General features: G+C 40.0%; 5 protein-coding genes, 1 long non-coding RNA gene and 1 pseudogene across 11 annotated transcripts; 2 read left to right on the top strand and 5 right to left on the bottom strand.

The window, feature by feature from the left end:
- Positions 1 to 27,508: 27,508 nt before the first annotated feature.
- On the top strand, positions 27,509 to 28,258 carry LOC119011522. The gene is made up of 3 exons (XR_005072211.1): positions 27,509 to 27,633; positions 27,945 to 28,051; positions 28,132 to 28,258. It is a non-coding gene; the product is annotated as an uncharacterized LOC119011522 (long non-coding RNA).
- Positions 28,259 to 41,169: 12,911 nt separating this feature from the next.
- On the bottom strand, positions 41,170 to 58,795 carry klhl20 (kelch-like family member 20). Of its 2 annotated transcripts, none has more exons than XM_037084187.1 (14): positions 58,659 to 58,795; positions 54,168 to 54,232; positions 51,718 to 51,975; positions 51,488 to 51,596; positions 49,862 to 50,068; positions 48,184 to 48,342; positions 47,944 to 48,038; positions 47,667 to 47,782; positions 47,355 to 47,538; positions 47,087 to 47,230; positions 46,807 to 46,940; positions 46,414 to 46,622; positions 45,345 to 45,451; positions 41,170 to 44,713 (listed from the first exon to the last, which is right to left on the bottom strand). In XM_037084187.1, the coding sequence occupies exons 2-14, from the start codon at positions 54,188 to 54,190 to the stop codon at positions 44,629 to 44,631; spliced, it is 1,830 nt and encodes a 609-aa protein (XP_036940082.1). In that variant the 5' UTR covers positions 54,191 to 54,232; positions 58,659 to 58,795; the 3' UTR covers positions 41,170 to 44,628. The 2 variants fall into 2 exon arrangements, with proteins under 2 accessions (XP_036940082.1, XP_036940084.1); XM_037084189.1 differs by lacking the exon at positions 58,659 to 58,795 and having other exon boundaries at positions 51,718 to 51,885; positions 51,935 to 51,975.
- A 6,035-nt stretch (positions 58,796 to 64,830) lies between these two features.
- LOC119011696 (LIM/homeobox protein Lhx8-like) lies at positions 64,831 to 73,424 on the bottom strand. Of its 2 annotated transcripts, none has more exons than XM_037085023.1 (8): positions 73,275 to 73,424; positions 71,187 to 71,339; positions 70,498 to 70,619; positions 68,661 to 68,881; positions 67,999 to 68,102; positions 67,328 to 67,423; positions 66,604 to 66,781; positions 64,831 to 66,290 (listed from the first exon to the last, which is right to left on the bottom strand). In XM_037085023.1, the coding sequence occupies exons 1-8, from the start codon at positions 73,299 to 73,301 to the stop codon at positions 66,214 to 66,216; spliced, it is 978 nt and encodes a 325-aa protein (XP_036940918.1). In that variant the 5' UTR covers positions 73,302 to 73,424; the 3' UTR covers positions 64,831 to 66,213. The 2 variants fall into 2 exon arrangements, with proteins under 2 accessions (XP_036940918.1, XP_036940917.1); XM_037085022.1 differs by lacking the exon at positions 73,275 to 73,424 and adding an exon at positions 71,669 to 72,049.
- A 26,028-nt stretch (positions 73,425 to 99,452) lies between these two features.
- map4l (microtubule associated protein 4 like) lies at positions 99,453 to 203,695 on the top strand. 4 transcript variants are annotated; one of them, XM_037084847.1, is made up of 17 exons: positions 99,453 to 99,584; positions 120,635 to 120,834; positions 138,749 to 138,835; positions 140,183 to 140,260; positions 141,568 to 141,807; positions 146,428 to 147,744; positions 175,923 to 176,293; positions 177,597 to 177,788; positions 179,299 to 179,410; positions 181,355 to 181,414; positions 181,973 to 182,229; positions 186,096 to 186,155; positions 190,360 to 190,452; positions 192,893 to 192,974; positions 193,055 to 193,164; positions 193,456 to 193,615; positions 196,845 to 203,695. In XM_037084847.1, the coding sequence occupies exons 2-17, from the start codon at positions 120,645 to 120,647 to the stop codon at positions 196,847 to 196,849; spliced, it is 3,414 nt and encodes a 1,137-aa protein (XP_036940742.1). In that variant the 5' UTR covers positions 99,453 to 99,584; positions 120,635 to 120,644; the 3' UTR covers positions 196,850 to 203,695. The 4 variants fall into 4 exon arrangements, with proteins under 4 accessions (XP_036940742.1, XP_036940744.1, XP_036940743.1 ...); XM_037084849.1 differs by lacking the exon at positions 177,597 to 177,788; XM_037084848.1 differs by lacking the exon at positions 190,360 to 190,452.
- Positions 203,696 to 215,626: 11,931 nt separating this feature from the next.
- Positions 215,627 to 227,562, bottom strand: LOC119011895 (myosin-7-like). Its single transcript, XM_037085341.1, has 38 exons — positions 227,547 to 227,562; positions 226,448 to 226,656; positions 226,202 to 226,345; positions 225,954 to 226,110; positions 225,828 to 225,855; positions 225,634 to 225,742; positions 225,424 to 225,516; positions 225,256 to 225,319; positions 224,957 to 225,055; positions 224,759 to 224,862; positions 224,519 to 224,657; positions 223,879 to 223,997; positions 223,633 to 223,782; positions 223,340 to 223,510; positions 222,945 to 223,254; positions 222,727 to 222,803; positions 222,373 to 222,578; positions 222,130 to 222,253; positions 221,914 to 222,050; positions 221,321 to 221,576; positions 220,988 to 221,230; positions 220,720 to 220,896; positions 220,465 to 220,610; positions 220,298 to 220,388; positions 219,814 to 220,203; positions 219,557 to 219,683; positions 219,362 to 219,480; positions 219,075 to 219,271; positions 218,765 to 218,948; positions 218,512 to 218,677; positions 218,307 to 218,431; positions 217,908 to 218,216; positions 217,592 to 217,795; positions 217,196 to 217,492; positions 216,920 to 217,024; positions 216,738 to 216,833; positions 216,144 to 216,278; positions 215,627 to 215,733 (listed from the first exon to the last, which is right to left on the bottom strand). The coding sequence occupies exons 2-38, from the start codon at positions 226,646 to 226,648 to the stop codon at positions 215,713 to 215,715; spliced, it is 5,820 nt and encodes a 1,939-aa protein (XP_036941236.1). The 5' UTR covers positions 226,649 to 226,656; positions 227,547 to 227,562; the 3' UTR covers positions 215,627 to 215,712.
- A 5,837-nt stretch (positions 227,563 to 233,399) lies between these two features.
- On the bottom strand, positions 233,400 to 245,475 carry LOC119011893 (annotated as a pseudogene).
- Positions 245,476 to 254,724: 9,249 nt separating this feature from the next.
- LOC119011896 (myosin-7) lies at positions 254,725 to 268,004 on the bottom strand. Its single transcript, XM_037085342.1, has 37 exons — positions 267,801 to 268,004; positions 267,412 to 267,555; positions 267,116 to 267,272; positions 266,996 to 267,023; positions 266,369 to 266,474; positions 266,179 to 266,271; positions 266,044 to 266,107; positions 265,868 to 265,966; positions 265,660 to 265,763; positions 265,077 to 265,215; positions 264,836 to 264,954; positions 264,572 to 264,721; positions 264,263 to 264,433; positions 263,849 to 264,158; positions 263,631 to 263,707; positions 263,277 to 263,482; positions 263,055 to 263,178; positions 262,304 to 262,440; positions 261,946 to 262,201; positions 261,574 to 261,816; positions 261,310 to 261,486; positions 261,051 to 261,196; positions 260,846 to 260,936; positions 260,349 to 260,738; positions 260,116 to 260,242; positions 259,804 to 259,922; positions 259,511 to 259,707; positions 259,098 to 259,281; positions 258,501 to 258,666; positions 258,292 to 258,416; positions 257,899 to 258,207; positions 257,605 to 257,808; positions 257,134 to 257,430; positions 256,461 to 256,565; positions 256,262 to 256,357; positions 255,693 to 255,827; positions 254,725 to 254,846 (listed from the first exon to the last, which is right to left on the bottom strand). Exons 1-37 carry the CDS (start codon positions 267,999 to 268,001, stop codon positions 254,826 to 254,828), a joined length of 5,817 nt encoding a protein of 1,938 aa, XP_036941237.1. The 5' UTR covers positions 268,002 to 268,004; the 3' UTR covers positions 254,725 to 254,825.
- Positions 268,005 to 275,206: the final 7,202 nt, after the last annotated feature.

The following is a 275,206-nucleotide window of genomic DNA, read 5'->3' as shown; positions in this document are numbered from 1 at the left end:
TGAAATTTAATTTCTGCAGATTTCCACACAAAATTTCCATCAAATTCAAACATGCCCAGTGGAACAGACTAGGTCCTTCATCATAAGCAATTTCATAAAACTTCGGAAGAACCAACATGACACTGAGTCTAAGGAATTTAGCAGAGGGAAACTGCAACAACTACTTTTGCAGCAAACGCTGGAGAAGCAAGAGAAAATGTCCAGAGAAGATATATAGCAAAAATAACAGAGGCACTTCCCCAGTGCATTGCTCTGGATGCCCAACCATTGTTGATGATACAGGATTTTTACAACTTCTGACAGTGGCCGTACATGACAAATATTACAAAGGTGGCCAGTCAGTTCAGCATGGAGATTAACGTTATTATCGTTAGGGCTAGGTGTGAAAGGTTGTTAAGCTGCAGAGGGAAGTCAGTGCTGCATGGTTGGTGAGCACGGACATGCACAGGTACGGGTTACTATTGCTCTTAGTAGCTGAGCTGGCCCTCTGGAGAGAGTGCCTTTTTTTTTTTTTTTTTTTTTTTGGGGTTGTGTCTACATCAATACAGTAAGCCCATAATTGATAAAGTAGAAGTGTTAAAGCAAATTAAATCACCATATAATTCAAACTTTTTTTCCTGTAATCAAAAAGGTATTTTATTTTGACAACATCAGTGATGCACTGGGCGCTTTCACTGTGTTCGTGGCAAGCTCTCGGCTGCACATGCCTATTACATGTAAGCTGTGGCACACAATCAGGTGGAACTATGTGAACCCAGAGGAAAAGACATCATAGCATTGGAGGCTGTGTCTCTTCCTGTTTAACATCGACTGTTGTCTGGCAGCTGCATACTTCTTCAGACAACACAACAAGTTCTGTAAAACGGGAGTCTATATTCTGTTTGTCTTCTTTGAGTACCTGGTTGGCTTCTCTAACATGGCGTTCCACATGACGGCCTTCTGGGACTTTGGCAGTAAAGATGTAATCGTTGCCACAGCACCCGAAGTCAAATGATACTGAAGGGACAACAAACCTCACCTGTTGACTTAAAAAAAAAAAACCACACACACAAACACAAATGGGACACTTACAGGAAACTTAAACTGTATGTGCGAAATGCGAACGTGTGTCATAGACTTTATATGAGAGCTGATACTGAGGCCTTTTTGTCAGATTCTACAGGTGAGATTCTAGTTTTATCCTTTCAACTTTACATGAGTGCTTCTGACTAACTGCTTTGAACATGGTTAGAGTCTTGAAAGGTTCTATTGAACTCAGAATGAGACTGAAGGTGCTTTCACAGTGTTTAGGCTGTTTAAATTAGCACAGCATTGGTTCAAAACCTGCTTCTGGTTCTGCTGTGCAGTTGTGAATGTAGCAATCAGAATCAGAATCACATTTATTAATTTCATTGGTATATTAGTAAATACAGTAAACATGGAGAAGGTAAGCTTGTTTGCTTGTAACAGGTATGGTAAGAATCAACCTCAGCAGCTTGCGAACTCCAGATAAGGTAGTGGTCAGTCAATCTTTTATAAGCATCTTCAGCAGTCTTGCTGCTGGCTTGTGGAAGAAGACATCTGCATCAGTGAACTGCAGTTGGTGTCTTAGTTTGTGTTCATCGGTAGCTAGGTAGTTGTCAACCAGCTGGGAGAGCTAATGGCCAGGAAATCCTGCAGGTTGGGACAACTCGTTAAATAAGGTATTTATACAGGAAACGAACATAATCAGCTTCTTCATGTCTTGAAATCTTTGTTTCATATGCTGCACAATGCTATCCAGCAGCTGGGATGATAGGGAGACATGGTATTGAACATGAACATATTTCCATTGCTACTGTCATATTGTTTGTCACTAACGGCCAGAGCAGCTGAGAGTTCCAAAGTTGTTTTGACCTCACATCCAGATAAGTTTCAAGGGATCAATCTCAGTGTTTTTTCAGAATTACTGTAGAGCTGAATATGTAGTTTGTAGTGTTTCTGGACTTTTCTACATTTTGTCACAGAACACATATCTCCAAAATCTATAGATCTATGTTCTATAGATCCAGAAAATTAGAAATATTTTGTAGTTTTCGGGAAGCAATTACAATTGAGAAAAAGCTAACAGAAAAACACTTTCTTCCACTTGAATCAATGGAAGTAAACACTAGGGCTGACCAATCCTCCCGCTGTTAGCACTAGTGCTACCACCTTTCTCAGTTAGTTGCACCAGCACATGATGTAGTCACACCCATCCTATTTTAGAGGTATTTGCCCATAGGAAGCATGTATTCCTATAGAAAAGTGGGAGGTTAAGTAGCTTTTTCATGGATGGCCAAATGAGGTTGTGTTTGAAGGTGGGACGTCAGGGATATGGCTGTTTTTGACTGCTTTTGATTTTACCAATATATTTTACCTTAAAAACTATTTACCTTGACTTGTTTGGTGTCATCATTTTCAGCACAACCTCATATGTGTGACCGTACAGTTATTTATTTCATTTTGACATACTATATTAACACTATGGACCTAAAATCACAAATTTAAATGAAGGCAATGCCTCAGGCTCAGGGCTCCTCAGCTCATTCCTGCCTGTTCCACATTCAGCAGTCTTCTCCTTGTTTTGACTCACAACATGACTCCACTACACACTAAACTCTATATAACACACTAACTATACACTCCAAACACACCATATGTCACAAATCTCTCAACTCTCAAAACTCACTATCTATGTCGCTGTCTGTATCACCACCAGCATCCCTCCCACAAGTTCCCCTGTTCCTCAGCAACCAAACTTGCTGCTTTGACACTTTCGTGACAAAAGCCCATTTTTACCACTACCTGCACCAGACACAAAGCAAACGTGACGGCAATGTTCGCGAAAAAGTGTGGTGGACATTATTTACCCTAAGTCCGGGTTTGGACCTGTCGGTGTGTCCATCGACTCGGGAGGTGGGCCGTGGGGTTGGGCTAGCAGCTAGCTACACACGAACATCCATAGATTCTGATTCGACTTTGTTGTCCGCGCATCTCCGGATCTCCTCAGACCTGAAGAGACTCCGTCCGGACTCGTTTAGTCACAGCAGTCATTTTAGATGCATAGAACAGGACCGAACCACCGGCAAAATCCCGGTCCAGCTTGCGCCGGTACAGGTATAAATCCACTTGTTTCTTAAAGTTTGTCATGGAAGTGAGCTCTGCAGTGATTTGCTCTGGTGTGCACGTGGCTATGGTGGCTATGGTGGCTATGGTTGACAATGCTATCGGAATTTGTAAAGCATTTATGAAATAATTTATTAACGTATCATTATAGTCCAAACAAATCCTATGTTGCACACCCTTGAACCACGTAGCAGCCATGTTGAAACTCTCAGGTCAGTCTGATCCTGATCTGCAGAGATATTTGAGGAACACACACAGAGACAGACAGACAGAGATTGCTTGCTTTTATGGAGAGATGCATGAAATTTCAGATTGATTTAGATTTAGTTTAGAGAGTCTTCCAAAAACAGAAGCCTTACAGTCAGTTAATGAGGCCACTAGCTTCACAGCTAACTGAGCCAGTAAGTTAACACAACCCAGCTACAGCCAAAGACAGCTTAAAGGGATAGTTTGTGTTCTTTGAAGTGGGGTCATATAAAGTGCATATCTATAGTTGATCTGTTCCCTACAGTAATCACCGATCAGCACAGCCTCACTTTGGAGAAGTAGAGAGCCGCTCCAGCCCAGACGCCCAAAAAATGGAGGAATTTTTTTTTATGTGGAATATTCTCCACAGGTTGGCAAGACTGGAGTCTGTAGACTATCCTCTGATCATGGCAAATTTGGCCATTGTTTTTTTTTCCCATTAATAGCACTGTACTGTAGGGAAAATGTCACTTCTGGGAGAAATATTCTGCAGTTTGCTTCCACTCAGCTGCTCTGAAACAACACTTTAATATATCTGTGCAAATAAGGATTGTCAATGGCTGCTTAGTTTTGAGCATAACAATCACAAAAAGCTCATAAAAGAGGCCTGAACTTTATCGAAGCTGTGTATTCAAATGGGCTTTACCTTGGAGGCCTCACAGCTATGTTATGCAGGTGGGAACTACTCCACACATTTTACCACGTGGATAGGCATCAGTACACAGAATTCCATGCTACATTTTCACTGCTACATTGCACCTAGACAGATTCTATTATAGCACATACACACATGCAGTTCAGAAGCAAGGTGGCTGAGTCAAGGTGGGTCATCACAAAACTCAAGAAATTGTTTACTTACCTTAAATTAAAACTTGGCATTTAACAAAAAACAAAATGTCTAACTTACTAACACACTGACTGGTGATTCTTCATAGTAGAAGACATGATTGGAAGATTTATCTAGCTTATAAGTGAATGCACAGGGGGACTTTGGAGAGTTGTCCTCTCCATTTTACTCATTGATTTTGAATAATGAAAAAATAAACAAATAACAAAATTGCAATTGCATACAAGCCTGAAGAGTTCCTAAGTTTATTGAAACAATGAGTGGTTATTTTAAAAAGCTGGCTCTGAATTAATTAAATAATTCATTTCTAGACTTCTTAATATCTTAAAATATGTGACCTACATTTGAGCCAGCCACTTTCTATATTTCCAGCGTCACAGCAGCATAGATGGATAGTAAAAACACAGGGAAATATTAAATATAAGAATAAGAACAGTACAATATGTGTGTATATATATATATATATATATATATATATATATATATATATATATATATATATATATATATATATATATATATATACATTTGCATTTACGCTATGGAACAGACAGTAATATATGTTCAGAGAATATTAAGAAGTGCAAAACAAAGAGAAATTGTGAAAAACTTTGTACATTAAAATGTGTAAACAAGTAGCTGATTTTTCCCTTTATATTTTGTATTTTGTATTCCATGGCAGAAGTGGTTAAGTAAATAGAAATAGCACTAAAAAGCAGAACGTACTCCTGAAAACAGAGTGACTGTCGTAACTACAAACACAGACCAGTGGGTTTTCCTAGGAAATGTGGCTCCGCCCTTATTGACAGCGAGTCAAAGGTTTCTGAACTGCCGAGTGGATGCCAGGAGATGCCACAGACATGCCACATGTTGCCACAGACTGCCACTGCAGTGCCACTACCTGCCAATGCCACTGGGAGGATCTCGCTGTCTCTCTTACTTTGGGGCTAAAGATCATAGGCTCCTATCCAAATTGATGGGAGAGAGCCAGAACTCCCATATAAGTCACTGAGACATGAAAACTGCATGTATAGAAATCAATAAACGCTTAAAAAGTTGGGCTACCTAACCCCACAGGTTATAATTCTACTGTACATGCTCATAGTTTAACAGCACCAACTTGTTTAACAGCTCAATACAAACCACTGGGAAGTTACGCCATCAGCTCATCCCACCAGAGCACTTGAACAAATGTGAGTTTAATGTCTAATGTCTGAACAACCAAACCTTTCCTTGTAATCCTGTGTGTTGGTGTGATATTCTCCCTTCCATGCTTACTGGCAGTCCATCTGAAAATAGAGTCTATTAGATGAGGATTGCTGAGCTTAATCTGCTTCAGATCCCTTGGAACACAGTATGTGTGTTCAAAACTTCTTAAAATTTTGAAAGCTATATTGTTAAGCTCAAAACATGGGGAATGAATCATACAAAATCAAACCCAATATTCACAACATGTATGACTGTTATAAGAATCTGATAAACTCACGTCAGAAAATGAGGCTGAAGAGAGTGGAGCTGTAGTTGGCCTTCAAACTTTACCCCATCAAACCGACAGTTATAATGAATGGCACATTTGTCAATGAAGACAGAGTACATTACTGTGAGGTCATTTCATTTGTACATGTGTGATTGTGTCTCACCCTGCCTCACATACTTATTGTTATACAAGCTGATGAAATACTGATGCACCAGACAGAAAATAAATTATGTCAATCAAGAATCTCAATGAAAGACACAAAGTTTTCACACTTTATTACACGGCCCTTCTTAATGCTGTAGAATGCTCCATTCACTTGAATGGGCCTTCCCAACGTTCGGCGGTCAGTTATTTTCGTATAACAGACCGCTGCTAAGCATATTTGACCGCTGTCAAGGAAAGTGGCCTTTTTGCCTCTGATTTACGTATTTCGTATCACTCCACACTCTACAGTCTTTGCTCCGCAAGTGGTCCAGTCACTTATCACCCCAGCGTCTTCGGTTGCTAAGCTGATCTGTAGCCTACTTCATATCGGAAAAAAAACATACTCCTAGGCCACTAGTATGGATGAGTTTCACATTAACTTTAATATTTTGGGAAAATACGGTGATTTCGAGTCTTGGCAAAAGGCTGAGTTGCCGTCACCGGTCAAGCAAAGAAAAAGAGGAAAGCAGCAAACAGGGAGAAGCGAAATGGCTTCAGTTTGGCAAACTATATTTCTCTGCTGAAAAACACTATGAACGGTAACAAATAAATTGTAAAAAGACACACTGTGTGAAGTTTTATTTTGTGCTGACAAGTACCTGTGTACTTAGCAGGATAATATATAGAACGGCAGTCATTATCGGGAAAATAAGTCCCTTCAGGACGTATCAGGCCTGGATCGTCCTGTCAGGACTCACTTTCCGGATAATGACCGCTGTTCTATACATTATCCTTTACATAATGACTGTTGAAAAATAAATTCTAAAACTAGTTTGTCTGGCTTGGATATTTATACACTCCAATTTCCTTGAAATTTTGTATTTTCTGCATTAAACATAAACGAGTCCTTGTTAGTAGCTTTACGCTGCTGCTAGAAGAAAACAGTCTGATCTTGTAGCATGTATTAGTATTGAGGCTGGCACTACGCAGATTATTTTGACACAATGTGATCATAAAACATACAATAACGCACTGTTAGACCTCAAACTGGTTGTGCTTAATAAACTGACTTAGTTCATGGTATTCTGTCCATGTTCGGAGTGGTTGCAGACTGCAGGATCAGATCGACATGTAGAATGTTAATGAAACGTTGAATGGTTGCATTTAAAACATGTCAGAGACACGTGAGACATTTTTTTTTTAACTATTAACGTGTCATTTATTGGTCAGTTTAAAATACCAGGGTTGTGTTCAGCTGCTCTAGTCTGTTGGTATGGCAGCAGATACTACTGTATCCTCTTCTCTATCTACTTCTCACTGCTGTGAGATCTGACCACAACCTGGTGCATCTCCTGCCTGTCTACAAGCCCCTTGTTAACAGGCAACAAGTGGAAACCTGCACAGTTAAGACAGGACTGAGGAGTCTGAGCTCTGAGGGACTGCTTTGACTCAACTGTGTGGGAAGAACTGTGCGTTTCTCATGGGGAGGACATCTACAGTTTAACAGGTTGCATAACAGATTAAATAAACCCACCAGGACTAAACTTTTTTTGTTTTGTTTTGTTTTGTTTTTTTTCATACAACAAACTCTGGATTAATCCTGACATAAAGGCTCTACTTAAAGTGAAACTCTCACCAAGAAGCAACCAAGGCTTTATTTGTGATTGAATATTGGTCAAACCTTCATGTAAAAGCATAATTACAATGAAAGAGGCACTTTTGAGATTTACAGTGAACTACTCACTGTAGGAACTGGATCTCCGGCACGCCGCAATCATGGCAGGCAAAGAGTGTCGATCCCAGAGTGCGACCTAACAGGCAGGAGAGTAATGGTAGTCCACCCCTCAAGCCTTCCTGTTAGGTTGTGTTGTACAAAATAATCTGCAGTACCAGGGCCCCAGAGGGAACAGTCCTGGCCCCTTTCCTGTTCATCCTGTACACTGCAGATTTCTTCCACAAATCAGCCCACAGCCATCTACAGAAGATCTCTTACAACTCTGCTATTGTCGGCCTCATCAGGGATGGGGATGACAGAGCCTACAGAGAACTTAGTTAGTACACTCTTTGTCTTTGTAGACTGGTGCCAACAAAACCACCTCCAGCTCAGTGCCAGGAAGACCAAAGAGCCGGTGGTGGATTTCCACAGGCACAAACAACCCTGCACACAGGTGAACATCCTGGGAACAGACATTGGGATGGTGACATCTTACAAGTACCTGGGAGTTCACCGGAACAATAAGCTGGACTGGACTGATCACACTGCAGCAACATATAAGAAAGGTCAGAGCAGACTCAGCCATTTTCTATGGAGTAGTCTGCTGGAGCAGCAGGAAAGAAGAGACTAGATAAACTTATCAAGATGGCCAGTTCCATCCTGGGAGAAGAGAACAGGATGATGGACAACCTGTCATTGCTGCTGGTGTAGGAGTCCCACCCCCTGCAGGACACTATCACAGCTGTGGGCAGTAGCGATGTATATCGTTAGGATTTTATCGATACAGATACCAATACAGATACCAATACCTGTTGATATTCTTATCGATACTACAACATGTAATTTTGAGTTAAAAAAATTAAGATTTTACAAGATGTCAAAAGGTTCAACCTTCTTTTTATTACCACAAGGTAATAATAAAGCTTCAACAGAACAGAACTGATACACCCCAAGTCTGTGAAGGAGAGGTGTCACAGGTCCTTCCTTCCTGCTGCTGTCAGACTCTATGACCAGCATTGCTCCCAATAGACCAAGCATGTGCACTATGTCATAAAATAACCCATATCTCTGTTTTTTGCACTAACTGAGCAATTTCACACAGCCAAATGTTTTATTATTCAACAACACACTGCCATACTGCTTACACATTATTTATATACAATGTATATGAGTCTATTTCTCACTTTTTATTGTATTGTTTATTACAATGTATTACAATGTATTCCACTGTCTTCTGGCTACTGTGATGAAGAAATTTCCCCTGTTTGTGGGACAAATAAAGGAAATTTGGATTCGGATTCTGAATACCTCAATCCTTTCTCTAAAAAGAGATCATAGAAATCTCTGTATTTGTATGTGTGATCGTGGTTGGGTTGTATAGCTACTCAACAATGTCAACAAACCTCAGTCACTGCATCACTCTCTTCAGAGCAAAGGACCTTCCCAGGACACATGTGGGTGAAGTCAAAGGAGTCAGTATCTTGCCCAACAACACTTCGACATGCAGACCAGGGGAATCAAACCACCTTCTGATAACAAGACACTGGCTTTGCCCCTGAGACACACCCACCATTACCACAGGGGGGCTGTTGTGCAGGTCGTAGTTAACATGCTGTACGTAGATCGGTGACTCAGAGTGAAACAAAATGATGACTTCTAACCATACGATAAAACGCTGCTACTGAGAATTATGGTACATTATAAGTTGTTGAAGTAAACTGCACTTGTTCATGATTACAGAGTCTCACATTTGAGTTAACACCACAATATGCTTTGTGGAAACTTTAGTTGCTTTGATTTATTATAGGAACAGTTCACCAAAACATTAAAATCCTGTCATTATCTACTCATCCCAACGCTGATGGAAAGTCATGTACTTGGAGTGCTTCCTTTCAAAGGCTTGTTACAAGTGATCTTTCCCTGGGACTGTCAGCTCCAGCAGCATAGCTTGCCTAATGGATTCCACCAATAGCTGCCAGTCACTTGCTGAGGTCAGGCCTGCAGACGTTCTCGTGCTGGGATTTGGCTGCTCTCTGGTTCTGAGCAAGGCAATGGCCTTCTTGGATGACAGGCTTGGCTTTGCCCATTCAAGTCCTCTGCTGATGGTGTCAGTGTTGGTCTTCACGGTCTGATCATGCTTCCATTGATACCGTCCCTCTCCAAGTGCCTTTGTACAGAAACTGAGGATGTGCTCCAGGGTTCCTCGCTTGGAACATTGTGGGAATGCTGGTGACTCTGCAATGCCTCATATGTGCAGATTTGACAGGCTTGGAAGCACATCATACACTGCTTGGAGTAGAAATTTGATGCGGTGAGGCTCAGCTTTCCATAGCTCAGCCCAGGTCTTCATTTGACATTTCCCCTCAACCGCATTCTCCCATTTTGTCTAAGCTCCCTGTGTCCTCATAACCACTGCCTTGCAGGTTCTTGTCGCCTCCACTGCTGCTTTCACCTCCAACTAAAGTTTCAACAAGGCATGTCTAGGCCCGACCGGAATTATGAAGTATTGGTCGGTTTCTCTAGGACATGTTCTGTACAGAAAAATTTACACATGGAGATAATATAGAAATTACATTCACAAATATAAACCACCAGAACAAGAAGGTGAAAATACTATGTAAAGATAATGAGGTCCAAGACAAAAACAACTCTAACACAAACTACACTTCAAGGGCTGAATCAATACTTAGTATACCAGTGTATACCAACCTGTCTATGGTTTACACTGGTCTTGATGATAATGTGTCCACCCACAATTATTGCCATCTTCCATTTTAGCCTCCAAGTCATTTGAATGTCTTCAGTCTCAGCCCTGGCTAAACAAGCTTTCGTCTTCTCCAACAACTTTTCATGTCTGCAGTGTAATTTTTTGTAGACAAATTCCTCCTCTGCTGGTGCCTGGAAGCAACTCTGCATTTTATATAATAACCAGCGACCCCAGGACACCAGAGCAGGGAGGGGGTGGCTCTTGAAATGTGCAAATGAAGGGAACTGTGCCTGCAGTCAGCAGCAGGAATCAAATTTCTATTGCACACACCCACACACACACACACACACACACACACACACACACACACACACACACACACATACACACACGTATAATACAGATATATATGTACAAGGAGACAAGAACCACACACATACTGACTATCCCTCAGAGCAGAGATAGAAAGGCAGAGCATGGCTTTATCCTCACAATTCACCACCAGCATGTGTGGGTTGTCTCCCTTTTGAATCGTCTTTTCTTTCATTCTGCCACCTGTCTCTGGTTGCTATTTAGAGGATGATTCCTCCAATTTCTCCTGCTTGCTCTCACTCAGCAACTCTTTTCAGCTCTTTTTTTGTTCATTGTCTTTCCCTCCATTAGAGTGATTGTTTTGCTCTTCTTTTTTTCATTTTTCTTCATTTGCCTTTTTTTTTGGTGTAATTGTGCTCCTCCTTATCATTTGATTGTGTAATCAGACATTGCTGTTTCAAGAATGCCTCTTCAACTGAACTGAAGAGCAGCAAGGCTAACTTATCCCTAAGGTAAATGGACAGGAAATATTTGTATGTGTGTCATCAGGTTTTCTGAACCAAAGTCTATTAAAATGGCCAAACTTTAAGCCAAAATAACAAATGCCATTTTTCCTGCCTGCCTAGGTTTAACCTGGTGTGGAGATCCTGGCATAGCCAGGATTTTGCTTTTCCATCATACCTGGGCTACCTGCCTGATGGTGTCTTAAACCAGTTCCACACTTCTCTCAATCCCACAATACAACTGGAGGGTCAAGAGTCACTGCTAATACAGTGGTTCTGTTAATTCAAGTACAAAGATGTTCAATTTACTACAACTTCCCATTATTTATTTATATGTAGTTGTTTAGAAGATTTTAAATGTTATGCTATGTTCTCACCAGCAGTAACTAAACATGAAAGTGAACACGACAAACCTCTAACAGCAGATGTCTGAAAGTACAAACAGGATGAGAGAAACTAAAGAGATTCAGAAAGAAGCGTCAAAAGTACTGTATGCTAGTACGTATACATATTAAGTCAATGCAAAGACACACAATGACAAAAAGCAAGAGTTTCTACTCTAGTGAAACACTTACAATTTTAAAGGAATAATTAGCATGATAATCAGCTTGAATGTTTAATACTGTAGTTTTGTACTTTTGTTGCAGCAGTTTCAGGCCTGGCTCCTTCTATCTTTTTCTTTTCTTAAAATTCCCAACAGCACATATGAATTACAGCTCTGGATGTCAGTGGATGAGTGATGTCTGACAGGATGTTAAATTGAGTCAGCATGATACATTATTAGACTCGCCATGTCATTTAATACTACATGTGGCATCTAACAAGATCACTTTCACTTTAGCTTGACTTGTGCTCTCTCCATTATGACAAATCAAAAGTTCAGGTTCACATTTCCAACTTGCTCAGGGTAAGGTTAGGTAAAGTAAGTGCCTCAACCAATTGACATCTGTGGTTCAAAGCAGAAGAAAGGTTGCCTGCTTCTGCTGCTGGAGCTTTTTCTGCTCCTTAATGAGAACATCTGAGGGAGAGGCAGAGAGAAAGAGAGAGAGAGCATCGGTGCAGGCTTGTCGGCCCAACAGCTGCTATCACTAAGTAAGGCAGCTCAGTTACCCTGGCAGCATTGGTGCTACCTCAGTAACAAGACTAGAATAACGAGCTACTCCACCCCTAACACCAATTCCCAAAGTGTGAAAGTTAACATTTTTGTCCCAACCACCCTCGGAAATATAAAAGTCCCACAGCAGTCGTCTTTAATTCATTCTCAGTAAATACTTGCTATTCACAAAGCCTATACTAATAAACTGAACCTTTCGTACCCATGAGTTTTAACAATAGAATTGAATATGTGATCTTATATTAACAATCAAATGATAAAATGATGGGTTTTTGCTGTCTGTCTTTCCCCATCACCTGCAATCCGTTGAAATATCGAGATCAATCCAATACAATTGCAAAAGTTTTCAGACAGATGTCAAAATAGAATTTTACACTCATGTCACACACAAATTTCACTATTGGATGGTCTATGTTTACAAAGCTAATATAGCAACTGTACCACCTGCGACCTACCAATCACTTAATCCTCATCCACATCCTCATACTGGCCATGCACTTCATGTGCATATTGCATCTAACAGTGATTTCTGAGGATGTGCAAAACCAAAGCAGCATAAGCGAGGACATCATCATCATATGCATTTAAAGCAAGTATATATCCTGCCCAACTCTGGCTGGCTGACACCCCCTAACTTTTTCAGATGAACGATCACGTTGTTGTTCACTGCATTAGCAACACCTGCTGATAAGCAGAGGACTCAAAGCTGTGATCTGAAATCCTGCCAGACTAGCAACAGAATTAGCAATACCTCAGTCATTAAGATGTCAGGGATTATTTATTAAAAGTTAACAGGAACTATTTTACTGCAAATGAGGTTCAACTTGCCTTGAAAAGGAGAATGAAAATCTATTTCTGCTTTAGTTTGACACTATTTGCAAATGAAGTTCTATTTTGGTTTGCTCGTTTAAAATAACTTAACATTGTTTTTGAAGATGTTGAAATCTTCTATTAATAATACTAGAGTTATCCAGTTTTTCTTTATTTAGTGAATAAATATGTACACAGGTTGTTGAAGCTGCAGGATCTGTGTTGGTGAATCAGGGACGGTCAGTTCTGCAAATTCCACCTCTAAAGTTCCTTAACCCTCAGAATGTAAGTACCACCGAGTAAAAGTAACTAGAACTATAAAAAGTCAAAACTCAGGTAACTTCCAAAGTCTCTCAAATGGTTCTTGTTCCCTGGGAAAGAAGAACTTTTAATGGAATGTCTGGTATGCTATCCATGCCAACCCAGTACCCGTACTCTTGAATATGATGCCACAACATTAATTCAATTTTGTAACAGTTTATAAACACTAACCTATATTTTTAACTTATGGCTGTTGGCATAGAAATACAGTGTCAAGTTCAAGATCCTGATTTTTTGTGGCTGACTTTAGGTGGTGAAGGGTATCAAATAGAAAAAAAGCGATATGTACTACATGTTAAGTTTGACAGAAATTTTATGCCTGAAGAATCTATAAAAAACTCAATTCAACATGTTCTGTCTGATTAAACATGTGCTCTCACTAGCTTAGAGCATCAATGTTTGTGCCAAGTGATGAGAAATGACTTACCCGAGCCTGCTTCAGATTTGACAGCCAGACTCATTCATACTGTCTGATGACGTGTAGATTGAGATCCTGAGCATTTAATGCACAGGAAATAAAGGAAGATTGTTGAGGTGGCAGAGCACCGGGGGAAGTATGCTTAGAAATGAAGAGCCATGCTGGGCTTCTTAGTCTTAAAATTCCCTAATCCCCACCTCCCACCCCTGTAACCAAAAAAAACAAAAAACATCTTTCCACATTCAAAATCACTGGCAAAATAATTAGAGATGAGTCTCAGCCAGGTGATTGGCATACAGCCCTAAAGCTGAATTGCAGCAGTCTCGCCGTGATGGCATTGTAAAATGAAGATCTGTGTGCCGCAGGTTGCAGCTTCTTGTGTGAGGCTTGTACCGTACTGCGAGGGACTATGTGGAGCACCCTTGAGAAAAGTATTTAACCTTTAACTGCTTCCCTTAATGTCACCCTCTCCCTGATCATGGCCAAAATTAAATACTGTGGACCTATGCTGCCCCCATTTGGTGATACTGCGGACAAATGTTTTGATTGGTCTTGTAATGATGCTTTGGTTTGTTTAAGGAAGTGAAAAATGATATGACAAAAAAACAAAACAATCATCCTAGATAATCCTAGTTATCAATTCTCAGGTATTTGCAGAACAAAGTAACAAAGTAAGAAAACAAACACTCTTCTCTGAGGAATGGGCCCAACAGTTTGGAACCACTGTGTTAAGATTCATATAATTTAGGAGGCCTTAGTAGGAAAGTGAAACCAAACAACAAAACAAAAGTTCAAATCATAAACAACCACAATGACACTCAGTAGAGCATATAGCTCCAACAATCCCCTTTTGAACTCACTCATAGATACAGCATGATCCGCCTTAACAATCTTGACCCTTTTCATCAAGATCCATAAAAAACATCAGGAAAAACGCTTTTGTTGAAGAACATGAGAAATCATTTTTGGGTCCACATCAAAAGTTAATGTGGTATACTCTGGGTTAAAGGCCACCCCCCCACCTTAAATCCCTCTATTCAGGTTTCATGGAAATCTGTTCAGTAGCTTTTGTGTAATTCAGGTGACAAACCAACCAACAAAAAAACAAACAAGTGAACAAAGATTAAAATATAACCCCCTTGAGATGGAAATAATAAGGAAAGCTGTCCTTAATTCAGTACAATAAGATTTTTACTGCAACAGCTTTGCTTGAGATATCAAATGAATAAATAAATAGAACACAGTAATTATTGTATCTTTAAATTTTAATTTTTCCCTGTGTCTATATTCTTTTTAAACATTTCTTAATTGTAATAAACATCCTATTCATGTTGTTGAATTAGTCAATCAATCAACAACATGCAATGTTAAAGTACAGATTTTTTTAAAGTAACTGTGCACTAACATTAACATTTATCTCAAGTCTATGCTGCAGCCACAAGAAGATTTTAATAATAGGAACACTATTATGGCATCTAGTACAAGATCAGTAATAAGACTTTTCTTTCACGGCAAATGTATTGAAAAATGTGATTTATGGTTACATTCTGTTATTGTGAAAAAGACAGAAAAAAAACTTTATTTATTTACATATTTGAAAAGGACTTTCTTATTTACAGTCCCTAGCGACTGTGGGTATAAACCAGCCACTGGTTGAACATTTCAGTCCTAATTCCTAAGTCGCCCCCCTTTCCTCGATCTATGTGTTAGCACTTTGCAGAGGCTCTGTTGCTGCATCCTGGCCAAAACGTTTGTGATTGGTTTAATTACTGGGAAATGATTTGGATTTCATGCCTGTGCCCTTATATTTTCTGTTCCCATTTGTGCTTCATGTCTTTAGTTGTTTGGGACCATCTTTTCTTTCTCTTTTCTTATTCTAAGACTGTTTTCTGAAAAGAATTTCAAATATATTGGAGGAGGGGGAAAAAAACTCCCTCACATTGTCTCCTTCACTGACAATTAATTGTTTTGTGACAAAAACATTTTGGTACTTAGACTTATTAGGCACCTGTCGATCTTAGGATGTGCAAAAGCTGTACTCTGTGAAACTTACTAGAAGAAAAAGTTATTTTCACACTCTCTCTGAAATATTTAATTAAAACAGTTGATGAACAACGGTAGATTGCAGCACTAGAGAGCCTGCCAGAAATCCAGTCGAAACAGAGGTTCAGTTCGGTTCTATTCAGTCTATCTGAAGCTGTCACAGTCTGAGTGTAGTTCTGTTTAGTTGGCCTCTTTGATGAACTGTTTGGTGCATGTTTCGTTTTTTCCCAATCAAACAGGGAATTAGTTTATAATGCCCAGGGTTCTGATAGAAACAATGTAAAACAACTGGTAACCCTGCTTCTGCATTAAATTGCTCTTGGCTGCTAGCATGTGCTAATGGCAGTAGTGACAACAGAGTGTTTCTCAAATCAAACTTATTATAGACTGTGTGAATACACTGGCCTTTTGTCACTGCACAATGAAATATCTCATATTTTGCAGCTTATTTCACACCAAGGTTAACAGTTGCTGGACAGAAACACTCTCAGGGAGCAGACATGATTTACAGTGACGGGGGCTTGCAGCCACTGCAGCTCTGCGTAGAGAGCCTATTGCCGCTTTCAGTCGGAGCCCTATTAGTATCACAGCCTTGTTCAATAGAAGTGACAAAATCAGACATATCAGACATATCAACCCGATAGTTATAATGCAACCTGGCCAAACTTCCTCTATCAGCAGCACAAGATTTTAGAAATTGGGTAAATTTCTCAGATTCACTCTTAAGTCATCTTATTCAAATATCTGAGTTAGTCACCATAATGGTCAGCAATCAATAACAAAGTTACTGATTACTCATTTCATTTTAGAAAGAAACCAATAGTAAATTAAGCTGCAAAATCTCACTTAAATTAAGTGCCCATAAAATAGATGCAAGTTGAAATGGCATGATCTGAAGAAGTTGAGCATTTGGAAGTTATGATTGTTAAGCAGAAACCATAACCATTAATAATCATGAGTTAATTTGAAATACTTTTGTAAGTAATGATTGTGATGATTTGGGGGAATTTCAAAGAAATGTAAAAAAAAATATGTTGCTTGGTTAATACCACCTACTTGCCATGAAATTTCCGGACTTATGAAATAAAGTGTTAACAAAAGAATGTACACATTATTTCTTTTACTCCAAGTTCCCTCTGTACAGGGTCATAAGCTCTGCTGTGTGGGTTTTACTTGGCAGTTTATTTATCCAGCTATATCTTGGGAAATATTTTTTTACTAAACTGTATCTACATATGTTTCAAATGATTGGTGAGTATGCTAGCAAGGAAATGTGAAAGCCACTATTTCATTTCAAATAGTTTCAGGTGAAGACTGTTCCTGTTGTACCAAACACTTAAAAACAATTTTATCACATTTTCAATTTTAATTATTTTTATCCTCTTTCCTCTCGAGGGACGATTTCTAAATATTTCCTTTCCTGTTTTCTTCTGCTTACTTGCTTCCTCCTCTCAATCTTTCTTTCATTACCAGCCCCATAATGATTGACACATTTTCTGTTTTTCTTTTACTCTTTACAGAATGTGGATCACAATTTGGACCAGAAATGTGTGATGAGACTCAAGAAATAGACAACAACTAAAAAAGTGCAAAGACCTGAATAATCAGGAGCATTTGGCTGTATACTGAAACAATCAACTGAATGTAATCAAATATTTAAGTGACTGATTGATTGATTGATTGATTGTCATTCATCTGATTTTTGTTTTATGTAATTGAAAATGGCATATCTTTGGTGTGTCTGCTGGATGAAGATTGATAACTGTGACACTGATAAAGGTCTAATTTTCTATTTCATGTTGCGACAACTCTCTGCATCTAGTCTAATGTAGCCTAGACTAGTTAAGTACGGCACAAAAATCCCTTGGTTAGGATTTGGAAAAGATCATGTTTTGGCTTAAAATACCTGTTTTTGTCAGCACAAGCTTGGCTTAAGATGTCCACATTTTTCATCAAAAGTCAAATTTTTTTGTCCCAAAAAACACAGCTGAAATGTTTCCCAAGGCCTTGTTAAAAATATGCAGCGGTTTCACACCTCAACATTCATGAATGTTGAAATTCAGAAATGTCGATATGATAAGTGTTATGTATCTTTGTATTCCTGGGGATAGGTTTCCTTCTCCTGTGTGGTGGGGGAGGCGCTGTTTCCCTGGTGCCTTGCCCATTTTTGCTTTCCAGGTCAGGTCCAATCCAGGTGCACATGGGTGGGTCTGATTGCCCGGGAGAGTATGTAGGGAGAAGATTCCAGGGCCTCCTCTCTCTTTCCCTCCCTGCCTGCGATGACAACTGTCAACAATTCTTCTTAATTATTTCTTGCTAGTTTACACATTCTCAATGCAACAGTCCATATCACACTACACATAGTTAGCTGCCACTTACACTAATCCTAAGTTTCTTTGTAAATTAGGGCCCTACTTTTAATAAATATGTGTAAACTGTGTAATCTCCCCTTTGTTATGGTCTGCCGTCAGCCAGGTGGACATAACATAAGTAAGACATGAGCAAAAGTGATGCTCCTGGCTCAACAGAACCAATCAGAGCCACGGTGAGTGTCTGACAAGCGTCAATCAGCCCCCATCTCACGCACAGTAGGTACTGGGCAGTGCACTTCCCCCAAGCAGATGCAGTGCCTGCTACCTGATCAGATACTTTCAAATCCAAACTGTAAAGAATGGTGGAGAACAGACAACAACAACAGAGCTGAAAAATGCCCCACCATTGCCCACGTCAAAGAGAAAGAAATAACAAGAATGATGACGAAAAGCAGTGTAAAAACAAAGACTGAGGACTAAAGCTGCCTCTATACCTCCAGATCCGGACGAAATTGTTGGATCCTCTGATGGATGAAACGACGTCCGGATATGGAGGAAAGGGTCTGTATCCATTTTTACTGTAGGGTATAAATGGGCCTTACCCAGAGAGAAAACAAGGATAAATATCAGAGCGTCATTTCAGAGGTGGAGGGAGCTGTGGGAGCTTTAAGGACTCAAGAGCGACGCAGAGTTAGCGACTTTTCTGCTGGACAAGTAAGGACCCCTGCTTGATATATGTTTCATTCTATGTTTTAACCACAGGGCTATGGTGGTGACGGTTACAGTAATATTCGCAATAGAGCATATCACCGTACGATATTGCAGTTGAGCTACGTAGCTTGTTGCTAAATCTAGCTTGTCAGCTTGTATGTTAGCTCTGGTGTTTACCTCTGTCTTTATGGCTACTGGTTAGCAAAAGTATCTTTAAGTAACTGGGCAGTTATAATAATGTTAGTTTGTGCTCAGTACGCTCTTAAGTGGTTGAATTGGTTTAAAGAAATAATGTTATTCATGCCTCAGAATGGCAGGATGACTTTGCACTGGGTAATGATTACTCCATCTACCACGATGTGAGGAATATTGTTTACAATGACTCGGCATGAGGCACTCATCATTGTAATTTAGTTGTATTTGTCAGAAATAGAACAATTAGGGCTTATGTTGCTGTTGTTATTTTGAATGTGCCATATTGGTTATCTGGCGTCCTCTGTTACCATGGTTACAAGCCTGCTCATGCACGGCAGGCTCCTCTGTGAGGAGGGGCTTTGAAGGCAGGGCTGCAGCACAGCAGAGAGGAAGAAGGAGGGACCTGGGAGATGTATCATTCAAATTCCACTCTTTCAAATCTACTTTTTTCTCAAAACTCCAGACTCATAGCTTTGAAGGACAAGTTATCCAGTTTATTACACACTATCGCACACAATATGCAACTGTGTTGACAAGATATTACCAAACATCCTTCTCAACTTTACTGTAGCAAAAAAGATGTGGCAGGACTGAAGTCAGCAGCATCGCAGAGTGTGTATTAGACCTGAAAGCTGACCATGAAGTGCTACTAAAACATTTACAAAGTATCTAGTTTTTTTGTATTGCAGCTGACACATGCAACAAAGGAAATGAAAATGTGGTCCAGCTACCTTTGTTGCTCACCAGCTCAGAGAATTAAATAGGCTCGTTACACAATTATGAAAATGACAACCTGACAAGTGAGGCTACAGCGACACACATGAGTGGAATTTTTAATGACAATGATCTTAAAATAGAAAGCTTATTTTGCTGAAAATGTGTCTGTATTCTTTGATAAACACAAGAAGGAGCGGGTGATTCAGTGTGGCTGAAAGTGTCATGTAGTCCCTAAACACCTTCTAAACAGTGTGAAGGCTTGAGGTTGTGATGGAAAAACATGGTTCTGCAAATAATTTCAGTTATCCAGAAAGCATAGGTTTGATGTCAGAAATGCTGGGACTCATGACTAATAACAGATGATGTTATTTCTGCATCTTCATCTCCATCAATAAAAAGTCGTTAAATGTTAAGTTGCTCTTTGTGAGCTCTTCCTTCTCATGTCTTCTGGTTAGTCAGGTCAATTTAGGTCTTCAGTCGTTTCTCTTGCTTTGACAATTCAAAAAGGTAATATTTTCAAAATTCAAGTACTTGTTACAATTTATGACTATTTGAAACAGAATCGGGATGTAAAGCAAGGGTTGGTAGGTTATTCTAGTAGCCTTTTTAGACAATAACATCCCAACAGCAATCAATAAAATCAAATGCTCTGACAAATATATAGAAAGAAATCCAGTATTTGTGGCTGTTGCAGGTCTCTAATAAACCCATCCAATCAACTTATTTGGCCTGTATGAAACAACTGGACAGATTACCTGTCCTCCTACCTATGTACTTGTCTGCCTGTGCACGCCCTCTGCACTCATTTTGTATGACCACAGTATTTCACGAGGTTAGACTGATGAATTGCTAAAGCTGTAAGCGTGGTATTGGCACGATAATGGAGAAGTGCATCATGATTTCCCAATGCTAACATGCTAGCTTGTCTAACAATTGCCATGTTCATTTTTTATATTGGTTATGATAATCTTAGGTATTTTCTTACATGTGAGTGACACATGAGGTAGTTTGATACAGTTAGCAATGACAACGATGTGCTGCATTTACAGTACCGAGCCTCTGAGCCTGCTCTTCTTCTTCTCTTCTCTTCTTTGTTAACTCAGTCGCACTAAGCACACAGCCCCTCCCCAAAGAACAGCAGCAGCAGCAGCAGCAGTGACTGACTGTTATTCAGCTGTTAACTGGACACCTCAAAGCACACAGCCCCTGAACCCAATAAAAGAGCCACTGCGGCAGCAATACACTCCTGTTGTGGCTAATGTTAGCATATAGCACATAGCCCCTGAGCGTGAGTGCTGGTTAGCCTTTGTGGACCCATGTACGTCTGTGACAGATATTTTGCTTGTGTTAATAATGATTTTAACAGTTCTGCATTTAACAGATTATTTGTCTACGTATTCGCTGTCCTTAAAGGCTAAGGGAGCCTGTTAAATGTAGTGAACTAGCTGCTAATATATATCCAGCTCAGCACTATGGGGCATTCTGTCACAGTACTATGCATTCACAGGGCAGACCCTGATCATTCATATACTTCATATACTCAGTCAGAAACCGCATTACTTTATGTGTAGCTTCTTTATCCTGGAAATAACACAAAGAAACAATAGCATAAAAAATAGTGGAAGTATAAAGCAGCATAGTAATGTACCTCTACTGTCTTTCTGGTCCAGATGAGTGATGACTGAGAGTTGTGGATATTGCATCCTCTGGAGTGGTTGGGACAAGAAGCAAACTGACATGGGTCATGTTATGCAGGGACGCTGGCTTTGATGTGTGGTTTGACAAGCTGCTCAAAAGACTTCATCACAATTGGTGTCAGTGTGATGGGGCGGTTGTTATCAACGATGTACGGTGGAACTGGACCCAGATGCAAGCCACGATAACACAGAGTCAAATTTAACGTGATTTAATGTGCAACAAATAACCAGAACAAATAAGTTTATGGGGGTTGGGGAGGGTGGTGTGTCCAGGATCCCAATGGTGGGTGGTGATGAGCTCTCCAGAGCGTGCCCAGTGAATCAGAGTGGCATCCCTCTACGTGGCAATGGCGTCCTCTGAATGAACAAACAATAATCCTAAACAGGGCTGGCAGGCGACGAGCAAGCAGTCAGGCGGGTGGAATGGTTTATGCAAGCAAATGAGGCGTCCCATGCTGGTCACCAGCATACCAGCAATGTTACTGAAAACAAGCTTCAAACCTGCAAGATTTTGGGCTAATTTGATGGCACCCGAAACAAACTGCACTATAAATGCAACACTTTGTTTGTTGCTCCTGTTTCTCTCACAAGTTTAAGTAAACCCTTTTATAAAGTTTTTCTTTTGTATGTACACAAAATAATTACTTCTTTCAGATGTTGAGCACACGTTTGTTAAAATCCAATAAGATAAGCCATCCACCTGACAGGTGTGGCAAATCAAGATGCTGATTGAACAGGACTCAGGCACAGGTGTTCCCTGCCAGCATTGGCAGGGAACTTCCCATGCTGGTGACCAGCTTTGTCCGTAACATCACCAGCAAGACTATGCTGGTAGGCCATCATAGTTAATGGGACCTTGGTGGTGGATCAGTTTCATCATGCTGGTCCACCAGCACTAACCAACATATGCCAGCATCGACCAGCATGGAAATTGTGTTGGTCTATGCTGTTTTTTCAGCAGGGAGTTTCACCAACCTCAGCTTTAGACAGGGTAAAAGCACACTGCTATTTCGAAAGTTGCACCTTTTCCTTCTGTATGGGGTTCTATTGCTCAGTTGATTTGAGTCCAGCGCTTGTCATTTGGCAAATGTTGAAAATTTAAGTGTGGTTTTATTGAATGGCTTTAAATGGCTTTCATTTCATGGATTTTTGGTAGGCTTAAAGCAAAACTCTTGCCAAAATGCAACCAAGGCTTTTTTGTGAATGTACCTGAGTCAAACCTTCATGTAAAAGCATAATTACGAGGAAAGAGGCACTTTTAAAAACACCAAGAAGGCTTGACACAAATATGAAACTTTGCTCGAAGTATCACCAGGGTCTCTACACATGAACTCAAGCATTGAGAACATTGTTTGTGTACATAGAGCTCACTAAAAATAAAGTTTTTGAAAAACTCACATTAGCAAATATAAGACTCACCTCAGTATAACAAAGCATTGGAAAAAAACATGAGATCAAGTCAAGACAGTGGCTAAAATTGGATTAAAACCATGTTAGGACTATACATAGTCCTCTGGATTTATATGTGCAGTTTACAAGTTCAGTCAATCTAATCTGATACTATGTATTCGTCTTTCTTTACTATAACCTTGTCATAAAATGTCTACAACTCTCAAAAAATAGTGTTATATTTGAAACCACATAGTCTTCCACAGCATTTCAACCTAGATATCAAAGTCCTTAATGGAAGAAAAAATCGAAAGGGGGAAAGAGAAGAGACATATATAAAGCAAGGGGATTAGTCTTAATGTTAATACTCACCTCTACGTATTGCAACAAAAGAGGCACAAGCATTTTTTCCTTCCCATGTATTCCATAGTTTACCATTGTGTTTAATGAAATCAATTCATTGCCTATAATATTCCTTCTTCCTCCTCTTGTTTATCCTTTATTTAGTGTCTTGTTTTTTACTCTGCTGATAACCCTGTTTTACTGCCAACCTACCACCAATTTGCCTCTGTTGTGCTTGCAGCCTCTCAATGCACCTCTGCAAGCACAACAGAAAGAGAAATGCCAAGCACAAAATGTCACCTAGAGAATCTGACAGAACATTACAGTATTGTTCTTAGCTGTGAACTTAGGTGCATGTCAATTTACAATATCCATAGACATGTTCATGAAAGGATACCTCATGGTCATCCACAACATATACCATATATGCCAGTTAACAGTCACATCATGTGACATCATCCACAAAGTGAACATTCACAAATCTATACCTTACTGGTCCAGAGATAGTATTTAAACATCATTTGATGATTACATGAAAGGACATATGACCAGCCCAGTTAGTGAGAAATATTGTTGGCAGGGAAACATGATATGTATGATGATATATAACACAAATAAATGTTACTATGTTCTCTTCTTTGGGCAGTGGACATCATTCCAGTCTTTGTATTTTTATTTCCAAGCAAATAGATGTCACTGTTCATATCAGAGACTCTCTTAATCATTTCACATAGTTGGATTAGGTAATCAACATCAGCATCTGGAGGGCTGTAGCAGCAACTTACTATTGGTTTCAGGTGGGGTAATTGCACTTGAACCCACAGTACTCCTACATCATTCAGCATAAAATCAGAACGCAGTTTAACAGGCAGATGGCTTTGCACAAAAACTGCTACCCCTCCCACCTCCTAAAGAGGGACAGAAATAAAGCATGAAATAAACCATGAAAAGAAATCATTAATTAATAACTCAGAGTTAAGAATTATTTAAGTAATGTTTGTTGTTCCTCAAACTACAGATGTCCTATTACCAACCTTTTTGTTGTTTAAAGTTTAAAGGGCTCAATGTCAACATCAGAAATAAGTAAAGGAAGTACTTATTTCTGGAGTGAGACTTTCACAGGATTCTGAAATGCTTTTTACAGATGATTGCAGTGATGCATGTATTCTTCACTGAGATTTAGCAGAAGGCTATTCCAGGGCTGTAAAGCAACAGCAACAAAAGCCTGATCACCATGAGTGTTCAGCATTGACTGTTAAGTGTCATCGTTATCACACAGGACTTGATGTAAATAGGGAGGTTCTTGACCATATAATGCCTTGTATGTCTTAAAATTTTCAAATCATAAAAATGACTAGAAGTCAGTGGAGAAAAGCAGTCCAGAAAAGCATTATGAGTGATTTGTTTGTTTGTTTGTAATTAAAAGCTTCAGTGCAGCATTCTGGACCAGCTGGAGTCGAGGCACAGAAGATCTGTTATGGCAAATGAGCTTTGCATTAGGTAAGGTAGGTAGGTATAAGGTAAGAACGGTGGACTTTTTCCAAATCAACAGGCTGAGAACCAAGATGGTTGATTTTTGCAATGTTCCATACTTGGAAACAGCAAGACGTAGCCAGAGATCCCCATGTACCTCAAAGAAAGTATTTTCAAGATTTTTTTTTACAGATTTAAAGTTTTGGTCAAATGAGCAGTAACTAGGCCAATAAATAATTGTTTAAGCGCAAGTCTGTAATGTTAGCACATTTCCATAAAAAAAACTCCTAACAGTGCTACCATGCTATAAACCGCTGTAATTCTAAACTACTGTTGTAGAAGTATCCAACACATTCTCACTCCAATTCGTCAAAAATGGCATCTTGGCCAGTGGTCTTAAGATTTAAGCTTTGACACTCTTTGGTGTCAGTTTTGCATGTGAAGGGTTCCACGGTGAAGTTGACAATAATAAATATTACTTCCAGATAAACTTTCAAAAAAAGCTTGCTGACAAAAAGGTCACATTTTATGACATAGAATGACTTTGGACTGTGTGAGCACCAAAAGTAATTGGTTAGGTTTAGGCACAAAAATTACCTAGAAAGGAGAACATTTATTTTCTATGACAATATATGAAAAAAAAAAACAATGTTGATTCCAGTCACACTCTGGGGATGCCAAATCCTTTTTCAAACGGGAAAGTCCAGTGTATGAACCATCCAACCACCCCCAACCTAGACTTTTAGGGCAAACTCATAGTTTGCCCAGTTGCTCCGTACAGAAGTATGATTGTCTCTCCTTCTCAGTCCCCTGCTGTTTTGCGCAGGGGACTGATTTGTGGCTTATTTTGGGTCATTTTAGTTGTAAAGAGCCTCCCACATTCTTGGATTTCTCGATTATACAAGGCAGTGTAATATGCATGATTATGCTTTATATCCACATTGTGCACCCGTGCTTGTGCATGAGCAACCGTACCCTGCCATAGCACACTTCTTCCAACCGTGCCAGGGCCAAGAAAGTATGCCATGTTTGAACACAGTATAGAGCACTCTCACTGGTCAAACAAACTGGACTTTGGGGGTCAAACACGCTTAGGCACAGTGTGGATGGCCTTGTGTGAGTGCGCCCTTATTGCTCTTTATTTTAATGCCATAAAGGGGCACATCAAGATTTGACACTACATGGAATAACTACAGTCTCTGTAATTGACGCATTGAGAGTGAGAATGGGCTGCATTATCCAGAGTTTGGTGTATCAAGATAAAAGGTTCATGGTGCTAATTTTCCACTATGGGTGCTATTTAATTACAGTAGGAGAGAACGGTTGAGATAAGATGGACTTAAATAGCACCACTGAAAACAAACAGGTGGATGGAAGCGCACTTGTAGAAAATTGCCTTGAGACGTACTCGAGTACTACATGCAAATAAATGACAATGTACATTATTTTTGATTTTTGTGTGTTGCTTTTGTGAGTTGTCTATATGAGAAACATTGCATGTTTCATGAAAGAAGAATTAATTGCATTCCAATGCTCTATTGGATTACAATGGATGACCAGTGGCTGTTTGTAAGCATCATTTCTGTAGTGCACAGTCAGTCTACAGTCTGTCATATAACAGTATAATGACTGTAATTATGGCAACTATAGCTGAGACAGTATGTGACATGAGACCCCTCTGACACACCTTTTCTGACTTTTCTGACACACACGAGCAGGTATAAACCTGTATATATCACAAGCTTTGAGCTATATAATGAGTGACATGCTTTTATGTTCTGCAGCTGAAGGTGTTTTTTGTGAAAATTGAATTGTTGACTGTCATGTCCTTATAATCCTTCCTTTCCAGACAGAGAGCAGAGGGACCAGGCCAATTATAAAGAATGATCACTTATCCTGACAGAAAGAATCAGAGTAAATATGACATTCCAGTTTACTTCAGTGATATATTGTAGTTTAATCGCAAGTGTTAAAGATATCAAATATGATGTGTAATTCAACTAGAGAATGAATTTCAGTGGCTTTGCTAACCACAAAGCAGGAACCCTACTGAGAGGCAGTTGATTAAAGGTCACTGATACATTCACATTGTGGGTGGGTGGGTGGGCGGGTGTCTCACTCATTTATGAGCCTTATCATTAGGGCCAGGGTCTATGATTGCAGTACTAATAGGGAATGGGTTCACATATGATTAGCCACAACGGAAAATAAGTGGTAGAGAAAGAAGAGTCAGTCCTCTTTAAAAAGACATAATTATGTAGTTCCAGTAATCACTTTGTATTGAGAAGCCTGTGTATGCACAACACAGGCAACTATTTCTCTGTAGGCAATAAATTAAACTGGACCCAAATGAAGCCGCTATTGTTTATGTTCCTCTGGATTTTGAATAACACAACCCCAAAGTTAGCCATCTTATGATGTGGAAATTGAAGTGAAAACTTGATTCAAATATAGAAGTGTCATCCACTATTCAGCAAAGTTTTCATAATTGTTCATTCAACTTCATTCAAAAGTTTGTGGTTAGCAATCACAGAAAAGTCATAGCAAGACGTTAGAGGGAAGCAACCAAACATCCATCCTGGATGGACTGAAATCATCAGTGAAGTTCATGATTTTTAGATGTGCATAGTTTGTGATACTGACATTACTAACATGCTGGTGTGTAATAAGCAGCCATGCTCACTGTCTTAGTTTAGCATGTTAGCATACAAATTTTTTGAATGTTGAACAAATGGGCTGTACAGACAGAACACGCTATGCCCCAGAACTCTGACTCCTAGTGAAATTTTCCATTTGAATCAGTGTGCCACAAGTAATCAGCAAAAAAGGACAACAATAATCTAGAAATAGTGCTTATGAATGCGTTTTTTGTTTTGTTTTTTTTACGTAGGCCTACTATTTAATCAGAGATAAGCAGATTGATTAGGTTAATATAGAGATCAGCTCCATGTGTGGAAAGAGCAGGAGTAGCACCACTAGCTTCTTTTCCACATTTCAATTTGTTGCTGTTGTTCGGTGTGTTGCTGGCCTTACTTCACATCCTGATATACTGTTTTCAGTGTTCATGTATTTAGTCATATCTTGCAGGCACAAAATGAACCATTTCTGAGCATATGCCTGATATGTGGGAGAGTTGCTTCCATCTGAAAAGCAGACCCTCTATCAGTCATCAGTCAACATTTTGGATTGATTGATTGTATTATTTAATTCTGGAAATTAATTAAAAAAGGATTTAGTCAGGGACCATTTTCAATGCAGTAAAATTAACAAAATTTGCAGATTTCTAAAACCTTATTAACCATGTTCTCTGCCTGTGTTTCCTGCAGTCCAAGACACTTCAATGATAACCCCGACCATTTTGCAGCAGACTGGCTCTGAACCCAGAGGAGAGCCCACTCCATAATCAGCATCTCCCCTTTTACAAGGTTACAAGGTAAATGTATTACCATTTCAACACACAATGGTCCAAAAAACAAAACTATGTTTGAGTCCTTTGTGCTACATCTATTTCAGAAAATGGAGTGTTGTTGATGAATTATGGGGTCTCAGTCTGAGGAATGAAGCTGATCTGTAGTATTGCAGTGGATACTTCTGGCAGCAGGGTGAACATACTGTGGCTGGGATGGGTGCCATCTTTTATTATTCTTTGGGCTCTGTGCAGACAGAGCACATCACCAATATCTTTCACCATGTTGTCATTTCAGTTTTATTGTATGTGTGTTGAGTATGTTTTCTACATTTTTGCCCTTCTTTTTCCAGTTGCTTCATTTTGCCTCCTGTTTTCTTGGGCTCCTGATCAACTTGATTTTCCTTACACACCTGTCCTGTATCTGTTTAATTAGCCCAGTCCTATTACCTGAGTTCTTCCCTTTCACACCTGCACTGCAAGTCCCTCATTAGCCCACCCTCTTCTCTGTGTTTTTCTAGCCTGTCAGCCCCTTCCTTGTTTCTGGTGGTTATCCATTCATTAACCTCATGTGTCTCTCTGCCTCACTCCATCTGCACCTTTTCCACTCATTAGTTTAGTTTATATTTAAGTTAGTTCAGTCTTTGTCAAGCCATCTGTTGATTTCACAATCCTGCTGTTGTGTGTTCCTGTTCTGTCTGTCCCCGAGATCCTCCTGAAATAAAGCCCTGCATAGACCGGCACCAAAACACAACATATGCTGCCAGCATATATTGTGTTTTGGTGCCGCTCTATGCTGGTTTTTCCAGCAGAGAGTTATGCAGTTGATCTGCCTAATCCTAACCCTGCCAGCAGTCTCCTGCATTCTTGTCAACCCTCTCAGCTTCATTGTGACAGTATGATTTGACCAACCATGGACATATTTGCCCTATTTGTGTAATATTTGTTTCAGCCTGTCATCCACCCCAGTGATAGATGGTGAGTCCATCATCAAGTTTTTGTGCTTCAACCCTGAGGTGGATCTAGCTTTGGCCACAAGGCTGATGGCAGCTCACTGGGAGTCTTGAGTGTGAGCTACCAGCCCAAGCCTGAGCCCCTGGTTCCCAGTTTTGCTGCATACATAGATGCATTAGCTTTGTGTCCATGCATTGGGAAAAAACAATGTTAGGTCTCACACCTGCAGGTCAACCTACAGGGACTTTATTAAAAGAATGTAAATGAATTTATATGGGATCATTACTGGTGGTAAAATATGTGTGATTTGTTTACACTAAACTTAACATTAACTTCCCAGCTTATTTTTCCTTATGCAATTTGCATTCAATGACACATCTTTTTATGCACCTTTGCTTGTTGAATAAGTATTCAACAAACACTGACTGCTAACGGCATATTAAAAACTTCCTTGCATACCAAAAATCCTTCGAATACTCACATCCTACATAAATAAATGCATGTTCTCCTTATCACAAAGTGAAATTAACTTCAAGACTTTGGTTCAGCAAGTCAGAAGAGATGTTTTGAAGCCTTAAAGTTGCATCTTTATGAAATGCATACTATCTGACGAGGCAGATTAATAAACACAACCTCACCCTCTAACAGCAAACCTTGTGCTCTAATATGTTCTCTGTGGAGGCGCTGCTCAATAACAAGACAGAGTGGGCAGATGGTTATATTTCTAACTCAATATTTTGGTTATAGCTGCCAAAAAGATGCAGTAAAAATCCCACTGAAACACACACACATATACTGGAGCAGAAGCCAACTCTGACTGAGCCACAAACCAATATAAGTGCATTTCAACTTGTTTCGACCCTTGCCTGCAGAGCAAAGTCGTCATGGTTTAGTGTATATTTTAGAGTAAGGTGTGTCATCTGGGACAGACACAGTGAGCAGTAGATTGTTCAGTGAAGAACAGCCTGCAGCAATCAGCTCAGTGTACATTTATGAGACACTAAAAAGAGACGGATAAAAAAAGAGAAAAAGTTCTGCTGAAACAAAAGTAGAGAAAGGCAGAGATGTGTGTACAATAATTCATCTCTCCCTGAGTGTGTGTGTGTTAGTGTGTCTAGTGTCTGTCCAGCCTTAGGCATGTCGAGGTAACAGCACAGCAGAGCATATAGAGAAACTACTGGCATTTCACAGTCCAGTACCTCCACCCCTACCAAACACACCAACTCCACCACGCACAAAAAACAAAAGATTATGTAACTTAAAATAGGTCAAGCGGCTCTCGTCCTGTGATACTTGTCTATTTCAGGTAAATGTTTTTCTGTAACTTGATTAAAAAAGTGCAACCTTCATTCCATATTCACTGCACACAAGTTTTTTTTAAACATGGTTTGTTGCTTAATGTGGTGAAAAGTTGTTTGTTTCAGCATGTGAACTTCATGATCGGCGACCCATAATGGACCAGTGCTCTACAGAGACAAGACATTGATCACAACTCATTATTTCTAACCTCAGTCCATTTAAGATCTTCACCAATTCAGTGTCAGTTAACTGATGTTAAAACAACTTCACAAGGACACAGGCTCATGGTTAAACAGTGGTCACAGGGGATGATGTAATGTGTTCTGTTGCTGCCACACAATCATCTAAGGTGTAGAAATACATCACTACAGTTGACACTTCACTCAGCTTGTGACATCCCTGTAGTGGTCAAGCTGCTCTTTTGTGGCTCCAAATGGGTCAACATACAGAGTGCTGTTCTCCTTCAGATGCATAATCTATGGAAATGCAATTGATGATCACAGTCAACCTCTTGTACACAAGAGAGTCACATGATATCTACTAAGTTAACAGTTACTCTCAATAAGAGTCCAGTGTCCCTGGTGGCATACGAGCTCCAGCTACTACATCATGGTTTACAAGATAAAGCTCAAAACACACACCCAAATCTTGCAAATGTATAAAATGTCACTACATGGGAAATGGTAGACAGTTGGGAAACAAAAGGACACACAGGCAGGTTACTGATAGGCAGAGACGTGGGTATTAAAGTAAATTAAATGTTTAATTTTTAACAACATTCAAAAGAAATAAACTGACAAGGGTTGAGGGAAAGGGGTTAATGAGCAAATAAACTCTTAAAATCAGTGATCGAAAGTACTTCGTTACAAATATTTTACAAATAATTGTTGCAAATATTTTCTAAAAGGCCTCAATATGGAGTGTTAAGATTCAGTGAACTGGAAGTAAATTTCAGCCCTCTCACATCAAGAAAGAAAAACTAAGCTGTGGCCAGAAATTCAGAAAAAAAAAAAAAAAAAACACACCAAGTGTGTATTTAAGGGTAACCACTGACAAAGTAAAGTAAAGTAACTCAGTTGGTCTAAAACACAAAACGAAGCCAAAAGGGCAAAACAATTTCAAAATGCAACTAAATGGTTAAGGCCAAGTAAATGTAAGCAATAGCAACAAGTAAACTAAATGTGGAACATGGGATGTGGGCAAATCAGCAGTGTTATGGTGCAGGTGAACCTGAAAAGGAGGAAACTAAAATTATCAAGACTCACTGCTCATTGAAATACATTTAAAAACTCAGCCTACCCGGCCCTCATGAACCAGCTAAACACAGGGATCTCACAGCCACTGGGACACCAACACTGCCAGCCACAGCAGAGAGAGCAGGAAGCAGAGGTCGAACAATGGCACACAGTTGCTTTATAGCTTGGTGCTAATTAGAGAATTTGTTGTGGGAGGAGTTGGGCCACGGCTGCATTCACCAGCACTACTAAAGGGAGTCTGCCCCATCACACCTGCAAGACTGCAGACATGGTGGATTTACTCTGCTAGAGTAAAGAGCTGGTCCGTTGTTCCACGGCCAGGACGAATCTGCATTGTTCCTCTTCAATCCGAGTTTCGGCCGGACCCTCCTTTCCAGCACCTTGGAGTAGACTTTCCCAGGCAGGCTGAGTAGTGTGATACCTCTGTAATTGGCACACACCCTCTGGTTCCCCTTCTTAAAGATAGGGACCACCACACCCATTTGCCACTCCTTTGGCACCAACCCCGATCCCCACGCAATGTTGAAGAGGCATGTCAACCAAGACAGCTCCTCAACACCCAGAGCCTTCAGCATTTCTGATGGTATCTCATCGATCCCTGGGGCTTTGCCACTGTGGAGTTGTTTGACTACCACAGTGACTTCACCCAGGGAAATCAGCAATGATACCCCATCATCCTCCAGCTCTGTCTCAGTACAGAGGGTGGCTGAGTGGGATTTAGGAGGTCACCAAAGTACTCCTTCCACCGCCCTATTACCTCCTCAGTTGAAGTCAACAAGGTCCCATCCTTGCTGTACACAGCTTGGATGGTTCCCCGTTTCCCCCGCCCGACAGTCCTTCTCCATGGCCTCGCCAAACTCCACCCACACCTGCTGCTTTGCCTCTGCCACAGCTGCAGCTGCTGCCTTTGGGCCCATCGGTACCCCAAAACTGCCTCAGGATTCCCCCAGGACAACATGTCCCTAAAGGACTCCTTCTTCAGTCAGATGGCTTCTCTGACCATCGGTGTCCACCACGGTGTTCAAGGGTATTTTGAACCATACTTATTCTGGCCCCTCACCTGAGACCAATTTGCCTTGGGAGACCCTACCGGGAGCACATGGCTCCTGACAACCTAGCTCCCAGGTTCACTGGGACACACAAACCTCTCCACCGCGATAAGGTGATGGTTTCCGGAGAGGACTTTTACTATTGTGTTAAATTAATGTTTTTATTATTCCTTTGAAATGGTGCATCTCTCGTTTGTCATGGCCTAGCCATGTGACACTGTGACACTCTCCCACTCAGAAATTGTCCTCTTGGCATCGGTCCTCTTTTCATTTGCGGAACTTGTCCTGACTTTTTCTGATGTTTCCCATAACTTCTTGTACACGTCGTCCTGCCTCTGAAGGCCATCACATGGTTCCCTTACCTTCAATGGTAAATGGACTTGTTTTTACATGGTGCTTTTCCAGGCTACTGACCACTTCACTGGGTAGGAATCTGCCAATTTAGTGAAATAATCAACCTTGACACATATAAACTGGTTGTCACCACCTGTCAGTGTGAGTTTACCCACCAAGTCCATCCCGACCAGCTCAAGTGGCAGCTCAAGGGTAAAGACAATAGGACATGAGGATGTGATCAGTGATGTGTTTGAAAACTGTCTGCCATCATTGTCTCTACCTCTATTGGGTTGCATTGCCTCCTTTATTGTACATTTGCCCTCTTTGATTGACACTGGGGACATTGAGCAACTTAGAGGAGACCATATAGTTAAATTGATGATTAACAGACAAATTATTACATCCACAGACACCCCCTCCTACATTTGCAAGAATACACATTACACTCCCCAGTGCACCAGAACAGGACTGTGGCAGGTGGATGAACCACAGGTTATCAATAATGGATTGTGTGTGAACAGCACATGTATCAACACGAAAGTTTGAGGTTACCAACTCATCCATTTACACGTCTTCCAACATTCCTGGCTAAAAGTACCTGTACCACAGTGTCCACCAAAACGATGCAGAGATAGAGTTGGCCTCCACTGCAGTCAAAACACATTTAACCAGGTGCTCAGAGCCATTTTTTTGCATCTGCATAGTGCAGGTCCCCATCTGATGTTTCAATGGTATAGTGTTAGCTTTGTAAGGAGTTGAACTATGGCAGATGATTATTATGTTCTAGGGTTGATAGAGCATACATCCTTACTTTTCATCCTAAATATGTCAGCTCTTCTCCTGATAATCAAACAATGTGGAGTCCAGGACGTCCTGAACTATTTTGGGATCCATGCTCCATCTGTCTTACCTGTCTCTTCTCTCAATTAATACCTATGTCTCTCTATCACTCTCTATTTCTTTCCATCCTACTCAAAAACCCACAAAGATGTCATGTGTGTTTGACTTTTAAAGGCTACCACCCCCTGTATTGATTTGAGTTTCTACATCGGTGCATGGGTTGCCATTTTACAACAGCTTGTGATTCTCCCTACTTATGTAGTACTCTGTACATCTGTGAGTGACAATTGACCAATGTCTCTCCCTAACTGCAGAACAGACAACACTTGTGTGTTCTTTGGATGGCAGTGTGTCGACTTGTGTTGGATGTGGTTGAGATGTGTGAAATTCACGTTTTCCTCTTGGCAACATCATATGCCTCCATGTTCTCTTCTTCCACTGTTACGCTGATGACGTCCAAATCCACATCTCCACCAAATCCATCTACGCTGCCACTGACTCTACACTCACCAACCGCCTTACTGAAATCAAATCCTGGATGGAAACTAACTTCCTCCAGCTAAATTGTGAGCCTGGAAAGCCAACAAATATGTCAAAAAATTGTCACTGGTGGTCACACACAACTTGCAATTGGATGGAATAGAACAATTTGTAATTGTAATAACACTGAGCATCTGCACTGGGTCCCGATCCGGCAGTGCCTACGAGCTCGGAGGAGGGGAACCACGAATGTCTAGGACGCTTAGTCCGTCAGACGGGCCAATTCCTAAAATGAAACACAGCCAATTAGCTCAAACACCGCACATAAGGCTGTGGCGCATGGCGTAAAACAACCTACCGGCATTAACTGAGGCGAGCAGCAGGTCCAAGGAAGAGACAGGGGTCCAAGACAGGCATCTAGAAAACCATATACGGCTAGTTAAGACGTGCTAGCACCAATCACTGAAGGCACAACCTGTACAATCACCGCTATCATATCTGCTGCAGCGGACATCCGCGCACCGGAAATGATGTGTGTTTTCGGCGACAGAGAGGGAAGAACATAAGACCCCCACCTGTCTTTATAGGTTGCCTGCCTACAATGATTGGCTGCCAATCACTGAGCCAACATACAGGACTGCAGAAACTGGAGCAGAATATACTGCAGCTCCATGCCAAACACTCTGGACACAACATGATAGGATGTCACACTTGCCAGCCAAAACAAGAAGACAAGAACCTCAAGCTCATGACCCCAGCTGTGGTCAAATGGACAGCGGACGGCGTGGACAAGATGGGCCACTGTGGGTCTAGAGAGGTGGACATCTGGGCGGAGGTCACTTTGGCCATCAAAGTACAAGTATAAGCCAAAACAGGGAGCTGGTGGTTCAGTCTACAGTGGTGAGATGGTTGTTCACGCGGTAGAAAAAATGGTAAAACTGATAACATAGTGTCATGTCATGGTCCATAACTGCTTATCCCTTTCCATGGGGTCACGGGGTGTTGCTGCTGGAGCCAATCCCAGCCTTGTCTCAGGGCGAGGGCAGGGTACTCCCTGGACAAGTCGCCAGCTCATCGCAGGGCCCTCACTGATGAGCAATGTGGAGTTCAGTATCTTGCTCAAAGACACTTCGACATGCAGCTCAGCCTTGCCTGGAGCTGGGATTTGAACTAGTGACCTCTTGATCACTAGTCGACCTGCTCTACCTGCTGAGCTACAACTGCCCCATAACACAGTGTCATGAAATGAAATGTGCAAAAATAATTATTTTCAACTTATTTAGTCATGTATGTTTTTATGAGCTACTGGACACCTGAATTTCCTCTAAGGGATGAGGAAAGTATCTATCTATTTATCCATCCATCTAATCTGATTCAATTCGAGTTATTGACACTGACAATACATTAATGATTTAGATCTTCATTTTTATATTTAGAATCTGACGACATCTTCCTAAATAAGCAAGCGCTGCAAATCTCACGCTTCTTCTTGTTAGCTCTATTCTTAATCTTCTTCTGGGCCCGTATTCACAAAGACTGTCTGAAATTGGACTAAAAGTTTTTATGTAGTCATTTCTCTCTCATTTATGGAGTCATTTCTTAAAAGTAATTCACAAAGCCTCTGAGACCTACTTTTAGTTGAAAACAGTGAACTCCTAAACTAGAAGTAATTCTCTGTTGCTATTGGTGACGTCATTTTATAAGGATGCACTTAGAAGCGTTGACAACGATGATTGGTTGTTGAGTGGCAGGGCAGCCCATTGAAAAGTCATTTAGGCTGCGCAAGGCATGAAGTGAACATAAGGAAGTTGCCTAGAAGCCCATGACAAAGCCTATGAAAAGATATTGGATAAAGAAATGTATTTATGAGGAGAATTAAGTGCACCCTCACCCCCACCCCCACCCCAAACAAAAGCGCTTTGGCCAAATAAAAATTAGAAGATTGCGATGAAAAACGTGAATTGCCAATAAAACTGGCATTTGCTCGAAAAGCTGCATCAAACCACTCTCCATTAAAATTCAGGAATTGTGTGTTGATCCGGGCCATTTCGCAACAATGTCCAGTATATTGTAACATGCATCAAAGACAATATGTGTATTGATGGAATGCAACTTTTTTCCGATGACAAACGGGACTAGTATAACCTGGGGACCTCCGGTAATTTGTAATAATTGTGGAGGTCATCTATGATCTTATTCCTGTGCAAATCTACCATGTCCGTAATTTGTAAAGTAAAAATTCCACCACAAATGACCTACCATATTTCACCGAACACAGAGGTCGTTTGATAATATTAGTCCCATGCGAATCGGCATCTCTGTGATTTGGGTCGTTTTTTGTTTTTCTTAAGTTTTTTTGTGTTTTCCACACCTTTTTTTCTGCCTTTTTCCCAGTTAAGAATTAAGGAGGCTGCGTTGGGAATTATAAATGAAAGTTTTGACAGCATTCTGGGTGCAAATTCAGGAGGCTCATCAGAAGTGTGAAATCTTGAAAAATGATTAGATGGATTACATGCATGGCAGCATGTGGTAAGGAACATTTTTCCATCTTTCAACAGGTACACCAGTTATTTTATTAAAAATATCCATATCTAACCATTGTGCTGATCCAGCAAGGGCTCTGGTGCGATCAGCCCGGGGAATAATGTCAATAAATTCAAGTTCAAACACAGACTTCGCTTATCCTGAGCAAATGAGCCGCATGAAACACAGATGTGGTGAGGTAATTTCTGAATCACTTTAGGTCCCCAGGTAATACTAGTCCTGTGCAAAGAGCTGCATTTCCCCCATAGCCAAATACCGTAGTGTTGCCAAACATTTTAACTCCGGCGTCAAACCATCCGACATCGTTTTAATAATTCCCTGTCATTGAGCGTCTCCAACACATCCGGCTGTGACCAGGTCTTAGCGAGTTAGGAGTCCTCTGGACCACTTCTAAGGTCTCTTAGGCTTAGGTGCTACTTTCAAGCCTAAAATGTTTTGTGAATAACTTTCATTTTAAAAAGTTAGGAGTCCTAAACTTACAACTGACACGCCCATTATTTTTAGGAGTTGCTCCTAAATTCACCTGTTAGGAGCTACTTTTAGCCTTAAAATTCTTTGTGAATACGGGCCCTGATCAGAATCATCTGGATGATGGTAAGTAAGAATACAGATGCATTTATTTTGGTGGCATTTTGGGGAGCTCTTTGCAAATGCGAGGTCACTGGGCTCTAACTACAATGACAGTCTCACACTGTCATTGTACACCTGTTTGTGGAAAAAATGGTACAGATATGGACCCCTGATAATTTTGGAACTTATATGTACCCTTTGAACCCAAATAAGGTACATGTAAGTGCCATATGGAACCTGTGAAGGTACATCATCAGCAGTTGTACCTTAGAGAACAAAAATGGACCTCAGTCATACCCTTTTTTCTGACAGTGTATGGTTCTTTGATCGCACAGTACAAGAAAAAGATCAAAGAGACAAAAGATGTAGTGCCAGAATGGTGTGTATACATATATATCACGTATGTTTTATATTTAATCGAGATGTACATTCAAATGCTTGTGTTTTGACTTGATATTAAACCTTTTAAATACTAATTTTATTATATAATTGAATATCCATTATGGATAACCACAACCAGCACTGATGTACTGTATGATGTTTCAACTGTGCGACAGCAGTGACGTAATAAACAGCGCCTGAGTAGTGTCCAGAAGGGCTTACTTATTTCTGCGGATGAGCTCCATATATAGTCCATTATGTTGGACTCCCTATGTAGTGACTGGGGAGTAGGGAATGAGTGAGTGATTTCGGACACAGCCAAAGTCATCATCAGCCCCAAATCCCTCCTCAAAACCACCAACAAGTTCTGCCTCACCATATAGAGCTCCACCCTCTCTCCCACCCCACATAGTGGCAAGAGAGTCACAGAGTCATCTTTGACTACAACCTCTCTTTTCAACAACACGTAAATCAAATCACCAGAACTGCCTTCTTCCACCTCAAAAAAACTTAGCCCTTCTCCGCCCATCACTCTCCTGCTCTGCTGCAGTAACGCTGATCTACGCCTTCATCACTTCCAGAATTGACTGCTGCAACAGCATCTCATGGAGCGACAGCTCAGGCAGGTAGATTTTGTGATTTAAACAATGCACTCTTCTTTCCACTGATCATGGGGACTCAGATTCCAAATGGCGGGATTCAGTAGTAGTCAGCCGTTGCGTGTTGATGGTTTGGGGGGGAGCAGCTTTGGAGAGAGGCCTGGGTGTAGGGGGTGGCCTACAGGTTTACTGGCTGGATACTTCTAAAATATAGTCTGAGCTTGACGGTTTTTCCAACTCACCAACCCCAGCTTTAAATAATTCTTTCATTAAGGTCTGATGTGTGATTTGTGGTCCCTTAATATTTTTGAGTAGTGTACATAATTATTGTACAGGTATAAGCTGATTGAATTTCTGAAAATGTTTCAGAGTTAACTAATTACAAACTAAAATTACATTCAATGCAAAATAGAAGTATTTTGACATGTGGTCTCCAAGTGTTTTCCCCTCCTGTCTGAACAAGAGCATATTTTATTTAGACTTGAAAAATTACAGGCACATTCCTGCTACTTCCTCCTCTAAGCATAATACCTCCTCTCCAAAATAAAACATGCTATTCTGACTTGAACTCAAAGGTATGTACTGTAGGCCTCACCAGCATCCACATGTTTTGAAGCCAAAAAATATTTAAGACTGACATTGAATGTGTCTCCCTCCATGTCATTGTTTGATAGGCTGTAGCAGCTTTTTCATAAAAGTAGACTACAGGTGATTCATCTCAATGTATTGTATCGCAGTGGATAGGTGCTTTAAGCTACCAATAGTATTCCTAAGTCCATCACTGCAAAATGTAAGGCTGCCTCTGGATGGACTTCCTTTGGGGGACATTTTAAATGTCTTTGCAATCTCTAAAAAAAAATTAATTACTGCTTGGAGGTCAGCAGTAAAAAAAAACAGTCGTTGAAAGTATATTGTTACCTGTTGTGAAATGAAGTCTCACTCAAGGGGAAATTAGTTTTTAGAAGGAAAACAAATTTTGGCACTAAATGTACCTTTGTCTGTTGACTGGTAGGTAGACTGACAGGGACATTTTGAGAGGATGCTTCACACAGACACTGGGACACAACAGCTCCCAAGTAATATCCATGCGTTTGTTTTTTGACACTACTCTTCCATATTCAGGATGCCTTTTAAGGGTCTGGGATGGATGCTGATGCGTTTCCTCACAGTAAAATGAAGGTACCCTGTGGAGTTTTTGAACACTGGTGCTATGGAGCAATGTTCTTCCAAAAAGAATACCCTTTGAAACATATAACTTTTATATCAGCATTAAATATTAAATGTGAGTGTTTGCAATTCAGGGGAAGTGATTTTTTAGCCTTGGTATTGTAGAAACTTGTCACCATGGTTATCAACTTCCTGTCATCAGCACAAGAACACTATTTCCTCTTTCCGGTCACAGCAAAACATTTTTCCCCATAGCCTCTCATCTTCTCATAACTGATGTTCCAATTGTTGTTTGGGTTGATGCTTTTCTTATGTTTTGTGGTGCTGCTAGCCGGGAAGCAAAACTACTCTGGCGTACCAGTGACCCAAATCCAGGATGTCTGCTTCCCAAACTCATGGTAGACTATTCCACATGGTTATAACTGCCACGTTCTGCAGCCAAGTAGAGCTGGTTCCGTAGTTTTGTCTGCATTCCCTAAATTTGCTATAACATCAGGCAGCCATATATGGGCTGGAGCTTATGTGCAATGTGTTTTACCATGGGGTGGTTGCAATCTTTGTTATGTTCAGTTTATTGCTGTGACTGACATCAGTGGGTGCTGTTTTGTTTTAAGTAGTTTATTTCAGTGTAACTTGGAGGCATTTTTGTGCACAGCATTTGAGTCATACAAATTTCCCTAAGGGGACAATAAAGTAACCATGTGGTGTCTAATCTATTTGTAGAAATGGAATATAATATTAGTAATGAACGCAGCTTTTTATTTGTGGATAATAACCTAAACCAAAGAATCAATGTGTTTTCTTTTCGTCAAATGAGCTCTTTAAATCTATCAAGATCTCTGAGTCCACCCTGTTGCACTGTCATGTTTCTACAGGAACCCAGAGCAGACAAATCAAACTCTGACTGTAGAGAGTCAGAGTTGGAGCTGCAGAGGAGGAGCAGGTGAGGCTGAGGTAAGGGCTGTTCAGTTGTTTGCAATCAGCAACCTCATGGCTAGAGGCCAGTAAATTCTACACACTGAAGGTATAAGTGTAGCCATGACTGATTTTCTCCTAGCAGTAAAAATGATCTGCACTATGTTGACAGTGTTGCGTGTACCCAGTCATCCTCAGTCCATCCTCCTTACTTAAAGTAAGATCAAAAATGCCAATTTTATGAAAGCATTGTTTGGAGTATTTAATTTTATTTTTATTTATTTTTATTACAAGACAATTAATACTCACTACTGGTAGATTGCTTAAAGCAGAAACAGACATCAACATGGCTACCACTAAATGCTTGATCTGTTTCTGTCACTCTCCCTATTCCCCTTCTTAGCCTCCTCCATCAGTGGATTTCCTTAGTCCTTCTGTTGTTTCCACAATTATTACAGTTTTTCCACCTTTACCTGTGGTTAGTAACCAGGAAAAACAATGCCTCTTCCTGTTTTGGTTGCTCAATGGTTCTTCCTCTTGCATCAGCATTCTGCAGCTTGTAGATTAAATGCTGGGAGTCTCACAATAGGGCTTTGTTTTTTTATTATTATCATAGTATTTAGTTTTTCAGATCAGTGTCATTTTTCGCATAGATACTGTAAAAGGTTTTCTTCTAAAGTCTGTAACCTGCAATGACACTTGAGAGAGAGAGAGAGAGAGAGAGAGAGACTTCACACAATTTCACACATTTCTTCTGTTTTTCAGGGGAAAAGTTTAATCCTTTTCATAGGGAACATGTTGAGTCCAGAGCTGAGAGATGGCTGTGACACATGAAGAACACCAGAGATCACAGCCCTGTTTGGGTCACATAGTGGACACACTGCAAAGAGGCTACTCAAAACAAGATATTTGAATGCAGGTTACTGACTGAGCTGGACTTCAATTCATTACTATCACAATGCATCATTAGTAGCTTACATGATTAAAGGGAAACCCCACTCAGTTTGGGAAACCAGATACAACATTACTGCTTCAAGACAGCCCAATAAATATGTGTCATGGGCCTTTTAGTAAACCTTTAAAAAACATGAAGCTATTTAACCATGAGAGGGCTTGTCCTGAATCAAAGTAACATGTAGGGACTCTTAAAGTGAGTGGGATTTCCTGGTGGCAGTGAAAAGTGGCAACATATTCTTTGTTCAACAAACAGTTATTATATATCTATTGGATGAAAACTTGGCATTGACCACAGTCTATATGGGAGATGTGTTAAAGAGCTAATGTCAACATTTTAGAATTGCATGAAATGGTCAGATTTCTATTGAGCATCAGCATGTGTGACTACAAAACCTGAATTTAACATGACTGTGCATGATCAGACAAACTGTGCTCCTGATGCTTGAACTCTCCCACTAGCAAAGAAACCTCGAGCCAACACAAATCTAGAATTGCCATATTATTGAACATGAACACCAATATTCAGGTGAGGACCTGCTTGCTCAAGAAAATGCAGTTAAAATAATGCATAACAGCCTTGTATGAGCCATCATTAGCACGCCTTTATGAAGCATGTCTCACACATGATGAACTGTGTGTGAGATAAATCAAGTAATCTGCCTGAAATGACCAATTCCCTGTTGGCCTACGCTGATTTTACATGTTTTCCCCATGTCTGGAAAGTTCAACACCCATATAAAATTTGATTTCAAAAGATAATCACAGTGCAATAAATTCTGAGGAGATTCATCAAAGACAATTTCAACATCTACCTAATCTGTGTCCATCCTCACTGCTGTTTCACACAGAGCTGAGATCAGTTATATGACCAGGGACCACTTGAAAAAAATGCAGTGACTTTTTACCATCCATATCAGTACCACATTAGAGCTGTCCTCCAGCAGGTGGTGCCATTACACTGCGCTGCATATGATGACAAACAGAAACAAATGTAGGCGCTCTGACACAGAACATGAAGGGCCTGTGTCTCAAAACTTCATGATTGTGTTCAAGAAAATATATATCAATCACCAACTACTACAGAGGGAAGTTTTCCTTTATGAGTGCATATACAGTTTTGATTTATATTAATGTGGTCCATTCTTCAAATGATGAACTGGGATACACAGAATGTACTGCATTTGTCATATTCTGCTGTCATGGAAACAGTTTTGATTTTGTTGCAGGACAGAGGTCTGAATTCCTAAAGCGTGTAACAGAAATCCAATTAGAGAAACTGGGTTAAATTCTGCTTTCTAAATGAGACAATGGCTCCATCTTATCAGGTACTCATTAACAAGCAAAAGATCCCCAGGTTTATACTCTGAGCTAAATTGGGCCTTGGTGCTGCCTAGTCCGTGATAAATCACCTGAAATACATCAGCATCTGAAATGAACAGCTGAAAAACTGCTTCACTTCTGACATAAAATATTTACAATGTTCAAATCAAATGTTTAATGTGACACTGTCATTTCTTCCATCATGGGACCTTTCCAGGCTGTGCCTCCAACAGCTGCATTAAGAACAAAAAACCAAACCAGATTTCTCTTGACTGACGTTGGTAAATTAACCTAGTTTACAGAACACATTCTGAGACTTATGTACTCAAATAATCGGTTTCCACAGTAGATCACAGGCTCCACTGTTCAGTGCCAAAACACTGACAAGTGTGATAGATTTTATGAACACACAGTTACCCACTTTTTGTGGGGGGAAAATTATGTAGAGAATGTGAGAATGTACATTTGAGTGCAACATCATGAATGCCTTTGAGGAGACAGAATGTCCTAAGATGTACACCATTATTTGTGCATTGACTTAATCATGTTGAAACTTTGTAGTTTAAGGCCTTTACTTTCTACTTCAAACATCTGTTTAAACATTGGGTTACATGTTAACATTGAGCTGTAATAACCTGCTCAAAATGTACTGCCTGTAATGTCCATTTGTTGTATTTTGCCTTTAGCTGCAGCAGAGGGCGCTGTAAAATCAGCTTGGCCTATCAAATTTATTCTGAGGAATTGTGTGTCATTTCAAATTTAATCGGTCTTGCTTTTGAAAAAACTGACAGCCATACTACAGAGATAAGACAGAGAGCAGAATTCACGGAGCACTTGTGAGTTGTCATTTGCAAGTAGTATAAACAGAAAATGCAGGATATGTCATTGGCAAATAACAAAATAATGTCAACAAATAATAATTATGTACATTAATGTGAAGTTATTTTGGAGCACACTGAGAACTTAAAGATAAAATTAGAGCCAAAAAATAAAACGGAGACACCACAGTTCCACTGTGGGGTTCAGCTGACTAACAGGCCATGTAGTGTATACTTTTAACCACACCACTGTGATATGAAGCAAAACCCTTTAAACACCAAAGGCAACACACAGCCACCGCAGCCTCCTGTAAAGAGCAGCAGCAGAGCTCCATTCAACAACAATAAGTCTAGAATTCAATTTTAAGTAGCAGAAATTTCCTCATACTCATCCACATCTAATGCTGCCCACCATCTCTGGTGAAATAATGTTACTGTGTATCCAGCCTAAACATACAGATTCCTTCAGAAGAGAACTGCCTGACACCTGCCTACTGTTGCTACACATGAGGAGAGAGACACAGCAGCTACAGCTGAGACGGATGCTCCAAAGCCTAAAGCAAAGCAGAAAAAGAAGGAGAGGTTTACCTCTGACGGTCAGAAAACAATGCTGCATCTCCATGAAATAACCAGTCTCACAAAATGAACACAAGGTTTGTTGCTCCGCTTGTTGCTTGCAATTGTGGGTGGTGGCCAGTAGACAAAGTTTGGGGGCTGTGTTTTGAAGGACTTCTTAAATCTCAGAAATGTAAGCTAATCTCCCCAAGTTGAGTTCCAGTCGTCACACACATCCAATCGAAATTCTCAAACTGAGAGGCTCGGAGGATGAAACCTTGGAGAGGTCATAGGAGGAGTGTCCTCTTCAAACTGGAAGCTTCATGGTTCATGGTGGACTCCTGTTCTCAGTGCATTTCATCAATGAAGACTACTAAGTTATTCCAAAGTTAAACTGCTCAGAGTGAGGTTGGGGATGAGCTAGAGTTTTAGGTTTGTTCCTCTTTTCGTCTCGTCTCCCCCTACATGTCTTCATCCTCGTGTGAATCAGAGCGTCTCTTTTGGAGGCACGAGAGTTGGTGAAAAGAGGCATCCATTGTATGTGTGTGTGAGGGGGGATTAATGTTACCATATGTGGGATTCACAGTGAGTCATTTTAATGACGCCCACCCCTCCACCTAGCCGGCGGTAGTTCATTCCTCCATACAACCTAGAAATAGTGAGTGAGAGTCAGATTATGAGGAAGGAAACACTCAAATGTTCTTTTGTGCAGTAGAAATAATGTGATTCAGTGTTCTGGTACAACAACTCAAATCTGTACATCTCTTTCTAAAAACAGTGCCTTTGTTGTTTTGCATGACCAAAGATCTTAGTGTGAACTGTGAGTTTATAAAGAAAGTACTTCTTCTGAAACAAGTGTTGCTAGTGAAGTTATCAGAGAAATGTGGCCATGGATGTTGCTGCTGAATGCTTGGCGCACTGCATATAAAATAACTGGATGCACTTTAAATGTATTACTGTAGGGACAGAAATCTCAAGAGATTCATATCCCTTAATGCTTTCAGACATGTTAGTCATAACCACAGATTTTCTCTGCTGCCAATTTGGATAAAGTGATTACACAGTACAAGTTAAATCTGTTTGAAGTTCAATAAGTTTAACTGGCTGTTTCCAATATTTGTAGGTAGAAAGGTATAACTCATGCAACAGGTAATGATCATACAAAGTACAGAAATAGTACGTTTCCTTATGTCTCATTAACTTTATTATTATTTAAATCTTAATTTTAAATTTGTTTCACAACTGTACTTAGTAACTGTATTTTGAGACATCATCTTTACCTCCATGTGTTGGCATCCGGGTCATAGACTTCTATAGTTTTGAGATATGTCGTGCCATCAAAGCCTCCAACTGCCATCAGTTGACCATTCACCACAGCCAAGCCCACCTACAGACAGACACAAGTATATCTAAGTCATGTACACAGATTAATGCCCAGTGCCAATTCCCCCGCTTGGCCCTACCACTCGTTCAATATTGTTCTTGTTGAGACAGAGGGGTGGGGCAAAGGGTTACTCCAGAATTCTACTGGTTGCATGTTTTCCTCTGTGCTCCCTTGTGAGTCAACACCTACCGCCTGTGTTTTTAGTGTAGTACGGAGCAGTACTGCTGGACAGCAGGAGTGGCGGGACCAAAGAGTTCCCACATCCCTTACAGAATTACGTGCAACTGCAATTATACACGTATGTGTTATAAAAAACAACACAAACAGACAAAAGGTAAGTGTTCCAAACCAAAGAATTCAAAGAAGGATGGACTTGCTTGGATAAAACTGCACCAGAGTGTTTTATCTTGAAATTTAACTGGATGTTTTAATGTTGTTTCAGTGTGTGAGTTCCTGTCTCTGCTGCACTGCAGCATCTCCTCCATTGCAGAGCCAGTGGAGGTACACGGCTAAACTAGAGTGAGACCAAATCAGCTCCGTTGCTGAGGCAGATCAGGCATTTTGAGATATTTCAACGTTCAATTCCCCAAATTTGAACTGATGTCCAGCAGCAAAACTGCTACAGCTGGAACCAGTGGAGTGGAGACTGGCCAGGTTGGAGCACGGGTTGCTTATATTAGCCTATAAAGTACTGCTAACATTAGCAGCCAGTAATAAAGCAGTGTCCTTTTATTAGATGACTTGGCTGATAGCATAAATTTGTAGATGAATTACAAGTGTTTGCAACCACGCTTTCTTTTCTCCATCCGATAATCCCAAGAGAAACCACTGCAGTGGAAACACCGTCAACATCAACTGATGTAAGAGGGTAGAATATTTGTCCCATTTCAACCACTACACCGCTTGTGACTGAGTTCTGAGGAACATGGGCAGGGGCAGACACACACACACACACACACACACACCCCGCTCCGTCTGGATGTCATGGCCACAACAGGGGACCACTGGTTTGTCCTGGGGTTGTATCGCTCTGCACTGCTCAGCTCTGTAGTGTCGTCTCTTCCTCCGACAGAGTAAATCATGTCCTGGTAGACCGCACAGCCCAGGTGCTTCCTCCTGGTGCCCATGGGAGACACTGTGTGCCAGCGGTTCTCTTGAGGGTTGTAGCGCTCCACTGTAAAGGACAGAAAAAAAATGACTGAGCATTTTCACAATTAACTGTTTTTTGGATACACAGCTGAGACAGAACTATGGTTACTTTTACTTTCTATTGACTACTGGTGTAATGGAACATAGCTGATCCACAATCCTTATGGTGAATTTAGGATTGTACTTTACCACATGACTGAGAACAATACCTGTATTCAATGGAGACGTCCCATCAGACCCTCCTACAGCATACAGGAACCCCCCCAGCACAGCCACAGCTACACCCAGTCGTCTGGTGCTCATTGAGGCCACACGAGTCCATTTGTTCTCCTTAGGATCATACCTAAAGTAAAGGAAGGAGAGGGTGTGCTAGTGCTAGTGCTAGACATAATATACTGAACTAGCTAAAGGCTGAAGGTTTAAAATTGCCAGTTTAATTTCAGATCTAAAACAACAAACATAACAATATGAAGTGGCTTTGACAGATACCTTTCTACAATGTTGAGACAGGAAACCCCATCCTGCCCCCCTACAGCATACAGATATCCACCGAGGACAGCCACTCCCACACTGGTACGACAAGTGCTAGTGGGGGCCACATCACTGCTCCACTGATTGGTCTTTGGATCATATCTGGACAGGAGAGAGGGAAAAACGATCATCCATAATTGTATTTCCAGATCTTTTCATGTAAAAGGCGAGGGAATGAACCATAAAAAAGTAGAGGAAAATGTCCAGACGGAGCTTGACCAATCACCTCTCTACAGAATTGAGGTACGATGAGCCGTCATGACCTCCCACTGCATACAACAAGTCATCCAGAACACTGACACCGACTCCACATCGCCGTTTACTCATTGATGCAACCATCCGCCACTCGTTGGTCTGGGGGTCATATCGCTCCACACTGGAGATAGCGTCACCGCTGCACCAGCCACCGACTATAGATGCAGGAGATTTAAGAAGAAATAAGGACAATGACACAGATGAGGTCAGTAATATACACTTTAACATCTACACACATACACACTTTTGCAAAAGTTTTATTCTATTGCCTAAAGGTACTGACCGGCAAAGAGCACCTCTCCACACCGAATAGGTTTCCTTGGTCGAGTTCTAGGGCCCTGCATTAGCGGCCTCTCCTGCGGCAGCAGCAGATAATTCTTCGCTTCATCAACCAGGTCTCTGAAACAGTATACGATATTTAGTTTTGCCTATAATGAATAATAAATGTTGCTCCTGTCAGTATTTGCCATTCAAAAACTAGAAATCCTCCTGGATCGAGATCAGCACCAACAGCATTTTCCCACCAGAATCATTGGTGTCGATGAACAAACAGCACCCACCTGCACTCCTCGTCACTCTTAATGAGAGGGTCTGACCCAACGGTGCCCACCAGGAACTTGGGGCTGAGTAGTGGCAGACGGACGTGCTGCAGGACCTACAGAACACATGAAACTCACAACAATCCCAAAGAATTCTTCTGCTACAACGGCAGTCACATATGTTTAATATGACTGGATCGTCCAACAGGAGCAGAAAAGGCAACAGAAGCAGAAATTGCTGTGGTATGTTCAGCCTCAAACCTGCGGTAGTTGTGGTCTACGTTCCTGGATGCTGTACTTCACCCAGGCCATCACAGCGTTGAAAACCTGCTCCTCGCTCCGCACATTGAGCTCATCACTGGAAATGATGTCTATCAGCTGGTTGGCAGGCAGTAGCATAAACTCTTCACTTTCCATTACCTGAGAGAGTGAACAGTGAGTGAGTGACCTGGGTTCAGCGAGCCTTAGCAACCCACATGAAGGCCGGTTGAGTCAACAAGTGGCCCTAATGACTCTGTAAGGACACTCCCACACAGAGTTTAAAAGTCTGCCAACTCCACTCCAGTTAGTAAGAACTGAGTAAGCCTCTTGGATGAGGGGTGAAATGGCAAACAGCACTTAAATTCTCCTCAATCCACTAAATCTATTGATTTTCAAAACCACTCCAAGTATAACTGATGACCTATATGACCTGAAAAAAATCTTCTATAAAACCCATGTGTTGTTAAGTAAAAGTCAGACATCTTGACATGGAGTAGCAAGAAAAGCAGAGGTGTAATTAATAACATTAATAATACAGAATCAGAATCAACCAGCAATACTTTATTACTCCCCGTGGGGGGAATTGAGTAGAAAATTGAGCAGGAGCACACGTAACAGGCAGCAGGTACCTAGACACATGCATACTTGAACTCAGCATACTGGCTACATCCTATTTTGATTGGCCAGTTCCCAGGCTTGAGCATGACGCACCATGACTCACTGGCAGGACTGACTGGAACCCTCAAACAGAACCCATTGTAATGTTAAAAGTTCTACCCATTCTGTGTAGAGTGTTAGAATGTCTGTCTGGAAAAAAAGGCTATCACAAGGTCAAATATCAAAGTGATGTGTATGGGTATTTGTACTGCGCATGCCTTTACAGAAATTAAACTATAGTTATTTTATTGCAGTGTAGTTTCAGACCTCTCTACCAAGCCTGTATGAATAGGAACATTCAGGCCACCACTGCTGCATCTGTAACTGAGTTACAATTCAAATCAATCAGTGTTCATATTCACCCAACACCAATATACAACATCTGAACAATAAACTGAAGCACCAGTCTGAAAGGTCTAATCAGACAATATGAGTAAAAAAAACCCTGTGTGGACACAACATAGCTGAGGAGGTCGTATTAAGCTACATTGATTATGTCACCATTTTACTAAATGTCTGCCCAGTCACAAAATCTGTCGTGTATCAGTGATGTCATAAAAATCTCAATTACTAACCGAGGCAGCAAACACAAGAGTCAGATGCAGGACAAGGAGCACAATAGACACAAAGGCACACAACCTGACAAAGAAACCAAGTGAGCAGTGCGCATGTGATAATGGTTCCTGCTGATAACATTATGTAGCATGTAAACACAGACCTGCGCTTGGCTCCACACACTTTCCATAAGAAGCAGTTAGTTGTTAACATGCACAGGATCCATGTTATTGCTAATTTTTATGCAATAACCAAATTCCAGAGTTTTCAACTAGGTTTTTATAGACACGTGTGCACAACAAAGACTAAAGACACAGTTTGCCAAGCTTAAAAATGTATTAAGTTTAAAAAAACAGATGTGCGAGTGGTAAAGAATAACTACTCTTGTTACTGAGCATTTCCCTGCACCTTCAGTCCAAGTGTACCTGCATCGTTTTTGTAAAATACTGAATATATGATTTCTTACCTCTTGAAAATTGTGTTGGGTAAACTTGTCTGCAATGCGGAGCAGCTCGCGACAGGAGTGTGTGTCTGCGAAGGCCCTGATGCCCAGACAGTTGGACGGATCCAGCTGTCTCTTGAGGAACTCACAGCAGGCCTCCTGGATCTCTGCCAGCTGGAGAAGGCAGGCAGCAGGGAGCAGCGTCTGCACGTTTCCCTCCTCTACAGTCACCTAGGAGCAGGGAGGAGAGGATACCATATAGTCATGAAGCTGAGAGTGTTGAAGCCCCTGAACCAGAGTTTCTTTCATTTCAACTGTGGTTCTCTCATCTTTTCAGTCTCCTCAGGCCTTGATGGGGGTGGTACCATCCCCGGGAAGACTTAGGAGAGTATAGGGTGACACTGGAAGCAATACTTTTGAAAACGGGGAATACTTGGGGAGGGGGGGCATTTTGCAAATAAAGAAGAGGCGAACATTGCATCTACCCCTCAGATTTTCAAAGTATTTCTTCAATGTTTTTATTGCTTTTACATAACCCTAACCCTAAAGCATGGCTAAATGAGACTACCCATGTTGTCATGGACATCAAATGTCATCATGCCCAACAGGGAGACACTCAATTTACAAGAAAACGTGTATAGTAGTTGTGTAGAGTGGTGGTCATGTTTAAATCATGCACCTGCAGTGTCATCTGTTTATAGCCTAACAACAGCTTTTAACTTCTAGTGATTAGGTTTAACCTTTGAAATCACAAAAGTGGTGTTCATCTGTAAAGATCTATCTTGCTGAACAAAACATGCAAGTCTCCTAAACTTGTGTGTGTCACAGAGCTTACTTTCAGCGATATACCGAAATCCAATGGAAACATCCCATAACTTTTTTTAATGAAGGAACCGAAGGATGCCAATTTCCGGGTTAGCCTACAAAAATATGCGACATTATTGCGACACCACTTTATTTTACACAAATTAATCATCAACAATCAAGAAAGACCATAAGGATATATTTCATGTGATGGGGGGCATGTGATGGGGAGTCAGTGTATCCCATAATGAGACACAAAACGAATGCTATGAAAGAGAACTACTCTAAGTAGCATGAGTGAGTTTCTCACCAGACCACCCTCCTTGCTGGTGTGAAGCTAGGAGGAGGTGGGCTAAAAAAAATTGAGTGATAAATGACAGCATGTCTGCCCTTTGAGTATGGAAGGGCATCCTAATAACTACTTTGCTGCCATAAACATAAATCATTTAGACCACTTTATGCCACTAATCTCATCTCTTAAAAATGCAATTATACCCTTTCCAAGAGCAATTAACCTTGAGAATATTCAGACATTGGCTTTGGAAAGGGAAACAAATATTAAAATATCCTAAATAAATAAAACCCAAGTAAAATAAAACCACACAACCAACACAATAACTGAAATGGACTCTGCTAAGAAAAACTGCATGTTAGAACAACAGGCATTTGAGATCAGTAAAAGTAAATGTGGTCATGTTTATAGATCAAAAAAGTGAATAGATATGAACATTAAGTCGATAATGTAATTGTCATTTCATTCCTGAATGTGGTTATGCATTCTCAGCAACACACACCAATCCCTAAAGCCAATAATCACTGAAAAACTGTTTCCTGCTCCTGTGTTACCTGTGAGGTGTAGGCAAAGTCAATGAGTAGCTCCATGGCTCGCTCATCGATGTCACGGATAACCACTTCAGTCTGTCTGCTCTCTGCCAGCTCTCCAGTGAACATTGCCCTGAAGAGAACATGGAAATCAAGAGCTGTTACTCAAAGACCTTCACCTTTATTATGTTTATTCATTAGTCAGTGGATTTGTATCCTTTAGATGTGAGCTGAATACATTTGTGTCTTTGTACCTGAAGTAGGGGCTGCATGCAGACAGGATCACACGGTGAGCATAGATCTTCTTGGCACCAACCACCAAGACCACATCACAGAGCTCACGGTGTTTTCTCAACAGGTTGATCACTTCCAGGGTCTGCCGTGGGTGTTTGTCCGAAACATAGGGCATGCGTGCAGGCTGGGGGACCCCTTCAGGGAGCTTGTTGGGGTCCCCCAGAGTACAGCGGCTGGTGATGTCCATTCCAGTGGCGTCTTGGCGTGCGCTGGTGGCCCTAAAGGTCAATCAAGTAGTTTAGACATGTTTAGGTTGGTTGTTCTAGGTGTTGTATCGTTGGCAACTAGACATGTTTCAGTTTCTTGAAAACATTTCACCTCTCAATGAAGAGGCTTGTGTTCTGACTAACTGGCAGGGAATTGCAGTGCTTTTTAACTCTGTGTGGTTGTGTCTTCAAGCAATTGCCTATGATACAGCACCTAGAACATGTTTGGGTTCTTGTAAATACAATACATTTGTTGCAGTTTACCTATGAATTAAAAGCCCCCTCATCATCACAAACACCTGATCTACTGTCGAAGTCTGTGGGTAACAGCTGAACCAAATATAGTTGGGTCATGGGCCACTCAATAGCCAGTGTAAACTTATCAGCATTGCCCTACATGTTCGTAGCTGTAGCTGTGGGCCCAGAACCATTTTGGTTCTGGGACAGGGCTTCACTTTAGATCATGTTCTCAGCACCAACCAAAAACCCCTGTCATCTGCACACATGACACAAAACACATGGCCAAATCACCATGAGTGGGACAAATATTGTTCACTTGAAAACTGTTATCTGGAAATGGCTACCCATAATGCGTACAGCTATAACCAACACATTTACACAAACTATAATCATGTTATAAACATGTAGGGGTCTTTCCTTTAATTTTTTTTAAGTGAATATTTGCTCTTTGCTTGTTAAAGTTTGTTAATACTTCAACTATTAACACATATCTTTATTGTTTACATTTCTGTGCGAAGTACTTGAATAAATCTTAATTCAGTGGCCAAATAATTAGAGACCACTATACAGTATAATGTAATCATGTACAGCAGACCTTCCATAGATCAACATTTGCATCTAACAGGTTGTAAGGCAACTCTGTGGTGATATTAAAGATGCACTCCACTTGTTTTACACAAGAGAATCAGTTTACTTATCTCAATGAGAACTATTCAGCCTGCGATAAATGTTGTACAATGTGTTCAGCAGCTATGGAGAGAGCTTTTTGAAATACAAAAAAAAATAACCAAGAGGGTTATCTTGACTTGGGTTTGACACTTGTAGGTGCAGGGTTTTAAGTGTGTACTTACCAGGCAGAGTATCGACTGAAAGATGTTATCTATTTACATGATACAAATTGTAAGATCTAACCAGGTTTAATTCATACTACTGCATAAAAAAAAGAAATCAGATAAAGTCAGCCTCTGCTGATTTCAACTCTGACCATTCATTGTAATTCATTTCTACTGAGTCCTCTATTTATGTGAAAGTGCAACACTAATTTTTTCACAACTTAACAAAAAATATACTTGTCTATTTTAGAAGAGTATATTTCTTGTGTTAGAACAATGTATTTACATTACGGCAGCCCCTAAAAGTCAGCTTGCATGTGGTCAGTGAATCACTGCTCATTTTTTCCAGCTCTGTCTTTGTTCACAGAGCAATGCAGGAGCAAAACAGAGCAGGATTTAAACTTTGTAAACTGTGTCTTGCCCTAAAATCCCTGAACCACAATACTACGGTAACTATAATGGAAGGAAGAGGAGAGGAGAAATTGAAACAAGGAACAGTGTGACTGTCTGCTGGCTGCTCTGACGTTCTCACCTTGGTGCTGACTGGCTGTAAATTAATTTTAAACCAGATGCTGGTAGAATCTTGTCTCCTGCTGCTCAGGGAGACTGAGTGTTCAAAGGACAAAGTGTGTGGAGGGGCTGCATTTTTGTTTTTCAAGAAAAAAAGGCAGGTGTTTACATATTAATTTCACAGTATGGAGCCTGCTTGGCCCAGCTAACTACAAGTCAAGGAAAAGTTAAATATACAAGCTGAAGGGAGTACCATTTATTCTATACAAAACAGTCTGTGTGAGGTCTAAAATGATTAGCGTTTGATCAAGAGCAGCGATTTGACAAGCTTATGTGGTGACATAACAGAATGGGTGACACTGAGTCATCAGGGTTCACACAAGTTCTCTAAATAGGATCCATTGCCAAAGCATATTTATTACTTTAGTGGAGAGTTCGTTTCCCTTATTTATTCTACAATAGTGGTGAAAACACTCAGCAACATGGACATTCAACATTCACCTTGGGTATCAAGATACGATTAAAACTATTCATGTCTAACAGTCTAGAAAGAGTTTGGCAGAATAAAAAGTCTGTGGGTATTATTTTCAAAGGATCATCTCACTTTGATACCACACCTACCTGCGCATTGGCTTTGCGTCCATGCACTGGAAAAACAATGTTTGGTCCCACACCTTGAGGTTAACCTACAAAGACAGCAAAACAAATCAAACTCGTTTGTTAATGTCGTCTCAACAAAAATGTAACAGGACTTCTGAATGGAAAAGTCCCACTCCAATGGTTGACATTCAAACTCAAACTGAGCATGGGCTGTGGTTACTAGTCAGACATAATACAGACTGACATTTCAGCTCGACTAACATGGTTTGCATGCATAGAAAAAACATAGATATCAGCATGGATACAAATAGAATGGATATTCGCAGTGATGGTGATAGCTGTCACTCAAACATAAGGACTTCTTGTGTAGCAGGGAGCTACAGAGTATAATCATGGTCAAACTGTAACCTGTGCTGTACATTTCCTGCCACTAGACAACTGCACTGCTTAACTTTTTGTCTGCTCCGGTGGCTTACAGCTGTCTGTTGACAGAAGAGTCCCATAGTCTTCTGCAGTCCATTCAATAGTAGCATCAGCTTACTTTAAGTACATCAGCAGACTTTAAAGCTAATTAAAGCTACCAATTCAGTTTGGCCTTAGTTTTTTCATTGTGGACATTATTCAAAGTTTTCACAGCCAGCAATCTGCATTTGGCTTCAGCTGGTCAACAGGGAGCATTCACAACCGCAAGTTCTTCAGAACTTGCCTTCTCTAGTTTGTTAATAAAGTTTACACAAAATTGAGTAACTTTTAAAAATTATAAAATATTGTAAGGCAAACACAAACTTGGATGGGAATTCAAAACCAAACCAGATGCAACTGTTGACAGGAACACTGCTTTGCTTAATTTATCCAGCAAGGAATCGTGCCATCGGAGTCCTTCAAACCTGAAATATCACTTCCTTTGTTTTAGCCAAGTTCAGAATGTCCATTTATTCATTGATTCACTCATCTACCAATTTACATATTTTTAAATACTTGCAACAAATACTGGCATGTGCGATTCATTTCAATTAATTAATCACAAAGCTTACTATTAATGTGATTAATTTATTTAGTCACTTGACATCCCTTGTTGTTTTACATTTCTTTTTTGGGACAAATTATATCCTCAGGTTAATGCCAAAAAGGCTACGACCTCCTCTGTGAGGGCACATACACACTGTCTTTTCACCTTCCTAATTTGGTCTGCAGCCATTTCTCGAATCCAGACTGACATCAGATTGATCGCTTACTTACGCTGAGGCACCAGTTTATAAAGACACACACGCACAATAACTTTGCACACCTGTTGCATTGCAATCAATTAGTTTATGATGTACAGCTTTTATTGAAATTGACAGAGGTGTTTAATCAACTCTGTGGTCATTTGGAGAAGTTTAATATAATAAATGTAATGCCATACAACACTACCACGAACAGCCATAAACATCATCATACAACTCAGTACACTTCTCTGACACAGTATTCACAACATCAATTCACACTACAAGCTCCACTGAGCTAGTATTTATTGCAACTGGGGGTGTAACAGTATGCGTATTCCTCCTGAACTGTTTGCTACAGGTCAGAATGCTCAGTCAAACAGTTCCATCAAAATAGTGCTCAGTGATCAATCAGCCACAACATCAAGACCACCTGCTTTGTGTTAGCTTCCCCTTGTGACACCAAGGCTCGCTGTCACATTCCTTTAGTCATTCCTGAGCTGTCAAGTAGTATCCACATAATGCCAGTACCCAAGGTTGCCCAGGAGAACAATGAATTGCAAAGATGATCAATGTTAATCACTTCACCTGTCGTGTCTAATTCTACAGTGCAAACTTTACCAGGAATGTTTTGACATTGCTTTATTCTATTGTCAGCTGAAGCATGCCAGACAGTTTAGTCTGATTAATTGAGTGCTGGCTGCCATCCAAAACGCAAACACAAATAAGAGACCAGAGTTCAAATGAAGTCGAATGTGTCTATGGAATCACTGCATATATGTTGAGTGATTTAAGACAACATCCCCCACATTGTTCCAGCCACTGCTTACTGCAGATTCAGACACTGACAAAGCAATATCTAACGCTATGTGTGTTCATTGCTGTGGATGTGAGACTATACTCCCAGAGAACACAGGTTATAACAGCACAAAAAGCAAGGACACTTGTTTATAGATGACTTCTTTGTTGTAAAAATGCTTCATGGCAACATATCTCACACCACTGGAAAGCCTGTTTATTTTCCTTTTAAATGTTGCCACATTTGTAAGGAGCATGCATTTGTGGGATGAGCAGCAGAGCTGAGTATGTGGGTTGAACACATGGAAGATTTGCCAAATCTTCTCTGCTGATCAGATTATTCTGCCATTGACTCTTGATTGGTGTTGTTTGGTTGTTTGGATGATTGAAGTCTGAAGAAACCAGACATATTGGCAATTTAACAATTCATTCATTTAACAAACAGGAGCCACAGTAGCGTGTGGAAGAACGATACACAGCCACTACAGCCTGGCACCTCCTCCTCATGCTGGTCACCAGCTCAGTCACACACTGCTGTGGGATGGAATCCCATTCTTCAACCAGCATTTGACACATGTCAGCCAATGTGGTTGTGTTGGTTAATTTGGCATGAACAGCAGATCCAAGCTCATCCCACAAGTGTTAAATGGGGTTGAGGTTAGGACTGCTGGCAGGCCATTCCATCCTCTCTACTCCCAAATTCTGAGGTATTCTCTGTCCCGCTCTGTTGGGGCAAGTGTTGCAGGGTTCTCCTCAGACTGTGGAATAACGGCGCTGTGCCGCTATACTGCTAGCTCAGCACCACTATACTCATTTTCAATGTTAGCTGCTTTATAGCGGGTGTTTGTGGGCTGCCGCAGTCTTCTCGTAGTGAACAACAAGTGTTTGTTTCTCTGTGGAAACCCCGATTGTCAGGTCCTGGGGGTACCAGAAGCTCAAACCAAGAGTCAATACCAACAGCAGAATACGCTGTTTGGCATTGGCAGAGAAGATTTGGTAAATTTTTCATGGACTCAACCCACATCCTCAGCTCAACCCACAAATGCATGTTCCTTACAAATGTGGCACCATTTAAAAAGGGAAATAAACACGCTTTCCAACGATATAAGATTCATTGCCAAGAAGCATTGTTACAACAAAGAAATAATTAACCAAACACAAACTTCCTTACTTGTTGTGCTATGTTTAGATGGTCAAAGTGCTTGAGCCACATTGCAGTGTGCATGTTAGTCTGTTGTGTATGCCCCGTATAAATGTGCACAAGTTGCAGTTGTTCTCAGCAAGTAAGTTACAATGGTCGGTTACTTTGGTGTTACACCTGTGTTATTTATATTTTCACACTGACAATTAGACAATATTTAAATGCCTCAACTGTTACAGCAAGAATTACGTCGCTTTTTTCTGTTCACACTTTTCAAAATAACTGATGAAAAGGTTATTTTCTAGTGTGTGTACTGCTACACCCCTCATTGCAAAGTGTTTGTATTGAGCTGCAATAGTCTTTACTGATTCAATGATGGCACAGGCAATTTAGTGAGTTTCTTAATTACACTCACAAGCTGAATTTGCTGTGATTAGTTATGTTGTGTTTTATACTTCTGTAGCTGTCATACTGAGGTATCCAGCGAGGTTAGCTCCACTGTGGGTGAGTGAATGTGTTCATTAGACTCATTTTTCCTGTTTAACGACAACCACCTTAACCCCTTCACTTGCTGTTTAAGTAATAACAACCTAACAGTGTAGCCTGTTGGGTGGCTTCAGCTGTCACACAAGCCACAGCCACAGCTTTCAGATAACATTACATTAGCAATAATGTCAGTCATATCAGTTCATATAACTCAATGCACGGTCGCCTCATGTGAGTTATTTGTTCCCAACTATATTCTTCACATAACTAACAAGTAGTTAAAGACTTTAAAGACAGTTTGTTGTTGGCAGTTTTCAGCTGATGATCCGGATGCGAAGTCAACTCACATTAGCTAGCTAGTTAGCTAATCAGAATTTCCAATAGTGTGCTAAGAATTAGGTTTCAGTGAGGTTGATCAGTGTTTGGGGCGAAAACAAAAAAGCCAGCTAGAAAAAATGTGTTTTTCCCGGACAACATTTAATTGCGCAGAACTACAAAAATCAATGAGCTAGCTAACGACTTGGATCATTTCCCGAGGATGTTTGGAAACGCTATGTGCTACTGCTAGCACCTGGGAGCAGAATCCACAGGCGATCCATAGGACAGTAACTTAACAAACGTGGTGCAACTGAGTTAATTGGTACCACCAAAGGAAATGTAATGAAAATGAAGACATTCCCTTGCTAGCCAATATGTAGGACATCTGTGGCCGCTTGAGAGTCTGTCTCAGTATTAGGTCAGAATCTACGGAAAGGATGTTATTAACTCGAATGCTAACGATTACTAAAGTTGCAGACAACGCTTCCGAAACTGCATTCGTTGACATTGTTAGCACTGACAAACATCCGATAAAAAAGAAGAGAAGTTTAGGACAGCATTTACCTTATATTTCCATCCCAGCAACGCGGACAACTTGCCTTGGTTGTTAATGTTTACAATTTTTTGCCGACGGTGAAACGCTCCTGCTTCTCTTCCTTGGTGTTGTTATGCGCATGCCAACTACTAAGCGCCACTTCCGGACACTGTGTTTTCAAAATAAAGTATAAGATTACGTCATTGTGTTGCATTTTAGCAGGTCGGCAACATTATACATTTTGCACAGAGCCACAATTTATGAAATACTTAATTAAGTTATTAAAACAAAGGAAATTTGCACAATTTACTGCAACACCAAGAATGCAATCATGTTTGCTACCACATAAAATCAGCACCTCCTTCCCACCAGAGAGCGCTGCAGGCTGTGTGCAAGTATTCCAAGGTGTTTATTACCTTGCCTTTGGGAAACATAACACTGTCTTGGAGAATAATGTTTTACAAAAGATTTTAAGGTGAATTGCAGTACAGACGTGATGCATATGACACAGTCACACACAGACTAGTTCGAAATGACCACTGAGCTTCGAAAAGATGATGTTCAGTTTAGGACTACTGTAACATTATATGGTGTTGGTGTTAATGTGTCCCTCCATGGAAACCGCTTCTGCCAGTGTGCCAAATCAGATTCAGTATACTTGTGAGTCGGAGTCACTGTTCTGTAACTATTTTGGTGATGTTAACTTTGTTTTTTAAAGAAGTTTTGTCCATGACTAAACTACTCTGTAGTTTCATTTTAGACAGCTTGACTTTCATTGACCTACCTGCTGTATGTGATCCTTAAGATCTCTATCGGAGATTCTCGAACCAAGGGTGTCTTGACTGTTTATTCAATAAAGAAGAAGACTGACTTCATTATCTTGAAGTTTATGTCTATCTCAGGTGAGTAATTACTCAAATAGATATTCAATCAGTGAACAAAGTTGTAAACAATAGAATGGAATAGTAACTTGAGGTTTGTTTTTGTAAGTTGTTGGGAATTTCTTCTGCTTCTCACTAAAGTTACTCTATGTGAACCAAACACCTCAAACTTGGATTCATCTATTCATAACACCTTTTTTTCCCAGTCACCTTCTGTAACAATATGTTATTTTGCCCATCTTTGTTCTTTATACACCATTGCTACTCTGAAGACCAGCTTCCGGGGGTCCATTTCACAAAGCAGGTTTAGTGAAAACTCTGAGTCTGTTAACCCTGAAATGAGGGAAACTCTAAGTTCTCTGTTTCACAGAGAGAGGTAACTTAAGCGCTCGATCAGTTACCATGGTAACATACTCCCAACCTGGTCGGGACCAGGTTTTCTCAACAAACCTCAAGTTTCTCTCTGTCTCCTCCCTCTTTCAGCCACACACGGTATTTGATTTCCTCATTCATTCAGTCAGCAGGTGAGTTTTGGCATAGTATAGTTCTGCAGTCTGTTTTTTGAGAAAATCATTGCAAAAATCAGTCAGTAAGCCTGTTTTAGAAGTTATATTAGGTGGCGACTATTTTCACTACCATGGCATGTCCTTTTGATAATGATCCCGTGGATGAAGGTGCAGCATTACTGAGCAGAGAATAAAATATTCGTCGGGAGATGATTATCAGACCACGCATAGATGTACTTGTATTTCCAGACAATTATCTTTTTGAGCGGTACTGTTTCACGTCACAGTCCATCATTTACATACACAACCTAATCCATCCTTACATTTCCAACATTACCAACTGAAGTCATGCTCTCACATCCCAGCAGATATTGTGTGTTGCACTGCGTTTTTTTGCAAATGGGAGTTTTTTATACAACGTCGGAGATGCAGAGCACTTGAGCAAGGCAACTGTATGCAGAGCAGTCAGAGACATCATATGCCATCATCACTTTAGTGATTGAGTCACCACCACCACTACCACCACCATCACAGCAGTCAAATAAAGACATAATACACATTTTTCATTTGGTTTTCTTTATTTCCTGCAAATACAAGAGCTAGTTTAGTTAATCTTCCAATAGTTAACATAATTAACATAATTCTGTGACCATGCACCTACTTCTAACTTGTGCTCCAGTATTTAAATTTCTAGGTCTGCCCTCCTAATCTGGCGGTCCAAGTACAGCATTTCTTTGTCAGTTTTTTAAAAAAAAATTCAGCAGGTGAATTTTGTAAATGTCTTTCACTGGTAACTGGGAATACATACAGGAGGACATTATACAGTTGCACATGAATTCCACAGAATGAATCTCTGGTGTTTACTGAACATCCATCTCACTGTGTCAATCTGTGCAGTGGAAGTTGAGGGACCCTCCTGCTGCTGTCCAGCAATGCCCTGTTAAAAAAGGATAAGAATGTGTTAGTACTGCAGTGTAGGCTAAATGTCACTCTATATTCCACCAGAATGTAAGAAATGTAAATGGGAGAACTATCAGTAACATATCAAGATGTTACCTCTGTAGGCCTTTCTGGATCCCCCTCTGTAAAGGCAGCAGATATAGTTTCCTCATATTCTTCAGATGAGTGATACGTTTCAGTATATTTAAACTACCATTTGACAAAAGACTTGAACAGTTACAAGGTCTGTTGTGGTGTGAGGGGGCTCCACCAGGCAGATAGCACCATCAGAATCTGTTGGGACAAAAGTTGAAAAAAAAAAAAAAAGCCATGAAAGGGAAATGAATATTTTTTTTATGAATAGGCTTAAAATATATATATAGGTCTAGGCATATTACATTTTATAAAAGCACTTGTGTCTTGGGGGGGTGAGCTCAGAGGATGAGCTCCCTCCAGGGATTCCCTCAGCCACTGGCCTTCCTAAATTCTGGCTTAGGGCCAGCTCCTCTCCCTCCGTTAGAGGTGGTGGTGCTGGGCCACCACTCATTTTACGGGCATCTGCTTTCTTTCTGTTGGCTGAGTAGAAGTCTGTGTTAGTTTAAACAGGCTTAGTTATTTACAGTTTTTTCTCAGTCGCTTTGGTGCTTTTCTCACATCACTATTAACATTTGCACAGCGGTCAGTGCATTTCTCAAAACAATTAGTGCAAACTGCAAAACCTAGTGGATAACCTGCAAAAGCACATCACTTGCTCAAAATGGATAGTCCATTCCTCAAAAGCAAGTATTCATGTCAATGAAACTGCCAGTGTCATCAAAATGAAAAGTCTTGACACCATTGTTTATGAACAATATAGTCAAATGGCTTTGGCATGTTTTCATTATGACAGTTTATTCTCTCAGTGTTTTCCAATGCAAAAAAAAGGTCAGAATTCGGTGACACTACCTGAAAATGCTCAAGACAGCACTATAAACTACTTGCACATTCGGAAACTATAGTAAAGTCACTTATTTAGAACAAACGTAAGAAACACCCTTTTGGTAGAGCTGTGCACAAAAAAAACAATATAACAGTACATATTCTAACTGAACATAGGTAAATCATTCTGGCACATTCAGACGTTCCTGTCTGTCTGGCCACATATTTTCATCTACATCACAATGGATACCATCCCTTGCAATGCAGCGAGGAATGTATCTCCTGGAGTGGTGAATCCACCCTCTACATGACTCTGCTGTGATGTTGTCACATGCTGCATCCATGGCTGCTAGCAGGGCCATTTGCGCATGTGGACACCAGTCATAAACCTTCCACCTCCAGGCAGAGAAAAACTCCTTCATCGGATTAAGGAATGCTGAGTAGGCAGGGAGATATTCGACCAGCATCCTGTCATGTGCTGTAAATTACTGTCTGACCAGATATGAGTGGTGAAAACGGACATTATCCCACACAACAACATACTTGTTGAGTTGGCCTCCACACCTCTCATTCTCAGGTACCATGTCCCTGTAAAGAGTGTCTAAAAACGTCAGCAGATGTTGTCAGCACAGTATGCACAGTTACAGTATATGGGCCAAGAAGGGGGACATGGGTGAGGACGCCATTGTCTGAGATGGCTGCACACATTGTAACATTCCCTCCGTGTTGGCCTGGGACATCAGTGGTTGCTCTCTGGCCAATGTGATTTCTTCCACGCCTTCTACCTTTGGCCAGATTGAAACCCGCCTCATCAACGTATATGAATGTGTGCAGTGGTTCCCTGGCTTCCAGCACCAGTACACACTTTATCGAGAGAGAGAGAGAGAGAGAGAGAGAGAGAGAGAGAGAGAGAGAGAGAGAGAGAGAGAGAGAGAGAGAGAGAGAGAGAGAGAGAGAGAGAGAGAGAGAGAGAGAGAGAAAGAGAAATGTAACAACTTTTCCTGTAACATAATGCATTTTGGAAAACATATTGTACCGTATGTTCTGTGAATACATATACAGAATTGCTAGTGTACTCCATGAAACTACACAAAGTAAAACAGTTTACAGTGCTGAACATTAGAGTATACATAGAAAACATGTTTAACTGTACATACTGGTGACAGATCTTCACTCTCACCGGTCTGTTCAAATGGCACTTGGTTTCATGCGCATTTAATTTCTCTTGAGCACTCTGTCAGTTGTTGCAGAGTAAAGTACAGTAAACATGAGATATGAGATGTTGGATTACTGTCCAATACTATACATACCTGTTCTCCTGACAAAATGTCTGAATGATTGAATTCACAGTGGTTCTTCCAACATTTGGTTGCACCCTCCCACCAGCCTCAGCCATTGTGAGGCCGTGATTGACAACATTGTCCACAACTGTAGCCCTAATTTCATTAGGAATCTGCCTATGTATTTGGCCTCCTCTTCCCCTTCCCAGCATCCTCACCCCTCTTCCACGATGCTGATCCTCCATTTCTGTGTCAAAGAATTGTAGAAATGACACTGTGTCCTGCTCGGTTCATATATGCTTGCCAAGTGACGGTTCATGGGATTCATCCCTGAGTGACTGTGAACAAGTGGCTTGTCATTGGTTACAACTAATACTTCACACACACCTCCTCGTGAGTGAAAGCTGAAGTTCACCTGAGCGCAATTGTTCAATTTAGGAGACGTTTCCAGGAAAAAATGATAAAGAAAGGTATACAATTTGCTCAACAGAATTTAATAACTAGTTCAACAATTTTGTATGTAATGACTCAAGCAATGAAATGAAGACTATTAGTTTTTTGGGAACGACTATTCAGCATCCATAAGTGTAGTTCATTTAGACTGACATGACATAAGCAAATGATAATGCTTAAAACAGCTGATAATTGTATGAAAGCAACTGATACATGCCCAAAAGCATTTGCAATTTGTTCAGAGCTACTATGATGTGCACAAATTACTAAATGTTGTGGAGGTTGAACTAATAGTTATGAGAATTTTCATTCTGATCTGAGAAAAGCCCCAAAGCAACTGAGACAGTAATAGAACATGATATAGATGAGAAGACATTTATGTGTGTGAAAACAGTATTATGTTGGGGATAAAACTGTACAGTCAAACAGCCAATATTTACTTTACAATGTAAAACAGGATCAAAATGAGGTACCCCCATGAGATTATGCCGAGGTCTTTCCTGTTTAAACAATGTTTTTATGTTTCATCTTAAGCTGCTGCCAAGTGTGCTTCTTCCCTGCAGGATTGCACCTAAATGAAATAAATTAATAGGCTACTACTCAAGCAGTTTCCCTCTGTAATATTATTGTGATTGCAAAGGACTACATTTAAACTTACACATTGACCCGAGCAGCAAAGTTCTCCTACGCCGTCTCCTTCTTTTGCTGCTGCAGCGGTGTTAGACTTCCTTCTAAAAATGTGCTCAAACTCACAGTATGTGCGCATTAATATTTCCAATTCCAGTGGGGTGAAAAACGTAGCCCTCCTCTTCCCCGTTGCCATGGTGACTCGTCGAATCAGGGCTCCATTGATGCTGTCTTTTTATACTTGTTGCGCACGTGCTTAACTCCAGGAGAAACTACTCCAAGTTGATCAAACTAACTCAAATCAGCTGTTCTGGAACCAAAAACTCAGTCTCCTATCTCAGAGTAGATCAACTCAGAGTTCAAGGTTAGACTCAGAGTTTGTTGAATCTGCTTTGTGAAACGGACCCTGGAGTTGCTCTTCACTGTTTATGTTGAGACTGGTGTTTTGTAGGTACCATTTAATGAAACTGCAAGTTCCTACTGAAATGTATGTGTGTATGAGGAACAGAAAAAGTAACCCTAAATTGTGTTCAAATACTCAGAAGACCACAGCTGATTCCAGGAAACTAAGATGTTACATCAAGAAATAACTAAAGCTTCGTGGTGCAGCCATGAACTTTAATTCCCAGTATCTCAAACATCTAACGTGAAAGTCCATATTTTCCCAGTGTGCAGTTCATACATGGCTTCTATTGTCATCTAACACTTACAAGACAAAGACAAAAGTAAGACAAAATTTACACATTGTATTGCTTTTTGTCTGTGTTTAACACATGTGCTACTGAAAAAGCATCTTAAATGTTTTTGCAAAAGTAAACATTAAACAGATGTGGGCACTCACTGGAAAAAAGTGTTTTTAAACATTTGTTATCAAATAATGGCAGGGAACATAATTTATGGATGATAAGTGGGTTTAATTTGTTGTATAACTGCCTGAATTTTAGATAATTTTGAAAATGCTCAATCTGATATCTCTCTTTTCCCTCAACACATCTTAAATAAACTCTAAAATCCAACTGAAAACCAGATCTTTACTCCACTTTATCAACATTTTCCAACAAAGTGCCATCTTATTATATTCACCAAATAAATTAAATTCATTACACATACATATTAACACAAGTTTCATCTCACATATACCCATATTCTACCCGACATTCTCACCTGTGTATGATTGAATTAAATAAATTCAGTGACTACAGCCTGACTTTAAAGTGATATTTACAATCTTCTGATGTGGGATTGTATTAAGTGATTATCCCTAGTTAATGATTGCCCACAGTGTGGAAAAGCAGCATGTAGCTCTGGCTGGGAACAGGAGTGTTGCACTTCTGTAAACTTTACCAGCAGCAAGACATTAAACCACCTTAAAAAAATAAAATAAATGCATTTAAGTGTATGCTATATTATATATATAAAAACAATTTTGTCAGACAGCTCGTGAATGTCCAACTCAAACAGCTGATCTGTAGCGCAATACAGTGTGCAGAAACAACTGCGCTTGTGTGCAGGAATACAGATGTAGTGTTGTAGGAATGTAACGCCAAAGGAAAAGTCTGACAGAGTAAAGTTCCCAAAAAATCCAAAATATAGCGTATACGTAAACATTTCTACATTTTTTGTGGGCCTTCTTTTAGGTGGCTAAATTATGTATTGCTGCAGGTACCATTTACAGCAGTGCAATGCTCTTCTCCTGCTGGTGCTCTGCTGCTTTTCCACACAGGGGCCAAGTTGACAGTCATCTGCTGCAGGTAACACACTGACATAGGATAAGAACCTCATACAACCCCACATCAAGACATCAAGTCTCTACTCACATAAGGCAGTGAAACACAATTAGTTAATTGCGGTTATTTGGACATTTTATGAATTAAAGTCATCCATCCTCTTAGGATTTTACATTCAAGCGTAATGTTTTTGGTCTTAATTCTCCCCATCAGTTAATCACTGACTATAGTCTCTCAGGAGGCAGGCTGCATCTCAGGCACGGCTGACTGGCAGAGGTGTCAATGAATGGGAAATGAGCGGCTGCAGCAAAAGTGGGTCTGGAGCGTGGACTGGGGGGAAGAAAACAGTGAATAAACCCCAAGTAAATCATTTATTAAAAAATATTTATGTCCAACAATTACTGTAACAATGGCATTTACTTTAAAAAGTCAGATTTTGGATTTAATAAACCCTATACTTTATTTACTGTGGTAAAATATGATTCCTGCGGGTTTGGGCAAGGCAATAGTTTTCCTGGCAGCTAAAGCTTTTGCTATTGGTGATTCCTATTAATGTTATCATTGAGTTAGCTTTGTATAGTCAGTGTAGCTGAGACGTATTTTCTGTATCAGAAGTGCACTGGTGTGTTTTCATGTGTCTTACCATCCATATAAGTCAGTGTACTGAGGAGGGGTGCATCTGAGGAAATATAGGTGTAGTGCAGATCTTCCATTAATGGCGGAGTCAGCTGACCAGGAGCAAGAGATGTAATCATAGTTGAGGAAGCAGGATTTGGGCTGATATATTTCTTTTGACGAGCTCGACAGTTCTGAAACCAAACCTGGATGAAGGGACAATAGATTCATAACTAGTTGGAAGTCATATTTTTCTCCATTTTTCAGGTGCTGAAGTGCATCTCCACAACATTTTCTTCTCAGACAAATATGAAACCAATCATTCTTTCAGAGGACAAAAGGGGCTCGTCCTTTTCACAGCCTTTATTTGTGCATGAAACATTGTCGACAATGAAACCTCCGGGGAATTAACAGACATAAAAGAGAAATTGGAGCCCTGGTGAACGTGAACACACTTAATGCACACTGAATTTAAGCACCCTGATGACATTACCATTTTAACATTTTTGTAGGCATTTGTCCAACAACTGGTGGGTCTAAATTGGCTGAGCATGTATATTTATTTTTTTTCCTGCACCAATAGACAAAATATGAGTTGCCTAATTACAGGACTTCAGTTGAGACCTATAGCTGTACAGAGCCAACCATCTATTGGGACAGTTTATCCCAACTAAACTGCTGAAGTCAGATTCTTTAACAAAAATGTGTGTTCACTAGAGCAGCTCCTCCAGAGGCAGTAACATTTGCTTTACCTGAATGACCCTGCGGCTGAGACCAGTCCTCTCTGCCAGTTTTTGGAGAGTCTGAGCATCTGGGTTATTATCTTTAGCAAACTGAGTTTGCATCACCTGTATATTCAGAGATAATAGAAGGGAATATGATTACATGGTTAAAAGTTGATAATGTCTGAAATTCAGTAATGTTATTCTTAAATTATGTAGAGGAGTCAGCAGAAAAGTCACTGAGTGCAAGCAGGCTGTGTTGCAATACAGTGTAGTACTTACCAGTGCCACTAGAGGGCAGAAAACAAAGACAAAATGTCACTGGCCTATACTGTACATGTAAATTAGCTCATTTACACATTGAGCAGATACACAACAGCATTCACAGGTCGTGTTTCTGACGACCTGACAAATATAAGTCAGACATTACATATCCTTTAAACTATGCTTTGGATTCTAATAACTCTTGTCTTTATCTTGTTAAAATGTAATGAAATCTAATCTAATAAGACTTTAGTTGCTCTGTTGAGTATTTGAATTGGTACTATATCAGTTGTTCTGTTTACATTATTAATAGCCAATCAGGTGGCAGCAGCTCACACTGGGAAAGTCAATATATAGTGAGAAAGAAGGCCCAGTAATCACAGAAGCAGTGCAGGCACACACGCACATGCGCGCACACACACGTGCGCACACAGTACCTGCAACTGGTCCACAGTGAAGCTGGTTCTGGCCCTCTTAGCAGGTCTGGGCACAGGGCTGGAGTCTTCTTGGTCTGCCCCCTCTTCATCTTCTTTTGGTTCCTCTTTAAGACAGAAGGCACAATCATATCACCTTTATTTATAGAGCACCTTTAAAAACAGACTTTAAAAAAGTGTATATACAGATTTGCATTTATCCTGTTAAATCATCTTCCTGAGAGTCCTGCCATTAATCTGTCTGTCAATAATAGACATACACAGTTGAAGTGAACAACACTGTCCAACCCACCACAGTGCAAAGATGTGCATTGGCCCTAGCACCTGAGGGGCTACATGACACACCATGCACACACTATGACTTACTGGCCAGACTCATGACCACCCGTACTGTACGCTGTAAACAGTGTCTACTGGCAGAGGGATATAACAATCACTGCAAAGATTTTTATCAATAATAGATACTAGAAGTAGCGTATGTGGGAAAGTACTTTTCTTAATGATTCATTCGAGCTGACACTTTAAGTCATCCAAGAGTTACCAGAAGCAAATGTTACTCCTTACTTACCATTTTATCTTGTGTTGTATCATTTTTGTAATCAATTTACCGACTGTTGCTTGTCATCATTCAGTCTGATCATTGTCACCCATCCCCATGTACTCACCATTTTCCTTAGCACGTCTGATATTCTCCATCATGATGTCATAATGTGGCCGGCAGAAGACTCTATTCTCTAGTAGTCCACATTCCTCTCCAGTGGACAGCTGGCGCCTACAAGAGGTGCAGGAGAAACATGCCAGGTGGAATGTGCTTCCTCTGGCCCGACGCACCCAGTCACTGGAGTGGATGTTACGACCACAACGAGCACAACGGGTCCCATATCTCCTGAAGAAAGACAGGAAATGGAGGTGAGGTGAGTATGAGGAGATATAGTCAAGTTTAGTTTGAGGTTAGATGAGTAGTGATTAGGTGATTGTCAATCAGCATTTGTTATCAGTCAAGTGGCAACAAACAACTTTTCCCCCTAGCGTTTCTAAGTGGTATTTCCTTATAGTCACAAATAACACAATCTTTCATTCTTTAACAGAAAGGGATTGCCAGTTAATCTTCCTCTTTCCTGGTAACCACGTGTCCAGGGCAGTAAATTAATAGAGAGGTTTATATGCAGCCAAAGTAAATGCTGATGGTTTCATTATTATATCCATTATATTTTGTAACATTTACTCAATTAATTACTTACACATTGATATGTTGAAACTTGTTTATCGCCAGTTTAAGCAATCAGCATATAAGTGTAAGCTGCCAATACGAGCCTACATGTGTCACAATGTGTTGCATGTGAAACTATCAATGCACAAAACACTCAGCCTGGACTGGTCTGGAACACGACAAGGTTTCTTACATGTAGTAGAATCATTAAAATGTGTCTCAATTTAAGCTATGCAATAGGCTTGGACCTGAAGGCAGATAAGATATGAACAGACAATTTGTGACCGCGCATCTATTTGAGTAATAATATTCATTTAGCCTCAGGGCAAAGCTGCACTACATCCCTTACCCCCTTCTCAATGACAGACGTGTGCTTGATCAACTTTTGGAATGTTTGTTATTCAAAATTCACAATTAAAATTCTTCACAACTTCAGCAAATTGAAAGGAAAAAAAAGGCACCCCCTGCTGACACCATTTTAGAACATAATATTTTACTAAATGTTCAGCGGCTTGCTTGATCCAACATTTAAAATCAAGTTGGTTTGTCAGCCCCAAGAATCAAGACATTGCCTATGACAGTCATTACAGTTCATTTTTTACATTCTGTCATTCAGTAATCATGAATAGAGAGCACCCATGCAGCAAGTTCTCACAGTTCTCAAGTCCCCTTATTAACTGAACACCTGTTATAAAACATTTTCTTGTCCACTGATACCAACATCTCCATTACCAAGTTTTCCCCTGTTTCCTTCCCCCTTTTCAAACAGGAGACAGCCCCACCAACAGAAATGTTGGGCCCCTGAAAAGGTCCAGTGAATGGGCCCTCCCAAAACTGCTATCCTCATGGGTTTATAGTTGACAGGCTTGAATCAGAGAATCCCAGCTTCCTCCTTAAAGTTATTTTGATCATTTGTTCCTAATTATTTTCTGATTGAGTATTAGGGTGATAAGTGGTTTTTTTTTTCCTCTATAAAAAAACCTATCAACCAGCCCATTAAGTGGTTGCAGCTCTAATGTAACAAGTACTTGGACAATCAGCACCTGGATTCTGGCAAATGTGTACAACACATTACAAGTTAAAATGGGATCATATCATTCAGTACCAAAGGCGGCTACATTTTAACTTTACTGTTTAGTTTTGTACAATACCAGAAAGCTGAAATACAAAAACTATAATATATTGTTGTTGTGGTGAGTGATCTGGTTCAAAATGAAATTGGTTGTTGTTGCTTATACTCAGTATGAACATGATAATTGCTGGCCTGCAAGGACTCCCCATCCCCCATTTACCTGAAGTAGTCGAGTTTGCAGAAAACTTCCTTCTCCTTGATGTAGCAGCTCACATGTCGTCCCAGTGATGTATTACACACACTGCATGAGAGGCAGCGCACGTGCCAGCACAAGTCATTCACCTGACATGGGAGGGAGATTTTAACTAAATATGCCTTGCAACTGCCATTTTAAAAAACACCCCTTAATTGTATTAAGGGCTATGTCCTTATACACATTTACCATCAGGAAAAGAAAAAAAAAATCTACAATCACAAAATGTAATTGAGTATACAGTAGACCAATAGTAACAAAATTGGATTAGAGTGCAGTGGGGAAATCCAAGTAGCCAGTGTCCTTAATTACAGGCTGTGACCAATTAGAGGCTGTGACAGTCATTACAAAAAAATACACAGCAAACATATTTACAAAATGAATGTCTTTGAGAACAAATGCGTTTCATTATCTAATTTTAAAACTGTCACATTTTATCAATGATAAAGTGAAGTAGGAACTTGGCTGAAACGAGTCTGTCCACAGGCCGCCTCCATACAGAGAGATATATAGACAAGTGGCACTTGATAGAAATTGCCTCAAGCCATGGGAAGGAAATTCTTGGGTTATTTTTTCACCATAACTGTCCGTTTTGCTCTACATAGTTCTAATTCTGCAGCTGTTTGAATTACATATTGCCATTACAGTCCACTGACCTTGAGCAGGTATCTGTCCACTATCTCCAGGCCGCAGGAGGTGCACACAGACGTCCCCGGCAGGGAGGCCACAGGCGGGACAGACGAGGACGAAGAGATGGAGGACGGAGAGTAGCAATCCTCGTCGAAAAAATCTTCAGGCCCAGAGGAACCCTGACAGACGATAGTGTAACAGCTTATATAACACTTTTATCATAAAGGGTAGGGACCGATGTCCCGTCAACAAAAACGAAGCAGGTGACCGAGTTATACCATGCAGGAAAACAAAAAAGGCGCTCAGAAGAGACGAGGCCGTCTTGCTAGCACAGGCTAGTATGAGTCTGAGTATACGGTTACTGTTTGGATTCATTTAGCTTCTGTGAAGCTAGCATATAGACACATGAATTACACGTTGTCCTAACCTTTCACACTGTGCCCTAACTCTTCACCCCACGACTATAAACTGGGAGAAACGTGGTTCATTCCACACTGGGAACACCTACTGTGTCGACAGAAAAAGGTCCTTGCTGCAGCGGAGTGAACACAGCCTCCGTTGGTTCTACTTGTTCTTCCGACATGGTGTGGGCGACGAGCCCGGCCTGATGTGCAGCTCACACTGGGGCCTCAGTGATGTCCCGTACATAATTCACTGACCACGGTCAGTAAGACTAATGAAGCTCATGCCAAAGTGAAATATCCGCTCAGACCTTTTTAATTGTGGCGCCTTATTTTATTTTTGTGTGGTAATAATTCAGTTTCCGACTGCCGTGGTCCACGTTCTCGTTTGACAGATGTATACACGCAGTTTGACTTGTGCCTGCGGTCACAGAGAGCCGTATGTGAGTGCAACGAGCTGATCAGACCTCAGCCTCTTCACAGCTGGGCCGCATCCGGACTGATTGATCTGAGCCCCGCACGTGCACATGATGAGGAGCCCATGAGTTGACCTGACAGGACCTGAGTCTGCTCCTCACATCTCTGCAGACCCTGAGTCTGCTCCTCTGCAGACCCCGAGTCTGCTCCTCACATCTCTGCAGACCCTGAGTCTGCTCCTCTGCAGACCCCGAGTCCGCGCCTCACATCACTGCAGACCCTGAGTCTGCTCCTCTGCAGACCCCGAGTACGCTCCTCACATCACTGCAGACCCTGAGTCTGCTCCTCTGCAGACCCTGAGTCCGCTCCTCACATCTCGGCAGGCCCCGGGTCTGTTTGGATCCGCACAAATCTCATTACGCTCTTTTTGTGAGGGTAGGACACTAACATCGAATTAAAATGACCAAAATGCACATATTTAAATACAATTCCTTTATTTATTCTGTATCATTATATACCATATTTTTTCGAAATAACGAAATTTTACTTCAATGATGAGCCTTGGCTGCTTTTTTAAAAAATTGTGGGTAGATGATAAATATAGGCCTTTACTGAGTACGGCCACGGTTTCGGCTAATTAGCCTTTAACTGAGTGGCAAGGGAATTGCATGCTAAATCCAAATACATATTATTCAATAATAATAATAATAATAATAAATCCTGAAAGCATTTTCTCTAATTAACTGATATTACTTTCGTTTTGACCTCCGTAATACCGCCTGTAAGTACAGACTGTCAGATTATACCTGATAAATACAGTCTTTTATACAGGGTTAATGCCACTTTCAGGTATGGTTTCAGTTAGACTATATGACATGTACAGTAACAGATTTAGATAATATTAACTTAGATTTCCACTTCTCTGTTAGTACAAACACTGTTTCTCATCGTATCAAACTGCTGCCATCTGTACAGGTACAGGCCGACAATTCGTCTCCTCCATAACTCAATAAATGCTAAAATGTCATGTTTTTTTTTTTGTTTTGTTTTGTTGTTTTTTTTATCTAGACGAAAACAGCTATAGTGTTGTCAAATCTGCAGTCTTAAGTGTGTGACTGAGTGACATGAGAAAAAGTTTGATTTGCTCCTGAACCGTCAAATAAATCAAGTTCGGCAAATCATGCATTAGTTTAGATAAATTGGAGAAATATTATATTTCACTCGAGGAAAACCACATATACAAGTACAAGTCCATTTGAAGATGTGGCTTTATAAAGTCAATGTATTAATACTCACCACGCTGTTGGAGAGCGACTTGAACATGTTCAGCTGAACATTAGCCGGGTCCCGTGCGCCTCCTCTGCCAGATGCTTGTACTCCACACTGTACTCACCCCGCTGTGTGTCTGCCTGCTCCAGCTTAGTGAACTTCTGTTCAAGCTCTTCTGAAGACCGTGTTCCGTCAGCACACACTTATATCTTTGTTCTGGTCATTTCAAGTAGCGCAATGGACCTCCTACTGACGGCCCGGACCCGCCCGCTGCGTGTCACCAGGGACTTTAATTGGAAGGGACGATGATTGTGATTCTGACTTTTCTTTCTTTCTTTCTTTCTTTCTTTCTTGCTTGCTTTCTTTCCAGATAGATGTAATCCAGATCTAAAGCAGTACAGAAAACAATTGTAAAGCAGCAAACTGTTTTCACTGCTATCAAGGTGAAAACTTCAATTCGGGCAAATAAAGATGAAGTCATTGCAATTTTTTATTTTTTTTTAAAAGGCAACCCAGCAAGATCTCTCTCTCTCTCTTTTTTATTAAACTCTCCACAGCCCACTAATTCTGGAAGGCTTTAAGAAAACCTAATCATCTTAAGAATTCGACTTTTAAACCTCTTCTCCTGTGAGAGGCATGCAGATTGTGTTAGGCCAGTCTGACCTTATCAGTATCCTCATCTTTTCCTCTCTTGCCACCAGGGACGTTATGAACACAGCACAGGTCAGTCTTGGGGACTGAATTATATTTATCTAGACATCCACACTGTCTGAAAGCAGCACACTCAGGGCAGCATGACAACACAGAAACACTTGTTGATTTAACTCCTCAAACCTCATCAGTTTATAGTATTTTAGATCAGAGTTTCGTGGAATAAATAATCTGAAAGGGAAATTCAGTTTTTTTCATCTTACACTAAACTATCCTTACCATACGCATAAACAAATACACTCATTGTCATCAGCCTCATGATTTGGAACATTTCTATCTATTGAGAAATAATTTTTTGCAGCTTCTTCAGCTTTAAGGGACTGTTTCATAAACAATTAAGCAGCAGAGGTCTGGCATTAACAAGTGCACCCCCCACATCCTTTTTAGAAAAGAGAAAGCTCACCTCCTCATCCATGATTACCTTGTCAGACTTTAAGTGAAGCCGACGGCTAACAAAACATTGGGGTCAAAAAGGCAAGAATGAAAACATTCTCAGGGGGCACTTAAGTGAATGGCACATCTAGAATCCTGCTAGTATTATCTGCATGTGTCTGCAACCTGATAGCTCAGTCCCCCAGCCCTCTGAACTGGGTGTATAGGATATAATTTAATGGTGCAACGTAGACTGGACTTAACCTCTGACAGAAAAGTGCTCACCACTCACTAGTCTGAATACTGAAATAATCAGCATCACCAAAAATATGTCTTTTATTTTTTTAGAGATCTTAGTTTGCAATTATAGTTGCATCTTTTTTTATATTTTTAATATTAATTGATCATTTCAAATAAAATATGAACATTATGGATGTCACGTTTTTTGATAGTCTGCACAAGACAGACCATAATATTTGTAAAATTCAAGTCTGTCTTGAGTTATCAACATTTTTGGCTTACAAAATGTGCCTTTTATTTTTGGGACTTAAGAGCATTTAAAATCCACATTCACCTGGCTGCTGTACGATGACATTCAGAATACAGTAATACCTTTGTTTCTGTTGTAGCGTGATAAAAACAGTCTGGAATTAAGATGGTATTCATTTTGCCCTTTTCAAAGTGTGAAAAAGTATGTTTTGTGGATAACGTTTTTCAAAATGGAATTATATAATTTATGGCATTGTTCATTGATGCATTCATGAAGCTGCTAAAAGCAACTTTTTGTATGCTTCTCTGACAGCCTCTGTGGAGGCCATGGAAGAAACTAAGGTGCCATATCATACAACCAGACTACAGACCCCATTAAGATAAAATACAATGTAGCTTTATTGGTCCCTGCAGGAGAATTTCAATATGGCACAGCAGCAAAAGGAACAAACAATGTGTGATCATCAGCACTATGCAATAAAAACTACTGTAACATGTTGAACTTACCTGGCCTGGATAAGCCACACTGGTTAAAGACATTAACAATAATGAGAGAGATTATACAGACATAGTCAATCTTCTTGCTCATGTAGGTCATACAGAGGCACCAGTATTACATTGAGTCAAAAGTTAGATGTTTAGATTTATGAAAATAGAAGATACAAAGCAAAAGGTGACGACTTTCTCTAATTCAAACATTTTGACATTACCACGCGCAGTCCTTCTACACCTTCTACACATGGGTTCAGTTCACATCCCTGCTATGTGTTTCAGGTGTTTTTAAAACATAGATTTCCCTCTTCTTTTTTTTTTTTTTTTCTTTGGAGAACTGCTTCCAGGGTGAAGGTGAAGATGTTTAAACCTCTGTTATCAGTGTTTACTTCCAGACAGAGTTTTGCAATCGATGACACAGACACACACATTTTCTTCCTAATCGGTTCTTGTGTATGTAACAATATTGGCAAATGTAAACTCAGAGAATTTGTTATGATATTGTGGGATGGTGGAGTTTGTTCATTGAGGGTGTACAATGGGTGTTCTGTTTGTCCACGGCATGACCAAACATGCATTGATAATATTATTAGGGGAAAAAAGAACAATTGCTGACTATATTTTAATGGAAATATGAAGCGTGGTCACATTTCATATCTTCAGATATCATTTAATCCCTTCAGATAATTTAATCCTGTTTTCAGGAAAAATGCAGTACCAGCCTTAGTACCTGTAATATATATGATAGACAATACAAGTCAAAGTATGTAGGTAAAAGTGAATAAAAGTAAAAATAGTTTGTTGTATTTTTCACATAAATGGTTACTGGAAATGCATTTTCAGGTGTGTTAGTGTGGACAGAGATTATTCCTATTCCCACTTACATGTGGTCTGGACCACATGTTAGTGTGTATGTGGATTAGGCCAGACTGGAAATGTAATCTTTCCCTATTGTGGCTGACTTGTCCACTCCACTGCTCCCTTATCCAGCACTCTTAACAGGGGTGGAGGATTTAGGACAGCACTTAAACACAGCATCTGCTCATTTATTTAACAAAAAAAGCAAAGGGGTGTTTGTTGGGGCGGGGGCAGACTACATGTTGAAAGGACTCTTGGCCTTTTGTTGCGACCACTTTCACATAATTGTCTGATACAATGTGGATTATAAACCTGTCAGTGCTGCTGGAGACTTTGACAGGTAACCAACTCAAGTCAATTGTCATTTGATTTTAGCAAAAAAAAAAAAAAAAAAAAAGCTGCTAAATCTGCAAACATGCATTACTTTACCTTACCAACTGTACAAGTTTAATGATATTAGGTGGCTGCTTTCATTACCTTTTGGAGTTAAGAAGGTCTAAGAGCTCTGGACAACACACACACGCACACACACACACACACACACACACACACACACACACACACAGCAGACACCTGCTCCTGCTAGATCCCCAACAGGAAATAAAATCTGCCAATCTTAGGGTGAAGAAGTCCATTGAGAATATATCATACTGTATATCAAATTTTGTGTTTAGTTAGTTTGATCATGCAGAAAATAACTGACCAATAGTGCTTCTTGGTGACAGTCGATCTAAGGTAAAATAACTTGCAGGGTTATCAGACTGCTGCTCCTGTTTTAAACCAAACATAACCTGGATTCAGAGTGTAAAGGAGACAAGGGGAGACTGAATCAAGGAGAACATGATACAAGGAGGAAGGAAGGAAGGAATAAGTGAGTGTTTGTGATGGTACGATATCCTGCTACATGATGAAATTATTACAGACCTGCGGAATCTTGTTTCTTGGTGTGTGTGCGTGCGCATGCTTGTGTTACAGAATCTGCACCTGCACAGGGCTAGGACATTTTGTAATTTTGGTGTCTATCATTAATCTAAAGAGCAATGCTGTTATATAAATTTAGATCAGGTGATATCTAATAACAAAAGGTCATTGCCCTTTTTTACCCTGTGAATTGCACCGTGACACATGTATCGTCATGATGTCAGGGTTCGTGAGCAGTGGCAGTGTTTGTCAGTGGGCTTGGTTTCCCTCCTCAGCCAAAAACATCCCAGCATCCTACAAACACACAGTTGTTTTGGTTCAAAGCAATGGCAATGACATGCTAGGCTTATCTCACTATGTGCGTGTGTGTGTGTGAGTGCGTGTGTGTTTTCTTGACAAATGCATATATTTGTAATGATATTCCAGCACCAAAACTGATCACATGCCACAGTAGATACTGACCCACCTGGCTGAGACATAAGGACCTATAAGGGCCTATAGGGTCCCTGAATATCTTGGGGCGGCAACCAAAAGTGACGGGCTGAGGGGAGAGGGAGAGCAGTGGCAACAGCTGGTTTGTTATGCAGGAGTAAATCCACCCAAGAGGCGTCTTCAGTTCTAACTAACTGGAGCTGGCAGACTGTACTGAGTTTGCTCCAAAGACAGTTTAACAGCCAGTCACACCTGGGCTCAACTAGCATTAGCGACCCACATGAAGACCCATTGAATCAGCGACCCACAAGTGGGCCTAAGGACTCTGACACTCATGTCCTTTACAACTCTGTAAGGTCTAACCCACACAGTTTAAAAGCTTGCCAACTCCAGTGAGAGGTGGAAAAATCTGAAAACGCAGCCCTCCCTTTCTCATGCGCCCCACCCCTTGACCTCTAGCCTCCGACCTCTGAACCATGTGACGTCTCATAACAACAACAACAACAACAACAACAATGACGGACTACTGCTTGTGTTCGTGTTTCTTGCAACTTACTCGCCTTGTAGTCAAGCATGAATCGCAGTAGTTCGACCTCATTATCGGTCCACACAAACGCCTCTGGATTCCTTGCACTAGCCATTTTCTCCTTTTTTTTTTTCTTGTTTTCGGATTCACTGTCTACTGTCTGTTTGTATACAGAGGGCAAGGTTAATGCACGTGCTCCGTCTCTTCTTCTCCGCCTGGAGGCCTGGAATATGAACTACAGCGTTTTGAGTCATTTTCAGTGGATCCGTGTGGATGCAAATATTCTTGAAACGATGCCAAGGAAGACAGAGGAAAAAAAGATCATTTTAGTGTGTGTGGACAAGGTCTGAAACAAGTCCAGTTACCTACGATACAGCACTAAGATTTACCATGACCTGGATGACTGAGAACCTTCATCAACATATGCAGGAGTAATGCAGCACCTCATGTGATGATGGAGGCTGTGGCACAACAACTTGCTGTAGTAACATTAATAATGATGTCAAGAGCTGCCAGAATGAACAAACCACCCCCACCCCACCACCACCACCACCACCACACACACACACACACAAACACACACACACACACATTATAAATCCTTTTTTTACTTCTCTTTTTTGACACTATTTTGACTGCATTTCTTTACCCTCCATCAGCAGCCAAAACTGACTGGATCTCTATTTCAGTCGGTGGGTTGTTCAGATTCCCTCACTGCTCCAAAGGAAACAGTGTTTTCTCCTCAGAGACTAGCTAGCGTGCTAGTGCTCTACTGAGATTGCTGTGGCCAGTCAGCGCCTATGGATTTCAGTGGTTTTATTGCAAAACAAATGGCCTGTTGAGTCCCTTTGATGTAGGCACTCAAATACTCACATCATGAATTATGGATAGAGCTGTCATTTGTCGGGTGAAGCTCAAAAACTGAGATTTTTTGTTTTTATATTATTCGCATATCAGCCATTGGACCTTCAAGCTAAAGGTTTTTTGCAGTCACAACATCCACAGGGTCATATATGTTTCACACACTGAAAGTGAGACACAGGCAATGTAGGTGTCAGCCAGTAAATGATCACTTTTGTAGTGCGACTCACACTGGCAGATGATGTGTGTCAATAACACTCGCTGTTTTTTTATGGAAGCCAACAGCCGAATCCTTTGGGTATGTGAAAAATGCTCTACCTGAGGCAGTGTATGGAGTGACAAGATCCACAAGACTTTCAGCCAGGAGATTGGATGGTTGTCTCGCGTTAATCAACATAATCGGTCTTTTCCTAAACCTAACCAAACAATCTTTCCTTGAACTGAACCAAGTGTTCTTTCTGAAACCTAACCAAACAATCTTTCCTTGAACTGAACCAAGTGTTCTTTCTGAAACCTAACCAAACAATCTTTTCCGAAATCTAACCAACATCTCTACCTAAATCTGACCAAACAATCTCTTCATAACAAGCCTAACAAAACAGTCTTTTTCTAAACCTAAAGCTCTAGACTTAGACTGAACTTTCTTTTCTTAAACCTAACCAACTAGTTTTTTTAGGAGAAAGATTTAATGTGTCACACAGATGCACATTATTAAGTGTGCCTTGTGCATCTGTATTAGATACCATGAGGCATAAGGGTTGATATTTGACAACCTGGGATAAGTATTTGTTGAAGTCACACCACTGGTGGTATCAGGATACACTACCCATCTCACTTCTTTGCCTCAGCATGCATAAACTCTCAAGAAAAGTTGCATTTTTATCACAAAGCTGCCCTATCTTTTACTATTTTGCATTGATACATGTTTATGTAAATGTTAATGATATATAACATCCAAATATGGATTACATGTGCAGATATAGGATGAGTTTTTATGTTACTGTGTTTTGTTATATGATTTTTAAAAAAAACACACTGTGGTGCTTGGTGCTTAAGTCACAGCTTCAAAGCTCTGTCTGTCAGCTGGTCAGCTAACACAGCTAAAAATCAGACTCCAAGCTTACTGAAAGCTTGTTGTTGGTGTCGACAGACACTTTCATCGCCTTTCTGTATCCCTCTGCTGGCACACGCAGATATGTTACAATACATCTGAGAGCTGAGAGCAAAAAGTCCACTAAATGTCTGTGTGTATCAGCTTGCATGTTTGATACCCATCAAGGCACCTCCTACCTCTGTCATTCTGTGGGACAAAACACAGAGCCCACTTCAGACAAGCCATAGAGAATATTTGAACTTCAGTATGTTAGCATGCAATACTGAGGCTTTCTATTTGTCTGGAGATATACAGTAAAGCTTAAAGATGCAATTATATAGTTGTTAGAAAACATTTGCATGGTCACATTCTCATTTATGCTCTCTACATCTGTGAGTCTGAAATGTGTGGAGCCTGTAAAAGCACATTTCCTTTTGCACAGTCTGCAAATATTCCAGCTATTGAATTATAGTTTCTGAAATCACGAAAAAAAAAGCCAAGAATACCAAGAATAGAGCTTGTTGTTTGTTTCAGGGTGTCTTTCTTGGTCATGTTTTTTGTTGTTGTTATTGTTGTTACCCAGTTTCTGAGTGCGACACCACTTTTGTAAGTACAAATCTCAAGTCTGTAACAATTTGTCAGATTTAATGTAGGTGCTACTACAAACAACACTCATTTAGTGATAACAGTGTTATGTGTTTAAACACGTATGTAACACTGGCATCCTACCCTCTCAGTTGAGCAACTGTGCATAGTGCAGAATCAAGCAAAAGTGGATGAGACAGAAACATCATTCACCTGACTACAAGCTGTTACTTTACATAATTTTCTCCATAATTTCTGACAGTATTGATAACATTTTGCTAATCAAAGTAATGTAGGATCACAATGACGAGGTTCCACTTGTAACTAATTGTCATTTTTCTGAAGCCCCAAGACCAACAAGCTTCACCGGTCAGGTGTTTATTTATTTGTACTTTATTGTGATCCTGAGACTGTAGGTCAAAGTGTACTTTATTTTGGTATTTGAATACTTCAGATCTTGTAAACTATTGTAAAGGGAATTGCACAATGTTTTTGTATTCATTTTTCAATAATTAGATGAATGAGACTCAAATTTGGAGATCAAAGCTGTGTCCGTCAATCTGCTGACTCATGCTTTTAAAAACCAAAAGCTTTGACTCACTTGTGTTATTAGAAAACTTTCATCACTTCGTCTGTCAGGGCACTCTCAGCAAGCTACCACTGTTTATCAAGTCATGTCATAATCACAACAAACCACCTTCTATCTAAAAGTGGACTTCAAAGCTGAAATTTTTCTTTATTTTGTTTCATTTCTGGCTTCATTACTCCATCTGTTCTGTTGTTCCAGCTTTCTTCCTCCTCTCTCCTACTCTTTCTTCCTCGCCTTCCTCCCTCCATCTCTCCCTCCTGTTCTGTTTGACATGTCTCTGTGTTTCCTGTCCTTTGTGAAACCCTTCTGTCCCTCACATCTTGTTTTCCTGATTCTATCCTGTTTAAATCCAGTTCCCGCCCCCTTGTCCAACAGAGTCACGCTATTGGAGGAAATGGATGAATAGTGACCGCTGAGTGACAGGTTATTCTGGGCTGACTGTGGAGGTAAACACAGCGAGGTAATGGAGGTAAACGTCCGGTCACTTGGCCGGGTGGTACACAAACAATAGGCAAGTAGGTTCCGACTGGGCAGTCAGGGCGGTCAGAAAACCAAACCATCTACCAAAAATCTTCTTTTATTATTATCATCATTGCATCTATCATTTTTTTCTGGACTTAGGGTTAGGAGTTTTGCAGCTATGCACATGGAAAAATCTTGAATTTGGTGCTGCCTTCTAATTGGTGCATTAGATGAATTGATATAAACGTATATATTTTTTCTTGTTTGGCAAAGATCCACTTCTTTTTTGCCCAACATCTCCATCAATTTCCCAAAACAAATCTTGATGGAAACATAATGCTGTCCAAGATATCTTTTCGAGCAGCGTATTGGAGACATTTTGTCATTTGAACAGCCCAGTTTACCTTGCCAGGAGGCTGGTTGCAACATGTTTTCACTCTTCACTCACCTGGCTTCAAAATAATTTGATTTGCCAACATGCTCTGCTGATAGCATTACATGATTGAGCAGTTCCACCTGTAGCTCACAGGGTAACTAGTAGCACTTTCCAAACCGATCCCCTGTCAAATACATTTATTCATTTTTAATTTTAGTGGACAAAATTTATAAACCATGCATATACACAAACGTATAACAATTTACGGGCAGTGAGACTTTGTGTGTTGGTGTGCATTTTTTTTTACTTTGCCACTTTTCATACAAATTTTAAATGTATAAAAATCTGGAGAGGGGTACACATCTTTAACACCATGTGTACCATGCAAACAATCTGTTTGGTCTGATCAGTGTGATGTTGTGAGTTGGGACACGGCTGCCTTTGCAGAAGTCTTTTACAGTCTGAGAGCACCACTTAGTTATTGATTGGACGCTGCAGCAGATCAGACTGAACTGATACATCACAACATGACTGAAGTTTCATAGAAGAGTAGAAGACTTCACACAGTGAAGACAGATTAAACTCAAGTGTGTATCATCAGTTTCTTTACTGAGTTTGTTTTCTGTTTCACCAGTGTCTGAAAATGTGTCAGCCTGACTGTAGGTGAACAAAAGGACCACAAACAACTTTCTTCATTTAACACAAACATTTTACTTTTCATGGTATGTTTTAAACATGTGAAGCTCATCATTCCTCATTGCAGTTGTGCTAATATGTAGGGATATGGAGGTTCTACGGTCTGTGTCTGAAATTGTCAAATTTAGTTTTTTTTTTTAAAGTAAACCCCTCATTCAGCAGCTGGGCCTCACACTGTATTTCGCCGCTCACAGATCATCTGTTGCCCAGTTGTGCTGCTGCGTAGGGATACGGAGGTTCTACGGTTGAGAAAATGTAGTGCCAAAAGAAAGGCAAGTTTGACGGCGATGTAAAGCGGTGTGAATTTTCTCTAACCAACGTACACTTGAACTGTTATAGATTTAAGGTGAGCCTTGTTTTAGGTGGTTTATTTTTCTCTGGACCCCGTTCACTGCAGTACAAAGCTGAGCATCTGGGCTGGAGCGGCTCTCTGCTTCTCCAAACTGAGGCTGCACTGATCGATTATTACTGTAGGGAGCAGACTGACTATAGATACAGTATGTACTTTATATGACCCCACTTCAAAAAACACAAACTATCACTTTAAGCCCTCTGTGAATCAAGTTAATCACAGTCTAAATTCCAAGTGTAAATCTAAACTATATGAACTGTTTAATCAGGTGCATGTCTCAACTGATAATAAATTGCAGACATGCTTGCTATTGCTACAGGTAAAGCCATTGTCACCACTGGAAATCTGTGGATTGGGCAGTCCAGGTCCAGGATATAATTATTCAGTTAAAAGTGATGAGGCATTCTAGTTTGATAACATAATGGACAATTTTTATAAAATTGATTGAGACTGGTGCTTATAATACCCACAATGCAACGTGTCAATTAACAATTCTGTTGGAGATTCAGGTTGCGAGTATCTAGCCTTAAAGTGAAACTCTCAGCAAAATGCAACCTAGGCTTATTTTGTGAATATATATGAGTCAAACCTTCATCTAAAAGCATAATTACGATGAAAGAGGCACTTTTAAGATTTACCATATTTTTGGGTCAAGCTAATTTTCTCAGTGCTAGGGGCACTTTTACACTAGCATCAAAATCGCTATTTTTAAAACTCTGAGAAGGCTCGACACAACATGAGACTTTGCTCGTAGTATCACCAGGGTCTCTACACATGAACTGGAGCATTGAAAACATTGTTTGTGTACACAGAGTAACTAAAGAGAAAGTTCAACTCACTTTAGCAGTTGCTTGTTCCACTCGCTGCCATCCAACCAGTGAGAAGTGTCGATCTCCGAATGCGATGTAACCTGGAGGAGAGTTAAGGTCACAGACTGGGTTCCGGGTTCTAGGACTCATTACTACAACACACTATATCCAGGCCACAGCAGAGGATATTATATAAGGTATTAGTCTGAATGGAAGCCAATGGCACGACTAGGAGGAGACTGATCGAGTCAGACTTCTTTCCGGGGAGATAAATCATACCTTTTTTATCGTTCACAGATGGCAAAATAAAAGTTCACATTAACCCCCCTGATTCAATGAACAGTACAGAATCAACCACTTTTAATGTGATTGTTAGGGAGACTTGAAAGTTAATGTGAATTTCCATTACTGTGCACAATTAATGCACAAATCCAATGGATATTCAAAGGAAAGGCATTGTTGTATATTAAAAACAGATGCCTCCAGTCAGTCCCATTCAAAAATGAAACTGACTGAATTAATATCCTCTCTCTGTGTGGAGGTGTTAGGCCAACTGAGACACACACTCACAAACAGAGGGAGAGAGAGAGAGACAGAGAGAGAGAGAGAGAGAGAGAGGAAGTGTGTGAGGCCCTGCCTGTCTGGCGGAATGAAATGGAAGAGATGGAATGAGTTGTTGGCCAAGACAAACCGACTCCTAAAATTACACTGTCTGATGTATAGACACACAACAAGTCTGTGAGATCCCCATATACAAACCACACACACACACACACGCACGCACGCACGCACGCACACACACACACACACACACACACACACACACTCACACACTCACTTGTTGCTTTTTGAATATCTTCAACCCAAAATCTGTGAATGATCATGAGTCATAAAGTGTTTGAAGAGAAAGAGTATACTTACTTCAGTAATGTTGCTACAGTTAAGAGTATGATCGGTGCTACAAGAAATTACTCACAGCATGTAAAAATGAGAGTTACATTAAATTTGTGGTGAGGAAGCTTAAATAAGTTCCAGTTGTACTGGTTACAGTACATTAAAGGTAAAATAACTTGTAGGGCTGTCAGACTGCTGCTGTCATGTCTTCAACCAAATCTAACCTGGGTCCAGAGTGTAAAGGAGACAAGAGGAGACTGAACCAAGGAGAACATGATACTGGGAAGAAGGAAGTAAGGAGAGACCCCTGCACCCTCTGAGAGTGTTTATATTCTGATGGTAGGATATCCTGCTACATGATGAAATTATAACAGACCTGCAGAGTCTTGGTTGTGTGTGTGTGTGTGTGTGTGTGTGTGTGTGTGTGTGTGTGTGTGTGTGTGTGTGTGTGTGTGTGTGTGTGTGTGTGTGTGCGTGCACGTGCCTGTGTGTGTGTGTGTGTGTGTGTGTGTGTTGAGTGATCATGCCAAGGGTCAGAACCCTTTGTTGTATCATAGACTGAGCCGCAGACTGTGCTGTGGAGAACCTGATGACTAAAGCGTAAAGATGTTTAATCTGATGTGAACCAAAGATCCACATTTTACTCAATGTTTTTTTGGCTGCAAAAAATGAACAAACATTTTAGATGATAGATGAAGCAAGCTGAACACATGTACATATGTGTGTGCTTGTGTGTGTGTGTGTGTGTGTGTGTGTGTGTGCCACATCCACTCCTATCTTTTAATTATTTTATCATGCCACCTAAAAATTTGATATTTTTTCAGTCTGAACTCACTTTTAAGTCGAGTACAAACCACCACATATGTTTATGAGTCATCACAATTAGCTTTAGCTCTGCAGCATTCAGTTAGATGCCTGGCTAAATAGCTAGAAAGCTTGCTAATGCACCAACAAAAGTGAAGCTGAGCTTGTCACCCTGGAGGAGGTGGTGGAGGACAGGATGCTGGGAACACTGCTGGAGATCATGGACCATGTCTCTCGCCCCTCCACAAAACTCTGGACAAGCTAAAGAGCAGCTTCAGCAACAGACTAGATCAACCCTGCTGCCTAAAGGAACGGCGCAGGAAACTATTCCTACCTGGTGCCATCAGACTGTACAACACTCACTCCACAACACACACACTATTTATTGTGTTTTAAATTATTATTCCTGTAAATAAAACTACACCTTATTCTCTTGCACCGTAAGCTCCACTTAGCTCAGCATTTCATTTCTATCTATCTGATCTAAAATGTAAAATGGTACAATGAAAACAGAAAAAAAGAAGGTAACACAGTTGTTTAGGTAAATTAAGCTTTTCAGCAGTTATTGTACTACTCACTCTATTCTATGTTAACTGATTTGGGCTTGTATTTAAGTAATACAGTTATTTAAACATTAAAATGGTGTGTGAAAAGAATCGTAAGGCTTTTCTTAACCTCTGATCACTTTGTTAAAAAACTAATCCAAATAACCTTTTTTTCATGAATTAATTTAATGTTTTTCCCAATTACATCCAATCAGTGTATTCACAAATAAAAAAATTAAAAGGGAAGATAAAAATAAAGATAACTGAAGATAAATAGATGTTTTTTTCTGATATGTAGATTAACTTTGTGCTAAGGCGAGAAGACAAGAAGACTACAGTGTTGAAAATGAGGTGATGAGCTGAACAAGGGAAAAGCATTTTCTTTCTTAATGGATAAATGTCATTCTCTCGTGGCAGTTTTGGACTCCACACAAACAACACTTTCAAGTGGTGACAAATATAATCACTTATGAATACTTAACACAGTATTCCCTTAAATGTTAATTGTGAAAAAAATACTTATTCTCCAGCACTGTAGGATACAAGTTTTCATCATCTACTGCTGACACCAGCGGGAAGATCTAAAAATGTGTTAAAAATCCTGTAATAAGTGAATAAAATCAGATGTTAAACACAGGACATGGCATTAGTTCCTCTGGCTGCACTAATAGATTTTACACATATAAATGTGTGGACTGTGTGTGCATTTATGTGTATCTGCCTGTCTGTGTGGTGAAACATATGGGAGCCTATAATCCCTGATCTAGATTCAGATGATCATGAAGTCAATGATGGAGAATCAGTACGTGTAAGATGAGTGACAAGAGTTGAAGTGAAAGAATTATCATTATCATCTTCATCCTATTATTATCATAGGTTGGATGTTACAGTCTAAAACCAACTACAGATGAGAACATTTTACCGCTGGTGAAAGAAATTTGAAAACTGTTTTGAAATTTAGTGGAAAGGTACACCACTGGTCAAGTGGAGTAAAGCTTTGATGTGGACCAGAGACTTTTTAAATGTATGTTTGGGGGAATAATTTGACATTCAGCCCTGTCACCAAGATATTCTAAAATGTTAATATACAGCTAATTGTAAAAACATTTTGAGGGTAACAACATTCTGACCAAAGTATGTTTTCTGTCAGCATAATGAGGAAATGATGTCAATTAAATCACCTGGAAAGTTACACATGTGTTGATATTGAGCATGTTAATGAACTGGAGCTCTGGTGAAAGTAGTTTCTTCCTCATGCCATCCCGTCTTTTACTCCCCTCACTTATGTTCACAAATTTCTGCCTCTATATGTGAGCTGGCAGTAGTTAGCTTAGCATAGCATTAAGAGGTAGGAAACAGCCAACTTGGCTCTGTCCAAAGCAAACAAAGACCATTCCCATTGTTTCCAGTCCTTATATAAGGCAAAGCTGATTAAATGCTGCCATATTTAATGTACAGAGACCATAATGATAACAATCTTATTAAGTAACTCTTGACAAACTACATTTTAACAATATTATGGTTAATAATTCTCATTTTGTTCTGTTTTTCTGCTTGTAAATTAAGATGTAGCAAATTCTAGTGTGTTGGCAACTAAACACAAGTTGTTGATTTTTTAAAAAGTTAATCTTAAATTAACATATTAAGAATTAAAAGTAGGTTGTTACAAATTGCTAATCTACTAATTTATAACTGACAGGTTATTATTGCAGATATATTGGAGTCTGGCGTAATAACTCATTTCACCTCTGAGTATTGTATTCAAAGATTCATGTTACGTCTCATGAACGTTCAGCATTGTGTGCCTTTATACACAGGACCAGGTGCTCACACACAACTCAGAAGTGTTACAGGTTGTGTAATAGGCTGAATGCGTCTTCCTCATCAACACTCACATACAGAAAAACAAAAGCATGATTTCCTGCATCGTTGTTTTTCTTTCATTTAGTCAGTGAGACCCTTTGAAGCTAGTCACGTTTGTTGGTCACATAATGACACACACTCATCAACTTCCTTCTCCCAGAGGAAATGTGACATTTGTCAAACTCTTGTCCATCTGTGTGTGTGCGTGTGTGTGTGCATGTGTGTGTGTCTCCGTGTGTGTGTGTGTGTGTGTGTGTGTGCGCGCGTCTGTGTGTGTGTCCCATTGGCTTCATCTACTAAGTTACATTTCTAATGTAACTGGTGGAAAGGTGCTGAAAAGCAAAGAGCAACATTCAACAATGAAACATGCATCACCCGAAGACTTGGTCATACAAACATGGAGGTGAAAGAGGAAACCAGAATGAATGGAGCGATGAAAGAAAGAGAAAGTACCAGGCTGTGAGGAAGGGAACGTGTGAGTGACACAGTCCTGTATGTCTCAGAGCCTCTGAAGGCATGATAATGATGAAAAAGGATCGTTTTCCATTTATAAATCATTTTTGAGTTGTAAAGTAAGTAACACATAGTATCTGGTTCTGCATTGGCCCTGGATTTTGTCATCAATATTAATCTGTGATAAACAAGTGGCAGCTACATTCCGCCCTCATCATTGGCCAGTCTTTAGTTGGACTTCCGTCTGAACATGTTTTAGTGCATGAGGTTTTTATTTGAACAGCTTTGATTATTGTCTCTAACATACGGAACTTGTTCATGTCAACATTGAGAGAGCATTCCTTGGTTGCAGGACTCCTCATATTTGATTGAATGCATTTTCAAACACCAGACAGGGCAGAGATGATGTGTTATTGTGCAGCCATGCCTGCATGACTCAGCAGCATCAAGATGAATTATTAAGAGAAACCTTGTGACCCTGGTGGGATGGATCTGCAAAGTACACTTATTCAAGCACTGTGTTGTTGACAGTAGGTCTAGTTTTGAGGTGTTTGACTTTTTCTGCTACTTTACACCTTATTACAATTAAGAGAAAAATATTGTGCCTTTCCTCCACTCAACTTAATACTTACTTTGCAGATGCAGATTTTAAAAACAACAAGAGACACTTTGGTGAAGATATTAAAACAGTGGTCCCCAGCTTTTTTGGTTGTGGCCCCTTACAAAAACTTTTAGATCTCTATGAGAGACACTTTCCTTCTAAACTTCTCAGATGGTGTCATTGAAACTGGTAATAAACAAGTTGTGTGCTATAAAGTATGGTTATGACACAACTGTTGATTTCAAAATGTAATGACTATAGTGGAATATAGACAAAATCAGATTTTGATTTGATTCCTATTAAATTCACTCCACTATGCTATTTCACCAGCCACTGGGAATAAAATCTCAGTGCAAAATGAAGGCTCAGTGGAGATGCAGTCTGGTGCAGAGCTGTCATTTTCCACTTTCAGTAACAGGCCCAAAGTAGTTTTGATAATCCAGTATTTTACAGATGACAGAAAAAAGCACAACATTGTTTTTTTCTTCTTTTTTTACTTTCCCTTTCAGATTTATCTTGTGTCCCCATTTCTTTTTGCCACAGCTTTTAACTGAAACAATTCAAGTCTTTGAACTGCATTATGACTCTGATTCTACAGTCTTGTGTCTTTTACAGCTTTTCTATTTCAGTGTACTTGGTTTAATCTTTGTTTCTTAATGTTTTTATTTGTTTTAAAATGTTATTTTTAATGTTCTTAATGCAATTTTCAATGTCTTTTAAATGATTTTTTTTTGTCTTTTAATGTAATTTGTGTGTACCTATAAGGCTCTTTGAATGTCTGAATTGTACTATACAAATAAACTTGCCTTGCCTTGCCAAACTTGCCTTAGCAGAGGGCCAGGCCCTAAGTCTGGACCCACCGGACCTAAACACATAATTGTTCACTGAGTAGTTCAAACTAGCTACACCTCGACCAGCTACAAGAGGAAAAGGCTGCTAATGCAGAGATGCACCGGTGTTAATTATCTAATAATATCAGCTATAATAACATCAGACACAGTGGTGATTTTTTTTTTTTTCTTTTCATCATCAGCTTACCATCAGCACACACATATGTTAATCAGGGAGATACACTATTTCCTCCCAGTTTCTCACAAACAGATGCGTTCTCCCACAAGTGCAGTGTCTCAGCTATTCTACAGTAACAGTATCAGGTGGCAGAGATATCACCTTCCAAATTAATTTTATTAATTAATTAATTTCTTTACATTCCCAAAGACAATGCAATCTGGTAATGATAAAAAATGTTTTTAAAACTTTGTATCAGTGATCACATTTTAACTTAATCACTTTACGTTATGTGGAGTGACTGTGCAGCATTCTAAATGCCAGTTGCACTCTCAGCATGATACACCATATAAAAAGCAGAGGAGATCAGAAGATTTAAATCATACTAAAGTTGCAGAAAAGCCTTCAGTCCACTAGGAGGTGCTGTGCATCTATACTATATCTGCACTGTTAGGATCCATACTGCTGTCCCACATACATGCTGGATCTCAGTTCAGGGTCTGCATCCTTTGGAGGAGCATTTGATGGCCTATTACGTCACAATGCTGCATGAAGGCTGTCCCAATTCGAAGGCTCCTCCAAATGCAGCCTTCTTTTCCCTCTTTTTGGAGGATACCTTGAGGGAGATCCTTTGTAGCCTCACATATCCCAAGATTCTTTGTGTGCCTGAAAAAGGAGAAAGAAAGAGAGAAAATGGTGACATCGCGTGGCGTAGATTGTTACTTTCGTGAGCCTGGGTGGCAGAAATCGTGATGTAAGGTTAAAAGATGACGTGATGCTACCAGGAAATGCTCCAAAAGGCTAGACCATCCCATTTGACAATGGTTTACGTGGTTAACAAGGTCTCTCTGAAGGACTTGCCTCCGAAGACCGTAAAGACCAAGTCCTTTGAAGGAAGGAAGGATACAGACCCTGAGACACAGCAACAGTCTTTGGTTTTCAGAGGAGCAGCATGAAGGACACTTTCCTGTTTCATCTGTGCTCACTCACAAATTGAGGAAATCAGATTTAAAATCAATACACTAATTCACTGCCTGAAGAACGGCAATAGCTTACCATCTTTTCAGGCTGGCATTTAATTGAGGTTTGAAATTGATTGTGTTGAAAGCAGTGATTTGTATCAAAGTGTATAAGGCATCAGTTAAACAGGTGCAAGCATGCTGTCTTTTCATCTTCCAGCTCTGCTCTGTTTCATTCTTCCTTTCTCTTCTCATCATCCTTTCTTAACCTTTCCATGCTTTATTAAAATGGTGATGCTGAGGGTCCGGGTTCATACCAATTCAATGCCACAATAAACATTAACAAATTATCTTTCTGCAAAACCACAGATATGTTCAAACTTTCAGTTTCTTTTTGTCACAACTTTAGAATAACCTGTTAATTATGATTAATTACAGAAAAAATAAGGCATAAAAAAAAGATAATGAATAATGAATAACTGCAGCGCTTACTGAGTGGAAAAGTCCCACTTCAGCCAGCAAGCGTCTCTACCTGTGAAACCGTTCTTTCTAAAACTGAGAATGGGCTGTGATGAATAGTCAGATTATATACCACTGCTACAGCATGATTAACATCATTAGCGTGCATAGCAATAGCATGGATATTAGCATGGACACAAAAAGCATGTATATATTAATAACTTGTGTAGTAAAGAGCTGCAGAGTTTATTCAAGGTTAAACTGTAACCTGTAGGCTACTGTAAATCTACTGCCACTAGACAACCTCTCTGCTAAACATTCTGTCTGCTCTGGTGGGTAACAGCAGTCTGCTTTGTCACTCTGCAGGCACCAGAAGCCAAGCTTGGTGGATGACATAAAAGTCCCAATATTTTAGAGACAGCTTACTTGTTATTTGAATATAAGCACAAAATGTTTGTTTGTCGTTGAAAAATTATAAAACATTTTCAGGAAAGATCATAAAAATACCAAAATACACTGGACTGGAGTAAAATATCATCTCATTTTAAAGTTTAGAATTTTCATTTCATTCATTCATTCATTCATTCACCCATCCAGCAAAATCAATTTGCACTGAAATATTTTTGAATGCTAACAGCAAATACTCGCATATGTGATTAATTTCAATCAACCACAGAGCTTATAATCAATTAGGTAAAAATGTTTCATTACTTCACAGTTCTAGTACAGATGTCATCTTGGGACGTATCTGTGGTGTGCAGACACATTAACTGTTAACATTATATCCAGCTGACTAGGCTGTTTGTACTGAGACATGCAGCAAAGGGCCACAGGCCAGAATGTAATCCTGGCCGCTGCTGTGGAGTCAGCCTCCATACCTGTGACTGTATCGCTGAGCTGGTAGAGCATGCATCCCATACACCCCACCAGCTCAGCTACAGTATACAGGCACCCTGATGTATCATATATCATGTTTGAGATCGACTGCATGTTCTACTTTACTCTAACGCCACTCCCCATCACCATAGTGAATTTCCTCCCGCCTGCCTCATCCTTTCCTCACCCATGCTCTGTTATCTTCATCTCCTCTCTCCCCACTTCCTACCCGTCTAACCCAGAAACCCCCTGTGCTGCCTCGGCCCAAATCCCCTTACAGCCTTAAAACTCTCTCTTCCAAATCTCCTGTCTCCCAGCCTCTTTCTCCCCACCCCCAAAACCCTTTCATGTTGCTCCTCAAAAACCCAACCAGATATGTTGACTTGTACTATAGCTGTTGGCATTGGCGCAGAAAGACAGCATCATTAATATTCTAATATGATTTTAATTAGTGTTCAGTAGAGGTGGGGGTGAATAATTGTGTGTGTTTGCCACTGCTTGCTCACATGTTTCTATTGTGAGTGAGTGTAAGTGTGTGTTAATGTGTCTGTATGTGTGACAGAGAGTTGTTGACCAGTGCTAACATGCTATATCCAGTGTATCAGTGTGTCAATCCCTCAGTTAAGCCCCGGCTCTGCAGGGGTTCACTCCTTATGTAGGTCATCAGATGGTTGAAGAGTTAAACTCGTCTGGATTGGTGCGTATGAAAAAAGAATAGTTTCAACTCAAACAGCTGCTCTGTGTGGCCCAAATCCTGACACTTGTGTACAGATGTGGTGATCATCACAGACACTATGCTTTTGTAAGGGGGGTTAGGACAGCACAGCAAAAATGATAACATAATTGGAGAATTTAGAGCAATGTTTTTTTGCGTGGCTAAAAATGAGGGAATAGCAGAGAGAGACACATTATTGCCTTTGTAGACATCTGATCAGCAGCATCACTGTGCCATCCTCTGGGATGGATATGAACCCAAACCAGCTGTGATGACTAACTAAATACATCTACTCAAATACAACACAATTTTGGCTTACTTTATGCATCTAATCTGCTACATTTCCGAGGAAAACATTGTAATTTGTACCCGACAAAATGTAACAGCTGTAGTTGTTACCTTTCAGGTTACATTTTCTATTAAATTACATTGATACAGTGGTTCACACACAGTGTCCAGTTAAGCTTTTTCTGACATGTTTCAGGTCAATTCCCCTCTTAACTCCTCAGTTGGTTTCAAGTAATATCACAGAAAAATACAAACATTAACTTAAGCTTGTGTGACAGGACTTTGCATTTCCTCCTTTCATCTCCTGTTAATCATTTGATGACCCCTCAGATTTATCTTCTGACGATTTGGAGCGGCCCAACTCGCAAGCTGGTAATGGGTGGGCTGAACTATTCAACTGTATTTAAAAAAAGTCAAACTAGTTCCACCTCAAGCAGCTACAACAGTAAATTATGCTCCTCAAAGGAATGTTGTACTATGCAGAATTATCCTAAAATCACAACAAACAAGTAAACAATTAATCTCAATCCATATGTTTGACCAACAAGACACGTGTGGCATGTCTTTAAGATACCCTGCTGCTATTTTCTTAGTATGCTATGTTTTCTGTGTTCTGGATGTTTCTGGGTGTCAGCCTGTAGCCTGTGGCCAACTTTGAATGATGTGAGGACAAACATGGTATGATGAATCTTGCACAGTATGCCTTTAACAGATTACAGTGGTACAAAAATATTAGCAATAACAATATTAGCAATAATGATCATAATAACAATAATAATAATGCATCAGTCACAGGGGCCTATGCATAATGAGTATTAGTGCAGGATATTAACTTGTGATGGATTATTTTTGCTGGGCATGAAAACATCCAACACTGCCAGAAGTGCTTATGAACAACTGTTTTGCTGACAGGTGTATTATTGTGTATCTTTTTAAAAGGCTGTCTATTTAAATCTAAAATGGTCTCTCACTTTGTTTCTTTAGGTTCAATTTCAGTTTTTCTTTTATCGTAAAACTGTATTGATGGACTGGTGAAGTTAAGCACAAAAGGACTCGGTTAGGGTTCAGAACATCATGGTTTGGCTTACAATGCCTGTTTTGTTGCCACAAACACAGTTGGACGAATTGTGAGATCTCCTTAAAACAGCATATATCACATACAAAATACAGCCAGACAAAGCCTTTGTCCCCCATGTGGCAGTCATTGTTTGCAATTCGAATAGCAACCTGAAAGGTAGTTTTTAGGTCCAGATGACATTGTGGCTAATCTCTATGACCAGTTATCCTCACATGAATGCAGATATTTTTTTAAGCTTATAAAAAGATAAATCATAAATCATAGTCATATGATTGCTGATGGCTTCTAATATTACATTTTGGCCAATGCATTTGGCCTCTTTTGCACTCCACCTTAATGTAACCACAGCACGTGACCAACGTGCACATTCACACTTTCATGAAAGAGGGAGGATCTCTGGCTGCAATGATTAGAGGAAAAGAGAAGATTGAGGTGTAGGAGTGATACAGCAGAAAAGGAGTGAGAAAGAGGAAAGATGGTGTAACAGACTGAGCTGAGACAGAGCAAGGATGCTGATGATAGAGAAAGTGAGAGATCATGCAGACAGACAGGCAGGCACAATATTGCATAACCTGAACAGAAGAAGGGAGGGACAGGAAGTGACGCAGTCTGTGAATGAAGAGAAACCACCCCTGACTCCTCCTCTGCATGAACCTACGAAGATGACTGACTAACAGCCACACCCTCCAGTTTTAGTCTTTGCGAGCTGCTGCTGCTGCTGCTGCTCCTTCAGATGATGATGTTGAAAAAGAAATCAGACACAACTCAGTTTACTGTTCCCCAGTCCAGAGACTCGATTTGATTAGATTTTTATTGAGCTTTTAATTACCTGAAAGTTTCTTCAATTAAATTAGAACTTTAAAGGAGAAATGATGAGGTCTATTCAAGATTGAAAAATTGATATACTCAAATACTCAATCACAATTACAAGAAATATTCTTCATTAATTTCAACTTTAGGAATGAAACTTAGCAGATCAAAAGCCGTAATCATTTAAAGTGAAACCTTGTAAAACCGTGTAAAAGCATAATAACGATGAAAGAGGCCCTTTTAAAATTTACCATAATTTTGTTTTCTTACGCTAGCATCAAAATCGCTGTTTTTAAAAACCCAAAGAAGGCTCGACACAACATGAAACTTTGCTCGTAGTATCGCCAGGGTCTCTACACACGAACAGCATCGAGAACATTGTTTGTGTACACAGAGTTTACTAAAAAGAAGGTTTTTGGACAACTCACGTGAGCAGTAGCACCTCCAGCGCGCCGCCGTCATGGCAGACAAAAAGTGTCGATCCCTAAGTGCGACCTAACAGGCAGGAGCATAATGGTGGACCGCTCCTCAAGCCTGCCTGTTTGGTCTCACTCTGCGATTGACACTTTTTGATGAGAGCCCTTCATAGAAATGAAGGCGGTGAAGTGTCTCAAACCCTCGGTGACAAAGCCCTGAAGGTAGGCTTTCCCTTGAGCCAGGATACTAAACCAGGCACAACCACCAAGACTGTCTATCAGGTCCTGTATTCTGGGCTGCTATCTTTCTTCCTGATGCACACAACTGGAGCTGCAAATGGGGACTTGGATTTAACTATCCATCCTCTCAACAACAGTTCTTATATGCACTCTTTCACCTCCTTAAACAGCGGCTTGGGACTGACGAGTAAGTTCTCTGCGCAGGGATCTCGTCCTTGAGGGTGATCAACATTTGCAGGCTTGGTATGCCATGCCATGTCATTGCTGCCATGTGTGAAAGCTCCATCTTCATCACAAAGCTTTTGTTAACCTTTTCCCATTTTTCATCATTAAGGTGACTGAGGTTGATGGGGGGTTGCCATGGAGATGGACTGGTGGTACATACAGCATGATTTTCCTACAAAGTTCCTCATAACTTTTAAGTATTTTTTGTGTTTCTGTGTCATTTATTGTCATAGCTGTAGCTGCAAGAAGGTGATTTGCATTAGCAGTATGGACTTCCATAACTTCATTTTCAATAGTCATAACTAGGTTAAAATCATCATTAGTCTGATTTTCCTTACAGGTGTGCCATACCTCAATCTTCTGATTCTAGTAAGGGTTTACTGTGCATGAAACTGCGGATGTACCCAAAACAAGCCTTGTCATCACTTGACCTGAGACGAGATTGGTCCATTCCTGGCATTGGACCCAGCAACTTGGCAATCTAGAGTAGTTCATTTGCAGAGAGAGTGAGCAAGTCTTTCTTGGTGGCACACACCACATTTTTGCTCTCACTGTCCACCATGGCACTTAATTAGACAGTCCAGGGAACCTATTCAGTCTCAATCCTTGATGGGTGGTGGTTTCTTTATGGCACAGTCTTTACTCTTCATCCATTACAAGTAAAACAGGGGCATGTTACTTAACAAATGCAGTTGCTGGTAAGGCTGAGACATGTTTCTTCATCAACAAAAATAATTATTTTAAGAGAGAGACAATAAGATAATAATAGACAATACAGGCAATATCTAATTATGAAACACAATAAAACTAAATATTTACATTCACAAATGTGGGCACACATTAGTGTCCAACAATGGATGAAGTGACTAATAGAAATGGGATGTTCCAAGTGGTCCCTAGCTGGTCAAATTAGTGGAGACATGCTGTATAAACAAAGAAATATGTAAATGCGATGTCATTCAGTGGTTTGTACTGGAGCCTATTTCAAGTCTAGATCTTCAGTTTACAATCTGTGCCATGTTTTCTGCCGAGTGTGGGGTATTACCTTTCACACACGAGGAACAGGATCACTACTTCAGTCGGCTCAAAGGCTAACCTACTAAATACACAACAGTGCATATTTAAAGGAACTGTTTTTTCTTGCAGACCCACCCTACCACAGGAGACTAGAAAAGTGGTGAAGTTCAATTCAAAAGCTCCTTCTGCTTATCAAAATAAGTACCACAGCGGGCTACTGGTGCAGGGTTTGCCCTGCCATTCAGTGTGGCAGTGAAGAACTGTTCTGCAGAATGAGTGACTCCTAGAAGAATGGCAGCAGACCAGGCAGGAGAAAGAGGTTGGTGTGCTTACCAGGGAAACTACAACTCATTAACCAACATCATGGCAAAAAGCAGTCACAAGCAAAGCTTCACACATAACAGCCTCTACATTTGGCTTGACTCAACCTTTGACTTACAGTTATAACAATGAAACCAATGAAGACAACCAATTAGATTTGAAGTTTGGGGGATCCTGCAAGAAAAATGATGGGATCCTTTCCAACACAGCATGACTGCTGGCTCCCTGAGCTTCTCTCCATAAAAGCTGAGATGTGATGAAATGTGTGAACAGTTAACGTCTTATTCTTTGAATTGACTTAGAACAACCACAGAACACATCAGTAATACATTATGGAATTCATATCCACAGGTCTGGGGTGTAGGTGACTACTACATCTAGCTTTGAGCAGCAGACCCCATAACCCAACCTCAGGAAAAGAGCATCCATTAGCACAGACAGGTTAAATTTGCTGGTCGCTGTTACAATACTCAGTTAATGAAAAATGTAACAAAGTTTCTAACAAAGTAGCCAACTGCCTTGGAGCCCTGCTCTTGTATTTGCAACTGAGCTCTATAAGAACTGAGAAGTGATTAATTTAACTGATGTGTAGAATTAAATTCAGATGAGGCTTGAAGATGGGGGGAGACTACAGACTTTGGTAGAGAGGAGAACTGTCAGATTGAGATGTACCACTGTGATGGACCTACTCATAGAGAACAGAGACATCAATGGGTGCTAACAAATCCTGGCAAGAGGATCAGAACTGTTGTTAATGTGAATGTTGAAATCACGACTGATCAAATAAGATTGGAGTCAGTTAATACTGTAAGGACTGATTTAATAATATAATAATTGAAAATATTATCAGCTGCTGCATGTGTGGAGATGAAGCATTTTCTGGATGTGTGAACAAATAGAGATTTGTCATTTTGATGTGTGTTTTTCGTGCTTGTGTACTATGGACAGTTGTATGTGATATTTGGGGGATTACAAACAAACTTGCCAAATCAAATGGGAGCCATAATCCCAGATAATCCTATAGAAACCTCTGCCTCTCCAAAAACCAGTCAGTCATCTGGCTAGCTAGCTTCATCAGCCTGCAGCTCTGACAGCCATACAGTCAGTCAGTCAACAAACCAGCCGGGCTGTCCTGCACTTTGTGTCCTTAATACACTATGGAGCAACAAACCATCTATTTAGAGAGGTACAACTATCAGATTCGTAAGTAAAATATCCATAGAATGTCCGAGACTGTCTCTATTTCTGGCTACTGTATATGCACCTTGCTACCAATCACACAATATTGTGTACTACATTCCAATGTACTGATTCATACTGTGCTCAGTGACAATAAAGTTTAACCTAAATTATATTATAGATATTATTATAGATAAGATATTAATATAGTTGCATGGAAATTGGCGACAGTTTCCCCATACCCTAAATCTTTACGCTGAAAAATAATCAGGTTGACAGGTTACTGTGGTCCATGCTCAGCTTGGCTAAAAAACACTAGGCCAAAGTAAATTTATGTAAAATGCCAGTGAAAATTGCAGCTGTTGATGTGGCTCTTTACTGCTGTCTAACAAATGGGAGTCAGGACATGGCTTATTCATGGTGCAGGGTGTCAAGTTAAGGATGATTGTTTAATTCAAATATCAATTACATCTTTCACTTTAAAATTTGAAAAAGATATGTGTTAGATTGTGCTGACATCACATGGGTTTTCAAAATGTTTTTTTTTCTTTTTATTACATGGTTATGACCCTCTTAAGAGGATGGATGGATGGATGGATGGATGGATGGATGGATGGATGGATGGATACCTGTTCTCATTTTAACATGTCGTTCCGTGGATTTAATGTAATATGCTTTACAAATCCCGATGAATGAGTCAAGATAACGTTTCATCTTTCCGACAGCACTTGAAGGCGGCTGCAGCCCTGCTGCCTGCAGATTCAGGGAGAAAAGGCTCTTTTTTGTGCTCTTGGCTCCTGATTGGCTGAGCGTGCTGGAGAAGGGGGCGGGGCTTGTGTATGAGTCCTGGCACCAGTCTGCCCTGTAAGCAGTGAAAGGTGGAGAGATTTTCACCATCACACACTGTGACTGTCACACGCGCACACACGCACGCAGCTTCAGACCCGGGACACATCGAGACGGTGAGTAGACGAACCTATCTGAACATTTACATCCGAGACACCAGGTGTCATCGCGTGATTAGCGTTGTTTACTGTGTCCTCGCGCTACGCCATCCTCTCGTGCCTCATTGAATGAATGATGAAATTCATGTCATATTTATAGCGTTATTTAGGTCTCGCGCTGCAGTGGCATGGATATGGGCCTATATTTAGCTTTTTATATGGCGGACCGGCAGACTGTCATTGTGGTGCACGGTGCTCCCCATCACAATGGCAGAAGGGAGTGGGCGTGTGAAGGGGATCACTGTGTCTCATGCGGAGCTCAGTGGATTCGTGTCTCTTTGTTATGGTGGTGCCGCAGTCGGGATGGTACACCCCTCCTGCTGAAAAACCACCAGGCTGTAGTACTACTCCAGAGATACTCCCGTTATCATCCTGCATGAGCTCAGCGCTCCACAATATTCATTAATAACTGTGCAGTTTGCTCTTTCCATAGCATGTATTTCAGACTTAATCTCTTTAATTTAATATTCCAATAAGGGACTGCTGTTTGTCTCAATGATATTTAGGACAGGAGCATATTTCCCCCCACAGCAGTCAGGTGCAGCTCCACAGGCCTTGTTATATAAAGGCTTTTTTCTGATGTTACTGAGCCTATAGGCCAGTTTTGGTGAGAGTCTGTGATGTTGTATAGGGACTAAGCCTGTCGTTATACAATAAACCCCCAACCCCCCCGCAAGACACATATCCACACATGCTGTATCCTGTGTCTCTATGTGGATTAGTACACATTGTTCCATCGCTGCTCATGTATGTCGCTCTCTGGCTGCTTCTTCACTTTGATCTTTAGTCCATTTGTCTTCAGAAATGGAATATGTGTCGTTTGAGGATGATGATTGCATTGTAAACTCAGTCATACACATGCACAAACTGCAGGATTACTCTTAGAGTGGAAACATCTTCATCATCCGTTTAAAGAAGAAGTGGCTCTAAAGTTGGAGTGAACATCACAGTGTCTGTTCTGTATCTGCTTATAAAATCCAACACACATGGGTGCAGGGCATCAAGTTAAGGATGATTGTTTAATTTATAGCTTGTGCTGACGTGACATGGGTTTTCAAACTGTATTTTTCTTTTTATTACTATGTTATGTGATTTGGTCATGACCCTCTGTGGTGTGATGGATGGATGGATGGATGGATACCTATTGTCATTTTGCTTCCATTGATAGGTAAAGCCACCGGTTTTACATATTAAAGTGTGTTTATGGTTCTAAGGGAGGCTTTATGGTACTTTTTTGTTTACATAAGCAGTTTACTCCATAAGACCTGGAAACACACTTTAATGTGTTTTATTTTACTAAGTTGTCAACTATTAAATTAATCAGCTATTTTTTTCTTTTTTTTGAGACAAAATGTTTAAATTCTCTTGTTCCAGCTTCTTCCATATGAAAATGACTGGTTTGTCATTTGAATATCTGAATATCTTTGGTTTGTGGACAAACCAAAACATTTGAGGATGTCATCTTGGGCTTTGGGAATCACTGATCTGTACTGCATAGACCAGACAATTAGTTGAGAAAATAATCAACAGATTTATTGCCATTGAACTTGATTGCTAGTTGCAACCCTATTCTGGAGTCTTCATTTTATGCAGTAATTCAACCTATCATATTATCTTTGGAAGATTTAGGGTCTAGACAAGAATTCAAAATTATGTCTGTGGGTCAGGGGACAGTGCTTTGTGCTGATGGACTTGCTGCTCCTGCAGGGTTGAAGAGATCATTTTTCTGACACTGTGTTTGTGTAGGATTTTTTGTCTGTCCAGCTCTGCCTACTTGTTACCTTGTTATAATCTGACCCTGTCTCTGTCACTCATCTGTCACTCTGTATTTAATTTATACATCCTCTTGAGTTTGGATTATATATTTTTGTGACATAACTAATAATTAAAATGTCTCAATATGTGATGATGGACCAAAACATTATTTTCATGTGTATAAATAGATAAACATTATGATAGAGAGCAATTCATGTTTTAATATTGTGTTACTTTTTATTATTATGTTTAAATTGTTATTATGTCCAAATTTCCCATAGGGCTGCAATGATCAGTTGATTGATTGAATTATTGATTGACTGATTGATTGATTGATCAGTTGAATGAAAGAAAATTATTTGCCAACTATAATTATAATTCAATACTTTAAGTCCTTTTAAAAAAAAAAAAAAAGTAATGTTTGGACAGATTGGAAGTGGAGGCTGTGACCATTAGGCGATTTGAGGGGGGTACCATCCCTGCTGAAAAATGGCCAAAACGCATCTCCCATGTTAGCCCTCTCCATTAGCAGAAGAAAGAGTGCAGGGACGGAGGGGTTGTTCAATTGAATATGTTTGTTTGGTGTGCCTGATTAATTGATCCTCCTCACACCTCCTCCTTTCTGAGGTGAGAATCTATTGTCCGGATCATGGTTCTGAAACCAAAAGAGTCAAATTCAGTTTGCTACTCATGAGTGAATGACATACATAAACAAACGACAAATTGCTTCTTGCCATGACTGTTATTTTCATTATCAATCAACTGAACGTCAGAAAGTAGGAAGAAATGCTATTTTTTCAACATTTTAAAACCACTGAATTTCAAATTTACTACAATGTGAGCGCATGAAATGCAGCAAATCCCACATTTTTCCCACCTGGGTACTGCAGTCTGTATGGTTCTGTATATGTCTTTGGCCACCAGACTCCCAATGTTCTTCTCTTTTCTTTTTTTTGTTTTAACAAAGCACCTGTAATGATCATTAAATTTTAATTCAAAAATATTTAAAACACAAGTTTTTAAGCTTGTCATGAGTCTGGACTTTTGGTAGGGATAGTAAGTGCCTATTTCTAGTGGACAGCAGATGCTATCTTGAAAATGGTAACCATGCTGCTGTAGAGATGTTTTGCATACTATTGCAGTATTTGCAATGCCATCCATTAGAGCAGGCGTCTCAAGCTGCCAGAGTCTTTCTCCCCTCCATTCGACTGGTGACCTAATGTCAAAAACATAACATAATGCAGCTGCAAAAAAAATGTTTTTTCACATTTACTACTTTCATATGCAAGTGGAATACAAGCACAATTATTAGAAAAAAAAAACACAAGTTGACTTTTATTTTGAAGTAGACTAATCGCAGGAATTGCAATGTCTGCAGTTTGCACCACTTACACTGCATCTACAGAACAAAACATCAGTCATTTTTCAAAATTTGTGTACAGCAGATTGATTTTCTATGTCTGGGAGTAGTTTTATTCAGTTTGTGCGATTAATGGACAAGAAGGAGCTGTTTGATGAAACGCTACAGGCAACAGGATGCATATCTCCAACTTATCAGAGAGGTAACAACTCCTTTTCCGTCATTATCAGGTTACCTGTTATTAGCTGAAATCCAACATATTGACAAATAGGCGAGTTTGCTTTTCGCTTAGAAAACAAATCATCTGCCATCATCTTGTCAGTCACTGGGTTAAATACCAAGCCAAGTCTAGTGCAAGGTTTAAATAAGTGAATTATTAAAAACAAAAAAAAAGTTTGCACTGTTAAAAGCTAATGTGCATGAATATGTTTAATTCAGCTTGCATTTTTCTTGTATAATATGAAGAAAATATGCTGCTAAGTGCTGGCAAGAAGTACAGAAGTACAAACAAGTAAGAACTAGCTCCGCTAGTAGCACAGCCGACTTTTAGAAGCAAAGAAGAACTGAATTCCAGTGTGTGTTGTTAAGCAAAGCTAACAGTGCTAACTGGGAGGTAGCAGGGTCCCGTTTCTAAATTACTTGGTATCTGATCAGTGCATAGACTCATGTACTCGCCGATATTGATACCTGCATTTTCGGCAGTTTTTTCGACTTGCTCTGCTTGTTATGCTAACACTTTGCGCTAGAGTTGTATTGGGATTCAGCCTCTCTTCCAATGTCCGAGGCCTTGAACTCAAGCTTTTAAAACCACTGCTCCTGCCCTGCCTAAGACTACAAGCAGGAAGTCAGATGGATTATCAGAGATATTCTAATGCATGGCTGTTGTGATGCTGATGCCATAATTTCACTTTTGGGGATTGGTGGGATTACAAGCAATCCCTCCCAGATTAACGGTCAGGCAAGCAAGAAGTCAGGCAAGCAGCTCTATCCAGGTATACCCCACATTTTCACTCAATTCTCTATGCGGTCAGGCCTTTAGAGTCACATTGGTTTCCAATGAAACAAAAAGTAAACTAATCATCTGGCTGGTCAACAATTAACTGTGTAAGTAATTTTGTATCATAACAAATTATGTCACAATGAACTACTTTAAGAGGAAATGTGTCGGTTCTTCGGTCAACAAGTCAGCCAGGCAGACGCAGTGCTGTAGATATATGATCTAATAGTGGTGTAGCCCCCTCAGGCAATCTACGTCCTGATAGTAGTTTGTAAGATTATGTAACACTGGGGTCAAAACATGAAGTTATCTCTTCAGGTTTCTGCTTTACATCCACCCAGGGCTGTATGAATGAGCTACATGCCTCTGAAAGAATCCTCCAACGGTATGGAAGTCTTCCTGAGATAGTGAAAAGGAGGAATGGAATGAAAAGATGATGAATGTGTAGATTCATATAGTGTTCAATGATGTAAAATGATTAAGCACTTTATAAACATCCTACTAAGGCACTACTAAAGCGCAATAGTATGACTTGCAGTCTGAACATTCATTCAGACTGCTTTGATTTGGATTAATGATTGCCTTATGACTGCACTAAAATATATTGCTCGATTTAGTGGGTTATTATTGTTAGGTTTAACGTGGTTGTTGTCTCAAGGGACACTCAGAATTGTCTCACCCAGTCACTTACCATAAATCAGGCTTTACTCAAACATTAAACACAAGTATCTTCACTTGACAGCCCTTTATTGTTCAATTATTGGGTCCATTACCCTAAACCATTTTTATTACCAATAGAAATAATCATATCATGACCTTGATTCATTGGAAAGGATAGTATGAGATAGTTAGCTTATGTCGTGACATATATTCAATACGTTAGTGAGTGTTGGATAGTAGCAATGTGGCTGCCAAGGACAGAGAAGATAAACTGAGGCAAACTGCAGATAACCAGTGCCAAGGTAACAGTCTCACCCATACTTGCTAGTGAAGACACAGTAGGAAACCTTTTCATTGGTAAAATCTTTTCCCTTTGTGTCTGTGAACACTGTAAATTTGGCCTAATGCTGTACTGATGAGAATGTGAGTGCAATCTGGTGCATCAGTTACTGTTGACAATGTGTCGAAATACTTTCAGTGCACTTAATTTGCAATAGTAATTTTGATTTATTATTGATGACCTCAGAAAATTACGTTTTATTGGGAGCCATTTCTGCTGCCACAGTGGAAAACCCCTGCAAAAATGCATTTGTCACAGCATCATTGTGCAAACAGATCCTTCATGTTATCAACTCTAGAGCTGGTTCGCTATGTTTCTCGTGCAGTTTGAACCTACTTTAGTTGTGGTTCCCATGTTAATCTTGCCTAGTTAACATTAAACCAATTGTGAAAATGAAAGGCTTGAAAGTTGATAGTTTGCTCACTACACACTAATGTTGCTTTGTGACACAGGCCCTGGCATTAACAGGAACCTCAGTGACTGAAGCCAAATGACAAAGCAATGTTCCAGTTACGAACATTAACCAGACACACACTTGGGATTTCAGAGGTTGGTGTTGGATGGGCCAGACGCAGCAGAAATGATTTAGTGCAACCATAACCGGCTAAAACTAGGTTAGAAATTAGTGTTTAGTCTTTAGTGTTTTATTATGTTATTTAGATTTTACATTTTTGGGAACCACCTTGAATCAGGATGTATCAGCAGACTTAAATACATACACTACATTACATACAAATACATTGTTTCCTTTAACCATGTCACACTATTAAAAATAATTCACTGATCAAGACTGTAAGAAACAGTTGAGAGTTCATAAAGCTAGTAAGTGGATCTTTAAGTTCCCACTATTTTGTCAGAACAAATATTTTGTTTGCTCTCAAAATTCTACAGCTCTCGTGACACTTTACTAACACATCATTATGGAATTCTATACAAATTCTTTTTTATTCCGTTTTTTCTGCATCTTGCCCTATTGGAATGAGAAACATGTAACTGTAAGCTAATAATGGCATCTATTACTGATATGCTTGCTGTTTTCAGAGGCAGTTTAAGAAATAAATACCAAACAATTCAAGTGCAGTACTATAATGGCTGTCCCCCTGGCTGACCTGAATGTATGTTAGAGATGCAGCAAACAGATCAGAGAGTTCAGAGGAAACAACAAAGGTCGTTCTCTCCTGCTGAGGGAAGAGGCAGAGATTCAGATCAGACCTGACATCATACGGTACAGTAGAGCCATAGAGGATGGGATGAGCGTGTGCCTTTTTCATTCTCATCATCCTCTCCCAGCGACCTTCCATCAGTGTGTGTTTGTGATTTGAACAAAGCAAAGGTCTTTTCTGTCCTGCTGATCACAGTGGCTGACATTCAGATCAGACCTGACTTTGGATGGTAAAATAGAGTAAAGGACAAAATGTACAAAATGTCCCCGACTATCAGTTGTCTAAGAGACAATAAATGATAGACCGTTTGCACAGGACAACAGCAGGAGTTCATGATTTAAGATCAGAATTCAGAATAAAAAGTTATAAATCACATGGTCGTCAAAAAATAAAAAAGGGATGTGAATGGTAAATGTTTCTGACATTTACATGTCGATATCAAAAGTCCTGTGTAATTTTCTGTGTTATTAGTACAGTAACGTTGCTTAAAATCACATTTAGTTTTGGTTGATACTTAATATCTTGTGTTTATTTAAATTGAAATAACCCATAGCCACATATCTTCACACTTCTTTATCAATGCTAATTGCTAGCACTGACATGCTAATCAGCATAACAGCTATGAAAAATATGACCCGCTCAAATTGGCATGGAAGCAGTAAACTCTCTTTCAAAGGTGCTACATTGTGAAACAACAAATCTGTGTTGAAAATCAGCAGGCATGCTGGTTAGCTGTTAGCAGCAGGTGGACAGCAGATGAGTCCTGCGTTGTGTTTGGCTACTGAAGCTGACAGCTACAAAACCTTATAGCCTACAGATAATGGAGCTAAAAGTGACAACAGAGAGAACAGCTAACAGAGCTAAGAGAGCTAACAGAAGTAGTAACTAAAAAGAAGACACATGTCTGCAAATGTTAATGTGTTTGCTCCTGTCCAGTCACATTATTCAAGGTTCCTTGGGCTACATTAAATCAGGACGAGTGTGTCGCTGAAAATGTACAGCAGAGGCAGAACCACATATGACCGTGTTAGCAAACTCAGAAATAAAAACTGTGTTGCCTTCCGCCCACACTCCAGTGAAGAGATCACAGTGGGACTCTTGGCGCTGTAGTATAACCAGTCAGAGGAAGTAGAGGGATGAAATATGAAAGATGCAATCTCATTTATTTTACTAAACTCTCGTTTCTCTTGCATCCCCTCCTTCACTGACTCTTCTCCTCTGCGCTGTCTTAATTATCTTTATTATTATTGCTCACTTTGAAAACAAAACACGCCAAATATTTTTGCTGTGAGTCATCGGGCCGGTGGAATAAGCTGACTATCTGCACCTTTCTGTCATGTACTGATGCTATGTGTGTATGTGTGTGAGCTGTGCACGTGTGCATCCGGAGAGGTTGGCACAGTGTGTTGTCAGCAGTATTCTAAACTGCTGCTCATCGCAGACGCACTGTACATGTGTGTGTGTTTGCGTGAGATTGTATCTGTGTGTCAGAGCTTGTGCCTGTCAAGGAGACAGAGAGGAGCTGCTGAGTCACCATGGCGACTGGCTGGGCAGCCATGACAGGATTTTATCAACATGTTGCATGCTGCGAATCTGAAAAAATGCTCTTAATGTCTAAATTACAGCCTTAATGATGCATTTCCCTTTATTTTTACTTTGTCCTTAATGTTTAATCACAAAAAGGGATTGATTCTCTTGTCACCATCCATTTGTTGTTGCAGGTTTTATTAGCAGCATGAAAAAAGCCCAGAGGGAAGTCTTCCAGCATGCCTGACATGACCATAAGTTTCACAGTCGACATTTCTGAGCTAGCTAATAGACTCCCAGACACATTTCAGCTGTCTAGATTGTAAACTCGCAACTAAATTAGGATACTCACTTATCCCCTGCGTTTGCTGGGTCTGTCATATTAGACATCAGCTTACACAGGAGCAGTCCCTCATCTTAGTATTCCTCTTGGTTGACATCTAACCATACAGATGAAATTAATATCCATCCTGACGTATGAATGCAGCTAAAACAACGACGAATAGTTCCCACACACTCGGATTCCCTTAAAGTTGCATTAGTCAATTATGCATGATGATGCCATCATGCATAATTAACTAATGAAAGGTCTTAATTATTCAAAATCTTTTAAGTTGAGGTAATCGAAGGTGCAATATGCAAGATTTGGCTACTTGTCAACAGTTAACTGTGCAGCAGTTTGGACTGGGAGCTCAGTGACCAGGGGAGTGTTAAGGCCCGCACTCACCGCCCAGACTCAAACCAACAGCCAACTGCCTTTATCTGACCACTCTGTCGCCTCTCTCTGACCTGTTCGGCAGAAAAGTTGATTTGAAACATACCGCCTCAGCAACTGCCAACTACACAACAGCGTAGCGTGTGCTGATTAGCTAGCACACCGCCAATCAGAATGGTCAAACAGCTAGCACATCACCAATTAGAGTATCCAATGGCTCAGAGAGCCAACAGCCAACCCTCTCAGACTTCGCATGTTGAATCAGAGGAGATTCTGTCCACGCGATACCAAGAGCTTCCAACGCAGCTGAACACACCAAACAGATTAGTGTGGGAGCTCCTCCAAGTCTTCCCAAACGCTTCAGACGACCCACAGTTGGCCCGGTGTATTCCAAGCTTTAGGGATCTCTCTTATGCTGTGCACGAAGCGGCACACAGCGAAGTGTCACTCCTGACTCGCTAAGACCTGGTCACAGCTGAATGTTTTGGAGAGGCTAAATGACAGGGAATTATTAGAACAATGTCGGATGGACCATGAAGGGATTGAAGTTGTGGGTGAGCTGGTGAGGGACACAATAACGTCCCCAACCAGCCGAAACAATCCAATAACGCTGGAGTTAAAATGTTTGGCAACACTCCAGTATTTGGCTATGGGGAAAATGCAGCTCTTTGCATGGGACTAGTATTACCTGGGTACCTCAATGATTATCCCACCACATCTGTTTCGTGCGGCGCATTCGCACAGGATAAGCAAATATACTGACACTATTCTCCGGGCTTGCTGGAGCAGCACAATGGTTAGATATGGACATTTTTAATAAAATAACTATCCATCTAATCATCTTTCGAGATTTCGCTCTTCTGATGAGCCTCCTGAATTTGCGCCCAGAATGCTGTCAAAACTTTCATTTATAATTCCCAGCACAGCCTCCATAATTCTCCACTGGGAAAAAGGCAGAAAAAACTTAAGAAAAACAAAAAACGACCCCAAATCACAGAGATGCCCATTCACACGGGACAAATATTATCAAATGACTTCTGTGTTTGGTGAAATATGGTAGGTCATTTGCGAGGGAATTTTTACTACAAATTACTGACATGGCAGATTTGCATGGGATGCATGTTACAATATACTGCACATTGTTGCGAAATGGCCCGGATCAACACACCATTGGCAATTCACGTTTTTCATCGCAGTCCTCTAATTTCTAATTTTTGTCTGAAGCATTTTTTTTTGGGGTGGGGGGGGTGCACTTAATTCTCCTCATAAATATCATCATCATAAAAATCATGGGCTTGTTGGCAACTTCCTTATTTTCACTTCATGCATTGCACAGCCTAAATGACTTTTCAATGGGCTGCCCTGTCACTCAACAACCAATCGCCGTTGTCACTGCTTCTAAGTGCGTCCTTATGAAATGATGTCACCAATAGCAACAGAGAGTTACTTCTAGTTGAGGAGTTCAGTGTTTTCATAACTAAAAGTAGGTCTCAGAGGCTTTGTGAATTACTTTTAAGAAACAACTCCTACATAGAAACTTTTAGTCCGATTTAGGAATACTCCTAACGTTAAGATAGAAGTCTTTGTGAATACGGGCCCAGGCTTTTAAAGGGAATGAGATATGGCCCCCCATTGACTATTCTAACTCTAACTTGTAGATTTATCAATTTAAAGAAAACATGTATAGTTATTCTGTAGTAGAAAGCTTAGTGGTGCTTGTTTATTGCCTAATATTAGCTTTTTACCTCTAGCGATTTAATTCACGCTTTGATAATCCAACACCAGTCCATACTGAGCTGCTAAATGTAGCAGTTTTCTTCAAAGAAAACGTATGTACCAGTTTTCTGTGCAGTAAAACAGCGATGCAGTTGAAATGAAACTCAGAAAGACTGACTCACGTATGAGAGTGCATTATTATTGGATGAGTATAATATTTCTTATTTAGAAGTGTATGATTTAACTTTTTCCCATGGTTCCCTTACCGTTGGGTACCGTTCTCGAGCTTCAGGCACTGGTGTTGGGGCTGGTATCAGGTGTGAACGGTATCCAATCCTATTAACACTATAGGTACCTCTCTTGTGTCACTACTCCCAGGAGATTGGGTTTTGCATCCTGTGTATAACCATGAGTCAAGATTGACATGTTTTTATGTTTCAATTCTAGTTTAGTTGTTATGTCCATGCTGTGACTTAACATAGTTATTAGAACTCAAAGTATGATCTTTTTCTTAACTAATCCAAACTGTGACCATTGGAGACTGAAGGCCACTGATCCAACTGCTGTATCAACATTGTTACATTCCATTTTTAAATTTTTTAACACTACTTAAAAAGGCAGTATTCTCTTCAGCTGCTTAATGCTCCACTTTGTTTACCAGCTCATCTTTACATTTGTTGGTCTTATTTCTGTACAGGAAGAGTTTATCATAACTGTTCTCACGCACAAGTTTGATGAGAGCAGTGAGAGTAAACCAGACAGCACAGTTGCGGGATACAAAACCAATACAACGTGCTGAGAGATGGCCAAACACTCTGTAGAAAGCTGAGGGGAACTGCAGTGACAGATGATATTTCTCTGTGAGCTCATCACTGTATGTGATTTCATAAGACGACATGATACATCCCCTAGTGATCAAGGAGCCCATAGGGCCCAAGAGATGTAGCTTTCATCATGCAATACTTATAATAAGGATGATTCAAATGAAGTAATCTCACCCCTTGGTAGATTTCCTTGTGTTTTTAATCCATTTTGACAACAATTTTGACCAGAATAGTCCTGAATATTAAGTTTTACATGAAATAACTCATACTCTTTAAATTTGAAGTTCAGCTAGTTTTGAATGGGTAGTTTTCTTATAATGTGTCTCACAGCTGAAAACCCACTAGGTTATCGTTTCAGGTCCCGTACACTTCTCCAGTGGCAGACAGCTGGGACATAACGTCAGGAGGTTTTGAGACAGAGCCGTGCGTGTGCATTGTGCAGCATTTTTCCTTAATTGCTGTAGCCATCCCTTCAACTGTTGCTGCTCGAAGTCCCGATTTATTTTTGGATGACAAAAGCACAAACAGCCCCTGTTATTCTCTCTCTCTCTCTCTCTCTCTCTCTCTCTCTCTAACTCACACACATTCACACACACACACACACACACACACACACACACACACACACACACACACACACACACTCTGTTCTCTTGTCTCGGTGTGTCTCTGTCTCTTCACCTGTGTGTGAACCCTGCAGCAGCCTGGACAACAAAATTGAAAATGCTGAGAGACTGGCTGCTTCTGTCTTCACTGTTTTCACATATCATGTACGCTGAGCTGAAAAAGGTCACAGACACTTTACATAATGCAATCCTCATGCAATGTATCGATAAACAACTGACACCCGCATATTAAGAGTAAAATATGTTGATATAAACACAAATTGACAATAAAAATCATATGTTGTGTGTACATGTTTTTTATGGTTCAGAGTGATTCTTTGTTGCGCTTTCAATGGGCAACAAGCTCTTGAATGCAGGAAGAAACAGCTCCCCCGGGTAACTCTCTTCTTCATTCACTGTTGTTACATCATTAGCAGATTGTGCTGTGACGTATCACTGATAATTGATAGTGGGAAGGAAGACTGGTCTCAAGCCCAATCCTCCAAACTGTGAGCATCCACTTCCTTGATAATTCACAAGGCAGTGTTGAGCAGACAATAATCCCATCATCACATTGGACCTCATGCAAGAAGCACCCATACCAACAGATTAATTCTTATGTGGCACATACTATAGGAGTGATTTTAGGCTAAATTCCTGAATGGTCCAGACCTGTCATGCCAGTCAGGTACAGATAGTCTTCCTCTCTCAACACTTATGGATCAAATATTCATATTGCCTTCATCTGAGTTCATGATTGATATCAAAATTAACAAAAATAAACTAGTACAAACTATAAGTTGGGGAAAGAATAAAACAAAATGTGAAATTTGGTAATCCTCTCTAACATTTGCTCACTATAAAGTGTACAAAGACAGTATATTTAATTTGTTACCCGATCAACTTTATTGATTTTTATTCAAACAAGTAGGGACAGGGGAAACCAAAGACTGGGAAAGTTGTGAAATGTTTCAAAAATGCCTGTTTGGAAGATTCCACAGGTCAGCAGGTCAATTGGTAACAGGTGAGCAGAATCATAACTGGGTATGAAAGGGGACACGATTGTATGAAGTATATTACTGCTTGGGCTCAGACACAGTTTGTAGAAGTGTTGTTGCAGAATACAGTTTACAAACGACGTATTCTGATCCATATACAGAAAATATTTATACACAGAATCCCATTTTGTTTTGGACTCAGAGTCAACAGAACTTGTCATCATCATGCTGCAAATTCACAGAAAGTTTATTTTGTTTGTTGATTGCACAATTTTTTTGCAAAATGCATTTGAATACTTTTTCAATCACAATAATGTAGAATCACATTAAGTGGGAAAAATTGAAAGTTGGAAGTTTGGAAAAAGCACTTAATGACAGCAAGTATGATTGATTACTACATTCCATGATAGTTCTTGCCTCAGCTGCCTGGGTGTTTCATTCATCTGTTTTTTAAAATAAGCAAATGTGATTAATGCCTTTGATGCGTGAAGCCTACATTTTCACATATTGTATTTGTTGTTTCATAATATTTTGAAATGCTAAAGAAACCATGTATAGTTATAAATTCCTGCTACATTATTTTGCTTTGGCCAACAATGTTTACTCCGTTTAGCAGCTACACTGTTGGCTAGTCTCTGTGAGGACGAGCTCTTTGTCACTGTGCTGAGTGTGGAAGTGACAGAACCAACTCAACAGCAAGTTTTCAGCATTATCAGACTTATTTGCTATTGTGATGTTTGTATCAGTCAACACTGCAGTCTAACGTCTACCAACATTTCACATACTCATTCATGGTTTTGTTCTGTTTGAAAAGCAGAGGGTGCAAATATACTGTTTAAGAAGACTTGTGTTAGTATGAGTCCCACCGGACTTCTCATAAGACCCTCGAGGTCTTCTCTTTTTTTCATTATTATTTAAGAGCACTGTCATCTTTTTTCTGCATAATATTGTGATAGACATCATATTTATCACAAAGTGCTTTAACAGTGCTTTACTTTGTATATTGTGTATTTTGGTTGTGTATATTTCTTTATTACACTGTTGGCATTCTGTGGACAGCAAAGGAAGAATTTCATTGCATAACTGAGAACATGTTTCTTTACTGTGCATAAGACAACAAACACTTTGAATCTTGAATCTTGAATCGTATTGAGGACTGTTTATCATGATGATAATGTACCGTGAGTTTTTGGTATCTTTCCATCCGAGATTTGATGGTACAGTTTTGATGGTACAGATGTGTTTGATTTCCTGCCAATCTGTAGCATTTGTGTGTTTTTATATTTGTGTGTAATTTGTGTGTGTGTCTGTGTGTGTATGTGTGTATGTGTGTGTATGCTTGCATGAGAGATGTCAGTGTTCTGGAGGATCAGATAATTATGTAGCAGACGGTTGGGTTCAGTGAGGGAGAGGTGCAGGATGCTGGAGCAGGGGATTGTGGGTACAGGGATAGTTTTTAATCTCTCAGAGTGCAACAGCTGTCCTGCCCAACCCCTCATCATCATCATCATCATCATCATCATCTCTCTCTCTCTCTCTCTCTCTCTCTCTCTCTCTCTCTCTCTCTCTCCCCCTCTCTCTCTCACACACACACACACACACACACACACACACACACACACACACACACACACACACACAGAGCTTTGTACTGACTACTAGTTACATCATAAGACCTGTGTTAAATTGATATTATACATTTATCCTGTCAGAGTTGACCAAACGTATGTGAATGTACTGTACCACTGTTTAACAGCATATGCTTGGCTGTGTTGGTCAGACCTATTTTATTGGATGATTATCATGACCTAAAGAAGTACTTTGACATATATACATTTTTATGTCTTATATCTGTTTTTTGACAGAACATTTGTTATATGAGTGGAGGGGGGTGGAGTGAGAGTCTATGTAAACACAGATGTCTCACAATTATTTGTGTACACATGTTATTTATATATTATAATATGTCAATATTTTTTTTTGTTAAATATCATGATCATCGTTATAATACTAGTTATCGATGACACCCCTAACTGAAATGGACTTGTAAATGGTGTTGCATTTATATAGCGGTTTTCCAGTCTACTGACCACATAAAGTGCTTTCCAACATTTGCCACATTCACCTATTCACATACACATTCATACACTGATGGCATAGGCTGCCATGCAAGGTGCCAACTGCACATCAGGAGCAATTTGGGGTTCACTATCTTGCTCAAGGACACTTAAACGTGCAGCTCAGGATTCGAACCAGCGACCTTCCTATCACTTGACAACCTGCTCTACCTGAACTACAGCCACCCAGCCCCCTGAAACACCAACTAAAGCAACAGCAACCAGTTTGTTTTTACAAATATTCTTTTAAATATATATCTTTTTTCAAGTTTTATTCTGGTGCACATATGAAGTCAAGTTAATTGTACTGACAGATTCTTATGGTTTCAACTAACTAGATCATGGGGTGAATATTAGTAATTTATGTTGTAATATAGTCTCATATGTAAATCTTACCCTTCAATTCCACCAGATACGTGTCCAGTCCGGCTCCAGTCCGTCACGGCTCCACCACAACAGCAGAGGTGATAGTTTTCACTTTAGTCTATGTTTTAACTTCCACCGGGTCTGCTGTGCTGCGTATCTGCTCCATCCCAGCCAACCGGAGCACGATGCAGCAGTTCAGCTGAATTCAGCACAGAACAGACAGGAAGTCATGCACTAAAACAGCAACATGACATCCTGTTAATTTTCAAAATAAAACACTTGTGTTGGCGCCAGCTCAAAAATCTCAAAAAAGAGACATATATAAGCACTCGTTCAAATCCTTTGGTTAGGAACTCTTCATGTTGCTGTGTTTATTACACATACCTATAACTGCAGTGGCGTGTGATTATGTAATTATTGCGGGAACCCCTTGGTCTCGCAACTCCAGCTGTCTGCAATGCTGTGCTGTGCCGGACTCAAAATGCAGCTGGTGGAGGCTGCTGGACAAAGGAGGACGGAGCCTGAATGCAGCGGACATGTATTCAGTGGAATCTTTGGGTTAGTCATATCTGCTCTGCTTTCATTGATGTTTTTGGCAACTTGGGGACAGCCATCAAGCTTAAAAATCGTAACATTGGCATATTATCACCCTATAAAGTTGTTAAACAGGTAAATAAGACTCATCTACCTGTTCACGTATATACACCATCTGCCACAACACTTAACCGAATGGTGGACAGATGATATGAGTAACGTTGATCATCTCTTTACAAAGCAATGTTCTCCTGGGTCCTTGCATTCGTGCAAATGCCTTGATACACACCACTCAGCTAAACATCATAGCAGACACAATTCAAACCCTCAGTATAACAGTTCTCCTTGATGGCAATGGTCCCCCCCAGCCCGACAGTGCGCCCTGACTTACCACAAAAACTGGACTGGACCCCTCAACTCACCCATGTGTTTCTACCAGGTCCTTCCCCTGCACCACCTACCAATAGCTACATTTCAGTTCCATGCTGTCTCTGTCACCCTTCCTTTCACGCTCAACACTGTGGTGATATATCACCCTCCCGGTCCCCTCTGTGACTTTTTTGATGAGATGGACACCCTGCTAAGATGCTCCCCTGATGATGGCACACCACTTGTTGTCCTGGGTGACTTCAACATCCACCCAGAGAAGCTACACTCATCTGAATTCACTTCTTCTCCACGTGTGACCTCACACTCCCCCCCTCTCCACTCTCCACTCCACTTTGTCACTTTCTTTTTCCCCTTGAAGTTCACCGCCTCCCTCGCCCCGACACCTCATATGGTCACCACCTGCTGCCACCTGAAATCCCTCTCTCCCTCCACTCTCTCCTCAATTCCACAGAACATTTCTCTCTAATGTTCACCAAGGAAGCCTCCTCCACTCTGTTATCTTTCCTCTCCTCCTCTTTAGACACTTTCTGTGCCCTCACCTCCAGCCAGCACAGTCATCCTCTCCTCTGAAGGTGTTCACACACTACTTACATCGAACCGTTCCACCACCTGTTCCCTTGACCTGATTCCCTCCTGCTTTCTCGATGACATCTCACACGACATCTTGCCATTCCTCACCACCCCGATCAACTCCAACCTCACCTCAGGCCTTATTACAGCTGCCTTCAAGGCAGCTACAGTAAATTCACTTCTACAGAAACCAACCCTAGACTCAGCTGGAGCTACAGCACTGTATCTCTTCTTTTATTCCTCTCTAAAACCCTGAACCCGACGCCCTCCTATCTTTCACAAAACAAACTCCTTTACGCCAATCCATCAGACTTTAGCACACAGTCAAACACCACATCCTTCTCTCTACTCTGGCTGAACTTAGCATCATTGACTCTGCTCTAACCTGGTTCACATCATACCTGACATATCGCACCTTTCAGGTCATATTGAATGACTTCAAACCCTGCTTTCTGGAAACTGGCGTCCTTCAAGGCTCCATACTACAACCACTTCTGTTTTCACTATACACTAGATCACTAGGCTCTGCAATCACATCACATGGATTGTCTCACCACAGTTATGTAGACGACATCCCCCGTTCCTCTCTTTTCCCCCTCCTCCAACACCCACGTTGCAACATGTGTCTCAAGATGTCTGGCAGACCTCTCCACTTGGAGAACTGTGCTTCACCTCCAGCTCAACCTTTATAAAACTTAACGCCTGTGTCGAGGATGTCACAGTATCACCTTTGTTGACTGCAAGGAATTTGGGCATAATCCTTGATGACCAACTGGAATAACATCATTAAAAAAACAAACAAACAAACAAACAAAAAACTTCTTCACTGTCATCCAACCGACAAGTCAGATTTTGCTAATGGATAGCCTTATGGAAGACAGTGTTTCCCACACGTTGACTTATTCGTGGTGGTGCGCCACAGAATCAAGACCGACTGCAACATACTGCGTTTTGTTGTTTGTTTGTTTTTTTACACTACTTAGAAATGCAGTGTGTCCATTCAGCTGCATCTTCTTTCCCTGCTCTCCCTCCCTCTCTCTGTCACTCATGCGTCTCACATACGCAGCCCCTCCCCTCTGTGCACGCCACATGTGTTTCCATGAAAACGACATCATCCGTTGAATTGATAACGTTGAAGCTTGATATTTGATGCAGGCGGCTTTTGTATCTCTACACATACATAATCCATAAAGATATTGTTTTGCGCAGCTTTAAGATAATTCCAAGCTATAGCCTATGTATGGAATACTATTCCAGTGTCCCAGAGGAGGGAAATGATCCTTGCTGAATGCTTCTTTATTCCTTTTTTGTAGGACTGAAGGTTATCAGGCTGTCTGAAAGGACTGAAAGTACAAGTGAAAATATCTGATTAATTAAGTTTTAACAAGTTTCTACACTTAACTTGCCTTGATAAGTAAAACATATACATTAATACTTAAAACAAGATAATCAGCTGTAGTGAGAAATGAGGGACAGAATAAGCGAGAGAAAACAGAAGAGCAGCTCCAGTCCAATGAAAATTCTGGCTTATGAAATCAGTCCAGTGGCGCGATAAAAATGGCAGAACAATAAGCTGAGAAGGGAACAGAGGTTAGAAAACCTTTATTTGGGATTGGTTTATTTTCGTATTGGAGTGATGGTGTTATCAAGTGCATCGTGAGCGTGTGTATGAGAGGGAGTGCTGTGTGTTTACAAGCCAAAATGTGTTTGTTAAAGCACTTTAGTAACAGGATTTCATAGGGAAATGTGTGTTTTTAAGAGAAACATGAGGCAAACTCAGGGGCAATAATAGAAAATAAATTCATTCATTTGTGCAGTGGAACTGAAGCGAGAAATGAAGAGTGAAAACAGAGAACAAGACTGTTTAAGAGGTAAAAAAGTGAAAGTGTGTGTGTTCTGTGTCCTTCTGAAACAATGGCCTACAGTTCCACTCACAGCCTGCTAACACTCTACTGTATGTCCTCATACTGGCTACCAGCCATATAGAGTGTGTGTGTGTGTGTGTGTGTGTGTGTGTGTGTGTGTGTGTGTGTGTGTGTGTGTGTGTGTGTGTGTGTGTGTGTGTGTGTGTGTGTGTTCGGGTACAGTTGCAAGACAATGACAGCTTGTTTACTGGGGGGCTGGACGGAGGGATAAACAGAAACAGAGGGCAAAAAGAAAGAAGAGATTGTTCAGTGGCTATGCTGTCACCATTTATGATTTATGTTTGTGGCTTTTAGCAGGTGGAGTGAAGAGTACATCCAACCCAATCTCAGTCTTCAAGGTTGAGTTTAAGTTTTATTTTAAAATACTTGAACACAAATTAATTGATTTGCTTCTAAAGTTTGTATTCTGAGTCAGTCTTTATTGTAATTTTCACAAATGTATGACTGATACTGTGATGTCTTTGTTTTTTTAATTTGTTGTAGATAGTATTAAGTTGATGTTGATATGGCTATCCAGCTCTTCCTGTGTTTATTTCCATCTTGGAAACACTAAGTAAAACACTCCTTACAGATACTGTGTCTTCAGAACAAGAAATCTCATACACTGTGTAACTCTGTGAATTTTTTCTTTCACTGTTGTGTTGCACTCAGTAACAGAGAAATGATTCATTCTCACAGCAGGTGGTTCATATATACATTTGCAACTCATCCAGTCTGCATCAGCATCAGCACTCCAGAAATGCAGCAATTGAATATAATTGACTACCTTGATCAACACATACTGGCAAGAGTCAGAGTTCCGTGAATTCACTTATTTACATGACAGGTTACGAATATTATTGTAGGGAAATGTTTTCAGATCCTGAGGGGATTTATGTTTGCTTCATTGCATTACTTATTTAGAGGTCACTGTTTATTCAGCTCGGTATTTACTGCTGCATTAGGAGATGTGCCTGATTTACGATAAAGAGCTGCTTTAACATCAAGTGGAGTGCAAAGACAGTAGAGAAAGAAAAAGTCAGTCTTTTCATTTTTTTTTTCAGCTGTGATGTTGCTATATACTGTACAGAAAATATATAATTGTTACATGACTGAGTTGTGTTTATCCAAAATTAATCCACATCCTCTACAGATTTCTACATATTCACACACTCTGAGTTTTTGTTGAATTTTATGCAAATTTTCAAGTTCTCTTTTTTTTTTTTTTTTCGGTCACTACTTGAGTAGGTTTACATACTTTAATGCTCAAAAAACACATGCATTTTCTTATATTGTCCAGTGTAGCAGCATTGTATTCCCCCTCTGTCTGAGTTGCTCTGCTTTAGCTCCTGTGCATAAAAGACCTCCCTCCTGAATACTGGGATTGGGTACCTGACTAGGTACTTTAAGGGTACCGGCTGAATAGCGTTGGTACTACTGGTACCAGTTCATAATAAATAAACCAGTGCCAAATTTTGGTACCTGAGAGTACATCTTTAGAGTAACATTATCGAGGGAAAGAGAGAGAAAGAAAGCAAAACATAGCCATTAATTGTGTCTGAAATTCTTCACTAACTTGCTGTTTAGTTTACAAAAACAGTGAGTTTTTATCATGTCTGAAACCTTTAGATTCTGCATCTTTTTATTTCCAAATCAATTTTATATAACAAACACTTAGCCTGCTAGCTCGATGCTAACATATAATAACAATTCCCCATAACACGACCTTTTTTATGTCACATACTCAACACACAATAAAACAATACATGTACTTATATTAACAGTTATATACAGTATTTGATATGCTGTGGAAACAAACCTCTACTGGCTGACGTTACATTATTAACTCAATCTGCTCCTGTGGAACTTCAGCATTGACCAGCTATAGCAAGCTGAAGGGCCAAAACTCAACTTTCTCAATCAGTTTTAATACAGGTGGAGATGTTATGAACCAGGAGAGGGCAGTATATACAGTATACATATACAGTATTTTGATTTTTGTTTTATATCATATTTATTCTCATTTCACTAGTTTAGTGAGCAGAAACAGCGACATGTAGCATCTTATTTCATGAATTATAGATTGTATTAGTTCTATTATATGTTGTATTTTCCAACTTAGAAAGACTGACTGACGTGATTTGCATTACTTAAAATATGACTCATTATTTTGTATATATAAAAGTAAATAATTTAACTGGTTAGAGCTGAAATTATATTTTTACACTTTATCCATCTTTGTGATTTGTATTATCATCTGTGATCACACCTCTGCTCACCTGATTCGACTGGCTTGTAAAAGGTTTGAGATGGTCAGTTGCATACAAATAATGAGTGTGATGGTCACAGGAAGGGAGAAGTGATGTGAAGTTTTATTTTTGACACATGAGAAACTGTCAGAGTGGGTAAAGGACAAAAACAACAACAAGCAAAGGATAATGAAATAAACCTTTGCTTTTCTCTCCAGTAACAGGACTATGGACCTGAGCCTACGCGATGCACTGGGTGGGGGTGGAGGTGGGGTCCCAGGTGGGGCCCCTGCTGAAGCCCTGCTCAAAAGAGACTTTGTAGCCACGCTGGAGAAAGAGAGCTATGATGACAAAGTGGGAGAATCTGTCTCTAAGAGCGACTACCGACCTTTACTGGATGGAAAGGACCCCAAGAGTGGTGAGTGTTTATGCAAAAATGTGAGGGGGCAGTTTGTTTTTCCAATGTTATGTTTAACCCCATAAGGAAGTCTTCTTTAATAGAGGATGCCAGAGGTCAGTTGGCTAGTTGGCATTTAGAGAAATCAGCTGTTTGGATAATTTGAATAATCGCTTGGCTTGAATTGGAGTAGTAACTGACCTCTACTTTCAGGGGTGTAAACTGACTGAAACTGACTATTTGACCAGTGTTTTACTATATTTAATAGTGCTTATGACAAATAAGTACACTTCGCTTAAACCTACCATCAGTGCTCGTTATTTCCCAAAGCATTCAGCCATATTTTTAGCTTTTGCAATATTTTAGCTTAATAAAAAAAAAAAAAAAGATCTGAAATGTTAGCTGATACCCCCGCCTTAATATTCAAAGCAATAACACATGTTATGTGGCAGCAGAATGGGGAAGCTATGTTGTTGGATCTTTGCCTGATCACATGAGAACACCATCAGAAAAGATTAACAGATCACGCCATTCCAACCCTATGCAACTTCTATAATAAAGTGACCTTAAAACATTACGAACGCGTTTATTTAATGTTTTGAGCAAGTTCAAATTAGTGTACTTAAATGAGGTGAAACAAATGGGGCTCATGGAAGGAAACTAGAAATACACTGAAAAGATTAAAGCACCAATTTTATCAGTGGGGAAATGTCAGTCAAGGAACTTGTAAGCACAGTGTTTACTGTGCAAAAACGCAGGTCCTTAAATGGAATACCCCATTTACACTGGTCTGCATGTTCACAAATCTGATTTGTTATGAATATTCAACCCTCATATGAAAATACCATCAATTCTAAAGTTACACTTTGCTGTAGCAGGTATGAACACAAAGCTGATGATATATTGTGCTGGCTGTGAGGGATATTAAGGTCACTGTAAAGTCACAAACCTACAACCAGTCCCAAGTCCCAATAGAGTGCTCCTTAGAGTGATGAAAGAGTGATTCTTGTATTCTCACTCGGATTCCCTCAACAAAAAGCCTGAAGGACTTTTCCATTGGATATTGGATCATTGTAGAAAAAAACCTCTGTGACTAACAGAATGTTTATAATACTTTTACGTTTTGTTCACCAAGATAATCTTCACAAATGAACACCTCTCAAAGGAAATCACCAATAGTTGAAACTAACCTGATACACACTTTACCATAACTTGATCAATCTATAAGTTGCCAATTTAGAGTTAGAATAGTTTGCAACTAAAGCTTGCCTGTAAAGAGAGACAAGTGAGTAGGTGAGACTCCTTGTTAAGTGTAAAAATGCTTAATGTCAAAAACAATGTCTGTAATCTCCATTTTTACCACAAGTTTCAGACACTTACATAATTATAATTCACTTGTGGGACATTAACCTACTTATTTTATTTTTTGTTGTTGAACAAAACATCAGCAATTCTTAACCAGAGACCTCCAGACATCTCACTGAAAGCCCATTAAAAACCCCTTTGACTTTGAGAAAAGTGAACTGGAAATGCAAAAATGCTAACTTACTTCCATGTTTTAGGACTCATTCCTGCGGCACTCTGGTGGAATAGTATACTGAACTTAAATGATTTAGTCATTTTGATAGTATTTGCACAAGTCTTGCTGAATTATATAACACAACTCCTGCAGCTTTCATCAGAAAAATAATAAGTAAATTATAAATGTCACATTTTAGGTAGATGTTTGTATGCACACATATATGGCACTGGTTGGATAGTACACTTAAAGGGGACCCCTGGAGGGTCTGAAGAAGAGAGTGAAGGAAGTAGAAGTCCAGACAGAAGCGTTAAATAGAGCACACACAAAAGCCCTGTAGACACACTGTGATGTGGATTATGACATGGACAGGGTTTTTCAATACTCAAGGGGAGAGGAATAGTTTTTGTGAGTTTCCATTCTGATGAGACAATGTCTGCGTCTTGGTGCTTTATTCCTCTGCTGACCATTACAATTGAGGAAAGACCATCAGTATGTTGATGTCCATGATGCAGCCAATGTCAGTGATCATAACTGACTGAACATAAATGACATTTGAAAATGTTGCAGAGCAAATATTTTTAAGTAGTCTGGAACTTTGTAAAATGACTGGATCATGTTCAAACATTGTGGATATGAGGGCTTCTATCTGTAGTGTATACCTGTGGTAATGTTAGCACTGGTGATACTTTCAGTAAATCCAGTCATGTTGGATTGCTAAAATGGCTTTCACTACTTTATTTAAGGGCTGAATAACTTGTCTACTTTTCTGATCAATGCTGAAATTGTGAATTTAAATTAGAATTTAAGGCTGTTTTGGTGATGTACAGTTTTTAAGGAGATACATTTGTACCAAATGTAATTACAGATGTCTTTTTTCTACCATTTTATCTCCAACAAATGCTGCTGAATGGATTTTACATACGTTGAAATTTTGTTTATTTGCTTTTACTTTTTTTTTCTCTGGTTAGTCACATCTAAAATTGTAAGTGGTTTCTGGTACGTGACTGTCAGCTGAAGATTAAAAGATGATATAACATCCTTTGAAGTGAAACTTTAGGATTCCATCAATTTTTACTGTCTACCAGTTTAAGTTATGTACACCTAAACTCTAATGAGCTAACTACCCACTCCTTCTGAAAATGATATAGCCTAAATTGATCAATTAATCTAGAGAGCTAGAGAGAAAGCGCTACTGAGTGGCGTTTCCTTTTGGAGCTCATTGTATCAACTCATCGAAAAAAATGGTAGTTAGCTGCAGCTGGCTAAAACAGCTGGAGCAGCTGTCTTTAGAACTGCAGTAAAAATATACTGCTTTGTTAGCTTAAACTTAAATGTTGCTGTTTCAAATCATGATTTGCTATAAGGTAAAATATTCAGCTCAACTATCCAAGAATGCCAGTTTCTCACTGAGGTTATTTATATAATCATTACATTATAAACAATTACAATGCAGTGATTATTTACTCCTGGTAAATTTAACATGCACTGCTTTAATGAGGCTCTTTCTCTGGTTGTTAAAGTGACACGATGTGTTAATATTTAATGTCGTTTTCAACAGTAACAAACAGCATACTGAAAGATGTTTTGCATTATTTTAGGTCCTTTGGCTAAGAGTCAAAATGGTTGAAATTAAAGAGTTCATGTGATGTAAATTTCTACAGCAGTCCAATAATAATTCTGGATGTCTTCTTTTGTTAGTATTGTTGCATGAAATACGCACGCTAGCTCCTCAGATTCCATTCTGTGTTTCCGGGCCACCAGGGATCCCCTAGGAGTGTGTGTATGTGTGTATGCTTTGAACATTAAGTGTAATTGCTTCGACATTTTGGCCAGCCCTGTCTAGACTTAAATTAGCTGTAAAACCGCCTTTATCTTTCAGGCTTGCTGTTGATATTATTCTAATCATCTTCTTTCATTCTAGACATTTTTCTATTCCATATTACATCATATTTATTACATTTGATTTACTCTCAGTCTCTGGTACACCCATGCTCTCGGTCCTTCTCTCCTCCTGTCATTGTTCTGCTGTGTCAGCCTGGAGACGGTGCTGTATTAGCATCATTACCATCACCATACACACACACAGAATTAGCAGCCAGCCAGTGGCACAGTCCGGTCCAGTGAATTGAATGTTAACCTGTCTAGCTGTCAGTGTGTGACACGTAACAGTGGCTATGGGGAACCAGAGTTTGTCAGCCAACCATGGTTGGCTCATGGGACTCACAAGCGACAGAAAAAAGAAATCAAATCAACCGAGGCTGAGATATCTTTACTTTAATGCCCAAGGTCAAAATCCAAGCTGTATCCTACATTTCCCACAATGCAACTTGATAGAATGATAGAAACAGTGTCGTTTTATTTTTCAGAACATTTTTTAAAAATGTACACATTGAGTAACAGACCCTTTTCAGGGCAGTCATTTTGACTTGTCAAAGCAGGACAAGCACTGGTGTGACCTATTTTGTTGATCTAACTACCAGTATATGATCCAACTAACAGTATATGAATGTAGTTTTTTGAAACCATTTTTCTACACAATAGGCAAAGCCGTTAATGGAACTAAGGGCTTATAGAAAGATCAGTCTCCCTGATGTCTGAGATGGCTCAGCAACACTTATTGATGTCCGGACGGAAGATGAACTGTTCATGTGACTGTGTTTCGGCCTGATCTCTGTGTTGGCATACAGTATGTTACATTAACAATTATTTACTTCTTATTTCTGGTACTTTGCAGTATTTTTCATTCAAGTTTAGAGGGGAGGTAGCAATAAAGCAGCATACTGTCTTTACAAAATCTTTTGTAATGCAGTGAGTGCAGTATTTAAGAATAATGAATGGATTTGAGTGCAGTGTCATGCTTCATTGTAATGATTAAGTTGAGGTGAAGTTTATGTGAATAGAATCATTATGCTAGATTAATATGATATAAATAACGTTTTTTTTTTTCAAATGATATGACCAAAAAATCCTAACACACCCAACATTGTATAATTATGTTTATATACATTCTGTAATACAGCCTCATAACCAGCTCCACATTCTTCATTCCAGTGGGATGTCATGAAGGTTATGCACTGAGAACAGATAATGACATGAGATCCTGAAGTAGATGAGATCTTGTTGATTGGCTTGATATTCATGATGCTAAACACAGATGGCATATTTAAACATAACTGCCTGTATGTGTGTTTAATTCCTTATGATAAACCATCAGTCTGTCATATCATCTCACTGAGTCTTTGACATGCCCATGCAAATCTGGTGTGATCATGATGCCAAAAGAAGGCACACGTCCTCCGGCTGTGAGTGAGTGTGTGTGTGTGTGTGTGTGTGTGTGTGTGTGTGTGTGTGTGTGTGTGTGTGTGTGTGTGTGTGCGTGTGTGTGTGTGTGTGTTTGTCTGTGTGTAGTAGACTATTTAAAAGACTGGTGACTTTGTAGGCCTGTAGGCTACATTCTGTATGTTCCATATGGGTGTTCGTGCATAATATAGAGGAGGATGTTTTTATAGTTCTGCAATCAAACTGCATACTGTAGTCATGACTCCCATTTGATACGATTTTTAACCCAGGGGTCGATGTGGGACTCCTCAAGGATCAAGTCTCACCCACGTTCTTTTATTTCTATGCAGACCGCTTTTTTTATTGCTAACTTACCACAAAGCAAGTTTACATTTTAACTAAACTTCATAATGACACAACAAGAAATAGAAAATGTTTTGTTGTGTGACACAATAATCCAAGGTTCACTTAGCTTCTACCAGTACCAGCATTTCAGGGCATTCAGTGACACCCAACAGTCTTCTTTGACACATGTGACTTATGAGCTTTGGCGGCATGATAACAGGTAACCTTTTTACCAGATGGTAACCTTTGTCTCACTTTATAGATGGTCTCCGATGTCCTTGATGTTTCTCCTGCAGTCTTATGACTCCTGGATAATGACTTCAAACCCCTCCGGTTTGATGCAATTTGGACTTTTCTTCTAGTGTCTCTTTCTGCAACTTATGTTCAGACTACACAACTCAATTTTTTTTTGTCTTAAAATGAGTCAGACTCAGTTAGGGCAGAAGATGACAAGTTTGAAAAAGTTTAAAATCATTCAGAGTTACAAAGAAGCAAGCTTACCAGATGTCCGTACTCCTGCCACTAATCTCTGATTGATGCTAGCAGCTGTAGGCTACATTTGTTGCATTGTGGGTGATGAAGGTGCCAATTTTTGACAAGAAAGAACAATGCATAAGGGGTAAAATAAGGTCAATATCTCTGTATCAACAGTTTTGATCATTGTTGAAAATTGCCCACCAAAAGTTTGACGGTATTAAGGTGTGCAATGCTAAATCTGTTGAGCACTCTAAGTCACAGCGGGATTCTTATCAACCATTCCTTCTAGTTGTTGGTCCTGGGTGCCAGAGTGTCTCCTGCCAAATGAAGGTAAATTATGAAATAAGACTGTTTTGTCTGAACATTTCTTTCTACCACACTTTGATCATAGACATGTGAATTATGATTGGCATTTAATTCAAAGCCCCAGAGTGGATGGTCGCTTGGCAGTAAAGATGGAAAGTCACAAAAAAATTGTTGTTTTTTTTTCATTCACTGAGTAGGCACAGCTGTTTACTCCAACTCTGTAATGGTCAGAAACAATCCAGACAAGACATCGAATTGGCAAACTCAAGGATGTGTTAACCTCAGCCAGCTGTCACATTTTTATTCTATGTTAATATGGATATTTCTGAGATAGCAGCTTGTCAGACTGGCATATTTGCAGATCTAGTCGGATGGTCAGAGTACATGTCTGAATCACTACTGATCAATGAGATCTATAGTCAGAGACAAGGGGGTGACTCAACATCTCTCAGTGTCTTTTATTTTACAGCTGTCCCTGATTATCTCTCATTTTCTTAATTCTCTGCATCTTCCTCTTGTGTTTGTTGTCTTCCTCCCATTCCTTCTCTCTCCCTCAGTATTATTTCGTATATTCATTCCTCCCTTGTCATGCACCTTGTTTATCTTCGTCTCTTCAGTTTCTGTAGTGGGAAGTGTTGTGCTTTCCATTTTGATTTCAGTGTTAATAATGTGGAAGCTATGAAGTCATTGGAGGACTCAGCTGTAATAAACTTGACTCCTGCTGTGTGAGCTGAATCGAAAACCAAATGCTCATCTGACCCGATTGTTGGTAAAAGCAAACCTTTAGTTCTGCTTAATTTTTCCTCCATGAGCGGATTCTTTAAAGCACCTTCAGTGTTTCTCCTCCTCGGTGTCTTTGATGGTGCCTAAAGAGCTTCAATTGCAATAACACCTGCTTCTGCAATAGAGCAGGCCTTTACATCTATCCCATCTATCAAAGAGGAACACAATCAGATTTATGCTATGGCATAAGAGTGATTCAATTTAAGTTTTTTAAACTGCATCTTGATTTTATCTGGACACAGACCTGCCAACCTTGTGCCAAAAAATATTTGTTTTAGCTCATGTGTATTATGCAAGCAGCCAGAAACCGTATCTAATCGGTTTGATAAAAAATAATAGCTTAAATGCATTATTTAAAAAAGGATCAGGGTATCAGAATGGGTATCAGAGGGGGAAAAAAGGTACTGGAACATCTCTACCAATTATCTTTCAAAACAAGTTGAAAAGACTGCCATCACTCGATGAACCAGCGAGCCAGAGGAGAACAAGAGACATAAAATCATTGTTGATCATTGCTGTCAATTTATGGATCCAAGATATGTCTTGAAATTACATTAAGCATTTTGTCATTAGTCCCTGCTTGCACATATTTTTGTAGCTGGGTAAAGATTCAGGGAACAAATCCAGTGCTATGATTGGTCAAACTCATCTCCTTTTGTATTCGGCAGGCTACACACTCACTGGTGTATTGCTGCTTCCTCTTGCTATTTGACATGACTAATGCTCCACAATTATTTAGAGTCAAGGCATCAGAAACTTTTTGCATGCTTTACAGTGACAAACCGACCAGGGTACTTTGATTTTAAAAGGCTTACCACCCACTATTTAGAATGCGTACAGGTTGGCAGGTGTGCAGATACCATACAATTAAAATGAGAAGTAAAATGGGCCCTCAGTATAGTAACATGATGCCACCACCACTGGATTAAGCATTTGATCTGTTACAAGTTCATGTGTAGCTAACATTTAAAAGGATAGCTTTTGCAAAAGCCCTCAAATGTGATTTCATTTTTGGAACTACAGCACAGAATGAAAATAGTATAGGTAAAAAGATTGTTGTTGTTACACTGCACGGAAACCTGTAGAACCCAAAAGCGGACACAAGGTTGGATCAAGATGACAAGGCAATTTATCAAGTTTAAACAAGATCTTGAAACAAATGAAAATATCTGCCAATGCGGTCAGGATATTAATATTTTTTTCAAATGCATATCAACATCTTTCACTAATTTTAGATTGGAAAAACTGAATTTCTACAAAAATTCAGGGTTCCTAATAGTAGCACTCAGACCAGACACTTACCAGACGCCAGATGTTTGTCTGCACAATAGCATTACAACTGTGCAAGATACGTGAAACTTTGACATGGTGTAGCAGAGATGAAAAAGAGGCCCAGGTTTGAAGTTGACGTAATCCAAGCAAGGGGTGCAAAATCCAGGGTTTTTGTTTTAGATGGTATTTGCTTAGATGCAGTCATGAAACTTCACAGGTGTGTAAGTTGAGCTCAAAATGAAGGCTGAACCTATCACAAGATGGTCCCTAGTTTAACATACTGAAATCATTTTTAAACTTCATCAAAGTTATGTTATGTTAAGTGGAGCTCGAGAGACATCAGTTGACTCTGGGTTTATGTAGCAGCACCATAAAGGTAAAGTTACACTATAGTCTGCTAGTGTTCCTACCGAGCTAGGAAGGAGCTGTGAGAGGTGAGTAGCAGGAGAGACAGCTGCATTATCAAGTGCTGTATTGCGGCATGTGTTACAGTACACACAGTACACTGCACATGACATGTGACTGCAGTACGCTGGAGCATCAATACCAGCAGCTTCACACAGATGCAGTTCTGGTGAGGTCATCACACACACACCTATTAGCTGTCACTGCCAGTAATAAGGACGTGTGAGAGAGTGTGCAGAGTTCAGCAGATATGTTGTGAGTGTGACATAAGTGAAGCTTTTCAGCACTTCTCGAGTCCAACGCTGACTGACTGAAGGACAAACTGACAGACTGACAGACAGACTGACAGACTGACAGACAGATGATCTGAGCTGTGTAACATTTAAGCCTCCATCGTGTAAGCTTTAAACTTCTCACCTGTAGTGTCAGTTCTTATGTGACATTTTGAGGGTAATAAATTAGAACGAAATGATTAAGAAAGGGAAATACTATTCATTACAACATGTCATTTCATCAGAGTAAAATTGTAGTTTGGTAGGGAATATCTCTACAGCAAAGTCTGACTGACCTAAAAACACAAGTCATCTGCAATCTGTAATGATTCTCTACACAGAAAACTGAGTTTGCAAAGTTTGTCTTACAAACCTGTCTTGTTAACCGATTGCTTGTGTGTCTTGCCCCGTTGGTCTTCCTGGTGATCTCGCCAAATTCATAGGTAGCAGCAAGTAACTTGGTAGGAACAATGTAATCATTACTGATGACCGAGGTATGATGAGTAAATCTTAAAAAATGATAGAAAACTGTAAGTGTGCATAAAGACAAACGTGTCAAACTCGAAGCTTTATCAAGGTTGAAGATATATTACATATTTACATATACAGCATTTCATATTTTTTTTGTCCAAAGCAACTGACAGTTATTCATACATACATCAAACACTGATGGCGGTGGCTGCCATGTGAGAAGTCGACTAGCAGTTTGGAGCTCAGTGTCTTGCCCAAGGACACTTTATCATGCAGACCAGGGGAACTGAACCAGCGACCTTCGTTCCTTCCCTCGATGTTGGCTCTACCCCTGAGCCACAGCCACCCATACATGCACATACATGCGCATAGTTCAGCTTTTCATCATACATAATGTTGCTTTAAGGTCTGCATGCCATTATTCGTTTCTAGACTTCTGCTATAATAATAGTATTACATTTGCTTTCAGCCTATTGAGAGCTGCCATGAAGCTGATGTGGAACAGGGTGACACCCCTGACACCCCAAGTTCTGTGTGTGAGGGCTGTATATTTTAGGTCCCTCTTGTTATATTGTTAATAAAATGAATAAAATGTGATTCTCTCTGCTTGGACTTGAAAGTTTGGGTGAGCTAAATTCAGTCTGTCCCTTTGAGGTGTTCTTAAATGTGCTGGGGAAGAGAGTGGTGAAAACACAAGATGTTGTAGTAATAAGAATCACAAACGCAGCCTGTGTTTGACAGTATGGTGGATAAGCAATTCCCCTGAAGTACCGCCAGTTCCTCAGTCTGTCAGTCACAGTAACAAGATTTACATCATGTGTTCAATAGTCATGGGATTGGACTCCAGAGCATCTGGAGTGTGTTGTAATGCTGTTAATGGTTGTCAGGAGCACAACACCATCCAAAGCACCCAGGGGACGGAGTGATTTACCTGGACATCTTCTGGTTTCTTCGTCTCACTTTGTAACTGAGTTCCATGTTTTTTAGTTTCCATTCATTTACTTATGATCTGAGGCATCTGTTCCTCTCCCTCTTTCTCTTGCTGGAGGTAATCGTTAGTCTGCTCTGTGTTATTCACTTTAGTTTAAGTAAATGGTTTTCACCTTCATTCGAATCCCACCATCCATCATCGAAACAAAAATAAAATGCATCTTCCATCTTTGCATCCACATTATCCCTTACGCCCGTGTGTATTATGACTGATTTCACTGTCACAGTATGACTTAGGCCGAAAAACTTTGTATTGTTACACTGGTGGAGACAGGCACCGGGATTAATTTCTGGGTTTGACTGAGCACCTTAAAGGATAAAGGCCTGGTTATATTAAAAACTGACACCATATGACACAGTATATCTGTGTACCTGCGAAATGGCCAATGCCCAAAGTTTGGTGATGGACTGACTCGCAGGGCTAGTTGAACTCAGGATAGACTAATTATCGGCCTGGCCATCTGCAAAGTAATTAAGTTCATCAAATAAATGCAGAGGAATTGAGGTATAAAGTAGCAGAACATGGAAATACTTCAGTTAAGTACCTCTAAATTGCACTGAAGTACAGTACCTGAGTAAGTTATACCAACATACATTCCATCACTGGCTATCCTAAACTTTGAGATTTTTATTTTTACTTCAAATGCATAACATTTTTATATATATATATATATATATATATATATATATATATATATATATATATATATATATATATATATATATATATATATAAAATTGGTACAAGCTACAGTTATTTTAGCTAGGTGAGAATGGTGGGGTTCATCTGTCAACATTATGGTCACAATAGCTTACTAACGTACAACAATTGATTTGTCGCAAAATGTAGCCACTCTAAATGTTGGCATGACCGAACAATACTGCCAATATTCTTTGTTTTTCTTTCAGTGTCATCTGAGGGTTAAGATTTGATTCTGTGTATCAAAGCCTCATATGTAGTATATTATTTCCCCTTTCCTGTCTAAATCTATTAAATACATCTCAGTGAGCAACACTGTTTCCCTGAGTGATCTGTCCCGTTCATCAGCGTGCCCTAACACAGTGGAGTTCATTTTGACTAATACATAGGGCGGAAAGTATGGATTAATCCGCCGCTGAAAATAATTTCCTAAAAAATGCACGTCCAAAATTCTCAAAATGTCTTCCTGTTTAAGTGACATTCGTTGAATCTACAGTGATCAACTGTTCTGCATTTAAAATAATGAACCTGTAATAAAAATGAAACTGTGTTTGTGAACTGTTTTTTGAAGATGTGCATCTTCAGTAACACTCATCTCCACTCTAATTGTATTTATATACACCAGTTCTAACAGAATCAAATGATAAATATGACAATTAATTATGTTTAGAAAATGTTGCATAAAGAAGGTCCTTTAATTGAAAAAAATATCGCTTGTATTTTGTCTGTCCATCTTCTCTCCCCATCTTCATCCTCCCTATCCACTTTCTCCTTATCTGTCCCTCACTTCTCACCCTTCCCCTGTTTCCTTCTCTCTAAGTGCTTGTCTCTCTCCAGAGATAGTGACAGCTGTGACTAAGGATAGAATGCTGTAGTTTGACACTAACCTCCCCTGTCCTTGACTTTGAGAGAAGACCGAGACCTTAGCCTTTGCAATAGACACACACAAATATTAGCTGGATGAAAGTGGGAGGAGGGGACAGGGACAGGTCAAGGAGAAAGATAGGATCATTGTGTCTTTTCAATGTATGTTAAGTGAAAATGTCTAAACATCCAGGAAACAAAGTCATGACATGGTAGTCATGAATACAATGATTTTAAAAAATGATAGGATTTATTGCAAAACATAAGGAGTGAACCTCAAATTCAGACCATGGCACAACATTGAAATTAAAGTATTTCATCTTGACCTTGTTGCCCAACTGTAACTGACCCATAAGATGTTTCTCTAAATATAGAGTCAGCAGGTTTGCCCAGAGGCTGACTTCCTTCAACTGGCATCTGTACTCTTGCTGTGAGCTTAAGTGCAGCTGGGTTCAGTCAGGGTGCCCATATAGTGTATGGGCCATCATCGCCAAGTGCACATCAGCCCTTCGATCCCTTTAGAGGCCCTGCACAGCAGACAGTCCTGCATTCTGACCTCTGTGAAGACACATATGAGCTGTAGGCCATGCAAGCACCCTTAAAGCTATACTGCAACAGTTAGTGTTTCCATTTCATTCGGAGCATGTTTTAGAGACAGATATGACAAATTGAGGAAGCATAGGCCACATATCAGGACTTAGTTTAAGACCGCCTCCCCTTTAGCCTCTGATAGCAGGTACGTTATCACAGCCTCCTCCACTGTCACCATGTTTGTTGTACTTCACTATGAACCCCGAGATGCTCTCTACTGGATGTATTGCTTAACATCCATAGCAATGTAAAGAGCGTGTTTGGGCAGTCATGGTCATATCATTTGATATGGGTGTATTTTCATACATAAAGCAGGCATAAATGAGCCTTCACAGGTTCCCTTGTTAACTTGCTTACATTTACTTCTCAAGTTCCTGTATTGAAATTCTTTCTTCTATACCCATTCCTAGTAGTTGTCATTATATAAGGTTGGGCAAGAATATTCTATACTCTGTTATTATCAGTGAGTGCCATAAAACCAAAACCTACAATGTTAGTCTGTCTTTCAATACTTTGCTCACAAATACATGGCTTTGAAAAAGCGCAGTAATTTCCTCTAACAGGAGGAAGTGTATTTGCTAGGGACTATTTTCATTTAGAGATTAATCCACATTTCGTGCTCTAATGAATAGAAAGGCCAGGACAATGAATGTGAGGAAAATTAAGTGTGTGTGTGTGTGTGTGTGTGTGTGTGTGTGTGTGTGTGTGTGTGTGTGTGTGTGTGTGTGTGTGTGTGTGTGTGTGTGTGTGTGTTCATGGTAATGAATTAACCTGTCACCTAGTGCAACAGTGTGATGTGATGTTTAACTATGTAAAATCAAGTTAATACTTGTCAGCAGGATGGTACAACCAGTCCATGTTCAGCACAGGGATGAGCCTGTCAAAGTGTATTTGTTCAAACTATGCAATGAAGGCTATTTTTGTGGTGGTTCCCCACTTGTGTCTCTTAGCTGTGTTTCTAAGAGCTTCCAGTCAAGTGATGCAGAAACTCCATAAAAAGCACCTTTGAAAAAAAGGTGTTTGACCTTGAGGCTTGATACTGGCTGCTGTCCTCAATGTACTGTCTGGATTCAGACTCGTACGCACATGCCGTATGTCTGAGAGGGAAAAAATGCAATATATACATATATACACACACACACACACACACACACACACATATATATATATATATGTATATATATATATATATATATATATATATATATATATATATATAAATATATATATATATATATATATATATATATATATATATATATATTTATATATACCATCATTGTCAACATATTTCTAAGTAAGAAATAAGAGAAGGAAGCAAGCAGCCACACAGCCTTTTAGAGAAGCAAAGTAGATACTCCAAGCAAGTAAAAATGTTCCATACTATTAGTGATAGTCATAGCTTTCAGAAACAGTGGTGACATTCAGATTGCCCTTACATGTATTGTCAAGAACCCCTTTTTGCAGCTCGTTAGCTAGTCATAAGGATAGGACAGGATGCCACAGTATCAGTATCAGACTGACTTTCACTGATCAAGACAGTTAGCCTAACAGCTAGCCCTGACGCAACAGTGAAAGACTCTCCACTCTCACCAAGAACCAGACTGTCACTTTTTAAAGAGGACACAGCAGACAGACACAGCAGTGTGTGTATAAAGTCTGTCTAAGCAAACTTTTTTGTTACAGTGTTTTAGCACAAGATGCAGGAGTTTCAGCACAAAAAAATGCTTTATTTACAAATATTATATGAAAACTAAGTTGATTCAATGAAAAACAAGCACCCTCAATGGAAGATGTCATCGTCCCACAAAAAAAGAAAAGATAAGCAATGTCACCAGAGGCTTTTTCAAGAGCACTACGCAACTCTGCCATTAACGGTTGAATCACTAACACCTTATGTTAGCACTTTACCAATCGTACACTAGCTCATACGGAACATCACACGCTCTGGCCCACTGGCACCTGTTGCAAGCCACACAGAGCATTTAAAACCACCTGGCCCAACTGTGAATAGAATCAGGTGTGCACCTTCACAGGAGGAAGAAGGGAAGAGGGGGCCACCTGAAGGAAAACAAACAACACACACGGCCACAACTCAGAGTCGCAACAGTAACCTTAAACAGTCTGTTAAGACATTTAAGGGGCACTATGGAACTTCTGTGTTGTGCTGCAGCCTGTTGTTACTTTATGTTAGTTTCTAAACTAACGTCAGCTACTGTAGCTCTCTGTTAGCAGAGTGGGGACAGGCACAGAGAAGAGGCACTAGACAATGTACACAAAGTCACTATCCTTTAAACAAGGACAGACAGACATGACATAGAGAGAGATCCACAAGCAGGAAAATTAGACAGAGATAAGAATCCTGTGCCATTTGTCCACAATGACTCTGCAGTTATGTGTGTGTGTGTGTGTGTGTGTGTGTGTGTGTGTGTGTGTGTCAACTGAATGTAACCTCAGCAGTACATGCATGTCTTACCTTTACAGACTAAAAATAGATACGTCCATGAAGAAACGCTTGTGCTCACAGACCATTCACTCTTGATCCAGTGAGTGTAGACTCTATTATTCATGATCGCCACCATTATACTGATATTGGCCTTCTGCCAAAAATATGAGTCCTTGTATCCCCTGAATGTGTTTGATAGAAAACAGGCTTTTAGTTTGAGTGTAACAAACAGCATCTCTTTATAACAGAGACGTGTTTATAGGAGTCACCTGAAGTGTCTCTATCTGTAGCTGCTCTGTGTTGTTGGCCACATGGTCTGTGTTTCAGATACAGATACACACTTTATTAAAGGTGCCATGTCGCAGGAGGCTAATGCATGCGAAAGAAACAGGGATCACATTGGGTTGCTGTAGCTCAGGAGGTAGAGAATGTCATCTAGTAATGGGAAGGTCACTGGTTCAAATCCCTTGCTCCCCCCAGCTGCATGTCAAAGTGTTCTTGAGCAAGATACTGGACCCTGAATTGCTTCTAATGATCTAATGACCAATTGGCACCTTGCATGGCAACTGCTTTGAGCAGTCAGTAGACTGGAGAAGTGCTATAGAAATGCAAGTCCATTTGAACTCGATCCAGCTGTTTTGATACAACATTACACAGGCCAAGATAATATTCAATTATAATCATTTAAACAGGAAATATCTGAGAATTGTCAACACATATTTGTGTCTAGTGGAAAGGGAAGGTAAAGTGAATCGCCAAAATGCAACCTAGGCTTTTTCTCTGAATGTATACGAGTCAAACCTTCGTGTAAAAGCATAATTACGATGAAAGAGGTTTTTGATTTTCATTTTTGGGTCAAACTCATTTTCATTGGGAGTGCTAGGGCACTTTAGTGATAGCATCAAAATCTCTATTTTCAAAACAGTAAGAAGATTCAACACAACATGAACTTTGCTGGTAGTATCACCAGGGTCTCTACACATGAACACCAGCACTGAGAACATTGTTTGTGTACACAGAGTTTACTAAAAATAGAGTTTTTGAACAGCTCACATCAGTAGCTGTTTTCTCCGCTCGCTGCTGTCCTGCCAGTGAGAAGTGTCGATCTCCGATTGCAATGTAACATTGAGGACAGTTATGGTGGAACGCTAAAGCTTAGTTCTATATAAATGCAAGAATAATTCATTGTTTTGTCATTAGCCAAAAACAATATTGACCTTGAAGTTGAAAAAGGAGCCTCATATAAGAAACAATACTAAAATCAAAAGCTGGAAAAGTCACGTCAGATCCCGCATGGATAGTTGTTGCTGGAAGACAGTAGTTCCACCTGAACTGTCCTCCAGGTTATGTCGTATTCAGAGATTGATACTTCTCGGCTGCCATGATGACGGCGAGCGGAACAAGCTACTGCTAACATGAGTTGTTCAAAAACTTTCTTTTTAGTAAACTCTGTGTACACAAACAATGTTCTCAATGCTGGTGTTCGCATGTAGAGACCCTGGTGATACTACCAGCAAAGTTTCATGTTGCTTCGAGCCTTCTTAGTGTTGTAAAAATAGAGTTTTGATCCTATCGCTAATTTGCCCATAGCACTCCCATTTAAAATGATTTAGACCCGAAAACGAAAATACAGTAAATCTTAAAAGTGCCTCTTTCCTTGTAATTATGCTTTTACACAAAGGTTTGACTCATATACATTCACAAATAAAGACTAAGTTGCATTTTGGTGAGAGTTTCACTTTAATGCTGGAAAAAGGGGCATTTATTCAAATACTGTACCTAAAAGTATTTGTACTGTGATTATATCCATTCTATATATGTCTTTTGAATGCAGTGTTACTTATGTTTTGAACATTTATCAATGATACTAACCTAACAGCACCGATAATGACGTAACACAAATAGGAGCCATTTTTGTTTTTGCATACTGAGGGATTTAACTTACTATATTTTACTGATGATGATACTTCTACACATGTTGTTGCTTCTTCTGTAAAGAGGAACACATAAGGAACACTACTGGGAATCTACAGAATGTTTTAAAAACCTCAGGACAAGATAATTGTCATCAAAACCCCCCAATATCAAAGAAAGGGTTAGGATAAAAATATATATTCCTCCTTGTGTCTTGTTTTAATTGATATTGTATGTGTCACAAATGAGGCAGAGCAGGACAACAATAAAAGCACGCAAAGAGTTAGATAGCTCTATAAAGCTTGTGTTGTAAATGTCTAGACGATCAAATGTTTTGAACATACAGATGCAACAACAGTAAAAACAGCTATAATAATTGATAATGAAAACGGAGATTAACAACACGAAAAGTATACTCGGGTTGGATTTTCCATCACAGGACGTGCACACTATAACACCACTTGCAATTAACAGCACATTTGTGAAGGTCACACTGTTTAACTTTGTTACCTTTGTTGACAGGTGTTTGTTGAATTCTGTGATGTTTTTTACAGAAATATGGATTTGTAAAACATATCTATGTATTTTTATTTTAATGGAATCAGCAGTGTAAGCCTTCTCTTTGTGTGTTCTTTTGATTTCTTTTGTACAGTAGCACTGATCTTCACTCCTCCTACTGCTTTGCCCTACCACTAATGTGATGTTCAATAGCATTTTATACATAGTATGTATCACTAGTGTATGTGTGAGTGTTGTTATGCTTGTCTTGGTATGTGTGCCTCAGCTGGTGGTGCATCGATCCTTACAGACACATCTGACAACACCAAGCGTTGCCTTGGGTACCGCACATGCTGTCATCATCTTGCATAACCATGGTGATAGTCACTTCAGCGTGTGGCTGACATGCCCCTTCACTGTCAAAAGATGTACACAGCATGACACACACACACACACACACACACACACACACACACACACACACACACACACACACACACACACACACACACACACAGTCGCAGGCTCTAGAGGCTGGTTTGGGGAAGCATGACCTGTTTGGTGGTTAAACAGCTGACAGAGCGGAGTGACACACAGCTTTAGGTATGTCCCACTACTTGGAGAGTTTTAAAAGGAAACGTGCCGGATGCATGTGACAATCTTAAATAGCTAATAGTATGAATATCTGAATATATAGTATATATCACAACTGAAAATGTGTTATTGTGAGTAATCTTGGCAAGTTATGTTTCTGTTTGTTGATTGGCGATAATGGTGATAATGCCCTTAATCTCCTTTAGGTCCAGGGATGATGTCATCAATGATCTCTTCAGGGGGACGCCAAGACCCACCAGGACAGCCTGCCTTCAGCTCCGACTACATGTCTGGTGAGGATGGAGGGAGAGCCAGTCATATCAGATGGTTTTCCCCTCTAGTATAGTTTGCACAGAAGTTGGAGTCATCTTTTCTTTCTCTTTTTGCTATTTTGAGGGGGCTGTTGGGCCACTGTAGATCAATCCTAATAGTCATGGTAGTGCTTTATAATAACATATACATATACATTGTTAATGAATGGTATTTATATAGTTAATTAAACTGGTAACATTATGCAATGAGGGTACATTAATTAATAATAGTTAATGTAGTAATAATCAGTAACTAATTGTCAGTTAATAGTTAACTAATGTGTCCGAATAACTATTGTGTTATGTTAAGGTGTTGATTAATACATTATTTCGTTATTGATCAATAATGACAATTACAAGGATACAGCTGACTAGTAACAATCAAAGAAACGTGTTATAAACCATTTATTAAGCAATTTTTAGCTACTATAAAGTTACAGCTGATGTTTATAATCTTTTACAACTGCTTAATAAATTATTTATGAAGCATTTTAACAAAAGTTGAATTTACTATGAATATACCATTTATGGATAATGATAAAGTGTTAGTATACTTAGATTTCATGACACTTTCGGGCAAAAGCTTCATGGCTTTAATGAATATTAAAAGCTTGAAATGTGTGTATGTAAATTTTGTGAAACTATAAAAGTGGTCTGCATTTACATTTGGGTACGAAAAACTAGAGAACCCACACCATAATGACATCACATTCATCATGTGAATGTTAAATCAAGCGCTGTTCTTTAACATATTCCTCAAATGCATGTTACCATCAACATTGACTCAAAAGTTGTTTTTCTATAAGACTTCATTGTGTTTTCTCTTTGCTGCTATGCACAAATCTGCTCACTAGCCTTGTTGTCTTGTTATAGTTACAGAAGGGAAACACAGGCGTTACCAAGAAAACATTAATGATGGCTCAGTATGCACAATAATAGCATGAATAGCATGTATCATATGAGCCTGAAACTCAACAGAATCATCCATTTTGTTATGAACACCTGTGGTATCCCAACTGTAACATGTTGTATTATAAAAAAAAAAAATTGTTAGATTTCTGTCTATTTTTGGTATTTCTAAACTTTACATATGTAAACATTAAGGTCCTGTTGAATGTTTCCAAAGTCTCACATTCTCTCGGGTTCATTTCATTCTGCTCCTTATCTCTCCTCATCGTTTACATCTTTTTCTCTTTCCTTCCTCTCATTTGAACTCTTTCCCTATCTGGCTCTCTGTCCTCTCTATCCTCTCTGATTCTCAATTTTTTCCTCTCTCTGTCACCCTTCCCTCTGTCTGTCTGTCTGTCTGTCTTTTTCTCTCTCTCTCAGGTCCTATCATGGGTGGAAGAGCAGATCAGTGGAGCCTGAACAAGACGAAGGACAGCAGCGTGCCTGACTCATTTCTAGGTCCACTTTACTTTTTCACCTACCATGTCCTTTTAACCTCTAACTACATACTCTGAGGGAGGTTATATTATCCCTGCTCTTCATTTATATCTGGAGATACTGAATGTGTAGAAACTAAGACTTAATTTGGCTGAAATTGGTCATTTAAATTTGCCGCAAAGATTCATTTGAAATGATGTGGTCACGATATGAATTCAGCTCTGGCTTTATGAAATATTTTGATAATTATTTAGCTGTAGATGTCTTGTTTTCTTGGCAGTTCATAAGACAGTTCATTATCTAGTGACAAGCTGGTATTTTGTGCAAAAATGTATATATCAACAGTGATATACAGGCCTGTGACAAAGAGTGATTTTCTGACATCAATATATATAACGATATGGGAAATATATGGAAAATCTAAACATTTAAAATTTTCTTTGCAATTTACGATGCAGGATATGGTAAATGATGAAGGTAGAGAGAGGGCAGAAACCAAATCAGAATGAATGTGTGCTCATGAAGAGACAAACATGAAAAATGTTTTTTTCAGTGTGCAGTTTTCTGATGTGAGAGTCTGCTTGGCCTCATCTCAGTAATTCACTTGTAATGTTTTCACTCAAGTCATTTTATGAGTTTTTGCACTAATGTGACACATCTGGTATATATTTAGTAACTGATATAGTTTTCATAAAATACCCAAATTGTCTGGCTATTTTCTACATTTTCTACATTCTTCATTATTAATGTAGCATCCAGAATGAGGGTAGTTTTGCAGGCACACAGCAGGATTTCCATGCAGTGTATGCTAACTTCACTTATGTTTCATACGTTTGGTGAAAAACAGAGCCTAGTTCAGTGCAGACTTTGTGTGTAGTCTCACTAAGTATTATCATTACTACTAGCTGCCACTTCTCTGAGGAATGCCATGTGTTATGTTAACTAGCCACTGCTTACAGGCTAAGCTAGGCAGGTGGGAGATTTTAAAATGCAAAGAACACATTAAAAGGTACTGTTTAAGTGTGTTTTGACTTGTTCCCAGCAAATAGCTTAAAAGAAAGAAAGAAAGAAAAAGAAATATATATCCGGAGATGCAACAAATTGCTGAGGTACAGTTTTGTAGGATTTGGCCAGGATTTTAGTTTAAAACATTAAAAAATGAAGTAACATTATCAAAAGACTGTGAAGCACTATTATAGCATTTTCATCTGCTGTTCAGTTTTTGCTCAAATGTATCAATTGTAATTATTCATGTTCAATATATTGCATATACTTAATAAGTTATATACATGTTGGTGATGTATCTCTATCTCCTGTGTCTCCATCAGGCTTCTCTCAGTCTGGGATGGGAGGGACCATGGGGTCCAGCATGCCGCCATTCCAGACAAGTATGAGCTCCACTCTGGGCCAGACTGGGATTGTGTCAGCTATGGACACTCAGAAGAGTTCAGGCTTGTTTGGCATGGATAACAAAACCACCAGTAACACCAGTGGAAGCAGTCCATTTAAAACCGGTGATATGTTCTCTTCTGGTGGCCCAGGAATCCACTCTTTGGATCATTCTACAGGTATTAGAAACAGGGTTGGTTGCATGTTTCACTGTATGCTGGGGGCAGAAGGGGAGAGTGGAGTCAGTCAGGAGAATGAGAAAAGACGAGGGAGTAAGGATATATGTAGTGTGGTTTTAGGTTACATAACCCTCTTTAGAGGATATCTGGATGATTTAGTTCACTCGGCAGTTAGAACACTAAAATGCTGAAAAATCTAAATCCTTGTCGTATCTTAAATATATTCAAATCTAAGATTACATCCTAATCTTATTTATAGTCCACAGTGCAAGCCTACCAAACAGTTGGTACAGGCTTCTGAGTACGCCAGCTGGAGCAGGTGGTGACTGAGGTATACAACCTGATCCCACAGGACAGCTTTCAGCAGCAGAGGGCAGCCTTTTCTAGTTGTTTTCACTATAGATGGAGCAGCTCCAGCTCGCTGGCTGCCTCATGGCTTAATGCTCTGAGCATGCTGCTCTCTTTGTCTACTGATGAACTGGATCAAGAGACAGATGGGACATTGCAATGACCCTTTTCAATAACAAACACAGGACAACCCATAGTTTTGTGTCTTAAGGAGTCACTGGAGTCTGATGAGAAGAAAACAGTGTGTAGGTTGCTCACAGCTCATGCCTTTTGCTGTGTTCGTCATAGAGACAGTGCCACAAAAAATATTTCATCATGTGAACATGTTTGTAGGTTCAGTCAGACCGTTAGTCCTCCAAACAGAAAAGCTTCATCGTGTGAATGAAAAGGTCAACAGCTAAAGATTTTAACAACAGTACACCAAAGCCCTCGACTGAACTTTAGATATGACTCAGCATCTGAGTTGGTCTTAAACAGCCACCACTCATATTCAGGGTTAGATTTTCTTCTCCTCTCTTTTCTGTTTTGTTGATTTACTAAAGATAGCCCCACTAGCTTAAAGCCAGCTAGCAGCACAGGCTGGTTGTTATGCAACAATTACTAGTCTAGTTTAGTCACTATTAAAAAGAGATGTGATGCATTAGTGACACAGATGACAGTGCACTTAAGGACATTTCAACAGCCTTCATGTAGAAACCAAGGATGAATTGAGAAAAGATTGTCTGTTACCAGAAATGATTTGCTACGTGACAGTAGAATTAATGGGTCTTATGATGGCTGTCACACATTTCACTTAGTCTTTAGAATGAAAATTGTAGTTGTAATTGACCATATGACCCTAGAAATAACCACCATCACTGTAGTGATGTAACCATGTGCTGCTATTTTGTCTCAGGCCAACCGCTTCGACATGCAAAATATCTGTGGACAGTATGTGAAAGGGCCAATCCTGTTACATAATTTAGATGAAAACAATGAATCATTTAATGTAAGCTCAAAAATCAAATCCAAATCTTTGATTTTGTTATTGCAAATTTTACTTATTTGTTATATTTTCTTGTAAAATATGCAGCCTGTGGCCTGATACCACTATAAGCTGTCTTTAGTAGTGAATTCTTTCATGTAAAAACAGGTTTCTGCTTACGCGCGAGAGGTAGAAAACAAACCAAGATGACTGAGATCTCACATAAATCAGCATGAAATCTTGTTCTTGTGCCTTAAACTGCACAACTCACGTTGTAAAGCATGTGAAATTCCTTGTTTGAAGGCTACCTTCTTTGTGGCCCGGCATAGTTATTAGGTCTACATATGTGATAGAGCCCCTGATTTTATATGGTGCAAAGGACTAGACAATTATTTTTCACAGAACTGGTTGAAGATGTTATAACTGTAATATAGTATCCATGATCTGGAGGTACTAATGACAATAAAGGGTATCACCACCAATTATCCAATTTTAATGAGTACTAGTGTACATTGTTTTGTGGCTCCAGAGGGAGCTGCATGTAACCTGATAAACTGCCTTCAGTGAGGTCACCAAGTGGTTAAAAAAAAACAAAAAAACAACAACAACAAGTTTTTCTAGAGCTACATGACTTCTGCAGGACACTGACAGCACATCACCCAACTACCCTGCTGCTCTGTCTGTGTTGCCTGTTCTGGAAGTCCTCTTCACACCCATTCATCTGTCTGTACAGGTACCAGTGAGTTTTAGTGTGATTGAACCCCACAAAATTTCCGATTCCCAATCTCACACACCACACTTTTGCATAAGCAATGTGTTTGAGGCAGCCAGCACGCCAACATTAACATTTCTCTTGGCCATTAGCCAGACTCGAGATTAAGATGTACTTACTCCCATTAAATACCTTATCACATTAAATATAAATGATAAAGCCCTGGCCTCATCTCCTCTTCACACTATTTATAGCTGAGGATGCATCTGAGGTGAAGGGGGGAAAAAGCAACTGCGATTCATTTAGAAATACAGGGAAAGTGCCAGATTTAGAGAGGAATGCCGCTTTTACTGGCTTCACATTATGTCCAGGGATGTAAGACAGATTGAGAGGAAAAGAGGAGATGGGAGGAATGATAAATTAAACCGGAACAGGACATGATGAGCAGAATGAGAGGGGTGTTTTGCTCAGTTTTATTTATACATTTTTCCCTCTGTCTGTCTGTTTGTATTTATCTGTTCATCGTTCTGTGCCTCGTTTCCTCTGAGCTTATTGGAAATAAGTGAGAAATATGGCTTCACAGGAAAAAAGCAGCACCCAACTGTGATGTCTTCAGTCCCAAACAACAACATAGTGGGAACAGACAAATGAGGGGATAATTTCACTGCAACCAGAATTCATTTTGTTGTTTGTCTAAGCTTGCATGTGCACAGTTTGTTATTGTTTTGTGATATTGCAACACATTCCACATCCGTAATGTTTGATGTGCCCTATGCTCATTTAAGTCTTTCTGCATGTGTGACAATGACCCATTTATTATCACCATTGTTCAGACATGCATACATTTAGTTTTAATCATGTACCTGATTCATTTACTTTGTTACCAGTGTTTGTTTTTTTTTCTATGTTGTGAGTGCCTGCTTCCTATACAAGACCTGGTTTTCCCCCCTGGATGATGATGATGATGATGATGATGATGATGATGATGATGATGCTGATGCTGATGATGATGCTGATGATGATGAAGTGTAAAAGAAAGAGAGAATCACACAAGTTTTTTTCTTTAACTAAAAAGAGCTTTTTTTATGTCCATTTGAGACTCTGTGCAGCTGAGCATTTACATGATATGACCAGATTTCAACTTTACCATATTCATTGGAAATGATATAGACTGACCTTGTAATGACCACAAGCCAGGGTCTCAAAACAGTATTAGGCTTCTTTTAAAGATAAAACATTTAGATGTACAGTAGACCTCCAGCAATTTGGGAAATTAGAATAAAACCACTGTTTTACATCACATGTAAATGTAACTCATCCTGGCAGAGATGAGACACAGCCATGCAAATCAGTCAGAGCAAAGTCTTATCACCCAATGCCCAGTGCTAAACCACTTTTTGCTATTAAACAGCACCTGTAAATATCTGTCTTAATAAATTGATCATGCCCGCTCAATCAAATGAAGGCTTTATAGAACCATAGAAAATCTGTGACAGGTAAGTACAGTTGAATGTATTTATAAAAGCAGGTACCATCACATACAACTTATTCTGAGAAAAGGTCAAATGGTTGTGTCAAAGGAGCTTAAAAGCATTCAGACTATGGTTACTATGGCTGGAATCAGCAGTGTATGCAGAGTCATTGCTTATGTGTTTATTTACAGGTGCATCTCAAATGATTAGAATATCATGGAAAGGGTAATTTTTCTCCAAATTTTGGAGATGCACCTTTAAATTCATCATCCAATGTTTACTATCATAGAAGCCGATTCGACTGGTGACACCACCCCATCTCATCAGGTTTCAGTGTACACTACAATGAAAGTCATGGAAATGCCTCTCTTCCTCCAAGTTCCACAATGACACTAACACAGATTATCTTTCATTCTTGAGCATAAGGGACATTCTGTAGTATATTTTATTTGAGGGCTCTAGGTAGTCACGTAATGGGCTTGTCTTTGCATTAATGTGCCCTTGAGCCAAAGGCCTTAAGCAGGGATAAGAAGTGTGCAGGCTCACATCTGTTGAGCTAAGTTTTGCAACTTTTCTTCTATAAACATGCAATAGAACTACACAAAACCTGTGAGCAGACATTGGTGTGTTAATTCTTTCTAAAGTTCCCCTTTGAAAATAGGGTAGTCTCAACTATTCAGCTACTATTTATGTGTGCAAACAGCCTCTGCGTAAGTACACCTTGACTCTTTACAGTATACTGGCATGTTCACTGGAGTGGTTTAATCACAGCTATCCTAATCCTAACCATTGTCCTTACATTAATCTATTCAACAAACCATCAAACCACATGCAAAAATAAAAAAATGGTATCCATTAGTTTGTCTGACTCTAAGAAGACACTAATTCTGTGACAGCTACTACAGCTCCCCATTTAAAACATCACTTCAACTGGTATGTACCATACAGTTTTGATGAGACCAGTCATTATAATCATTTTCTATTTTAAAACAGTAAACAATGTAGACATGAAGCGTTGAAAACCCCCTATGGTAACCACAATCTGATGGCTTTTTGGCAGGTGATTCTCTGACACAGTATGTGATTGGTTCCTCCTCTTATAAAACCCTCCCCCCCCTCGGCAGCTGCCATCCTCTCTCCCAGCGGCTCAATGGATGACAGCAGTCCCACTTCCTCCAACTCCGAATCTCTCAGCCCTGAGAGAGTGGGGCTGGGGGGCGAGGCTGGAAAGCAGCAGCAGAGACGGAAGAGGAAGAAGAGGAAGGGCCACGAGGAGGTCTACAACTTCTTGGATAGCGAGGAGTGTAACATCGGCCAATCAGACAAGCATGGGGTGCTGGATAAGGGCGGACAGGAGGCGGAGGAGGACGAGGATGAGGAGGAGAACTGGGAGTGGGAGATCAGAGAGAGTGGAGGAGGGGGTAGAGTGAAAAGCAAGAAGACTAAGAGTAGGGCAAGACTTCCAGAGGAGTGGGGAGCGCCCCAACTGCCCATCTCTACAGTTGCACTTACCGGCATTACAGTGACCAAATCTGGCCCCTCTGACTCCAAAGCTCCATATTACAGCCCTAACCCTGTTTTGCCCTCTGCCCCTGAAAAAATACCCACAAGTTTCACCAACCATTCCCATGCTAGTCTTGTAACAGATTCATCTCCACGCTCCTACGAACCGATGTGTGTAGATGAATTCCCTTTGTCTGCTAAAGATGGCCCAAACGCAAACGTAGAGAAAGTTTCAACATGCAGACCTGAACCTAACTCTAGCTCAGCACCCAGCCCTGCCTGCAAGACTAGTGTCGCAGGGGATGTTAGCGGTAGTCTAGCATTAATGACAGGGGACAATCTGAGCCCAGTCTCCCAGACCTTCTCTTTCCTGGATTCAGTCCTCCAGACCCCTCCAGGCTCCACTCCTGACTCACAGACCACCACCCCTCTCACCAACACCCCCTCCCTTGCTACTTCTGCCCTGACAAAGTCCACCCCTACAGAAACCATCATCCCTGCCTCACAAGCCAGTTCTATTTACAACCCCTTCAAGAGCACTCCAGACCTTCCTCCTAGTTCTGCTTTGTCCACCAACCCATCACCCTTAGCTGCCACAGTCACTCACCCTCCAACATTTGCAGTTGGATCAGCCCTCAATGTTGATGCCAAGCCTTTTGTCCCCTCAGCTACACTCATGTCCTCTTTAGCCTCCCCAGGAACCACTGCTGATGTGCCCACTATTCCCTCAGCCATGCCCCTTAGTTCCTCAGCTCCTCCCTGTAAGAATGAAGGCAGTCCTACATCATCACAAGTCACTCCCCCTAAAAGTGTAGCCCCGCCTGTTAGCCAAGCTACAGCCACCCCCCTGCCCTCCATCACCCCCGCAGTCCTACCCTCTCTCCCTGCACACTCAGAGCACCAGGAGTCCTCGTCGTCACAGCGCTCCCCACTGGAAGGTTGGTGAACTACAGGGAAGATTATGAATAACATGGGGCTAATTTCAACACATTGATTGTAGGTTAAGATAGCAGGAAGTAACTACTATTTGTAGCCCTGTATGCATGGCTCTTGTCTGTCGATTGAGCACCAGGTCTTCTTGATCCTTTTCTTTCTGTTTTTATGTTAACCAGGGCCTGAGAGATAGATATAGAAGAGCTTATGCCTAATCAGTTTTTAAGATATTTATACCTACAATACATCAACACACAAATCAGCTCTTCATTGCCATTTGAGACATTCTCAAGAAATAGTTTAATCTTAAAAAAAAAAAAAAAAAAAAAAAAAAACAGATTTGTGTCCAGGTATAAAACTCTACCCAACTGTTGGGATGATTATGAAAGACAAATGTACAGTGCTGGTCAGGCATTACCAAACTGCAAAGGTACCGTGATGTTGCCTGATTTGATTTCCCTCTGCCTGTCTGTGTGTATCTGTAACCATGATCATAACAGTTGTATTACTTGCTGCTGATAGCTACTATCTATGCTTGCTCAAATGTCTAATCTTTCATCTGATCGTCAGCTTCCTGTGTTATCTTCCACTATCTCCTTTTTGTCTGTAGTAACACAAACATAACCTGGGTCCTTGCATGCCATTTAGATTTATAATGTCAATATATAGCTGTCAGTTTATTTAACTTGTGTCCAAAACACTCTAGTCATATGAATTACATTGATCTGCCACAAAATTTAAAAGACGAACAGATGAAGCAAATAACATTGATGATCTTGTTACAAGGGTTTCCCAGCAGATCATTGCATTGTAACAAGATGATCAATGCTATATGAAATATACATTAATTGAACCCACTACAACCACTACTTGTTAAACTACTACACTCTGTGGCTGCTTAATTATGTACACTTGTGCAACATTTTGCAATTCAATACAACAGCTTTGCTATAGGTTCTGCTTTATGTATGTTTCTTTAATGCACAACACCATCACTAACTATGACCTGGCAAATCTGCAAAACTGTTGTATTTGATGCAATAGATTGTACAGGAATACCTTAAGCTGTCAGAGGGTGTTTTTGTCAGGTCCAGAATAAACTCTCAAGCTCAGAGATTTACAGATTTATTTTTAGCCATTTGTCACTTTTTGCAATTCAAAGACCCACTGCAATTTATAGGTTTAAAATGTCTATTCCTGTTCCCATTAAAATTCAAGCCCAGGTTAAAATCTGTCTGTCTGGTATGTTATCCTAAATGGTAAATAGGATCACCTTCAGATATCATGGTTTCCCCAGTCACTACAACAGAATGACAGAGCAGCACACCCTCGACATTGAGCAAGTCTAAAAAAAAGTTGTGTATCTGACATAACTTTGACAGATATATTTGACCACCCTCATGAGCGTGACAACCATGTAGTGCCAAAGCCAGCTGCCCTTTTGGCCTGCCTGACCTCTTATACACTGGGGAAACCCTGATCTGACCTCAGTCTAATGCTTCCTCCTCCTGATAACGCTGGGTTTCCTGAGCACTTTGTCTCTGGCTGCATCCCAGTCTGCTGAATGAAGCTTTATTTTCCAGTGTGATTCTCTCTATGCTTCTCCTCAGCACCTTCTCACTACTGAAGTCTGACCCAGTACTTGACATTATGTGTGAAATGTGTGTTAACAGCTCTTGATCAATTAATTGAATCTGACTCTGTAGCTCTAGCCTCAAAAATTCTGATACTGTAGGTCATACTTCTGACATAATCTCATTCACTAAGACAGTATTTTTGATCGCGTAGACCTTTTTAGCTGTAATAATGATAATGATCTTTCAAATGTCCTGTAACTTGACTGGGGTATTGAAGCATGTTCATGATTGATTGTTATGATAAAAGTTCTAACGCTGACATATTGTTTGGGTTGATGTTGGAGAACTTTGATAATTGCACTGAAGTTGATTATGACTGACTGAAAATCTTTTCTTTCTCTCCCCTTCCCTTTTTTTTCTGATCCATAACGCCACAATCTTGTGACCTTGAACAAAAGGTAAGACATGTTTCTCTTCATCCAGTTTGCATTTTTCACTTTGTTAGGGTGTGAATGAAGTTTTTACACCCCTGACTCCACAGTGGTTTTACTGTGGCGGTGTGGTTCTTTCATTTGTCTGCACAGTCACGGTCAGTTTGGAAAAATAAGTGAGTGAAGGATTTGCTTATTAAAATAGAGTAAAATGGACTACAATACAAAGAAAGCAAAGAAAACTTTAAATTTTGATATAAACTGCATCCTAACTGTAGGTTTATCTCTAACCTGTCTCAGTAGGGCAAATCTGCTTACATTAGAGATAAATCCTGGGCTTGAGGCTGTAACTTCAGGTGTATTGATATCTGGCGATCAGGGGCCAATAAACTTTTGTCATTTTGGAGCAAATTATTGGCCCATGCTGCCTTTTAGGATATCACACCATGTAATTACACTGTGTTAGTGGACAAGAACAACACATGCCAAACATGCTAAAGAAAGATGACACAACATTTATAGAGAAGGACAAACCGGATGCTCCAAATTTGATGTCATTTGAACAAACTAAGGACAATAGGAAAAAAAGCATTACAGTGGCATCTGTTGTGGATTTATGCACACTTTGGCATCATAAGTCTTGAATATTTCTAGGGTTGTGAAACGCTTTTCATGCTTTCAGAGTTTTGTCAAAGCAGGAAAAGTACAGGTGGAATTAATAACATTAATGGTTGCTCCCTTCTTTTTAAGTGAGCCAGTTCCTGTGTCATTGTTACTTGGGACATACAGTATAATAGATTGAAGCCATCATTACTACTGTGATGGTATTATTTAAATGTCTTATATTTTGTACCTACTTTGGCTGTTGAAAAATGAAAGGCTCTGCTGCAGAGTGAAGCTTCATCCAGGTTGTTTACTGTGTTTATCCAGTCAACAAGACTGCGATCATTACCATGTTTAATTTCTTGAAAAGAGGCACTCCTAGAGTATAGATGAGAGATATCATTAAATCTGTTGATGTCAATGATATCTACCCCGACAGCAATACATAAAACAAATGCTCTGACAAATAATATCAATAATCCAGTATTTGTTGTCTCAGGCCTCTAACAGTCTTGTCTACTTATGTACCTGCCTGCCTGCATACAGTCTGCCCATGCACTCATTGTGCATGACTGGAGTCCTCCCCTAAGGCTCTAAAACTATTAGTGCGCTAGTCGCACTAGAATTGAAGAGAAAGTTCAGCCAAAATGTCCTAACACTGACCTGCTGGCTGGAGTGAGTGCTACCACCAGCCATAATTGTTGTTTATGTTCATTAAGATAATGTTAGATGTTTTGTTGATTATGAGTGAGACGTACAGTTAGCCATGATAACGATGCGCTGCACTCACAGTGCAGAGGCCCTGAGCCTGTCGTTCAGAACTAGCTAACTCAGTTAGCACAAAGCACACAGGCACAGGTGCATGGTAATCTTTTTGAACTGAGTTATGTTGGTGACGGTTATTTTATTTATGTTCTATTAACCAAAACATGGTTCAGCTCAGTTGCCAAAACGTTGCTTGCTCTTGCTGGTTTCTACAGTCTTACCAACCCAGCTTGATATTTTGATATGCATGTGAGTGGTGAGAGTGAGAGGGAGACAGAGAAATGTGAAGAAAAGCAGTTACCACCTTTTGCTAGCAGGTGAAATTTGAAATCTAAGCACATGCATACAGATGTAGTGACCTGCTTTTGTCCTTGAGAGAGAGCCAGCGAGACTGAATCAAGGTGAATACTATAAATTGACATAGTCACTGGAGATCTGTGTGTGTTTTGGTTGGCAGTCTAACAGTGCAGATGGATCATCATGTTTCAGTGTGTGGTAAAGCATCAGGGCGTTGTTGACTCTGAGCCCTGCTCATTGACGCCACCAGGTGTGTGCTGGGAGGACTGCAGCTCTGACTGCAATTTGCTGCAGCTGAAGCTCATCACAGACAAATGGCTTCAGGTGGCAGTGACACATCACTGGCTGGCTACTGCATTAGGAATTTTACCATGAGTCCAGTATTCTGAGACCAAGGCACAAAAAAAAAATATTAGTATAATAACACTGTACACTAAAGAATCTCATTTAGAACCTTAATGACCTTTTCTCATCTTTTATTTTCATCACCTCATCTTGCAGGTCTGTCTGCTTTTGCTAATGCATATTTGTAGTGAATTTTTCACATCTGCTGTTACCAGAAAGCCTGAAAGGTCTTCTTCCTTCTTCCAGTTGACTCACTCACAACATATATTGCGATGTATATGCTCTCAGGGAAGCTGCCAATCTTCTTTGATTTTGGCAACATTAGGTCAGATTCATTTTTTTTTCATCATTTTTTTTAGTCCACAGAGTGACAGACAGACCAGATTCAATGTTCGTGGGCTCACAGAGAGTCTCTGGAAACTTCTTTTTCTTCATGTCCTCCTTTTCTTGCTCCTTTGCCCCCACTCTCTATCTTTATCTCTACTTCTGCTTGTCTGTCTAGTTGACTCTGACTCTCATTTATTTGAGTATTTACTTGATTTAATCTGCCTTTGCCCCCCCACCCTGTTTCTTCCTTTCTCCTCTCTTCCTTCCTCCGTTAATATTACCTTCATCTGTTGCCCTTCCTCATCTCTTCGCTCATCTCTCTTTATCTATTCCTGGGTTCCTCTGTCTTCCTCATTCCCATTGTATACCCCTTTATACCTCTTTCTGCCTTTGCCCTTTCCTTCTCCCCCTCCATCCCTCCCATCTTTCTCCCTCCATCCTCTGTCTCTTTGCCCTTTCTTTATCCTCCATCCACGTCACGTCTTCCCTTTCTCCTGCCCAGACTCCCTGTATGGCTGCGGCACCGTCATTATCGCTGCATTGGTGATAGGGGGTGCAGGGTGTGGGGGGCTGTCGGGTGTCGGGGGGGGCGTTGTCAGGGAGACATAGGAGGTGGTTGCCGTGGAAACAAAGAGACTCTGTGACTGAGGGATGGAAAGATAGAGAAGGGGTGGACTGGGTGTGACAGTCAGTGAGGTCGAGGTGTAAAAATAGAAACGCTCTGACAAGATCCTCCACCCCTCCTTCTATTCCTCCCCTCCCTACACTTCCAACCCTCAATCCCCCTCACTGCTCTCTCTCTCTCTCTCTCTCTCTCTCTCTCTCTCTCTCGCTCTCTCTCTCTCTCTCTGCCCAGTGCCATGGGCAACCAGCTGAAGCCTCCCCACTCTCTGTTGCCTCCATCTCCAGCTGATGTTCAGCAATCTGTGCCCTTCATAAGGAAGACTGACAGTGACCTCTGTGATTGTTGCCTGTGCAGAAAGCTGCAAAAGTATCAGATTTAATTTGAACCTTCAGCTGCTTGTTCTAAATATATGATTTGTAATAGAAGTGTGTCTGTGGTAGCCTGTTAGTTGCCAAACTTTTTTGTGTCAGAGATTTTTACAGTTTCACTTGGAGAGCAATTTTTTCCAACCTCAAATTTCTGATCATTAAACTTTACCAACATGACTTGTATTAGACACGTATCATTTGCAGACTAATAAAAACAAGGGATAAATCTGGACCAAGGAGACAAGTACATGGCGTGTATAAATCTAACTATCTAACTGTATCCTATCTAACTTATCAACTTTAGATATGGTAAAATACAACAAAATAGCTCATATATAACCAGTCACATAAAACATACAAAGAGATTAAATCAACAGTCAAATCGTATTGGAGGACAGACATACACTGTTAAAAGCAAGAGACGGAGCTCATGTCAGAGCAAGAGGGTCAGCTGCGATACATGCGTACATGTACTGTATGTGAGTTGATAATGTGCAAATATGTTTAATGAAGGAATACATTTTTTAAAATGGTCTGTTTCTCTGCAGGTTGTGCAATATTGTTTTCATCTGTGGATTAATCCACATCTGGTGCTCTAGTGACTACTTCTGGCAGCAGGACCCTGTATGTGGGATGGAGTAAAACATTTTTTTAAAAAGGCTACAGTGTTCGTGTTCATCAACAGGTGGTTTCGGGGGGATGAGGAGTGATGAGTAATTCAACCTATATAGTTAGGCTGCTCCAATCAGGATTTTTTGGAGGGCATTCATCTATACCTGGGAGCGGTATCAGCTGATACCGATCACTGATCAGAAGGATGTTTCTTCACTTAATTCTCATCTATAATAGTTAGTTATGAGTGGCATAGTAAAATCATCATTAAAATGTTGAGTAAAAACATAATTATATTTATTTTATAATGGTTGACAGAAATAAGCAGCAAGGAGCAATTGTAAAAATGTCACGTGGCAGCCATTTAACCTTCCACCATAACTGAATTGTGTAGTTTTCATCCTGTGTCTTGAACTGAACATGAGAGATATAAGTGATGTCTGTCCCTATGTTTTGATGGTCAAGGATTACAATGACATAGATTACATCATTAATTGTTCAGGTGAAGAGGTAATGATGAATTCTGTCACACTATGAGAGGGAAACTACAGAGCATCTCACAATAGGAAAACACTGATTATGATACCCATTAACATGTTGACATGCTGAGTACTCTATAGTCATTATAACATTAGTACATGACTACTCAATAATCATTGGTTAGACCACACCATACCTGTCAACCCTCCCGTTTTCCCCTGGAAATTCCGTTATTTATATCATCTGTCCTGCCGTCTTCCCCTTGACATATTGAATCGGAGCTACGTTATCAATTAGTTTTTGAGTTTAGTCAACACGTGAGAAATCGTCTGACAGGGAGAGTGCCTTTTTCCCTCAAATTGTACTCTTTCAAATAATAAACCATCTACAGAACTTTTCAGTACATTATTATTATCATTATTAGTAGTTATAATAATTAGTTATTATTATTACTAATAGCCACTTATCGTTTACCAGAAAATACACCATACAAACAGAAGCTTTTGCAGTCTTGTCAGTCTGATGGTGAGTTATCACCTTTCTAACATACTGTTAATAATCAAAGAAGCTCTGAGGCTTTACATTTGTTCTGTAGGTTATAATACAAGATTTCAGCATTGAGCTACAATCAGGCTACATTCATGATTTTGTACAGCCAAACTAACCAAAAACGTCTTGTTTACAACATTATAAAGTTTCAGTAACCATGGTAACTCACGGTGCCAGAGGGGAGGGACAGACGCTGAATGAAGCCATTTACACAGATACACTGCAGACAAAGTCCAGACTATAGTTGTTAATTCACACATGTAGCACACAACAGGAGACGCACAGTTTGATTTCATTGATTGAAAATTATATTGAAAAGACAAAAAACATTTTAAGTGTGAATAGAACAGCTGTTCAGATCATCCTCCCATAAAGACTGCTTGTCAAACATTTAAACTTGATGTCTGCATTAGGTGCATTATGGTGTGTGAAACTGTAAATCTTATCTTTTTTGCACCTGTGAAGTAACGTGCCCTGTAACATGTTTCACAAATTACAAATTGGGATTATGACTTGGCTACAGGTTGAAAAAGCTTTTCAGTCAAAAGATTTTTTGCTTTAATCCATGCATTTGTTGCAGCAAGAAAGGCAGAGGATGATCAGGCAAGGAGGAGGAAAGGTGAGAATTGTAATAAGCTGAGAGAATGAGAAAAGTGAACTAGCCAAGAGATGCAACAGATAGCCAATAGAGATGCTGACCTGTAACTTACTGTAAATGTAGGCTAGGCTAAAAAATGAAAGGACATGCAATGAATCAGAATATTTTGAGGCCATGTTCAGTCACAGTATGAATTATCCATCAATAATGTTGTTTGGATGTTTGGATAGATAAGTAATAATGTGACTGAACATGGCATTAAAATATTAGGTCAAATTATAGTAATCATGAATCAGTAGTATACTTAGGCTTTTCATTTTAAAAATTCAGTCCTACCACCCACAGATGATTCACAGAGGATTTCCCTTATTTTCAAATCTAAATCATGACAGGTATGGACCAGCTATGAGGTATGTATCTATTTTTGGCTATGAAAGATGAATAAATATGTTTGCAAAATATGACATTTACCCTTAAAGGGATATGCCATGTTTAATCCATGGTCTAACACACCGTAACACTGAGTAAGACCCCCCCCCCCCGAGAGATCAATCTTGCAGTCGGCTAGCTTATGTAGTTTTAGCAACCTCAGAAAAGACCACATCATAACAATACATTGCAGTATAGGCCTCCAACAAGAAACATCAAAAAGCCACAAATAATGTTCAGAACAGCACCAAACTTCAGCAACAGTACAAATAGGGTCTCAGCACATAGTGCGAGGCATCAAACCTCTGCTAGTTTAGCCGGATTGCTATTGTAAAGTCAACACAACTCACAACTCTCCTGCCGCAGCTTCCTGTTGTTGGGAATTCCCTGCGAGTCGATTACCGAGTTGATGTTGTTCAACGATGATGTTGTTAATATGTTCATATTTGTTACATGTAAGCCTACAACTAACAGATCGGATTTCTGAGCATTTGTCATTTTGTTAAGGAAGTTGAAGATTCAACATTCCTGATATCATACTTGTCTTGTCTAGCTTTCACAAACAACTAGGGACCATCTTGTGATGGGATCTCTTCCGAATGAGGAGTGTACAACAATAAACATGGTGTAGTTCCCTACTTTTGAATTCATTTAGTGGTATCCAGGTTGATTTGGGACTATACTAACCTGGCTCCAGGACTCTAATCAGAGTCTAACAGAGCCATGTAGGTGGAATTGCCAAAGATAACATCATCCATTTGTAGTCCAGAAGGGACAGGAAAATTGCCACATGCATGAGTGAGACTGACACAGCTGTATAGGCTGTTCATAGTTGGGGGTGATGTATTTCTCACAGTGGAGAAAAGAGAGAAGTACATGCCATTGTGAATAATGGGAAAGTAGTTATCGTAAATTGGTCGTTCATTTGGCAACTCATCAACTCGGTCAGCTGCTGCATTGGTGGCTGTTACTAACAGCTCATAGTACCTCACAACCCTTGGCTCAAAATAGTACTCCTTCTCAGAACAGGATATTCTAATAATTAATTAGGCATGCTTCACTGGATACCAAATGTTGTTGCCTGAATGTAAACCAATAGGCTAAGATATGGGGCTAAAGTTGTAGCCCACAATGCAACTTAAGATACATTTTTAGCATGTAAAATTCTATTCATTTACATTTTTTTCATGAAGTTCTATAAATGACATTATTGGGGCTATGGATGTCCCATTTACTTGTCAGGGGGGGCTCTGTCTTGGGGGCCCACTGTAACAGACTATGTTAATCTATTCTATATTGTCAGTTGACTTTCAGAATAAAATATTTGTTAGAACTGCGTATTTCTTTGACCAAAGTATGAAAAATGCTAGCTTCAGAATGTGAATATCAGTATTGAAAGTAAAGGATATAGGCATTACAGATACATCAGTGGTACCCGGTCAGGGCAAATAACTTCCCTCCCCAAAACAGAAAATGGCTAACATCACCACAATGTAAATTAAACAAAATTGTAATTGTTATCTTGCTAGAACTATCATTTAAGTCATTTTGGTCTTTGACCTCAAGATGATTAAATGTACATATTAAAATAACAATATACAGCATATAGCATATATAGCATATAGTGGGATTCATAGCAATATGAATCCCACTTCAAATTAATTTATGGTTGTACATGGTTTTCTGGGATATCACTGGGTAAAAGTGAGTCAAACTTGTGCTAGCTGAGCAAACATCTCCACAGCACTGTGAACTAGAGCAGAGCAGTAGAACTTATATCAGCAGGAGTATAAGCCAAAGGTCCCTGTCACAGGCTTTCTGACATGACAGTCCAACAAAGACCTAATGAACATACATACACCTGTTTCTCACAGAAAAGTGACATTTTAGAAGGAGAGAGTTGAATGCAGTGGGGTCAGTCCTCTGTTTCCTCCAAGTTTCAGACTTGTCTTGTCTTGAAAATGCCAGAACTTCAGCTGTCAGAGCCACGAATGTCTCTGCTTTAGCCAGAGAGCACGCATGAATATTAGCACGTAACACCTCTGAGGCTCACCCAAAGTTAAACAGAAGCATCGCCTGGATTTCTTGCATAATGCCCACCCTTTCCAAGTCTATTGAATGTATGAACAATGCTCTAATCTCTTCCTGTTCCTCTCTCTTGCTGCCTCTCCCTCTCCAGTTACAGTAGACAGATTGTTTATGAAGGATTATGTAATAATACTCATTCATCTTCAGTCATGCCTGAGAGGATGCTTTTGTATTTGGCACAGGCCTCGGGTGAGTGGGGTGAGGGGTTGCTTGGTGGGAGACAGTCAGCTGTCATGTGCAGTGAAAAACTCACAGGGCATAAAGTACTGTTTCAGAGGGGCCGAGACCCTGACATGGCTCACTGACAGTTCATTCCCAGATATCTAGAGATATTTAACACTGTCTACACATGTACCATCTGTGCTTTCTACATCTGTTTGGCTCCTTTTGTCTTCTGAGAGCACTTAACAATTTCTCATCTCGTCACTTTTAACAGCAGTGCTCTGTAGCTTACAATGCTTTTGTTGGCAAAGGACTCATAGGAAAAGCATAATGAAAATCCCTTCATTGTCTGCTTACCCTCGTGGAAAGTCAGGTGAAGTTTTGTTGTCCACAAAACATTTCAGGAGCTTCACAGCAAAACAGCGTTGCAGCATTCTTTTAAACAAGTGAACATTAAAAAAGAGAAAAAACAAAACAAAACAACCTAAAATAAATTAAGAAGTGTCTCCCCACAGCTCATCCAACGTAATAAATATCTCTGGAATTCATTTAATTCCAAATTGATTTGACAATGTATTATTTACACCTTTTTGTCGCTGAAATTTTCACTGTAGCTGCTGAGTTAAAATCGCGTCTGTTTAGCTCAACACAATCATTGACAGTAGCGTTTTTTTTACAATGATTTTGGGATCTCTGGTCTTCTAGAGACGTGGATTACACTGGACAAGCTGTATAGAGCAGATTTTATATTCAATGCCCTTCCCCAGCCATGTTGGTTGTTTTGGAGAATGCTGCAGTGCTGTTTTGCTGTGAAGGTCTACAAAACTACAAACCCATTGTCAGGGGATTGAGTAGATAATGACTGAATTTTCAATTTTGGGTGAACTGCTCCTTTAAGCAGCAGACTACTACCATACCAAACACAAGTTACATGCAGGCCTACACACAGCCCCAGTATTCCACTCTGTTTTTGCTAAATCTGAATGAAGCTTAATTGTTTTCCCATTATCTTTTTAACCTGATAAACCTCTCTTTCCAACATGGACATCACTGATTGATACTAGAGTTGCTGAGGTAAAGTAGGGTTTGCCAACCTTTGATTTTTATCTCTTGTATCCCCCTCTGAACATGACCTTGGTCTTTGAGGAAGATTGCTCAGTGCTTTATGCAGCCAGAAGAATTATCAATACCTGTAGCGATTCTGTCAAAAGAGAATACTGAATTCCAGATGGTTGCACTCCTTGAAGTCAATTTATGCTTTCTGCATCGCACATGGAGTTGATGATGTGGCTGCTGCTCAGCATGTCATGAGGTCATTCTGGAAATTAGCATCAGTTTGATACCTAGAATGTAACTGTGAATTTCATCTTGTATTTCTTGAGCCTCCAATTTTAGGTATGCAATGTAATACTCATAGTTAGCTCCTACACACAATTTCTCATTAAGTCAAGAGAGTCTGTGCCAGGCAAAAGTGTTGAGACAGGAGATGCAGGGTGGAAGATGAGATCCTTTGCCGTCAGAACAGTTTTTATCCTCTCTCTCTCTCTCTCTCTCTCTCTCTCTCTCTCTCTATATATATATATATATATATATATATATATATATATATATATATATATATATATATATATATATATATATATGTAACAACTGTTTATTTATTTATTTATTTATTTATTTAACTTTATGGAAAAGAGAACAGATTACAAAGAACTTCGGTAAACCCGGGAGTTGCACATGCAGATCAAATGCAGGCAAAAACAAGGGTACATAAAGTACATCAAACACAGACAGTACAAATAAATATATGTCCAAATCGTAAGATAAGGTAGAGAAAAATTAGAAGTAAAGAGACAGACAGATGGGTAAATATATATAGACCATTATAGACACAGACACTGTACAAGCAGTACAATATGTAGATGTGTTTTTGTGACTCATTCCATTTGGAATAGCACAAGTTAAAAAAATTGGATCTAAATAATATTTGCATACTCAAATGGCGCCAGATACTGCTGCTGCTGGCAGGCTTGCCACCAGCACCCCAGCCTCCACTTTTTGGTAAAGTCCTACCAGGGTTCAAGGTTAAAAACCTACATTCATTGTCTTGCTTAGGGCTCAATATTATATATCCTGTTTTTTTGTTGTTTTTTTTCTACATTACACTCCCTGTTTTGATTTAGCATGCTGCTTGGTCAGTCCAGGGAGCATCTTAGGAGCAGAGACTTCAGTGCCGAGTATTTCTGTTTTCCCATTTATTATGACAAACGGACCACAGAAGAAAGCCCCTCTTCTCTTGCTTCCTTCACTAAGGGCCAAAGCTTCTCTTTTGTGGCTTTGTCCTCTGGAGACTTTGGAGTGCTTTGGTGATCCTTAGATGGTAGTCAAGAAGGAACTTTGAGCCTTTAGTCTCCTCCCTGATAGTGTCACAATGTCGTCGCCAGATGCAATGGACGATGTCGACTCCCTCTTTCAAACTGTCTCTTTCAATTCAGATATCAACTGTCCGGCTCAAGATGTTTTCTCCATCTTCCTCTCATGCCATGAAGCTTGAGGGACCACCTGCGACTGTAATGACATTCAGCGATACAATACCTGCCTTCAGAGTTATATTTTCTGCTTGTAACTTATTTATTCTTATGATTATTATTTATTGTCAAGTTTGTTTCGGTTGATTAACATCTGGAGTAACCTGCTGGACTGTCGAGATACGTAGCTTCTCAGTCTGTTTTGAAGTGTACTTTGGTTTTCCTATGGTTGAGATTTTCGATCAACTCTTGCTGCGTACATGTACATTTGAAGGCTGCGTGGCTGCACCGTTGTTGTGTTTGTTGCTAGTCTCTGCCATGTGCATTATGTCTGGTGTAACACAACTGTTGTCTTTCCCCATAGTCATGGTTTTACTTGAAACTTTCTTATTCCCATTCAAGTTTGTTGCTGTTAAGCAATTAAAGTGCTCTTTTCTGTACTGCTTTGTTAACGTTCAGAGTTATATTGTTCTATAATCACAAACATTTCCCAGTTACCCGACAGACACTGATATACACACCTTCCTTCCCCACCAGGTGGGGGATTACACTGATTGTGCCATCAAGTAGGACAGTGAGTCTGATTGCTATAAACATATAAATATTGTGCCACCATTGTGGACTGCACGGACTGCACTACTAAAGAACATTGAGAATGAGCATATACAATATGTGCTTTGTCATCTCCACCTCACCAACAAACACAGTGCTGTGATTAACTGTAAAGAACCATTGATCAGTGGCTCATTTGCATGCATCAACATTCAGGAGGTACTTTGCTTTGACCATTTATGGTTGGACTTGGGAATGGAGCCATCGGTATATAGGGCGGAACCACATAAATCAGAATATTATTTGGTGTATTTCGTGTGGATTTTCCAAAGAGTTTTATGAATGAGACCCCTGATTTTTCACGTTGTAAATAGTGGAATAAACAACAGCAGCAGGCCTTTTTCACACCAGTAAAAGCACAGTGTAACTGATAGCCCACCTGTGGCCTAGTTCCATGTAAGTGCCCCAAAAGCCATGCCTCGACAGACAGTACCACCTGTACATGCAACTGGAATTCAGCCATAATTAATGTTATTAACTGCACCTGCTGCTACATGTTTAAATTACTTAGCTAACAGATCTTAAAGAGAGCAGCTATTGGACTTAAATCCATCAGGTGGCCAGAAACATGAGCACAAATGAATAATGATATTCAGCTGTTTGCTAACAAGTTCATCATATCAACTTAAGAGTTGACAACATCTCAATACTGTTATCAGAGCATGTTCCCACTGTACCCAAGCTGAAAAAGAAATGATTTACTGTGTAATGACTGATCTCTGACTACTGAGTGGTAGCAAGTTTCCAAAACAAACTTAAGACTGGTGAGTTTATTGCTGACAGTTAGCAAGTTAGCAAGTCGTTATGGGTATCTAGCTGCTATGTATCAACCAGATCTCCTATAGTCTTTTTGGCCCTGGAACTAGTTTATTGTGAATCAAGTATTCACTGTGGTTTCATACATGGTTTTGTCTGTAGGTCCTGAGAAACAGGTCTTTGACTTTCTAAATGTTTGACTTACTTTCTCCTGAACTTTGGCTCTTTGCCATCTGGCACTAGGCTTGCACTTGCTAACTTTGTGCTGCATGTGTACAGTTAGCTAAAAGTCTCACAATCTGCAGTTGTTTCCACTGTTGAATCGGAAGAAAGTCCACATTACAAAACCACTTAGCTTAAGATTAGAATTATACTTTTTACAAGCTGTCACTGATGGCCATTCAAATGGACATCCCAGTTTGAAACTGTTCTTAATAATGTTAATATAACAGATTTTGCACAATGAGCCTGTTTATATTTTGTGACAAATGTCAGTCTGCATGGTGTTGCTTTGAAAGCCCACATATCAAACTCCTAATTATAAGAGCATTATAAGACAGCCTGCTACCCTTCCAAATCAAGCCAACATAATTCAACTTTGTAAGTCATAAGTGAGTCTTCAGTTTTATTGTGATTTTCTTACTGCAAGGTAAAACCATGTTCCATGTGGTACATCACATCCAGCGATGGGTGATTAGACCCTAAAACATGTTGTATTTTTAAAAATATTTGGTTGTTTGGTCAGTGTTTGGTTTTGAGTAGCTCTAGTCAATTTATTTTTTAATAAAAATAGCACTTAGCATCACAAAAATTTGAGTTTACGATCACTGAGCTCAGTGGTTCTCCGTGTCTTTGTCTGAACTACAAGTCTCTGCAGCTTTTTAACAGGTTAAGTTTCACCTCATTCTAGATTTTTTTTCACCAAAAGATGTGATGTGAGAATGTGAATCACACAAAATAATTTCAGTGAAGGCACAAATTAATGAAGACAAGAGCACAGGGTGAAGGGCGCACAGTTTCCTGATAAGCGCACAAAATCACCTCTTGACGTCATAGTGGTAAATTATAGCCTCAGCGTGTACATTGTCCTTTTTTTTTCTTTATTTCTGTGACTGATATTAGAAGGAGTCCAATGAGAATCTGATCAGGATAATTACAGTTCTCAGTAATGTCTCACTAATCCGTCCTTGTGTCTCTCGCTCTGTATCAACATGTGAACAGTGGCTGTCATATGGCAGCTGAGTTCCCGTGACAGCCATCGCTCTGTCTGTGTCTGTGCATGTTTGCCACAACACATGTGTTTGTGCGATCCTGTGTCTTCATGTGTGTACTCTTGCGCACGCTTGTCGCTAGGGCTGGATGCTGAAATTTTGCTCCAACGAATGAGGGAATATTCCGGGCTGTCATGTGACTTTGTGATGTCACAGAGAGAGGGAGAGAGAGAGAGAGAGAGAGAGAGAGAGAGAGAGAAAACAGATATACAGATAGAGGGAGAGAGAGAGAGAGAGAGAGAGAGAGAGAGAGAGAGCAAGGTGCAATTTAGCCCCACAGCTGATCTGTGCAGTGCTCAGAGAGAAGCCGAGACGACCAGACACACACACGCTCACTCTCACTCTCACACTCCTTTTGCCTTGCCTGTAAACACACATGCGCTTCACACACATCAGCTCAGTTACACACACGCACAACTCTGAGGCATCACTTTACAAAAAGAAAGGACGCACTGCTTCCTTTACTTTCTAAGCTCATAACACTTTGGACACTGAGGACGTTACTTCCTGGACAACAGTAAAACGACACTACCTGGAGACAGAAAAAGAGCGCAGGAGGCAGGAGGACAAACAGCCGACAGAGAAGAAGATCAACAACTAGAACAAGAGACAAAGAAGGTGCAAAGAACAGAGAAAAAGAGCAAGACAAGAAGCCCTGACAACAGACCGGGACAATGTCTTTCCTGTCTGGCTCACCCTGGCAGCAGCCTGGCATTATTAGTGGTGGCAGCGGGTATGGACAACCTTCCAATAACCATCAACAACAACAGCAGCAGCATCAACAGCAACACAAACCTTCAACCACCCTCTCTGGTTCCAGCATCCCTGCAGCCCTGGCCTCCTCTCCACCCTCTGACCAGCACAGGGACTGCCAAGGCCAGATGGCACCAGGGGGGCAGGTTTTTGGTGCTACACAGGGGGGATTCAAAATAACTTTGACGGAAGAGGATGTGAAATTGGGGCGAGGCAGGACCCAGGGGACATTGTCTGGCTCATCGGCTGAGGCACCAGGATCCCAGAGCTTCAGGATGCCAATGCTTAAGATAGAGGATGAGGGGTCAAGGGTAGGAAGAGCAGGTAGGTTATTAGGGAGTGAAGGACAAAGCCCAAGCAGCCCTATGTCTCCCAACTCTTCTCCTTCCTCTTCAGTACCGTCCCCTCCTATCTCACCAGGGAGATCCTTTCCTTCTGTGCCAGACTGTATGCCTACGTCAAACCCTAACTTCAGACAAAGCAATTTGCAACAAAATTATATGGGCAGCAAAGATGGATTTTACATCCAGGGATCTCAAGTTTCTGGCCCAGTGTTGCATGGTCAGGAGAGAAACACATTGAGCCCTTGCTTCAATGGAAGTAGCAGATCAAGTCCAGTAAATGAAAAGGACAAGAAGAATACGGTCTCATCACCTACACCTGGAGGCCTACTTGGAAGTCTGAAAGAAAATTCAGTTACGGTTCCAACTGGAAAACAAACTGTCAAGCCATCTTTAGCAAAGCAGGGTGTTGTGCAATCTACTGATATTGCTCCTCCCTCTGCTGACCTTACAGGAAGTAAAGCTGGTTTAGATGAAGGGCCTACAGCAAGCCTACCTTCAGCCCCAGCAGTAAGTGAAGTAGCGGAGACTGGGGTGGAAAGAGATAACTTAAGCCATACCGAAAAGGGGACAATGGGTCCATGTACACTAGTTGGCAGAGATGAGGTTGCAATTCATGGCCAGTCACAAGATTTAGGTCAAGTTGAGGATGAGAGAATGGGATCGTGTGCTACCATAAACAGGGAGACAAAAAACAGCCAAAGAAGTGAATTACCACAGCGGACTGCAGTGAGAAGGGCAATGTCTGACTGTTCACATCTGTCTGTTCCCATGGTGATGGATGCAACATACCCCACTGGCATGGGAGGCTTGCCAATGATGGTACCTAACGTAGCAAATTTTACCATGATGGGAACAGCATGCCCACCTAGAGTGCCCTACCCGCATGCAGCTGTCCGACGCTCACTCACTGTATCGGACGGCACAGGAGCTGCAGCTGCAATGGCAACATTTATGTCCTCCCCATTAATGACTTCACCTGTAATGCCATCTTCCCCACCTCCTAAGAGGCATCATGGGACTTGCGAGACCAATTTTTTACTTGCGGTTCCACCCCATGCAGGAGCGTCCAATAAGACTACCCAAGATAATAACATGAACACAACAGGTGAGAGCCCCTTCTTGTGTGCCTATGTGTTTGTTACATGGTTAATGTCTTAGCTTGGTTCCAGGAGGATTGGTTGGTGTTTGAGTCTGTTGAGGGCATTGATCTGCAACATAATTTGTGAGATACGGTTTTATGGTCCATTTCAGACTTTTCATACACAAGCCACATCCGTGTGACAGATGTAGACCCTTGTTTAGGCCCAAGCTTCTGTTTTTTCTTGGCTGGTCAGAGTCCTTTTCCTGTTTGTAATTACACTGTTCTGTTATGTTCACTCACCTCCTTGCTTATTTGTATTGCCTTCATGCAGATTTTCCACTTTCATCCATTCCTGCAGAAGAATACAAAGTGTCAGCCAAATGACAGGGAAATATTGCCATTAAGTTTGTGATTTGCGACACAACCAATTAATGGATAGAGCAAAGTATGAAAAAATAGATGTAAGTCAACATTTTATTTCAGCATGCTTGTCTTCACTATCATAAGTGTCCACCAGCGTCAGAGCAGCCAAAGCTAACCAATCACAGTTCTTGTTTTCTCTATAAGTGGTATTTATATAGGCAATGTAACCCCAGTGTGTTTTTGAGAATGTGTTTACTTTTGCACCACCATTGTAACCTAAAGTACTATCAATTAAGTTGTAACTTTAAATCAAGCTATAAATTCCAGACTTCCAGAATTCCTGACTTGTTTTTTTGTCATTCATACAGAGCTGTGATAGCACAGAAATATCACATCTCAAACAGACTGGACCATAAAGACTGTTCCAGCGTTATGCTTATCCGTCTTTATCTTCATAAGGGGTTCTTTAGCATGTGCATGGCATCATTGTACAGACAGGATGATGAGTCCCTTTAAGTTCTTTCATTGTTCTGCCTGTCACTTCACCTCACCTGAGCACTGAGCAATCAATGGCATTACAGCGCAATTGCTTTTGATATAGACGGTAGGCCTGTTGGTACTATGCTTGCAACATGCTGTGGCTGAGTACTGATGAGGCTTTTTGTGCATCCTAAAGCTACTTCTGCTGCTGCTCACCATCATGATCAACCTGTGGATATGGGTCTGTTTCTTTGTGTTTCTATTTGGCAGGGTCAGATCTATTCTCCGAGCCCTCAGTTATTTTGGCTTTACATTTAATTTACAGGGAGAACTTATGGTCCATTTAAAGATATATATGTCATTTTCTCTAACAGTGTAGTAGATACATCAACTGGTTGACATGTCACACTAATTTAAGATAGTGGTTAATAAAGTTAATTAGCTGAGTTGAAAGGAGTATAGGTGTGTTGCACATGGCAATACATGGAGTATTGCTCAGTGTAATAAAGGTATATAAGGTGCATCTCACCTTGAAATCAATGCCACTATCTGCAGCCCTGTAAATCTGACTGAAGTTTATATGATTGAGGACGCAAATCAGCAGAGCTGTTAGATGCTCTGATTGTGAATTTGCATGAGCTTTGACTAATGAATATAGTTATTCTTTTTGGAAAACTTTGGCCTGATATTCATTTGCTATCATTTTTCAAGAAATCAATGTTTCCATTTAAACTATTTAAATAATTGAGAACCCAATCCAATCCAACCAATAATTAGTAAACTGATATTTAAACTGGAACTTTGTAGTGATACAAAGCCAGTTGAAAATTCTAGTGTTGGTAGTCTATGCAACTGAACAACACACAGAGCCCCCACTTTAATAAACAAAAATCCTCCAAATGGAGCACAATGTTTCATCTGGTGGCTCTAGGACTGTTCTAACAAGACAGACTGTTGTTCCACTTTTGTAACCGCTAATCCACAGACACAAAGAGCTTAGTCTAGATAGGGTCGATCAGACTGTCTAAACTAGGCAGTGTTGATAAAACAACAAATCAAGATTCTGTTATACTGCCTATTTTTCACCTAAAAAACAAAGTTTAGCATACTACTTAGCTGCAATAGAGATAGATTTTGAACCAGAAGTGGATGGGATATTGTTTATGTTTTATGAAAACAGAGCCTAGAACAAACTCTGATCAGACTGTAAAACAAAGCAGTACTGATCTACGCCTGGTCTACTTTCTGTTTTCCACCCAGCTTGCAGTGCTTGTGTGTTCATTGGTTTGGTGTGCATTCTACAGGTTTTCAACCTTTTGAGCAGCGGGGAATACATCAGCCCCTTACCCTTATTTACACAGGTCATGTAGGACCAAAAGAATATTTGCACCTTTCTGCTGCATAGACAGTCCAGTTTTATGCCAAGGGCAATCATTATATCCGCAAAATTCTTCTTTAAAACATCAGTAAGTATGGCTCCTGTTAATGAGCCCCAACTGCTGCTCATAAACAACCACAGCTTTTTTGGCTTTTGTTTGTTATAAGACTGAGTAAGTGTTGCTGTGTCAGACAGATGATTTCCACAAAGTTCAGATGGTTTCATTGGGAAATGGTGAATGCTGTGCTCTGAGCAAGTATTCTCAAAGGTTCAAAGGTTAATGCTCTTTTAATCATAATCTCTTCCTCTAACAGGGGATTTAAGAAGAAAAATCAACGTGAAAAAATGTGTTTTGTGAGGTTCCACATCATCACAGTATCTCATTTAATTGTATTAATGTCACGCAGACATTATCACATCTTTGTATTTTATCACATTCTTTGAAGTGACCGTTTGATGATTTCGAGGACAAATTCAGAGGACATTTAGACAAGCCGAGTTTGATGGTGATGTAACAGAGAAGAAACGGGGAAAAGTGTGTGAAGGGAGCTGGCAGGGGATTAAAAGAGGACCAACCCTAAGCTTAGAATTTCAAATATCTACAGATTTGGAATATTGACGTATTTTATAGGGCTCCATATAACAGAGTTAATGAAAGAGGAGCCATGGATGTATTTCTGACTGCCATCCTTTAATATTCAGTGTGTAGCGTTTCTCTGTCTATGTTATTTATTCACCCGGCCATGTGTTCTATTTTACAGACTGCAGTCGACAGAGGAAAGCTGGGACATTGATTAGCCATTGACTCTGACTGTACTCATTCAAATATAGAGCAGCTATTTCTAGCATCTATGTATGTGTGTGTGTGTGTGTGTGTGTGTGTGCGTGCATGTGCATGTGTGATGAGCGTCCACTGACAAGAATCTTACAGATTTTAAAGGCACACGCCCCCACAGACACTCTAACATCTGACAGCGTCTCCAACATCAGGTGTTTTTTTTTTCCATTTAGCACAAAAATAGATCACTGCTGCACATCAACACACACACAAATGCACACGTACAACGAAGCACACAACTGCAAGGGAGGGGAAGGCAAGTGAGTCTTGAAGCTTGAGCTAAGGGATACTCAAACAGTGATGATAAACATCCAGTTCATTTAAAAGATAGGTTCAGCTATCTGTAGTCCTCATTTAACACTCTTCTCTACCAGTGTTAGACTGTCATTCATATGGTGCTTTTTCTATAGGCTTGCTGTATAGAGTGGTGCACTAATGAGTCCTAAAACCAGAGCTCAACAGGCTTAAGATATTTTTTTTCTATGACATAAAATAGATAATAAAATGTCTCACAATTGCAACAACATTAAACGTCATCATGCCAAAACATTGGGACTCATCTATGCACTCGTTTCTTAACAGATGAACATTACTTGCACACTGTTCTAACTCTTACTTTACAACACCAGTATATAGATAACAAATATAATTATTACGTAGTTAGATGCTTTGTTGTGTTGAAGTCATTTCAACGTTTACAGCTAACATTAGCTTTTCATTTCAAGCTATTTAATGTATGCTTTGAAAGTGGCATTCATCTGTGAATTATAATCCATAATCCAACTCAGTAATCCCATAGGCGCTTGTCAAGGGAACCAGGACGATGGTTTTTTCAATGTTGTCCTCAAAAATTCTTCATCCCCACGCCACTCTATTTGATCCATGTGTGCAAGGGATAAACAAAGATGTGTACGACAACGCTGACATGGTTTACAGTGCACAGTCAAGTCTAGACTTTGGAAGGTATTCGGATTCTAAAAGAAAGAAAAAACATTGGACAAAAGTGCGGCTGTTCACGAGGTCTGTGGAACAGCAAATAAATTCACAATGGTAACAATCAGCTGGAGGGACGGTGTGATGAAATATGTGCGGGCAATGAGGAGTAATTATGTGGATGCAAGAACAGGCAAGACAAAGACACAGATATCAAACAGTTTCTCCTGCTAAAACTATGCAAGGTCTAAAGTAATCATCAGGAAATCATTTCATATTTCTACCCCCTAACTGCCGTAGTTAGACACATTGGCCCGATAGTTTATATTCATAATTTTGTCTGTGTCTATTGCAAAAATCATAATCACAATCTTGATTGACAGCAGCCAGTCAGTTGAAGACACTGACACTTTTATAGAAATAGCTTATTGTGATTTAAAATGGAAAATGATTGACTACAATACAGATTTATATAACTGTATTAGAGTGCATTGCGTCACATTAAATGGCACAAAATTGTGCTTAATCATGCTGTATTAAAAATGTATCATCGCTGAATTGCATTGGAGCCCCTGTATCTAGATGTTTATCCAATTGTATTATAAGAGAGAGATGCACACCCCTAAAAGTGAAGAAACAATGTGTGTGTGTGTGTGTGTGTGTGTGTGTGTGTGTGTGTGTGTGTGTGTGTGTGTGTGTGTGTGTGTGTGTGTGTGTGTGTGTGTCTATCATTGTGTCTATTGATTGTCTGGTCTGTCAGTGCAGTAGCTGGCTAGCTATCATGCTAGTGTGTGGGAGCTATATAGCGGTCAGTACTCAAACTGGGTTTATATGTGCAAGTGCAACAGTCAGGGAGAGACTGACTGTGTGCACACAAGTGTTGAGAAGACTACCTCCACTAAAATATACCTGCACCAGCTCCATGTCTGTGTATTTTAGTCATGCCCTGATTTACACGGCACAGTACTTTTATCTCTCTCTCTCTCTCTCTCTCTCTCTCTCTCTCTCTCTCTCTCTCTCTCTCTCTCACACACACACTCTCTCTCTTTCATTCTCGCTCTCTCATTCTCTCTCTCTCTCGCTCTCTCTGTCTCTCGCTCGTTTTCTCTCTGTCACATACACACCAGCACACACACAGCTGTTCCCCAGCAGCTGTGTATTGTGGCGCGGCATTAGATGGATCCTCTGTGTTCTCAGCCGGCAGTTTCATGTTGAATGAGTCATATTGCTGGTGTTGCAGTGTGAAGCGATACAGTGTTGAAAACCAGTGTTGCATGAGCAAATAAAGCCACCAGCGTGTGTTGAAGCTGCAGTAATAGAGTTGGGTAATAGTAAAGATCCACATCCTCACCGGGGATGTCACAATACCAAAATCTCACCATAAGAAATCATCCTGATAAATAATCAACAATAGGATATTTATCTCAGTAATAACAAAAAAAAAGCTTTAACAGTGTCCTGATCTGATGCGTACAGCAAAGAAAATGTTCATGCAGGCCAGTTGGACAATTGAATCGGCCTGCAACAACCACAGATACTTTTTCATAAATTTGTCTGATCATTTGATGGAATGTTCAGAGATTTTCTACAAATATAACAACACACGCTTCTAGGAAAACTTACCAACCCTATAGTGTAAATGGCTTGTATTGATGCCTGTTGTCTTTGTTAACATTCATGAATCACCTGGGCAACACTGAGATGCTTTGTGAAGCAGCTGCAGCAAGTGATAACTTTGCATTAACATCAGCTTAACATTACAAGGCAGGTTGTTTTTTTGTTTTTTTTTGTTTTTTTCAAGATTCAAAGTGTTTATTGTCATATGCACAGTAAAGAAACATGTCACACAGGGTGGGGTGCAGACCAAGTGTAGGTAGTTTGTCGGTGAGTTTGTGGGGGGTGACCGTATTGAAGGCTGTAGCTGTAGTTCACAAAGATTGTCCTGATGTAGGGGTCTTTGTTTTGCAGGTGGGAGAGGGAACAGTGGAGAACAGCTGAGGTCTGAGGTCGACCTGTTTGGCCGGTAGGCATATTGCAGGGTGTCTGGTATGCTGGTCATACTTCTTGGGGAGGGGCGATGGTTGTGGGGGAATAGTGCTGTGGCTGAGGGAAAGGTTGACGATGGAGGTGAGAACATCAGTCAGCTCATTGGCAAATGCTCTGAGATCCCGCCCAGGGATGTTGTCTGGTCCATCTGCCTTCTTTGACTTCTTATAACTTGATACGGAATGACCAAACAGTAGTGTTAGACAAATGCAGGAGGATAACCTAACTCAAAATGAGGGACTCCGAATGAACTGTAGCTTTACCTGCAGCCCCCATGACAACACTTGAGTCGTATGTGTGAGAATCCTCTATGTTAAAGCTCACAGCCTGCATCTGGCTCCAGACTGAGCTGGTTTGCAGACACACTTTCTTGTTTGATGGCAGCTATAGTTCCAGAGGAACCCACTCCATGTCATCGGCTTGATTGCTGGACAAAACAAATTTGCACTGTTTCAAAGAACAGAGAGCACAGAGTTATCACAAACGTGAACACAGAGGGGAACGAGGGCCAGAGCCAGGCCTGTCCACTGTCACTATTATGTAAGAGACGTCTTGGTGGCAATTCAATCAACACACACACACAAATCTTAGAACTAACAGGCCATCTGCCCTTAAACCTATCAACCCACAGAGCCCCTCCTCTCTCTGACTCCCTCGGCTCATATTTCCTTGTCATACTTTCTCTTGCTTTCACTTTATCCTCATTCTGTGCTCATCCTATGAATCAGCTGCTGGCAACGTTTGTGCTGTAACCCAGTTTGACCTAGCCTTTTGTCTGAGGAAGATGGATGACACTGAATGCTGAATGTTCGTAATCCTGGCACATAGATGCACATTTAAAAAAACTGAAGTTGTACTAAAATGGTGATGTTTTGTAATCATATCCTTTATTCTTGTATAACCTGCATATGTAAATGAAATAGAACTTAACATATCTACAATGGGAATTACTATAAATATAATGGAACACCCTACAAATAATACACAAGTGAAGTTTTCTCATCACAGAGTACTCCTGTCAAACCAGTTGCATGATGTCTTTTGTAGCTGAAGACAAGTTAGAAGACATTGAGGTTAGTCAGGATTAGGCTTGTGTACAAATTTGGAAAGCTCATATACAATTGGAAGATATGGAGTATGAAAGTCAGGGAAAGGCACAGAGTCTAAGTAAAGATGTTAAATAAGTGCATGATGGGAGTTGTAGGACACAGCCTTTTTGGATTTTTGACCCATTTTAGGGACTAATAGTGGGGGTATCTCAGCCTCTGCAACCTCAACCATTTTGACAACTCTTTTGTTTTTATTATTGTTTTTTATTTAACCATTGACTCACAAGTTCACCAACATTTTGATTGTGTAGTATTTAACCACCTGGGGATCTCTTCAATAAGTATGAGGGTAAAGTAACTCAAATGTTGGCCTGACATTGATCAAACACCAGCATTCCCTGATAATGTCACTCAGAGACAAGTCAGCCATGTTCCAGACCTCTGGATCAACGGCCCCACATCTCAATTATTTCAAGCTACGATTAAGAAAAGTTATGCTATCTTTCTGTTCCACAGCAAGAACATTCGTTGGAGGACTGGAAAGGACAACATTTATGTAGTTTTTCAATTCATGAAAAAGTAGACTTTAAATGCTGTCAGGATGGTGCCCTCTAAAACTCTAGGAGATGATTAAGACAAACTAAACTGAAAACAGCTAACAAGAGTAAAATGTTAAATGGAATATTTTAAACAAGCTGGCACTTCAGTTTCATTACTAGGCCAAAGTTATATGATATCATATACACAAACACAATCACAAATGTGTGCAAAGACATTCCGACCGCCACTGTTCTCAAGCATTTAAGGAGTGTCGCGTGTAGAACAAACTGTGAGGCCTTTTTTCAGGCTAATTCATTCTATCTGTTGAACTAACTTGAGTTGTCCAAAGACATGCAAAGGTTAGGTCGATCAGTTGCTCTAAATTGTCTGTGGGTGTGAATGTGTGCATGAATGGTTGTTTGTCCATATATGTCAGCCCTGTGATGAAGTGGCGACTTATCTAGGTTGTAACCCGCTGATCGCTCAATGTGAGCTGGATCCTCAACTCCATCTCCATCCCCCCTGTGACCCTGAAAAAAGGATAAGCGGTTAGAGATGTTGGATGGATGGATGGATGGATGGATGGATGGATGGATGGATTGAGTTGTTGCACCTGATGCAATCTATTTGACTGTATTGGGATCTATTGGATTGTATCAGGTGCTGATCCACATCCAGCATCCCAATGTCAGTCACCACAGGACACCCCCATAGGTTTTGTGTCCTTGCCATGATGGATCAGAGATGCTCTGGTAGCACAAGAGGTACTTAAGTATGTATAGCAGGTGGTACTAATGTCATCACTGATGGATATACAATGTGTAGTTGAAAGTGTGAAATTACAAACAGTCCACTAAGTATAGGAAATAGAATTGACAGAGGTGGCACATCAGCATTATCATTAACACTAAGATACACTCAGGCAACCTAATAAAACTGTCTGTTCATCTCCTCTATCAGGCTGACATGTGACCTCACTAACAAAGAAACGACAACGCTTGCAGAGTGCAGAGCAATGGAGTCACTGGACTTGTCCTGTTTACCAGTCAGGTCCATCAGACCCATCATCAGCTGGTGTGACCTACATTGACTAACCTACATGGATATCTAAAAATAACTAAATGGCAGTTACAATTGGCAAATTATGTGGCTTGATTGATCGTGTCTTTGAAAACATTGTTACACATTAGAGCTCCACAGTGTCCACACAGGTGCCAGACAGTGTCTTATAACTAAAATGCCCAACTGTGCATACATTTGTCAGGTTTTCTAAAGCTTATGTCACCATATGTAACCTTGCACAGTGCTGAAACTCTAGTCTTTAACAGCATGTAAGAAATTCACATGTTCAACAAACAGCATATCTTCAAATACCAACAATGATATGTTTACCTGGAAAGGACGTCTTTTGACCACGCAAATAATGATGTTGTTTCTCAAAGAAAATTGTGTTAGCTAGAAGTTAAATGAATTCTAATGGAGAAGGTAGATATAAGGGCAATTATAGAAGCAATAAGAAAAAATAAAGTTCTATATACAGTACGCTACAAAAACAATAGAAAACAACGTTCCTAACAATAGAATACTATATACAATAAAATGCTTAAGTAGTTATGAAATAAAATAAAAATACTGAGATAAATAAAATTAAATGTTACTTTAAGTGAATCATAAGGTGCAAGAGAAAAAGGTGCAGGTTTATGTACAGGTAATAATATAAAGCGCAGTAGCTATTTGTGTCTATGTACAGTCTGATGGCACCAGGTAGGAATGATTTCCTGCGCCGTTCCTTCAGGCAGCAGGTTGATTGAGTCTGTTGCTGGAGCTGCTCTTTAGCTTGTCCAGAGTTTGTTGTATCCTGGAGAAGGTTGATCAGAGGAGCAGCAGGGGGGCAGCTGGGGGTGGAGGAGCTGGAGTCAAATCTGTCGAAAAACGTGTTGAACTCGTTTGCTCGGAGTTCCATTTCCCTCAGCTCTTCCTCCACCTTTTCTCTGGAAGCCAGTGATCTCCCTCATCCCACTCCATACGTCCCTGGTGTTCTGATTCTCCAGTTGGTACTGCAGTTTCCTCTTGTAGTTGTCCTTACCCTCCCTGATGCTGTGTTTTAGTTCTCCCTGAACATGCTTGAGCTCTGCTCGGTCCACTGACCTTTCTCATTGAGTAGGGCCTTTAGCTCTCTGGTAACCCAGGTTTTGTTGTTTGGGTTGTCCATGCAGTTGTCAGTTAAGCTGTTGGCATCCCATCTCCTTCCAACATTCAAAGCTTATTTCTCTGAACCATGACCGCATCTTTCCTGAGCCTCATCCATGTAACGTTTGTGCCGCAAACTAAAACAAAGCCTCAACTGGTTTCAGATTAGAAAAAAGTCAAATCACTGACTCAAAGACTCTCGAACAGTAACAGTAATACTTAGTCATAAAGTAAAAAACCTGGTTCTTATAAAGATCTGACCTGATTGTGACTTATTTGGTTGAAATAACTTATTTTTCACTTATTAAAACTGTGAACATGTTATTTTTACTGAATTTGCAATTTAAGTGGTGCAATTTGTAAGATGTTCTGAAATTATCAACAAGTGTGAGTTAGTAGCATGCTAACCTGATAGCTACAGACTCCAATCAGCAAGTAGGGCCATTATCTCCACAGCTAACTGTGCTAACAAGCTAACAGCCAAAAGATACTTACAGTAAGGAGTATAGTGAGCAGCAGTTGGGGGTTTCCCTTGTTATATACTGCCCTCTATATTTACCTATGCTTTAATATATATTGTTGTTTTCTACTATGTCTATGTTTTCTACTTGTACCACATGGTCAGATTTGAGCACGAAAAAAGAAATACTTTCACTGCACGACAGCATGCAGTCTCTTACAAAAACTTTTTTGACAAAGTTTTATTTGACAGTGTTTGTTCAGATAAGCTTTGATGCTGACAAAGAGATTATTTCTCTCTCACAGTGAAATCTGACAACAAGGACAAGCAGGAGAAGACAGACAGCGTGTCCATGAAGGTGGATAAGAGTGACACCTCTGACAAGAAAGAGAAAGAAGAGCAGCAGAAGAAGGACAACGGCCAGGACAAGAACCAGAAGTCCGAGAAGATCGTCAAAGATGATGAAAAGATTGAGAAGATGAACGCAGAGAAAAACAACAAGGCCAACGAGAAGGCAGAAAAGGTGGACAAGCCAGAGAAGACTAACAAAGATGAGAAGAAGGAAGAGGAGAAGAAGCCAGCTGAGAAGAAGGAGGAGAAGGGAGGGAAAGGAACAGCCAAGTCTCCAACAGGCAATGGCAACAAGACTCTGCCAAGCCCTGACAGCAAGAGCAAGGTGGGTCTCAAAACTTCCTCTCCACACACACACACACACACACACACACACACACACACACACACACACACACACACACACACACACACACACACACTGTCCGCACACATTTCCTGCATACAGATTAACATACCCAACGTGGCAGTGTCCAGAAACAGCCCTGTTACCAAGAAGTCACAGCTTTGAACTGTTTCCAAAAAACAGCCTGCGAAAGTGTCCTTGAGCAAGACATGCAAACCCCTGCCTGCTGACACAGACACACACACACACACACACACACACACACAGATGGTTATGTTTATTGCAGAAATAACACTGAGATCCTACACCTCAGTCAGTGCACTGCTTTTGACAGGCTACAGTGTAGATTTGAACGATTAATGTTTATCAAACTTATTTCAGGTTTTTTTTATGTTGATTGAGCTATGGTTAGGGGTTAGAGGGTTTTTGAATAAACTTTATTAACTTATCGTCCTGTCTGTGACCAAGCTAACAGGCTTGCTAATTGACAGTTAGATCTGGTTAGAAGCTAGCCTGCTGGCAGAACATTTTCCCCCACTTCAATATCTCTTGATTGAATTAAATTATGTACAATCCTCAGAACAGAACAGTACTGACAAAATAGTTAAAACAGTGTGTTTGTGCAAGGAGCTACATACCGGTTTGTTGACTGATCTGTGTCTTCCGGTAGCTAGACCATGTTGAAATCGACCAAAGTTCTCCTTTAAAGTTCTTTATGTTGTCATGTAAAACAATCATAGCAAAGCAGTTGTTTGTATCGGAACTCATGGACTCCCTCTAACAGTGGTCATACAGATGAGTATAAAATCATATTTGTGACTTTAATCTACCTGCCAGCACCATCTGTTTGAGGAAGGACCACAGATACATTTTGCTGTGCTTTATGGACCTGCAGTATGTGTTAACAAGTGTGAATAGTATGACCATCATTGTGTCACTGGGGATGTATCTTGTGTGTGTGCTGATTCTCAGTGTTTTTGTGTGAATGTGTGCAGTATCTGAGACCTGATTTCCATATCATGTGCTACTTTTTGACTGCTGCTCATTTCATCAGATTTTAGGCTGATTTTATGATTTACTGCTTATGAACTCTCTAAAGTGGCTTCTTAAGTTTTAGAATTTTTTTTTTACTATTGCCGTATGGTTGCTGGCTGTGCTGCCATATCACACTGTCATTGCAATCAGTGATTTCTATCTCTATCTTTCTCCCTTTCTCCTTTCTTTCATCCCCCCTCTCTCTTTTTACTGTTATTGTGGCTTTTTTTATTTCCATTAACACCAGCCTGATATGAGTTCAACTAAACCAAACTCATCCAAATCCCGCCCATCCACCCTCTCCACCAATGGTGAGGCCACCTCAGCCAAACGCCCCTCCCCCACTACAGCCAATAAAAAAAGCCCTGTACCCAAGGCGCCCACACCCACTGCCGCCAAGCGGCCACCAATGGCAACTGGCTCAGCCAAGGCTGCCAGGGTGAGTATAATCCACATGGGTAGATACATTACTCATGCATGTCTTTACATGTGCTCTCATGGACTTGAGACGTCATCAGTCACATCCAATTCAATGTCTACATGTATCGGAGTCCAATTAAGTTCCCTGAAACTCTTCATACTACATCTGTTGAATCAAGAATAGTTTGTGAGCTGTGAGTGTGTGTACATCTGTGTATCCCTGCATGCATTTCTGGTTTCCAATCAACCCGAGACAATGCTGAATGTCGTGAGCCAAGCTGAGAGGTGTTTTTATTTTATTTATTTTTTTATTTTTTTATCCCATCAACTGCGTGTTATTTGTCAATAACTAAATAATATTGTTGTATTTTAAATGTGTTGTCAAGTAATGCTTAATTAAATAATTGCCACAGTGTTTAGGGAGATGTGACACCCAACTGGCTGTGCTACCTTGTCATCCCATTAAAAAGCTTGTCTCAACAGCCCTTTTGGTAATTTACCAGTGACATCCCTTTGAACATAACATAAAATACACCGATCAGCCACAACATTAAAAACACTGCCAAGTGATGTGAATAGCATTGGTCATCTCATTACAGTGCCACTTTCTGCTGGGCAACCTCAGGTCCTAGCATCAATGGGGGAGACACTTGACACACACAACCCATCCAAACACTGTTGTGAACCAAGTACACCTTTTCATGACCACGGCACTTCCTGATAGCAGAAGCCTACCCAGCAGGACAGTGCGCCCTGACACACAACACAACCTGCTCAGGAACGGCACCAATTTCCCCAGATCCCAATCCAGTTGAGCATCTGTGGGATGTGCTAAAACAGGTCTGATCAATGGAGGCCCCATACCCCAGCACACAGGGCCCAAAGGATCCACTGCCGATGCCTTAGTGTCAGACACCAAAGGGATCTCCCAAAGTCCAGACAGGTCAGAGCTGTTTGGCAGCTAAAGGAGACGTTGGTCAGGGGAGTTTGCCAGTACTCCAAAAAATCTCCCTATTTTGCACAGCCTAATGTTGACAGGTATGCCTGTGTACTTCCTGCTTCAATAGCCATGATGCCATGATGCTAAACACACACACACACTTACACAGGTTTGACCCATAAAAGGGTTATATTTTAATCGCACATTTTGCCTGCTGTGGTTTTAGAAGCTTTTATATGTGCGTGGTTCAGTGACCCAGATGTCCTCACTGGGATTAATGTTTCTTTACTTTGTATTTATTTTAATCTGACCATAGACTTTAGTCCTCCTTCCCTCCTTCACTCCTGTTTTTTCAGAAGTCTGCCTTCACCCTCTTTCCGCTCTGCTTTCATTTTCTGCTTATGTCATGGTTGCATCATTTGGCCTCTCATAAGACAAGAAAACAGGATAACATAGCATTTATACACACAGCATCAACAGTACAGACAAGCCTACGGCATCCCGCAGACATGTGCATACACATCCATGCTCAGAAAACTGTCAGAAAAGACACACCCACACCTTATCTCTGCTCGGGTGTGATTTCCAGACTCCAGAAAATGGGACAGCTGAGAAACGCCCTGTGCCAAAGGCCACGTCCACTCCCCGTGCTCCTGCCAATAAGAACGGCTCGTCTGTGACTGCTGCAAACAAAACTGCAGGTATTTGTGCACACACACACGCACACAAAGCTTGTACACTTTAATCATTCTGTATTTCAACAGTGACTTTCTGCTGTCTCTGCCTGACTGTGGATATCAACACTATTGTCTGAGAAAGTGTCTCCAAGCCGCTTTGGCTAGTTCATTGTGTTGCCAGTGCAACATGACCTCTACAACAGGGCCTGAACTCGCTACAGTAGCAGGAAAAATGACTCACTGGCACCTCTCCAGGCAACAGGCTAACTGAATTGCTACCATATGTTACACTTAATCGGATTCAAGTGCTGACTTTTGAAGACAGCAGACTGGTATTTTTATCTGCTCATCACAAACAGTATCTCACCTCTCTAAGCGAGGGAGCTGTGACTCAGCCTGAGCCATGATAGTCAAACAGGCTCTTTGTGTATTTCAGCTCAGCACCCTCAGAGGATATGATTCATTCATCCAGTTAGCAGTGATAGGTGTTATGTAGTGCAAGGTGCATATTTCATTTTAGTTGCATGACTGAACTTCATCACTTTTGTGACTGTTGCACTATTGGCAGCAGTTTAGACAGATTCCAATATACTTCTGCCACTTGATGGCACCAGTGCATAGAGCTAAGCGTCATCAACATGATGGACATGTTGTCACACCTCCACAAACACTGAAATGACTCACAGCACTGGAAGCCTCTGCTGTAGAGTTGACCAATCAAGAACACTTGCTGCCAGCAGCAGGATTTTGTTGGACAGGAAATCTTAAATGTGACTTTGCGATTATTGATAGCCATTCACCCTCTTCTTTCCTTGGGATTGCTATAGAAGATGGATGACAAGCTGTTCAATGATTTTCAGTTTTCCACACTTTCCTTGAAACATCTTACAGTTTTCCAAGTATTTGCATTCATGCATGGTCACATGGGGCACAAGAAATGCACAACAAGCTGAAAGTCATAATGTATTGTCACATATAAAGTTGTAATGGCTGACATGTTAGTTCTGCTACTGCTTTGGTCTCTACCAGTTCCTTAGGAAAAAATGCCCAGCTCTATCTCTGCTAAATATGTTTCTTCACCAGCTAGTTGTTAACTTTGACTGTTAATTGTGTCTGTCTGTGTTTGTCTGCTAGGTTGTCCTGTGCAGGTAGTGGACAGCGGGTTTAGTTTTAGTGTGCTACGCCAAGAAACAAGATGGATGAGAGTGCTGAGAAATAACCAAAAATGTATTGTAAAATGTCAAATGAAAGCTAGGTTAAAATAGCCAAAAAGATACTAAAACCTATATCATAATGTAAGTTGAAACAAACAGAGTTATTGAATGTAGTGCCATTAGGTGGCACCTCCTTTTGTTTAGTGGATATTGTAACCTTCACCCAGAAGAATAGCAGGTGTACTTCCGCTCTACCATGAGTAAAGCGGAGTGAAGACTCCCCCTTATTTTTTTATTTTATTTTATTTTATTTTATTTTATTTTATTTTATTTTATTTTATTTTATTTTATTTTATTTTATTTTATTTTATTTTATTTTGTTTTGTTTTGTTTTGTTTTGTTTTGTAATGTGCTGGTGTAGGCTCCTCGGCCTGTGTTCGTCCGTGCATGTATGCATGTAATAACTAGTGCCGTAGAGACCAGGCATGGTATGGTCTGTATAGTGGAATAAAAGTGTCTTTGAGCTAACTGGAGCTACCAGCACTAAAGCAGACCATAACCTTCCCCTTCACCAGCCACTTTACAAAGTGTAGCATTACTGATCAGAGTAGCTTTAGCATGTTTGGTCTAAATGCTAACAAAGTTGAACTAAGCAATGCTGTAGTAGTTAGATACATCTGATCTAAAAAGTCTGACAGTGACCCATCAACTACTTTTTTTACAGTCTAAACAGATTGCTGCGCTGAATTTCAGACTGCTAAACAAACTTTTGCAACACATAACACTGCTTGTGTGCTATGTTTCTTGCTTTCAGCGACCAAGAATGACAAGACTGAGAACAAGACAGGGGAGCCCAAAAAACCCAAGACTACAGGTAACTCACTGGGGGAAAAGATTAAGAGTCGACAATATATCAGTATTGTTCTCCTGGAATTCTAGGGGTGTATTTACATCTGTAATTCAGCTCATTTGGTCAGGAACAAAGAAAAAAGTATACATTGATGCACTGTAGTTTCGGTCCGTTTCCTGTGCACATGGACTTTTCCACAAACGTACCAAGAGGGAAGCACCAGAGTCTACCCCACAATGAAGATGGAGCTCAGTGGTCATCATTTCACATTTTTTACAGTTTGTGATGTTATCAAATGACCGTGTCCAACACACTGACTCACAGGAACTGTATGCTTCAAGACACAGGACTACATGAGTGAATGTAGGAAGCGACTATGTTGAAAAATTAATCTGCTAGGTGTTCTGAACCTAAGGTGGAGTCTGAAGGAGTCTGAAAGAGTCTGAAGGACTCCACATTAGGTCATGAACTCATCACTCCCTCCTCTCAACACTCACCTCCCAAGCAAAACATAAGCTGTTATGCTTTCAGCATTCAGATGTCAAACAAATGATGAAATAATTAATGTTTCGTTTTCTGCAGCCCGCCCTCGCCCGGCCTCTACTATCATTTCTGCTACTCCGGCTGCATCCACCAATGGTGAAGCCACCTCCAGTCACCGCCGCCGGGTCATCACCAAACCCCCAGTTCCCAAGCAAACCCCAATGGAGAAGAAGCCGCCGGTGCCCCGTGCTCCTCGAACCCCCCGGCCCATCAATGCTCCAACACCTGACCTTAAGAACATCCGCTCCAAGATTGGATCCATTGACAACATCAAGTACCAGCCTGGTGGGGGAAAGGTAGGAAATAACAGACGGTACAAGAAAGGCCTATGAGGGGCGCCATCAGTTGGTAGAGCAGGCGTCCCATCTCTCTCATCTTCTTTCCTGACATATGTCAATCTGTCCTGTCAGTAAAGCCATATAAAGGCCAAAAAAATTATAAAGGAACAAAGAAATGTCAAATTCAGAACAGTGATGTCAAGATTCTGGAAATGCTACAGAATGATTTTCTTTTTCTTTTTTTCTTCATTTGCTGATATAAGAAAATCATTCTGTAGCATTACCTGAATTAGGCACTGGTTGGTTTGTAATCCTGTCCTGCTGTACATAATAACATGTCTTGCTTTAAGGGGTACTCTACACTGGGACCAGACTGGCTGTCAGAATAAATGCCAATCAGTCTGTCTTTGAGAGTTAACCCTGCTTTGAACCTGAGCTTAGCCTGCTAGTTTTGTTTTTTGTGCCTGTTGTGACTGCACTGTTAAGTTAACCAATTTATTCTTATCCTAATAAAACAATTGTGAAATTTGATTATTTAACAGAATAATCATAAAAACAGGTTTATGACCCCAGCTCTACTGTGAGGTTGGCTAAAGTGACACATAAAGTAATGATTACTAATAATGACACAGCTGTCAGAAAGATGTCTCAACTGCCCCAGCCTTTCTATGGAGGTCTCTATGAAGTCAAAGGAAAACAATGAAGTAAAACATATGTATTTCCTCACTGTGTATGACATACACGTTACAATTGTTTAAATGTTTATTAATGTCCTTTTAAGTAAGTTTTTCACTTTATTATGACTTTAAATACAAACATGGCAAGGAAATAAACAATGATGTGCAATGCATTTCATTTTATTTTGTATTTCATGCTCTTATCAATTTAATGCTCCATCGCTTTCCAAAACATGTTTTCACTACTTACACAACAATTCGAGGGCAGCTTTCCAGATTTATCCAGAGTTTTAAAAAAGCTCATTGTTTAGTTGTGAAAAACAACAGCAGAGTGTAGACAGGAAACCAAATAGAGGAGCATTTTCAGATTTGTTATATGCAGATGTGGTCTTGATCCCACAACAGATAATTCTGACAGTCTTGTGACTTTATGGCCATGTTGCCAGGATCCACACCCACAAGATGCTCTCTCAAAATGTATTTAAATTATGTCATTTGTTTAACCTTTAAATCCAACAATATATTATGTCCTGGTAGATCCTCTAAAAATAAAGTGATTTTTATTTCAAAGGAGATTATTGTCTCGATGCAGTGCTGACTGATGTAAAAGCAGATCTCATGGAGCATTGTGGATGTGGTCCGTGCACTGTCATGTAGCTTGTACTGAATGCACTGGATTCTGTTACACTTATACTTACTTCTGTGCTTCCATCTCCCCACGTCTGTCAGTTCAGTTCGACATGCAGCATTGTCATTGCTTATCATTGCCTAATACTGCCTTGCAAACTCCCAGCTACAACTGGTTTATGATATCTAAGTCCCCTGACACCTTCAGTAACACACAAACACACACAATGAAATAGAACACTGAAAATGTTTTTTCTGTCTTTACAGATGTAACATTAAACTATGCCTACCAGCACATGTAACGTTAACTAACTTACTCGTCATTGTATTTCAGTGTTGGATGTATTTTTGAATGTTGGATTGAGACGAGCAGGGTTTGAGTTATGACCCAGCACTTTACACCTGGCATTAAATTCCTACTACAGTAAATGTATATCATTTCTGCAATTACATCTAAGCTAATCTCCTGTCTCTAGCTGAATACTCAGCATACAAATAAGATTGCCGTCCATCTTAACATCTGAAAATTCATATCAAGAAAGACACAAATAAATGACACAAAACTTTTTGCTAAAAATCAATAGTTTGCTTCGGAATGCTGGTTTGTTTATTGACATTTAAATGTTAGAGTTTTTACCTGATGTTCTTGACTTTAGGACAACGTGAATAAAGAACACAAAACTTTTTTTTTTTTAACAAATGCAATATATATATATATATATATATATATATATATATATATATATATATATATATATATATATATATATATATATATATATATATATATATATATATATAGAATGCCACAAGATGTATTGGTACACTTTAGAGTGCCAGGATGTGTATTTAACCAACATTAGAATGTTGGAGGTGTTTCCGGTTACCAGTCTCAATGTGAGGCACAGGTAATCATCTCCCAGCTCTCACGTAATATTTAGTGTGCAAACGTGAGCACTATTTATCTTGTCTTCTGAAAGTCATATCAATAATCACAGGGATGAATCACGCAAATGAAATTAGCAAAATATAAAATATTTGGTTGCTTCAGGTTACTTGGGCCGATGTTTTAAGTCTTTATGTTATTCTAAGCTAACCATCTCCTCTAACTTCACATTTAGCATTCACATCATGGAAAGAAAAAGCATTTTCCAAAATAACTTTTTGCATTCCTTTTACTGTTTTTTGAGGTGAATTATCCTGTCTTGCCATACATTAACATGCATTACATGCATCATTTTCGCGTTTCATACTTGAAGTTACTTTAACTTCAAACTTTACTACGTTATTTTGCTTTGGTCATTTCAGGCTGTGAGTCTGGAACCGCCTCATTTCAATGATACTTTCCAATGCTGATGTAAACATTTGCTAGAGGTGCTGATGTGAGATATACAGTTCAGAGCTCTCAGGTGTATTTCATCTCCTTTACTTTAATATCTTTCTGCCATATCTGTCCATATCCAATCAACGCTCTGCTGGTCATACTGTAGAGCAGACATATAACATAAATCAGTAGCTGGTTGGGTGAACAGGGTATGCAAAACATTTTAGATATGTCAGCGCATCTCCCCCTCTGTTTATCCAGGGAAACAGCATGCATGCTCCTTTTTTAGCAACACCCTGTTTCATATTCACAGTGCTTCCTCACCTCCTCAACCTGTATCATTTAGACATGTTCACATAGCATATTAGGTAAGATCAGTGTAGAGAAGGAGCTGTGGTTACCTCTCCAAATGGTTTTGTGAAATTGGCATCACCTCATATTTCCTGTACAAAACAAAGGAGGCTAAATGTTGCAGTTGAGTCTCTGGTTGTCAACATCAACCTGTAGCATATGGCCACTATTCACTCTTTCTGGCAGACGCACTGCATTTTGCAGTGGCAGGTCTGTTCCTGCGGTGCCATCTTGCGCTTTTTGTCAGTCTATCAGAGTTAAGCCACTTTACTCACAAAAATGTATCCCTGCCCTGCATCACAATCAGTGGCACTGACTCATTCGGTCCACAGTGATATGCATATCTGGTTTGTCTATTGTGTAATGTCTTTCATTCAACAGGACCTTATTGGTCCAACGACTTTTCCATCCACTGATTTAGGAAATGGGACTGGAGATATTTTTTCTGAACAGTTGTATACGCTCCAGTGCTTGTTTTCTGGTTGTTGTTTTAATTGTTGTCGTTTTTTTGATATTTGATCACTGGAATGAATGGTTGCCGTTATCCATCTGAAAAAGTACATCTGATTGACATATGAACATATGTACGCATAATTATTACCCTCCCATTTGACTGACCCATAATTAGATCTATTAGATTCAAATTATTTATACAGCCACACATTTACTTTATATAGTTCAATGGACATGCTCCCGTTTAATCGATGCCATTATTTTTCACACTTACTTTCAATTGGCTGCACTGAAACTTACGCTCATCAAATTGTTCAAGCTGCTAACCCACACATTCAGCCTGCCCTCCACTTAAACTGTCCCCACCCTTCCACCTGCTCTCCCACCCTGTTGTGTTGTGGTGTGTGCTCAGTTCGAGGTTGTATTGACCAGGGGATGCTTGTCTCTCCCAGGTCTCCTCCACCCCGAACAACAAGGCATCAGACCCCTCCACCCATGCTGCCAAGGCCAGAGTGAGTCCCTACCATCTACACCCTCACACACAAGTACATCCTCCCACCTCTTCTCTGCATTCACCACACACACACTGCCTATTATACATCCACCCAGCACACACCTCACCCTTGTTGTTCATACCTGTTGACACTACATTTAGAAATAAGTAATATAGAATAAAATGTTGGTACACATTGCAGTAGCCAATTTATTTCAGTGTGTCTATAAACACAAACTGAACTGAACTCCAAATGAAGGAGGTAATGGACTCCATCATACGTTTTATTTTCTGGCACTTTTATACTCGAAAATGCTTCAAAATATTCCTTTCACTAGCATAATACAAATAGTATCATCCTTAAATACACCCTGCACCCTCCCCACGGGTGCTGCCATTATTGTGGGACGTAAGGCAAATGCTCCTTCGTGAAGTCAGGGTAGATGAATTTGCCACGAGTTTACAAGTAAAAATTCCAGCACTAAGTGGTGTTCAACAAAGCAGTAAGAAGCAGAAGGAAGCTGTAAGGTAGCTGTCTCAGTGGGCGACTGCAGTACTGCTACAGACAGACACTGACTCATAGACACCTATCATGAATGTGATGACTATTAAACTGTAAACAGGATGTCTCAAACTGTAAACGAGGTAAATCATTACTTTAAAGTCAGTCACTTTTCAAGCCAGACACTGACATTTTCTTATATCACTGATTTAAAAGTTATTACCAAAACTCATGAGATAGCAGTGTGGTATCCTGTAATTAACAGATTTTGAAGCATATTTAGAGTTTCAGAATATCAAAATTATTGACCATTACAAATAAAGTCAGCTGCTCAGATGAGTGCTGCACACACAGTTTTTTATTATGTAAATTTATTCCAGTCATATTACTTTTTTATACAGTGCTGTTAGCATTAGTTCTGTTAGTATGTGTGAACTCGTAGCTTATGGTAGCCTTATAATCATCAATAATAGTCAATACACTCTGTGCTGAAAGCACACACCCTCATACACAGCAAATACCGTAGGTCTATAATACAGTAGGAACAGCTGTTTTTAGACATGCAGCTAAGGGCCGGACTTGACTCTGTGGTTGCTGCAGTGAGGACCAAGCCTCTGTACATGGGACGCCTGCTAATGGGCTCCCCTGTTATTTGCCTTCATCCTTCATCCTCAAGGTCAGGGTTCATTGGATCTGTGTACATTTCTGTGCACTCCACTACACAAGGGGCAAATGTTATATACAGTTAAAATACTTTTTTTTTTCTATCTGTATTTTACAGCATTGCCTGGGATAGTCAATCAAAACCCCACATTTTATACCCATTTCATTTCAATAACACCTCAATATTTATATGCACTGAGCTATATATAATGGTCAACACATCAACCAAACTACAACCTTTTTGTCCTTGTACAAAATACAGTTGAAGGGGCAGCTATTTGAACCTATGTTCTCCTTGGTTTGACCCATTAACATTGATTTTAGTGCAACTAAAATTTACACCCAGTCATGTCATTGTATAACACATAAGTGGCCTCTACATACCTTTTGCATTGGTCTACAATATGTTCTCTTGCACCAACACTGTAAACCCCCACCGTCCTGTTACGACTGGTGTCACACACATTTTTTCTACTCCTTCTTCCAAAAAAAGGAAGCCGGCATACTGTAGAAACTGGAAGCAAGTGCAAAATGCCACTGGTTGAAACAAAAGAGCAGCCTTTCTTGGTTTTGTTCACTTTTCGTTTGCTAGTTGCAGGTTTGTCCGCAGCACCCATGACATTAGGGTGACAGTGCTGCTGTATCTACACAGCAATGGCTGGCAACAGTGTGCACACAGCTGCAGGGTGCATGCACAGAAGAGGAATGGACGAGGCACATAGATAAAAAAAGAATCCTTGGAAGAGTTAACCAGTGAAATGAACTATGAACTAATAATAATAGTTAGTGTTTTACATGCTTCTTCACTCGGAATAATATAGGGACATTTTTTTGTATTATTATTATTGTTATTATCCTGCAGTGTCCCTTCAGCCTGATAGCATGAGGACCATTCCTCACAGAATTTATAGAGCAATAATAAGCACAAGCTAGCAGCTACTACAGGTGTACTGAAATCTGTACTGATGTTTACAATGAGGAAGTAGACAGGAAAAATCGGAGTAGGCTCTCTCTTGTCTGTGTGTGTGCGTGTGTTCTTGCACATTAAGCGTGTACTAACTGCTCAGTGAGTCATCCTTTGCTGGTGCCACCTGCGTCATCGTGCCATTTTCATCCTGGACAAAGAGGCAGAGGGAATGGGAAGGCGTCTTATGTCTGCCGCAGGGCTTTTTACAATACAACCATGAAACTGTGGCCATGAAACTCACATCACAATGATGGATTTACATCTCGCGCGCACGCGTGTGTGTGTGTACGTATGTATGCGTGCTTGTGTGGATCAGTTCACTGCTGCATGCTGACTTTTCATCATGTATTACAACAAGCTAATAGCATTATTTGAAGTTAGTTGCCTACAGTAATGCTGTCAGGCTCAATAACTTGTTATTATTAAATTAAAAAGAAAAGAATAGGGGGGAAAGGGTGTGAGGCTGTGTCCTCTGTTAGTCTGCATAATGTCCAGTTTTGGCAGTAAAACCAATGAACTTTAAGTTTTCACCCGCTAACATCATGATGTAAAAAAAAGAAAAAAAAAGAAAAACACATTTTTCACATTAGTAATATCGTAGTATCTATTGCTGCAAGCACATCTGTTGACCTTCTGTCTAGATGCTCGCGTTAGTGCTTCTGAGGCAGGCGTGCATGATGGTGGTCACTGTATACTTGTGGCATCAAAACCTAACTGAAGGCACATTTTGTGAATATATGCTTTATGCATTTCTCCATGGATTGAGTGTTTTGATACTTTCACAGTGTTTAGAAAGATAGATAGATAAATAAAAATAAATATATGAAATAATATATAAATAATATACATATAATAATATATAAGATATAATGTAAATATAAAATATAAAGTCTGATGCAGCAGGTAGGAATTATTTCCTGTGCCGTTCCTTTAGGCAGCGGGATTGGAAGAGTCTGTTGGATTGGATTTATTTAGTACATAGACCTTGCTCTCCTGCTCTTAAAACAAAACTACACAAATTCACATGTACATCCAGTCTAATGGCACTGCTGAACTGCATGTCATTTAAATCCTAATTGATCTCAATTAATTCCTAGTTTTTGTATTTATTGTATTTTTTATGTCCCTTTTAGACCCAATTTGATGTAATTTTTTAATCCAGTCATTCTTCTTATGTTGTGAAGTGTTAATGCTTTTGGTGTCTTTGCGGTAGAAGCCTTTGCTACAAAATTATTTTCCCATTGAAGAGAACATTGAAATTTGAACTATCAAAGGGATCAATTCAAGAAATGCTGCAAATGTTTTTTTTCATCATCATTGAACACTAAGATTTGACCACTTGGCAAAACTCTCCAAATCTCTGAGTATTGAAAATGCAGGCGTCCTGGCCAACCAAACCATGCAACATTTACTCAGAGGTTGTGCTTCAGACATTTTTCCTGAAACCGTCAGACTGTCTGCAGGGTAAAACAACCGGCTGATAAAACCTAAAAGAAGCATCTTTTGTCTTCCATACTTCTTTATTAGTCGCTTGCAGTTGCTTCTTTGCTTAGAACAGCATGTGTTAACACAAAATCCCTGTCTTGTTTGATATTGTGTTGCATGTGCTCTGTCACCTATTCCAGTGTTTGTCCTGTGCTAGATCAGTTTTGGTTAATGCAGTTTATGGAAGCGCTATGTTGTTATTCAGTCAGTATCCTCATCTTTTGGTACTTTGGCATTTTTTTTCGTTGGTAACTTTTTCAATAAGGAATGTGTCCGATTAGTGACACCCTCAGTATGAATCGCAGTAATTTTTTTGATTAATTCTCCAAAACTAGTTTTACAGTGCCATGCTGTGACTAGGTTATTACATAATGCAGACTGAACAAATGTAATGTATAGGAGGAGTCATTTGATTTGAATGACAGTATCTCTTCCATACTTACAGAGCAAGGGTACTCTGTTTCCTGTTAACTAAAGCCGCCAGCTGATCTGCTCTTCTCTGTTGCTTTTGTTTGTCTGTCATGCCTTTCTTTTTTTCTTTCTTTCCTTTCCCTCTCTATCTCCTCACTCCCTGGCTTGTCTGTGTGTCTGCCTGCCTGTCTTTAGGTTCAGATAGTGCACAAAAAGCTGGACTTCAGCCATGTCACGTCTCGCTGTGGCTCCAAGGACAATATCAAACATGTCCCTGGAGGTGGCAATGTAAGTACTGCTGGAGCTGGAGGCAGACTCTGGTCAGAGTGGATGCATATCATTGTTTAGCTAATTTAGCCTCTTTCCAGCTGTCTTGCTCAAAATCACGATCAATTGGAGACTGCATTTGTAACCCAGCCACAAAACGATCTGATTTGTTATGAAGGGATTAGAGAGGAATTTGGATGCATATTATATGTTACATCTGACTGGGCTCTACACAGAAACAGACAGTTCTTAAGCCTTTATCACTTGACCTTACTGGATTGTTATAATACTCTTAATCAAACCACCATTATTTATTCTTTACTCTTGTTTAAGTAATCATGTGAGATCTGATACTTACTGGAAAGAAATGAAATCAGTCTGACTTGTGAATCTCTAAACTGTGTCAAAATTAGATTCAGATTTGAGTGTTTTCTTTTTTTTTTTTTTGTTTTGCTGGAATCAATCGGTTGTTCAACTACAGCAACATTTTCTTAATATCAAACATTCACATGAATTGTGACAAGTGAAAGTGACGAGCACACTCATGGCTCCCTCTATTTGCTTTTTGGATTGCTGTCACTTAAGTGAAGTGACCACAGGTCCTCCTGCCCACCCTTCCAGATGTTGCTCCCATCTGCTCCAAACACCAGTTGCACAATTATATTCCATCTCTGGGCTGCTCACACAATCACCACTCTGCTGTTTCAGATCAAATAATCAAAGTGTGAAAGGTATTGTGGAAATGGTTGCTGTCCAAGTATTGGCATCATATAAAGTCGAACCTGGACTGATGCACAGATTTCACAATATCAGCTTTGTGGACTCAGAAATAAGCCCTTCTGGGTCACTCCCATCAATTTAAACCATAGTCATGACATAACATATTATGTACGGAAATCTTAATCATTGCGAAAACCTTTCATGCAAAAAAATTAGATGATATAATATGGAATGATCTTATGAAAGGCATTCCTCTTTAAATCTAATATCATCATGTAATTATGTCCAGTCATGCTACAGTATAAAAAGTCACACCAATACTTCTGTACCATTCTACTATTATTATTAAGCTACTTATTTCAATCTTGTCTTAGTCTTACCCACTTTATGCCTGCCTTAATTACATTAGGCACAATACTTTTATGTATTGTTGTTTTACAGGTAAGACTAAATGTAAAACAACAAATGTACAAGCAACATATTCTCACTCCTAAATCATTACAAAATACAGCAGTTTGGTTAGAGGTTTAAAGCTTGAAGGGCTCTGCAGCTCAGTTAGCAATAATATTTAATTTGCAATGTGCAGTTAGACTTTCAGAATTAAGTTTGCATATGTTATGACTTTAAGTCTGTCATTATCAATGCCAAACAGTTGAGGTTTACGCTCCAAAACTACAAGGTTTTGAAAAAAAAAATCTTTAGGTTTAATGTTAGATAACTATGTTTAGTCTTGCAAGTCATATACATGTTATCAAAGTCATGTTATTATTAACTTACCTACCATCCCCCAGACCTGGACTTTTCTGACCACTGACCAGGCTGCTGTACTGACACGTTGAGAGTGAGAACAGGCTGTTACAACATATGGTAAAAGTGTGTTTCAAAGCATGGTTCACATAAAGTAAGCAAATACCAACTAATATAGTCCTATAAGGTATGAGGACTATAGTACAAGTTTATAACTTTATATAACACATTTTAAAGCTGCATTTGTTGAAACCTTTTTAAATCAACATTAATATAAAAAGAATTGAACTGAAAATATTGGTTTTCATCGGTTTAAAATGGCAAATGAGTATTCCAGTTGGCATGTTAAGAACTGAAAATATCATAATAATAAAAACATTTTGTTTATATTATAGAACTAGGTCACTAATATGTTATCCTGTCGAACAGCTTCTAATGAGGCCGGACTGTAATATAAATAAGGCAATAAAAAAAAGTTTAACTCTACTGAGGGTCACTGTCTGTCATCAAATTTGTAAGTACGATTGAGCTTATCACACACTGTCAGGCCGTTCTCCAGGTCCTAAACGCCATCAGTGCCAGCTGCTGTCAGACTAATCAGGATCACTCATTAAACACACATTGTCATACTCTCAGCCCTCCACCATCCTACAATTACAGCCTTTTCTGATTTATCCATAAATGGAGCATCATTTACCAGTCTAACAAAATAAGAAGGCACTTTCAGTTACAATAAAACAGGTCAAAGTCCGTAGTGAAGTATGGGTATGGAGCCCAGCATTTGCTATGATCCTTTCATTCTCTAACATACCTCTTTTACTGTTCCAAATCTCATCCTCTCTGTAAATGCAGCAAGTGCATCATAATGGATGACATTCATTTTCTTCAGTGGATAGAATGGATACTGAAAAAAAAATGTCCATTGTACTGGATGTGGCATCTTTCTTAGCTAGTATATAAGGAGGCAACATTATATTTATCTCCTCGTCCCCAGGTGCAGATCCTGAATAAGAAGGTCGATGTTAGCAAGGTCACGTCCAAATGTGGCTCCAAGGACAACATGAAATATAAGCCAGGTAAGTTTCAAAACTTCTATCTACCTCTTTTTTCCTATCTTTAGTCCAAGCTGGTCCCATACTTCCTTTTTTCTTTTTAGGTGGGGGTGATGTGAAGATTGACTCCAATAAACCGAACATTAAAACTAAGTCTAAGGTTGGTTCCATGGACAATGTTGGGCAAGGCAACGGACAAGCCAATGGACACAAGGTTAAAATTAAAAACGGACATTATATTATATATATATTATATAATATTATCAGTAAACAGACAGTGAACTGGTTCTGCTTAGTCATTGTGCTTTACTGGCTGGCACCACTAGATGGTGTGGTAGCATGATGTACATTACCAAAAAGTGTGTGTGTGTGTGTGTGTGTGTGTGTGTGTGTGTGTGTGTGTGTGTGTGTGTGTGTGTGTGTGTGTGTGTGTGTGTGTGTGTGTGTGTGTGTGTGTGCGGTGTGTATGTGTCTGCCTGCTCTCGGTGTCTATATCTGGCTACAGGAGGAGAAAACAGAGGAGAAGGTGTCTTTACTCCCAGGTGGAACAACAGCACCAGGAGGTGTTGCTAAGGAGAATGGGGTGAAGGAGCCTACAACTACTCCTTTTGGAGGAGACGGACTCAGAGAGCCCCTGAGCATAGACAAACGCATCACTGAGACAAGTGGGTAAACACAACACAAATAGATCTATCAGATTTAAAGCACTGAAGTGTGTGTCTGTTATTGTTGTCAACTGACCATTAGTTAAGCCCCATTGCTCCCATTATTTTCTTATTTACATTAACTATACTTCCAAAGCTTGCAGGTCAGATTGACAATGGTGGCAGAATTACCACCATATTCACTTGTGAAAGTGGTAAGTAGCTGGAAATTAAGCAGGCTGACGCGATGGATTTTTATATTATGCTCAAATATGGAGGCTAAAGCAAGGTCTACATGTCTTAGAGTCAGCATTCTCACCACCTGCTGATCGAGGCCAATGTAAAATAAATGGAAATTGGAGAGAAGCATTGTTCTTGTATTTATCAAGTAGTGATAATATAAATGTACTTGAAATGTTATTTGTTCTAACATAATCTTAGGCTGAAAGGGACTTGAGACTTGACCTGGACTTTCAATTTGGGACCCGTGAACAATTCTTCCCTCTCTCCTTCCCTCCCATTTCACAAGCAGGCAGCCACTATTGATGACATGTGCTGCAGCGACACAAACACAATGGCGAGTGTATCGGAAGCTGCTGTGCTGTTCGATTAGCCAAATGCAACATCTATGTAATCACAATAACGGATGCATGATCGACCATGCCAAACTTTATTAGGCATCTGAAGACATACCCAGATAGGTCAGGTAGTCAGTTGTTAAAGTTAACGTTAGCATCTCTGGAAGGTTACCAACATGTTTAGTGCAAAAACTGATCAATGCTAGTATTGTATGCTTATAGATAAAGGAGTCATTATAAACCAGTATAAATTCCTTAGCTAAAGTTATGCAGTATTCTAAGCAGACAGAATGGTTTGAAATGACAGAACACTCATTACACCATGAGAGACTTGAGACTTAACTCAGATTTGTGACCAAAGACTTTAGGTTTGACATCTCTGGGAATAACCACTGAGTTCTGTTATTAAACGTAACACTGTCTGATGCTAACTTGCTGGAGTTACTGGAATGTTAACGTCCTTAAACTAAAGACTAGAACAGAACTGCTTGGTTCCTCTAAACTGTGTATCTAAAGTGAAGTTAACATGCTAACCAGCTAGCCCTGGCCCGTCCGGTCTCATAATACCATGTTGCACCTCAAGAGGGGATAGTCTGATGGTATGGCCATGCACAGTTTCAGCTGGGAGATGTTTGCTACATGAAATGGGCTCTCCTAGCCTTAGGTTTAATTAAAAAAACAAAAAACAAATGAACTCACAAAATGTCAAGAAAAAAAATACTATATATCTAATAATATATGCTACTATATACATTATACTTTATCTATTCATCTACCTTCTGAATTCAGGTTTCTCACTTTTGCTAAACTCAGAAGAGCTTAATTTCCTTGTTTACTGGTCGTAACACACACTTCATTTGAACTCAGCTCCACTCAGCAAAATAAAACTCACCAGAGCAGTCGTGGTTTGTCTTTCCACAGTCACCTGGTTTGGTCAAAATAAATACCCAGCTCTGGAGTAAGATGCGAAAATATTCCATATCTATTGGCTGTTTTTGCCCACTGCTGATGTCTGACTCCCTTTCGCTCCTCACCTGTTTCATGCATCTCCTGTCCACACCCCTCGTCCACAAGGTCATAGTTTTGGTCAGAGTTGCTATTAAAGTGGCAATCTCAAAGAATTCCGGATGCGACAGTTGGCAGCTCTGCCATGCCTCCATAACAACGCCACATGAAAGCAAAAAGAGTAGGATGCCTTCTGAGACAGTAATAATAACACTTATAAATGAATAAAAAGTGGTTGCTATAAAAGTAATGTTATGTACAGACTAGGGTCGGGCCATGTCTGCTGACCTGGCATATGACCATATCTACAGTGAAACATCCTGATGGACGATGACATCTTTGTTTATGAATTTGAGGCAGCATGTCCCCTCAGTGTTGGTGTAAGGCAGCAGTTGCGTATTAGCTCACCACTGTAGCCTCTGCTGTTTTCTACTGTTCTTCTATCATCAAAATCATCCGTGTCTCCTTACCACATGTTCATAACTTAGCTTTGTTCGGCCTCATATGCAAAAAGTAACATTGGCCAACTAGCATAAACTAGTATAAAGAGAACGGTACAACATATCTCAACAACTCTTGCCCTGCCACTTTTTTGTGCTCTCTAGTGGGAAGCCTTCTAAATCACAATGTTACGATGGCCAGGGATTAGCAGTCCATGGCTGTCAGTCATTGGTCCAACCCTAGTACATACTTATTTATTGTCTACTATTAGGCTGACTTATTCCGGCCATTATGATACAAACCACCTCCTCTCTCTGGTTGACCGTTCCAGTGTCCAGCCATGTTCCGTGAGAGGCTTCTGAACCCAGATGAGCTAGCCCAGCTGCCTGTCGTGACTCTCCCTGCAACTGAGTTAATTAGCTAGCTACAGCCAAGGAAAGCTAGCAAATACTTGTTGGTTACTCTGCTGATGTGCTATCTTCTATAGTTTTGGAGCCACCTTTGAATTATGGCAATATTTTCAAAATACCCCAGTATATAGTTGGCTAATTTGGAAAGAATGGTGAAGCTTATTTTAGACATGATAAACACGCTCTTTAATCGATTCCTTACACTTTTTCTCTTGTGATTTTGATTTTTGAAATATGAGAAAGACACTTCCCTTCAAACTCTTCAGACGCCAAGTATTGCTCTTGATGTGGCCTAATGTATACCACTTCAGCATGTATATAAATCCAAAGCATAACAGGCCTGACTTGTCTGTTATGGTTTGCTAAGCAATGATTGGAAAAAAAATGTATTTCAGGTCAATTATTGAGACAAATGACACTAAATAAATGGAAATATCTGGGATGTCTGTTTGGAGTAGAGTGGTAAAAATAGTAGACTCTTTGCTTCAAAATGAAATTATTCAGAGATCTAAAGAGTAAAGAATTAGTCAGTCTTAGTAGATAATTTCATCTCTGGTGCTGCAGCTGGCCTCCACACATCAGAGAGACAACAGACTACTGCCACCTGATGCTGCTGCCAAACTCAGCCTAATTGATGGATGGTTGTGGTGCTAATACAATAAAAGACAGGGATGTTTTATCATTTGTCCTGTAAATCCAATAAACCAAACCCAGACAGTATCAGGTTTACACCACCTGGCAAAAGTTTAACTCTCTTTCTCTTTCTTTCTGGTAGTTAGTTTTCCTTTCTTTAATCCAGTTTATTCCCCTCCACAGATTGAGTCCCAATGACCTGTAGATTGTGGTGGGAGACATGTGGCACCTGCCGACCCGCCAATCAACCAACCAACCGACCTACCACGGCGCAGTCACCTCCCTCTGGCCCCGCTCTTCATCTTGCCCACCGCAGCACCGGACTGACCAATTGCCTCTCAGTGTTTCTCTGGGGTCCGCCAGCCAGCTTCCTGCTACCAACCCTGACCTTTGACCTGTCAGTGCCCTTGGGTTGACCTTTGGCCCTGCCTACCACAGAGAAGACAAGTATACTGAGCATAGCCAGTTTATAGAACATGCACAATAGAATATTTCCACACTTATAACGCAAAGATCCTGTCCCAAATCCCCTCTCACATACCTACAATTCAAAACCACGTAGATCTTCCAAACTTGTTAAAACACATTCGCTAAGACTACTATTTGCTTCTGATCCATCCCTGGTCCATTCCCACTCCAAGCCTCAGACAGCACTAACCAGCTGAGGCCCAGCCTCCCAGTTGCCAGCAATTCCTTCCAAATCTGCAGTATCTACAACACTGCACGTTCTCTCATTATTTAGGTAATTCTACAGCTCACTCATTAAACAATATCTCCAACTACAATTCTTGGTATCAATGCACCAGCTCGTCTCCCCCTAATATTAAAAGGAAGCTTCTTATCATGGACTATTAATGTCATGATGCTCACAATTAGCAGTGAAGGCACATGTACAGTTAAGAGGAAACATTTGGAGAGATCAGTAAAGACAACTAAAGATAGAGGTTAAAATTACTGGAGGAGGTCAGTTCAGATAATTAAGATGTCAGACAATTTTGGTGGTTTCATTCATAGAGGCAAAAGTCATAATGGGCCAGTTTTTGTTTTCATTAAGTTCTAGTCAGTGAACTTTTGACCAGTAACCCAACGTCTTAACTGTGCTGTCCTTTGAGGAATCAGAAAGCACGAGTCCAGAATGTCTGAAGCTGTCGTAGCTAAACAGCTGCAATACATAATTTATTCCTATTTACCCACCTTTGCTGGAGCAAAAAAGGAATGGTTGCAGAAAGTTATGAGACACGTATTGTGTGAACATATTCTCCAATTAGCAACTGTGCTAGCAATGTTATAAACTGTCAAATAGCAGGCTATCTTAAAGTGGTATGACACCTCTTTATTAAGTGATTAAAATAATGTACAATCCTAAGAGACAAAATGCCAGGGGAAGTGAACAGCATCGTGAAGACAATATGGAAAAATCCTCAGAGCTTCTTAGGGTCTTAACAGTTAGCTATAGTAGTTTACCAGTGAGCTCTGCTATTAGTCCTTATGTCACCAAGCTACATAGAGCATAGCATAGTTCTGGAAGATGCACAAGTGAAATTGATCATGCCACTTGCTGGTGTGAGTGGGTCTTAATTCACTACAATACAATATTTTTCATCCGTCATTTGAATCCCCATTAGCTTCCACAAAGTAGTCGGTACTTTCTGCAACACGATAGCTTGAATCCTTCTCAGTACATCAGGGTATGCACACAAGTCTGTAGAATATATTACCCACCACTGGAGATATTGAGTGTAACAGCACTGTTTAATGCTACTTGTTGAACCTGTAACACACTGGTTTGGATCACATGGTCTTAGCGCAGATTCATAAACCACTATGGATGCAGCCCCATTCAGGTTGGGTTGATGAAAGTATTTTAAAAAATGACAAAAAAAAAAAGCTTCTAAACAACCAAGCTATCTCAATGTGACACTTACAAACCCTTGACATATATCTCTGAATAAACTTACATACTCATATCTCAGTATTGCATAAAGTTTGAGGGCAGTAGACCCTTTAGTCTTTTTCAATAAGACTATTTCTGTCGCAAAACATTCAACCTGGTTCTCTTGCACCATAATTCTTTGGTTCCTACACTGTCTAATAGCTTAATCCCAAACCTCCCACGAATCCCACAATGCCACTCAAGCGTCATAGACTCTTGACCTGAGCAGTCATCCTGAGCCGTGTCTAGCATTTACAGTTCACATGTGGCTATTAGAGACAGATAGACACAAGCACCTTCCTCCTCTTGGAATCCACTCTGTGAGACCTGTCAACTTTCTTCATACACAAACACACTTGCACAGAAGCACAGATATTTACAGGAACGCACACACATGCTTGTTGGTGTGCATGAATACATACACACAGACAAACACACACATAAACAAATGAGCACCCTAAAATAAAAACTAAATGCTGTTCATAGCCGCATTTCTCTGTTCTAGACGGAAATCAACTCTTTGCTGTGTTTTGGTGGTCTATGCTGATATTTCTAAAAACAGTGATGAGCTGTGTTGGTGTGTTGTTCCTATCATAGTTATTGTCGGACATTTTCACCATAGGCTGACCTCATCCTGCCTCTGTCTTGTCTTGTTTCCTCGACTTGTGTGTCACCCCAACTCTCTGGCAGCAATACAGTGATCTTAGCTGGGTATACTTCCTGTTACCCACGCATGCACACGACATACAGACAGAGAGGGATGGACAGAGACAGGGAGCAACCAATGGTTAACAGGTAGTTAAGAGAGGAACAAGTTTGCTTGCTGGAACAATTTTCAATCAAAGAGAATAATGTTACATTCATGGCAAGTCTGAAGTAGGCAAATTCTTTGTAACTTATTAGTGATTTTGAGCTACGTAGCAAGCTGCTTTGACAACTGCAGAGTAGCATATGGTCTGTCCAAGCTATCTATATCTCTGGCATACATTGACTCATCACCTGTAATGTAAATAGATGGAAGGAAATTGCTTTTTAATGCTTTTTTCACATTTTTGTTCAGCATTTTTCTTGTTTTTTGTTTTATTGAGGTTATCACTGGCTATATCAAACAACAACAAAAAATAAAGTCAAACATTTTAAGCATCATTTTACTACACTGGACAGCAGGAACTGCCCATTGCCAAAATACCATGAAAGAAGCAGTATTTCAGCAAAGCAGAACCAAGAAGGGCCTGCAGATACTCTGGTCTGGATCATCTTCTGGGGCTAGAGGTTGTATTTCTAGTGAAAAAAAATCTGTTTTTGTAAAATAGAGATCCTCATTTTAAGCGATAAAAACTAGTTTATTTTATTTTCTTTAGCACTGTAGTTCACTCAGAAATTCTAAATCAGTGGTTGACGAGTGAAAAACCAGTGCATATTATTTTAGGAAATCACCTAAATTCAGTTTTGGCACTTACTTTAAAACAACACTGTGATGTGACTATGATTTACAGACCAAAAGCATTGTTATGTGTCACACCAGTAAAATTAGTAGAATTCGCCATCTTATCATAGAAAGCTCTGTCTACTCACTGTAATTCTATGCATTGTGCATTTAAGAATGCTTGGTTGGTCTCTGCTGAAACTATGAAGGATTACTGACGTGTTTGTGGGTTTTTGCCGTAGTTGTCAGATGTGTGAAGTGTTGCTACTGCATCCATCCTGTAGAGAGTGCTGCTTAGCCTCTGGAACACTGAGAGTCTGGCTCTGAGATTTAACAAAGGCTTACTGAGAAACCTTACATCACCAAAAGCTTCAGTAGATTTACATACAGTTCACATTTGAACCAGCTTCACTGACCACACTATATTATTGTCTCTGGAATACTAAATACATTCAAAATCATATTAATGATGTGTAGTTCCCCATAAAACTCAAACGTCTTGTGCACTTTGAACACAGTCTTGTTCATTCATTGATGCAGTGAAGTGATATTAAAGTTGCTTTACTGTATATTGGTAAAACATTGTCAACTGTGTAGTGTACATGTGAGCTTTGGGAGCAAAACAGTCTTGGTAGTTAGATAGTAATGATAATCAAAGAGCAAGTGATCAACAACAAAGTCTAGCCAACTCAAAGTAACATGTAAACATATTTAATATTGTACTATTCCCTCCAAATCATCCACATGAGTTGCCTCAAAGCGAAACACAATATGTGACATTTGTGTGGGTCATATGTAAAGACGATAATGTGAATCTTTCTTCAAGAATAGAAGAATGAAGGGATGAAAGCACTTTGATAGGTGTAGACAGTGGTTTGTGTATATAAAATAGGAACAAGTTGTAGTCTTAATATGTATGTTACCATATGACAGGATGACCTGATGTTGTGTATCTTAGATGACACAGCGGTGCCCGTTAATCTTGGTCAGATTTGAGGATTGGAGTGGATTTTAGTGGTCATCAGTGTTGTACTGTTGGCTGTGATGGTTTAACACTCAACTCTCCAGTTTGTCCTCATGTTGTACCTGTCAACATTCACTGGTTATTACTGTCTGATCAAGCTACAAAGTCACATTTCCCTAGTGGGCAAGGACCATTCTGAGCTTTGAGGAGCCTTATTTGGCACTTTTTAAGAGGACCAGCATCAAAACTGCTTCTGCAGACTGTTTTGTCAAGTTGAATTTCAACCCTTTTGCATACAGTATTTTAAATAATTATAAATGATTTTCATTATCCTCAAACAGTGGGAACTTGAAGTTCTGCATCGTTAATTCATTTCAGTGGGAAGTATCCAAACCTGTGAAGTTTATTATGCAACCTGTAAAATAGACAAGATGATGCACTTTGCATGCAACAATTCTGAAAGATTAAAAGCATGGTTTTTGTTTAGACAGCACGTGAATGACATTAGCCAGAAAAGCTAACATGTTTTTGAAAAAGATACTTATGATGATTTTGATTTATGGATTTACAGGCAACATAGTTAGTTTGTATAACTATATACAATATGTGTGATTTAAGACACATCATAATGAAAAAAAACAAAAACAAAACATTTTAACTGATATCTTTTATAAAGTCTTGAATAACCAAAATTAAAGGTTCATTTTGAAAAGAAAAATTCAAATTGATATTGGCCAAATTGACGTTATCACATTTTAAAAAGTCAATATTTGTATCGGCTTTAAAAATTCACACTACTTGGCATACTTTATAGCATACAGTATGCCAAGTAGTGTGAATTAGCATACAGTGTATGCTAAAGCAGTGGCAGGGAGAGCTATGTAGTAAAGGTAATTATGTTTCCAGTATACCCTAGAATGTTCAGTAAGGACCACTTACCTCTTAAAGTTAAGATGCAATTTAACCACAGAGGGCATGTCTAGGTTTCTGACTATATTCATGCTTTTAGTACTCATAGTTAACGTTGTAGCTCTGCAGCTTGGACAAATGGTAATAACCAGATTTACTCGGATGCCCATTCACAACCCTTTGATTCCCCAGTTATTGTGCTTGAATACCACCCTTCCACTAGTATCTCACACTGTCCCTTGTATATAGTTTCCACCATGTTTTTATCACTCCAGAAGTAACTCAAATAAATAAGAATCTAAAGAAAAAAAAGACCAAAAAAATCTTACTTCATAGCAGGGTGTTGTGGATGTTGACAGATGAGCTTTCATGTTCCTAAAACTCTTACCATAAAGGTTAATAATGGTATTATAATTATAAGGTTGAAAGCATAAGAAAGGAAAGGTGTACTTTTCCTTCTCAGTGTCTGCCTTTTTTCTTCCAAGAAAAGGGCTGCTGAAGTTTCAAGAATGTTTTTAAAATGTATTAAAGATGCAAGATTATGAATACATGTATGAGGTTTGTTTCTGTTCCATTTGGGAAGATAGATCATATATGGAAACACTGTTTACCGCATTCAAACTGACAGGCAGGAAGGGAGGCAGTGTGTGTCGGGTTTTGTATGGTCCAATACAGTAAGTGACTGTGCAGAGGCATTACAGAAGGAAAACCTGAAATCAGAAAACATGGTGACATCCCTCTGAATGTTTTGGCAAACCTGAGTTTATCTAAACAGAAGGAAACAATCTGATTGGTTTCCACCTTGGTTTGAAAAGCACCACGGTGCATGTGACATCTGACACACACTGGTCGGCCTTTTCTCCTGCCTTCCACCACCCCCCTCTTCGATTAACCAGACTTAGTCTTTTGGCATGTGGTAGAAAGTAATGTTCTGTATTAGACAGCTCCTATATAGACACCTTGACATACCTACCAACACTGGGCTGAATTTAGGAAAGTTTTGGACCAAATTATCCTCTCAGTGTCAATAACAAAGTCTGACAATAATGGAAACATTTGGCCTAAATTGCCTACAAAAAAAGCATAGGATACATCAATTAATGTTAAGTTCAAACATAAATTAAGTAGAAAAACTTAAACTAAACATAAACTTTTCCTGAAAGAGAGGTGGCTAACTGCCTGAAATGTAACTGGGAAAAAGGGTAAATCCAGGATAAACGGGAGTGTTGGTAGATATGCACCTGGAGCCCTTAGCTGTGTCTCCCACCTACAGAGGCTCTTCAGCACCACAGCACTTGAAAGTAGCGAGTTCTCCTTAACCACATATAAACAGCAACTACCAGATGCTTGTCTAGTAAAACCAATAACCATTTGTGTTAATCATTCCAAGAAAGCACAACATTATGACTCTGTGCTGTTTTGTACACATGAAGTATTATATTAGTTCAATTTATTAGAGAGTTTCTGTTTATATGAATCAAATGTGGTCATACCTTTTGCGATGTGCAATTCCGTCATTACAAATTGAAAGGAAACAAGCAAAATAATCTACTCTCCAGTACTGTGGAGTTGATCCACTGTAGTGTGTGCTGTATTATTCTTTAGGGCACAACACCATTGCAAGAGCATGCAGAAGACAATAAACTAACTCCTGGTTGTTAGAGGCATCAGTCCTGTTAGATAGAGCTCATCTTCCCCTCCAACTCTGAATATTTGGTATGAAAGAGATGTTCATTGTGATTAATTGTTAACCAGTGATGTGAATAATAATCATTCAATAAAAAGATGAGCAAAGCACAGTGTCACAGGTGTGTCATTTCCTCTGCTTTCATTTCATTTTATGTGTTTTTTATGTACTAATGTAGTGTATTTTGGTTGACTTTTCTGTTAACAAGACATAACAACAGTTAACCCAAACTATACAATCTTGAATATGAACATGTTTGAAAATCATTTTACATGAAATGTAAAGTGCACAGCCAGCAGTGATCTCTATTTTCTTGTAGTGTGGTACTTATTGACTAGAGGGCATAAGGCTATCACTTGGATTGATGTGTGCCTTTAACGGCAGTTCCTGATTGATAATTCTGACTCAATCCAAATTGTTTTTGGTACCCGTTCAATGGATTTTGTGCCTCAGTGATGATGATGCATGTGCTGGTGATTAATCACTCATGGCCCCAAAAAGTAGATCTCAACATCCTTCTTCAATCCATCATTGTTTTCAAATTGCACCTCTATATGTAGAAATATGATAAATCTGTTCATGAATTTGCAGCTTTTCTTTTTATGTTCATGCATCCCCTCCTCTTTCACTGAAGTTGCAGGTGTGGAAGTATTTTGGATTTCCAGTGAGTTATATTGACAATGTTTGCATTGTTGACAAAAATGCTGCAGTTTGTAAGCTCTGCAGAAACTAGATGGCAGGTTATTTTGTTTAAGTTTCCAATTGACTGAAGATATAAGTTATTGTTACATTATGTAGTTAATAAATGTTTTAAATTTAACAATGTAATGTGGTCACTGTTAACAAAGATTAGATATTATATTGCTTAAAAGTCTAGTCTAAAAATGGCATAGCAAAAATAAATGTAAAAGTGGAGAATCAAATCATGACACCCTTAATATAGAAAAACCTAGAGGAAAAACCTATACATATATGTAAAAACAGTATCCCAAAGGTGTTGTATTGGGTTAAGGTCAGGACTCTGTGCAGGCCAGTCAAGTTCATCCACACCAGACTCTCTCCTCCATGTCTTTATGGACCTGCTTTGTGCACTGGTGCACAGTCATGTTGGAACAGGAAGGGGCCATCCCCAAACTGTTCCTACAAAGTTGGATCATGGAATTGTCCAACATCTCTTGGTAAGGTGAACTATTCAGAATCAAACCATCACATTGCCAGATGGAGAAGCGCGATTTGTCACTCCAGAAAATGCGTCTCCACTGCTCTAGAGTCCAGTGGCGGCGTGCTTTACACCACTGCATCCAAATGCTTTGAATTGCACTTGCTGATGTATGGCTTGGATGCAGCTGCTCAGCCATGGAAACCCATTCCATGGAGCTCTCTAAGCACTGTTCTTGAGCTAATCTGAAGGCCACATGAAGTTTGGAGGTCTGTAGTGATTGACTCTGCAGAAAGTTGGCCTCTGCCCACTATGCGCCTCAGCATCTGCTGACCCTGCGCTGTCATTTTACGTGGCCTACCACTTCATGGCTTAGTTGCTGTCGTTCCCAATCATTTCCACTTTGTTATAATACCACTGACAGTGGTACTTACCAAACTCTGCACACATGTCACATCTGGTGAAAATATTCATGATTCAACATAATTGGATGTTGAATCATAAATGTCACCAAATGTCATGCACATAGATTCATGAAATTTGGTATGCATATGTATCATTACCAGACACGCAACAAACCCTCTAGGACCCATACCCTCAGGAAGTCTGCCATTTTGACTCACCATTGAGAATTTTGCCACCAATTGGTGCCAATTCCTTCACTAATAGTTTAATGAACTCCATCTACAGATTTAACACCACAGATTTCACATTCAGTCAGCATCATCGTCAGACCTTGAAGATGAAAAGTTGTTAAAATATTTTGCTTACACCATCCCTGGCCATAAAGCAAAAGGTCCTTACAAGTCCAACATACTCTTTCCCATCTACACCAAATTGGTCACACATGTAGAGTGTTTTGCTTTGAATACATTTATGCATCAATACTGTGTCATATCCATAGTGCCACATAGAGGACACAGGTTGTTAGCCTCATATCAATCAAACTGACTTTATTTATGTAGCACTTTTTATACAGATACCATGTAGCAAAAAGTGCTTTACACAATAAATGCAGCAAAACAAAGCAGTAAAACCAAGTCACACACATGCGCGCGCACGCACACACACACACACACACACACATTGATACATTTTTGAAAGAGGTGACTGAATCTTACTCTCAGCCATTAGCAGTGTGGACAAACATTGTCAGATTTACATGACATTTACAGGTTATTTTCTCTACATCATACACTACAAAGTGACATAGAATTGATGAGTGATATCTATCTAGTTCAGGCTCAGGTTTGGTTGTTTGTGGCGAGACAGAAAACAGGTAAGCAGAGGTTTCAAAAACACAAGAACAAGTTCAGGTGCGGCTGGCGTTTTCTCACTGTGACTGATTCAAGGATCCAGCAGGGTCTGGTAGGTTGGTCTGGATATATATGCGCGTGCTGATTACAGCAGATGAGCTGCAGGTGTGCTGACCAGAGCTCCAGCGACCAAGCCCACCAGTGGCTTCCAGAGGAAGAGCGGGGGAGAGCACAACACAGAGACAGACACAAAAGCCCAAAATACACCAAGCACACAAGAAGGGAGCAAAAATAAGACAGAAAACCACAAGCATACACACACTAGGCAGGAGGCCCTGATCACAGGCTGCGGGTCGTGACAGCCCTTTGACAAAGTGCTATAAGTTAATGCCTCTCATTTACCCAGACACACACGTACATGTGACATCTGTGGCAATAAAAAACTGTATAAAAGATGATAATGTATACAATAACATTTAATGGTAAAAACGAAGTGAAGTTGCAGTAGGCTACCATTGTAAATATACACCATATATAAGTTGTTCATATTATGAAGTCAGTTGTCCGTATTTAAAGTTAAATTAAATTAAACAGTTTGAACATATGGTAGACAGGTGTCACATTTACATGTCATGATCTGGTTTCAAGATTCAATATTTAACTGTCATGTATCATCACAGCAACAGCATTACATACACTGTTAAAACACATATGTGTGTTTGGTGCTGACCTGTATACTAAACATTCACTGCCTGGCCAAAAAAAAAAATAGGTAAGAGCCTCCTGTTGGATAATTATTGCATGGGTAATTATCTTTCAGGTTGTAACAAGTTATTTACCTTAACAGATGCAATGAGTAGCTTCTTACTTCTTAAACAACCATGTCCTAAGACACATCCCGTGGTTGTGGAAAAGATGTCAGTCTGTTTGAGAAGGGTCAAATCATTGGCATGCATCAAGTAGAGAAAAAAGTCTAAGTAGATTGCAGAAACTACTAAAATTGGGTTAAGAACTGTGCAACACTTTATTAGAAACTGGAAGGATAGTGGGGAACCATTGTCTTCAAGGAAGAAAAAGTCTGAAAAAAATCCTGATTTATTGTGATCGGCGATCACGTAAACGTTTTGTGAAATCAAATCGTAGAAAAACAACAGTAGAACTCAGGGCTATGTTTAAAACCTCTACGCACCCACCCGCCCGCCGGCGGGCGATTGCAGATAACTGACTGTTTTTTACAGTGCGCAGTGACGTATCTCGCTTCAACTTTCATCATTACGGACATACTATACGTCGTTGGAAAGGGTAGAATCTCAGCAATTCATTCATCCAGTTGATTTTGCAGAAATCATGAGCACTAAACCATAAATCATTTATATTTACCAGCATGGTAAACGTGAGATACAAGAAACGCACGGCGACTCCCTACCTTTGACGTGGACATAAAACCGTAATATGTGTCCGATCCTCAATTATTTATATTCCAGTTGTCCGTAAGAATCCACTGATCAAAAGCATCAAAATGGTTTTTCATAAAATTATTCCAGGTTGTGAATATCGTCCTGTAAAGTCCATTTGTTTACCGTCTACAAACTTTGTTTGTCAAATAAAATCCAGACTTCGCCGGCCGTATGTTTATTTTCTCTAGTTCCTGTATGGTGCTGTTGGGTATGCTTGTTTTCATCACTTTGCTGGCTACAAAACAAAAGTGTCCCCATCTTTTTCCGTTCAGTTTTCACCCCAGCACAGCCCGTGAAGTACATGGAGCGCTCCTTGTTTAAAGGGCCAATCGGATTTGTTTACTGTTATTTGCCGCCTTAGTACAGGGATAGCGTTTTGGCTATCAACATGTCAATCACTCAGGCTTCTAGCCAATTATTTTACCTTTCCAACGATGGTAGGCGTGCCCAGGTCCGTTCTGTACGAGCTGAGGAATATCGCTGCGTCTGGCAGCTAGCGGGCTAACTTTGCGCAGCAGACGCACTCGCAGCGGACATTTAAATTTTAATGGACGGCAGTTTTCACAGTTTACAATGGCGAAATCCACAAAAAACACTAAATATGTCCGAGAAGAAGACCTGGAATGGATCATGGCATCATCTGATGAAACTGAAGACAGTGAGTAGGACTCTGAGAGAGAGGAAATGTTTGCTAAGGGCCTCGACGACATCTTAGATCGGTGAGTACCGTTATCATTGATGATGTTTGATTTATTTATTTAGCCATGAGTGAAATTTGAATGAAAGTTAGTGGGAAGGGGTTCTTATGCTTACAGTGAACAGTCCAGTATACATTAGCATTTCATAAATGACGCTAAATGTTTAGGGCCCCAGGGGCTAATTAGCCTAGCTAGCCTCAACTACTCAACCAAAGCTATGTAATCCTTGTAATTCTGTTCTATGATGTAATTCTCTTTGAGCCTCTAATTCCTTTTTATTTAGATTTTTTTTTTTATCAAGCTTGTAAACAAATTGAATTAGATCTTTTTCACTGACCGGACACTGGGAGTATTCCCCCAATTCAATTATTCTGTTTATGTACGGTTATTTTCCTGATGTTTTTGTGTAATATGTAATATCATATATCTGTGTTTATTTATTTCCTATGTAAATAGCACCCTATTGAATTGCATTTATATATTTTTTCATTTTTCATTATATTTGGTAACATTTGTGCATTGCATTGTGTTTTGTAGGTCACAGTCTGAAGACAGTGACGTGGATTGGGATCCTGAAAGTGAGGCAGTCAGACGCCCAACCCCCTCTCCTGCTGAAGGCGGTCATCAGAAGTGCCAACGATCCTCCTCTGCATCCACCAGTGCTACCTCCCCCGCTGCGCACATACAGTATTAGTATATTGAAAGATAATAAAATCCTTGTTTGAAATTCACTTCAGTATGTCATTTTTGTATAATGGTTACTATTCTGTAGTGTCTTGTCGCATGACAATATCTCAATATGGCCACCTAGAAGTGTGTGGAAACCACTCCGACCACCCATCAAATGAATGTGTGAAAACATTATGTTTTGAATCATGGAGGAAGGCTTTATAGTCACCAAAATGCTTCAGTAATGTTTCCAGTGTCACAGAAGTGAGAAAAAGCATTTGGCACAATTTGGCCATTTGGAGACGTTTTGGAGAGGTTTGTGGACGCCAGTGACACCACAAACTAAAAACTCCATAACTCCCATAAGGTTAGGCCTAGAAGTCTGAAATTTCATCCAGGTGTAGTTGACAAGATGTAGAAGGTATGTGGTATATTGCCATATGCCTTACCTAAAGCACATCTGAGTTATTGTTATTCAAAAATGACCTATTTTTTTCGAAGAAAAAAAAATGTTTTAGAGCCATGTTTGAACTGATGTCATTTAGGTTGTGTGTATGGTACATGCTGGGTAAGCACATTGTCAGAAACTAGAGGTTCTCAGCTTTCAAGTGAAGTATCATACATCCATCTGGGACTTGTAGTTGTTGTGTTATAAGCTTTTCCATTTGGGTATGCTAATTAGGCGAAAATTACCAACAAAGGTGGGTGCGAAGGGGTTAATAGTGAAAGTAGAGCATTTCCACATGCACAATATGAAGGGAACTCAATGGACTGGGACTTAACAGGTGCGTAGCCTTAAGAAAACCACTAATCAGTGAGGCTAATCCAAAAAAAGGCTTCAATTTGCTAGGGAGCATAAAGATTGGACTCTGGAGCAATGAAAGAAGGACATGTGGTCTGATGAGTCCAGATCTACCCTGTTCCAGAGTGATGCTGCATCAGGGTAAGAAGAGAGACAGACGAAGTGATGCACCCATCATGCCTAGTGCTTACAGTACAAGCCTGTGGGGGCAGTGCTATGATCTGAGGTTGCTGCAGTTGGTCAGGTCTAGCTTCAGCAACATTATGTGCCCAAAGAATGAGGTCAGCTGATCACCTGAATATACTGAATGACCACGTTCTTCCACCAATGGATTTTTTCTGCCCTGATGGCACAGGCATATTCCAAGATGACAATGCCAGCATTCACCGGGCTCAAATTGTGAAAGAGTGGTTCAAGGAGCATAAGACATCATTTTCACACATGGATTGGCCACCACAGAGTCCAGACCAGACCCCATTGAGAATCTTTGGGATGTGCTGGAGAAGGCTTTGCGCAGTGGTCCAACTCTCCTGTCATCAATACAAGATCTTGGTGAAAAATTAATGTGACACTGGAGGGAAATAAATCTTGTGACATTGCAGAAGCTTGTCGAAACAATGCCACAGCAAATGCATGCTGTAATCAAAGCTAAAGGCGGTCCAACAAAATATTAGAGTGTGTGACCTTTTTTTTTGGGTGGCAACTTTTTTTTTGGCCAGGCAGTGTATAAGGAGTAGTTAACATTTATATTCATCAGAGAACGTTACTATGGAAGACGAGAACGGCCATGGATTATCTCGTTATTATCTCGTTATCTAGATATAATAAAGGTTGTTTTCTTGTGATAACAAATTAATTCATTTCGTTATCTCCATGTAACAAAGATTGTTTTCTTGTGATAATGAATTCATTAATAATGTGTTCGTCTTGATTTCAACCTACAAGGGCTGCCATGAACGGCTTCTGTAGCCACTGGCTGTAGCTGTAGCCTACTGGTAAGTTACACTTCACATTAGTTTGTTTACTTGACTGGGTTGGTTTAGGGGCTACCGGTTAGCAGATGAGAGGCTGGCAAACTCCCATCTATCTGACTGCTTCAGCTAAGGTAACTTAAACGTAGGCTAACATTAACTTAGCAATGTAATGTGAAACGTATTTAAACTTTATTAATTCATTTACTATTATGGCACACATTATTAATTAATTTGTTATCACGAGAAAACAACCTTTTTTATATCAAGATAACCAGATAATAAGTCGTTATCACGAGATAACAGTACATAAAAAAAAAGAAAAATCCATGGCCGTTACCGATCCGCTTCTCACATATATCGGTATATGCCTCTGAGGATGAGGGGACAACTGCAGGTAGTGGCGGGAATGCACTGGTGACAGGGTCAATTGCAGGTTTGAAAATGAGAGGTGAGCAACAAGTACATATCCTTATGTTACCTCAGAAATGTACTAAATTGTATGTACAGTACTAAATGGCGTAAAACTTTGGCAAGGAACTTGAAGTGAAATGCTACCTAGCTAGCTAGTTGTTAAATAACACTTGTTTTTAGCTGCTTTACATCATTAATACATTAATTGAGACACATGAGAACTTCTTCTAACATAAATGATAATAGTGGCTAAACATAAATACAGTTAGAGTAGCAAATGTTGCAACTGGCCTTAGGTCTGTAACTTTTGTTTGTTATATTTGCTAAAATTGTCATAATGATCTGACAGTAGAATACGGTACAGGTCAGCTGTGAATAAACCCACTGTGGCTCCACCCAGTGGCCACCACTGCATTCAGTCTGATGCAAGAATCCACCGCTCATGGATCAACACAACCAATCAGAGCCAAGGGCAGTGTCTGAGAAGTGTCATCATTCTCTTCCATGCTGCTGGCAGCCCCCCTCCCCTGCAGAGCACGTACTCAACAGTGCCCCTCCCCCACACAGGCACAGTGCCTGCTCTTACCTGGTCAGATAGTTCAAACCCAAACTGTAAATAATGGCAGAGAACAGACAACAAAAACAGAGCCGAAAAATGCCCCAACATAGCCGACATTAAAGCAATCAAATAACAAGACTGACGAAGAAAAGCGGCGTAAAAACAAAGAATTGGACCGAACCAGAGAGAAAACAAGGATAAATATCAGAGTATCATGTCAGAGGCGGAGGGAGCTGTGGGAGCTGTAAGGACTCAAGAGCGACGCAGAGTTAGCAGATTTTCTGCTGGACAAGTAAGGACTGCTGCTTGATATATCTTTCATTCTGTTTCTTAACCACAAGGCTATGGTGGCGGTTGTTTCAGTAATACTCGCAAAAGCACAATACCGCCATACAATGTTGCAGTCAAGCTACGTAGCTTGTTTGTAGATCTAGCTTGTTAGCTTGTATGCTAACTCTGGTGTTTACCTCTGTCTTTATGGCTACTGGTTAGCAAAAGTGTCTTTCAAATGACCGGGCAGATATAACATTGTTCAGTACGCTATGAGGTGGTTGATTTGGTGGTTGAGAAATAAAGTTACTCGCGGCAGCATGCACCATTTTACCATGGTTACAAGCCTGCTCGTGCACAGCAGGCTGCTCTGTAGGCAGGGGCTTTGAAGGCAGGGCTGTAGAGAGGAAGAAGGAGGGACCTGGGAGCTTCATTCAAGATTTCTGTCAAAATTCCGTTTTGTTGTGTGAATGGGGTCTACTGGGAGCAGTGCTAGTTGTACAGTCTGACAACAGTGGGAAGGAAGGGCCTGTGACCTCCTTCACACTTCACACACTTAGGGAGAAACAGCCTATCACCAAGGGAGCTCTCCAGCACTCTCAGAGTGCCCTGCGTACAGTAGAAGTCATTCTTCAGTAAGGGGTGACTATGGTAGCTCATCTAACCTGTGTATGTCAAACACAGGGATGTTAAAGTAAATGTTAAATGTATGTCTAAAATAACTTTTTCTAGGATCTAGTCAAATTTCACCATTATTCACCAAAACAAACTAAACAAAAGGAAGAGTGTTACTGGATCGGTTGTGTGTTTCCTCTGAAAGCAAGGTATACAAAATACATCTCCTTTGTTCACCATACACATGAAATAAATGTGGCTATGGGAATGGAAACAGAAAGACAGCATCATTTGGAAACATATCTATGTTATAAGTCACTGTGGAGCAGATGTGATATCAGGCTTACACCACCGCTTGTTAGATTAATAAAGTTTCAGAAGCTGGTCGTATGCTTGCTTCTCACTTTGTCCTTGCCTTCTGGCATGGTGTTGTATCCTTGAGCACAAAGATAACCTGTGAAATTCCTGCTGGCTGCCTTCATGGCAGAGGCGATTAAGTGGAGAGCGTATGACGCAGGGCAGAGGAGTGAAGTGTTTTTACATAGAGAAGCAGCAACAGGTGATTAAGTAACAGACAGACAATCATTGACAGTGTAACTCTCTGAAAGAGGGAACAATATAATGTCATAAACAACTGCAAAAGTAAGACTCAAGTTAAGCATTATTGAGAGCACTTTTATGTAAATATGATTGTTATATTACTTTATTTGGCATCCTTGAAAGATAATACATCTTCCACAGCAAAACGATTCAGTTTTTTTTTTTTTTTTTTTTGACTTTGGTTAGATCATCTTTTATACCAGTTTCTATCTTTATCCTCAGTTACATCTTGTTTAGAATCTAATTTTCTCTTGTTAAGTTTTTCTTAGGGTTAATGACATTGAATTAAAATAGCCCTGAGCTTTTATTTTAGGTAAGGTAAAATACTGTAGCCTGTATTATATTTGTTAAGCTTGTGATTTAGTGTTAGGGTTAGGCTTTTATACTCTGTGTGGGAGGGTCCTTATAATGCCTTTAAAGTTAAGGAAGAGATCTGAGTTTCAGAGTCATTAGGACCACTTGTTGGTTGTGACCCAACCAGCTTTCAGGTGGGTTGTTAGAGCTAGGTGAGCCCAGGTGTGAATGCTTGTTAAGCTGTCTGAGGAGGGAACTCAAGGAGAAGGAAAAGAAGCACATCAGGGGAGAACTTAAAACCCGTGACTACCCAAACTGGACCTTTGTCAAAACCTTTTAAGGATCCAGAGCAGACAAAGAGGACGAGACTGAAAAAAGGGAACAGCATTGTCATTGTTGTGGGATAAACTCAGAAACTCAGGAGGCTCTTCAATAAACATCATATCCCTGTTCACTTCAGACCTACCAACATGCTGAGGCAGAAAAAACGTGTGCATTCTAATGACAAAGTACACAGGCATAAACAGAGTAATGTAGTGTATGCCTTTCAATGAAACCAGGATTGCCCAGATTTTACATTGGGGAGACAAAACAACCTCTTCATAAATGAAACACAGGAATGCGAACTCCTCAGGTCAAGATTCTGCTGTCCACTTACATCTGAAGGAGAATCATTACTTTGAGGACAACAATGTAAACATCCTAGCCAAAGAAAATAGATTGTCTGAAGGAGGAGCAAAATAATCCATCTATGTCAAACTGAAACGACCCTCTTTAAACAGGAGGTAACCTACAACATTACTTATCACCCACCTACAATGCAGTACTGAATTCCCTCTGTAGAGAGCTTAACAACCATTCACACCTGGGCTCACCTAGCCCTAACAACCCACATGAAGGCCGGTTGGGTCAGCAACCCACAAGTGGCCCCAATGACTCTGATCTCCACCCATCCTTAATGACTCTGTAAGGACACTTCCACACAGAGTTTAAAAGCCTCTCCCCTCCACTTAGTTAGAACTGAAGAAGCCTCTTGGGTGAGAGTTGAAATGTCTTCAAGAAACTGAAACAAATCAGACGATACAGCACTTAGAAAATGATGTTGCTGCAGCTGGTAACCATTGCTGTGGTAGACCCATATGTATTTTAGAATATATATATGAAAAATATATATTTATGCCTGTTATGCCTATAATCTACGAAAGTAAAGACTTGACTTCAAACAAGGCATTTCTGTCAGTGCAAGAGCAGTGTTTTCTGTGGGAGAGAGTAACTCTGTGCTTTGGGCTTTTTCAGTTTGCAAAAGGCATAATATGGCCTCTTTAAGTATTACTTGTACTTTCCATTAGCAAACATTTTCCTTGGTAAACCATGGACGTTCAGAAGGATATCATACTCTAGGCAGGTCCTGATATGCCACTGCCTTATCAGCTAACCATGTTTAACCTGGGTAACAGTTTGTCCTCTATACAGGGAACCTACATGTCAGCAAGGTGTTTGCCTTCCTCCCACAATTTTGAACTTCCTTACTTAGCCCTCATCTATTCCTGGCATTAGAGGAGCAGTCATTCCTCCATCAAAGGTCCCATTCCCAGCTGTCCATAGTCCTTGTCCCTCAGACTTCTGCAATCACATGTACACACAAGGGTAGGTGTGAAGCACCTTGTGTCTCTTAAGTTTGAAATCCGATCCAACAGCAGTTTGAGATGAGGCTGCTATTGATAGAATGCTCGTTATTTTCTAAAGGGTCACTTGAGGAGGTGGTAAGTATTAGACCCTCCTCCATTTGTACTTCTCTTGTCTTGCCCCTTCTCCTGGACTCCATTCAGACAGTGAAGTTAGTGGTTGATGTGTTTGCCCTGAGAACTGGAAGACTCCTATGTATTATGCTAGGCTCTGTTGATGAGGACTGAACCTTGTGCATTACAGGACAAAAAGGTAGGATTTGAATTAGATTATATTTTAATTAATTTAGTAAAGTAATGTATTGTTAATGATATGGCATGTTGGGTATGGCAACTATTAAAAAACTGACCTATGGTTGCCTAAAAAAAAGTGCTTGAAATGTGTGATGATATGTAGAGGTGCATGTGGCTACATTATAATGTTTTGTCTGAAGCTTTTTATTGTGGTAGTATACCTACAGTTTGTATTGGGAAATGCATTTTAATTGTGAAATAGTAATGATTAACTTAAGTGTCATCAATATCCTGAGATTGTATTCCATGTTTTTACTAATATTTGGGGATGTAACAAAGAACACCAAGGCACAATTTGAGATGCGGATTAATTTTATTCTACTGAACTGACATGCTTAGGGAGACACTATTGAAGTGCCTCAGACAAACAAAAAGTCATTCCTTGAGCTTCACTCTTCGTTGTGTCCTTTCTGAAATGAGAAAAGCAAGTAATCAAATAAGTTTCTTCTTTTTAAATATTGTTTTAAAATGCATTATCATTTGTGAAAATTGTTGTATTCTGTAGTTTTACTGGCCTACATATTAGTTATAAAAGTTCTGTGCACTAAGTGGTGACATTAATGGGTTCTGGTTGCAATATACCAACATGTTCATAAACAGTTCTTTAGTTCTTTTCCTCTGTTATTGTATTCTTCTGATCAGACAAGAGAAATGAGCATTATATGCTGTAATTTTTGTTATATGTGTAACATTTTAACCATAAAACATAATCTGTGTTGCAGCAACATTATGCTATATTTACTATAATACAAATTACCTGAAAACAGGTACCTATAGTATGCCCTACACACAAAAAAAGGGAAAACATTTAATAAATGACCTTTGAACCCACATCACGACTCTTGGCTCGTAGCTTGTTGACCTGTGATTCAGCAATGTCAGCTCTCTCTTCAGCCTCATCAAGCTCATGTTGAAGCTTACGGAACTTGGTAAGATTACTGTTGGCCTGTTCTTCCTGTAGAATAGAAACACAACATCCTAATCGGTGCCTGACTTGCATTTTTGTATTTATATAGCAGCTTATATAGTAAAACATATATTTAAAACATGGACATGGACCCAGCTGACAGGACTGGTAATATATTTTTCAATTACATTCAATCTGAAGTTTTACATTTTGGTAGAAAATGTCTCAATTATGTTAATTGCTTGTTGGTTGACTTGTTTGTGCTGAAGAGAAATCTGGTTGTAAAGTAATGTAATTAAGGTGTTGATGATGTTTCTCAGTCATCCAGGTTGTCATTATGTCATTAAGGCATGATGTTACCTTTGCCCATGTTTCCCTGCTCTACTGCGGAGCTTTACTGTGTTGAGAAGAGCCATGGTATTGAATGTGCACACATGTGCTGTGGTCTTGGACAGGTTTTATATGCTTTTGTAACATCAGTTTCTCTAAAATACTTAGCGTACTTACTGCCTCTTCTGCAGCTTTCTTGTAGGATTTGACTTTTAGCTGCAGTTTGTCTGCCAGATCTTGCAGACGGGCAAGATTTTTACGATCCTCCTCTGTCTGAAAACAAAGAACAAGATTATTGTAATACTGAGTAAACATTGCACTTTGTATACTGTGAATTTGTAAAATGAATTGAAATTTGCCTGATAGGTCAGCTCTTTGATTCGTCTTTCATATTTCCGTATTCCCTTGACAGACTCACTGGACCTTCGTTGTTCAGCTTCTACTTCACTTTCCAGTTCTCTGATCTGTCGAGAGAATGATGTAAATATAGATTTTTATTTTTATGTTTATGTTTTGTATAGGCTTTAGGTTGTACGCAACCTTTATGGGTATAGATTTTTAATATATTGTCAGCTTTTGATCGTAAGTGATTTCATTAGATTCTTCATCTGACTTCTCAAATTATTTATACTCACCCTGGCCTCGAGCTTCTGCAGCTGCTTCTTGCCTCCCTTCATTGCGATCTGTTCAGCTTCATCCAGGCGGTGCTGCAGGTCTTTAATGGTTTGCTCCATGTTCTTCTTCATACGCTCCAGGTGAGCGCTGGTGTCCTGCTCTTTCTTCAGCTCCTCTGCCATCATGGCAGCATCAGTAATGGCCTTCTTGGCCTTTTCCTCAGCATTTCTGCATTCCTGCACTGCTTCCTCCACTTCAGTCTGAAGCTGGGAAGCATCAGCTTCCAGCTTCTTCTTTTGGTTTAGCAAACTGGTGTTCTGGTTGAATGCATTTGATATAAGATTTCATCATAGCTATTCTTAGTAAATTCACAATTATAGAAAAGGACAGTGCCAGGTGCAATTGCAGCATCTCACCTGTGAGTGCAGTAGCTGCACCCTCTCCGTAACATCCAGCAGCTCTTGCTCAGCAAGTTTGCGAGTTCTCTCAGTTTGCTCCAGAGCTGTCCGCAGCTCCTCCACTTCAGCCTGAAGCAGGTTGCTGCGCCTCTCAACAATGGCAATGTTTTCCTTCATATCATCATTGGCTCGCAGGGAGTCATCAAGCTGGAGCTGAGCATCCTGAGGAAGAGTGTGACATTAATTTGAAACCATGTTAAACCAACTGATAAGCTAGTATGTCCAGGGTATCTTGAGATAGGTATCAAGGTATCTTCTTGAGTGAAATATACACCTTCAGATGTGCATGAACAGCCTTAAGTTGTTTCTGGGCCTCAGCTGCCTGCCTGTTGGCCTGGCTGAGCTGGATCTCCATCTCATTGAGGTCTCCCTCCATCTTCTTCTTCAGACGCAGGGCCTCGTTCCTGCTGCGAGTCTCAGCCTCAAGAGAGCTCTGCAGGGTGTCCACAGTTCGCTGTTGGTTTCTCTTTGCTTGCTCCATCTCTTCATCTTTCTCAGCCAGCTTGCGCTCGATATCAGCCTTAACCTGGTTGAACTCAAGCTGAACTCTGAGAATCTTCCCTTCCTCATGTTCCAGTGAGGCCTGTCATGAAAATTGAAAATCAATCAGGTAAGTAGTTATTTCCACATAACAAATGCCGATTTAAGTTCAGCATGAGAGAATCCACCATACCTCTGCTTCCTCCAGGGCTTGTTGTATCTCAGACTTCTCCTGCTCCAACTGTTTTCGAATCTTCTCAAGCTCATGAATACTTTTTCCACTCTCACCGATTTGCTCAGTGAGGTCAGAAATTTCCTCTGAGAATGAAAAAGGGCAACATTATCAATGGTTTAGTCAGGAGAGATATCTCAGCAGTATACTGTTAGACTGATGTTACCCTGCAGATTCTTGTTCTCTCTCTTCATGGTCTCCAGATGTTCCAGAGATTCTTCATAGGAATTCTTCAGTTTGAAGAGCTCAGTGCTCAGAGACCTAGCTTCTTTCTGAGAACTTTCCAGCTCTGTTTGAGACTCCTCGTACTTCTGTTTCCATTCTGCCAAGATCTGAGAAACAGTTCACATTTTATGTAAAGTCTCTGATCTATCTCTAAGAGATGAAAATCTCCATACAGTCTGCATTTTAAATCCAACCTTGTCAAAATTTCTTTGCCTCTTGTCCAGAGCAGCAGCAGCAGCATTAGACCTCTCCACATCCACCATGAGATCTTCAATCTCATTCTGCAGCCTGTGTTTGGTCTTTTCCAGAGAGGAACATTTAGCATTCACAGCTTCAACAGCCTCCTCAGCCTCCTGCAGACGCTGAGCCAGCTTCTTCCTGGATTTTGAGTATGATGTATTTTATTTGTGTTATTTTATTGTAATGATTTATGATGAATTATATTCAGGTTTATTGCTTTTAAACAATGCAGTGTTGTTTGAACCAAAACTTCTTTTTACTCACTTTGCCTCCTCCAGTTCCTCGGTTCTCTGGATGGCATCAGTCTCGTACTTAGTTCTCCACTGAGCCACCTCAGAGTTGGCCTTGGACATGCTGCGCTGCAGATCGGTCTTTGCCTCCTGCTCCTCCTCATACTGCTCTCTGAGCAGGTCACAGTCATGACGAGCAGACTGCACTGCATGAGCTAATGCATTCTTGGCCTGAAATGAAAGCATACCTGCCATAGTGCCTCTCATGTATCAACATTTCATCTACACTTAATGAGCATCTTATTGGAATTTGTGTGCTACCTTGACTTCTTCCTCCAGTTGTCTCTTAAGATCTTCAATTTGTTGAGTATAGGATTGTTTTCCTCTGGTGAGTTGAGACACCAGAGAATCCTTTTCCTCAAGCTGTCTTGCAAGTTCACCTAGATTTGATAAAACAATAAAATGAGTATTTTAGAATCTACCAAACACAACATACTTTTCTAATCAAATGCCTACCATTCTCAGTTTGAAGCTTTGCTTTCTGCATGGTGAAGTCATTGATAGAACGCTGTCCCTCCTCTGACTTTGTTTTGTATTCGTTCATCTGATCTTCCAGAGACCTGCACATCTTCTCCAGATTGTTCTGTAAACAAGAAGCATTAAGAATGGCACATAAACTACTTAAGAATTAATGAAATATGTCTGAGACACACAACATGAGATATTAATCAACCAGTGGCTCAAAAATAAATATCATGCATTAAATATTTTACCTTAGCTTTCACAATTTGTTCCATATTGGAGACGACATCATCCAGCTCCAGTCTGAGCTCACTCTTCTCCTTCTCCAGCTTCTGTTTAACTCTCTGCAGGTTGTCAATCTGCTCTCCCAGGTCAGCAACACTGTCAGCTTGTTTCTTCCTGAGTGTTGCAGCGGTGGCTTCGTGCTGCAGAGTGGCCTCTTCAAGGTCTCTGCGCAGTTTCTGGAACTCGGCCTCCCTCTTCTTGTTCATCTCGATCTGAGCAGATGTTGCTCCACCAGCCTCCTCCAGCCTCTCACTGATCTCCTCCAGCTCTCTGGCTAAGTCTGCTCTCTGCTTCTCCACCTTGGCTCGGGCAGCTCGCTCTGCTTCCAGCTCTTCTTCAAGTTCCTCAATACGGGCCTATGAAATAAAAGTGATTTTTCGCCTTAAATATCTACAGGTTGTTGAATTATTTAAATGTAACATCCCTACATTTGTATCTTATTTTCATTACCTGCAACTCCTTCAATTTTTTCTGGAGCTGGGCACACATTGCTTGTTCATCTTCTATTTTGCCATTGAGTTGGCTGATTTCAAAATCTTTTCTGTGGATAGAAAGATGTAAAATGTAGCAACAGACACAAGCTTTGAATACAAATGTGCAGAGCAGGTTTAATTTACTTTTTCAGCCTCTCTTCAAGTTGCTGCTTGTCATTTTCCAGGTCCATGATACTCTCTTGAGCTAACTTAAGGTCTCCCTCAAGCTTCCGCTTTGCTCTCTCGAGGTCCATACGCACTTTCTTCTCTTGCTCAAGAGATCCTTCAAGCTGTGGTGGGTGGGATTTCCAGCATTTCAGTTGAATTTACTCACATTCACATTCACTGGTACAATATTTTACTTTATTTCACGCAAACACTTTGATAATTTGTTCTTACATCATCCACTTGCTGCTCCAGCTTTGCCTTGGCCTTGGTCAGAGTGTTGACTTTGTCTTCCTCACTCTGCAGATCATCCAGTGTTTGCTGATGAGCTTCTTGTAAGGCCTTCTTTTCTTTGGTCAATTTGGCAATGATTTCATCCATGGCAGCCATTTCCTCAGTCAGGTTTTTTACCTATTATCAGCAGACAATGTTATCCAGGACTCAGACACAGATCTTATTTAGGAACCACAAAGTGATTGTACAATATTTAGTTTTTTGTTACCTTGTTCTCAGTGGCATGCTTCTCTTTCTCCACTTTAGCCAGAGTCAACTCTAAGTCATCTATGTCTTTCTTCAGCTCAGAACACTCATCCTCCAGCTTCCTCTTCTTACCAGTGAGTTCAGCGTTCATCTCCTCCTCATCCTCTAGTCGTTCTGTTAACTCTTTGATTTTTGCCTCCAGCTGAATCTTGCTCTTGATCAGCCCTTCACATCTTTCCTCAGCATCACAAAGATTATCTTGCTCCTGTTGTTATTGAAAAGGCACATTTTTACTTATTGTCAAACAATGTTTGATTTTACATTTTCTTGGAATGCTAACATGTCTTAAACATACAGATTGAACTTGAAGCTGCAGATCATTCTTCTCTTGGAGCAGAGTGACCATTTTTTCTTCTAGTTCCTTCCTGCGAGCTTCAGATTTTGCATAAGCCTCTTTTAGCTTGGTAAACTCTTCCTTCATATTGGCCATCTCCTTCTCAGTTTCTGCTGATTTTAACAGAGGTTTAATCTTAAAATACATTTTCATCCAGGGCCAATTCTTGACTCCCATGAAGGCACGGATGTTCCACTGGATCACCAGTAATGCATCCCTGCAACCAACAGATTATCATTGTCGTTAAATCCTGCTCCTGTAGGGGAAACTGTAATCACTTGTAATCTGCTTGAAAAAATGTTCTTTTCAATTTGTCCTGATTACGTTCCAACCCCTTCCAATGCTCTTGTGTGATCGATATTTATTGAAATTGCATTTGTACTGTAAAGTGTTTGTTTTTCTTCCATTTATGACACTTCGATAGTCTTTTTCTTTGTTTGTGGAATTTTTCTTTTCTGTCTTAAGGGTGTAGGTTGTGCTGATTGTAAAACTATTTAAGGGGGTATATGGATAATAGTAGACAAACAGAATTTGGCCATGCTGTTAGCAGGTACCTGCGTTCAACAATTTTCTGGAATTCAATTCTTGCCAGAAGGCCTCGTGACCGGGCTTGAATGCCAGTGATAATTAGGGCTAATCGGTCATCTCGCATCTCCTCAAGCTGACCTAGAAGTCCAGCTTTGAAGAACACCTTGGGAGAGATTCGATAGTCAGTTATAGTATATTTATTATTTTTCAATCCATTTCTTAATTTACATGGATTTACTGACCTTGGTGTGCCCCAGTTTATACTGGTTGTGGTCAATATCCAGAGAACCCAGCAGTTTCTCGGCAGCCTTCTTGTTGTCAATGAACTGTCCCTCAGGAATTGCGTTAGGGTTCAAAATACGGTATCTTTAGCACAGATACAAAAGATGAAATGTTTTAGTTGCTGTGAGAACAATAAATTCTCAAGTCAATCGTTTGTTCCCATTGTTAGTTTTTTATTGTGTGTTTTTTCATCACATGCAGACCTCTGTTTGAAATCTCCATAGAGGATCCTGTTGGGGAAGCCCTTCCTGCAGATCCTGATGCCTTCCAGCACACCGTTACAGCGCAGCTGGTGCATCACCAGAGGATTCTCCATGGCCCCAGGAGTCTTGGTCTCATTGGGGATGATGCAGCGCACAAAGTGAGGATGAGTAGACCTCAAGTTGGTCATCAGCTTGTTCAGGTTCTCCTGTGGGTGGAGGTTATAACAGTTCTGTGTTTAACACCCAGTTAAGGTGATTATTTTGGTGCATGTCAATGGAAAATTAAGTCTATGTCACAATCTGTAGTTTCCCTATGAGATAGCGATTCACACATAGTTGGGTGTTTCTACTAACCCTGTGTAAAGCAGACACAGTTTGGAAGGAAGAACCCTTCTTCTTGCTTCCTCCTCCTTTGCCCTTTCCACCATCAGCTAATGAACCAGTGCAAAATGTGTTAGATTCCATTAACAGACACAGGAAGAAATATCTCAGTGTCATCATTCTAGGGCAAACTTTCAAAAATATTGACATTCTCAGTGGAGGTTAATGTAGTACATTCAGTTTATTCTTACCTGATTCTGATCCAGCATAATTTGCAAAGAGGAAAGATAATAGTTTAAGATTAGACTTCTGGAATAGTCCTACAACGGTCTCATTCAGAGGATCCTTGTTCTTCACCAGCCAGTTGTTGATATTGTAGTCAACAGTTCCAGCGTAGTGAACCAGGGAGAAATGGGCCTCTGGTTTCCCTTTCACAACTCTGGGCTTCTGGAAGTTGTTTGATTTCCCCAGGTGGTTGTCATAGAGCTTAGCTTTGAAGGTGGTATCAGAGGCTTTGGGGAACATGCACTCCTCTTCAAGGATGGACATGATACCCATGGGCTAAGTAAAGTAAAAATAAAATATATAAAATAAAGCTATGTTTTTTTCATTTTTGGCATTTAGATTTCATAACTCAAAAACTCACCTTTTCAATCAGGTCAATACAGGCCTGCAAGTCCATACCAAAGTCAATGAACTCCCATTCAATGCCCTCTTTCTTGTACTCTTCCTGCTCCAGCACAAACATGTGGTGGTTGAAAAACTGTTGCAGTTTTTCATTGGTGAAGTTGATGCAAAGCTGCTCAAAGGTGTTGAACTGCAAAAAAAAAAGAAAAAAAAAACATTGATTGTCAGCAGTAATTACCTTGAGCATTCATTCAGATGTTAAGCAGAAATGTTACCCTTGTTCATGATTCTTTCATTCCATTCCAAACTCACATCAAAAATCTCAAATCCAGCAATATCCAGCACACCAATGAAGTACTGGCGGGGCTGCTTGGTGTCCAGGGATTGGTTGATTCTCACCACCATCCACAGAAACATCTTCTCATACACTGATTTAGACAGTGCACCAATAGCATAGTACACCTCGAAAGAAAATAGTTATAATAATAATAATATCTTTGAAATTGAACTTTGAATCTAAATCAAACTTTTCTGAGAAGGTTACCTTTAAATCATTACCTGAGCAACATTTTGTCCCTTGGTGACCCATTCATTTCCTACTTTGACTCTTGGGTGACAGAGACCTTTGATGAGGTCAGCAGAGTTCAGCCCCATCAGATATGCGACTTTGTCAGCATCTGAAAAAAGTAAATATGTTAACAACACTGTAACTCTCGAAGCCTCCTCACCCAACCAGACAAGAATACATGCGCAATATGGACCTTAGTGCTGCTAAATGCTTGACACCTCTTATGCATTAATTTATTTATTCACTTTATAACAACTATTGATTTATTTATTCACTCATTCACCCCACTATAACTGTTTGAACAGGTATCTGTTTATTAGGTATTAACTTATTCTGTCTGTTGCATAGACAGTCATTGCACTCCAACAATTTGCTTATTCATTCAACAACTGTTTATTTAGGTCTGTCTATTGGCTTGTCTTTGGATATAGTTTTATTCTTATTGTGGATATACCTTTACTTATACTGCTGAATAATATTACTACAAACACAGTTTTCTTGTGTTCTTTTCATACAATGACAATAAAAATGTCTATTCTAAAAAAGTATATATATATATATATATATATATATATATATATATATATATATATATATATATATATATATATATACACCAGCCTCCATTACCTTCAGTGCCATCGGCCTCTGCTTGCTCTTCTCGCTGCTTCTGCTTAAACTTCATGTTACCATAGTGCATGATGGCACCAGTCAGCTTGTAAATGCTGTTCTTCTCTTCTTGAGTGAAGCCCAGCACATCAAAGGCATCCTGAATACAATTGTAAGATGTTATGCTAGTATTTTCTTATATTGCTATAAATTAACTTTGACTAAACATTGTTTTCTGTTTTAAGATAAGATTCATCTCACATCAGTGGCCATCAGCTCTTCAGAATCATTGATGGAGGCTACTGTCGTCTCTCCTTGGGAGATGAAGGCGTAGTCATAGGGGTTGTTGGTGATAAGCAACATTTCTAAAAACATAGACAGAGAAAATATTTATTTTATGTTACAGTGCATGATACAGTACAATAATAAACACATGCCACATGTATATCATACACCTACCCAGAAGTTCAGGCTTTTGCTGAGACAAGATCTGGTAGAAAATGTGGTAGTCCCTCTCAGCTTTGAGCTGATAGGTCACACGAGACTTTTCCAAAAGGTCTGTTGGAGGTATAACGTGTGTGATGTTATGATGTAAAAATATGAAATAATTTACTGTTAGTGTAGGTTTTGCTAAAATTACTGGTAGATCATCACTCTTTGATTTTTATATAAGAATAATACATTTCTAAATCAAAATGCCTGAGTTTAAAACACATGCCTCAGGAAATCAATGTATAGATGGATTTAGCTTTACTTACAAGTCTCAATGTCAGCAGAGGCTAGCTTTCCTCTGTTGTCAAAATGAATTCTGATGAATTTCCCCTAAGAGAAAAAGTAGAATTACTTTGTACGGGTAATGTATAAAAAACGGGGGAACTCTCAATAAAGACAAATCATATAGCCTCACTGCAGTCAGAGACACTTACAAATCTGGAGGAGTTGTCATTCCTGATGGTCTTGGCATTTCCAAAGGCCTCAAGAGCAGGGTTAGCCTGAATGATTTGATCCTCCAGGGTACCCTGATTTTGGTTCATACAGACATAAAATCTGACATGAAATAAGACATGAAAACCAGCAACAATTTTGACTAATACTGATATTTTAGTTGCACCTTATGAAAGAATAGTTTTACAGACCTTCTTCTCAGCTGATGGATCTTTTTTCCCACCAGGGACAGCGGCAATACTGGCAAAGTACTGAATGACACGCTTGGTGTTGACAGTCTTTCCAGCACCGGATTCTCCACTGAGCAGAAGAAAGACAGAGATATTTAGGCCAAGACCTATAACCCATAGATACTGAAGAAGATTTTGTTGTCTGTGTGACTTACGTGATAAGGATTGACTGGTTTTCTCTATCTGTCAGTGAAAGTGATTTTCCAAATTATCAGTAAAAGAATGGAATGATGTCAGAATTGAGTATTTAAACAAGATGATGGTTGAAATAGATTATTTACCTGACAGCATGTACTGGTAGGCATTGTCAGAGATGGAGAAGATATGAGGTGGAGCTTCACTCCTCTTCTTTCCTCTATAGGCAACAACCACTTCCTGGTTGTAGACTGGCAGCCACTTGTAGGGGTTAACAGTCACACAGAACAGCCCAGAGTAGGTCTGCCATATTGAGTTGAGAATAGTGGCTTCAGATACTGAAATGTCTTGATGATTCAAGGCAATTTATTCATTGATCAGTGAGTTGCCTTACATAGATCATCCATGCTGCATAACGCTCTTTGAGGTTAAACAGCACAGCAGGCTCATGGAGGAAGGTGAACATCGCCATGTCTTCAATTTTATCAAACTTTGGCGGGTTCTGAGGATGTACATCACACTCCTTCACTGTGACAGTCTGCAGAAAGAGATAACACTCTTAAAAAAAGGTCAAGACTTTTATTACATTTCATTAGAATTCATTGAACTGAACTGAACTGAACTGATATGATGCACATACCTTTCCAAATTCAGTCTCAGCAGTGACTTTATCACCGTCACGACCAGTAATAGATGCCTTGACGTACTCAACCTCCGGATCAGGAACAAAGCATTCCTTTTTCATGTCAAATGTACGAGTTTGTGCCTCTAAACGCTCCTTATCAGACTTCCTTAGATAAGGAGCAGCGGGCCCAAACTCTGCCATGGCGGCATCACCCATTTTTTAACCTTTTAATAAAAGAACATCTGTTACAGCCTGTAGCTGTCTTTGCACACATACATTTGATCCACTGATCATTCAATTAGGATTCAAGCAAAACACACACAAGGCAAAGTCCTCCTCATATACAAAGTCCTTAATGGCAAGGCTTCAACATGTCTTTAAAGGCCTAATGGTACCCTATTACCCTTACTAGAATGCTGCACTCTCAGGAGTAAAGTAAAGCTATTACTAATGTGGCTGCTATATCACCCCTGCCCCCCTCTCTTCCTCTCTCTCTCTCCCCCCTCTAACTTCCTCTCTCTTTCTACTTCTGTCTCTCTCTCCTTATCTCTCCTTTTCTCTCTCTCCTCTCTCTGTCCCCCTTTCTCTCGCTTTCCATTACTCCTTCCCTCTCTCTCTCTCTTGCTCTCTCTCTCTCTCTCTCTCTCTCTCTCTCTCTCTCTCTCTCTCTCTCTCTCTCTCTCGGTCTCTGCCTGTTAAAAAGCAGCTTTTTTTCAACACTGTTGCCAAGTGCTTGGTCATTCAGGGAATCGGTCTCTGTAAATACAGTAATCAAGGAGTATGGTCTAGACCTGCTCAATTTGGAAAGTGTCATGAGATTGTTCTGTGAATTGGAACTATTCCAATAAAGATTGATTGTTTGATTGTTTGACTGATTAACATACAGGTATTATTTAAATTATTGTTTATTATCTGGAGTTCTAGAGACATGCAGAGGTTATTTGCATTAGTATGACCATAAAAACAAAATAGCAGAATCAGAAAAGGCATTCATTAGTAGCAAACATATGCATGTAACAATCAAAAAGCAAGAGGCTGTCAATAATAAATAGCTTAACTTAATTTAAAAAATAGAAATAAAATCACTTTCACATAAAATGGCTGAGAAATTTACCAGAGATGTTTCGCTCCAAGGGAAATTGGAATCTGTGCTATTTATTTTAAGTGGAAAGAAGTAAACCAAATATATTATGTCATTATTTGATAAACAAAGTTTGAAAAGTAGATGTTTTTCTTACCTTTGACTGTCAGCCTTTGTCAAGTGAGATGATGGATCCAGTGGCTAACACCAGGCTGCTTCTCTGTTAATAAAGGTTGTAAGTCAACCAAATATGGGGATGAATATCAGAGAAATGGCATCCATGTTGCCTATCACAAAAGCATTCTCCAAATTGGGTTGAGCCTAGCGCTGCTATTTGTTGCTCCCACCTTGACTAATACGTCAGACAGGACATGACAAAGAAAGGGGAAGGCAAGAGGTGGGGGAGCAGGGACAGGCTACCGTCTATTAAGTAATGCTCTTTGGTCAAAGTTATATAAAGTACTTTTTAGATAAAAAATAACTATTAATGTAGCATAAGCTAACATAATGCTGGAAATCTAATTATCTTAATTTTATTTGTCTGTTGAGTGTAGTACATGAGTCCATGAAGGACAAACCTTGTTGGGTGTGATTATAGAAAAGACAATGTTCTTTCCAACTGATAATACTTGGTGATAAGCTTAAATCAAACCTGATTCAATAAATTAATCGATGTAAACCTAGGATAGGATTTACCTACGATATTGTTTGCTGTATAACAACACTAATAGGCATGTATTCTTTATTTTCTTGGCACTGAAAATCTCAAGAAGAAACTAATACTAATAACTAATACTAATATTAATCTAAATGAATAATGCCCTTTTTTTGCTAAGAAGATAAATCTACTGTACTTTATGATGATGACTGTCATACTCAAGGTGGACACACTATACCATAGACTGTCTCTCTACTCGAACTAAATAAAGTAGGATAGAAGGCAAGCCAGATTTATGGGACGTCAACTATCTCACGTCTAAAGTTCAACAATAGCTTGTCAAGTGATAGGGTGTGAAATACATTTCAAGAGGGAGCAAAAAGAGCTGCAGCTGTTGTCTACAGAGAAGCAAGACAAGGCCGAGGTCACAGCTGTGAAATCCCTTTATTATCACTCACCACTTTTCTACGACCTTGTTCTATAACCCTAGTCACCCGGCATTGTTTCATTTTCTTTCTTTAATAATAATAAAATGTTCAGAGACTATGCAATCTAACAGATTCACCTTTTAATTAGCTGGAAATAGGCAAAATCTTTCTTCACCTGAATAATAAATAGCTTAAACAATTTTCTTTAATTTTCAAATCAAAAGCATTAATGCTCAATACCCAATACAGACTGGAAATGAGACAGGTCAAATAATTAAAAACCATAAATCTGTAGGACCTTTCGCTGATAATTTACTCCTAGAATGTCAATTCAGATGCCACCTGCAAGGCTCAAGGTACCTGTAGCCCTCGCACTAACTGAGGTTATTAGATGTGGCAAGGAGTAGAGTACAATTACCCTCTATTTCTTGTTTAGGTAGACCGTAGCATTGTGGTAAAGGCCTTTTGTCTTACATATAATTGGAAAATTATCAGGTAAAAAAAAAAAAAAAAGGTAAAAAAAAAAAACCTGGGGTAAAATTAAACATATTTTTTGTCCTGAGAACTGATAAAAGGCACTAATTGTTGCCACTGTTTAGTAGTAAAAAAGCCATGAAGTACCTTATTTCTCCTAGCATTCGGCATTTGGATGAGTTATTAGCTTGCAGTATCAAATAAGTATAACGTGTATTTATTTACACAGGTATTGTTTTGATTCTTAATCCATGTTGGGTTGGATCTGAATCTGAAAAATCATATTGCCTTTTGTAATTGGACAGTATTTGATGTGTCATTCATGAAAGTTTACCTGGTCTGTTCCATTGTTGCAATCAACAATATGATGCCCCTGAACCTCATGTAAGGACAGAATTAATAGGATGTCACCGAAGTCCAGAACAGTAAATGCTACTGGGACAAATTCTCTCTGTGTGTGTGTGTGTGTGTGTGTCTGTATGCGTGTGTGCGTGCGTGCGTGTGTGTGTGTGTGTGTGTGTGTGTGTGTGTGGACTTGCATTTCTATAGTGCTTTTCCAGTCTACTGACCAGTCAAAGCACTTTAGAACACTTCATTACATTCATTTTCATTACATTTCGTTCACACATACATTCATACACTGATGACAGAGACAACCATACCAGAGACCGACTTGCACATCATTTGTTTTTTTAGAAAAATAGAGAAAACGTACTTATACATGTTTCTGCCCCTGAACAAATTCAGGATGTTGTAACCTGTACTCTTGGCTTATATCCAAATGTTGCCTGCTGCGGGTGCCCTTGGCCTGCCTTTATTGGCATGGCATTGTTTTCTTCTCTTTATCCTTGAGCACAAAGATAACTTGTGAAATTCCTGCTGGCTGCCTTTGCGGGCTTGATGGTTCAGAGGACAGCTTGGGGACAGCTTGTGACGCAGGTATTGAGGACAGTTTTTTATTTATTCTTTGACCCACAGCAACAGGTGGAAAAGCCCACTAGAGCCCAATTATGTACTCTGTGTATTCTTTGTAGTGTAAAGTTGACACTCAGTCATCTATATACAAGAATAGGGTAAATTAATCTGTATTCGGATCCTTTTTAAACAACTCAGGTGTGTCACTGGCCCAAAATGAGGCAAACCAACCAGAAACTGTCATCATTTTTTGTTTTTCTTTTTGCTGTGACATAGAATTTTTACCCAGGTATGGTGAAATACTATGGTAAAAATGAAACCTTACAGAACATGCTCATCAGGGATACAACCATAACCTCAACTGTTGTCTTTTCCATGAGATACCAGCTCATGGGGTCTTGTCCCTGCTTGCCCTTTCTTATCCCTCAGTGCATTCAGTGCTCTAGCAGGGCACTCAGCCGTTCATCAAAGGTCTCATTCCCAGCTGTCCACAGCACTTGTGTCTCTGACTTTTACAATCACATGAACACACGGGAAGGTTTGAGGCACCTTGCCTCACTTAAGTTTGACACTCGAGCCAACATAGCTATAGTTAGTATTTGTTCTTTGCTTTTGTGAAAGGTCACATCTAAGTGGGTGTTGATCTATGGTAGAGGTTTGGAGTTTATTGTTCTCTTGCATTGTCTTCTCCCCTCTTATTGAGACTGTGGACATCTATCAGGACACTTGTACTGAGTACTGCTTGTCTTCTGATGAGGATATGACCAGGACGTGGCAAATTGATGGAAAGGTACAGTTGACGAGTTCAAGCTTTTATTGTGTACTTTTTTGGATGCAAAACTTCAGATCTATTGAAAAATCTGCTTATTTTGAAAAATTATAAAGGTTTAATTCAGTTAAAATACAAAAGTTCTCAATCAGTATCCCACTGTGATAAGAAATTGTGTTTCTTTATGTGTTGGTCTATCTTGGAGTTCTTTGAATGACCCCTGAATACAACAAATCCAGAGTATCTGCTGTCCATAAGACATCTTCGTCAAGTCTGCCTGTTTTCTGTGTTCCAGATGGCCCCCCCTCACCTGGCTTTGAAAAGAAGATGCTTGCTACTAGAGTAAGACTGACTTCCACCACTAATATGAAGGTTAGTGGTTTCAACTTTACTTGTATATATGTCTAGATATTTTAGTCTTTAATGGTATCAAAATGGAGGTAAAAATTATCAGATACATTTATATTAAATGCATAGGTTGTCTCACACCAGGATAGTGTCAAGTTTTATATGCCCACAGTAAGAATTAAAAACATTGTAGATGGTTATGTTTCTGTTGCAACTGCCTTGCAAACCTGCAATCCAACGTTAAACATTTTGTTCATCATCAATTCACACAAAAGCATTTTTTACAGCTTTATTTTACAGATTCTTATTGTATTGTGGTATGTATCTCATGTATGTGTTCAGGCCTTTTGCTGTGTTTTTTCTGAAACTTCTGGTAATTCTTCTCATACACAAACAGTGTGTCCAGTACTGCTCTGTAAGCAGCCATGTTGCTCATGTTGGCTACCCCAGATCCTTATCAAATAATCCCAGATGTTGAGTTTAAGTGCCATTGTGAATCCAAAAGATTATGTAATTAGGAAATAGTCAACTAAAAAAATTACTTTCAAGTTTCTTGGTTTGTGGGATTAATACTGAAAATGTTGAGCTTCTCTCAGCTGTACGAGCAAGCAGACTCTGCTGTGTTACTCTGCATTAAAACAGCTTTTTCAGGGAGGGATTGAGAAAATCTGTTCCAAACAAAAAAATGAAATGAACTAATTTAGAGTAAAACAGTGCTGACTGTAGAGTCTGACAGCAGCAGGAAGGAAGGACCTGTGATACCTCTCCTTCACAGTTAGGGTGTATCAGTCTGTTGCTGAAGGAGCTGACCAGTGCTGTGATAGTGACCTGCAGGGGGCGGGACTCCTGCACCAGCAGTGATGACAGCTTGTCCATCATCCTGCTCTCTCCCACCACCTGCACTGAGTCAAGAGGGCATCCCAGGACTGAGCTGGCCTTTTTAGTTTATCCAGTCTTACTTCCTGCTGTTGAGGGGCTGCTGCTCTGGCAGACTACTCCATGGCTGATGCCATCATATGTTGTTGCAGTGTGATCAGTCCAGTCCAGTTTATTGTTCAGGTGAACTCGCAGGTACTTGTAATATGTCACCATTTGTATGTTTGCCAAGTCCCTGGCAAACATACAGAATTAAATTATAAACATACAAATAATACATTTAAAAAAAAATGTCTTTCCTCATCTCGTATTCTTTCGAAACCTAGTATTTGAATCAGTTTGGCATATTTGACATGGTTGTTCTCAGGTTATGGGTTATCCAGTCCCAAAAATATTTTTTTTGGAAATAGTTAATAAAAAACACATGAATTACTAAATTAATTAATTTGCTAAATACATGTAGACACGTTCATAATTTATGATTCATGGGTTTTTATTATCAACACATTGGTAAGCAGTTCATTAGATGACGAGACAATGATTTGTTTATTTCCAATCCCAAGTGACCTATTAATCTTATTTTTGAACACGGGTTGGTGAAGTGAAAAGTTGGCCTATGAATGAAATTTGCATTCTAACGTAGTATTTGTTCCAACAGTGATGTCAAATTTTGTATGTAGTGCATTTCAACTGCAAAGAACCTGAATTTCAGCTTACTGCACATATGGAAAATATGCTTTACTATTTTTGTAGTTGTGGCGCTGCTAGCTAGACAGCCGGCTAACTGCCTCGCTAGTGGCTTACAGACCCCACTATTATCAAGGGTCCCCCTTTTTTTCTCTAGTTTGGCTTAATACTGGGAAATATAACTCAACAGTGCTGAGCTGACTGAATGGAAAAGTCTCACTTCAGCCAGCCAGTGTCTCTACAAACTGCCCTGTTCTTAAAGGAGAAACTTCACTTTTAAAACACCAGAAGCCAAGCTTGGTGGATGAGATTAAAGTCCTGGATTTTACTACAGTCCATTCCAAAGTTTAAGCAGAAAATGAAGCTGAATTAAGGAACTGTTCACAGGAGCACCAGTTTGTGCAACTTATGCAGCAAGGTATTTTCTAACCATGTAAGATGTACAATCTTAAAATATCATCTCCTTTTAAAGTCAGGGATGTCCATTTATTCCATTTATTGCTTATTCAATTAATTTTCATTAATCAAACACAAAGCTTGTAATTAGAGTATTTTGTTTGATCATTAGACAGCCCTACTTGAAGAACAACTTTTAGACTTATCATATCATTTCTCTTTTTTTTTATTCAGAAAGTCCTTTACTGACTTTATTCGTTTTAGAAATAAGTAAAGTTATGTCTGTGTAATTGTCAACATAGAGAATAAAAATTCAATAAAAAGTCTAGAAACAGTTTCAGATGCACATATTTTTATTCTAATCAACAACAAAAAATGTGTTTAGGGAGACACCACCACACAGGCAACAGGTGCCTCAGAAATGCTCATTTTTGAAGGAGCATCACTCTTCATCAAGTCCTTTCTGAAACAAAAAGACAGAAAATACAATAATAAATGTTTTATCATAAGTGTTATTTCAACCATTGTGTCATATTATACCCTTTAGGCCCCTTGATAGGAATACTTTAAATGTGTTAATAAAAGATGCGAGAAGACAACAGAGGTATCAGTGACCAGTGCCACATTGTTGAACAGTAATAAGTAAGATGATTCGCACTGCTAGGCAACAGTTTTTTTCTGTGTGTGGAAACAGCAAAGAATCAGATGATTTTTTGTTTTTAAATGAATGTACACTATGTGTATACTGACCTTTGACCCCACATCACGGCTCTTGGCCCGAAGCTTGTTGACCTGAGACTCAGCAATGTCAGCTCTCTCTTCAGCTTCATCAAGCTCGTGTTGAAGCTTACGGAACTTTGTAAGATTGCTGTTAGCCTGTTCTTCCTGTAGAAGAATCATACCAAATGTGTTACAAATTACATCTGCTCAGAATTTTCACTGGTGACATACAAGACTGGCATTTGAATTTAACAGTACTTACAGCCTCCTCAGCAGCCCTCTTATAGGCTTTGACCTTTAGCTGCAGCTTGTCCACCAAATCTTGAAGACGTGCTAGATTTTTACGGTCTTCTTCAGTCTAAATCGTGTAAAAGCAAATAAAAATGCATGTGTGTCTTGATTCTAAATGTAATATTCTGACATTTAACTCCAGCCAAAAGTAATCTACAGATACTTTATCTCAACAACTTGAGGTGATCATCTTGAAAGAATGTCACATTTGTTGTGAATCTGGTCTATTTTGCCAGATTTGTGATGTTATAGTAGTTACCTGATAGGTAAGCTCCTTGATACGTCTTTCGTACTTTCTTACTCCCTTCACAGCATCACTGGCCTTTTTTTGTTCACCTTCCACCTCATTTTCAAGTTCCCTGACCTGCAGGATGAAGGATGCAGGCACAAGAACCAGCCAACTTGACATCAAACAGCTATTCATTGTTGTTTAAATCATGCAAAGAGCCAATTTATACTCACCCTGGCCTCGAGCTTCTGCACCTGCTTCTTGCCTCCCTTCATTGCGATCTGTTCAGCTTCATCCAGGCGGTGCTGCAGGTCTTTAATGGTTTGCTCCATGTTCTTCTTCATACGCTCCAGGTGAGCGCTGGTGTCCTGCTCTTTCTTCAGCTCCTCTGCCATCATGGCAGCATCAGTAATGGCCTTCTTGGCCTTTTCCTCAGCATTTCTGCATTCCTGCACTGCTTCCTCCACTTCAGTCTGAAGCTGGGATGTATCAGCTTCCAGCTTTTTCTTTTGGTTTAACAGGCTAGTATTCTAGTGTGACATAAATAGAGAAGAATTGTACTGTACTGTGAACTGTAAAACAGTGATTCTAAAACAAAGAATTTATCAATAATTACAGCGTCTTACCTGTGAGTGCAGTAGCTGCACCCTCTCCGTAACATCCAGCAGCTCTTGCTCAGCAAGTTTGCGAGTTCTCTCAGTTTGCTCCAGAGCTGTCCGCAGCTCCTCCACTTCAGCCTGAAGCAGGTTGTTGCGCCTCTCAACAATGGCAATGTTTTCCTTCATATCATCATTGGCTCGCAGGGAGTCATCAAGCTGGAGCTGAGCATCCTGAGGAAGAGTGCAATATACATTGTAAATCAGGTTAAATCAATTGATGATATGTACTGCCTGGCCAAAAAAACTTGCTACCTGGATTTAACTAAGCAAATAGGTAAGAGCCTCCTATTGGATACTTACTGCATGGGTGAATATCATTCAGCTGGCAGCAAGTTATTTAACCTCAACTGATGCAACAAGTAGCTTCTTATTTCTTAAAACAACCATGTCGAAAGACACATCCTATGGTCATGGAAAAGATGTTAGTCTATTTGAGAAGGGTCAAATCATTGGCATGCATCAAGCAGAGATAGCATCTAAGGAGATTGCAGAAACTACTAAAATTGGGTTAAGAACTGTCCAATGTTTTATTAAAAACTGGAAGGATAGTGGGGAACCATTGTCTTCAAGGAAGAAATGTGGTTGAAAAAAAAAATCTGATTGATCATGATCGACGATCACTTAAACGTTTTGTGAAATCAAATCGTAGAAAAACAACAGTAGAACTCAGGGCTATGTTTAATAGTGAAAGTAGAGCATTTCCACATGCACAATGTGAAGGGAACTGATGGATTGGGACTGAGCAGGTGTGTAGCCTTAAGAAAACCACTAATCTGCTAGTAGCCCTTTTTAGATGGAAAAGGCAGCACATTTGCTCCAAAGTAAGGACGGCAATGTCTTTCTTAAACAGAGGTGTTATATTCCTCCTTTTCCAAAAGCCACCACTGGGGTAGGCGTAAACATGTGACGCGCACGAAGCACGAAGTTGGGCAGTGAACAGTGACAACGAATTTGTCTTCAAAGTAAGAGCTTTACATTGCACCCTACTGGAACTGGGTCCTTAGCGCGGGGCTTTTAATATGAATGTAGCAAGCGTTCGTAGCTTGCCGCTACACAACAAGCAGACACTGAATACAGCTACAGAGACCGGGGAGATGCTGCATCTCCTGGATCTCAGCAGCTGTCCAGTTGCACATCTTGATGTCCGTGGATGGACTAACTGCTGTGATCAGCTGTTTTCTGGTTTTAAAAGTCCCCGGCTGTGGGTCACACAACAGTGCACATATCAACACCTGGTCAGGGCAAGAAGAGAGGCAGATGAAGTGATGCACCCATCATGCCTAGTGCTTACAGTACAAGCCTGTGGGGGCAGTGCTGCAATCTGAGGTTGCTGCAGTTGGTCAGGTCTAGCTTCAGCAACATTATGTGCCCAAAGAATGAGGTCAGCTGACTACATGAATATACTGAATGACCAGGTTATTCCATCAATGGGTTTTTTCCTCCCTGATGGCACAGGCATATTCCAAGATGACAATGCCAGTATTCACCGGGCTCAAATTGTGAAAGAGTGGTTCAGTGAGCATGAGACATCATTCTCACACATGGATTGGCCACCACAGAGTCCAGACCAGACCCCATTGAGAATCTTTGGGATGTGCTGGAGAAGGCTTTACGCAGTGGTCCAACTCTCCTGTCATCAATACAAGATCTTGATGAAAAATTAATGTGACACTGGATGGAAATAAATCTTGTGACATTGCAGAAGCTTGTCGAAACAATGCCACAGCGAACGCGTGCTTTTTGGCCAGGCAGTGTATGTCCAAGATATCCTTTTTTGACAAATTACATACCTTCAGATGTGCATGAACTGATTTAAGTTGTTTCTGGGCCTCAGCTGCCTGCCTGTTGGCCTGGCTGAGCTGGATCTCCATCTCATTGAGGTCTCCCTCCATCTTCTTCTTCAGACGCAGGGCCTCGTTCCTGCTGCGAGTCTCAGCCTCAAGAGAGCTCTGCAGGGTGTCCACAGTTCGCTGTTGGTTTCTCTTTGCTTGCTCCATCTCTTCATCTTTCTCAGCCAGCTTGCGCTCGATATCAGCCTTAACCTGGTTGAACTCAAGCTGAACTCTGAGAATCTTCCCTTCCTCATGTTCCAGTGAGGCCTGTCATGAAAATTGAAAATCAATCAGGTAAGTAGTTATTTCCACATAACAAATGCCGATTTAAGTTCAGCATGAGAGAATCCACCACACCTCTGCTTCCTCCAGGGCTTGTTGTATCTCAGACTTCTCCTGCTCCAACTGTTTTCGAATCTTCTCAAGCTCATGAATACTTTTTCCACTCTCACCGATTTGCTCAGTGAGGTCAGAAATTTCCTCTGAGAATGAAAAAGGGCAACATTATCAATGGTTTAGTCAGGAGAGATATCTCAGCAGTATACTGTTAGACTGATGTTACCCTGCAGATTCTTGTTCTCTCTCTTCATGGTCTCCAGATGTTCCAGAGATTCTTCATAGGAATTCTTCAGTTTGAAGAGCTCAGTGCTCAGAGACCTAGCTTCTTTCTGAGAACTTTCCAGCTCTGTTTGAGACTCCTCATACTTCTGTTTCCATTCTGCCAAGATCTGAGAAACAGTTCACATTTTATGTAAAGTCTCTGATCTATCTCTAAGAGATGAAAATCTCCATACAGTCTGCATTTTAAATCCAACCTTGTCAAAGTTTCTTTGCCTCTTGTCCAGAGCAGCAGCAGCAGCATTAGACCTCTCCACATCCACCATGAGATCTTCAATCTCATTCTGCAGCCTGTGTTTGGTCTTTTCCAGAGAGGAACATTTAGCATTCACAGCTTCAACAGCCTCCTCAGCCTCCTGCAGACGCTGAGCCAGCTTCTTCCTGGATTTTGAGTATGATGTATTTTATTTGTGTTATTTTATTGTAATGATTTATGGTGAATTATATTCAGGTTTATTGCTTTTAAACAATGCAGTGTTGTTTGAACCAAAACTTCTTTTTACTCACTTTGCCTCCTCCAGTTCCTCGGTTCTCTGGATGGCATCAGTCTCGTACTTAGTTCTCCACTGAGCCACCTCAGAGTTGGCCTTGGACATGCTGCGCTGCAGATCGGTCTTTGCCTCCTGCTCCTCCTCATACTGCTCTCTGAGCAGGTCACAGTCATGACGAGCAGACTGCACTGCATGAGCTAATGCATTCTTGGCCTGAAATGAAAGCATACCTGCCATAGTGCCTCTCATGTATCAACATTTCATCTACACTTAATGAGCATCTTATTGGAATTTGTGTGCTACCTTGACTTCTTCCTCCAGTTGTCTCTTAAGATCTTCAATTTGTTGAGTATAGGATTGTTTTCCTCTAGTGAGTTGAGACACCAGAGAATCCTTTTCCTCAAGCTGTCTTGCAAGTTCACCTAGATTTGATAAAACAATAAAATGAGTATTTTAGAATCTACCAAACACAACATACTTTTCTAATCAAATGCCTACCATTCTCAGTTTGAAGCTTTGCTTTCTGCATGGTGAAGTCATTGATGGTACGCTGTCCCTCCTCTGACTTTATTTTAAATTCATTCATGTGGTCTTCCAGAGACCTGCACATTTTCTCCAGATTGTTCTGAAAACAAGTAATATAAACAACAGTACATAAACTACTTTACTAATAGAAAAATATATTCATATATTAAATATTTTACCTTAGCTTTCACAATTTGTTCCATATTGGAGACGACATCATCCAGCTCCAGTCTGAGCTCACTCTTCTCCTTCTCCAGCTTCTGTTTAACTCTCTGCAGGTTGTCAATCTGCTCTCCCAGGTCAGCAACACTGTCAGCTTGTTTCTTCCTGAGTGTTGCAGCGGTGGCTTCGTGCTGCAGAGTGGCCTCTTCAAGGTCTCTGCGCAGTTTCTGGAACTCGGCCTCCCTCTTCTTGTTCATCTCGATCTGAGCAGATGTTGCTCCACCAGCCTCCTCCAGCCTCTCACTGATCTCCTCCAGCTCTCTGGCTAAGTCTGCTCTCTGCTTCTCCACCTTGGCTCGGGCAGCTCGCTCTGCTTCCAGCTCTTCTTCAAGCTCCTCAATACGGGCCTATGAAATAAAAGTGATTTTTCGCCTTAAATACCTACAGGTTGTTGAATTATTTAAATGTAACATCCCTACATTTGTATCTTATTTTCATTACCTGCAACTCCTTCAATTTTTTCTGGAGCTGGGCACACATTGCTTGTTCATCTTCTATTTTGCCATTGAGTTGGCTGATTTCAAAATCTTTTCTGTGGATAGAAAGATGTAAAATGTAGCAACAGACACAAGCTTTGAATACAAATGTGCAGAGCAGGTTTAATTTACTTTTTCAGCCTCTCTTCAAGTTGCTGCTTGTCATTTTCCAGGTCCATGATACTCTCTTGAGCTAACTTAAGGTCTCCCTCAAGCTTCCGCTTTGCTCTCTCAAGGTCCATACGCACTTTCTTCTCTTGCTCAAGAGATCCTTCAAGCTGTGGTGGGTGGGATTTCCAGCATTTCAGTTGAATTTACTCACATTCACATTCACTGGTACAATATTTTACTTTATTTCACGCAAACACTTTGATAATTTGTTCTTACATCATCCACTTGCTGCTCCAGCTTTGCCTTGGCCTTGGTCAGAGTGTTGACTTTGTCTTCTTCACTCTGCAGATCATCCAGTGTTTGCTGATGAGCTTCTTGTAAGGCCTTCTTTTCCTTGGTCAACTTGGCAATGATTTCTTCCAAAGCTGCCAACTCCTCAGTCAGATTCTTAACCTATGGCCAGCAGAGTTTTTTTTAAAAAAATTTTTTTATCAAGGACAAATAGTCGGTGGGACACACTGGAATGATTTCACATTTTTAGTGTTTTGTTACCTTATTTTCTGTGGCATGCTTCTCTTTCTCCACTTTAGCCAGAGTCAACTCTAAGTCATCAATGTCTTTCTTCAGCTCAGAACACTCATCCTCCAGCTTCCTCTTCTTAGCAGTGAGTTCAGCGTTCATCTCCTCCTCATCCTCCAGTCGTTCTGTTAACTCTTTGATTTTTGCCTCCAGCTGAATCTTGCTCTTGATCAGCCCTTCACATCTTTCCTCAGCATCTGCAAGATTATCTTGCTCCTAAAGGGAAATGATTGTTAATTTGATAACATATCAGCAGCAGCAATACAGACGATTAATGTCTCTGTTATTTATACATATTCATACAGTATGTACTTTAATATTATGAAGTAATATTATGTTATATATTAAAATAACAATGCTTAGACTTGCAGCCTGGACTTGGAGCTGCAGATCATTCTTCTCTTGGAGCAGAGTGACCATTTTTTCTTCTAGTTCCTTCCTGCGAGCTTCAGATTTTGCATAAGCCTCTTTTAGCTTGGTAAACTCTTCCTTCATGTTGGCCATCTCCTTCTCAGTTTCTGCTGACTTTAGTAGAGGTTTAATCTTGAAATACATCTTCATCCAGGGCCAATTCTTGACCCCCATGAAGGCACGGATGTTCCACTGGATCACTAGTAGTGCATCTCTGTGAGTATTGATTGACGCATAGATATTGAAGTAATACAAGTATGTATTTCCATGACATTAACTCTGTATAATGCACGTGTTGAATCTGCCAGTGTATGCATCAGGCATTTGATAGTGCATGTACCTGCGTTCAACAATCTTCTGGAATTCAATTCTTGCCAAAACACCTCTTGACCTTGCCTGGATCCTGGTTATGATTAGAGCTAAGCGATCATCTCGCATCTCCTCCAGGAGACCAAGCAGCCCAGCTTTAAAGAATACCTGATTTTTGACAACAGTTTAGATCAACTTTAGCATGCACAACACACACAGGTCACATTTTTCTGAAGTATCACAAAGATATTGTGAACAGCAGCAGGATTAGCTGAACAAATTGATAACCATCATTTTTCTGCACTTATAGAACAGTCACTAGAAAACCACAACAAACAAAAGTACACTTTCTGTGTATTTCCTTATCACACTGTGGCAGAAATATATTTGCTTTATACTATATACATTACATGTATTTCACCAGTACATACCTTGGTGTGCCCCAGTTTGTACTGGCTATGGTCTATATCCAAGGAGCCCAAAAGCTTCTCTGCAGCTTTTTTGTTATCGATGAACTGTCCCTCAGGGATAGCACTTGGATTCAAAATTCGGTATCTTTGTAACGCAGATAAGAAATGATTTTAGTTTCATGTTATATAAAATAGCAAACTCCTAAGGAAAAACAAATGAAATGAATAAAATCAGTGAAAGACCTATCAAATGAATGCAGGGCATGAAGAGTGGTCATTATGATATTGAGTGGTCAATATCATAATGATGTGAATCATATGCTATGGCCTTCAAAGTAAGCAGACCTAGACACAATTTAAGCACTTTTGGCTATATTGGAACAACATGTTAGACACTGGTCTTCACTGTGAAGCTCTAAATGAAGGCATATTTTGTTGCAGAATGGTGTCCATCCCTTCAGCAGGGTGCCCGAAACTTGGACAATCTATGACAAGTCTTGAACCTGCTTTAGCCAGTCATGGTTGTCCCCAGTGGAGACTTGATGTATGTTCTTCTAATTTTTCACCCATCTGTATCTGACAGAGTCAATCGTTTGCCCCCATTGTTAGTTTTAAATGTGTGGGGGGTTTTTTCATCACATGCAGACCTCTGTTTGAAATCTCCATAGAGGATCCTGTTGGGGAAGCCCTTCCTGCAGATCCTGATGCCTTCCAGCACACCGTTACAGCGCAGCTGGTGCATCACCAGAGGATTCTCCATGGCCCCAGGAGTCTTGGTCTCATTGGGGATGATGCAGCGCACAAAGTGAGGATGAGTAGACCTCAAGTTGGTCATCAGCTTGTTCAGGTTCTCCTGTAAGTGCACCCAAAATAACAGAATTGGTTGCCATTTGCCATTGTCATTAGGTGTACCATTATCAGTACAAACAGCATAATGACATATGGTTGAGGACTTTGTCTTAAGTGTGAGAAGAACCTGTCAATTTGCTAATGTGTACTGTATAATATTGATCTCACCCTATGTAAAGCTGATACAGTTTGGAAAGATGACCCTTTCTTCTTGGTGCCCCCACCTTTGCCTTTCCCACCAGACTCTTGAGCTAAATGCAATATGAATCATTAGACTTTCTGAGGAAATTTAAATAGAATATATGTTTAAGAATGTTTTAAACTGTCCATTTTACACTTACAAAAACAAAGGACAAGGATACATGTCAAATTATGCTTTTACCTTAACACTTCAACCTTTACCTTTACTGTAACTCTTCTACATGTGACATTGATAATCCTTTCAAACTAAGATTCTAGCCCCTTTCTAAATACAAACCTGAATCAGCTCCAGCATAATTTGCAAAGAGTGTAGCAAGTAGCTTCACAGTAGATTTTTGATACAGTGTAACAACGGTCTCATTCAGAGGATCCTTGTTTTTCACCAGCCAGTTGATGATATTGTAGTCAACAGTTCCAGCATAGTGCATCAGGGCAAAATGGGCCTCTGGTTTCCCTTTCACAACTCTGGGCTTCTGGAAGTTGTTTGATTTCCCCAGGTGGTTGTCATAGAGCTTAGCTTTAAAGGTGGCATCAGAGGCTTTTGGGAACATGCACTCCTCTTCAAGGATGGACATGATACCCATGGGCTGTAAGATCATCATAGTATAAAGACAAATGTCATGGAACTGTTTTAAAGATTAAATGAACAAAACAGTAACATACTTAAATGACAGTAGTTTTAGGTACTTTACCTTCTCAATCAGGTCAATGCAGGCTTGCAAGTCCATACCAAAATCTATAAAAGTCCATTCAATGCCCTCTTTCTTGTACTCTTCCTGCTCCAGCACAAACATGTGGTGGTTGAAAAACTGTTGCAGTTTTTCATTGGTGAAGTTGATGCAAAGCTGCTCAAAGGTGTTGAACTGTAATACAATGGTGCACAGTAAGACCAGGCTGAATAAATTCACCTCAAACAAAGACTACTTCATACAGATTGTATGTAATTTTTAAACTCACATCAAAGATTTCAAATCCAGCAATATCCAGCACACCAATGAAGTACTGGCGGGGCTGCTTGGTGTCCAGGGATTGGTTAATTCTCATTACCATCCACAGAAACATCTTCTCATACACCGACTTAGACAGTGCACCAATAGCATAGTTCACCTAACAAAAAAATCCAAATAAACATCCTAGTAAATCTTTGTAGACTTATTTAAAACTTGAACATCAATACAAAAAAATCTCTTTGTCTTACCTGAGCAACATTTTGTCCCTTGGTGACCCATTCATTTCCTACTTTGACTCTTGGGTGACAGAGACCTTTGATGAGGTCAGCAGAGTTCAGCCCCATCAGATATGCAACTTTGTCAGCATCTGTTGACATTGTGGTATTTATTCACCTGTGTAATCACTGCCTGTCACTGTCATTCCTATATACCTGATTCCTTTAGCTGTATTTTCTTTTGTTTGTAATCAAAAAAACATATCTCACCTTCAGTGCCATCAGCCTCTGCTTGCTCTTCTCGCTGCTTCTGCTTAAATTTCATGTTACCATGATGCATGATGGCACCAGTCAGCTTGTAAATGCCATTCTTCTCCTCTTGAGTGAAACCAAGAACATCAAAGGCATCCTGGGGGGAAAAAATCTCAAAATGCTTTTTTGGTGTTATTAAATTGATTTATACAGACTGGGATTTGAAAATTCATCTCACATCGGTGGCCATCAGTTCTTCAGCATCATTGATGGAGGCTACTGTGGTCTCTCCTTGGGAGATGAAGGCGTAGTCATAGGGGTTGTTTGTGATGAGCAACATTTCTAAGAAGGAATGAAAAAAATGTGTTACAAAATAACCCACCATATTCAAATACAGTAATAACTCAGTTTCTTCAGAAATAAAGGATTAGTGTGGAATATATACCCAGAAGTTCAGGCTTTTGCTGAGACAAGATCTGGTAGAAAATGTGGTAGTCCCTCTCAGCTTTGAGCTGAAAGGTCACACGAGACTTTTCCAAAAGGTCTGTTAAAGAAATAGGTTGTTATTGTTTAAACTGATAAGTTGACAGGTGATACCTTTAAATGTGTCACATAAACCTTGTGACTTACAAGTTTCAATATCAGCAGAGGCCAGCTTTCCTCGGTTATCAAAATGAATGCGGATAAATTTACCCTAAGAGGAAGAGAGCTGATGTTAGTTCAGTTGATTCACTTCACTTTAGAGATTATTATTTGCAATTCCACAGACACTCACAAATCTGGAGGAGTTGTCATTCCTGATGGTCTTGGCATTACCAAAGGCCTCCAGAGCAGGGTTAGCCTGAATGATTTGATCCTCCAGGGTACCCTGATTTTGTTGAATACAGAAACAACTGCAGGTTCAGTGCCAAGTATATAATATAATATGTGAGATTACGCTTTGTGAAATATTCAGAAATATATTCAGTAATACAGACCTTCTTCTCAGCAGCTGGATCTTTCTTTCCAGTAGGGGCAGCTGCGATACTGGCAAAGTACTGAATGACACGCTTGGTGTTGACAGTCTTTCCAGCACCGGATTCTCCACTGAGCAGAAGAAAGACAGAGATATTTAGGCCAAGACCTATAACCCATAGATACTGAAGAAGATTGTGTTGTCTGTGTGACTTACGTGATAAGGATTGACTGGTTTTCTCTATCTGTCAGTGAAAGTGATTTTCCAAATTATCAGTAAAAGAATGGAATGATGTCAGAATTGAGTATTTAAACAAGATGACGGTTGAAATAGATTATTTACCTGACAGCATGTACTGGTAGGCATTGTCAGAGATGGAGAAGATATGAGGTGGAGCTTCACTCCTCTTCTTTCCTCTATAGGCAACAACCACTTCCTGGTTGTAGACTGGCAGCCACTTGTAGGGGTTAACAGTCACACAGAACAGCCCAGAGTAGGTCTGCATGGTAAGAGGACAACCGATAATAAGATGATAACATCATGTGTTACTCAGTCATAAGTATGTTGCTTATTAACTTAACTTATTAACAAGTGTTTTATCAATGTAGACAAGGTTTTATGTACACATTGTATTGCCTTACATAGATCATCCATGCTGCATAACGCTCTTTGAGGTTAAACAGCACAGCAGGCTCATGGAGGAAGGTGAACATCGCCATGTCTTCAATTTTATCAAACTTTGGCGGGTTCTGAGGATGTATATCACACTCCTTCACTGTGACAGTCTAGGGGAAAAAAATAGACATTTTTCAATCACACCAAAATTAACCAAATGCCCCTGTAAAAACATGTAAATTAGTACTCTTCTGCAAATCCTATAATTTATTTACCTTTCCAAATTCAGTGTCAGCTGTGACTTTGTCACCATCACGACTGATAATGGAAGCTTTGACGTACTCAACCTCTGGGTCAGGAACAAAGCACTCCTTCTTCATGTCGAAGGGACGGGTTTGGGCTTCTAAACGCTCCTTATCTGACTTTCTCAGATAAGGAGCAGCAGCACCAAACTCTGCCATGGCAGCATCACCCATTTTTCAAGCTGTTATGGATTTACAAATGGTGAGCTATTAATGGTGATAGATATCAGATAAAGATATCAGAGTTATCTTGATTACATTTTTTTTTTACCACTTTTGATGCATTAAATAAGCCATTAAGATAATACATGCAATAACAATAAGGTAGCTACTACTATCACAGTACCATCTGTGCAAACTCTCTATTTTATGCAAATTACCTTGATCCCTTGATCAAAACCATGTACATAAAAAAGCAACAATTAAGTGTAATTCCCCTCTGATGTAGCAGGTACTATAGTCCAGATTAAAGACTTTTAAGATAGAGTCAAAAGTAGCTCTTACCTTGGGTTTGGAGTCCAAATGTGACCAGGGTCAATCAGTCAGTCAGGTCTTGCTATTAAAACCCAATAACAAAGCAAAACATTATTTCATTGCAAATTATATGATATACCTATAACATGTGACAGCCAAGGCGGCAAATGTCTTGTCACATTTCTATTATGTACCACTGATATATATGTCTTGCTTACCTTAAATCCCAACCTTTAATCAAGTAAAGAGATGAGCTCCATAGCTGACAGCAGCCACCCCTCCATTAATAAAGGTTGTTTCTGCACCAAATATGGCATGAATTTTTAGAGAAAGGTGGCACATTAAAAAAGCGTTCTTCTAATTGGGCAGAATATCCTGCTGCTATTTGTTGCTTTCACCTTGTGACAAACAAGGCTAGGACAGTACATGGTACAAAGAAAGGGGAGGGCAAGAGGTGGTGATCAGGGACAGGCTTGATATCAAGTGACTTTTATTTTATTTTTATACAAATCACAATGGGTTTATAATATATATATATTATGCTTATTTCTCACTACATAATGACCTCACTCAATTAGATCTGTTGACTGTGATATCATAGTTTCTATATTTAGCTTTGTTTATATTTTGGTTACTTTTTCTAAAATAAATGTTTTAATTTTCAACATTTGATATTTCAACATTTTAAAAGTCATTAATATGTTGAACTTAAGCTGTATACCTTTAAATTAATGACTTGTGTTTATGATGTATTTAATGAACTGATGTCAAATACATTTCCTATGTTAAACTGTATATTTCAACTTAAATAATCTGTTTTAGCATCTGCTGTTTTTGACAACACTACTGAAAAGCTGGGAAATTCAAACATGTAAGGAGTTAGAACGATCTATTTAAATTCATATTTTCATGTTCAAATGCAATGTGAAACCATTACTGAGAATCAACAGGATCCACTTTATTTTCTATTATTATTTAGTTTCTCTCTACAGCTCGAGTGCGCTTAGTGTCTGTTGTCTGGGGGGGCGGGGGGTTAATAAAACTAATTTGTTCTTGCTTTGAGAACAACTCTGGCTTTGTTAAGATTCCTAATCAAAAAGATAAAGTTCAGGGAAGGTCAGTCATGTGAAGGCTGATGAAAGCATTTCTGTATCCTCAGTTGAGACAATAAAGTGTCACAGCTGTTGTTGAGTGAGAGCTAAGGTCAGGCACTTTAAATTATCACTCATCACTGTTCTGCCCAGCAAGGTCTACACCCTTTGTCTCATGGTGTCGTCATGGCATTGTTCCCTGTCTTTTGGCCTTGAGGACAAAGATAACCCTGTGAAATTCTTGCCTGGATTTTTTCTCTCTGATTGAGAAGGGCAGCAGTATAGCTGAAGAGCAGAGTCACCAATGTCAAAATGGATGAGGGGTAACAGGTGCAAATTTGCCAAAAGGAACCCCCCTTTCTTCTAGAGGACAAATTTACATGTTTTTTTCATTACATTTTTATTCCATTGGGTTATCCGATAATTCATAGCGATTTTTTGTGGTCTGAATCCATGCAGTTTTAAAAAATGATTTCCATCTGAAAAGGTTGAGGTAGGGAGAACATAGCCTTTACTGAATCTAATTAATGAGGCATCAATTGAAAATAGTACTTAAAGCAGTACTTCAAGGAGAAAACAAAGAAAATGGATTGATGGACGATAGCTAGCAATCCAAAGTCATCCCTCAACAAATGAGGCCATAAATTAAATTTTTGTTGAAAATGAGAAGGAGTACTGACCAATTTTAAAATGGACCTTGCATGAGTTTATCAGAATTTGCTTTGACACCGCTTGACTCATTTTCATTTTCAGCTGTCTAAGTCACTGCAGGATTCTTCTGCCTTGAGTTACCCTCCTGGATTTCATCCCCTTTTCAGTGTATGTGCACAGAGTTGTAACCAGACTCCTCCAAGTTGAGGCCATTGTATGCAACATTGTTGGCGGCTAAAATCTTTGATGGAAAGAACAAATGGTGTCACCTTGATATGCTATTGTTGGTGGTGTCTGTTAATCCTGAAGTATTTCTAAATAGCACAGTCCTTCATTTTAAGTAGTTGACACACAGGATCCTCTAGCACAAATGTAATAATGACAAAAGGTTTTTAAGGCTCAAAGGGTCAGCAGGACAGAATAAAAGTTGCATAGTTTTGTCAGTGTTACTATGTGAATAACAAAAATAACACTTTGCAATGTATTTATAATCTTATAATGTCTGTGTAAATTACTGTAGCCCTTTAAGGACTGACCATGTGAGATCAAGGTCAGCATGCAGTGTGAGATGAGTGTCAAGCTGATATCCACCCATCACCAGGCTACCTTTGCCAGGAGCACAACTGAAGCCTCAGTCCCTCCGGCTGCTGCAGATGAATCAGGTATGGTAAGCCAAATTCAGCTAGATTCACCTAGCAGGCATGTTTAGTGTGAACAATGCTGATTAAAATATGTTTCTTTTCCACATTCCATAAAACCACATTTTAAATCCGCTTTTTATGTCTTTGAACTGAATTTTGTTAGATTTTAAATTAATTGAATCCATTTCACTATAAAAAGCTGTTTATAGTGTATAAAGATTGCCCTTGTTAGCTTAAGCAATAGTCAACAGCTGGCGCTCTATTGTTTTACTGCATGTTACAAAATGTAATTATAGTTAATAAATTGTATGTAATTGATATATGTATATGAATACAGTATTGCAAATGGCTAGTAAGCTACTGTTGAAATCACTGGAAATATCTTTCACTGTTATGCATTACATAAGGCCATATTTAAGATCTACTCTAATCTCTCTGTCAGCTTGCTCAATAATTTATCAATAATTTGGCTGACAGAATTTTTGTAGAGCAGTGACATGGGAAGATTAGATCATTCTGATAAAATACTACTGAAATTTTATAACTAACAATATTGAATTATCAGCTACAAGTGGCCAGAGCATCGGTGTTGGTGAACATGTATATGTTGAGAAATATCAAAACCTAGTCTCAACTGTATAGTCTACTTGAAATTTGTTGGACCCAAAAATAGTGTTTCCTACAAACTTTTATGATTGAAATGTGGTCTATAGGCCTAGTGGATGAAATTCAACTTCGTTGTTAAGAGTTGCATGTTGGGCAATTTGTGTAATTAGCTTAATGAGCTAATTAAGGGGAGACACTACAGATGAAGAATAGCAACATTTTTTAACTAATATATATCACCACAAAACTTCCCCAGTTGATTACTTACATTAAGATTATTATTTTTTGTGTTGTGAGTTTTCTGAAATTGTATGTTTAGATATCCATCCATCCATTTTCTTCCGCTTATCCGGGGCCGGGTCGCGGGGGCAGCTGCCTGAGCAGGGACACCCAGACTTCCCTCACTCCGGACACTTTCTATTGCTCCTCCGGGAGGATCCCAAGGCGTTCCCAGGCCAGCTGAGAGACATAGTCACTCTAGCGTGTCCTGGGTCTTCCTCGGGGTCTCCTCCCAGTGGGGCATGCCAGTAACAGCTCCTGAGGAAGGCGTCCAGGGGGCATCCGATATAGATGCCCGAGCCACCTCAACTGGCTCCTCTCGATGTGGAGGAGCAGCAGCTCTACTCCGAGCTCCTCCCGGGTGACACAGCTCCTCACCCTATCGCTAAGGGAGTGCCCCACCACCCTGCGGAGGAAACCCCAAGACCCCAAGATACTTGAACTCCTCCACTTGACGCAAGAACTCTCCCCCAACCTGGAGGGAGCAAGCCACCTTTCTCCAGTCGAGAACCATGGCCTTAGACTTGGAGGTGCTGATTCTCATCCCAGCTGCGTCGCACTCGGCTGCAAACCGCCCCAGAACAAGCTGGAGGTCCTGGCTTGACGGAGCCAACACGACAACATCGCCCGCAAAATTTGCACCGGGAACAGGTCTGACTTACTGCCGGCAATGCAAACCAGACTCCTGCTCCGGTTGTACAGGGACCGTATAGCCCTTAGCAGAGGGCCTCCGACCCCGTACTCCCCGAGCACCTCCCACAGAATGCCGCGAGGGACACAGTCAAATGCCTTCTTCAAGTCCACAAAACACATGTGGACTGGTTGGGCAAACTCCCATGAACCCTCGAGCACCCTGCGGAGGGTATAGAGCTGGTCCAGTGTTCCACGGCCAGGGCGAAAACCGCATTGCTCCTCCTGAATCTGAGGTTCGACTATCGGCCGAGTTCTCCTCTCCAGTACCCTGGAGTAGACTTTCCCAGGGAGGCTGAGGAGTGTGATCCCCCGATAGTTGGAACACACCCTCCGGTCCCTCTTTTCAAATAGAGGGACCACCACCCCGGTCTACCAGTCCAGAGGCACTGTCCTCGACTGCCAGGCGATGCGGCAGAGACATGTCAGCCAAGACAGCCCCACAACATCCAGAGACTTAAGGTACTCAGGACGGATCTCATCCACCCCGGTGCTTTGCCACCGAGGAGCTTCCCAACTACCTCAGTGACTTCGGCTTGGGTGATGAATGAATCCACCTCTGAGTCCCCAGCCCCTGCTTCCTCGCACGCTTGGCCTGCCGGTACCTGTCAGCTGCCTCAGGAGTCCCCTGAGACAGCCATGCTCGATAGGACTCCTTCTTCAGCTTGACAGCATCCCTTACCTCCAGTGTCCACCACCGGGTTCGGGGATTGCCACCACAACAGGCACCGGAGACCTTACGGCCACAGATCCGAACAGCCGCGTCAACAATGGAAGTGGAGAACATGGTCCATTCGGAGTCAGTGTCCCCAGCCTCCCTCAGGATCTGGTCAAAGCTCTCCCAGAGATGGGAGTTGAAGACCTCCCTGACAGTAGGTTCTGCCAGACGTTCCCAGCAGACCCTCACAATGTGTTTGGGTCTGCCGAGTCTGTCCAGCTTCCTCCCCTACCAGCGGATCCAACTCACCACCAGGTGGTGATCAGTTGACAGCTCAGCCCCTCTCTTCATCCAAGTGTCCAAGACATACGGCCGGAGGTCAGATGACACAACCACGAAGTCGATCATTGACCTCCGGCCTAGGGCGTCCTGGTGCCACGTGCACTGATGGACACCCTTATGCTTGAACATGGTGCTCGTTATGGACAAACTGTGACTAGCACAGAAGTCCAATAACAAAACACCACTCGGGTTCAGATCGGGGAGGCCGTTCCTCCCAATCACACCCCTCCACGTAACACTGTCGCTGCCTATGTGAGCATTGAAGTCCCCCAGTAGAACGACAGAGTCCCCAGTTGAAGCACTCTCCAGTACCCCTCCCAGGGCCTCCAAGAAGACCGGGTACTCTACACTGCTGTTCGGCCTGTAAGCCGAAACAACAGTGAGAGACCTACCCCCGGCCCGAAGGCACAGGGAAACAATCCTCTCGTTCACCGGGGAAAACATATGGCGGCTGAGCTGAGGAGCTATAAGCAAGCCCACACCAGCTCGCCACCTCTCACCGCAGGCAACTCCAGAGTGGAAGAGAGTCCAGCCTCTCTCAAGGAGTTGGGTTCCAGAGCCCAGGCTGTGCGTGGAGGTGAGCCCGACTATCTCCTCCCACACTAGCTCAGGCTCTTTCTCCCCCAGTGAGGTGTCATTCCATGTCCCCACGGCCAGCGTCACCGTCCGGGGATTGGGTCGTCGGGGCCCACGACCGCCACCCAAATCACTTAGCACCGGCCCCTTCTGAACCCTCCTGCGGGTGGTGAACCTACTGGAGGGTGGGCCCACGGCGTTCTTTCGGGCTGAGCCCGGCCAGGTCCCGTGGGCTAAGACCCAGCCACCAGGAGCTCGCCTGCGAGCCCCAATCATCTCCTCCACTGAATTGTCCAAGTACCCGAATGATCCTAGGAGCTATGTTGTCTGGGGCTTAATGCCCCTGGTAGGGTCTCCCAAGGCAAACAGGTCCTAGGTGACGGGTCAGACTAAGAGCGGTTCCAACGCCCCCAATGCTTAGATATGTTCATTTTAATTGACTTTGTCTGTTTCCTTCTATAGATTTCTTATACAATACATATCTATATAGGCTGTTTTGAGTTTTTTTCTCATACTCTGAGCCAATAATCTCCATTTCAGTAGCTATTATATACACCAAACTTTCCAGTTTTATTCCTATCTATTTTCTGAAGGTTTTAACAGAGGGGTTTGTTCATATATCATTCATAGCCTGATTTATATAACATTTTATTCCTAAAAACAGGATGAAAATTGTTTATTTATGGCTGTATTTTCTGATTTATGGAGTGATAAAAAGAGATATCCAAAATTCCCTCTGTAAAACCTTTGGCTATAATTTGTCAACAAAATGAAACAGGAGTTTTGAACCTGGCTTCATCCAATGTTTTATGTCGGTTTATGTTCTGGGAATCTATGCAAATTAATGCATATTTAATTAGATAATGCCTCATTTGCATATTTAAACATGCAATTGCAGAAAGCTTGTAATACAAAAAATAATTGTCTTAATGTAGGTAATCAACTGGTGAAGTTTCATGGTGATATATATTAGTTAAAAAATGTCCCTATACCTGTAGTGTCTCCCCCAAATTAGCTCATTATGCTAATTACTCAAATTGCCCAACGTGCAAATTTTAGCCACCAAGCTCAATCTCATCTGCTAAACCTACAGATGACATTTTAATAATAAAAGTTAATAGGAAACCACATTTCTGGGTTTAGGGGTTTCCAGTAAACTAGTACCACCATTGAAGGGCAAAGTGCCAGCCCAATCTACCAACCAAAAGCATCAGTATCAGTGAGACTAAGCAATTATCTATCTTTCTTCAGAATTTGCACCTTTAGAGAATGTGTCTAATATTCCATTATGTAACAGAAGACACAGGTAGAGATATGTGTTACCTGTACTGTAGTGTGGTCCTTAAAATCATTAATATAATTTTTTTAATCTTTGATGGATAAAGAAAAACAAAAACATGAAATTCTCACTCATTTTTCATTTGCCAGATTGAAATGAATAATTGAATGAATGGATGATGACACAGACCCAGTATCGTTCATCATTTTAGCCACATTAGTTGCATATTACTTTCATTAAAAAGCAACAGCTATCTAAAAAGTTGCTATTTTTCAAACCTATAAACAGAGATAGGTTCTTCTTTCACAAATGTCATACTTTGTTGTTTCTAAGCCTTTTTGAAATTTGTTCTTTAATTTGACATCAACAATCAGTTGATGTTGCACAGACTATCATGACAACCCAGAACATTTGCCAAAAACCTATAAATATAATTTCTGGTAATGGCAGTATCTAATACAACACCATAAAGGAAAGGTGTTTTGCATTCATCTACTGTTTTTTTAAGGCATCACAATGTTTCCCCAGGAATGGACCTTTGCTAACAGATTAACAATATTATAAAAATGTCAATACTCACCCACATGTTATTAACTTGATGTATCATAATCTTTGATCCACTATTTGAGGTTTTACAGAGAACAAAATCTGTTTGTTTGTTTTTTTTTTAATCCTGGTATACACCAAGGGGACTTATTCTCTATGTTGGGAGCCCTGACACTATATATTCATAAAATTCTGATGCATATGAAACTGATATAATATAATATAATATAATATAATATAATATAATATAATATAATATAATATAATATAATATAATATAATATAATAAACCTAATGTATAGGGTAAAGGCTAATGTTAGGTGAGTTAGCCACACCCTTTGCAATGTCTCTGGTGGTGTCAGGTCTCTTGCATAATAAGTTATGTTATGATCCATTGTGGTTCATAAGAATATCTGTCCGCTTTTATAATACAAATAACTGGTCAATATGTTTTAATAATGGCTAGTTAACTGAGAAGTTTGTCATTATGGTTATGTGCCACACAGTGATTGATGATTATGTTTTCTTGCTCACATGATTGCACAAAAAATAATTGGTAGACTATTAATGGGTAGATTCATTTTAATTATAATTATTTAGTTATTGTTGTGTTAATTAAGTGTTCTTTTTATTCTATTAATCAATGCGAATATGTTGGATTCATGTTAATGTACTGAGAGAAAAAAAGAAAAATAACTTATTAACTAACTTGTAGTTAAATATACTAACCTGTCTTCACCTGTCTCAACCGAGCAGCCCCGTCTCGCCTGCAGCTTGTACAAAACACGGCAGCCAGATTATTAAACAATACCAATCCCAGTTCCCACATCACACCTATTCTTGCATCCCTTCATTGGCTCCCAGTGACAGAATACAGAATAGACTTCAAGACACTACTTCTCACATATAAGGCCCCTCATGGTCTTGCCCCTCCCTACATTGCTGAACTTCTACACCCTTACTCCACCTCTAGACCACTCAGATTTTCCGACCTTGGCCTCCTATCTATACCCTGGTCTCTCCTCAAATCTAAGGGTGACTGCACCTTTGCTGTCACGGCCCCATCCCTCTGGAACAGTCTACCCTATTCTATCAGATCAGCTGAATCACTAAATGTCTTCAGAAAACTTCTTAAAACCCATCTCTATCGTCTTGCATTTCCTACAACTGAACTCTTATTTTTCTTTGCACATATTTGTACATGTATGTTTGTTTTACTTTATCTTGCTTACTTTTATGTTTGTTTTTGATTATGTTTTTACTTATGTTTTATGCTTACTGTACCCTGTACAGCACTTTGCAAACTTTGATTTGAAAAAAAGTGCTATATAAATAAATAAACTTAAACTTAACTTAAGTGTGTGTGTGTGTGTGTATGTGTGTGTGTGTGTGTGTGTGTGTGTGTGTGTGTGTGTGTGTGTGTGTGTGTGAGCGTGTGTGAGCATGTGTGCATGCATGTGTGTTTTTAGCTCCCCCTTCTCATGACTTCATCAGATATTATTTCAATGGTGATAAAGTGAAAGCTTTTGAATTTACTATATTGACTTAAACATTATACGACAGGTCTCCCTTTTGCCTGAAATAAAATAAGTATCTACACATTAATTTGAATGCACTTTGCTTTATTCTACAGTTACAGTACTTTGAAGACAAGGAGAACTACAGCACAGGTCATCCCAAAGGTCTTAGGTGGCTGTCTGTGAGTTTCACTCCTCCTCTAGTCCTTTCTGTGATGAAGAATGATAAAGACAAAGAGAGAGAAATCAGTGATGAAGCATGTGATGCATTTGTTACAAATCACTCTTTTTTTTCACCTTCAAGATGGGACAAGCAAATGATAATGACATTAATTGTACATGAATAATCTTCATTTTTTAGCATTAATTTACTGTACAGTACATAAGCTCTTATTACTATTTTGTTCCAGTCACTGCTAATAAGGCTAATCAAGGCTAATAATATAATAATACAGTACAAATTGTCCACAAGCAGGTACATATACTAACACAAAGTAAATGCTCTAATAAGATAATCTAAGAAACTGACAAAGTGTTTTGTGTCTTTATAATTGGAACAATGAATAATATTTAATTCAGATGAACTAAATTGGACTGGTTGACATCATTTACTGACGTCTTTGGATTTTCAAAGGTTAATCATACATAATGAACTAGTCTTGGTTTGAGTCTGAGCAATGAGGGGACCTGTGTTGCATGTTGTTCTCATTTTGGAGATCAGCTTACTTAAATTATCAGTGTGTCTTCCGAGTGATAGAGTGATCTACTAACCTATTGAATGACTCTCTTACAACTTACCAGATTCATTTAAAATCATCAGAATAAAATGATCTATGCAAAAAACTGGTCTGTTTTATTTATTCCCAATAAAATGACGAGCAGTTCTGTAATTACTGGCTATGCATTAAATAAAATAATAAATAAATAATAAATGAAATTAAAATTAATTACATTGAAATTATATGAAAATGATGAGGATTTATAAAAAAAAATTAAAAAAAAAAGTGTGCAGTATGACAGTCAGAGTGTGTGTTGAAATCTAAAGTAGCCTCTTACCTTTGAGCCCACATCACGGCTCTTGGCACGCAGCTTGTTGACCTGAGACTCAGCTATGTCAGCTCGCTCTTCAGCCTCATCTAGCTCATGCTGCAGTTTACGGAACTTGGACAGATGAGTATTGGCCTGCTCTTCCTACAGAAGTCAACATAAACACAGGGCAAAAAATTATACAACTTTACATTAGGAGACAGCCCACTAAGGAAATTCTTTAGGCCACATGGTCTGTGATTGTAAGTGCAGAAACAGCTAGAGCCACAGTCTCTTTGTATCATTTTAAAAACTCTACCTTGGTTTGTAGTTTACCAGCTAGGTCTAAAACATTTCAAAGGGGAGCTCGACATGTTTCCAGGGTACAACTCAAATCCACTAATGAAAGGTTGTATTATATCATAGACAAAGTATGACTGTGTAATTTTAATGTGTGATATGAACTGCTGCTTTGAGCTATCACAGATTAAAAAGTTGTTTTTTTTAAGCCTCAATTAACATTATTTAAAGGGAAGTAAATTATGAATGAAGGCTGAACACCCATAACAGACCAGAGACAACTTTTAGCCCACACTTACAGCCTCCTCAGCAGCTCTCTTGTAGGCTTTAACTTTCAGCTGGAGCTTGTCAACCAGATCCTGCAGACGAACAGTATTCTTGCGGTCTTCCTCAGTCTGAAGAAATCAGAGGAACAGGAAAGAGACTCTCAAGTATTATCTCAATTTGCATATTTATGCTGCTTATATATTTCTGTATATACTGTATACTGGTAAAAACCTGGTATGTGAGCTCCTTGATGCGTCGCTCATATTTACGGATTCCTTTTATTGCTTCACTGCTCTTCTTCTGCTCCAGCTCCACCTCATTCTCCAGCTCCCTCACCTGAAAACATCACAAGATTATTTTTTTGGAAATTCACCAATCCATAATGAGCTCAGCTCAAACCTCTCACTCAGACCAAATATAAATTCAATACACTGTAACATTGTTGAAATAAAAATAAGATGTAATAGGGGGCAAACTTCAAGAAAAATGATCAATCCACTCAGTTCTGCTGATCTTTTTTTCACTGTTTTGGTTTTATAGCAATCAAGACAAATTCGATGACTACTTGGTGTATAAATTGGATCGTCTACCAAATTAATTAAACATCATTGTTTGCTGAGGATTTGGTGGAGCCCAAGCCAGGTTCAAAAAGCCAAGGACTGATGAACATACTGTCTTTGTTAGGCATTTTGAAACAAAACTTTGATTGGATAATAATGTTGTTTAGTGTCTGCTGGATGTACAAGAAGGCTGTTATAACCCTTAACACATGTATAAGGCAGTAATGCTTCAGGGTTGTCAGCTTGTTTTGGAGTACAAGAGGTGCATCTTTGAAAATTCAAAAGTAATGTTGGTCATGACCATTTTCACAAGTGATATCTATATGTTGGAAAATGTATCTTACCCTGGCCTCGAGCTTCTGCACCTGCTTCTTGCCTCCCTTCATTGCGATCTGTTCAGCTTCATCCAGGCGGTGCTGCAGGTCTTTAATGGTTTGCTCCATGTTCTTCTTCATACGCTCCAGGTGAGCGCTGGTGTCCTGCTCTTTCTTCAGCTCCTCTGCCATCATGGCAGCATCAGTAATGGCCTTCTTGGCCTTTTCCTCAGCATTTCTGCATTCCTGCACTGCTTCCTCCACTTCAGTCTGAAGCTGGGAAGCATCAGCTTCCAGCTTCTTCTTCTGGTTTATCAGGCCAGTGTTCTACGTATTTTTGAAACATGAGAATTGTGAATTATTATTATTATTATTATTATTATTATTATGTATTTAACTGTTACTATACATAGAAATAGTCATGCTTTTTAGTTCTTTTTGTAGTGTCCAAGAAACACAGTCTGTCATCTGTGGTGGACGCAATACATGATTAGGTCTCACCTGTGAGTGCAGTAGCTGCACCCTCTCACTGACATCCAGCAGCTCTTGCTCAGCAAGTTTACGACCTCTCTCAGTTTGTTCAAGAGCTGACCTCAGTTCCTCCAGTTCAGCCTGAAGCAGGTTGTTGCGTCTCTCAACAATGGCAATGTTTTCCTTCATATCATCGTTGGCCCGAACAGACTCATCCAGCTGAATTTGGCAATCCTTAATTGGATGACAAATAACCACATTTATATTGATAATGAATTTAAATTAGAAACATTTTACTAAGAAAGCTATTTTTTTCCAGTTTACCTTCAGATGCGCATGAACTGATTTAAGTTGTTTCTGGGCCTCAGCTGCCTGCCTGTTGGCCTGGCTGAGCTGGATCTCCATCTCATTGAGGTCTCCCTCCATCTTCTTCTTCAGACGCAGGGCCTCGTTCCTGCTGCGACACTCCGCCTCAAGAGAGCTCTGCAGGGTGTCAATTGTCCTCTGCAGGTTCCTCTTGCACTGCTCCATCTCCTCATCTTTCTCAGCCAGTTTGCGTTCAATTTCAGCTTTAACTTGATTAAACTCTAGCTGTGCTCTTAAAATCTTACCCTCTTCATGCTCCAGGGAGGCCTGGTGGACAGGATGGTACAGTTATAGAGAACAGCAGACAGTTTTGTTAAAAAAGAAAATACATTCATTAAAGCAAGCCTGCACCTCAGCTTCCTCAAGAGCAGATTGGATCTCATTCTTCTCCTGTTCCAATTGTTTCCGTAATTTCTCCAGTTCGTGGATGCTCTTTCCACCCTCACCAAGTTGCTCAGTGAGGTCAGAAATCTCCTCTGTGGAGGGTCAAGCACTGTGATAAGGATGGTTTACATTTTAATTTGTGAATTATGTCTGCAGAAACTGGCAGTACACCTTACCCTGTAAGTTCTTATTCTCTCTCTTCATTGTCTCCAGATGATCCAGAGACTCCTCATAGGAGTTCTTCAGTTTGAAGAGCTCAGTGCTCAGAGCCCTGGCCTCCTTCTGGGAGCTCTCCAGCTCACACTGAGACTCTTCATACTTCTGCTTCCACTCAGACAGGACCTGCAGTGAAAATAAAGGCCAGCAAATAAGTGTGCATGTGCCAGCTAAATGAAAAATGTACTACAGGCTTGGTGGAGTTGACCTTATATGAATTTCTCCCATTATTGAAAACAGTCCTCTAAGGTGGTGAAAGTAAAAAAAGTTTACACTAAACCAGCTCAATAGGTGTTAAATAGACATAGTTTGTGTAATGGAGAGTTACAGTCCCCTGTAAAAGCCAGTGCCATGTATCTTTTGCCAGTGACATTAGTTTGTGCTACCACTGGGTGGCACCAAGGTTAGATTTTTTTCAGGTTCATGGTGCCTCCAGCAACCCTTAACTATTAAAATATCAGGGTAAGAGGTCAGACTAAAAAATGAATCTTGGTGTTTTTGCTTGTCCAAATGTTCAGAGGCTACAGTTAAATACTACTTAAAATGTAGTGCTTCACCTTGTCAAAGTTTCTTTGCCTCTTGTCCAGAGCAGCAGCAGCAGCATTAGACCTCTCCACATCCACCATGAGATCTTCAATCTCATTCTGCAGCCTGTGTTTGGTCTTTTCCAGAGAGGAACATTTAGCATTCACAGCTTCAACAGCCTCCTCAGCCTCCTGCAGACGCTGAGCCAGCTTCTTCCTTTAGAAAGCAGTCATGTAATGATTTAATATTCCTGCAGTTGTACATCCTTTATACATTATTATAAATTCAACTAATATGACTGGCTGCTTGATCATCTAACAGACAAACTTTTTGTTCGTCTTACATTTTAGTAGGAACATAACACAAACAAAAAGCTGATCTGCTAGACGAAGTAGAATGTTTCTTTACATAGCAAATCATTCATTTGGACCTCAAACTGTCTTACTTTGCCTCCTCCAGTTCCTCGGTTCTCTGGATGGCATCAGTCTCGTACTTAGTTCTCCACTGAGCCACCTCAGAGTTGGCCTTGGACATGCTGCGCTGCAGATCAGCCTTGGCCTCCTGCTCCTCCTCATACTGCTCTCTGAGCAGGTCACAGTCATGACGAGCAGACTGCACTGCATGAGCTAATGCATTCTTGGCCTGTCAAAAAGAAATTATATGAATAAGTTACACTGAGATAAACAGTACATCTGTTACAAATTTACCATCCAGTGCTGTTACTTAAATTAATTTCACCTTGGTCTCCTCTTCCAGTTGTCGCTTTAGGTCTTCAATTTGTTGAGTGTATGACATTTTTCCTCTTGTCAGCTGAGAAACCAGAGAATCCTTCTCCTCCAGCTGCCTTGACAGCTCACCTGGTATAAGGTGTCACAAAGGAGTTACTATTTCCAAAATGTGTGTGTGTATGTACATATATTTATATATTTATGTATAGATAGATAGATAGATAGACAGATAGACAGATAGATGGATTAATGTAATACATTAAAACTTTCAGTTATCACACACATAAGAATATATCAGTTTGTATTAAAGTAAGAAATATACCATTTTCCGTTTGGAGTTTTGCTTTTTGCATATTATAGTCATTGATGCAGCGTTGAGCCTCTTCAAATTTGGTCTTGTATTCATTCATCTGATCTTCCACAGTCCTGCATGTCTTCTCTATATTTGTCTAGATTTAAAATAAAAGATATGCAATTACACCCATTTTACCTAAAATACCAACGTCGGTGTAACACTAACTACTTAGAAAGAAATAGTGTGTCTGTTTAGCCAACCTTTGTCTTCACAATATGTTCCATATTGGAGACGACATCATCCAGCTCCAGTCTGAGCTCACTCTTCTCCTTCTCCAGCTTCTGTTTAACTCTCTGCAGGTTGTCAATCTGCTCTCCCAGGTCAGCAACACTGTCAGCTTGTTTCTTCCTGAGTGTTGCAGCGGTGGCTTCGTGCTGCAGAGTGGCCTCTTCAAGGTCTCTGCGCAGTTTCTGGAACTCAGCCTCCCTCTTCTTGTTCATCTCGATCTGAGCAGATGTTGCTCCACCAGCCTCCTCCAGCCTCTCACTGATCTCCTCCAGCTCTCTGGCTAAGTCTGCTCTCTGCTTCTCCACCTTGGCTCGGGCAGCTCGCTCTGCTTCCAGCTCTTCTTCAAGCTCCTCAATACGGGCCTTTAAAGGCAGAATTATTTAGTTGCCACTTACAAGAGTTTTTGTTTTGTTTTATTGTTTTTTTTTTTCCAATTCTTTAAACAATATTAAGCATAAATGGCAATTACCTGGAGTTCTTTCAGTTTCTTTTGAAGCTGAATAGTTATGGCCTGCTCGTCCTCTATTTTGCTGTTGAGCTGACTGAGTTCAAAATCTTTCCTGCGATGAAAACAGCAGTTGGAATTAGAATAACTGGTCATCTGTTTGTCCTGTATCTGTACAGCTGTGTCATGTATTAGACATATTTGATATTTAGTAGAATAACGTTTTTACTTTTTCAGATGCTCTTCAAGTTGCTGCTTGTCATTCTCCAGGTCCATTACACTCTCCTGAGTTAATTTCAGGTCTCCCTCCAGCTTCCTCTTTGCTCTCTCAAGATCCATCCGCACTTTCTTCTCTTGTTCCAATGAACCTTCAAGCTGGGCAATAGCATTACATAAAGTCACAAATTATTTTCCCAATATGCAAGAAACATGTGATCTTACTGGGTTTATTACACTGGGGTGAAGATAACAAGTAGCAAAATTCTTACATCATCCACTTGCTGCTCCAGCTTTGCCTTGGCCTTGGTCAGAGTGTTGACTTTGTCTTCTTCACTCTGCAGATCATCCAGTGTTTGCTGATGAGCTTCTTGTAAGGCCTTCTTTTCCTTGGTCAACTTGGCAATGATTTCATCAAGAGCGGCCATCTCCTCAGTCATGTTCTTTACCTGTGAAATGAGTAATAAATGTTACAAATGATCTAAGTGTAAAGGTTAGAAACATGCAATATATAAATAGCTAAGTTGTTGTCGTACCTTGTTCTCAGTGGCATGCTTCTCTTTCTCCACTTTAGCCAGAGTCAGCTCTAAGTCATCTATGTCTTTCTTCAGCTCAGAACACTCATCCTCCAGCTTCCTCTTCTTAGCAGTGAGTTCAGCGTTCATCTCCTCCTCATCCTCCAGTCGTTCTGTCAGCTCTTTGGCTTTTGCCTCCATCTGAATTTTGTGTTTGATCAGCCCTTCACATCTTTCCTCTGCATCTGCAAGATTATCTTGCTCCTAAAGGAAAATAGTCATTAATGTGAGAAGGTATGGTCTATTGCAATTTACATGATTAATGTCTATGTGATACACTGTATGGTAAAATAATTACATAAAAAAAATTGAGATTGCTGTTGTTGTACTCACAGCCTGGACATGGAGCTGGAGGTCATTCTTCTCTTGAAGAAGACTGACCATTTTCTCCTCTAGCTCCTTTCTACGAGCTTCAGATTTTGCATAAGCCTCTTTCAGCTTCAGGAATTCTTCCTTCATGTTGGCCATCTCCTTTTCTGCCTCAGCAGATCTCAACAGAGGTTTTATCTTGAAGAACAGCTTCATCCAGGGCCAATTCTTGACCCCCATGAAGGCACGGATGTTCCACTGGATCACCAACAATGCATCTCTGTCAGAGATTAACCAAAGTTATTACTAACACTTAACACGACACCATTTTGAACAATTATTATTATTTACTTAGTATTATTTGATTTTAGATTAAATTGACCTTCTTTCCACAATCTTCTGGAATTCCACTCTTGCCAGCAGACCTCTTGCTCTGGCTTGGATTCCAGTAATGATGAGTGACAAACGGTCATCCCGCATCTCCTCCAGTTGTCCAAGAAGACCAGCTTTAAAGAACACCTTTAAGAGTATGGAATGGCATGTAAATATCCACCAAGTACCAGATGCATGAAACTCTCTCTCAGTCATTATGGAAACAGGCAAATGGGCACATGCTTAATTTCTATTCCCACAATTATGCATTAGTGGATGTAAAAACACCTATAAACATCTGATTATGGAAATTTCTGCCTACTCCGCCATATTTTAGACCTGTTAAAGTACCATTAATTCAAGACATATACCTGTAACCCATTATCACAGTAACATCTCATCATCATTATTAAATGTCAGATGGATGGAAAAGACTGTTAAATGCAGGCATTGGCTTCAATCTAAATGAAAGGAATGATAAATCTGTTCAAAGTTTAATTCCTCTGGACTAGAAAGTACCCTTGTTCAGTGCAATTGTTGCTACTGGATTTTTGGATCTAGATTAGAAGTCACTTTATATAATGGTTGATATTAGCTATTGTTCACAAACCTAAGATAAATACTGCCATATACCTGGCATTGTTCTTAAGTCAGTGCCTTTACTCATTTCATGATTCTTTTATTTGTGCTATTGTTTCACCATGTTATACTGGATATAGATTTGAAATTCATAATCCATGTGCTTCTCTTGTATTACTCACCTTTGTGTGTCCAAACTTGTACTGATTGTGGTCAATATCCAGAGAGCCAAGAAGTTTCTCAGCTCCTTTCTTACTGTCAATGAATGTGCCTTCGGGGATGGCAGCTGGATTTAGGATTCGATATCTGGGGGGAAAAAAAGAAACAATATCTTAGAGAACAGCATTTACTTTTAATTTGTATTTATTAAGTATGTGGCTAAAAATATCTTTATGAGACAGTACCTCTGTTTGAAATCTCCATAGAGGATCCTGTTGGGGAAGCCCTTCCTGCAGATCCTGATGCCTTCCAGCACACCGTTACAGCGCAGCTGGTGCATCACCAGAGGATTCTCCATGGCCCCAGGAGTCTTGGTCTCATTGGGGATGATGCAGCGCACAAAGTGAGGATGAGTAGACCTCAAGTTGGTCATCAGCTTGTTCAGGTTCTCCTGTGGGTGGAGGTTATTACAATTCTGTGTTTAACACCCAGTTAAGGTGATTATTTTGGTGCATGTCAATGGAAAATTAAGTCTATGTCACAATCTGTAGTTTCCCTATGAGATAGCGATTCACACATAGTTGGGTGTTTTTACTAACCCTGTGTAAAGCAGACACAGTTTGGAAGGAAGAACCCTTCTTCTTGCTTCCTCCTCCTTTGCCCTTTCCACCATCAGCTAATGAACCAGTGCAAAATGTGTTAGATTCCATTAACAGACACAGGAAGAAATATCTCAGTGTCATCATTCTAGGGCAAACTTTCAAAAATATTGACATTCTCAGTGGAGGTTAATGTAGTACATTCAGTTTATTCTTACCTGATTCTGATCCAGCATAATTTAAAAAGAGGAAAGATAATAGTTTAAGATTAGACTTCTGGTATAGTCCTACAACGGTCTCATTCAGAGGATCCTTGTTCTTCACCAGCCAGTTGTTGATATTGTAGTCAACAGTTCCAGCATAGTGCATCAGGGCAAAATGGGCCTCTGGTTTCCCTTTCACAACTCTGGGCTTCTGGAAGTTGTTTGATTTCCCCAGGTGGTTGTCATAGAGCTTAGCTTTGAAGGTGGCATCAGAGGCTTTGGGGAACATGCACTCCTCTTCAAGGATGGACATGATACCCATGGGCTGAAGGCCAAAGTATTATAAATGAAAAACAAAAGTAAGAAAACAAGAATCATACCATTTTAAATCAATCTTTATGTATGGCTAAACATGACATAGTCTCTCACCTTTTCAATCAGGTCAATACAGGCCTGCAAGTCCATACCAAAGTCAATGAACGTCCATTCAATGCCCTCTTTCTTGTACTCTTCCTGCTCCAGCACAAACATGTGGTGGTTGAAAAACTGTTGCAGTTTTTCATTGGTGAAGTTGATGCAAAGCTGCTCAAAGGTGTTGAACTGTAATGTAAATTAACATAAGTTGAAGTCATTTCAAAGTCATAACTTTGTTACCTGCATATTGAAAAATTGGAGCTTAATACGTATCTTTGCCTGTAGAATGTATAGATTATATAAACGTAAGTATAAGAAACTCACATCAAAGATTTCAAATCCAGCAATATCCAGCACACCAATGAAGTACTGGCGGGGCTGCTTGGTGTCCAGGGATTGGTTGATTCTCACCACCATCCACAGAAACATCTTCTCATACACCGACTTAGACAGTGCACCAATAGCATAGTACACCTAATGAAAAATATTTTTTTTAAAATGTAAAAGTTATAGTAAGTAGCACTTGTTGTGCCACTTCATCAACTTTGACACCCTGCAATGAATTCAACTCTCAGGTTCTATTCTTACCTGCTGGACATTTTGTCCCTTGGTGACCCATTCATTTCCTACTTTGACTCTTGGGTGACAGAGACCTTTGATGAGGTCAGCAGAGTTCAGCCCCATCAGGTATGCGACTTTGTCAGCAACTGAGAATATACATGTAGATGTGAAATCTCTCACAAAAGCTCAATAGCATGGTAAATGTCTTTCATCCTGATGTTTGATATCCAATTTATCATATTCCAGGGATTCAGAGAGTTTCTCTCACCTTCAGTGCCATCAGCCTCTGCTTGCTCCTCTCGCTGCTTCTGCTTAAACTTCATGTTACCATGATGCATGATGGCACCAGTCAGCTTGTAAATGCCGTTCTTCTCCTCTTGAGTGAAGCCAAGAACATCAAAGGCATCCTGAAAGAGAAGAGGGGTATTATATTATGTTTTGTATCATATCAGGCTACAGAACAGAGTGACAGGAGAGATCCAAGAGATAAGATAGTATGTGCTCTCTGAGCCACCAGAATTCCACATCAAACCATAAATGACAATCTGACATCAGACCTTTAATCCAGACCAAGCAAATAGTTTTCACTCTCATCTAGTGACACAGCAATACAGGGTTACAAGTGACATCAATGTCATTGTATTTCATAATGCTAGAACAGTAGCAATAGATCTGGCTATTTCAACAACTGCATTAATTAACACCTATTTTTCAGCAAACTGTAAAATGTCTCTCTCAAGAATCTTTAAATTAGACAGATTTTAATTTGCCACACAAATTTTACTTTAAGTTGTCATGTGAGTGGCTGTTGAAATAATTATATGAATACATGATTCTGCATCTCTACTAACATCAGTGGCCATCAGCTCTTCAGCATCATTGATGGAGGCTACTGTCGTCTCTCCTTGGGAGATGAAGGCGTAGTCATAGGGGTTGTTGGTGATAAGCAACATCTCTGGAAAGCAAAACAATGTTTTTGATAACGATTTTTTGATAGTGATTCAGCAACATTACAACTGCTCGTTGTTAGTGGTCCAAAGATCAGTTCATTTCATTTACCAAGCAGCTCAGGTTTCTTCTGAGAAAGGATCTGATAGAAGATGTGATAATCTCTCTCGGCCTTAAGCTGATAGGTGACACGGGACTTTTCCAGCAGATCTGTAAAGACATTTGCATCATGTAAGTGGGAGGGTGATCATCACGAAGATGAAAAGTTTAGAGAAAAGACTGCTTACATGTCTCGATATCAGCTGAAGCCAGTTTTCCACTGGCTGCAAAGTGAATTCGGATGAATTTGCCCTAAAATGTATGACAACAAAAAATTAGAATAGAAATGGCACAAAGGGCTATTTCATTGCAGACATACTCACAAATCTAGAGGAGTTGTCATTCCTGATAGTCTTGGCATTACCAAAGGCCTCCAAAGCAGGGTTAGCCTGGATGATTTGATCTTCCAGAGTACCCTAAAATACACAGGAGTGCAACATTCATGAAAACTTATAAGCATTAAAGAATCGTGCCATTAAAGTGTCTATTTAGTTATTTTATATGCATTCTAACCTTTTTCTCAGAGCCTACATCCTTCTTTCCTCCAGCGGCTGCAATACTGGCAAAGTACTGGATGACTCTCTTGGTGTTGACAGTTTTACCAGCACCAGATTCTCCACTGAAGTCAAAAAACATTATAGTATTTAATTGATAAATAGACAAATGGGCAACTTGCAGTTCATCATATAACACACCTTTTCAGACATTTGATCAATCAACAGCAAATAAGTTACATAGCCACCACAAAGACTGTTTTTATCCTATTCACCATAATATTTAGCCTTTTTTTAACGCTCGTTCTGTGTTTGGCCTGATGAAACCACAAAAACAGTTGCAAATTAATACAGTAGTGATGGCATAAGTTTCCTGCTTGTAACATAATCACATAGTGTTAAAACTGCCCAAAAGAATGTATACTAACTGTTTTTTATTTATTAAGGGTTTTTTTTTTTTGTCATTAAAGCCATGATCAAAGTTATTGTTCATGTTCAAGTGTTTTAGTCAAATGTTACATTAACATACCATATTAGCAAAAACAACATCTTTCATCAAAGCCTGTAGGATGCCACATTCTGATGTTCTCACACAATGAAATAATTCCAAGTCGAAGTATAAAAGAGTCAAATGAACATAACTTACGTGATGAGAATTGACTGATTTTCTCTATCTGGGAGAGAGAAGAAAGTAGAAATTGGAGGATTCTTTAGCAAAATTCTGCTTAGCATTTCCATGATTATATGATAATTGAAGGTAAATTACCAGTTAGCATGTACTGGTAGGCATTGTCAGAGATGGAGAAGATATGAGGTGGAGCTTCACTCCTCTTCTTTCCTCTATAGGCAACAACCACTTCCTGGTTGTAGACTGGCAGCCACTTGTAGGGGTTGACAGTCACACAGAACAGCCCAGAGTAGGTCTATGATAATGAGAAAGATTAACTGTTCAAGGTACGATTGTATTAGCCTCTGATATATGAATGTAGTATGCAGTTTATAGATTAAGGTTATATATTTTTTAATTGCCTCATCATGTTTTTTTTAAAGCTTCCAACTCACATAGATCATCCATGCTGCATAACGCTCTTTGAGGTTAAACAGCACAGCAGGCTCATGGAGGAAGGTGAACATCGCCATGTCTTCAATTTTATCAAACTTTGGCGGGTTCTGAGGATGTACATCACACTCCTTCACTGTGACAGTCTGAAAATGGAAATAGTCGGAATTAATATGCAAATTTTACAATTATTAATCATTCAGAATTTTAGCTATTTATATGAATGCACTGTGAGAAGAAAAACAAGCTTGTTGTGCTTCTGAGATTTTTTTGCTTCTCTGCCACATATGACTAAAGGACAAATGGACCTGAATAATCCCTTGCATTACCACTGTGTCTTAGTTAGAAAACCAGTGGCATCCAGGGCAGCTGTGCCTGCCAGCTCACTGACCTTCCCTTTCGCAGTCTCAGCAGTGACTTTGTCCCCCTCACGGCTGACAATGGAAGCCTTCACATACTCCTCGTCAGAGTCAGGAACAAAGCACTCCTTCTTCATGTCAAAGGGACGGGTCTGGGCTTCCAGACGCTCTCTGTCCGACTTTCTCAGGTACGGGGCTGCTGCCCCGAACTCTGCCATGGCAGCGTCACCCATTTTTCACAGTCTCTACAGACAAAGGAATCTCAATTGAAATTCACTTATGTTGCCCATTCATCTTAAGGTAATTGCAGGATAAAGAATGTATATGCCAGTGTAGAGTCAGTTAAAATTAATTCATTACATTGGTAATATATTGTATTTCCTTTCCCTTGCCCTAATATGTTTTTAAATCAAACACATTTTCATTTTTCAGGTGCACTTACCTTAACAATCCCTGCTGAGGAGCCTGAGGTGTAATGGTCCTGAGGAAAGAAAGAACGGATGAGACAAGTCTGCATCTCACAGCAACACAGGTAATGCTGTAATATCTAAGTTCACTTGTTGATCTACAAGCTCTTGTCCCTGTACCTTACCTTGAGACAGAATGGTGACCTGTTGGGGGTTTCACCATGAGTTCTCTTTTTAAACAAAGCCTCTCTGCCAAATATGGACGAGGGTTCAGGGTCCTGGAATGTTATTGTGTCTGAGTTGGGTTGGGGTTACATGAAGGGAGGGCTTTAATGAGTGGTGGAGAGCAATATAGAAATCAGCGGGTCAGAGTCTTATCAGTGATGGCGTCTCCTGACGAGGCCATATTAGGAGCTCCATGCAGTGTGGTGATTAATCATAGGTATCCTCAAGCAGCCAGGGGACCACAACTCAGTCTTTAAATAGACACAGGGAGGAATTCCTTTCTCATCATCCTTTACAGTTAGTGTCTTTCTGTTACAGGGACAATAATTATACAGATTAAGAATGTGATAGCAATTGTTTATCAATTAAATAGAAGAAAATATAGTTATATGCTCAATTTCAGAATGTCAAAACTTAATTCAATAGTTTTTTTGTTTGACAATCATTGATTAAATAAATAAATTACAATGTGTACTTATATGTATATACGCACACACATATATATATACACACACATGTATATGTGTGTGCGTGTGTGTGTGTGTGTGCGTGTGTGTGTGTGTGTGTGTGTGTGTGTGTGTGTGTGTCTATATACACAGAGAGTATATACAGTATACACATACATTCACAGAGTCCCTCCTATGTTGTCTTGGCTGTGTGCTTGGGGTCCTTTCGGAAGGTGAACCCTCAGCCCAGTCTGAGGTCCTGAGCGCTCTGGTTTTTCCAGGTTTTCATTAAGGATATCTCTGTACTTTGCTCCGTTCAGCTTTCCCTCCACCTTGACCAGTCGCCGAAAAACACCTCCAAAGCATGATGCTCCCACCACCGTGCTTCACTGTATGGATGGTATTGGGAATGTGATGAGCAGTGCCTGGTGTCCTCCAAACATGACGCTTAGAACTGAGGCCAAACGATTCAATCTTAGCTTCATCAGACCAGAGAGTCCTGTTTCTCGCAGTCTGAATGTCCTTTAGGTGCTTTTTGCAAACTTGCACTGAGGAGAGGCTTCCATCAGGCCACTCTGCCATAAAGCTCAGATCGGTGTTTCAGTGATGATTGTCCTTCTGGAGGTTTCTCCCATCTCCACACAGGATCTCTGGAGCTCAGCCAGAGTAACTATCAGGTCCTTGGTCACCTCTCCTACCAAGGCCCTTCAACCCGAATTGCTCAGTTTGGCCAGGCAGCCAGCTCTAGGAAGAGTCCTGGTTGTTCCAAACTTCTTCCATTAAAGCATGAAGACCACTGTGCTCTTGGGAACTTTCAGTGCAGGCAGACATTTTTTGTAGCCTTGCTCAGATCTGTGCCTCGACACAGTCCTGTCTCTGAGCTCTTCAGGCAGTTCCTTCGACAAGAATTTACACAAAAAACTCTTTAATGTAAAAGGGAAAACAGATTTCTCAAAATTAGGCCAATTAGTTAGAAATATATAATGTAACATAAAATAAGTGATTGCATAAGTATTCACCCCCAGTCAGTCACTATTAAGTGAATCCACCTTTGGCTGCAATCCCAGCAGGCTTGCACATCTGGACAATTTTACTCCATTCTTCTTTGCAAAACTGCTCAAACTCTGTCCGGTTGCACATGGATCAGGCATAACATCCCTTTTCAAGTCCGGTCACAACTCCTCTATTGGACTGAGGTCTGGGCTTTGACTCAGCCACTCCAGAACATTCACCTTGTTGTCTTTAAACCATTTGTGTGTAGCTTTGGCTGTAAGCTTCAGGTCATTGTCTTGCTTGCAAATAAATCTCTCGAAAGTCATAGTTTTCTTGCAGAGTGAATCAACTTGTCCTTCAGCAGCTTCATTCATGTTACCCTCTACCTTTGCAAGCCTTCTAGGGCTTGCTGCTAAGAAGCATCCCAACAGCATGATGCTGCCGCCACCATGCTTCATGATGGGGATGTGTGTTTGTAGTGTGCAATGTTTGGTGTCCACCAAATAAAACTTCTAGTCTGATAGCCGAAAAACCTTGGTTTTGGTGTCATCTGACCAAAGAACCTTCTTCCAGTTGACCTGGGAGTCTCCCTCATGCTTCTGGGTGAACTCTAGTTTGAGATTTGATGACCTTTCTTCAACGGTGGCTTTCTCTTTGCCACTCTCCCATAAAGCTTTTAACAGTTGTTGTATACAGGCAGAGTCTCTTCCATCTCAGCTGCCGAAGCTGAAGCTCCTTCAGAGTAGTCATAGTTGTCTTGGTGGCCTTCCTTATTAGTCATCATTTTGCACAGTCACTCAGCATGTGAGGATGTCCTTCTCTAGGCAGATTTACACATCTGCCATATTCTTTCCATTTCTTAATGATGGACTTAACCTAACTCAGGGGATGTTCAGTGACTTAGAGATGGTTTTGTATCTATCTCCTGACTTTTCTATAACCTTTTCACAGAGGTGCTTAGAGTTATCCTTTGTCTTCCACCTCTGTTGAATTAAGTCAGTCACTTTAGAGGGGTTGCATATTTATGCAATAATTTATTTTACATTACATATTTTAAATTAATTGACGTTACTTTGTAGAAATCTGTTTTCACTCTGACATTCAAGGGGTTTTTTGTAATTGTTTTAAAAAAACTCCAACTATATTGACCACGATTCCATTTATAAAAGCAGTAAAAGAGGAAAACATTGAAGGGTGTGAATGCTTTTCATAGGCACTGTATATGGGATCTAATGATACCAAAAAGTCAGGGTATGATATCATCAAGATAAATGGTCCATGATATTTATCACAAATCAAACAAAGAAAAAGATTACTTGAACAATATCCTTTAACAATAAATGTGAGGTGTACAGCATTTATAATTCTTACACAATTTGTTTTTACTTTTTACTTGAGGTACTTTTGCTTTCCTTCTATTGCAAAACAAAAGAAGCTGACTATGACCTGCCTATGTATAAAAACTGCAGCTGCAGTGTCCCTGGACTGTTAGGTGATGGAGACACATTAAGTAGCGGAGCAGCAATAGCAGACAGCTGGTCTGTCCACTCCAACTTGCAAGCCTTTAATTATTCTGAGTTATTCTGAGTGCATTTTTGCTTAACATTAAACAATAAATGTGTTGGAGATCGTGAGAGGAATAGAAACCATTATCAATGCATTTCTAAACAGCAGCAAACAAAATAAAACAAAAAAAAAATCAAAAGGTTCCTTCACATTCTTAACATGACACAGAGGATTGTGTAGATGCCAACCACTGGTATTGTTTTCTAAACACAAAGGAAGATGCAGAAAATATCTGGGGAGATATTTTAGAGAAGCATGTCATGTATGAGTTTCAATTACCCAGAGGGCTTAAGTGGAGTTGCAGTGATTCATTGGTAACATATTGTGTTTAGTGATCATAGAATGGACTTTGCAGTAACATAAACAGCCGTCAGATTCTGAGTGGGTTGGTCTAAATAAAGAACATTAGTCTGTGTGATTAACCAGGCGACAAGTGTGAGGCACACAAGAGGCACAGACAGAGATCTGCCACAGGTGACATGCTTGAGATTTACTAAAAGGCAGTAATGATGACACATAATAGAGGGCTATGCCATCATGACATGCACCTATGTGATGCCAAGGTCACTCCAGAAGCCTTCTCCCATTACCAGACTGCAGCCAGCAGGAGCTGTCCCTTCAGTTACAGTCCTGTAGATATGGCATTGTGCCTTTGAGGACAAAGATAACTGTGTGAAATTCCTGCTGAGAACCCAGTGATGACTGCAGAGAGCAGCCATAGAGGCTTTCGGGATCCTGCCTTTGCCTGGATCTAGGATCAGTTGGAGCAGAGGAATGGCCTTACACTGGGCTCTGTCTCATGTTAATATACTAGTGACAGGTATCTTCCACAGCCCATCACATTTTCATGTTTCATTTAAAATGCCACTCTTATGTGGAGTCTGAGTTTACTGAGCTGCTTAAGTTCTACTCATATTTCTAATCTCACTGAAATGTGTTCTATCAACAGATGTGTTAAAAATGTGTTTCCACAAAAGGAAATAAACTCCCACCATCTACTGCTCATCAACTGTACTGATTTATACCCCAAAACACATATTAAGATGTTATTGACCTCACCCACTATTTTACAACACTTATAATTCTTGACTAATAAAACTATGCTAACTTATATAGCATGGATTAAATATATGAAAAGTGACTATAATGTCAAGCTAGTCAATAGCACCAGTAATCACAACTCCTTCACAGGTCAAGAGATAAAATGAGGGTCAACAGCTGCTGACAAGTGCTGAGATATTTCCATTCTGATAACTTCCCCAGCCCTGTTACTGACAGCTGGCGTCAGGGTGCCAAATGGAAGTGAGAGATTCCAGGCCCCCGCTAAAGACCAAGTGAAGATAACACTGACCTTACAGGTCGAACTTCTGTTCATCAAAGGCGACATGATTTAAATGCTTTGTTTATGTCACAACAAATACACATTTAATGAAATACAAACTGGGGAAGACAATTGGAGAGAGCAATTTGCTACATGTCTCCATGGTCCTGGAGGACATCATCATAGAGACTTACTCATAATATCACTATCAATATCATATTTTTCTGATTTAACCTGTCACTTTGGGTCGTTTATTTTTATCTTTTGTTTCTTCTACTTTACTTTAAAACAGTTATAAGAGTGTTATACTAATAAAGTTAATTATTTTTATTATTACTATTGTTGTTTTTGTTGCTTAGTCACTATGTTATTGATATAGTATAGTTAGTTTTATGATTTTCAAATTGGTCGAACAACTGATTGTTTTAAGTAAGTTTTGATGGTCCTTTTGTTCATTTATGCAATTAACTGTTTGATTAATAATTTACTATGGAATGATGCTAGTCTTTACAAATATTTTAAACTACTATTATGATTTTCTAATAGGGATTTTAATGGATCCCAAAATAATTTGTAAGCTGTACATTTTTTTAAACATTTTATTTAAACCTTATTCCTCGCTTTTGTGCAGAGGAATAGATTACATGAAATGCCCTGGGTTTTCTGTTGATGCGGGCTCAGTTTCTGTACGCGGTGCCCTTTTCTTTCTTCTTAGTGATCAGTGCTCTTCATGGTAAGTAACCACTTTTCCATACAACCACTTTTGCTGCTGCTGCTGCTGCTGCAAAGGCAAATGACTTTGTGTGTAGCAGAGAGTTTCCTCCCCCTGTAGAGACCTAGGTAAAACCTTATTGGCCTAACTGGCTATAAACTAAATGACCAGTGTTTTTCGACCAGTTATTAAGAGTAGCAAGGTTTGGTTTATTAAAACTACATAACAGTGTGAAGGTGACTGCTTTTAACTCTTGGGATAAGACCACAAGCATCATATACTATGATAAAGGTGGTCTAATTATAGAGGCAGTGAATTGTTCCATCTTTGGTCAGTCCTCTTATTCATGCTGATAATACTCAGCACATACTGTGCTGTATGTGGTGCACCTCTTTAACCAGAGGTGTGAATGTGTTTTCATTAGCTAATAAATACCTGCTTCTCCTCCAGGGAGTTCAGAACATGACATGTAATAAGAGAAGACATAGGGCTCCCTGTCTGAGGCCTCCCCGACTCCCGCCTCCTGGCACAAATCATTATTTAGTCAGGAGCAGTAGCAACAATGACCAAGACCTGACACCAGCTCCAACACAAAGCTCTAGACAGACAGGTAAGGACAGCACTCTCTCAGTTCAGGTTATCAAGGAACAGATCAGAACATAGGTTTCTCAATAGCACTGTACACTACTCAGCATGCCCAGTTTATGCTGCAAAACAGCTCCTCTTTGATTTGTAATGCAGATAAGCCTTGGACAGCCCAATATACAAACAAAGGAGCTACATGTAAACCTTTAACTCAGTTCCACATGTCATGTTATATGAAAATGGAGGACAGACATCCCAATGTAATCTGCTGTTGTTCTTTGTTTGTTGATTTATTTTGGTATATGAATGTTTGATTCTTCGAAATGCTGCCCAGCCCTTTGTGGGAACACCCAGATTTGACCAGGGATTTACTGAGCAGCTGCATGTGATTATGCATGGCATTATGGTAGGCCTGAGTATGAGCACTGGTTTAATGATGACCTTGAGGCCCAGACTTTTGGGCTGTTTTTGACTCTATTTTCAGAACGAGGGATTTGTTTTATCTCTCTCGGTTGAGTAATCACCTTACTTCGACCCTCTGCCATCATGCTTTTATGGTCTCCAGAGTTTTGCTGCTAAGGCCTAACTCTTGTTAGTTACTAAGTCTAAGTAATTTCATGTACACAAAAAAAAAAAAAAAAATGCTCCGATACTATAGTGGGACGCTCATGGATCTTTCAAGTGAAATCAGTATGAATGCATTCTACTCTCTCTCCTTGTCATTGTATTGTTCTTTTTGAACAGCAGTGGGCGCAATCATACTGCTCAAGAAGATAGACTCTGTTCTCATAAAACCCACAATACTCTGTCTCTGATTGGTTGGCCTTGTTTCTCAACGCTTGACTACCCAAGTAATTAACTCACACAGTAAGTAGGCTCATTCCAGAGGAACTGCGCCTCGGCCAGACAGGAGGAGAGACCAGGCGGCAGCAGAAGAGCTGCAATCAAGTGACAGTTTTCCAGCAGCCTTCTGTTCATGTCCATTAAATGTGATCAGTCTGCTGAATGTGATCAGACACATTGACCAGTCTGCACACAGTCCTCAGTTGTTAATTATGACACATGATTTATGTTTATGGATCAATCTCCATTCTCACAAAAAAATCTGCTCATATTAGTTTGCTGCTGTTTAAGAATCATCTGAGCAGACCTGTCCCTCTCAGACTACATTAATGAATGGAAT

This window comes from Acanthopagrus latus, chromosome 21, assembly GCF_904848185.1.
Source record: "Acanthopagrus latus isolate v.2019 chromosome 21, fAcaLat1.1, whole genome shotgun sequence".
Classification (NCBI taxonomy): Eukaryota; Metazoa; Chordata; class Actinopteri; order Spariformes; family Sparidae; genus Acanthopagrus; species Acanthopagrus latus.
Note: the sequence above shows the minus strand (reverse complement) of the source record. Positions and strands in the feature narration are given on the sequence as shown.

Bases quoted from the DNA above. Each gene is read 5' to 3' on its own strand.
- LOC119011896 (XM_037085342.1), bottom strand. From the start codon at position 268,001: ATGGGTGACGCTGCCATGGCAGAGTTCGGGGCAGCAGCCCCGTACCTG. The intron at 263,483-263,630 runs GTTAGTAAAAAC...CTCCACCCACAG, and splicing joins CTGTGTCTGCTTTACACAGG to GAGAACCTGAACAAGCTGAT. The intron at 257,809-257,898 runs GTAAACTGGAAA...CATCCAATTAAG, and splicing joins CAGTTCATGCGCATCTGAAG to GATTGCCAAATTCAGCTGGA.
- map4l (XM_037084847.1), top strand. From the start codon at position 120,645: ATGGACCTGAGCCTACGCGATGCACTGGGTGGGGGTGGAGGTGGGGTC. The intron at 176,294-177,596 runs GTGGGTCTCAAA...CATTAACACCAG, and splicing joins GCCCTGACAGCAAGAGCAAG to CCTGATATGAGTTCAACTAA. The intron at 193,165-193,455 runs GTTAAAATTAAA...ATCTGGCTACAG, and splicing joins GACAAGCCAATGGACACAAG to GAGGAGAAAACAGAGGAGAA.
- LOC119011895 (XM_037085341.1), bottom strand. From the start codon at position 226,648: ATGGGTGATGCCGCCATGGCAGAGTTTGGGCCCGCTGCTCCTTATCTA. The intron at 226,346-226,447 runs GTATGTGCATCA...CTCTTTCTGCAG, and splicing joins CTGAGACTGAATTTGGAAAG to ACTGTCACAGTGAAGGAGTG. The intron at 216,834-216,919 runs GCAAATTTCAAT...CTTTGTTTTCAG, and splicing joins TCAAAGAGCTGACCTATCAG to ACAGAGGAGGATCGTAAAAA.
- klhl20 (XM_037084187.1), bottom strand. From the start codon at position 54,190: ATGGACGCAAAGCCAATGCGCAG. The intron at 48,343-49,861 runs GTAAGAAATCAT...TCACTCTCTCAG, and splicing joins CCCAACACAATTTTCAAGAG to GTAATGGAAAGTGAAGAGTT. The intron at 48,039-48,183 runs GTTTGAGGCTGA...TGTGTTCTGTAG, and splicing joins GTAGACCACAACTACCGCAG to GTCCTGCAGCACGTCCGTCT.
- LOC119011696 (XM_037085022.1), bottom strand. From the start codon at position 71,743: ATGTCGGAAGAACAAGTAGAACCAACGGAGGCTGTGTTCACTCCGCTG. The intron at 71,340-71,668 runs GTAGGTGTTCCC...ATCGTCTGTCAG, and splicing joins GACCTTTTTCTGTCGACACA to GGTTCCTCTGGGCCTGAAGA. The intron at 66,782-67,327 runs GTAAAGCAAATG...CCCTTCATCCAG, and splicing joins TCAGCCGCAGGGTCATTCAG to GTTTGGTTTCAGAACTGTCG.